The sequence below is a fragment of the Macrosteles quadrilineatus genome, unplaced genomic scaffold (assembly GCF_028750875.1).
Source record: "Macrosteles quadrilineatus isolate MER2022 unplaced genomic scaffold, UCM_ALF_1.0 Scaffold_2__2_contigs__length_208266976, whole genome shotgun sequence".
NCBI classification, from domain to species: domain Eukaryota; kingdom Metazoa; phylum Arthropoda; class Insecta; order Hemiptera; family Cicadellidae; genus Macrosteles; species Macrosteles quadrilineatus.
The window spans coordinates 37,272,319-37,530,290 of record NW_026542595.1 but is presented as its reverse complement, the minus strand read 5'-3'; the positions used below and the strand labels follow the sequence as shown (position 1 = coordinate 37,530,290).

General features: G+C 35.2%; 3 protein-coding genes and 1 pseudogene across 3 annotated transcripts; 2 read left to right on the top strand and 2 right to left on the bottom strand.

The window, feature by feature from the left end:
• The first annotated feature begins 42,159 nt into the window (after positions 1–42,159).
• LOC128987096 (ras-related and estrogen-regulated growth inhibitor-like) lies at positions 42,160–197,611 on the top strand. The gene is made up of 6 exons (XM_054407794.1): positions 42,160–42,342; positions 53,321–53,401; positions 78,524–78,580; positions 144,185–144,261; positions 185,288–185,469; positions 197,278–197,611. The coding sequence occupies exons 2-6, from the start codon at positions 53,341–53,343 to the stop codon at positions 197,537–197,539; spliced, it is 639 nt and encodes a 212-aa protein (XP_054263769.1). The 5' UTR covers positions 42,160–42,342; positions 53,321–53,340; the 3' UTR covers positions 197,540–197,611.
• LOC128987095 (nuclear transcription factor Y subunit beta-like) lies at positions 67,937–69,909 on the bottom strand. Its single transcript, XM_054407793.1, has 3 exons — positions 69,809–69,909; positions 68,829–68,997; positions 67,937–68,589 (listed from the first exon to the last, which is right to left on the bottom strand). Exons 1-3 carry the CDS (start codon positions 69,824–69,826, stop codon positions 68,012–68,014), a joined length of 765 nt encoding a protein of 254 aa, XP_054263768.1. The 5' UTR covers positions 69,827–69,909; the 3' UTR covers positions 67,937–68,011.
• A 19,889-nt stretch (positions 197,612–217,500) lies between the features above and the next one.
• LOC128986697 (parkin coregulated gene protein-like) lies at positions 217,501–222,838 on the top strand. The gene is made up of 5 exons (XM_054407187.1): positions 217,501–217,689; positions 219,613–219,826; positions 220,383–220,554; positions 221,199–221,348; positions 222,380–222,838. The coding sequence occupies exons 1-5, from the start codon at positions 217,649–217,651 to the stop codon at positions 222,538–222,540; spliced, it is 738 nt and encodes a 245-aa protein (XP_054263162.1). The 5' UTR covers positions 217,501–217,648; the 3' UTR covers positions 222,541–222,838.
• A 9,640-nt stretch (positions 222,839–232,478) lies between these two features.
• LOC128984084 (phospholipase B1, membrane-associated-like) lies at positions 232,479–256,853 on the bottom strand (annotated as a pseudogene).
• Between the last annotated feature and the right edge of the window lie 1,119 nt (positions 256,854–257,972).

Genomic DNA, 257,972 nt, shown 5'->3' with positions numbered 1-257,972 from the left:
ATTTTTCATTGTTGAGTCTTGGGAATAATGAGTAAAGTTTAAAGCCAATTAAAGTTAAAGCTCAATTAAAGCTTAATTAAGTCAATATAAAGTTCTTTCGTCTCAGCAGTTTTCCTTGGATATAACCAATAAAGGTCGTCTCTTATAATTCAATAATACATCAGGTTTATGCTTATAATTGTAATTTGTTTAATATATATCTCAATATTGTAATATGCTTGATTAGGTTAAGAAGCATTACACTATTAGGTTGGATTAGATTATTTGAATGGCGACCTATACAAAATACTACCACTATTAATGCTATACTATTTTTGTTACGGTACTGTACGGTACTGCGTAAGAACTTTGGAAATAAATACACAATGATTTTTGTTTGTTATACCGTAAAAAAACCCCTTGATTATTTTATCGTGGGGTTGGCTTGAACAAAGGTTTGCACGTTTTTTTTTACACAGGTTCAACTTTCAAACATTCATCGTTGATATTATATTTGATTTTAGAATAAAATATTAAAAAATGCCACTTCCTTTAATAGTTACACGAAGAACTTATTGCAATTGCATCTGAATAATCAGGAATCAGAACTCTCAATATTTTTTGGGTCTTGTGGTTGACACAGAACATAAAAACCCTTGAAAGGATGGACTGTAAATTGGTTATGACTGATAATAGTCGTAATAGTCTATTGTTTTTTTCTTAATAAATAGTTTTTGAGATACTTTTTGGGTCTTGCTATTTTGGTTTGGTTCAAATGGAACGTAAATTAATATTACAATATCATATTATTGAGGAACAATCCATTTATGATGTAGTATTTGTATTTCAGCATTCTTCTGATAAACAATCAACTATATTGACTTAATGTCAAAATTCGTATAGTTTCTCTATGACGTGTTACAACATGATGAGTCGATATAATGATCATTGTATAATATTGGAACTAAACCTGTCATCAAAGGATAAGATTGCTCAAAGCTTGGATTAGTACTTTTTGACGAATTAGCTCGACAATGGTACAGATTCTAATTACAAATCAGCGTGCTCATGTTTCAATAACGACCAAGGGACTCTTAGTCGTATCTTCGAGACTCTCTCTTCAACTGAAATTTGTAGCTTACTTTATTATTTTTGTTTGTTTTGATGTATTGTTTTCTTTAGGGTGCTAACACAATTTACTAGGGTAATTAAGTAAATCATTGGTAGTAATTATACATTTTATTTTGTCGAGTCACTTTTAGGTATAATCAAAACTACAAAATGCTTAGGTAACCGCAGTTAATTTTTGCATTATCGCAAGCAAGATATTTTACTTATTACATAAATCCATAATTAGAAATTTGTTGTAAATATATATATTTATAGTATGTTTAGGGATATTACAGTTTTCAAGAATTATCATAAACAGATTTAAATTTTACAGTTATGAATACAAACTGTACTGTTATTATTTGACTTAATACAACAACAACAAAAATTATTTGATAAAATTAATCTCTGATAGTTATGAAATTAGAGCAATAGACTGATATATTTCTTGTACTTTATAGACCTATATCGGTTAGGTCACAATGTATGAGAGTGAAAATCAAATCAAATCAAATCGATTTTATTTCCACAATATATAAAAATTTACAATTTTTCAAAAAAATAAAATACAAATATATATAGTCTTGAAGCATTATAGAGTAAATTGATTACGTAAATTAATTCTAGTAAAATTAAATTTATAAAGTTATAATAGTAAAAACTTAAATACTAGTTGAATGTTTGCTCCGGCTTGAATAATAACTAATGTAATAGATAAGGAAATGAGTCTACATGGACCTCAGTGGTCTGTGCGTAGACTCGAGTTGTTAAAAATTATATATATTTTTGAGCTAATTTGAAATAGAAGAAAAAGTTTAAGATTAAATAAAAATTTACTATGTGCTATGGGAACGTGTAAAGATAAAGATAAGTTTAAAGATTATATAAAAAATTGGAGTAAATATTAGTTTAAATTTTTATGAACAGAATTGTTTAAGGAGAAGCCAATAAATAAAAATGGAAAAGAATTTTGTTGGTTGCAAGAGTTTGCAGAGGCTGCCATAAAGTGTTATGGTAAAGTTTACCATAAAGTGAGATATCAAGTTGTCACCAAAGAGATAATGAAGTGCCTCAAAAGGGAGCCAACTTGGTCTTGTAGTTTTTAATCATAAGTGTGTATGAATCTTATCTTGTTATGATATGTACGTACGAAACTATACCTTACACCTACATATGGATGATAGCTAATAATTACACTTGCAGTATGACCATACTTATGCATAGGTATCGTAATAATCTCATTTGATGGCCAATGCTTATTGGAGTATGAAAATATTAAAATTCTAGTCGTCTTCTTGGATAGTAAGCCATAAATTTTATACCAAATATATAACAATATTCACTGGTTGAGGGGTCTATGCCAAATTATTTTGCAGATTATTTGCACCGGGGAATTTAAACTTCACTTTAACAGCCTTTGGTCTCAACGGTGAAGTCATTCTGATGAAAAGTAGTTCAACAACTGCGAAACAAACGCGTTTTGGTATAAATGTCATATTTCCGGTCATGGCGACATTGTTGGTATGGGATCTTTGCTAACCTTGATGTACAAGGTCCTCACTCTCAGGTAGCGAGAGGTACATGAGCGAGAGGTTGAGGTTTTGTGATGAGATCTCTCTTAGATCTAATTGTGAGCCAAAGCTTCACTGCGAGGTTAAATCTTGGTAAAAAATGAAAAGACTTAAACCCCCCCCCCATACACGGTCCGACATGTCAGCAGACATGTACGGCCTGCGGTCCGTCTGCCAACTCTGTAAAGTCTGGATGTTACCATACACGATCCGACAAGTCAGTAGACATGTACGGACTGCGGTCCGTCTGCCAACTCTGTAAAGTCTGGATGTTACCATACACGGTCCGACATGTCAGTAGACATGTACGGACTGCGGTCCGTCTGCCAACTCTGTAAAGTCTGGATGTTACCATACACGATCCGACAAGTCAGTAGACATGTACGGACTGCGGTCCGTCTGCCAACTCTGTAAAGTCTGGATGTTACCATACACGGTCCGACAAGTCAGTAGACATGTACGGACTGCGGTCCGTCTGCCAACTCTGTAAAGTCTGGATGTTACCATACACGATCCGACAAGTCAGTAGACATGTACGGACTGCGGTCCGTCTGCCAACTCTGTAAAGTCTGGATGTTACCATACACGGTCCGACATGTCAGTAGACATGTACGGACTGCGGTCCGTCTGCCAACTCTGTAAAGTCTGGATGTTACCATACACGATCCGACAAGTCAGTAGACATGTACGGACTGCGGTCCGTCTGCCAACTCTGTAAAGTCTGGATGTTACCATACACGATCCGACAAGTCAGTAGACATGTACGGACTGCGGTCCGTCTGCCAACTCTGTAAAGTCTGGATGTTACCATACACGATCCGACAAGTCAGTAGACATGTACGGACTGCGGTCCGTCTGCCAACTCTGTAAAGTCTGGATGTTACCATACACGGTCCGACATGTCAGTAGACATGTACGGACTGCGGTCCGTCTGCCAACTCTGTAAAGTCTGGATGTTACCATACACGATCCGACAAGTCAGTAGACATGTACGGACTGCGGTCCGTCTGCCAACTCTGTAAAGTCTGGATGTTACCATACACGGTCCGACATGTCAGTAGACATGTACGGACTGCGGTCCGTCTGCCAACTCTGTAAAGTCTGGATGTTACCATACACGATCCGACAAGTCAGTAGACATGTACGGACTGCGGTCCGTCTGCCAACTCTGTAAAGTCTGGATGTTACCATACACGATCCGACAAGTCAGTAGACATGTACGGACTGCGGTCCGTCTGCCAACTCTGTAAAGTCTGGATGTTACCATACACGATCCGACAAGTCAGTAGACATGTACGGACTGCGGTCCGTCTGCCAACTCTGTAAAGTCTGGATGTTACCATACACGATCCGACAAGTCAGTAGACATGTACGGACTGCGGTCCGTCTGCCAACTCTGTAAAGTCTGGATGTTACCATACACGGTCCGACATGTCAGCAGACATGTACGGCCTGCGGTCCGTCTGCCAACTCTGTAAAGTCTGGATGTTACCATACACGATCCGACAAGTCAGTAGACATGTACGGACTGCGGTCCGTCTGCCAACTCTGTAAAGTCTGGATGTTACCATACACGATCCGACAAGTCAGTAGACATGTACGGCCTGCGGTCCGTCTGCCAACTCTGTCAAGTCTGGATGTTACCATACACGATCCGACATCTCAGCAGACATGTCCGGTCTGCGGTCCGTCTGCCAACTCTGTCAAGTCTGGATGTTACCATACACGATCCGACATCTCAGCAGACATGTCCGGTCTGCGGTCCGTCTGCCAACTCTGTAAAGTCTGGATGTTACCATACACGATCCGACATGTCAGCAGACATGTACGGACTGCGGTCCGTCTGCCAACTCTGTCAAGTCTGGATGTTACCATACACGATCCGACATGTCAGCAGACATGTACGGACTGCGGTCCGTCTGCCAACTCTGTCAAGTCTGGATGTTACCATACACGATCCGACATGTCAGCAGACATGTACGGACTGCGGTCCGTCTGCCAACTCTGTCAAGTCTGGATGTTACCATACACGATCCGACATCTCAGCAGACATGTCCGGTCTGCGGTCCGTCTGCCAACTCTGTCAAGTCTGGATGTTACCATACACGATCCGACATGTCAGCAGACATGTACGGACTGCGGTCCGTCTGCCAACTCTGTAAAGTCTGGATGTTACCATACACGATCCGACATCTCAGCAGACATGTACGGACTGCGGTCCGTCTGCCAACTCTGTAAAGTCTGGATGTTACCATACACGGTCCGACAAGTCAGTAGACATGTACGGACTGCGGTCCGTCTGCCAACTCTGTAAAGTCTGGATGTTACCATACACGATCCGACATCTCAGCAGACATGTCCGGTCTGCGGTCCGTCTGCCAACTCTGTAAAGTCTGGATGTTACCATACACGATCCGACAAGTCAGTAGACATGTACGGCCTGCGGTCCGTCTGCCAACTCTGTCAAGTCTGGATGTTACCATACACGATCCGACATCTCAGCAGACATGTCCGGTCTGCGGTCCGTCTGCCAACTCTGTCAAGTCTGGATGTTACCATACACGATCCGACATCTCAGCAGACATGTCCGGTCTGCGGTCCGTCTGCCAACTCTGTCAAGTCTGGATGTTACCATACACGATCCGACAAGTCAGTAGACATGTACGGACTGCGGTCCGTCTGCCAACTCTGTAAAGTCTGGATGTTACCATACACGATCCGACATCTCAGCAGACATGTCCGGTCTGCGGTCCGTCTGCCAACTCTGTAAAGTCTGGATGTTACCATACACGATCCGACATCTCAGCAGACATGTACGGACTGCGGTCCGTCTGCCAACTCTGTAAAGTCTGGATGTTACCATACACGATCCGACATCTCAGCAGACATGTCCGGTCTGCGGTCCGTCTGCCAACTCTGTCAAGTCTGGATGTTACCATACACGATCCGACATCTCAGCAGACATGTACGGACTGCGGTCCGTCTGCCAACTCTGTCAAGTCTGGATGTTACCATACACGATCCGACAAGTCAGTAGACATGTACGGACTGCGGTCCGTCTGCCAACTCTGTAAAGTCTGGATGTTACCATACACGATCCGACATCTCAGCAGACATGTCCGGTCTGCGGTCCGTCTGCCAACTCTGTCAAGTCTGGATGTTACCATACACGGTCCGACATCTCAGCAGACATGTCCGGTCTGCGGTCCGTCTGCCAACTCTGTCAAGTCTGGATGTTACCATACACGGTCCGACATCTCAGCAGACATGTCCGGTCTGCGGTCCGTCTGCCAACTCTGTCAAGTCTGGATGTTACCATACACTATCCGACCAGTGTTCCGACCGAGGCTTTAACGGTCCGACGCGGTCGGAGTCGGATGAGTCAGCAGACATGTCTTCCAACATGTCGAGCCGTGTATGGAGGGTTGAAGTCTTTCCTGCCTCGGATCAGAGTTGTATGGTAACATTCTTTTCTTTTACGTTTGGTAACATTACCCTAAACACTTGCAACCAATACTTTCAACGAAGCTCTTGTAAAGTTATTTCAAACATCCAAGTTGGTTATAGGTTTTGATTTGTTATTATCTCTCAACATAAAAAATGTATTTAAACAGTAGAACGCGTTTTTAAATTTTGTTTCACTTTCAAACCATTTATTGGTTTTTTGGTGTAGGCCTGAGTTTTTTTCAAACACAGGTTTGAAACTGGTTTACAGTTTAAATAAAATACGGGTTTGTTTATTCATATAATATTACTGTTATGAAAACACTGAGGATTTTTGTAAATATTGTCTAATGACAATGGAGTGGTTGTGATTTATTGCATCCATACTACTGCCAAACGAAAAAGTATGATTCAAATTGTTTATCTATGTAAAAATATATAGACTATAGATAACTTGTATAGAGTATAAATAAGCTGTTCAATAGGAACTTCCGGAAAGTGTAACAGAACATTTAATCTGACGGTCCATTAACTGTCCCTAAACTGCTGCGATAAAGGACACCGTAATAAGGCCTTGTAACATTAAGCTATCAAGTGAAGATGCCCTTATTACTGAGCTTTCTTTTTTGTGTGACTTTTAACCTTACAGTTTGCTATGTTTTACTATAGTTTAAATTCAAAATATTTTTGCGTAGAGTTCGCTTGAGTAGAATAATATAATAGTTTTAAGTAAGTATGAACACTTAAAAGATATTCACTTAAAGAATGTAAAGGTTATGACCTTTTACAGTTTTAACTCCCCTGTAATCAGCAGCTCTACATTTTAAATGAGTGTATTTAATATTTTTAATTTAACTGTAAATCCTTTCACTAAAATATAATTAGATACAAGCAATCGAAGTTTGAGATAAGGAAAACTAGGAATATACCAATTGGTACGTAGACTAATACTATTGCATTACAGCAAAACTTTTTAAATACTTTTAACATTTATATTTTATTCATTGTTTAAGAAATTTCGGAACAGTTAACCTATACTTAATTAGAATACAAAGTTATTAATAAAAATAAATTAAAAAACTTAGAAAAAGTGAATTTTATTTTATATGTCTCTGTTGGTTTTACTGTTGTTTTTTTTTTGGATTTTCAACATTCGTACTACCTGCATATTACTTGATTTTATCTGGTTAAAATCACACTCGAACAGTCATTTCAAGAATCAGAAAGTCAATAATTCTTTTCTACCTAATGTCAATAAAGTTTATTATTAGATTATTTCATGGTAAAAATAAATTGGCAATTCAATAGCTAAATGAAAGTCGTTACATTTATTCATCAGTTTACATTATTGCTGTAACTGTGTCTGTTGTTACTCACAATATTAATATAATTCTATTCAAAGTCAATAAAAGCGTACGACGAATATTTTAGTAAAAAAGCTAGTGAAAATACTAATTCCAGTAAATAGCATAACTTGTCATTCAGAACATTTAAACTATATGAAAATAAATGTTATAAGTAGAATATCTTAGTTTGCAAGGTCACGTAATCCTGGATAAACACTCAGCTGAGACTTGACTAACAGTGTTGGTTCACTACATTGTACCTCATCACTCTCTCTTATCTATTGTCCCAGCGCCACTCGCAGACGTGTAGTTATTCATTTAAAAAGTAGAATGGCTAAATCCGAGGTCACGTTAGGCTATTTAAACACTCCGCTGAAACTTGACTAAGAATCTTGGGTCACTACATTGTACCTCATCACTCTCTTATCTATTGTCCCAGCGCCACTCGCAGACGTGTAGTTGTCCCAGCACCACTCGCAGACGTGTAGTTATTCAGTCAACCAGTAGTATGATTAGCTTACGAGGTCACGTAATGCTGGATAAACACTCCGCTGAAACTTGACTAAGAATCTTGGTTTGCTACATTGTACCTCATCACTCTCTCTTATCTATTGTCCCAGTTCCACTCGCAGACGTGTAGTTGTCCCAGCACCACTCGCAGACGTGTAGTTATTCAGTCAACCAGTAGTATGATTAGCTTACGAGGTCACGTAATGCTGGATAAACACTCCGCTGAGGCTTGACTAATAGTCTCGGCTCGCTACATTGTACCTCATCACTCTCTCTTATCTATTGTCCCAGTGCCACTCGCAGACGTGTAGTTGTCCCAGCACCACTCGCAGACGTGTAGTTATTCAGTCAACCAGTAGTATGATTAGCTTACGAGGTCACGTAATGCTGGATAAACACTCCGCTGAAACTTGACTAAGAATCTTGGTTTGCTACATTGTACCTCATCACTCTCTCTTATCTATTGTCCCAGTGCCACTCGCAGACGTGTAGTTGTCCCAGCACCACTCGCAGACGTGTAGTTATTCAGTCAACCAGTAGTATGATTAGCTTACGAGGTCACGTAATGCTGGATAAACACTCCGCTGAGGCTTGACTAAGAGTCTCGGCTCGCTACATTGTACCTCATCACTCTCTCTTATCTATTGTCCCAGCGCCACTCGCAGACGTGTAGTTGTCCCAGCACCACTCGCAGACGTGTAGTTATTCATTTAAAAAGTAGAATGACTAAATACAAGATCACGTAATGCTGGATAAACACTGTCTCGCTAAACTGCAGCTCATTACTCTCTCTATTTTACCAGCCTTACTCACATAATCAATTTAAGTTTTATAAACTATAATTATGTGTTGGCATAGTTCTGGATGATTACCAGAATATAAACTTTGGTGATTTCCCATCATCGTTTCATTATCTTACTATTAGGTTCGTAATTATTATTAATAGTATCAAATTCCCTTAGCCAATTCGATATCACCAACTTGCTCTTGGACTTCCAAGACACTGTCAATGCATTTTAGTAAAGCCATTTAAAACTCGAACGAATAACTTAGTTTTCCCAATCCAAACCAATTTTCCTTACCAAACTTAAACGTTGCAATAATGTTCGAAACTGTAGGATTTATTGTTCTTTGCCAAATAAAACACCTGTCAGAAGTCGACATTTCTCCAAACTTGTTTCCGCGACTTGTATTGTTGCGTCCAACCTCTTACTTGTATTTTCGTCTGATAAAATACACCATGTGATAATCAAGCAAACGTGAAATAAAATGTAAGTGAATAGCAAGCTTATTCTTTATTAATGTTAAAAGGTTTTATTTTATTGAGAAATGCATAATGTTATCCTGATAATAATATCATCCTAGTGTAACTACTATAAAACTACAGAAATGGAGTAGTATTTTTCGTCATGCAATTCGTTACCATATTATCCGTTTGTAGAATAATCCATTTATATTTACATGCTATTGATAAAGAATCTACAATAAATATGCCGGTCATAATGTAAACATATAACAAAGACAATCGTACCTTTGATAAAATTACTTCTCCCTTTGAAGTTCAACCCTCTGCCGTTTTGTTGAATGTCTTTCCTTAAAGGTTTACTTCAATCCAAGTAATTACATTCAGATGTTGTATTCAAAAATGTTATGATAAATTATTCAATTTATGGCGTATTACTAACAAAACAAAATATATATTGCATCTTGAGTGTTGACGACATCCAAGAAACTTAAACTCAACGAATGTTTTTTATGATAAGGTGATGATACATAGTGACACTGAGCCTAGAGTAGAGAACTGCAGTTTATCATCACAGTGACTTACTTCTGTGCGTTCCCAGGACAACGTGAGGTAAATATTAGACTTCAAACTAGTCCAGCTAACAGAGTATTATAGTTTTTTAAGTTCTTAAATGATTAATGATTAAATAATTTTTACTCTTTTAGTGTTTTAGTTGTTCATGTAATTTACTAGGATAGCATACTCTTCATCGTAGGGGGGAATAATAATTCAACACCCTTTACGTTTAGAATTACCATCAGAACTTTCAAATCATACTGACCTTTCTGTCTGTTTTGTCAGTAGAGTATGTCTAAAAATTTAATCAATCCATTTAATATTGAAGGAATTGGCTTCTTCTAAACACTTCTTCCCTTATGTCCTCCCTCACTGACTCATTTATCACAGAGTTTTAGCTTCCCGATTAGCTAGAAGGTGAATTTTGATATACTTATTATTTGGGTAAAAAAGAGAAAGTTAAATAGTTATTACAATTATTTTAACACAGAGTTTCACCCCGAATTCCCTTCATTCCTCAATGCTATTTTTAAGGACATTCAATTTAAGGTTTTAGTTGATCATTTACGATCTATTTAAAATGGACTTGTGTAGTATCATAGTCTCCCTATGATACCGTATGTTTGAAAATGTTAGTTTTTGTTTATTTGTTACTAAAATGTAAGTATTCTAGGCTTACTTGGCATATAAAACAACTAACTTCTAAAGTGTTTTTTTTGTTGTTGTATACTATTCTATTTATCACTTACATTTTACCCTACAACTTATTTTTGTTGGTTTATACAGTATATTTTTCATTACTGTTCCTTGTTTGTAGGTATTTTTTAAGTTTTAAATTGGTTCTGCTCTTCATGTTAGCCTTTTTTATTTTGCTTTGTACACTATGTACCTCCACTACTCACGTGGTGCCAATGTCTTATACAGAGGTTGCCAAACATTGGTTTTTAGGTTCAAGCACTTCAGACATAGGCCTAGAGTGGTTTGTCATGTTTTGAACAACTTTGAGAGAGAGAGAGACAACGGACGCAGTGACGCAGTTGGCAGTCCTGGAGTTTAGTCTGTGAATTGATTATTATGTTTGAATCGATTATTTGTTTGTTTTAAATGCTTTGAGAAAACAAATAATTACATTTATTTGCAGGTAGAAAACTATAGTATTTGATATACTGTCTAAAAATAAAGTGGTTGTAATTTCAGCAGCTGCCTCTTTGGTGTATATCAGAGTCACACAATCTTAGGCCCGTTAGATTCGTTTTTTTATTTCGAATTTGCTAGTATGCTGTAGATGGTTTGTTATATCCGTTTATTATATTTTTGTTTACATTTTACATTTTAATCCATAAAAACGTCATAGCTACTTGGCAACGCATACGCACAGACAACATTTTAACTATAAGGTACCACATAAGATAGATAATATAAGATTAAAAGAACGGAATGACAATTAGTAAGATTAACATCTTACTGTAGTGTATGTCCCTAAGGGCAAGAATGTTAAGAATGTTGAAATTGCAATTAAAGTTTTGACGAAAAATAAGTTTTATCCGAACAGAGCCTATCATAGATATTGTGTTTAATCCAAAACTAAGATATTTCTAACAATTAAGAGGAAATCATTATAGCCGTTTTTATATTATTATTATTGTGCACGCAAACGTTTATTGTATAAGTTAGGATTTAAGGCTGATTAGCGGGGATTTTTTTCAGACGGTCCATCAAACATTAAATTTAACAGAGCTTTCAACAAATTACATTGTTTGGGGCGAATAAAATTGTTAAAATTGACTTCACACCTACACTATAAACGCAAGGACATTATTTTGGACAAGAATGTATGACTGAACTTGATTTTTTTAACTTGAAAAAGAACATTTACCAGTGTTTAGAACCGATTTTAGGATAAACCAGATCTTGTAGACACTCATAATGTATTAGTTATGTACCGCTTGTTTCTACTTGCAGTACAACTTAAATTTACATTGATAAAATAAAATAAAATACTCTTCTTCAGGATTCATCAAATAAAAACTTCTTCATTCAAATAGAATAATACTTCGGTTTATTAAATCCTCATTTTTCAAATACATAGATTGGTATCAAAATAGTAGTATAATAATAAAACCCTGAAAACAAACAATTGATTTAATATTCTCTAGATATTTAGTTTAATAGTTCCTTTTTAAAAATTCTTTTAAAGACAAATTTATTTACTATACATGATTAATCAGAATTAAACTTTTATAGTTTGAGCAAGTTATTTAACGTTTTACAAATTTTTAACAAAAGGTTTTAATTTCTTTAAATGATTGTTTTGGTTGGCAAGGCAAGATTAATTTAGTCCTACTTAATAAAATTAAATTTACTCACCCAAATTGGGGTTTAACCAAACACACTACATAAAAAGGCACAACTGAGAGATTTTACTTAATTGCAGATGAAACAAGAACGAACTAAGACCGAGACACGTGGTCACCGGGCTTATATACGAGGAAGACCAGCTTCCAGAACATTCTACCAAAGATGAAATCTGATTGGCTGAAACCATTCTTGCCTTGCCATTACATGTTTTGCTACTCTCGACTTGAAATTTATTGAAATATTGTACAATATGGTACAATTCTCCCCCCCCTAAAACTGTTAGTTAACTAATAAAAAAATTTAATACAATTTGTTAGAACAATTTCAAAGGTAAAAATATAACAATCTTCATTCTTCATAATACAACGACGATAAAAATAAAATAAAATCATATAAAATTTTGGAGCTTAAGTGTTCATGAGATTTTAACTCACTACGTTCGATTTGGCAATACCGCAATAAAGCTGGCAACGTTGGGATTCCTCTGCTTATCAGTGTCGGCCGAGGACGTTTCTTGACCAGGAGTGTAGATAACAACTTCAAGTTGGGGATTGTTTGGTGCCTCAGCTACGACAGGACAAATCTGTATACAGCTCCAACGCACAGCTCTACACGGCATCAGATAAGTATAGCTTCTAAAACATTTTACAATGTACATTAATAATTTTTCCCAAACATTTACTAAACATCAATCATTTTGCCATAGATTTCAATTGATTTTGATTTACTATTCAAATTAAAAAGGATATTATCTTTCAATTTATTGTTTGCTTTCCTGTATTTTTTTTTTTACATCCAAAACTAAAACTTAATATTCTTGCAATAATTAAAACAAACGAACAATTTATTGGCATTTGGAATTGTTTATTCTCCATATAAAATAACTCAAATCATACTATTTATTACTCAACTGAACTTGTTTCAATAAAAGAAATTGATCCTTTGTTACTCATTTGTTTCAGATCTCAAGAATTAACACAACTTTTACTTCAATGTCAACATACCGTTTGGAGCTTGAAAAAAAACGTTTATAAATCTACAAAAATACTACGAAAATTTACGAGCTTGTAAACATTCTGCAAAACAAGAAAATACCTTGCATTTCCACGGGTAAATCAAGTAATGTGCGCACAAAAGAAGTGTGAAGTGAAATTAGTGTATTGTATAGTGAAGTGGAAGTTTGTCTCAATCAGTAAGTGTCAAATGTGTGCGAAGTACAAGTGTGTTTGTTTTTTAAGTGAAAAGTTTCCCCCCAGAGTCAAGGTCAATTTAAGTGCAAGTGTAAGTGCAAAGTGTAGTTAAGTGTGAGGTAAGTGTCTTGTGTTTACGTTGTGATAATGCAAGATTTTATTTATTTACATTATTCCAATCGGTATGTTATAAATTAATTATAAATACATATTGTTATGATACCATTTTACCAGAATACCAAAACTTTACCATCCTTATCCAAAATTTTATCTTGCTTTTGTTTACTCAATACATATTTTGTGTTCATCCATACTTCAATTACAAATATCTTCTTTAATGCATGCAAATAATTTAACTTCATTCAGTTACATCTTATGGAAATACTTCTATTAACCCAGTAGATAAACTTCCTCTTGCGTTTCTTGCTAATAAAACAACTTAATACATCTTGAGGTTAAATCTTCAGGAAATGCCTTAAATAGGCCCGTAGACAAACCTTGATTATTAACATAATCTGTTATATAAATCTTGAAGCATTAATTGTTTAGATCTTCATGACCTTTAATGTTTAATATTTATTTTACTTCTTGATAAAATTAATTTTTAAACATACTTCTTGCTGTTAAGTAGTTAAAACAAAAGACTTCTTCTGGTATATTATGTAAACTGACAAATTGATCAATAGATTTATTTTACATCCTCTTGCTTTTAATTTGCAATAAATAACATTTTAACCAAAATTAAATAAAAGACTTGTAAATAAATAATTTCTTCTGTTTATGCAAATTAAATAAAAACCACTTTACTGTTTACATTTTTAGCTGTGAAATATGCACCCTTTTTACAATGTCCGGATCATTGACCTTTTGCACAACACAGCTGACATCAGAAATGAATAATAATATTTTATAGGGTCCATCATAACGCAATGCATGTTTACTTTGAAATTTCTTTTCTTTACTGCTCATAGGATAAGTTTTTAGATAAACAATTGACCCTTTTCTAAAAGGATGTTTACTGACTTCTTCCGAGTATAAAGTTCTTCTTCTATTCTGATCGATTGCTTTCCTTGCATTGTTGAGGGCTCTTGACAACTTAATAGCTAATTTATCTTTATTTACATCACTATCCATTAGTTCATTTAATCCCCATGCATTAGTTAACGGATTATTAGGCTTAAAATTAAAAATAAGCTCAAAAGGTGTTGCATTTACAGTTTCGTTTACAGCACTGTTCATTGCTAGCTGCAACTCATCCAAATTTGCGTCCCACTGGTTCTGATTTTTGTGGTAAAAGATTTGGAACATTGCTTTCAAATTCCTGAGATACCGTTCGCTTTTGTTTTGCCTAGGAACCATCGGGATTGTTAGCCGGTGAACTATTCCTTTGTTGAACAAAAAGCGTTTAATCTCGCTGCTTACGAAATATTTAGCGTTATCGCTTACTATTTCTTTGCAAACTGAAAAGTGTTTAAAAACGTTATTTTCCAACGCTTTAATGATACATTTACTAGTACATTCTCTCAGGGGACAGAGCCAAGTAAACTTGCTATAGTCATCCACAACAATCAACAAATATTTACTTAAATTTTTAGTTCTTATCAATGGACCATAGGTGTCAATATAAAGTTTATCCATAGCATTGTTAGACACTGAAGTAATGAGAGGTCCGTTATATACTCGCCTAGGGGGTTTTCCTTGTGCACACAGCTTACAACTTTTTACTCTTTTTGTCACTTCCGGTATTAATCCAGGCCTATAAAAATACTGATTTATTTTCCTCACAGTTTTGAAAATACCTAGGTGTCCACCGATGTAAGAATCGTGAAAGTATTTAAAAACCATGTCAAGTAGCATTTCCGGTAAATAAATTTTCTCTGCACTCTTATTAGAACTCTTATACATTAGAACTCCTTGCTTCATTGAAAAATTGTCTTTAGCTTCACCGTTCTTCAAACACGATACAATGTTTCTTACTTCCTGATCCTGTTGCTGATAATCTTTTAGTTCTTTAAAACTTAGAGGGAAATCCTTGATATTGTTACACAAACTTACTACTTTGTTTATGTCACAATCTTTCTGTACACTTGGCATTTTTGACTCATTTAGTTTGATTTTACTTAGATCTATATTTACAATATTATTTACATTATTTACATTTACTTCTGGTTCCATGTCATGCTTATCAAATATTCTCGATAAAAAATCAGCGATTACATTGTCTTGGCTCTTTACTAGTACAATCTTAAATGGCAAAGACAAAATCGTACCGACCCAACGCCCTAGCTTACCTAACTTCTTAAAGTGACAGAGTACAAAAGCTAGTGCGCTGTTATCAGTGATAAGAGTGAATTCTCTGATTTCTAACAGCTTCCTGAACTTGTTGATTGCGCAAACCATTGAGAGCGCTTCCTTTTCATATATCGATAAACATTGTTCGCTGTCTGAGAATTTTTTAGAATAGAATGCTATTGGGTGGTTTATGCCGTCCTGATTTTGTAAAAGGCATGCTCCGCAGGCTCTGTCACTGGCGTCGCAATGTAAAATAAATGGTAGGTTGTAATTTGGGATAGACAATACTGGAGGCTCGATTATACTTTGTTTAAGCTTCTCAAAACTGATTTGACATTTTTCGTTCCAAGTAAACGTTTTGTCTTTCCTCCGTAGATCATTTAATGGCGCAGCAATGTCCGCGTACTTTGGAATAAACATTGACCAATAATTTGTCATGCCTAAAAATCGACTGAGGGCTTTGGCATCTGTAGGTGGCCTAAAATCCCTTATTGCTGTGACTCTATCAGGATCGATTTTGATTTGGTCTTTCGATACTAAGTACCCCAAAAACTTAATTTCTTTAAATACAAAATTAGCTTTTTCCGGGTTAACAGTCAAGTTGTGGGCATTTAATCTGGTTATCACTTCTCTTAAATGAATCATGTGCTCTTCATAAGTTTTCGAGTATATAATCAAGTCATCTACAAAGTTAATAACAAACTTAAATTTAATGCCTTCTAATACTTCATTCATGTAACTACTTAGCAACGAGGAACCTAAATGTAGACCGTAGGGTATCCTACAAAATCTTAGCTGTGAAAAAGGGGTTACAAAGGCTGTGTAGTCCCTACAATCTTCGCTTAGTTTAATTTGATGGAAACTGTTGCATAAGTCGATTACGCTGAAGTATTCACTCCCTTGTAAGTAGTGGTAAATATCATGCATGTCGCCTATAGGATAATTGACTCTTTCTATCTTCTTATTTAGCTCGGAATAGTTAACAACAAGCCTGTATTTGTCACTGTTTGGTTTTTTTACTAAAAACGTTGGACTTGCGTAACTGGACAGAGAAGGTTCAACTACTCCTTGCTTAAGCAGGTCGTCTATTAAGTCCTTCATTATCTGCATTTTATGTGGGTTAAGCTGGTAAGGTCTTAGATTAACTGGGTCCTTATCTTTGAGCTTAATTGTGTACTCAAAATTTAAGGCTTCACCAATTTTATCAGTAAACACATTAGGGAATTCTGTTATCAATTTAGTGACATCCGATAACGCTTTGTTACATCCAACTTTTATTTTACTGTCTGAAGTCTTATGAACAATCACAGACGCATTACTTGCAAACTCTAGCTTACAATCCGGCTCAAACCCAAAACTATATCGGTCTCCACTTAAATTTAGCAACATTTGGCTTTTTCTAATAAAGTCTGCACCGAGTATTACATTCCAGGCTAAGCTCTTAGCTATTACAAAGTCCATATACCAAGAAAATTTATTTATCTTAATCTTCGTCCTACACCTGCCTATTATTTCAATAGCTGTATTTACTGCTGTTTTACAATCAATGTCCGCATGGGTTATTTCAGTTACAATATTCCTTGATGTTAATCTTCTCAGCATAAACTCATTAATTAAATTTATTGAACTTCCAGTATCAATTAACGCTTTTTCCAACACTTTCTTACCAAAACTTACTTTTAATGTAGGCAAAGTACTATAACATTGTTCCTGTTTATCTACTATAGAAATTAACTCATTTTTCACCTTTTGTTTAAATTTCTTCTTTTCTACATTATTAAGAAAACGTTTCCTTCTTTTTTGGTTGTAAAACACTAGTGATGGAAAGTGGGAGAGGTCCCGATTTAATTTTGTTCTGTCGAAACCCTCCCCTGAGTCCCGTTTTTTGGATCAAACCTAGTGTTAGAGCTTTGAGAATGATTTTTGTTAGCGTTGTTGTTACTACTACGCTGAGCATAACAATATTTTGCAATGTGTCCTAGCTTTCCACACGAGTAACACTTCCTAGGAGTTGAGGAAAAATTCACGTTTGCACTCCTATTTTGATAAGGCGGCAACTTAACATTCTTACATCGTCTAAAATCCTCAAAACGTACATTTTGGTCGTGAATGCACAACTGACTGAGCTCTTCAAATGTTGTAGGATTACTTGCAAAGACTAGACGACTTCTAGTTTCTGGATTCAGTCCTATTTTAATCAAATCAACCAAGTCCTTTTCAGAAAAACATGTTTTTAACAGCTCTGAATTTTGTTTCACTTCCAAAATGTACATATTTAAGGGTTCCCCCATCCTTTGCGGGCGAGTAACAAGTTCCCTTTTTAGGCTCTCCCTTAGTCCCGAGGGTACAAAATAATCTAGTAGCAAAATATGCACACTTTCAAGAGATTTACCCATTTGTTTACATTCTACTAGCCTATCATACAGGGGACCAGTTGTATACCCTAAGACAGTGTCAAGGATTTGGCGATAAGAAAGGTTTGATTCCTTATCTAACTTTAGCATTGTCCTGATAAAATCCAGAAGTTCTTTTACATTTAATCCATTAGTTGGCTTTAAATATTTTAACAGTTTTTCAATAGGGTTTGACAACTTAGCAAACATGTGTGATTCAATACTACTTGATTCTTCTTTGGACCCTACTGAGCTATTTAATTTTGACCTTAGATTGAAATCTAATTCCTCTTCTTCCTCTACCGATTCACTTAATTTACGTTCGATTCCTGATTCAAGCTCCTTATCTACATCTACTTTCTTTAGGCTATTGTCACATTCTACCAGGGACTGTTTAGCTTGTTCAATTTGCTTTTTAACTTCTTCACTTACTTTAAAATTGCTCAACATATTGACTCTCAATTTGTAATGATTTAGTTTAACTTTACATTTTAAAAAGTCAACTACTCTTTTACTCTTGATACAATCTTCGATTTTAACTGACAAATCCGCTGTAGCTACTTCAATGGTATTTATTTCCTCGGCAACTACAATCAGTTTATTTAAGTTTATAGGGTTAGGATCTATATTTAATTTTAGAACTGATCTCAATTGTTTTCTCAATGTGTCTACATTTGTTGAATTATCTACCTTAACACTCCTAACAGTCAATTCATAAGTTAGTTCAGTTTTTAATAATAAATCCACATGAGACCCCATTGTTCTTCTTAATTAAAATAATCTTGCTACTGTAAATAATTATCCTTCTTTACATATAAAAACAAATTTATCTTCTACATTTCTTCTCAAAATAATTTGTATTTATTAAGCAGAGTTGCGCATTTATTGTACCGCTTGTTTCTACTTGCAGTACAACTTAAATTTACATTGATAAAATAAAATAAAATACTCTTCTTCAGGATTCATCAAATAAAAACTTCTTCATTCAAATAGAATAATACTTCGGTTTATTAAATCCTCATTTTTCAAATACATAGATTGGTATCAAAATAGTAGTATAATAATAAAACCCTGAAAACAAACAATTGATTTAATATTCTCTAGATATTTAGTTTAATAGTTCCTTTTTAAAAATTCTTTTAAAGACAAATTTATTTACTATACATGATTAATCAGAATTAAACTTTTATAGTTTGAGCAAGTTATTTAACGTTTTACAAATTTTTAACAAAAGGTTTTAATTTCTTTAAATGATTGTTTTGGTTGGCAAGGCAAGATTAATTTAGTCCTACTTAATAAAATTAAATTTACTCACCCAAATTGGGGTTTAACCAAACACACTACATAAAAAGGCACAACTGAGAGATTTTACTTAATTGCAGATGAAACAAGAACGAACTAAGACCGAGACACGTGGTCACCGGGCTTATATACGAGGAAGACCAGCTTCCAGAACATTCTACCAAAGATGAAATCTGATTGGCTGAAACCATTCTTGCCTTGCCATTACATGTTTTGCTACTCTCCACTTGAAATTTATTGAAATATTGTACAATATGGTACAGTTATAATATGCAATTAATTTGTAACATGGTTGTAAAAATCGCAAACTACATGCATACAACTTAATTATTAACAAAGCAGAAGTTTAGCGTTAGAGAAGGAATTATTAAACACTTTTTACAAATGTAACATTTAAACCTCGTGCACTTTACAGTTTTCATTAAAGGGCCAGGATGAGAGGGCAGATATTAAAACTGAGGGACATTTAACCGTCAAGAGCTTAAAGTGCCTTTTTTCGTTTGATGAAACGGTGAAATTTTCAACAATAACAATTTATTACAATAGTTTGACATGTTTATTCATTTTTCATACCTTTAAAGGATTCTAATGACACTTATATTTGATTTTGACTACAATTACTCAACATTGGATACAAACAAATTATTAATTACTTTGAGATGTTTACAGATTGTCCACATTAAAAATACAATTCAGTTCTTTTTAAAATGCGGTTTATAAACAAACAAAATTTATAATATTTTTTTTAAGATTTTGGTTGAAGTTTATTTCTATAAATAATAAAATATAGTGTTTTCATACTAACATTTTATTAATTTTTAATAAACTATTTAATTGAGCGGAGCGAGCGAAGCGAGCGAAGCTCTTTGAGATCGGAACTGATGTAAACTATGTAATCAATTAACTCAATAACGGCTGAACATATTGAATCCAAACTTACCAGGGATATTTCGACAAATATTGTTGATGTTTCGAAACAAACAAATTTCTATTTGATGATACCTGTACAATTTAAGACTGACATAAAATTTGCAATGTTTAACATGAGTCTTATGAGTTGCCATGATGGTTACGAGATAACAACGTAGATGTAAACAAAGAATCGAAGCGTATACGACTCGACATTCTGTACCCACGGGCACCTCAGCTTGCACATGCACATTACATCACATGGCCTATTAACAAAAGACAGTACAAAAGAAAAGGAGTCCGATTAATACCATTAAGCGTTGATTAACAATACACCGATTCGCATAATTTCTGGCGGCCTTACTGAATTATTCCAAGCAGATTATTTCTTTTAATTGTTGTTTTTAGTTTTGTGGTGAATATTAGTCCGGAGTGTGGTAACTGTTTATGACGATTTGATTAAGGTATCTGTTATCCTAAAATGCTATGGGAAGGGAGGGAAACAGGTCCGTGACGTAGGAAGTCGTGATGGAAGCAGTAAAGGTGAGCGGTCCGGAGTGTGGGAACTGTTTATGACGATTAGATTAAGGTATCCACATATCTTAAAATGCTATGGGAAGGGAGGGAAATAGGTCTGTGGCGTAGGAAGTGGCGAAGGAAGTAGTAAAGGCGAGTAGTTCGGAGTGTAGGAACTGTGAACGACGATTAGATTAAGGTATCTACAATCTTAAAATGCTATGGGAAGGGAGGAAAACGGGTCCGAAACGTAGGAAGTGGTAAAGGAAGTAGTCAAGGTGAGCAGTCCGGAGTGTGGGAACTGTTTATAAGGATAAGTTTAAGGTATCTGCAATCTTAAAATGCAATGGGAAGGGAGGGAAACAGGTCCGCGACGTAGGAAGAGGTGAAGGAAGTAGTAAAGGCGAGCACTGTGGAGTCTGGGAACTGGAAACCAATTGTAACAGTTCGATTTCTGTATCTGACATTGAAATACTGAAATGCTATGAGATGGGATGGAAAGATGTCCAAGACATAGGAAATGGTTAAAGAATTAGTAAATGCTAGCAGTGCGGAGTGTGGGAAATGTTGTTGGCAATTTGATTAATGTATTTAAAATACTAAAATGCAATGGAAAGAGATGACAACATGTCCACGACGTAGGAAGTAGTAAAGTTTAGCATCGCAGAGTGTGGGAACCGTTTGTGGCAGTTAGATTAATGTATCTGTAATACTTAAATGCTATGAGAAGGGAAGGAAACAATGACGTAGGAAATGGTGAAGGAAGTAGTAAAGGCTGGCATCGCAGAGCGGGGGAATGATTTCCACAGAGCAAAGCTCGGTCTCCAGGTACTTAGTTTATAAACAGTAAAAGAGAGTATTCAAATTGAAAACTATAGAAACTGTATTTCCGAAGCAGGAATTCAGTATTTTCAAATATTATTAACGGTAGCCTATCCTAAATAAATACAGCGATATGCTGGGCTTGCACACTAAAGTCCAGTTGCGACTACAATAAATAAATAATTAATTATTTTAATAATTTATTATTATTATTTTATAGAAGTCCACTTTTACTAAGGCGTGTAAATAATTTGTTAGGCTTGTACAGTTACGATTACGATGCGTAGGCCTAATGCCTAGACTGCTAGGCCTATACAGAAGTTCAGTTATAGCTATTTATTATAATTAAATATTTAACTAAACTTGTTAACTTGTGTTGTCCAATTTATAACTTATAAGTGTGGAAATAATTTTCTCTGTGCAGATATACAGACGAAGTTACAATTACACATGCTAATGTTGTAAATATATGTTCAGTAATTTATGTCTGTTTGTTTAAATGTATATATTTTTTATTTGAAAGTCTGACACCATCAATCCCTTTTGGGTAAAAGATGAAGATAATAAGGTAATAATTACAAAAAGTAGAGCCTAGACTGCTTGGCCTGTACGGGAGTCCAGTTATAAACTAAGCGTGATATAATATTCCTATTTTTTCTGTAATACTATAAGATGAATTATTACAGCTAACAGAACAGCATGTTGGCATTTTTATGTCAGGTTGAAAATTTAGTACAACCCAATAAATAGGCTTTACATCAACATAGTGCAGGTTCTTAAATTAAATTGCCATAGCCTAATATAAAAACGTCTTTTATATTTGATTTTAATAATTTTGTTGTACAGTAGTTTTATTATGCATATACAGTATTTTACTTAATCATGCTGTAATTTAGCATGAGGAATAAATATATTCTTGTTTAATTCATCAATTCTCTATCCAGAGTGCCGTCTTTAAAATCTAATCTATTTATTGAGTACAGTAGGCCTATTTTGGCAACGGGGCGGAGCTAGCGCAAACGTCACCAATTCAATGCCACTAGCTTCGCGGCAACCACCATCTTTTTTAGGGTATCATCAGCTCGTGAAATTAGCCACGCCTTATTTCCTGTGGTGACCATTGACTATGGTATTGCTATATATAGTCACCTTCTTCTGTCATTCTGTTCGCTGAGCAAAGTTTACTAATTGGCTAAATGTTTTAGTTGGAGAAAATGAGAAGGAAGCCTATAGGCCTATTACATAAATGGGAGCTAAACAAACATTAGGATATTGACAAAATAATACTTATCTTTATGCTATTACAAAAACACAGTTTTAATATTAGGCTACTCATATATACAAGTAAAAATCAATGACCTAATAGAAACAGCTGACTGGATTCATATTTCCTTCAACTCTTCCAACCAACCACGAGAATTCAATTGGATTGTTGCTATGGTGACGTCATCATGTATTCAATTTGAATCATGAAAACAAATTAAAGTTATTTGTTTATATCAAAGCTTGCTTACTCCGCTCAATTGGCGGACCTGAGGCCGCATGCCTAGTATTAATCTAAATTACCAACTGAAACGAAATCATCAATTACCTCTTCGTATTCTGTATTGAGTTAGCTATACAGGGTGAATAAAAAGTCAAGACCCCCCCCTCTAATATTTTTCCAAGTAAATATACAGATTTATCCTTTAGATGGCCGAGCAATCTTAGCAGGAAGTTTAATTTTATCATTTTGACATTTTTGAGTGTCCCCCCAAAAGGGGGGTTTTGGGGGGCAACTCAAATATTTTAAATGTAAACCCCCTTCAAGTGACACCTCATTTTGAAGAGTTTACAAAAACTTAAAGGATGGTGAAAACTAGAGGTTTCTATCTCTTCTCTATCCAAAATGGTAGCCCGTCAAATGTTGTGGAAAATCAACGGTAAAATTGTTAATATTGGCTGCCATTTTGGATAGAGAAGAGATAGCGAGCTCTGGTTTTCACCATTTTTTAAGTTTTTGTAAACACTTCAAAATGAGGTGTCACTTGAAGGGGGTTTACATTTAAAATTTTTGAGTGTCCCCCAAAAGGGGGGATTCGGGGGACAACTAAAAATGTTTCAATAGAAACCCCCTTCAAGGGACACCTCATTTTGAAGTGTTTATAAAAACTTAAAGAATGGTGAAAACCAGAGCTCGCTATCTCTTCTCTATCCAAAATGGCAGCCAATATTAACAATTTTACCGTTGATTTTCCACAACATTTGACGGGCTACCATTTTGGATAGAGAAGAGATAGCGACCTCTAGTTTTCACCATCCTTTAAGTTTTTGTAAACACTTCAAAATGAGGTGTCACTTGAAGGGGGTTTACGTTTAAAATATTTGAGTTGCCCCCCAAATCCCCCCTTTTGGGGGGGCACTCAAAAATTTCATAATGATAAAATGAAACTTCCTGCTAAGGTTGCTTGACCGCCAAAAGGATATCTCTGTATATTTACTTGGAAAAATATTAGAGGGGGGGGTCTTGACTTTTTATTCACCCTGTAGGTTGAAAAGACATTCCGTTTTTAATCGTGACATATGCTTTTGCAAGTTGAAAGGTCAATTCCTGTCTTTTTGCAGTAGACTATTTTGTAAATCAAATCTAACACTGATACACATTTCCAAAAAGATGTAAAGTCTTTTAAAACATGAACTGTATGTTTTATTCATGAAACAAGCAAATTTGTAAATAATGATTGTTATTCAAAACACCTTGAACCATGTTACAATAAGAATAATGAAGTTTGTTTGTTTTTAACTTGTTAATTGATACGTTCTTTTTATGGTATCTAAAACCCCAGAATCGGGCTTGCAGGATTGAATAATCTATTTGACGGCCCAAACATATTAACTTAATTGAAAACTAAATATGAAACTTAATATACATAGTTTTAAGGTTCGGCATTATATTCTACGAAATTCCTTAACACAGTTAGGCCACCTTATGTGATTATCAAAGCTGTTTGCATTTATATTGGGTTTTAGGTCATGATACATTCTAGTGCAAATTTACATGTTTAATTTATATATTTAAATAAAATATTCACGAATGATGCGATTTAATCAATGTAATATCATGATGACAGAAGCATCATACACAATACAACTAACACAAGAAAAGTATTGATGCACAAAGTTAAAAAGAAATTTTGTGTACACGAAAAAAAACTGTTTGTGTAGACAAACTGTTTTTATGGTAAGACATTTTATTATTTTTTTTACCAACTAAATTAATATACATTTATTTAACTAATAAACGAGGTTTCCAGTTAACAATTGATGTGATAATTAATTGATTAAAAAACTCTATTTCTGGGGACGTGATGTGGGGGTTTGAAAAGAAAAAGTAGAAAACAATCAAGAGGGATTAATTATACTAGTCACTCCCGCTAGAATTGCGCGCATGGAACAATTTTCAAGATATGCCTACGTGGTTTTGTTCTAAGTTCAAAGAAACTTCATTTGTTTTTCATTCGATGCGCAGTAAAAACAATTTTCCTTAGCATTATGTTTATCTTTCTTTGCAGTTATTTTTCCTTCTTTTTTCATGTATCATAAAAAACCTGATTACTTCAAACTTAGTAATGAATGGCAATTGCTTATGTATAACTCACACAAGAAACCTAATTATCATATTGCACGTTATTCTAAGGATTGTAAAGTCACCATAGTTACTAAAATACAAATGTTATGTGACAGAAAATCATTAACAACATATATAAATGTAATCTACATTGTGGTCATAAATTAATATTTTTGGACACATTTTAAGATTAAATAAATAAATAACCAAATGGTTTAGAAACATGAGAATGATTTCAATAAATAGTAAGTTTAAAGTGATTTTATACAGTTACTGAAAAAAATATTTTAAAAGTTGCAAAAATTATTAAAAAAACGAAAAAAAAGAAACGAAATTATCAATGTTTTGTTCTAAGTTCTAAGAAACTTAATTTGTTTGTCATTTGACGAGCAGTAAAAACAATTAACCTTAGCTTTATAATTACTGTTTTTTGCAGTTATTTTTTCTTCTTTTTGAATGGATCATAGAAAACCTGTTTACTTCAAACTTTGTAATAGATGGAATTGCTTATAAGTATAACTCAAACAAGAAACGTTATTATATGGCACGTTATACTAAAGATTGTAAAATCACCATAATTACTAAAATACAAACATTACTAAAACGTTTTGTGACAGAACTAGTTTGATTATTGAAATTCTAACTCAAAAATTACGAAAGTATGAAGCTTACTTTCGTCATAAAATGGATAAAAATAAAAGTGATTTATTAACACACTGGATATTAATAAACAACATAGCCTTATGTACAGTGACACAAGAGCTAACACGTCATCAGAAACCAACGCTGTGGCTAGTTGGTAGGGTATAGACTAATCCATACATATCCCACACATTATCTTAGGACTGGAGAATATGACCTGCAAATCATTCTGAAATTGTTAATAATAACAACAAAATAATTAACAAACTAATTACATACTTCATAAACAGTTGTTATAAGTTTTAAGTAAAAACAATATTGAAACTTTAAGTGGAACGTCACACAGTACTCTTTTTTAACAATTTTTCCAAGTAGCCTATGAATTGTATAATCACTGGTAGGCCTTTAACACTAATAATAAAATAATTAAAACTGCTCACACATTTGATTATTACCTTTAATCAAAAAGACAATTATATAATATAACAAGGATAATATGTCAAAAATATAAAACGAAATAGAATGGAATGAGTGGATGGATGGAGTGATCAAATGGTACATTAAGTATATTTAGTGAAGAGAATTGTGTAAAGTGCGTCTAATTTTTCCTCTAAACCACAGCGCGTGATTTCCAAATTTTTTAGTTATTTATTCCTCCCTCTTCTTTTAAGCATGAACAGATTTATATACATCACAATCATTAAGAGATATGTTTCTGTATTTTTTTTACTAGGGTATAACCCCCTGTATTCATAGGCCTAATTACCCTTGGATAAAAGATGGTCTGTACTGTATTGTGTTTATAAAAATGCAAAATAACACGTTAGTTTATTTTAAACTAAAAGTTAAAGATAATCGTGATCCATCACACCTATTATTTACTACTTTTTCTAAATTTCTTTCAATATTTACTTTTTAGTGAGTATACCCGTTCATTACTATTTTATCAACACAATATCGACGTGATGTTCTCCTTCCAACAAAAGACTGCCAAATACTAAGTAATATCATTAATTTACCCAAATACGAATACCTCTAGTTCCAAATACAAATGTGCATGGGGTTTGTTATCACTCGTATCACTTATCCACGCTTTAAGTATGAAACTAAATATTTCATTGAAGCGAGATGTCTAAATATGAGCACAATTTGCCAAAAAGCCTAAAACATAAATCCCACTGATAACTAAGAACGTAAAAAATTTAACTATAAACGTTTTTCCTATGAGCCACGTGTACAATAACATAAATTCGTTGCCCCACTTGTGAGTTCTTCTTTCTGAATACAAGCGTTCAGATTGTGAATGGTCCACTTATCTCCGCAGAACTCGTTCCTTAAGAGGCCGCCATTATAAATGTACAAATCTTGCTTACTCCACTTTTATAAGGCGTACGCATTTGACATTGTGCCTGAAACAGATCTTTACGTTGAAAAGGGATTTTACAAAGGAAACAAGTTCTTTGTCAATAAATGTCTTGGTTGCTACTGATAATCTGTAAGAAAATACTCTTTAAACAGCCAAAAAAAGGTTGATCTACTTTAAGAGGTTATTAAGATGCACGATTGTTAATTGAATACAAAAAAGGTAAAAACATTATTGATTTAAAAAATCTTCTTTGTACATTTAATCTACGTATCACATTCTCAAAACCCATCCTCAAGTTTAGTGTTGACACATTTTATTGTTTTAGTTTTATCAACTTGTATTAACAATATAGTTTTTTTCTGTAATTAATATAATGAATTTATATCAGCAAATGGCTTGTTGTGAAGAGTTTTGAGATGGATGATAAGTTTGACTCAGAACGACCGGGCTTCGGTATTATCTCATGGTCATTTGTGATAGGCGGGATTTGAACTAGGGCTTCCATGGAAGAGGTTTTGGGCTCTTGAAAATAAACCAGCTGTTCATTCTAGAACTTCGTTGTATTTATATTTGGTACCTACCTATTTTGATGAATCTATAAAGCAGTTAGACTAGACTTCTCGATCGTTTGGCCAAATGTATTACTAACAATAAGAGATATAAAATTAAATATAATTTTTCTCCAAGTTAATGTAGAAAAATTACTAATACTATTTTGTCTTACAATTTATGGATTTCTATATTTGTTTCCCTACTTTGCTTAGCTTGGTTCCCAAAAGAATAAAAAAATGAAAAGTAATAATTCAAATGTAGGGTTAACACAATTATAGTTTACCTTAGCTCTACCAATTGTAAACTATTATAATTAAATCACAAAAATAATCACTTGTTCAGCAATGCATTACAATATCGTGTTGGCAGCAATCTAGAGTGGGTTTGCAACTTTGCTCATTTTATCACAAACTTGTTAACAAGACCAATTATTTATCACAAGTGCACAATATCTGCGGTTTGTTTCAGACTTATTGTCTGGCTTTCAGCATAGAGTTAGAAATCTCATTAATTTATGTTCGTATCCTACAGTTAAGCTTTTAAATGTGTTAAATTTTTAAACGTAAGCATTTAATATTTTTTGTTCTTCAAACTTATGTTTCAAATATATTTTTACTGGTGACGTACATTTAATAATCATCAACTAATCCAAAACAATGTATATTTATATTTTAAAATACTTTTCATTGGGACAGTCTTATTTACCACCTATGACATTTCCACATTAAATGAATATGAAATTTCCACATTAGTCCTTTTAGTCACAGTATTATTTTACACGAAGCTAACATTTGTATTTAAATTTATTACGATTAGCTTAATTAAGTGATCATCCATCTATAATAATATGTTCAATACTAAAAAAAAACAAATATTTTCATATAATGATAAAATTATTTTAAAAAGTCATGAAACATATACTGAACATACATACATATATTACATACATTATTATTACATACATATATTGAAATATTCAATTGTGTGTGTTGCTGTAAATGCTTAAATTATTCTCACTGTACATTTACTGTTCTATATTGAAAGTGAGTCCAATTCCAACGGACAAAGCAGATAAGCACCGATTGTACTCGAATTATTATTAACGTTACATTTCGTCCGCAGTTGAATTTCCTTATCTTTAACAAATTAAATAGTGATCGGTTTAGTTGATGTAATTTGTGTTTTTTTTTTCATTATTGTAATCAAGAAGGTAATTTGAGTGCTATTGCAGTGACTGAACAACTATAGATATAAAAAAATTACATGTGTAGAAAGGTTAATTCCTTTATCATGGAAAATATTATGGTAATTTTCCTTTAGAAAACTTACAAGATTTGTTATTTCATTTGGAATTATTCTTTTTGGTTTCGTAAAATATTAAAGAACCAACTCAAACTATGCGTAAAAAAAATTAAAATGGTTTTCAGTAGTCTGTGAGGGTGAAGAGTTAGTTTGGGTAACAGTAGTAAATGATAGAAAACTGGCTTTGTATGTTTGAAGGATAACAGAATGTTCGGTAAAGAACCTAGGTCCTACTGGGTTAAGAAGGAATCAACACCACTATTTTCCTTACAAAGGTCATACAACTAAACCGAACATTCATATCCATCAAATAATAACAATGTCAGTTTATTTGCCATTTACTACTACTTTAATCTATGCTGTTACCCAAACCCAAACTAACTCCTTCCTATTACAAAGACTACTGAAAAAGCAACTACGACACCAGCTGGAATATTCCAAGAAGGGTTTTAGGCACTGGTCTTTTATATTTTTGAAGGAGATGCTGGTCGGCCTCTAGGCAACTTCAAATGAAATTATGAATTATTTATTGCAAAATCGCATAAGACATTACAATAACAAAAAAGGCAATTCTCCTGCAAGGTTTAGTTTTTATTTCTATGTCAAATGAGTCTGAGATAAAGTTTTCCCTCCTTGGTCATGATATTTGGTTGCACCTTGTACTGTGTGTCGGTATTGCAGTATGTGACCAGTGCTGCTGTCTGGACCGTAGTGGCGGATTATGAGAACTGGTGATGGCTCAACTATACAGAGAACAGTTTAGCCAACACAAATTGTTGCGTCAATAATTAAAATCTTCTGAACAAATTTGAGTTAACCGTGTTAACTTTGCTTCGAGGGTGATATGAAGACATGTTATATTAGAACAAACTACAGTAACATAACTGATTATAGACAAAAAATATATCCACACAAGTATACAAGCAAAATGTTTGTTTCAATCAGCTGCAGAACATAACAAAATATAATAATAAATCTTAGTAAAACAAAGATTTTAACATTACGTTATTTTTTCTGTGTTTACTCCCGAAAGCCGTATCTTTAAAAGTTATGTTTAAATGTTTCGTGGTTGATATCGAAACAGTAATAAGCCTATAGTCATCATGTATAAAAATATTATATTTTCACTAAAATTAAGCAAAGTTCAAGTAGTTCAAGGTCGATATATGTTCAATGGTAGCCGAATGATGGGCAATTAAGTTTCTTACTTGCCCATACATAGTAAGTACGAATGAATATGGTTCATTAAAGCCACTAAAAAGTGACTCCTTAATATAGTTACTCGAATACATAATTCTATTATTAGGTTTATAAATATTAAATCAATATGGTCGTGGTCGAATTAAAATAGAAACAGCTTGAGGTTTTATACGTGTTTTAAAACTGAATTCGTTATATCTATGTGTGTTCTTAAAAATATTTATTTTTTGTATAAAACTCAATTAATACAACTACTCTAGCGTAATGGTGGTTTTAAGGTTCGAAGTGTTAAGGAAATAAGTATAAATTAATTGCAATTCTTCTATACGTTGGAGAAAAAATGAATCTGTAGAATAAAGAGAAACAAAATGTATTACGACTGTAAGAAGACACTGCGCTAAAGACTCCTTATTATGCTACAAATCTGTTAAGTTAGCTGAAGGTGTTCAGCGGAAACTGTGAATGACAACGACAGTCCGGTGACCTTGGTACGTGTTGTTTCCTCTGCACTGCGGACATCAGCACTTGTGGACCTACATCTGCTGTGCTGAGCTGAGGTTGACAGTGGGATCATCTTACAGACGACACATCCGTCGTCACATCCATTGGTGCGGAGTTGAAAAATATAAATGTTTACGGAGAGGGGTTTCGCTTCAAAATGCTGTCCATCTAGGTTGACGAATAAAACAAGGAAAGCTGATTCCCTTTAACATTTCCAACGACATGATTGATTTGTATTTGCATTTGATAGGTTTTACGAATAACTTTTGCTCATGTCACGAACAAGAGCTTTTCAAGGTTCAAACCACAAGGTTCAAGGCAGCAAGGTACAAGGTTAAAAGCTATAATACTGAATAGCTTAAATTATATTTAGACTTAAATGGGATTAGATCAGATTCTTATGACGAATGGAGGTTTAGTGGATGACATTAGAGAGTTTTAACTGACGAAGATCACCTGGTTCTTCTGTCAAGGCCCTTAATAAATGCCCATTGATAAACTAATGAAACATCTAGTTTAGTTTTTGCCTTTAAGGAGATAACATTGTTCATGGTCAAGCCGGCAGTTTCTTGAAAAGTGTTGTCACTACATATATTCAGCTACCAAACTATTAAAAAGACTTGCATAAAATTTCAATGAGATGTGCTCAACTTTAGTAGTTAATAGCAAAATCCTAAACAAATAATTTCAAAAACTCACCTAACATGGGATAATCTAAGATTTGCGGTTGGGTTAAATTTTTTACCACCCATGAATTGTCATGAATTGACTATCAGTGCAACTAACTCAAAAGAAAACAGTTTGCACTCCACAACTAAAATTTATAAAATACCGTATGTAAAACAACGTGGGCAGCCTCAAACATAGTGTTTGGTAAAAACTTGATGTGGGGTATGTTTGTTAATAACCATTTGAATCGTTTAAAATAAGGTTAAGGTCACAGCTGTTGTAGTGAGGGGGGGGGGCTGATAGAGTTTTTATGTTATAGTACAGGTAAAATAATACAAAAACACTCTATATAAACAACAAAATTTGTACATTCATGAAATTTCACCTGTGAGTTAATAATAATATGAGAAATGAAGATCCGATGAGTCCCCAAAATCTTGGGCGTCCTAAGGCCCTTTTTGGGGCCCTTTTTGTTCCGAAGGGCCCTTGTTCCTGAATAATTTTGTTTTTACGTATAATGTCGAGTGAGGTGTGGTTTTCGATGGTTTTAGTTATTTTAAATTGATTGGGACTAGTTTTAAGTGTATTAAACCACTCCATACATGGTGTTTCGAAATATTATTACTTTTTTACGATATTTAAACATTTATTCATAAAGTGAAAAAATTAGTTACCTCCATGCTCTATATAAAAGGGGATTATTGAAAATAACTGTAATTCTTTACTATATAAGAGGGAAGGATCACAAGGAGTAAGAGAAAATATTAAATACCCCCGTCACAGCAAACCTTAGACTAAGCGAATTTTCATTTTGCCCGATTTTCAATTAAATCAAAAATTGTATCGAGAATGAATACTTAGGTTTGCTTCTACAAGGAGGCTAATAAAGTGTGTTAATAGTAAAATATTAATAGCCTAGTATAAAACAAATAAATTTGACATTTTTATTAAGACATATCTATAAACAAACAAACAAAATCATTTTACACTATTCTCCTTAAGAATAAGATGGAATTTTAAATTTACAATTTTTGAGCTTTATTCGTAACTAATACACTTACAAAACACTTTGATACACTAAACTATTTGTTTTCTTTAAGCTCTTTAAATGCTCTAGAGAAAAATTGGGAAACTTTGTATTTTGAGGGTCAAAGACTACAAATTTATACCACATAAAACCCTGTTCCAAGGACCGATTATGCCGGTTTCGTTAAAATTGAACCAAAATTACTCGAGTTGTCATGTTTACGGACACGTATATAACATGGATATATTATATTATATATATGTATATAAACACATATATAATATTTTGAGTGGATGGTGCTTTTAGATTTCTGGGGGCATCGAAATAAAAACGTAAATCGGTTTCGGGTCTATGTTTTACCATAAGAACTTCGGTACAGTAAGAGCTTATATGGCATGTTCGCTAAAAGGGGATGGATTAAGTTTTACACTATAACATAATAACATAGGTTACTAAGCAAACATTTCAACTTTTAAGGTGGTGTGAATAATCTTTCAACGTGTTTTTTATGCAAATCTATTAAGACCAATTTCAAATTGATATAAACCTTTCTTAGGTAGCTATTTAAGTTATTTTTTTTACATTTATTAAAAATTAAAACAATTGTATTTGTATAAAACCTTACATTACATGTTAAAATGAAGTACTTAAACTAAAGCTATTTTTCTACAATTTCCGTAGTAGCCTATCTCTCTTTACAATTCCATCATCACAATAATTATTCTCAGACGACTCATTAACAATTTTATTATTCTTAGCAACTTGTCCATATTTACTGATTTAGTCCGAGTTGGTTGACACGTACGATGCTAATCAAGAAGTTATTCCGAGTTGGTGTTCAAGCAGGATTCCCCTTTACAAACCTGAAACCTTGCATATTGCAGAACAGGCAACACCAATCTTAAAGCACGAACAATGTGGTCATACATACTGACGTTTGCAACTTGTATCTTAAGTTCCTCAAACTTATTTTCAATCAATACAAGTACGGTTATCTTTCGTGGTTATGACGACCAGGACAGCACTTAGACATCAGAGCAGCATTGCCGGTACAAGCATTTTTGTCCTGAACAATGGGAACGAGGTTTATGGGGTAAAAATTGGGTTTTCTTATTTACTTTATCCTCAAAACACAAAGTTTCCCAATTTTTCTCTAGAACATTTTAAATAGCTTAAAAACAAGTAATTTAGTATATTAACGTGTTTTTGTATGGTTATTAGTTACGGATAAAAATACTAAAATTGTAAATTTAAAATTCCCATGTTATTCTTATGTAGAATAGTGTAAAATGATTTTGTTTGTTTGTAATAGATATATTTTGATCAAACTTGTCAAATTTATTTGTTTTATACAAGGCTATTAATATTTTACTATAAACACACTTTATTAGCCTCCTTGTAACAGCAAACCAAGGTAATCGTTAAACGCAATGCTACTTTAGATTTAATTGAAAAGCAATTAAGTAAAACGTAAATTCGCTAGGTCTGCAGGTTTGCTGTGACGGGGGTATTTAATATTTTCTCTTACTCCTTGTGATCCTTTCTTTACGTAGTAAAGAATTACAATTATTTTCAATAATCCCCTTTTAGAGCATGGAGGTAACTAATTTTATTACTTTATGAATAAATGTTTAAATATCGTAAAACGTAATAATCTTTCGAAACACCCTGTATGGAGTGGTTTAATACACTAGTGCCAATCGATTTAAAATATCTAAAACCATCGAAAACCACACCTCACTCGTCCTTAAACGTAAAAAGATAATTATTCAGGAACAAGGGCCCTTCGGAACAAAAAGGGCCCCAAAAAGGGCCTTAGGACGCCCAAAATTTTGGGGACTCATCGGATCTTCATTTCTCATATTATTAGTAACTCACAGGTGAAATTTCATGAATGTACAAATTTTGTTGTTTATAAAACCCTGTTTTACCTGTACTAGTTAGAGCAATAGACTTTTACAATGAAGTCCTAAGTTAAAATCCCGCGATTCATTTATGCCTCAGAGCTCTATAATAAAGCTTTGGCAGGTGGTTTAGCGACTAACCAAAACGGTAAGTCCGCCTGCTTGAAAAAACGACGGGTCTCTCGGATGAAGAGAATTTTCTTGAGTAACTAAGTCCCCTAAAAAGAATAGACGATTTATAATAAGACTTTTGTCTCAATTTACAAGTTGACGTCATACTGGGTGGGACTCCGGCAGCCCTGGTACTGATAGACTACACAATATCTCGTGTCACAAGACACTGTGTGTCTCTAGTTCAGGAGAACAATGCCTTGATATCCGCCTGGTGAAAACACGTGTTGTGCTGATAACAAGACACAACAATGCTACCGGGGGCGTGACTCACATAGTGTTATATACATGTTGAATATGGGAGACTAATTGCTTTAATTGCTCGTAAATTTATTAAAGAAATGAAATTTGGATTCTTGTTAAGTTATTTAATTTTTAACAATTAGCAAAATACAGGTCAAATTAGGAACCAAATATTCTCCATATTACATTACACAAATAAACCAGCTCAATTAAGATACAGAGGAAGTTTAAGATTTTGACTAAAAATAATCATATAAAACAGTGGCATTTTTACTATGATAGTTCAACAAATGTATTCATAATGGTTTAAATACCTGCATTCAATAATCCAAAATGCTGCTTGTGGCAACTAAAGTTTCAATTCACAGAGAATCATCTTCAGGCCGTACAAGGCGTCGTTATTCACCACGTTTTTACACAGTGTTTAGGGTGGAAGTTATTGCTCCAAGTTAGAGTTCGAGCTACAATTTCCACCCAGTCGCGTCACCTGTCTCGTGTCTCCGAATACTCGGTCTTTTTAATGATTGTTCGTTATTAATGTGTGTTCGTGTTCTATGTACTTATTTATTAAATGACGACCTTCATATACGGAGGTGAATAACGACGCCTTGTACGGCCTGACGATGATTCTCTGTGAATTGAAGCCATAGTTGCCACAAGCAACATTTTGGATTACTGAATGCAGGTATTTAAACCATTATAAAAATTCAAACGTAATCTGAATGCTAAAAACTCTTGAAAATGTATAGAATTTTATTGCTTCTTTTGTATTATAATGGACTTTGGAGATCAACAACTATTTCACTTAATTCTGAAACACATACATTTTTATTTTCATAGCAATGGATGTAATTTTTCATGGAGATTGCAATAACATGTTATTGGACTTTCTAAGGTTACAATGTATCTTTGTTTCTGTTATCATAACTGTAAACATGTTATTTATCAACATTGCGGGACAAATTTGTGTTAATTTTAAAAATTGTTTCAATAAAAATGTATGCATTGAAAAAAATAACCATATAACCTGCAGAAATACTTGGATTATATCGCATGTAGTCATAATCATAATAATCATATCATGTAAAGGATTAGTAATGCAAGAATTGTTGATAACCCTTAAATGTAGTTTATAGTTCATGTTGTATATTACGAATACATTTGAAAATTACCTTCATGATCCCAAGTAAATGATTTGTTCACTAATAACTAAAAACTATTTCATATTAACACAATTACGAAATTATTATCTACTAATGTAGTATGACTTGGTTCTGATATTAAATGACCGGAACAAACTTTATTGTGGTTTTTGTCTTTAGTTCTTTGATCTTGACAAACAATAAAGGATAATTCTTCTGTCCTTTCTTCGCATATATATATATATTTTTTTTTTGTCTCCTGAAACAAATTATAAAAGTGAACCACCTAAATTGGTGGGTTCTAAACTACATTCAGATGAAGAAACTACATTCATATTATATAATATATATTTCGTAATATCAGTAACTCTTATTTCGATCATGTTTGACCCTCTAAAAATTTTAACTAAAAATGTATCGATGAAAATAAGGGTTTGGTTTACAATCATAATTTATTTAAACTTTTTCTATGAAAGTAAAGGTTTTGCTTACGGTTATAATCTAGTAAAACTTGTTTATACAATATAAGAGTTCAGTGGATCTTCTGAAGCCTTTTCATAAATCGACTTAGTTTGATGATGAAAAATGTCCATAATATTATTTATAAAACCAATATACCTTAACAAATTTAACCTCAAATTATTACTCGTGTCACAATACAAGCCCCTCCCCTTGCCACTACTTCTTACAGGTGTGTCAGGGGGACGTACTATACAGTTTGTCCTACTACAATAAAACTGGAAATGTTGAGACATTGCCTTAAGGCCGACTTAAATCTGTGTGGAACGTTCGGTCACATGACCGGTGACCATTGTCCGGAAAAGGGCGTTTTGGTGGGATCTCTGTAGTTTAGAATTGACACAATCTTTATAAACAGGCTTCGATTTTTTTTACATTATAAAGGAAACAATTTCTTGTAAAATTAAATGTCTCTAGGTAGAAGTAGGCGATTTCTCGTTTATTAAGGGAACTGATTTTATTAGTTAGTTGTTGGTGAATATTCTTTCGTACCCTACTTGAGGAAAAAACTCCTTGAGGGTTCATTTAGAGGAGTAGGGCCATAAAAAGCAGGTATAGATATGTTTGTTTAATTATTAATAAATTACGACAAAATATCAATTTAACATTCAACATTTTTAATAGTAGGCTTATGGCATGAAATTAAATCTACAGTACCAAAGTATAGCAATTTAGATTTCGGTTATCGACCTACAATCTTACATTTTAAGTCTCTCTTCGTCAATATTTTAGGAGGTTGGGAGTCATTGTTGTGTTTAGTGTCGCTAACCGCTTGCATGGCCTCACGTGAATGCCAATACAACATGAACAAAGCTTTAATTTACAGGCTAGATTCTACTGCGAGCTCATAAAATTCATACCTAATATCTTTCAATTTCGTCCTGGAGAAATATTTTTTTTCTTTTTTTCATCCATTTACAGGACTGAATTAATTTAATGAATTAAATTTGGAAGATAAAATAAAGTCTTGTTTGGAAACAAGTTTATGATAAAATGAAGTTAAATAATTATGTTAGTGGTTGAAATTCTTATGTTTCAGTGCTATAATAGTACTTTATGTGGTGGGTTTGTATGAACTATATTTCATGCTCTTAAATTGAAACTGTAAAATTTAACACCAACTCTAGCAATTCAAAGCTGGTTCTATTTATTTGTAATAAGCAAATGATAAGCCTCTTCAAAGTTCAAATTTGACGTAGAAAACACGTCTGCGTGCAATGAGGATTTGAGATAAGAGTGAGGATTTAAAATAGGCCTGAAACTAGTACAACAAATTTGTAAACAATTCCCGAAGATGGTGAATGAAAGTACCCAAAAATCTGTATGGTTAAAAATAAACATTTAAACACCCCATAAATGCATGCGGGATTTATTACACACTAAAAATATTTAAAATACAGTTCATATTATGAAAACGACCCTCTAACTTTCTAGTTTTATATCTGTGGATAAATCTAAGCAGCGTACTTATTCGGTTGCTGCATTTCGCAACCAGAGTAGCTATTGTTATTACGCCATGTAAACAATCGCTACTATCATTGGATCAGAAACAACAATGTGTAACGCTGGTCTGAACTATCGATTATTTCCTGCACGCTTCCTAATTCTAACTTACAAAAAGTAGTTAAACAAGTTCCTTGCTGGTTAATGAGGCGATTGTTGAGGTAGCAGAGGCTACGGTCGGGCTAGACTCAGGCATGCGAGTACAACAACCAACACATGGGTCTTCGTTAGCTGCAGCAGCTTGCATAACCTGGCCAGATAAGCAGACCACTGGACGGTAACGCACTGACACTGGCCACAGACAATACCATATGACACGGCTTAGATACCACACAGGCATGCGAGTACAACAACCAACACATGGGTCTTCGCTCGCTGCAGCAGCTTGCATAACCTGGCCAGATAAGCAGACCACTGGACGGTAACGCACTGACACTGGCCACAGACAATACCATATGACACGGCTTGGATACCACACAGGCATGCGAGTACAACAACCAACACATGGGTCTTCGTTAGCTGCAGCAGCTTGCATAACCTGGCCAGATAAACAGACCACTGGACGGTAACGCACTGACACTGGCCACAGACAATACCATATGACACGGCTTAGATACCACACAGGCATGCGAGTACAACAACCAACACATGGGTCTTCGTTAGCTGCAGCAGCTTGCATAACCTGGCCAGATAAACAGACCACTGGACGGTAACGCACTGACACTGGCTACAGACAATACCATATGACACGGCTTAGATACCACACAGGCATGCGAGTACAACAACCAACACATGGGTCTTCGTTAGCTGCAGCAGCTTGCATAACCTGGCCAGATAAGCAGACCACTGGACGGTAACGCACTGACACTGGCCACAGACAATACCATATGACACGGCTTAGATACCACACAGGCATGCTACTACAACAACCAACACACGGGTCTTCGTTAGCTGCAGCAGCTTGCATAACCTGGCCAGATAAGCAGACCACTGGACGGTAACGCACTGACACTGGCCACAGACAATACCATATGACACGGCTTAGATATTACTCAGGCATGTTAGTCCAACTAACACGTGGGTCTTCGTTAGCTGCAGCAGCTTGCATAACCTGGCCAGATAAGCAGACCACTGGACGGTAACGCACTGACACTGGCCACAGACAATACCATATGACACGGCTTAGATATTACTTTGGCATGTTAGTCCAACTAACACGTGGGTCTTCGTTAGCTGCAGCAGCTTGCATAACCTGGCCAGATAAGCAGACCACTGGACGGTAACGCACTGACACTGGCCACATACAATACCATATGACACGGCTTAGATACCACAAAGGCATGCGAGTACAACAACCAACACATGGGTCTTCGCTAGCTGCAGCAGCTTGCATAACCTGGCCAGATAAACAGACCACTGGACGGTAACGCACTGACACTGGCCACAGACAATACCATATGACACGGCTTAGATACCACACAGGCATGCGAGTACAACAACCAACACATGGGTCTTCGTTAGCTGCAGCAGCTTGCATAACCTGGCCAGATAAGCAGACCACTGGACGGTAACGCACTGACACTGGCCACAGACAATACCATATGACACGGCTTAGATACCACACAGGCATGCGAGTACAACAACCAACACATGGGTCTTCGTTAGCTGCAGCAGCTTGCATAACCTGGCCAGATAAGCAGACCACTGGACGGTAACGCACTGACACTGGCCACAGACAATACCATATGACACGGCTTAGATACTACTCAGGCATGCGAGTACAACAACTAACACATGGGTCTTCGTTAGCTGCAGGCTGCTGCAGCTAACCCCTATTTGGGGTTGGTATTTATTTTTAAAATACCAACTCCTATTTGGGGGTGGGTGATGAGATTCAAAATCATGTTAAAAAGTGCATGGTCACGTAATGAAGGTTATTTGAAAATTTACAGCCATGAAAGAATTGAAAGTGGTGGAATGTAAAGTTCCAGTTAAATTCATGTCTAACATTTCTTGCCATTCGTCGTATCGAAGTCGGAAATTCGCTAAAACTGAGCCGAAAACTATATAGAAATACCGTACATAACAATATACACGTACTAGTGATTACCAGAGCACGATTTAGATTTATGTATCATCACTTTTTCATACATGCAGAGGAAATCATGAATCCAACTACAGCGTTATATACGCGGCTTTGACGATTTTCTGTGGAATTATCCATCAGTTCTAGCCTCGACACTCCTGCGACGCTGACGCCACCCACAACAGACCTTGCCGGGAAACTCGATTAGCAAATCAAATCTGCTATAAATCTCTTGATGTTTCTAGCACGATTGAATTCAAGGTCATAAAAACGTGTTACTGAATAACGGTAAAAATTTATTCATATTCATACGCTGTGTCAGTTGTTATTAGGGGTAGAGAAATTGATTGATATATTTCGACATGCAATTTTTTAAATTGATACATAGTTTGCCTCTAGGATTGATTTATTGACATAAAATGAGGTTACTAACCCGTCGTCAATCAGTCCTTTATTGTCGTAGATGACTATAGTTTCGGGGTTAAAACCCCATTTTCAAATCTTCTCTTCAGTCGTCATATGTCAAACAACATATTCTCTTGCACAAGCCGTAGTCAAAATTACTTCAAACATACTAAACACATACGAAAACATTTATGATTACAAATCATGTTATGTTATGTTGGCGCGTGAGGCTGGCCAAGGACAACACCAGATTCATGTACACGATTAGTAATTATAAATGTTTTCGTATGTGTTTAGTATGTGTAAAGTAATTTTGACGACGGCTTGTGCAAGAGAATATGTTGTTTGACATATGAGGACTGAAGAGAAGATTTGAAAATGGGGTTTTAACCCCGAAACTATAGTCATCTACGACAATATAAGACTGATTGGCGACAGGTTAGTAACCTAATTTTATGTAATTTTTCAAAAGTATAAAAACTTCATACACATGAAAAACACAAGTCGATCTCGTGGATTGATTATATGTCCATTCCATAAAAAAAAATAGTAATTCAAACTTGATTCCCAATGTTTTACCAGTACTAAAGGAAAATTCAGTGTATTAAAATACTAGATTAGGCAAGTTACAATTCTGTAACGTAATACAAAGCATTAAAGCCGCTTGTATGTTTAGTTATTACCACTATGGTTAATTATTCTTACAGGTACAAAGAAAAGGTTATTTATCGAAAGAAAGAGTGGGTTAAAAAATAACAAAGTTTTAAATAATACATTCATTTAAGAAAATCAATCATCAGAATCAATAAATCGAACTATTTCAAATTGTCTCCTCAGCTAAAACGTATTTGCTTCAGTGCCATGATATTTTTTAGATAATAAACTAATGTTGTCCCTCCAGAGGAGATTTGTATTCATAATTTTTGGGCCAGTCAGAAAATTCAGTAGGCTACTCCTATTTAGGCCCTAAAACATCTATGGCAGTAAAGTGTTCTTGGTTCTTACATATATTGGCGCAACAAGTTAATTTGTATATATAGAAATACCACCAAATTGAGATACTTTTAAAGTTATCTAAACTAAACCTATATGGCTTATGTTTAAAATCAACTTAAGTGATTATGGTACTAATTGCATAATAACAATTTCACTTGACTACAATTTCGCAATTGTTAGAAAAGATTTATCTGGAACACGTTAAAATGTACATGTTTGCAATGGATTTTTCAGATTTGGTTACTTGTATGGTGTTCATTACAACTGGCATTTGGTAGTTTTTTAATTTTTTTTATCAGGATTTTTGTAGCTCGGCAAGCTAGGAAAGCCTCACTTTAAAAAATCTATTAAAAGCTTGGGGAGATGGGGACTTTTTTACCCTTCCGCAGGATCAATAAATCGTTTATACTGCAATTCAAAATGATCACACGCCAACCCCTGTGTTATTGCTCTCTGGTAATGATCTGTCGACAGCCGTTACCGGGTCAAATCCCATTTCATGACCTCATGAAGCAATCCCGCCTGTGACGGAGGCCTACACTACAGTCACGCTCTCAGCGGGACACGAGGCATGACAAACGGATGATTAACTTCAGCAAAAATAACACGAGAGATGAACGGTTCGCAAAAAGCGCAACTGGAGGTTGTACGAAAAGTCGTAACTGAGGTGCAACCGGTTAACTGGTATCATGTAGTTGCTGGTACTGCCGCTTGGAGCGCTGAGCGGCGGGAGGTAGAGTCATAGTCGTCTGCTAGCTCGCGTCAGTCGGCGTATGTACGCATGCGTGGTGGTCGTAGTGCAGCGCACGCGTCACAAGTGTACCACGAGCACGTGCTCAGTCGCGTCGTCTGCTACGGAGACTTTGACGCGCGGTTTGTCAGTTGTGGAGCGATCTGTGCTATGTGAGTGACTTGTGAACGATACGCCGGTGACTTGGATAGTTTATTAAGCTTAAAAATAAAGGTAAGTGGTGAAATAACACAAATCTGGTTTTACGACAGTGTGATTATTTAAACCAAATAGATATTTGCTTGTTTTGAATTCATCAATGCAGCTTGAAAATAATTCACTTTTTTATTCTTATATATATATTAATGTTAAATCTATTTGTAATAACATTATTCCAGTTAATTGCATGTTTATTTGTTGTAAATTTTTACCAACCATATCTATCAAGTGCTATTAATACAAACAGCTAAGGCTCATTCTTTTTCTCGACCAATTTTTATCAGATTACAAAATTGTTTCATTGGATAGTTTGTATATTCACCACCTTTTATAGAAAACTTTACATTTTAAAGTTTAGAAAAACTATATAGCTTAATTGGTACGAATAACTTACGTATGTTTGTAAATGACATTAAGGAGTAAACAAATTATATGGGAAACATTCACATTATTAATAAGAAAGAGTTTAATTGTGTTTATGTATATTAATCGTTTATCTTACTTTTAGATCAGAATAGTATATTGGCTGTAAAAAAACTTCCATAAATTTAATAACTTTAACTAGCTTAACGTGCCCTCTCATTGGACATGTATGTTTTCAGACTAGGACTTTATACACTGACTTAACACTGACAGTCTGAACACATGATCTCGTCAGATAATGGATTCACGACTCTCACATCTCAACTATATCAAAAGTTTGAATGGTATTATTAGCAGATTTTACAATCGTGTATAGACTGATATCATCATATAATACAGATAATTTACGTCTTTACACCAATTTTCGAAAGTTTCAAATCGTTATTTTCTCGTAGAGGTATCTTGTGTACTTTTATTGGAGATTGCCTGAAACTCTTCGTCTCATTTGTATCTTTGATTGTATTCTCAGTACTTTTTGGGTAATCTCAATGTTTATCACACAATTAACTAGGATTAAATTGTTGAATTTTTAAAGTTAGTAAATCTGTCCACGTATATTTGATCTTTTTGTACACGATTCAAATAAGGTTTTTCAAACACCTTTGTAAAGTAGATTGCTATTCATTGTTTTGCGCATATTCAGTCCTATTATGCCATAAAACATTATCATAGCATGTTTATGACAAAACCACTACAGTATAAGAGTAGCTAGCTATAACTGATTTGTTGAAGTATTAGATGTGATATTATATGTTAAATTCAACAGTCGTTAGATTCTATGGCCAAACACATCGATTGATAAATAAATGTATTTTAGACCAATGATAAAAAATACGATATACCTTTCAATTTTACGACCAGAATAGGTTTTATAAACACGGTTTATATGAGCTATACCCGATAACATGTTAACATGCAAGATAATCAATGTAGGCTAATAAAACTAAAATATAAGAAAGTAGCTATTACTGTAGTCTCTTTGGTAACACTTAAGTCCAGGACTACTGCTAGCTCTTTTTATTATCAGATCCCTGGCAGCTAACAACATGTTAAGAAATTTCCGGATTTTTCTAAATGATAATAAATCCGGTTGAAGATGTTTATTCAAGTTTTATCATAATAACGTTGGGCTATTTAAGGGGGTTTGTACTTTTTTTCTGAGTTGTAGTTGTTGCTGTATTCGTTTAAGAATATAGATAATTTGACATCTAACTATTTTGTTTTATTATATGTTGGAAAATATTTGTGGAAAAAATTACCGGATTTTGATAAATTATAATAAATCCGGTTGGAAATGTTTATTCAGGTTTTATAATATTGACGTTGGGTTATTTAAGGGGTTTTTACTTTTTTATAAATTTTAGTTGTTGTTGTGTTCGCTTAATAGAGAATTTGACATCTAACTATTTTGTTTATGCTGGAAAATATTTTACTTACCGTAGGATTCTTGGATTTTAGTATACAATAACAAAGTAGCTGACCAAACAACTAAACTAAAAAGTTCATTGTTAACTCACGTTGTGTCGAATAACAATAAATACTCATGTTCCTCTCCGTCATGAAACCCCTTTTATATGCAGATAAGTTTGGTAACAGTTAATGTGTTAACTTTATCTTAGACACTTAAAAAGTATTATTATATTATCATATTTTTCCAATCCAAAAAGTGTTTTTTATTGTTAAATATGGCTTTAATAACTTAGATTTAGTGTTGAGTTATATGCTGTTATTCAAACCAAGTCTTTAAAATATGGTTAACACCATGTTCTAATGGTTCAGAGATTGGAATTTCTATTTATATTTTTTTTTATTATTAGCTTGAAACATTTTTTGTATATATATATGATATTTAATAGAATTTTTTTAGTATAAGCTTAGTGTATGAGTATTTATAAAGAAACGCCATATTTATAAAATCCTCTCAGTTTATAGATAAGAAATCTTTTTCTCCAGGTCTGCCTCAGGATGCCTTCATTAAACTTGTTATTGAGAGTAAGTAGATTGAACGTTCTACAAAATACTTGGTTTGATAACTTTCACAATCACGTGGGTTAATATGACTATTGGATGTTTAAATTTTGAATTACAGTCGAGTAATAATTTGGTCTTGGTACGGATATCAGATATTCAATGGCAAATGTTCAATGCTTGACTCAAGGTGATCTTTCTGGTCCGTGCACAGTCTTCAGTGTATTAGCTTCGTTAAAACTTATCTTATTTGTATAATAGTATTAATATTTTATAGACAAGCTAAAGGAATTTTTAATTATTTTAATTGTTTATTGGCAACAATGGAAATTTGTATGGCATAAATTATAGCATAGTACACAGCTTATTAAAAATAAATGTAGTAAGTACCTAATCAAGAAAATAATGTTACAAGTCAGGAGCCCCGCGCAACAATAGCCAGGCGCCGTCTCAAAAGGGTTGTTTGTTTACACGGGTTTTTCCTAGCGCACCACTGATAGACAATAGGCCCATGTCAACGGACTACCTCAATGGGGCCCTAGAACCTTCTACACTTCTACGGCGTAAACACCTTTGTCTAGGCTACCAGGGGTCTCCAGAATGTTCCACGTCAAACTTATATAAGGGACCGTCTTCCGGCACACGGCAGTTGAGTTGTGTTGAGCCTTCCGAGAATCGTCGCAGCAAGCGCGTGTCGGTGTGACCAGTGCTAGTGCTAGTGGCAGTGACAGTGTAGTGACGGTGTAGAGACAGTGTAGTGACACTAGTGACAGTGTAGTGACAGTGCTGTAACAGAAGTGGTGATAAATCCTGTAAAGGTTAGCTGTAAGTAGAATCATTGTAAATTAGAGTAGGCTTTAGCTAGGTTTAGATAGGATTAGTTAGGTGTTAGGAAATTGTAATATCTGTAAATATAGAATAATTAGTGTAAATAAATAGTTATTATAAAATCGCCAAGTTTTATTTTTAAAGAACCTGCTAAGCCCGTAACAATTGGTGTCAGAAAGCGGCATTATTTTGGCGATTTTATTTGAAAAAAAGAATTAAGGATTTTGTTAGATATTAGTAAGATTCAAGGTCTTTGTTACATATTAGTAATTTGTGTCGTAAATTTGTTTACAAAGGAAAAAATCATTTATTGTAAAATTGTTGTAATTGTTTTGCATAAAAAATGGCTTTCAAAGGTGTAAAACTTGATGAATTAAAAGTAGCTGATCTTAGGAGAGAATTAGAAGAACGAGATCTAGATACTAGTGGAACTAAATCAGCCCTTCAGGCACGCCTTAAACAAGCTTTAATTGATGCAGGTGAAGACCTAGATAACATTTTATTTGAAACATCTGATTTCAATAAAATGCTTAAAAACTTAGAGTCAAAAATGTCTGAAAATACTAAAACACTAGAATCAAAAATGTCAGAAAATAGCAAAACATTAGAATCAAAAATGTCAGAAAATAACAAAAACTTAGAAGCTAGCATTGAGTCAAAGATGTCAGAAAATAACAAAAACTTAGAAACTAGCATTGAGACAAAAATGTCAAATGTAGAATCAAAAATGCTGAACAAATTAGGTGAATATTCTAGCAAAGTTGATAGTTTAGAAAGTAGGATAAATGAAATCGATGAGAAAGTTAACTGTATAGAAAAGAGTCTAGAAGATAGGTTAGTTGATAAGCTTAGGCAGGAGATGGCTGCATCGGGGAGCTTCACACCTTCGTCATTGGCTAGCACTGACGAACTTCGGCAGGATAACGCCCCAGATACGATCTCCAAGCCAGCGTCCACCATTGCTGCCGTTGCCCCTCAGAACATCGTTCCTCACTTCGACGGCAAAACTCCCTGGGAGGACTACATGCTTCTCTTCGATACACCGGCTATGGTCCATGGGTGGACCGAGGAAACAAAGGCTTCGACGCTGTGTCTTGCACTACGGGGCGATGCGTTAGCTGTTCTGCATGCTATGCCAATGGCGGAGCGGAAGAATTTCGCTGAACTAGTAAGAAGATTGGACATGCGCTTCGGGCATCGACACATGGACCAGCTTTACCGATCTCAATTGCGGAACCGGATCCAGAAACCCAGCGAGTCACTTCAGGAGTTTGAAACCGACATTGCTCGCCTGGTGAGAAACGCCTATCCATCGGTCACGGATGATGTCTACGAGAGTTTGGCGGTGGATAAATTCCTAGACGGTCTACGTGAACCTGAGACTCAACAGGCAGTGAAGCTCGCCAGACCAAAGACCCTGAGTGACGCACTGACACAGGCACTGGAGTTCGAGGCTGTACGGCAGTCGGTGAGAGGTCAGGCCCGAGTCCGTGTGGCAGACGCAGAACCTACATCTCCACTCGACATCGAGGAGCTGGTGAAACGAGTTCTGGAGGCGCTAAAAACACGTCGCCGGCAGATACGCTGTTGGAGCTGTGGACAGATGGGACATCCCCGGAGTAAATGTCCTTCGACTACATCAGAACCGAAGCAGGAAAACTAAGGAGGGTTGATGGAAAGGGGCAACCGTCAGCCCGCAATTTGACAGCCCCGAGGAATAGTGTAAAAGTTGCTTCACTGGGAAGTCAGTCAAGCAGTTTCTACATCGACGGAAAGGTGAACGGTCGTCTCCAAAGCTGTCTTCTGGATACCGGGGCGACTATGACAATTCTGAATCCGAACACTGTGTCAACAGAAGATATTTCACCAACATCATGGTCTTTGCGTACAGCTACAGGTCAGCTGGCTCAGGTCTACGGGCAAACGGTTGCTACCTTCCACATCGGCGGCTGCGTATTTAAACATTGCGCACTAGTTGCCGACATAGACGAGGACGTGATTTTGGGAACTGATATAATGGTGAAGTACGGATTGAAATTAGACATGTCAAGAGGATTAGTGACTCTCGGAGACGAAGATGTCATACTTCGGCGTGGAAAAGATATCTCTGCACGCGTACTTCTACTAGAGGACACAACGCTACCAGCGCGCAGCCAGGTCATCGTTCAAGCTATTGTCGAGGGAGATTGGACTAGTGGGCAAAGTGTTCTGCTGGAGCCAGCAAGTGACAGTGAATTCCAGCTTGGTCGTGGTGTCTTTGTCGCCAGATCCTTATTTAATTTAGGACACGTAAATCCGGTGCGACTGATGAACTTGAATGGTTTTCCTGTGACGATAAAAAGAGGAGTGGTGATCGGAACGTGTGCGGCTGTTAACTCAGTGGTACGACAACTAAAATCATGTCCGCCATCCCCAAATGGATTACCGAAGGAGCTAGAAGATTTCGTGGAGAGCACCTGTCAGGAGCTGACGCATCAACAAAGTGCAAAAATAAAGGACTGTATTACTGTATGGTATTAGATGGCAAGATGTATTTGAGTACGGAAGTGGCCCTAGAGGAAGGACGAATATAGTACAACACAAGATAGACACCGGAGATGCAAAACCCATACGTCAGGCCCCTAGACGACTCCCACTGGCAAAACGTGACGAAGCCGAGAGAATCATAAAGGAGATGGAAGCGGATGGTGTCATCGAGCCTTCTAGCAGCCCTTGGGTGTCACCTGTGGTACTAGTGAAAAAGAAAGACGGCTCAACAAGATTTTGCGTAGACTACCGTCTTCTCAACAATGTCACCAAGAAAGACAGCTACCCTCTACCCAGGATTGATGACACACTCGACACTCTGGGAGGATGTCAGATATTCTCAACCTTAGACCTCAGAAGTGGCTACTGGCAGGTCGGGCTCGCTCCTGAGGACAAGGAGAAGACAGCGTTCTCTATTGGGACAGGACTTTGGCAATTCACTGTGCTTCCTTTTGGACTTTGCAATGCCCCTGCTACTTTTGAAAGGCTCATGGAGAACGTCCTCAGGGGATTGTCATGGGAAACATGCCTGGTATACTTGGATGACATTATCGTCCTAGGCAAATCCTTCGAAGACCACCTGAAGAACCTGGAGAATGTCTTTATGCGACTGCGGATGGCTAATCTCAAGTTAAACCCCAAGAAGTGCAACTTGTTCCGCAAACAGGTTAATTACCTCGGCCATGTTGTATCAGACAAAGGAGTATCTGTGGATCCGGAGAAGATCAGAGCTATCACTGATTGGCCAATACCTCAGGATAAACACCAAGTTAGGAGCTTCCTTGGGCTGTGCGCTTACTACAGAAGATTTGTAAAAGGATTCGCTAATATTGCCAAACCGCTAACCAAGTTGACCGAAGACAAGAGGACCTTTGTTTGGGATAACGACTGCGAGAAAGCTTTCGAAGAGCTGAAGACTAAATTATGCAGCGCACCCATATTGAGCTACCCACAATCAGACGGAAAGTTCATACTAGACACGGACGCCAGCAATACAGCCATTGGAGGAGTCCTTTCCCAGCTTCAAGATGGAGAAGAACATGTGATCGGATACTTCAGTAAGGTCCTGTCAGCGCCTGAGCGTAATTACTGTGTCACCAGGAGGGAGCTTCTCGCAGTGGTTAAGTCTATAGAACACTTTCATAAGTACCTGTATGGAAGGAGGTTTCTCTTGAGAACGGACCATGCCGCACTCATGTGGTTGCTAAGATTTAAGTCTCCAGAAGGACAGGTTGCAAGATGGTTAGAAAGGTTACAAGAATATGACTTCGAATCAATCCATCGTGCGGGACCGAGCCACAGGAATGCAGATGCACTATCTAGAAGACCGTGCGGGGACAACTGCGTGCACTGCACACGCAAGGAAGACAAAAGTGCATCAGTTCATCGCGTGACCGCCGTTGACGACGAATGGGACAGTAAGAAACTGTCTGAGGACCAGAAGGAAGACCCAGACCTAAGACACGTCATGCAGTGGAAGATGGACAACAAAGGAAGACCGTCGTGGCAGGATATTGCTCCATTGTCTAAGAACGTCAAGACCTACTGGGCACAGTGGGACTCGATTTTAATGGAAGAAGGAGTTTTGAAGCGAGTCGTCGAATCGGAGGAAGGGGAGCACCGAAAACTCCAACTAATAATTCCAAGGAAGAGGGTTCCTGAAGTGCTAAGGGAAGTGCACGATGGAATTTCTGGAGGCCATCTAGGGGTACATCGTACACTGGTGAAAGTAAGGGAGCGCTTCTACTGGGCTAATCAGAAAGACGACGTCATAGACTGGTGCAGAAGGTGTGCGACCTGCGCAGCATCAAATGGCCCTGTCAACAAACGAAAAGCCCCAATGAGGAAATACAACGTAGGTGCCCCGTTTGAGCGCATCGCCATTGACGTAGCAGGACCGTTCCCCATGTCTGATTCTGGAAATAGATTTATTTTGGTTGCAATGGATTACTTCAGCAAATGGGTAGAGGCCTATGCATTGCCTAACCAGGAAGCGGTAACAGTTGCAGATATATTAATCAAGGAAATGGTGAGCAGATTTGGCGTCCCGCTCGAACTTCATTCTGACCAAGGAAGAAATTTTGAGTCAGCGGTATTCTCTAGAATGTGTGAAGTTCTTGGTATCCGGAAAACTCGAACAACACCTCTTCATCCACAGTCAGATGGCATGGTAGAACGCATGAACAGGACGATGGGAAGATACCTGTCAAAAGTTGTCTCCGATCATCAGCGGGACTGGGACCAATACCTGCACTTGTTCCTACTTGCGTATAGGAGTTCGGTCAACGAAACCACCGGCCAGACTCCAGCCAACGTAGTTTTCGGCCGAGAGCTCCGTCTTCCATGCGACCTGCAGTATGGTTTGAAGCCAGATGAATGTGTGGTTGGCGAGGACTACGTATCCAATCTGCGGAAGAGGATGGACGAGATACACGAGAAAGTCCGTCGCAACATATCTGGAGCAAGCGACAGGATGAAGGAGAGGTACGACGTGAAGGCCGAGAAAGGAGGGTTCACACCTGGAGACCTCGTGTGGCTACACAATCCCCAAAGGCGTCGTGGATATTCGCCAAAACTCCAGAACTCGTGGGAAGGACCTTATGAAGTTATTGCCCGTTTAAATGACGTCATCTACCGGATTAAGAGGCAACCAAACGGCAAACCAAAGATAGTCCATTTCAACAGGCTTGCACGCTACAAAGGAGATCATGGCCAAAGAGAGGAACAACAAGTTCGTAACCTGTCGACCGAGCCAAAAGACGCCGTGCCTGAGAAACGTGGAAATGAAGAACCGAGGTCGTTATACAAGGACCTCTTCACCTTGCCAGTGGAATATGCCTTGGCACACTGCGTAGCAGAAGACCTGAGAGCGTCGCGAGGTATAGCCACAGTCTTCAGGAAAAAGTTTGGAGGGACCGAAGATCTTGAGCGGCAGAGCCCCACCATTGGCACGACTCTTCACCTGAAGCGCAACGGCCAGCATTTGTTCTACCTCGTTACGAAGGAAACGTCAAGTAAGAAGCCCTCCTACGAATCGTTGAAGAAAAGCCTACAAGACCTGCGAGACAAGCTTCTTCGGATTGGAATCAAAAAGCTTGCTATTCCCAGGCTGGGATGTGGTTATGACGGACTGGAATGGAGGATTGTGAGAAATATGGTGCAGGAACTTTTTAAGGACACTGGCATCGAAATTGTGGTCTGCGTATACAACCCATGGGGAACCTCCGGTGGACCAGAAGATCGCAAGCTTCAGGGGAAATCTGTTCTGGGACAGAACAGTCTTAAGGAGGGGGTAGTGTTACAAGTCAGGAGCCCCGCGCAACAATAGCCAGGCGCCGTCTCAAAAGGGTTGTTTGTTTACACGGGTTTTTCCTAGCGCACCACTGATAGACAATAGGCCCATGTCAACGGACTACCTCAATGGGGCCCTAGAACCTTCTACACTTCTACGGCGTAAACACCTTTGTCTAGGCTACCAGGGGTCTCCAGAATGTTCCACGTCAAACTTATATAAGGGACCGTCTTCCGGCACACGGCAGTTGAGTTGTGTTGAGCCTTCCGAGAATCGTCGCAGCAAGCGCGTGTCGGTGTGACCAGTGCTAGTGCTAGTGGCAGTGACAGTGTAGTGACGGTGTAGAGACAGTGTAGTGACACTAGTGACAGTGTAGTGACAGTGCTGTAACAGAAGTGGTGATAAATCCTGTAAAGGTTAGCTGTAAGTAGAATCATTGTAAATTAGAGTAGGCTTTAGCTAGGTTTAGATAGGATTAGTTAGGTGTTAGGAAATTGTAATATCTGTAAATATAGAATAATTAGTGTAAATAAATAGTTATTATAAAATCGCCAAGTTTTATTTTTAAAGAACCTGCTAAGCCCGCAACAATAATTTATTACTTTGATGTGTCGGATGGATATAAGGTATTCTTTAAATTATCCTCCAAAGCGAAAAAAATTAAATTAAACCTTAAACTGTATTGCTTGTGATTTATACAGGGAGTCCCGTAAGTAAACAGCCAAACTCCGGGAAAGGGTGATATGGGTGAAAATAAAGAGAAAATCAAGAATATTATTTTTTCCAAAATCGCTTCGTTGACTAGATATCCGCCATTTTGTATTTTTACATAAAAATTTTGATTTTTCGATTTTTTCAAGCGATTTTTATAAAACTTGATGTAGGATAAGGTAGAAGAGCCCCATTTTAGGAAAAAAACATCTTGATTCAACTTAAAATTTCAAAATGGCAGTCATTTTAATTTTTTAAACTTAAATTACTTAAAAACGGCTAATTTTATGAAGACATTACAAGTACACTTTTATTGAGCATTTTTTATTCCCTATCAAACGGTACCAAGTTCAAAAAGATCGAATAAGAAATGGCTTAAATATTACGGTTTTAATTGTAAAATGGGCTAGAATAAGGCAGAAACTAGTCAGGTTTGCCCCATTTTACATCTAAAAATAGTAATATTTCAGCCGCTTCTTATTCGATCTTTTTGAACTTGGGATCGTTTCATAGAGAATAAAAAATGCTCAATAAAAGTATAAGTTACTATAAATAACAACTTAAGTAGGGTGAAAACCCTACAAAGATTTAACTGGTGAGTCGGTGGCTTCGTTGGTATCGTCGCGGACTTCGGGCCCAAGGCAGTAGTGTCGTCATGGGTTCGGATCCTGGAATTGCCACAAACTTTTGTCAGTACAGTTGACCTTTGTACTGTACCGGCTCACCCCTTGTTTTGCTGGATACGTTCCACGCACAGATCTGTAGTCTATGTGGACGGGCAAATGCAAGGTTAAAGAGGCCGCCAACCTCTTAAAAAAAAAAAAAACGTCTCGATGCTGAAATGAGGAATACTGTAATGTATTATATTTTATTTTTGTAGCAAGAAAATGAGTTTGTTTTTCTTTTTATTTATATAAACATACTTTGAAAATCGATTGGTTTATTGCGAGCAAGCTTTCAAACCCATTGTTATCTTTTAGAGATAAAACTAAAAAAAAATAAAGGAATGCGGCGCGGTCCAAACTTTACAGTAATCAGAAGCAAGGCGTCAAGTCCGTCCCTTTCTCACTGAAGTATGATACATTGACCACTGAATTAGAAGCACTGTTTAGTTATAACTTTCAATGCCATCATCGCTTTTGCCCAATTTTTCTAGACATCGTGAACTGTTTTATTTCCAGAGTTTTTTTTGTGCACATAGTATATTCATTATAACTACTAGCACTTTGTTTTCCCATGTTGCAGGTGTCACCATTGGTGCCGCCATGACGAACCTCAACAGAATCCGGGTGGTCGTCCTGGGTAGCTCCAAAGTCGGCAAATCAGGTAAGAACCACCCACGAGGGAAAATTGGAGTTATATTTTGTAATGAATAAAAAAAAAAATACTGTAAAAGATTTAGTTATTGTGCCTTGATAAGCTATGACCACCATCTAGACCCGTGTCCAAAACAATATTTTTTCTAAGTGTCATAACTAAATAAATGAGTATTGTAGTGCTCAAATGTTTTATATTGTCACTCTTCTTACATTATGGTACTAGTCGATTGTGATACATTATTCCACTTGGGCATTATGATCGCTTTCGTTTAGCTTTGGACTTTATGAATCGTTTCTGTGATTAATTTTTGAACATTATTGCATTAGTTCGCTATGAAACACACCCTGAAATAAGCTTAGATTTATTTCATTATTATATTCATTAATGTGTTTAGGTCATACGGCAGCGTCTACAGTTGTTTTCAATCTATGGAGGGAAAATAACGAGATAAAACCAACTAAATCAGTTTTAAAACATTTCTGGCTTAGGAATTTCGTCTCATGATTTCGCTGAATAAAATCATTCACATTATATTAACGTGTAACAACAATAAATGCGTCAACGGATTGAACTAATTGTTTTACACAAAGACAAAGAAAATATTTAATACTGAAATAAATCGTCTCTACAGTCGAAACTAATCAATTAAAATAAATATATGATCACAGTAACTTAAGTCAATAGCTTTTAAACGTAATAATTACTTTAATTGTTTATCTTCCTGTTTACAATTAAGACTTGCACATGATAATTACTTCCATACTCTTAGAGAGTGGTTAGTTTGCACTACACAATATTTGTAGCCCTAGTTTTATTGGTGAGAGCTAATCTTGTTAGTGGCTTCAGCAATGGCCAATGATTGCACTTTATAACCAGCTCTTCTACTCTCCAGCTGTTATACTATGATCTGAGTGAATACTGATGCTGCTGCTAGGTCAGCAGCGATACTGTGTCAAGACTAGTTGCGTTTAGAATCATTTTAGTTTTGCATATTTATTTTTTTGATTGTTTTACCCCCAATGCCTTGCTAGATACCATTTCGTTTGTATTCGTTGTGAGTTGTATAAGTCACGTCGCAGTTGAAGTACCCCATCACAATGGAAGAGTCATTTCGTTACACTCCACGATGCTGTACATGAAATATCATTTGCAATTATACAGCTTTAGGTTGACAATGTTACAATTCATTATTCATAAAACTATCAACTAGGTTCATCATGGTATTTTGGCTAGTTTGCTAATACACTTTGTACCGACGCACATTAACGGTAGATGTTCCGGTAACTCTTGCAGAGAGTTAAGATCAGTTTTTAATACCGGTCATTGAGTTCTCGTCGTGTGCTGACGGTTTCACGTGGTTATGTTTGACCATGGTACTGTATCTATTGGAGAGCGTTTAGTTTACTCCACTCATATCAGGTACACCAATCCCATGCAGCGTCGGCGTCGCGTGGTTACGCCCGTCATCGACCATTTCATTATAACGACTTGTAATTGCACACGTGTTGGGTTGGACGGATTGTCTCCGGTATAAAGTCATTACCCGTGTCCCGTGCGATCGCCGATCGCGCTTAATGACAATAATCTGACGACCGTTACGTTGACTGAGGCTGGTACGGCGTCGATGGATCGCTCGAGCGTGCCCGGGACCTCTCACATCACTAAGACGAGTTGGGCAGATCAACTTGTGATAAACGGTCCTTGCAGCAATGGGGTTTTTAGCTTACTCGGGCTTCATAATTTGGGATATATGTGGTATGGCTACTGAATAGATGTTCTTTACAGGAAGCTACCTCAAAAAAGATTTCATCGCCAATAAATGCAGAACTTAACTTTTTTTATAATTACCAGTGCATAAGTACTTATTTCTAAATGTTTTGCGGTTTTTTTTTCAATTATCTATATATTAATAGGCAAGCATGTTTCTTTCAAAGCTTCTTTTCTCAGCTCGTGTGCATCGCAGGGAAAATCTACGCATACTGTTAGAAAGATATTTGTCTCTAGATGTGCAAAATCCCTTTATGAATTGAAACAGGCTAAACAATAAACACAAAAAAATTATTTTAAAATAAAACAAGAAAAAAGCATGGGCCTTATAGGTCGCTATGCTAGTGACGAAATAACCACGAAATATTCACAGAAAATCAAAACAATTTAAATAAATTCCAATGAAATGTTTTATTTACATTTTGGGGTGAAAAAATATAAGTTTGCACTATACATATTTTAGGTCGAGTTTTCAGCCACGAGGCGACCACTACTCCGTTCAAACAGCCGTGGCACCTGACGGATTAGGAGACCCCATGGAAACCCTTGGGGTCTCCTAATCCCTCAAGTGCCACGGCTGTTTGAACGGAGTTTAGTTTTAAATACAAATCAGACGTAAAATATGAGTATCTGTAAATAGTACAAGTTTTTATTTACTAGAAAACAGTGTAGTTGTTTTACTGTTTCCATAAAAGCCAACCGATTAAACGAATTTTTAGTAATTTTAATAGTGTTATTCCAAAGACCCGGGGACAGAGTCCCTGGTGGATATTTAGTAACAAAATTATTGAGACAGAAACCTATAGGGCAACGAAGCAAAATAGTTAGTTCTTAGGCATATATTATTGCCTGGATTCTTCTTCAATCAGATGAACAGTTTGATACTGCATGAACAGCAAATGTACAGTCAGACATAATTTGCATGTATAAATTATTAACATATCAGTCAGACAACTTTTATGAAAGATTTTTCACAAGATATTCCTAAAAAAAAAAGCTTTAAGACGTTTAAATATTATTTACACGTATTGAAGGATGAAAATTTGACTATTTCAAAATACTTTGACAATTCAAAAATGTAAATTAATGCCACCGAAGATAATTTAATGCTTTTTGACTCGTTAAACTCTACAATTACTATTCAGGTAAAATAAAACTTGATTACTAAGCAAACTGTTAATATAAATTTAAATTCTAAAACCATAAAAGTTAGATTTTTCGTAAACAGTTTAGTCTTAGTAAATTTATTTGTGAACTGTTTGGACATCTGGATTTATGGATACTTGTCATGTTTTTTTTCTACAGTAGGCTACTAGCCTTTGCAGCTAAACTATGAACTTTGCCATTAACTATTATTTTACTTTTTAGTACTATTAATGCTAGGAATATGGTTGATTTTACAGTCGATACAACAGGACATGACAATATATACAAATGATTTAATATTACTTAGTTTAATTGAATCCCCTCCTTCTAAGCCTAAAAAATCCATTACTAAATATTCATAAGATTATACTAATTTTTATGATGGAGTTGGCATTAAATGTTAAACAACCCACGTTCTTCCTTATGTCACAATGCCAAATAAACTTTGTATAATACTTAGTCACGCATTCCAAAAAAGAAGGATAGAAAGTAAAAGCCAACAACAGCTATATTTTGTCGGATTACTTTCAAGCGTTCTCTTAAATCCGGACAGTAAAGAGACAATAAAAAGGTCAAGTAACGTGAGAAACCAAGTTGGGTCGAAGTGTGCCGATCAGTTCCGGAAGTACACGAAGTCGACCAGCGACGGCGCCAAGCCGCTTGTTTCATTTACATAGGCGCAGTTTACCCGTTCATTATAGCTCGAGAATGGCCAATAGAATCATGTCAAGACCGACGCCTTGTGCTCATTTTAATTATATGTAATAACCATTTGAGTTATTGGTCCATGGAAGTAGCGGAATAATTGCGACGATTACATCTCCGGACTCCAAATCAATTGGTTTCCTAATCGGACAGTTGCTAATGTGAGGGCACTCGCCTGGCTGAGGTGCCTGACCTTACCTCTACTGGTGCATGCAGGGAGGTGCATAAGGTGGAGGTATACGATATCGATGTCAGTTTTAATCATGCACCATTATTTATTATTATACTTGACACAAGTCGGATTTAATCGATTATTTAGCAGTAAGTTACAGTATATTATTTTTATTATAACTTTTACACGCTTATACATGAAATTCTCTCAAACTGATGATATTTTAAATTTTTTGCATCAATTAAACTTACATCAGTGCAATTCACAATGCGCTAAATTACAAAAATGATTTATAATTTTAAGCTCAATTTTAAAACAAAAATGTACTTAAACTAATCAAACACTCAGAAGGTATACTAAGAATGAACATGATTGTAAAGTGGCAACTGTTTTTGTAAATGAGGTGGAAGATATGATAAGATTATAAGTATTACTATAAAAAGGAATCTATATTGTTCTTTAAAAAAACTTAAATTTAATTCTAGGGAATTTAAAAAAAAAATTAAAAAGGTTTAAAGGATTTCAAAAGATTTCGATGAGTTTTCCGTGAAAAATGCTTTCTTTCTTGGTTATTGTACGGAGTAGCCTAACCTTCTATTTTGGTGTTTGAAAATGCCAATTAACTCTCAACAGTAATAATTCCATTTGTACTGGCTCTGCATATATAATAGATCCACGATTTCGTTTGTAATTTTATTAGCTAAAATTTTCGCTCTCAGCATGTTTTTCAATAAAAAAGCGTAGTATAATTCGCTAAATTTCGTCTGAAAACGAGGTTTTTGCCTGAAAACCTACAATTTCACTAGTGAAAAGTCGAAAGGTATCGATTGTCTTTAAAAAAAATATATACAACAAAAATTCCTTCTAGAATTAGTTGGTCGAATGATTTTACTTATTTTTAATGAACAGATTTTCTCCCTTTAGAAGGGATGCCATCCACCGCTAGGGAAAAAGCAAACCCGCAACAGGGTAGACTTTTTAATGGAAGATATTTTGAAACGAAATCCAAATTTTTATGAAAATCTGTGCTTTTTGGTGCATAGTTTATACTTGTTTACCTTCATTGACTAGACTATACAGTATAAAGGGTGTATAAAATCAAACTTGCCAGTAATTCCAGAATGAAATTTCCGATAACTTATAATGCCATTTACTAACCGCTGTGTTAACTAAGTTTATTGGGTCCTTCTGAAGGTATAAATTCAGATCCTGTTGTACTAGATATTTGATCCAGTTGATCAGGCTGGTGTTTGAGAGATTGGGATTGTTGGCATTTCAATATTTGAACCTCGCGATAACATCTATTGCCACACGCTCACGCCTTATTGCAGTATCACTTGCAAACAGCTGATTACATTACAGTACGTCAGACTAGGTTAATTGAAAACAAGATTGGATAGAATCTGCTACTGTAAGTCAACAGTTTAATTGGGCTTACTGTCTAGACCGGTATTGGATGTTGTGATCTTTCTACATTTAACCTATAAAATCAATGGTCAACACTAATACAACGAGTTTTTAGCCAATTAAATTTTTTTGAATGTAGTTTCTGCCACAGTTTACTTTTTGTAAGTGCATGTGTAATACTTAATAATTGTATTTTTGCAATAAATTGATTTGATCTACATACATAATATTTCTTTATATCTGATATTACAACCTATTTATTTATTGATTTCTGCTACTTTAGAGTAGTATTTTCTTTTTTACTATTTGTGTCTGCTATACCGTACATATTTGTTTATTTTTAACCATTTAGTATTCTTAATTGCTAATTAATTCACTATTCTCTATTGTGTTATTTCTATTGTCTTCATAATTCGCTAATATTTATTATTATTCCACCAAAAATTTTTAATTTATGTGTACAATGTCTATGTACAAATTGTGTCATTTTGCCATTTTCTTTCTTAATAGAATCCGACCAGAAATTATATCAAAAGAAACGCAGTCCAAGATTAAGCGACAACATTTAAAAACACCAGGTTGCTTTTATATAAGTCGAGACTAAAAAATAATCATATTTATTTGCAAAACAAACTTAGTGTGTAATCAAACATTAACAACCTGGTCCTAAAGGGCAGAACAGTTAGTTGTATATTTAAATTATAAACAATACGACCGTACAATGTTTGATGTTTGTTCATATAAATACTTACCTCTTGTGTGATTTAAATAACAGAAAATCATTCAACACAAATGAATGAGAGTCAAATGACCTCGCAAGCCACCGGTTTTGGCGGTTTTATACCACAACGCGATGCGAAATTTCTCTTTCAGCGGACTGGAATTTCACCAAGGCTTGATTACGAAATATTTTAATTAGTTAATTTACGAGCTAAAGTATGCTAATGACAGTGGCACGTCCGCTCGCGATGTAAGTGGCTAACTGACGTGTGTAATAGCCTCTCTCAGACTGATATCTTGTGTGTTTTATTAACTCATGAATGTAAATATGACTAATTAAAGTAAAACCAATCAAATGAAGTATTTACAACTAAATCTAGAATCTTGAGTTGTTTACAGAGTATAATTAATTTAACTGTAAGTAATAAAAAATAATTTAATTTAACTGTTAGTATTACAAATTAATTTATTTCTATGGTACATAACAAAATGTCGTGTAGAGGTTGGTTATATACGAACTATATTGTCTTTCAATTCAATAAATTTTGGGTGAGAATTTCAAGGATATAAAAACGTCTTGGCATAGAATGTAATTGAAGAAAATTTCTTGGGGTTGGCTTTGAGTAAAAGAGTAAATGAGTTGTAGCTATCAATGTTCAGCTAACTCACCTTTTTTGGAAAAATCTCTTGTACCTATTAAAGAGAAAAGAAAATATCAAACAAAATAAAATAACATATGGAAATTCATACTTCGTTTTCTTATTAAGTTTAGTTTAAAGTATTTTAAAATCGTACAAAGTAAAGGGGACAAGGCAAAAGACGTGTGGAGTATTAGTTTACAGTACCAAATTTATGATGATGCATACATTTTTAGCCATACAATTCGTTAACACAGATATACAAATTTATTAGAAAATTTAAGGATTAAAATTAACGAACTCAGCAAAGGAACTTCTTCGTTATGTTATAGCCAAATAAATAGTAAATCTATACTTATTTAATACGCAAGCAGGTTTTTTGTGACAATTACTCCTCCGAAACTACTGAACCAATTGGCATGTTTTTGGTGTCATTGGAACGAGCGTAACGTGAAGTTGTGCAGGAAACTTTCTTTTTAGGGAAATAATTAGAGAGTGAGGCCCTGGGACCCTTTAAAGTTTCGTATCTCTCCATAAGATTAACATGGGAAACAAAAATTGTTATGAAAATCCAGCTGTTGTTAGAAATTAAAAGTGTGAAGAAGAACATAGGTTAATTGTAAACAGTAAATAAGTTTGCTAATTTAACAGTTTGCTACAAACATTTACTGACTTGGTTGAAATGAAATATTTACTATTTGAATTTGGGTTGGCGTAAATATTAAAATGGAAAAAGCGAGAGGGCCTGGATAGATTTATATACTAAAAAGAAAACTGAATTAACACTGTGCTGCATTTCTTAGTAATCATTTAAAGAGCCGATTTGCAAACTATGGAGACATAGGAAAGTCATAAAACACCACCAAGGAGAAGAAATAGAAATAATGTTTTTTTTTTTAAATTTATAATCGGACATGGACAATCTAATGTGGCTATGAGTAAGGCTATTATTTGTAAAAAACACTAAAAAACAAGATCAGCTTTTGAAAAATGATAAGATATTTACAAGAAATGTTGATTATATTTATCTGTTATGTACATCTTGAGTATTTTCATACTCTTTGAGTCGAATCTTTTAAAGTAATCAGAAATTATGAATGTTTTTCGTTTTAAAATAACGCCTGTAATACTTAGCAATTGCTCGAATTAGAGCAACAGGGACACTAGTTAATATAAATCCAGTATAGGTACAAAAATTAACGATAGTTTTATTACACATGTTATTAACGACTCGTAGCCATTATTTTTTATTATTAAAGATTATCGTTTACTGAACTATAAATAATAAATTGTACTTATGAGACAAATTATCGTAAATTTTATTTAGAAACTGGAAAATAAAATGTATCAACCAATCAACGAATTATTGGAAAAAAAATCCAATTTAACGTTGTAATAATGCAAATTTAAACAATATTTGTTGCAATTTTTAAGTTCGTCAATTGTTGAGAAATTTAGGATGGCTGGTAACTATTGAATTTAATTTATTTTAATTCCGTCATTGTAGGTTTGTGCAAGTTTATGTCTGATTCAAGCTAACCGTTCCAGTAATGTGCATTTAGTACAATAGCAAAGCATTCCTAGTCCAAGTCAGGTGCAGTAACGTCATTGAATGACGTGACTACTACTGCATCGATAGCAAGGAAGATACAAAATAGTTTTAATCGTAATTGTAACAGTAAAAGCAGTGTTACTGAAGATAGAGATGACTTGCTTGAGGAAGATGAATGTATCGCTATCCTGTCAATTACATAGCTCACTTATAATAAGTATAATTTACAGGGATGCTCGTAGACAGCGGTCTTCTCTACTCAGTTGTGATCAGTTCAGTTGTTTGACCGGCCTTCTCTCACTGATTGTTATACAACGCGTCAGTTCCATTCTTCCATAGCTACCTTTTATATTAATTGACCATGACTGATAAACTTTCACTGACCTACAACGGTATTAATTTCTCTTAGAGAGAGACTCATCTCTAGTTCCATTATTTGGTCCTTGTGTGGTGAATAATCAAAATTAACAATTACTTTTCAATTTATGATGGTCCGCTATGAGATGGTATAGATTTCAGACATAACTTAGATGTATTATTTGAAAAGTACTCTCAAAATATTTGTTGTGTTTTTTAATCTTGAAACTGGTTCTAAACGTATAAAAATTGGACGGTTATAAAATCATTTTAGGTCTAATCAAAATATGAATATTTTATCAGAACATTAGTTAAGATTGTTAATTTTACAACAAATGGTGAGTTATTTATCAAACGGTCCCTAGGACTATTTGACATTACGTATACTTAGGAATTTAATGTAAATGGTTCAGTAATGACTGGTAGGGCCGATGAATAAGCTTTTTAATATACATTGGAATAACGAAAAATGCTAGTTTAACTACTTATGTATGATATTCTAAAATTTATTATAATTTATTTACTAATACATTAGTGTTTAATGAATTAGAGTGAAGTATGCCAGTACCAAAATTCTTGATCGGTGTCCTATAACACAACTGGGTAATACTTACTCCATTACAATACTATTCTTTGTTAAACAACTCATTATATTTTCTATAATGTAAACATAAACGTGTAATATTGTACAGTTTATTTCAGAAATCACCAACATATTCCAACACCTAACAACCACAAGCTGTTACACACGGTAGACTGATGATTGTTTGTCCAAGGGCAGGTTGTTGTGTGGTTGTGTGGTTGTGCGGTGAGACAGCTGTGGTTGTCTGGAGATGTAGCGAGATAGGACCGCAGTTGGACAGGTCAGTTATCTTCCGTCAACATGATCGGGCGATCTATCACAATATATCAGGTTACTTCGTATCACAGACAACTCGGGGCAAACAGTTCTAGTCTTTGTTATAAGCCAAGAGATGAGTTTTGAAAATATAATCTATAACTTGATACTTGGGTTATTAATTAACTAAACAATTTTGTGACTCATTTACTTAAGTTTTTATTGCACATGTTTTATAAAGCATTTTTAGCTATAATACTTTTATTTAGCTCTTTTATGCCTGGTGGCCGTGAAACGTATCAATCAAAGCAAGCAGTTAGCCAGTAGGCTACCAACACGTGTAAGGTGTATGATAATAATGTTAAATGGCACATTTGAGACGCAAACCCACGACATCACTAAATTGGTTTTACAGTTTTCCCAATACTAAATAAGCCACTAACTTACCAAGAACCCAAAATTCAAATTTCTTTATTACTCAAAGCTGTAAGTTTGTTTAAGAGGGTTAAACCAAAAACAAAGCTTTCTTTTAAAACTGTTTAAGAAACCCTGTAGCGACGAGGTGAAGGCATAACGGATATTTTCATCTAGAAGGTACTTCCATTGCTGCGGTGTTTTTACAAACTGAAAACAATAAATTAGAGTTGTAAGGAAACAAATGTAAACATCTAATACTAGAAATCCTCGATATAAATTTATGTGAAAGTGAAAATAATACTCAGCACTTACCGTGATGATTTTATCGGTAAAAGTTGATCCATAAATGCAGTGGTGCATTCATTCGTTGTCGGATGCGTGTGAAACACTAATTGAAAGTTGAGCGGTTCGTTTCTCTCACTTTTACTGCTGCAGACGTGAGAACCGGAGTATTACTCTGTTTAGGGTAATTTGTTGAATGATTGGTCGGCTTTATTGAAGACTCGTGTTAACCCCAACTAACTATGTTTAGCGCCAAATTATGTCCCGACCCTCCACTTAACACTTTCCCATAACTAATGTACAGTTTAAGATCAATCGTTCGGAACCAATCGTGCTCAGTTGGGATTATTGATTGTGTTTATAGTAATTGGATAAATTTATAGTTTTTGTGTCGAATCAGTATTCGTAATGGATCCATTAAAATTGTATGTACGTGTAAGTAAACAAGAAATATCCTAGATAAAGATCTTATAAGTATGAAAAGTACATATTTCAATGTTTTATTCTAAATGAATATTGCACGTATTTAATGTTACTAGTGTCCCTGTTGCTCTAATTCGAGCAATTGCTAAGTATTACAGGCGTTATTTTAAAACGAAAAACAGTCATAATTTCTGATTACTTTAAAAGATTCGACTCAAAGAGTATGAAAATACGCCTCAAACATGGTGAAAAGAGCTTCTCTGTCATAGAAGAAAACGATTTTACTTTAAACACAGTCATATTGATAGTACGTATTGCATATAAGTTTAGAAACTACTAGCTGAACCCGGCAGACGTTGTCTTGCCTTTGACTATTTATAATTTAAGTACCGTAATGTTTAATTGTCTTATTGTATATGAAGTGCTTATAACTAAATTAAAATACGTACGACAACTAATGAAACACATATAGTACAAAGGATAACCGATTCTTTATTATTGCTCTTATATTAACGCTAGGTTATGCTAGCTTATTATTAATGGTTATTTTTATTCATGGTTATTAATGACAGTATTTTCAAGATGATCTCATTCGTATGGCTCAATCACGTCCTGGTTGAAGTTCGTTCGGTACGCTCACTCACCTTTAGGTTGGAGCTCGTTCGCTACGCTCACTCACCTTTGGGTTGGAGCTCGTTCGCTGCGCTCACTTGCCTTCAGGTTAGCTCATTGGCTACGCTCACTTGCCTTCAGGTTAACTCGTTCACTACGCTAACTCGCCTCCAGGTTGAAGTTCGTTCGCTATGCTCACTCACCTTTTGGTTACAAATTAGCTGTTGTCATAAATGTAAAAGAAATAATAGTGCTGCACCCTGTTGGTAATCCTTGTAACTTTAATGCTATTGAACATCATAGAACAGAAGCAACTTGTTTAATTGAAACAGCTGTTAAGATTCATTAATTCCATTTCTCATAAGGTTAACATGGGAAACTCCAGAGCCACTGGGGCGGAGCCGATTGGACGGATCACGAAATTGATGGTGTATAAACCTATTCCATGACATTCTACACGTATGTACCAAGTTTCGTGGCAATCGGTTCAGCGGTGTCTGAGTTTATCACTGCCAAATATACAAACATCCTCTTTTATACTTATAGATTAATCTCATTAAACATTATAGCCTGAAAAAGTTAGCAGAGGTATTACAAAATTGTAAATTTTTTTTTCTCTGCCTTGCATAGCTTGCAGCATGTAGTTTTTATTTTTTTTTTCATTTTTAGTATGCATGCATTGCTTTGCATGTTTTGTATTGAGTGAGATCCTGCATGTGTTCATTTCAGCTTTTAATCTTGTTTGTCAAGAGTGCAAGAAGAAGTTTGGCATGTTTATTTATTTATTTTTTATTGATATTGTTTGACGTAGCCTATTGTTTGTATGTAACTGAATGGCCAATAAAATCATTTGAAAAGTGGATATTTGGAAGCTGGGAAATAACTTAAGAATTATTAGACCGAGCCTACTAACAAATGCTAGTAACATCTTAATTATTGGAGTTAGTATTTATTGAACTCAATTATTGATGTTGATCAGTATTATCTAGGAGTTTTTTTGTAATTTACCAATTAAATTAATAATTTCATGTAAATAATATAATTGTTAAATTAATTGTTTATTAATTTGTTGTTGTTGTTTTATTGTTTAATTTAATTAAACATTAAAAAAATCTTTATACTCAAAATTATTGTAAAAACTACGCATACCATTCAAAGTTTTACATAATCTGTTATACAATGTTTTGCTAAAGACAATCTGAATTGTACCTTTGGAAACGATATATTAACCTAAATGCCACTAATAAACGTTAACTATGAAATAAACAAGGGGTTCATATGGGTTTTAATCTGTTTTAATATCGATATTGCCCTTAAGCAACAAACAATAGTGTTTTATACATTTCATTTTGTTTACAATCGTGTCAAATAACTTCTTCATCAGCATTGTACGTGTTATTAAATTTACGAAATGTAAATAAAAGAAACGTCAAATAACACTTAAAACATATATTCACGCTTATACTGCTACTCACAAGACGGTAAATATACACAAAAAATGGTAAGTGGAGATCGATTTCGATTGGACACTCCAATCATCATTAGACCCAATAGGCGATAGTCAATCGAAATCGATCACCACTTACCATTTTTTGTGTATACTTACCGTCTTGTGAGTAACAGTATACGCGTAAATATATGTCTTAAGTGTTATTAGACGTTTCTTTTATTTACTTTCCGTAATCGTGTCAAAATAATTATTTGGTGAGTTTTACGGTATTTTAATTCAATTACAATTTTTAAGTATCACACCAGTGATGGGCATTGAATCGGTTTTAAGCATCGGGTTGGTGATATTTTTAGTGGTTAGCGACTCAGACTTGGGTGCGGGAAGGACAGTTTAGGTCTCCAGAAATTCCCGAGCGTTTTAGAAGGTTGGATCCACGGCAAATCATAATTTTAATTTCTCTAACAAAGACGCTTAACGTAAATAATCTAATAGAATTAAAAAGTGTAGGTCCTGTAGTGAGATTAATTATTTCTTACCATCATGAAACAAGCGTTCAACACTTTTTTTCGCTTTATAGCTGAAGTGCTCGTATAAACGAATTTTTAATGAAGGCAAGTGGACAATTGATGAACTGGATGATCATTGTTGTGGAGGTCCCATGACAATGCTGAGTCAACGACACAGCTTGCCCGCGACCTTGTCCTACTTCACCTCACTATACAACACAGTACACTCGTCTACTACCACTACACGGTCTTGACATTTCCTATCAATCATCAGGCCCGCCTCTACCACGTTCAACACTTCTAATCAATCGCCGATCGCGGTAATTATTATTATTAGGGAAATATTAATATTGATTATTCCATCATTGAAAACCGGATAAATCAAGGACGTCACGGATCATTTGGCGTAAATGTAAAGACCTGCCTCTGGTTGCTGCAGTGCTTATGAAGGTTCGTGTATATGAATTTCTATTAAAATTTAACTGGCTAAGTGGCATTTCAGTACTGTTAATCAGCTATTTTTAGATTCACACGCAACTAACTGACTATTGCCTCATTCCTGACTTTTTACCTAGATACTAAATTAAAACCAACCTGGGCTTTATATTTCATAATTAGGTAAAAACCTAAATATTTTACGAAAATGGTAATGCAACTACGTAAGTAGTATATTCTAATAAAAAAAAATTATTCTAAATTGCACATCAAATCCAGCCTATTTCAACAATACATACCAAATTTTTTAAATTTAATTAAAAAACTGGGAAATGATCCACCTCCAGAAGTGTTGTGTAGTTTTTAACACGATTAACGTTAGAAAAGTAAAAATAACATTATATCATAAAAATTACATATTACAGACTGCATTTTCAGCAAAATATATTTTAATTACTTTAACCATGCAATAGTACGTTTCTTCTTGTTTGCATTAGTGGTGAAAGGTACCAGTTTTAAGTATTGTTGGAGTTTGACAATGTTATTGACGCACGGTCAGTATAGCATATAAACAAACACAACAGCTGTGCAACTGTTCTAAACATTTTTAGTACCCAAGTAACATTGACAGAGCTTTAGTAATAAACTAGTCGGACATCTCAAAACAATTTAACAGGCGTGCCCGAGGTCCAGGCGGATGTTTCAAAGGGCTCGATAAGCTTTTACGTTGATATGAGGAGAGCAATGACAAGAGCCGTAAAGCTGTTGGTCGTCGGATTGCTCGGGCAGGGGTTCTCGCGGGCCACGGGCCACAAAGGGCGAAAGTCGGTCACACTTCGCTTTACTGCCAAAGTTGTAAAAATTATGGCTTCCGGGTCTTCACACGACGTGTGGTTGGTGTTGAAGTGCCCGGGTGTGTCGGAAGTAACCCCCTCCCCCCTCTGTGGGTAATCAATTTACGCCAACCCAATTTTCGTTTTCAAATGGTTTGGCCCACTTAACGTAATTGGTGGAGTCAACTGGTTTTGCTGTACTCTTCAAGAATAATTTTTTTTTATTCCGACGTATTTCACACTCTATAAAACTGTATTATATGAGAAAATCAAGTTACACATTAAAATGTTTAGTAAAATGTTTAATATCTTATCATATTTGTAAACTACTGTTGAGCGTAGAACTCTCTATAATTTTAAATAGGGACAGCTTCTTGGGCTTGGCTTGGCTTGGGCTTCTTTCCTTTTCGTTGAGGTTTCGGGGCTGAAAACTTCACCTGACCTTCAACTTGTCCTTGGGGCTGTCCTGTGAGGTAGCCCTGAGCTCCTTGTTGGAAGGAAGGTTGGTTGGACATCTGAGGCACTCCGTAACCTCCGACAGACATTGGAAAACCTTGGAAACTGGGGAAGGAGGGTGTGAAGTCATGAGGGGAGATCATCATGGGCATTGGGTTGTACATGCTGGGCAAGTATCCCATACTAGTCTGAGGCATGTAGCCGTAGCTTGGCTGCTGTAGTTGGTAAGGCTTGGCACTCTGCTGTTGTTGCTGGAAGTACGCTTGCTGCTGGGGGTTGAACTGCTGCTGTTGTTGCTGAGGCTTGAACTGCTGCTGAGGCTTGAACTGCTGCTGTAGAAGGAATTGGTTCTGTTGAGAGTCCGGTGATTGGTAGCCTACAGACACCTGGCTGTCGAAGCCTTCTTGAGGATTGAAAGATCCTTGATAAGAGCCTTGCGCCGGATAGTTTTGTGGGTTTTGGAATCCTTGAGTTTGACCTGTAAACATTTCATTATGTCAATCCCCATATGTAAGTGCCATTCTTATTTTCAGACATGTTGGATTCGTTCTTTTAGGAAAACAGAAATAATACGGATTGATTTAGTCATATCTATTACTTTATGGTCGGCATTTGTTGAAGAGATATTACAATTCAATATCCATAATATTTGACTAAAACATAGGAGCACAAAACATTTACATTCCTTACACGAACAATCTAGCATGCATGGTTTACCTTCAGGAAAGTATTCTGAGGCGTATTGTTCTTGGTCCTGCTCCTGGCTTGGTTCAGCATCCTCATCGTAGGGTCCTTTAGAGCTTTGTGAGTGGGCGGGTCCAGGAGGTTTGCCCTTTGGTCCAGGGGGAGGGGCCACAACCAACCCAACCAAGAGCAGAGTGAAGGCCTGGATGGACAATGAAATAAACATTTTCTCATAGAATTGCTTAGTTAACCCACAGAGAAGTAACATATGTAAGATGTATATTTTACTATACCGTTGTTAACTATAAAATGTTGTGGTTATGTTATGTTATTATGTTCATACTTCATAAGGAAATATGAACAAGCAACGCCTTTATAGATGTTTATAGTGACAACGTATAGGTTACCTAGTTATAGGTTATCTATCCAAGTTTTTCTGGAAAGAAACATCACTGTAAGAAGTATTTTCTATCGGACTGAAGTCAAAATGCGATCGCATTCATTTCATTCTTTTGACCGGCTTTAAACACAGCATTAAAATTTAAATTATTTATTGAGTAATTTAATTAGTATGAAAATTCTTTCAAGCTTGAGAAATTTAGTAAAACACATTGTATTCAATATAACCAAATATTACTTTCATTTTTGATTTAGGATCGTGAGCAACTGTTTGACTCCTGATAATCCTAAATTATCCAAATTGTGTAAATACAGATAACTCATCTCGTTCACTACATTTTCTCATAAACTGAATAACTACCATATACCCGATATCTTATTGTATAGCTTAGGTTTATCACATAATATTTTATGTGTAGTTAGGTTTTAATTTAACAACGAATTCCAAATTTAATTTAAGACTTTTAATTAAGGGTAATTGGTTATATCAGCAATTTTTTTGTCTAATAAGCTGATAACTGGGTGAATCAACAATGACGGTTAACCCTTTCTTTCGAGGGGTTCTGATATCTGATCTGTAACGTATTACGTAGTATTACGAGCAGTAAACTTACCAAAGTACGGGAATCCATGACTGACTGTCCCCCAGTTGCCACATGTTGCCTCTTATACCTACAATCTTTGACAGCTAATGATCTCAGAAGTGACAACCACGTCACTTGTATGTCACTTTGTTGGTCTTCCACAGCTGTTAACACATCTAGTTACCCGACCTTGCGAATTAAGTGTATGTATGACCTATCCATTATTTAATGAACAAACGTACCTTTAATCTTAACATAAGCCTAATGTAAACTTAGTTAGTATTATTTTGAAGCAACACTTTAAAAGGTGAGATATTTTTGTTATTGTCAAACACACTCATTTGATATAAATAATAAAATGATCAAGAGGATTAGGTACCAGTAAATAGCAATAAGTAGATTTTATATATAATTCCAGAAAGATAAAGCAATAATTATTAATAAATTGACAATTTCTTACTTTTTAAACTAAATCTTAGCTTTTACGTTTTAACCCCATTTATTTTGCAGAGAGATTTTTTTACTTATGCCAATATATGTAAGCATTATATACACTAATTGTTAATTTACTTGACTGGTTCACATTTTTACTGAGGGTGAGGTTTCTGAAGGTGTAGATGTAGATGTCTCGTTGCCAGTTCCTTCCCATCTATCTGGCCTACACTCTCCTCTTTCCCTGGATCTCCTGCTGTAGCCTCTGTGTGATGACACCCCTAACTCTTGGTCAGTCACTAGTCCCTTTACCGCTAGATCCTCTATGTCCCTGCCCCGGTTGACGTCCGTGTTTCCTGGAGGTCTCATAGGGCCTTTACCTCTACCCGGGCCACACCCGTGGTGTCCGCGATGTCTACGAGGACCACCACCCCTCCTACGCCCAGGTCTGTCCGGTCTGATTGTACTGCTGCCCTCGACGTCGGTCGGGGTACCATTTCCGACGTCATTTGTAGGTCCAAAATCTTCCGCTTGTCTTTTGTAGAGTTTTCTTATAGACTCGGATAGGGTTCCACCAGAGTTTGTAAGATAATGTTCTTGGATTGATGTTGTAACAAGCGCAAGTAAAGTTTCAGGTAGAAAAACAGCTACAAAAAATATAATCTGGAACAGACATAATTACATGGACGTCTACGAGTATATATCAAACGAGATATGTAACTTTTAACTTCTAAGGAATATTAACCTAATTTTTATGTTATTTCATCTTACCCCAAAAGTCAATGTTACAGACCACCACTCCCCCCCCCCAATTTGTGGTTTAACATATACCTATCCTTCCGTTAGAATGGATATCGTTGAATTTTCTTGTAACAGTACTCTGCGAAAGCGTGGGTTTCGCCCTTTTGAATCAAACTTTTCAGCTAAGTTAGATTTCAAATGTTTCTGTAAAAGTGCTAATTCTAAAACAAGAACTTAAGTTAAGTTTTACACAATTAATTAAGTTTTAATAACTAACTGTAAAATACGCCATTGCTTTTTTACACTTATTGACCCAGTCATGAAGAAAACTTTTAACGAAATTCACGGGTATGTTTGTATTTATGTCAAACATCCTACAGTAGGCTGTAATAAAAAAGGGTTGGACGAGTAGTGAATTATCCAGTAAACTTGAAATTATTTAAAAACGACTATTTTATGGAGTCTAGTGCCGAACTGGCCGAACTTGAAACTATACAGTAGTTTAGAAGATGTTTTATAATTTTTTTTCTTTTTTTAAGTCAAATTCTCATGTAATGTTTTTACGATTTGCTTTCGACGGGTCACAGCTTCTAGGCGTTTCTAAAAAAAGTTCTGAATAAAATTAATAAGGAAGATGAAATAGGTAGTAAAATGCAAGCATCGACTTAACTATTGAATTTACAGGAAAGGGCCAATTATTGCTTCCGAATTTGATAAAAACATAAATTATTTTACTTAATATTAGATATACAATATCTCGTCAGGCAGCAATGACGATGTATGTGATTCACAAATACTTTCCATAATATTGGGATTAATAATGAAAAAAGTGTAGGCTAAGTTTTAGACCAAATTCTCATATTCTAAATGGCGTAAATAAAAATATTTTTATTAATCGAAAAACATTGAAACGCCGTTATGAGTGTTTACAGTACTGTTCACGTTTAATCGTTAATTACCAGGTTATATAATCATCAATTTCCTTTAAACCTTTTCATCTGATTCGTCTGTTTGTTTTTTAATACCATGATTATAGGAGCGGAGAGTAATGAATAGTACAAAAAATTTCGTAACGAGAATCTCCGAGGATCATTTTGTCACCAGGACATGTGCTAATTCTTAAATCACAATGGGCAAAAGATAATCTTCATTTCACTATTACGTTGATAAGTTTCATAGGGACCTATATGTCCGCAACATAAGTAACAGCATATGTACCAAAGGATTCGTCCATAGCATTTGTGTGCTATGGACGAAGTTTACATATATATTGATATCAATCTTGAATAAACTTGTCGTTTTCTCATCCACAGTCGGGACTATTTACGTTGAGCCACAAAGCTATAGATATCAAATTAGTTTATGCACTGTGAGTAACGGCGTAGTATTGTATCACAAACAAGTAGTCCTTATGAGATGACTACTGGTTTCTCTGTAGCAGTACTTTTTAGCGACAAAACCACTATAACCAACAATGTATTATTTAGTCCTATATCTCACACACTTATACCCTGAACTACTGAAGGTACTATTGAGTAAATTATATCCTAAGTATAAGATCTATATCAAACTCTAATAGAATAAAATTGTTTACTAGTCAACAAGAAATTAAGTCCTTTGTCAAGACGCATATTTTTATTGCTATCTAAAAAAATCTTTATTTGTAAAGTTGTTATTTAATTAGTAGTATTTTACCTAACATAAACAATATTAAGTCTTGCACGAGACGAGAGTCGGTACACTTAGTGGACTTAAACCTCAGAGAAGGAATATTTATATTACTCCTCTGTGCTAACACTCACCGGTATGTGGTCCATCTGTGCTGTGTCAGTGTGTGAGTGCGTGAGTGTGTGTGTGTGTGAGTGAGTGGGCCACGTCCGGTGTCTGCGTCTGTATCCCACCTCACTTCCGTCACAAGTAACTGCGATATCACATTTCCGGTCACCTCATCTGTGTCATCATGACCTTTCCTGTACCATTGTTGCTGGATATGATATCAGAATCACACTTTTCCTGCATTAATAACATTAAACAAATCATAACTTGCTAAATATGATTCGGTGGTTTTTTATCCACCATCGTCAGACTTACAAAAGGATCAACTTTCTTCAGGTGCCGTCAAAATAAATTAGGCATATTTTACACAAAACACAAAAATGATTAATTATAGGCCTATCATAACTTTTGTATATTTCGAATTCTTCCAAAGTATTTAATAAATTTCCTTTCCCATAGTAATGTAGAATATCAAGACCATCACTTATATCTATTATATCATTTTTATTGTCGATGATGTGTTGAGCGAATTAAGATTTCTGTTTTAGCGAATTTCCCTATAGGGAAGTAGCTATTACCGTAGGTCTCATGGTAAGACTTAGGCCCGGGACCGATTTACTTTTTCATTTCGATGTCCCCAGAGGCCAAAAACACCATTCGTTCAAATTTTTATATATGTATATATATATATATATATATATACATATATAGATTTATATATATATGTGTCCGTGAACGCGATAACTTGAGTAATTTTTATCTGATTTTGATGAAATTTGGTTTGAAGGTGTAAGGCGGGATAAACTTGAATGAGTTCGCGATCCAGCATGATCGGACCATGGGAACAGGGTTTTATGGGGTAAAAGTTGGTTTTTCTCACTTTTGACCCTCAAAACACAAAATTTCCCAATTTTTCTCTAAACCTCCTTAAAGAGCTTAAAAAAACAAACAATTCAGTATATCAAAGTGTTTTTTTACGGTTATTGGTTACGGAGAAAACTAAAAAAATTGTAAATTTGAAATCCCCATGTTATTCTTATAGAGAATATTGTAAAATGTTGTAGTTTGCTTGTTTTTGGATATCTTTTGATCAAACTTGGCAAATATATTCATTTTATACTAAGCAATAATTATTTTACTTAAAACACACACTTTATTAGTTTCCTTGTAGCAGCAAACCTAGGTACTCGTTAAACCTAATTTTATTTAAATAGATCAATTGAAATTTAATTCAGAAAAATGGAAATTCGCTTAGACAGCAGGTTAGCTGCGGCGGGGGTATTTTTAGTTCGATCGGTGCTTTTTTACCTGATTTGTAAAAGTTTACTTTGGCCTGCATTGATTCTTGGGCAGTCGGAACATTTTATTTATGTGGTATACACCTGGGGCTATAGATATTTGTCAACTTGTGGATGTCTACCTTAAGATATGTTTCGTAGCCGATTAGAAGTCTTAAAAGTCAGTTTAACACCATGTTTACTCAGATCTTTCTTCAAGTAGTTGTTTATTTGGTGGTTATACTCAACCCAGCAATACATTACTTAATTATTATCAATATTTGTTGACTTGTGACTTGTATTGTTATTTTAATTTATAAAAATATCAGATCTGTTTCCATTGGCCACGACAATGTGCTTGATTATATTATGTCCCTTTGTGTAATTTTTCGGACTTAGTGGGACATTTAGAAGTTTGTAGACCATTGAGTTGTAGGTGGCCAGTTTTCAGATTATCGTTGACAAGTTGTGCTATAAATTGTTTTCTTCGACAATATTGGTCTGATGTTGTGGGTTTACGGTAAATGCTGTATTCAAATTTATTATTGCGTTTCTTCTATTGTTCTATAAAAATCCAAAGCTCTAAATTGTTGTCTATTGCGCGTGCTGCATGAACATCTGCCTCATAAATCTAGAAGAATGGTTAGTTCTGGTTTTAGAGGCATACAAGATAAAGTGTCTTATTGGTATTATAAATAGAGCTGCCAAGGATTCAATGTCGCAGCAATTTAGTTACACGTGACTTCAGGTGTGTTGTGGAAGGTATTCGTGTCTAGTGCGAGATCGCGCCTCTGTTCTTGTAGAGCTATCTCGTGTGAGCAGTTTCCTTCATCCTGTTTTTAGGGTAAATGTTCCTGCAACCATAGATAAAACATACTCCGTTTAAGTTGGTAAGAACATGGTTGTTATAAGGGTGTGGTTGAGCTCAGAGTATAACAGCATTAGTTGAGTTCATGCTTTCAAGTTAGGTATATGAGTGCAAATTTAGGACTTGCGTGTATTTTGTAAGACGTGTATAATGTAGAACTACAAGAGTAATTTTGGTGTATTAGCAAGATAGAACACAATTGTCCCTGTACACTGAATGTTAAATAGTCAATGTGCTGTGTTTGTCATCCCTAATTTCTCGTCTTAATAGTTCAAGCGTGTTTAGATATAAAAATACGGTTTATTTGTTTATTTATCTTCGCCAATGTATGCATTATGCCAATATGTATCATATCATCAAGTGGTAACCATCAACGAGTTATAAGACTTAGCACACAGGTCAATAACATAGACATTTAACAACTCTCACGTATCTTACCTGCTTCAATACCCTCTAGCTTTGTGGACCTCTTTCATTGTACTATGCAAAAGTCTTTAATAACTTAGTTTTTTCGTGTGAACAGATAATATTTCCCGCGTCTGCGAAGCTACCTGTTGTAGTTGCGACACTGTTTGAGACAGTAATCATTTATCAAATGGCAGGCCCATTACAGTCAGAGCCATCAATCATTTCATCGCCTCACTCTAATGTGTGAGTGTCGAGTGACGAGTGACGAGTGGCGTTGATTGCTACAAGTGTGATAATGTCCGGTATCTGCCAGGACCAGCTGTTGCGGCCTTCATGTGTCACTTTGGTATTGCTCAATGTCGCTTACAGGATAAGTGTCACCGCGTCACGTCGTCTTGGATTAGGCACAGCTAAATTACTTGAAGGGCTTATTAAAGTCAATCTGAATACAATTTTGCCGTTTTTAATCAAATACAAGTATGTCAAATTGCGTATCAGGATAACTGAATGGCCTTATGGCATATTCTGCGACATAAATCTGTAAAATATTTCTGAAAGTTTTTTTCTTTGGTTTTTTATTTTCAAAATTCTAACCAAATTAGTTCTCAAGAAGGAAAACGTATATGTGTTTATAGGCCTGTGACTTAATTGGTAGTCACCAGACTCCCTATTTGTAACCTGATAAATCACTTAATGAACATCTATTTGGTTGATATTTAAATTTTCATAAATCATCCATGTAAATATTTACATATTAATTACTTTCAAAACCCGGGCTGCTTAAAATTAAGTTAAGTCCAACTGTACATATGTCTGCCTGTAATATAATTTAATGATTCCATCTGTTCTTGATGACTATTAATGGTGATGACCAATTAACATACTTAGATTCAATTGTGAAAAATGTTTTGTTATGTTTTTAACATTTTAATATTAACGTTTCATTTGTATTTAAAGCGGTTTTTTTTTTTATTAAAATCATACCAAACCATGTTAGAAAATTACTCTTAAAATAACAAAGAAGAACATAAATTTATCTTTAAAAAGAGTCGTTAGTTTTAGTTAGTTTTGATTGTAATTCCAATAAATCTATTGATATTTCATGGTAGTTTCGTTGAAACCCTAACCTTTTTCGAACATGATGAAACTCATTTGTGGCATCCTGCACTTTTAATGGCTATTTTACGTCTCCGGTAGATGCTTAATCAATCACTTTCTAACCTCGTAAAAAACAGAAATCGTCAATCTTATCCTTTTGAGACACATTAACCTAGTTCCAAACTGATGTAGTTTTTTTTCTGTGAAAGGTAATTAAATAGGTTACTTAAAGTTCCATAGAAGTTACATTGAACACGTATTTATACTCACGAAAATTATAATGGCTGCAGTATTAAATTGACCATTGTTATTACACAAAATAATTAGTAGTTTAAATTAAAAGTAAATGTTTTAGACATTTTGGATCACAGATTAGTTGTTTGTTTCCTGTAGTAGTATTCAATTTTGATTGTATATAATATCTGAATATAATCAAAAGTTTTTAGTCTATTTTATTAATTTGATTTTGTTGATATTATTATGCTAGTTTATTTCTGGTATAGAGGAAGAGAAGTATTTTTCTTTAAGCCGTAGAAACATTCAAATGTCTAAACACTAAGTAACAACTATTTTAAAAATACTGGAAAAGACAAAGGAAAAGTCTTTATCCGGAAGAATACAATGTAATTGCATTTACAAAACACACGTAAGGAACATCCATGTTTGAGGTTGATTTATGAAGATTATCGAAAATTAATTGTCATGTTTCTTCATTGTTTGTTTTATCAAATTCATTTAATATAATACAAACATTTTAATTTGCATTATACGGCGGTGCCAATGAGTTAGTGACAATAAAATACTGATTAACCTAAATATCAACCCAATGTGCACGATATTAATAAGGTAATGTATTTATATATTTTGTAAAGTGTATCTTATAAATATATAAATTCTTCGTGATATAATTTTAGAAACACCACGAACCAGTAAGGCGCATTAAACTACTGTGTATAAAATTAACGACAAAATTATTGTCTTATGTCAACATTAGTTACAGCCGCACTGGACCCGTGTTTTTCTCAGCCGGCGACTGACTCAGCAAGAAACCTATTAACATTGGACTTGTCCAATAAATACAGTTTTTTGACCGCGACTCCGTTGACCGGTTGCCGAGGAAGTTGAAGATCACTTTCACTGTCTGTAAACGCTGCATCTCGCACCTGCTGCTTGGTGCTGAGCCGACAACACTGTGATCAGTAGTGTAACATACGCTCTCATATCACTCCCACTACGAGATGTTGCTGGCCTTTATTTACACATTTAGGTTTTGATTCGTTTTCAAGACATCTTATAGGTGTATCGTAAAGCTCATAATATAAGCAAAATTTACCCTTTTTTGTATTTTATACATTTGATTAAACAGCATAGTTTTCTTCATATCATGTGTTTTTCCATTAACTGGCTTTCCTATAAACTCAACACGTATTTTAAAATATTTGCAGTATTTTCTTAAAAATAAATTACAAATGCCTAATAATCCTGTAGACAGTGGCCAAAGTAAAAAACTTAACAAAAATAATTATTTTCTTGAACCATATTTGTATCCAAACGGTATCCATTTATATAAAGTAGGTTTTAAATATGTTATCCTCATTGCAACCCGTACAGATAGGCATACTGAAAACAAAATGACAGAAAATTTTGGTTCTCATTCTCGACCAAGCTAAAGACACGAGTCTGAATGTGTAGGGTAGTTAAAATTGATTATTAACCAATAATCAAACTACATGGTTTCGTGAATAATTACAAATTATTAATTTATGACAAAGTTGAGATTTGACTAGTCCCTGAATGATGATAATTTTTCAGTAACAGCCATTTCAATCGTGTGGGTGTTTTACAATCTTTTAGTTTAATGGATACATGAACCACATGCCACTAACATCCCTTGAAAGATGATTGAAATGACTAATAATGTGTCTTCATTACGATATAACAATCTTATATAATCGGCTAAGAATAAATATGTTGTAATACCTCCTAATCCACTTTTTTATTGCAATCATCAACCATACACTTCAAATTAAAATTATTTTATGTTTTGCTTATAATATACAAAATGTTTAGTTCCACTTAAACCAATCATTCTCTGAAAAAGGTTGTTATTACAATTATATTACTAACTCTTACTTTGTGTTTCAGCTGTGACTGTCCGTTACCTGACGAAGAGATACATCGGCGAGTACAGCTCCACCACAGGTATGTAGCGATATTTGTTTATGGTGACGCTATAACAATTTATTATACCCTGTATGTGAACCATAATACAGTAGCAATGCTGGCTGCACAGTCACAATTTATTTGCTGGCAGGAAGATTGTTACGGACAATAAGGCATGGAATTATTTTAATTATTTCCGAAACAAAAAAAGACATTAGAAAAACCAATTGTATTAATTTTATTTATGCTAAATCACTGGTTTTCTATTTAGTGTAAAACATAAACAATCACAACGTACAAAATACTTTCAACAGTCCCAAGCAATAGCCTAATAAAGGCAATGTATGCGTCGAGTCAGTCATACTCATCGAAATATGCATAAGACTATTTATTTAAATTGTAATATAGTATAAAGTACCCACATAAAAGTTGTGAATCTTCCAAGAATTTTAAAAAGAGGCCATCTCAAGTGGACGAATTTGCCTATGATTGTAATCAAGTGATGGCTGCGTACAATATCTTACATTGTACATATTGTAATATGTACAATGTACATACTTAGCCATAAAACATCTTGGCTAAGCGTCTTACCAAACATCGACAGTTTGTAATTATACTACTGGTGTATCGTATGATATGTTGCAGTTAAAGTACGCGGAATTCCTTTGCATCGTGTGTATGTATTTTGACAATTGTATAAAGTAGCATTCTCCTGACATGCACACCTGCTCTTTAATAAACCGATTAGTAAAATAGCTGTTTAAACAACAATTTTAAAAATCTTTGTCATTGATATTTATGTTCAACCACATTGCAAATGCAAGAGGTTGAACAATATCGTTTATTAAAGATCGTGGGGATAATATTTGCATATCCTTGAATGAGCCGTTATATTAATGTTGGTATAAGAATAGACCCCAGAACAGAGCCTTGTGGTACACCATACTTAACCTTTGCTCCACATTGATGAGGCTCCTCCGTCTGACCCTGGTCACATCGAACCAATCCTAATATAATAACAATGCATTTCGTTCAACCGCGAGCACAATGTATATGATTGTCTAATCGAACAGCAATGATAACCTTAACCTAAGTGATGCTTATAGATGAATTCGAGCTGTCTTTAGTTTAGCCGTATATTCTCTCTATGCATATTCTAGTGAACATTAAAAGTTTTAATTGTGCAATATAAGATTACACATGTGTAGTCTTATATTGCAGACTACATTTTATACGGAAGAACGGAGAATTTTATATGGATACGTATTTTTTAACTTTTAATAGATTGACCTCAAGATTACAAGAAATAACAAAACAAACTTATGTCTCTAGTATCAATGCTAAGATCATCTTCAGTAGTGAAAATTACAGATGTTTCGTAGTGTGACATTGGATCACATCTCTAGGTCAGAATTTTTAGCTATATAAAATCCATCTCAACTTATCTACCTTCGGCGTATCTCGGGTACAGTTAGAGTATGGTTGGTTACTGTTGAATGTTGTATTTCGTTTGCAATCGTTATTTTCCGTGTTATTTGTTTGAAACGTTCTACACACTCAACCATGATGGATCTTTAAAAAATAAATATTCTAATCTAGAGAACATTCATCTCCATTATCAACTCCACGGAATAACTATGGTTGATCTATACTGCAACGGATCGTTCCAACAGTAATACAAGTAACACATAGGTTTGACTGTTTTTTTAATAAAGTATTTTCATCTAGGACCAATGACAACCCTTTGCTTCAAGCAAGCGTGTCTACCACACACATACAGCTTAGTATATTTTCATCGAATAAATCATCATTCATTTATGATACACCTTATTTCGTATTTTGCATAATATTTTTTAAAAAACTTCTTTATCAGCATCGTACGTGTTATTAAATTACCCGAAAGCACAAAAATACGACAAATAACACTTATAATAATATATTTACACCTATACTGTTTACTCACAAGGCGGTAAATACATGTATTTGCCTATTGGGTCTGATGATGTCTTGATTGTCCAATCGAAATTGACCACTAACAACCATCTTTTATATGTATTTACCGTCTTGTGAGTAAACAGTATAAGTGTAAATATATTATTATATAAGTGTTTTTTCACGTATTTTTTTGCTTTCAGGTAATATTTTTCCTAACGCGTCGTTCTTCCTGATGCAAACCAGGCGCATCAGCGTCTCGCTTGCTGTAGACTGTAGACTGTAGACTGTACAGTGTACACCTGTAGGTAGGTCGGGGTTGTAAAGTATTGGTGATTAGTCCGACAGCTTCCGAGTGGAAAATGACCGGTCTTCACTTGGAAATACACGAGTAGATGATGAATTGACGCCCGGTCCGCCACACCACGCTATTACAGCTGTTACGGTCAAATTATCGTTGTGATATTTATACAGGAGATTGCGATTTAGTCCGGAATACAATACTTTCAAGTGGACGATGACTCCTCGAATTTTTTCAGTAGCATTGAAAGATTCAAAATGCATTTTTCCTCCAGGGGCTAGCAAATATCCAGTTGTATGTTGAGGCGTATTTTAAAGACCAAGATCAATCATTGGGTTCCATTTGTCAAACAAGAAAGTGCCTTAATTAGTATTTGTGCTTACTCTGTCGATTACCATTCTTGGTTTTTAATGGATTCCTCAATACTTGCTACTTCACACCATCCATTATGAAACTGATGAGTTTTAGGTGTCTTTTGCCCGCGGCTCGACAGTGATGAAGGTACAAATCACTGATGGAATACTTCAGCTTTCTTTATTACATTACCAAATACATGTTTTAAGTATAGTGGGTCTTAAAAGATAGAGCCTCCTATGTACAGAACCAAACTTATAGTTTTTAGTCTTTTGTGCATTATTAAGAAGCAATGACAAAATAATATAAACTAATTAATCTATCGGGATGGGTTTTATTATGTTACTATGTCCGTAATGGTTACAAGCAATATAGTGCTCAACTTGTCTATGACAGACATTCAGTATTGAGTCTGGATCTCTGAAAGACGCATGAAAATCATGTTATGATTGGGCTATAGTACATCTTCAGTGAAAACAACCAACGCGTTTCTGTTGAGGTAGAGGCATACGCATATTATACTCGTTAATTTCCTATTCTCATGAATGATAAAAAAAAACTACTTTTATGAATTAGGCTTGCTACAGGTCAACATTAACTAAGTAATAAATGTTTGAATGTGATTGGATTTCCTTAGGACTCTTAGGAGAGAAAACATTTAAGATCACAAGGTGTATTTTACACCAGATGCACTGTGTCGTTGTTTTCCGAAAATAATACTTTTACGTTTGAGAAGTAATGTAATTGTCCTGAGTATTTTTAAAAAGCTAATTAAATTATTAAGAAATCTTTGCTTGTATTTAAATTCCACATGTTCATAGATAATTATTTTCTGCTGTACATATTTATGATTATTTTCAAAACTGATTATTGATTATTGAGTATCAGTGCTTCTAAGAGTGGAAAATGTTGCGCCAAACAAATATCATGAATAATATGAATTCTTGTTCTTAGAGTATTTCTACAATCCTGTGATTACATCAATCATTTATCATTGGCGCAGTGAAGCATTCTCTTATACAACACTACGACGACGCACTAATCCACCGCGCATGTCTGTTACAAATCACCCACGCAATCACCGCGCAGAAATTGGCGTTGTTTTACTGTAACAAGGTGTTCTATGGCAACTATTAATAGAGCCATAACTGTCTGACCGAACCACATTTTCTCTTCTGTTCTCTCGTTAAAAAGTTGCTCTTTTGAACTATTTCATGCGCAGTGAGTAGTTTAGTAGTGGTTAGAAACTAACCTCAGTAGGGAATTAACTTTCTCGAGCATTCTTTACCATTGAGAAGTGCCGTTTAGTTGTCGGTTTCTAATTCGATTGTCGCTTGAAAGACGTTGGAAATTGGAAAATATTATTTGTTATTTGATTTGGTATTCACACAATGCCTGACTATGTTTTAGATTGTCAGATTATGTGGTGAATGTGGTGAACCATAAAGTTATGGTATATAGTCAATGATATAGTTCATCGTTTTACTAGTCTCTTTCATAAATTAAAACTAAAACTACTTAAATACTTAACACGTTTAACGTTTAACTATACTTAATATTAAATAAACATTTAAAAACCTCAAAACACTTGTAGAGATCCAGCTTAAAATGCTCAAAATGTTTATTATCATGTCAACATTGATAAAATATGATGACTATCTGCTATGACCGTGCATTGCACCAGGAAGAGTATAGTAGCGCAATGGGGTTCTTTATACCTTGTTGCATGAAATTATTAACCGTTTGAAATTACAATTTAAATGTGTAAATTATAAATAACATAGCAGTTTTGGAAGTTAGTAGTGCGTAAGAGAGTTTCAAAATAAAATGGTGGTATATTTTTTAGGGGTAGTAATATTGGTCATATTTCTGTAAAGTTTCACTTGATATGGTCCAGTATTTTTTATGCGAGTCTCTGAGTAATGTGAGATACTCACCAAATTCAAAACATTTAAAATTAGTTAGTTAAGATGAGATTACAAAATTTCAATATCATAATTTATTTTTTATCAACAGGTTATCACGACTTTTTTACTACCTCTGCATCGATTGTTATTAAACTCGATTTTTGTAATCGATGCTGTTCATTTTGAATTTCTTACCCTGTGCCACAGTCAAAGCCACGTACGATGACACTTCAGATAAAGCGGCTTAGTGTTGCACGGTCGCCCTTATGCGTATACACCTAGTTGCATTGTATTCAGTATGATATACGTGGATACAGGGAGGCGAAAGCTGCGTGTACTGTGACTGTATAGCGAGGTGGCAATGTCCATATCAGCGGCTATCGCAGATCTGACGGTCGGCGACCTCTACCACTGCAGATAGTGCACTACGCATGGTTTCACTTTCCAGCAGTATTTCAATGCGAGCGAGCACTCTTTAAGGTTTGTAAGTTGTACCCTGAATTTTAACAACGGTCTATCTAAAATTACTTGTTAACGTAACTCGTGGCTTTAAAAAAAATTGTTTTACTTTTAAGAGAATATACAGGGTGTCACAAAAAAGTGTGATGGGCTATACAGGACCTAATTCTACATGCAAAATAAGTCAAAAATGAAGAATAAATTCTTTTGGATTTCGGCTTAGTTTAGCCGTAATACGCCATTTTGTTTTTTGGGAAAAATATTTATTATTTCAAAATTCCTTTGAGATATTTTTACGAAACTTGGCAAAATTGTTTACACTATAGTAAGTAACATTTATAAAAAAAAATATTATTTTAACTTTCCAAATTTCAAAATGGCGGCCGTTTGAATTTTTTAATGCCGAATTTCATGAAAACCGGCACCTAAATCAAAATTTTGTAAGACACAAAAGTTTTAGTATTTATTATGACAAATCCAACAAAACAAAAATGAATAAAATCGGTTCATAAATAAAGAAGCTGTATTTATTTTAGTCATTTAGACTGAAATTACTTAATACGTTACATAAACTATTACATTAGATTTAATACATTTTAATATTAATAATTTCAGTCTAAATTACTAAAATAAACACAGCTTCTTTATTTATGAACCGATTTTATTCATTTTTATTTTGTTGGATTTGTCATAATAAATACTAAAACTTTTGTGTCTTACAAAATTTTGATTTAGGTACCGGTTTTTATGAAATTTGTCATTGAAAAATTCAAACGGCCGCCATTTTGAAATTTGGAAAGTTAAAATAATATATTTTTTTATAAATGTTACTTACTATAGTGTAAACAATTTTGCCAAGTTTCGTAAAAATATCTCAAAGGAATTTTGAAATAATAAATATTTTCCCCAAAAAACAAAATGGCGTATTACGGCTAAACTAAGCCGAAATCCAAAAAAAATTATTCTTCATTTTTGACTTATTTTGCATGTAGAATTAGGTCCTGTATAGCCCATCACACTTTTTTGTGACACCCTGTATAGTATTACAAATATTCAGCAAGTTCCACTGTAAAAACTGTAACAGTAATCATATTTCACAATACACTTAGTACGCCAAACGAAAATAAATACAAAACAGAATACGATTAATTTAGTTAACACAACATCAAAATGTTCGTTAGCCCCAAGAATTAATTGTGGGAGCGAGCTGGTGTAGTGGTTAGAGCACGTGACTTCGGTCCCGGGTTCAAATCCCACCAAACCACCAATGTATTTTTTCTAAGTGATAATGCCACAACCCCTAGGTCTAGCCTGAAGTAATGTGAAAAACAATCAAGGGCTCGTGTCTAGCGTCTTAAGGACAAACAAAAGAGTAAATAGACATTTTTTGGATGTACTAAAGATTACAAGTAGAAAGAAATATTAAAATTATTAGCAATTGCATTACACTAATTAGCACAAATATTTCACCAACTTTAGTCAAATTTGAAGTCTTAGATAAAACCAAAAATAAGGGTTACATGGGCGAGCCTATATTGAATGCACCCCATCAAAATAATTGGACGAAACGAAGTGAAGTCCTCACTGTCAGCCTATAAAAATTCCATGCTAAAAATATGTTAATAAAAGGCTCTTTTATTACAGCATTAAAAAATCTGATTCTTGTACCACGGATTTATTTTTTTGTGTAGTTCTTAATAAACTATATTCCAATAAATTTCGTGAATGCTTTCGATTTAACTTAACTCAATAAAGTTAGTTATTTGATACACGTTTTTTTACTCGGTTAGTTGTTCATTTGACTAGCGAAATCAGCCGTCCGTCCGGTCCGTCGTCAGCAGTGAAAAACTTCAAAATTGTTTGTTGTGTTCTTTTAGTAAATTTATTTATTTATTTGCCTTGATTTAAGCTTTTATTTTATTAAAAACTTTTTTTATCATGCGTTACATTAAGTTTACCTCTCTAAATTCTTCAACTTACTCTATGATTGAAACCGTAATTAAGTTGGCTTTTGGCTACTACTAGGGTTTAGGGTTAAGTTCATTCATTGCATTAAAAATAGGTAATGTAAAAACTAATGTTGTAAACATCTATTCTCAGATATCACTCTTTAGATTTTATTAGCTTTGACGCTTTGACTAATCCTAATAAGAAACCCAGTTGTCAGTGTCAGTTGTACTGGACCATCATTTTTTCAGATCAAGGTAACTTACTACTACTGTACCAATAAAGGCCTAGGTTAGGTACCTATCCACTCTCAAACATAGATTCAGTACAAAATAAGACATTTTATTGACCGTTAAGTAACTACAAAATACAATAGGTCTTGTCAATTTTAAAATACATAAGTTAGCTACATAAAATCTAATGTAGAAGGTACGTTAAGCTAGGCCTCTAACTTAGAGGCCTAGACTGGGCTATGCTCTAGCATAGGGGCATAGTTAAATTAGGCAACAAATTAATTTTTATATAAGTTAGGCCATAGCATTATGTTTTTAAATTGAGGGGCATACTTTTAACCTATTTTAACTTAAGTCCCTAAGAAATATTAAGTTAAGTTAGGGCTAAACCCCCAACATTTTTACGGCCCACTTCTGTTCAAATGAGGGAGTTGTAACTTAGGTTGGTCGAACAGATTAAACTTAATTTGGAGACAGAGCGCATTTTAAATGGGATTAAGTTAAGTTAGCATATACCGGTATACGACTGTAGACACCAGTCGGTAGGCCTTATCAATTAGAACTGTCAAATAACTTAATAGAGTCTGTGCCCTTTTTTCAATTTCGACACTGGTGGCATTTTTAGACAAGGAACAATTAAGTAACTTAAGTATCCTAAAAGGCCATAAATAGTGAATGAGTGGGTTATTCTGTTAATAAACATAATTGATATCCATAATGACCCCAAAACATCACTCTCAAGTTGACAAATGAGTTAACCGTAGCTTAAGTTAAGTTAAATTGATTTAATGTTTTTGTCGAACGCTTGACTACTAACTTAAGCTAGGCCTACTTCAGTTGCTCTGTAAAAGTTGTGTTAGTTACTTTATTTAAATATATTTGTAGCCTAGCCTCTTTGAAATTAAGAATTTAACTTACTTCAGTCAGGTTTTAGTCGAACGCTTGAAAACTAGCCTAACTTAGGTAACTAAGCCACTAAAACATTTAAGGCTATGTTCAATAAACTTACATTAAGCTTGAACTTTTTGTAGCAGGACTTACAGTAGCCTAGAAACTTGTTTAACTTAGGTAAGTTTGGCGTTTCTTATATAAAAAACCCTATTATTAACCTTATCTCGCACCTGGCAGGAGATGCAATGGTTTAAACAATTATTTTAACACAGCGAAGCATACATGGTAGCTACAGAGCTATAAATTGTGTCAATCTGTTTACAAATGATGCCAGTTAGCGGTGAGGTAGAAGTGAAGTATGGATCCATACATAAAAACTGCCTTTCTTAAAGAAATGGTCCTCGAAGATTGCCAACTTTGTTTCAACGAGGTTTTGGTTGCAGAGTAGGCTAAAGAAAATGTCAAGTAACCTAACATAAAAGTACGGTAGCTTAGCTTGTGAATTCTATATTTTAATTTTAGGGTCCCCGATGCCCAAAACTTTAGCCATTGCAATAACATGAGCATAATAACGCTCTGATTGTGATGAAATTTGTCAAAGTTTATGCACGTAGTCGCACATTCGTGGGAATGAATTTATGGTTTGGGGGTTAAATGACGGTGAAATAAAGTTGTTTGTTAATATGACACTGAAAATCTTAAACTTAATTTTTATTGAATTTATTGAGAGAATTTACAATAACTAACAAATTAGTAAACCACCCTTTTAAGGATTTAATAAAGGGTTACCTAGATAATCGCCAATGCAGGTTCGCATGTATTTCTAATGTGACTGAGGTTGACACTTACTACTTTTTTATACAAATATATCAATTCCTCGCCAGGTTGAGTCTTACAGTCTTTATCAGACCATATGCATTAATTGGGATTGTTAAATTGCATCAAAAATCAAACCAATTTTATTGTATGATGAAAGATTAGAGATAACATGACCAATTTAGGCCTATATTCCCAGCTCTAATGTGTTTTTAATGTAAACCTCCACTATTAATGAAATTTGGTCTAATACAGTAGATAGCCTCCCCGGAGGTTATGTTTAAATGTTGAGAATAGACCGAGCGGACATGTATTGCAAAAGAGTTTGCGAGTTTTTTTTTTTTTCATTTGAGTCCAGCCGCTGACATTAGGTTTCCTGTAGTTATGCCTGGAATGCAGTATGTCAATTCCATTAGTCCGCGTTGAGACACGACTTTTGATGCAACATTTCTTATGACCACAGTGGCTTTGCAAAAATTTAGGAACAGTTTGCACACCTACACGACATACTCTTTCCAAAAATACGTGAACCAATGGTCAAAATTGTATATGAAATGGCAGTAGAGTTCTGTGGACAAATTTTGTGTAGGCGTATTATAGGCTATATAGATGTACATTTGCCTTTGCAAGTATCCAGTAGGCTATAAACAATAGCCTAACCTTTTATCATAGAAACAAATTGTTAGGGCCTACTTGAATTATTAAAATTATTAGAAAAACCACTAACAAAACTCTAATTTATGTTTAATGTTATCAAAGATGGTCAAAAGTTTAAACTTAAAGCAAGAACCATGCATGTGGTCATTAGGCAAGAACCATAAATTTTGAAGTTACCGGTACCTAAAGGGTTTTTTTAGTAATGCCTCTTTATGCGTTTAAATCAAACTAAAATTCATTGTTCCTTCGTACGCCACACAAGTCTCCTGACCATATATTAACCTTCTTTGTAAACAAAATGAAATACAACTTCTGAACTTCCAGCTCTGTAACTGACATGTAGGCGTACGCTTCGCTTTGTGTTTTTAAGAATTGGAATCCATTAAATCTCCCGTTGCGAGTTTTTATCTCCCAGCACGGGATCAGGTGCTGGGATTTATTATATTTTTTTTAATCTCCCAGCTACTAGGAGGTCACGAATTGTGGATATTTACAGGCATGCACTGTGGATGCGATACCATAGATAAAACATACCCCCTTGTGTTGCTTAGTCTATGGCGATACTCTCTGGTGTGGAGTAACGTCCGCACGAGTGAGTACTACGACTATCCGCAGTACTATCCTGATAGTTAGACCAATATGTATATACCAAGGCGAAAATGTGGTTCGGATTCCACTATAAACTGTAGGTCTCTTAGTTGCCATTAGCTGTATGGGCTATTAATTAACAGCTGTGTCTAAGGAATATGTCGGCCTTAGTCACTAACAAGACTACAAGATCGCGCCACTCATCCTACACTCATCTCCATTCATACTTGGCTTAAAATACCTACTTTGTATGGTCGCCATTTCATCAAAAAGTATTAAAGTATAGAAAGCTGATATTCATTGCTAAATGACTGAGGTTTATTTGGTTTTTTTGTTGGGTACTCAAACTTCTCACCAAAGACCACTAAAGAAAAAGGGGGCTTTTCCAACTCCGCGCGGTGGTCAGAAATATGTCAAAACTGACTGTCCAACTCCGCACGGTGGTCAATTTTGGCTCTCACAGCCGTCAGGCTTGTATTTGAAGTTCGAAATTGTTACAAATGTACACTTTAAAATGTACGAAACCACAGTAACTAATAGAATAAAGTTAATTAATACAAAATAGAATACTTATGTTTCATTTGAATTTACCTATAATGAACCTAACCAAACCTAACTTGTCACATGAGTACAGTCGCTAAGAACAAATAAAAGTGTAACATTGGGGACACGCGGTATGTATATGGAATACCTTATACAGGGTGACACAAAGGAACCGGACGTTTTTTAAATAAGCAGTACACAGTAGTTAAAAGGAATAAACTGGTTTTAATACTGTACATAGTGAGGTTAACATTTGCCATTTGTTACAATACAGTCATTTTTTGAAAATGACGTCATGCATATGGCGGCCATGTACTTATCTACAAATGTTCATTCTGGCCTGAAAATCATCTGAAACTCGGGTCAGGAGGTCTTGTTCAATGCCATTGATATCTTCTATGATTACAAACTTCATATCCTCTAGAGTGTGTGGTTTGTGAGCATGAACACGCTCCTTAAGAAACCCCCAAAGGATATAATCACTATTGGACAAGCCAGGTGATCTTGGTGGCCACGGTATGTCACCAAAGCGAGAAATCACCTTGTTAGGAAACATTCATTCATTACTGCTCTCACTCAGGCGATATTTTCGGGTGTTCTCGAAGTTCTAACAAGGCCTGGTGGTTTATTTCTTGTTGTATTCCCAGTTCTTCGGAACCCTGAAACCCATCTTAATAGCGTATTTCGGCTTGGAACCGGTCAATGGCGTTCAATATTTAAATTTCGACTAAATTCCCGCTGGATTTGACGACGGATTCACCATTTCGGACCAAACTATCGTATGCGAAAACGTAATGGTCTAGGTTCCACTGAGCTATTTCAACAAAAATGGCAAGCCTCACTGAAGGCAATGACATAACTTCAATCTTCCTACCACGTTCGACAACAATGGAACAGCTGTTTAAAAAACGTCCGGTTCCTTTGTGTCACCCTGTATTAAACACGTAATATCTCATCAGAAATCACAAGGTAGCATAGAGATTAGATGTGGCCACCGAGCGGAGTTATACTATACACTAAAAGAGACCACCGTGCGGAGTTGGACTGGACCCTTCGGGACCATGAAACTTTTTCTGGCATAAATTTGACCACCGCGCAGAGTTGGGCTATCCCCATAAAAGGATTTCACGGTCATGTTCACTCCATTACCCATGCGCGCAATTTTATCTCACTGATTGTGTTAGGGCCATAGCCTTAAGTCATCTGGTGATGGATGTCGGCATCATGTAATTCGTAATCATGAACCTTCTGACATTATCCCGCACGTGGCAGGAGATGCGATGGTTTAAACATTTTTTTAAACACAACTAAGCATATATGGTAGCTCCTAAACCAGTACACGACAATAGAGCGGTTATGATAAGACACTATGTAGAGCGGACATGTAATGCTTTGTAGGAGAGTTTTCATCTCAAGTCCAGACTTAGACATCAGGTTTCCTGTAGACGTGCCCAAAATGCAGTAGGGACTACGTCAATTCCATTAGTCTACACTGAGACACACCTGAATCCATAAAAATACAATGGATTAAAATACATTAAATACACCTTCAGCTTTAGTACTGTAAAATGTGGGAATCCTATATAGGAATTATGTTAATAAGTGGCAGTTGTAATACCGTCACATAGTTAGGGCCACTCGAGTAGGCAGCGTTAGTGCTGTAGCTAACATGTCCGCTATATAACGTGTATTCTCCGGCTTTTTCCGGTCGTACCTGTTCAAGATGGGCAAAGCCGTGTCACCCAATTGCATATACTGCTCAGGCATTCCCGATGACGTGGAACATACCTTTTTCCAATGCCAGCGTTGGGAAAGGCCCCGCCTAGAGGCTCAACAAGTAGTAGGACTGCTGTCAGTGGACACGGTCATACCGATGATCACGGAGGGTGAGGACAATTGGACCTGTGTGTCACATTACATCTAGGGTATTCTCCGGTCAAGAAGCTCGACCTTGACCGGGATGCGGTGTAGGTCATGAAGTATCTAAATGCCAAAAACGGTGAGAGCCCTGAGGGCCCTGAGGGCCTGTGAGGGCTTAGGTCACATGTTGGCCTGACTTGAAGTAATGTGACAAACAATTCCAGGTCTGTGTCCAACAGAGTAGAGGGGGTTTTTTAGTGAGTAGTCTGTGATAGATTCAGGAGTCTCACACTACAGGCTGGCTACCTGTGTGCGTAAGAGCATTTTCCCTCCTCTCCCAAAAAAATGTGACGCAAAATTCTAGGGGGGGAATAAACTAGTATTCACCAAGTCAGGCTAGGCCTACCCCTAGAACCGGCCACACTCAAATTTCTTCCCCGGAGTGCTCAGAAGGAGCCGAGAAAAATCCAGGGGTCGATACGAAGGTGTCACGGCTTTGACTGATCAATTTATTTAAAATTTAATCGAAGGCTCAGAGCTCTAGAAGCGCTCAGGAAATCCTGCAGACGCTCAGTAGGAGCTATTTCATCCTCACCTTCGCTAACGTGTTTTGGAGAATTTTGCCTAACTTTTAGAATGACTCTGTAGGGCCGACGAGTATTCAATCTTAAGCCAATGTGATATAAATACTCGTATTAAACTGTAAATTATCTGGCTAAAGACGGTGGTGGATAATAAAATCGAATCTAATGTAAAAAGCAATTCCTACAGAGTCGTCGGGGCCTAATTAATATATTTGGACGGATAATTTAACGTGAGTGGTTTAAAATAAATTTAATACTGATTTTCGTAGCTGATTATTCAACTCAGCCTGCTCCCAAGACTCGATTCTTTCACCCGCCAAAGACGGGGTTTAGAACTCAGATGACGAGTCTCGGGGTATTAAAACGTCGAATTAACAGGAATAACTTAAGTAATAATTTAATCGTGAAACGAACTGAATTAACGTAATTTAATCGCCAATTGGTTTAAAAGAGCCGAAAAATGTCCACCGCTAGTCACTGGCAGGCAGGAACTGGTGGGTTTTGCACGAGTCGGCAAGAACTAAGTTAATAAAATTTAGAAAATTACAATCGAACGTAAACGGATAAAATAAATGGCAGACGAGTATGCGTATGTTAGAAAAAGAATATTTAAAAGAAAGTAGGAAAGTCTGAAAACGTAGCTAACCTGAATCGATATCGTATGGCGAAGTTAGTTTCGTTGTGCGAAGAGGCTTCTCGTTAACGAGTCGACGGTCGAACAGCGAATAATTCTTGTCCGGCTCAAATCCCGATTTCCTCGGCCGCGGCTCAAGCGCTGCGGTGGCGATTTCGGAAACTAGCCAACAGCTGATCGGGGATTCGCCTGTTGAGCCGGTCTAGTTGTCGTCTGTCGTTGGTCAACAAACACCATTTTGAGGTTAAGTGATGTTGTAATCGGCGTTAAATATTCGTAAAATCGGTCGTTTTAACTTTATTATGTGAAACGAAGTGCTATTATGAATAAATATATCGTTGTGGGTGTGTTTGTGTACTTCACTGTTATTAAAAGTAGGCCTACGTTCTTTGGCCCATAGCCCAAGCTATGGCCAACACATAGGCCTAGGAGTAGGATGTTGTGGATAAAAATCGGGTAAGTTCTGATGTTCATTTATTCGTAGTACGTTTTTACCCCCCTTAAAATTTGGTACCTTACACCCCTTACCAACTTCAGTAAAAAAGAAAAAAAAAATCTTAAACGTAGGGGTTCGGACGGGGTCGGAATGGTCTCGAAGAAGGGGTGCCTGTAGAAGTCGTCGTATTCGTTCGTATCGTATCGTATCAACCAACGGGAGGGATATCACCAGCTCCGTCGGGGCGTGCGTCGGAGTTCGTTGCGTTGTTCGATACTCTTCGGTTTCGAAGAATCTACGTCGTGTCGGGCGTCGTCCACGAGGCACGTCGGCCACCTCCGATGTGAGGTGACTCACCACGACAAGGCCCGATTGGCCGTCGTTCGTCGCGGTAGCCTCGATGCGCCATCTTTCCGGTCTCGGCGAATTCGTTCGTTGGGACGTTCACGAGGCACGTCGGCCACCTCCGATGTGAGGTGACTCACCGTGGCCAGGCCCGTTTGGCCCTCGTTGGCCACGGGTTGCCTCGGGAAAGCGTCCTTTACGATAAATTGCGTTACAGGATTTCTGGAATACCTCTGTTTGACAGGGGTTGCAATTGCCCTGAGCCACTGCGTCTGCTCAGTCAACGCCGACTACCCCTAATCGTTGTCAAACAGCGGTATTTCGCGTTCCAGAAATTCTGCAAATTTCGTGTTTGTTTTTCGTGTAATTTTGAAAATTTTGATTTCGTGGTTGATGTTTTTGACCGGAAAGGGCGGGGAGACATCGTCGTTGTGGAGGTTTCGTACTACGGTGTGTACTCTGACTAGAGCGAGGTCAGCAGTACACCGAATGCCGAATACCACCTCCACACTTAGGCCCGGGACGTGGATATCCCGCGAATAAGGTTGGCCAGCAATCGTCGTCTACTCAGTATCGATCCGAAACACACGCTGCGTTGTCCATTCGTTGATTGACGTCAGTCTGGTCGGGTACGACGCCGCACGTCCGAAGGTGACGTACGATCTCCAATCAGACTGACTGACGAGCCGGTATCGACTAGGGCGTTGACGTTTCACCTGAGATGACCACGTCGACGAAGGGTCGGCCATCTCTGGGGCACGTTCACGGCTGACGGTCTCCGAGAATTGCGTTAAAAAGCTTAGCGAAGGTGGTACGGCGTTGGGTAAATCGTTGCGTCTATCGAACGTTACGTAGTGATCGTGTTCCGTCGTTGGACCTAAGATCGTGATGCGCGACGGAATATCTTGCCAGGGCGACGGGATGTTGGCTAGCAGCTTTACCAACACTTCGAGGGTTCGTCGAACGGGTGAAGAATGTTCGGTGGGAGTCCCGAGTATATCTCGCATGCTGGCCGTCTCCTGGTGCGTTGGAGGTTTCAGCAACTGCGGTCTAATTCGGATATCATGGGCCGCAGAGGCGGTGGTCCACGATATCGAAGTCACCGTCGGGTTCATCGGCTGACCGATGCTTCCCAACGGGTTTCTCCAAGACTCGTAAAAGCGTTTGCGAAGCTCGGCGACGCTACTCCCAGTTCCCAGCAGATACTTTGTCATTTCAGCTATTACACCGTCTGCTCAAAGTGTGGATCCAACCGACGCGCGGGTCGTATATCGGCGATCTCGGCAAGCTCTCCATCGTCGAAGGTATTTGGGAGATCGTCGTCGTGGTCGTGGTCGTCGTTGACGTTTGAATTCCCACCGTGGATATCGTCACGTGGCCGATCGGTAGCGTATCGGGTCGGGCGATGGTCGTCGGGGTACTCGAAGTCGTTGATTTTGTTTCTCCAGTCATTTCGTCTAAATTTCGAAGTCAAAACCGTGTTTTCGAGTCCCTGTTCGGGCGCCAGAGATGTGACGCAAAATTCTAGGGGGGGAATAAACTAGTATTCACCAAGTCAGGCTAGGCCTACCCCTAAAACCGGCCACACTCAAATTTCTTCCCCGGAGTGCTCAGAAGGAGCCGAGAAAAATCCAGGGGTCGATACGAAGGTGTCACGGCTTTGACTGATCAATTTATTTAAAATTTAATCGAAGGCTCAGAGCTCTAGAAGCGCTCAGGAAATCCTGCAGACGCTCAGTAGGAGCTATTTCATCCTCACCTTCGCTAACGTGTTTTGGAGAATTTTGCCTAACTTTTAGAATGACTCTGTAGGGCCGACGAGTATTCAATCTTAAGCCAATGTGATATAAATACTCGTATTAAACTGTAAATTATCTGGCTAAAGACGGTGGTGGATAATAAAATCGAATCTAATGTAAAAAGCAATTCCTACAGAGTCGTCGGGGCCTAATTAATATATTTGGACGGATAATTTAACGTGAGTGGTTTAAAATAAATTTAATACTGATTTTCGTAGCTGATTATTCAACTCAGCCTGCTCCCAAGACTCGATTCTTTCACCCGCCAAAGACGGGGTTTAGAACTCAGATGACGAGTCTCGGGGTATTAAAACGTCGAATTAACAGGAATAACTTAAGTAATAATTTAATCGTGAAACGAACTGAATTAACGTAATTTAATCGCCAATTGGTTTAAAAGAGCCGAAAAATGTCCACCGCTAGTCACTGGCAGGCAGGAACTGGTGGGTTTTGCACGAGTCGGCAAGAACTAAGTTAATAAAATTTAGAAAATTACAATCGAACGTAAACGGATAAAATAAATGGCAGACGAGTATGCGTATGTTAGAAAAAGAATATTTAAAAGAAAGTAGGAAAGTCTGAAAACGTAGCTAACCTGAATCGATATCGTATGGCGAAGTTAGTTTCGTTGTGCGAAGAGGCTTCTCGTTAACGAGTCGACGGTCGAACAGCGAATAATTCTTGTCCGGCTCAAATCCCGATTTCCTCGGCCGCGGCTCAAGCGCTGCGGTGGCGATTTCGGAAACTAGCCAACAGCTGATCGGGGATTCGCCTGTTGAGCCGGTCTAGTTGTCGTCTGTCGTTGGTCAACAAACACCATTTTGAGGTTAAGTGATGTTGTAATCGGCGTTAAATATTCGTAAAATCGGTCGTTTTAACTTTATTATGTGAAACGAAGTGCTATTATGAATAAATATATCGTTGTGGGTGTGTTTGTGTACTTCACTGTTATTAAAAGTAGGCCTACGTTCTTTGGCCCATAGCCCAAGCTATGGCCAACACATAGGCCTAGGAGTAGGATGTTGTGGATAAAAATCGGGTAAGTTCTGATGTTCATTTATTCGTAGTACGTTTTTACCCCCCTTAAAATTTGGTACCTTACAAAAAAAAATATTTATATATAACGTGTATTCTAAATAGTTTTACAGTCTTCATGTTAACCTGCCACCATGTTCACATGACCTTGTAATGTGTGTTTCTGGTCATGTTTCAAAGAGGTATGGGGTGAATATGGGATTTTTCACTTGACTGTAAAATCATCAAAATTTCATGGGGTTTTATGGATGATATTCAAACAAATTAGTATTTCATGTCTATTGTCTAATGAATGGTTGTAGAAAAAATGGTAAAATACCCTCGCCACAGCAAACCTGCATACTGTAGGTACTAAGCGAATTTCCATTTGCCTGAATTTATTTTAAATGAATCTATTTAAATAACACTAGCTGTAACCCGCGGGCTTTCCCCCGTTTAACTTCTTAATTTTCAAGATGATCTCGTTCGCATGGCTCAATCACGTCCTGGTTGAAGTTCGTTCGCTACGCTCACTCACCTTTTGGTTGGAGCTCGTTCGCTATGCTCACTCACCTTTAGGTTGGAGCTCGTTCGCTGCGCTCACTTGCCTTCAGGTTAGCTCGTTTGCTACGCTCACTTGCCTTCAGGTTAGCTCGTTCACTACGCTAACTCGCCTCTAGGTTGAAGTTCGTTCGCTATGCTCACTCACCTTTTGGTTGCAAATTAGCTGTTGTCATAAATGTAAAAGAAATAATAGTGCTGCACTCTGTTGGTAATACTTGTAACTTTAATGCTATTGAACATCATAGAACAGAACCATCTTGTTTAATTGAAACAGCTGTTAAGATTCATTAATTCCATTTCTCATAAGGTTAACATGGGAAACTCCAGAGCCACTGGGGCGGAGCCGATTGGACGGATCACGAAATTGATGGTGTATAAACCTATTCCATGAAATTCTACACGTATGTACCAAGTTTCGTGGCAATCGGTTCAGCGGTGTCTGAGTTTATCACTGCCAAATATACAAACATCCTCTTTTATACTTATAGATTAGGTTTAACGAGTACCTAGGTTTGCTGCTACAGTGAGGCTAATCAAGTGTGTTTTTACTGTGTTTAGTAACAGTTTAGTAGCTACGTGTAAAATTAATAAATTTTCCAAGATTGACCGAATGATTTTCATAAACAAGCAAAACTTTTTACAATATTCTCTATAAGAATACTATAGAAATTTTAAACTTGCAATTTTGGGAATTTTCTCCATAACCAATAACCGTAAGCTACAAAAACACTTTGGTATACTAAATTATTTGTTTTTTAATCTCTTTAAAATGGTCTAGAGAGAAATTAGGAAAATTTGTGTTTTGAGAGTCAAAAATTATAAAAACCTATTTTTACCCCATAAAACCGTCACGGTTGTAAAACCCTGTTCCGATAGTCCGATTATGCTGGTTCGCAAAATCATTGAAGTTTATTTCGCCTTACACCTTCAAATCAAATTTAATCCAAGTCGGACAAAAATTACTTAATTGATTTATATATATATTTGAACTAATAATGTTTTTGGCCCCCGGAGGACAACAAAATGGAAAAGTATATCGGTCCCAGCTCCAGGTCTTACCGTGCCACCTACATTAATAGTTACACTTTCCTATAGGGAAATTTGCTAAAAGGGGTTCACATGTTATTTTAATGCAACAACACCACAATATTGCTCTACAGTATACTCCCTCTTATCCGGACACCTTTTAACCGGACATCGGTTTAACTGGACTACACTTGGTAGAAGTGACATCTCTTAATCTGGATAATTTTTATCAGCACATCGGTTTAACCGGACTAGATCGGTAGGAAGTGGGCGGTACAGAAACGATTGTTCTTATGGGAATGATTTGAGACCAATGATTATGTGTCTAATTACAATGCTCTCCTAATTTTAAGTCAAATACTGTTTAGAGTATGCATTTAAACAGTCCGTTTTAACGAGATTTTGGGGACATCGGTTTAACCGGAAAAACCATTATCCGGACTGGTCTCGGTCCCGAGGGTCCAAATAAGAGGGAGTCTACTGTACTTAGGATGAAACTGGGTATACAAAAGTAAATACATATCCAATATAATGAGTTTCGAAAAGCATCATTGACAAAGCATCATCCTATGGGGTAAATATGAATTTTTGTAACTATACACTCAGAAAACCTTAAGATTCCTTGCTTGGGTTTAGTGGATGTGTTTAAAAGAGTTTTAAAAACAAAGTAGTATATTGTGACTTCCCCCGATGAAGGGTTACGGTGGTAGTATATAGGAAAAAATAGTATCCCATGAAATTTATAATGACTATGGTTGATAAACCCCCACTTTTGATATGATTGTATATAAGAGAGTGAACACATATATAATATAATTGATTTACACAAAGCATCCTAGCTGGACCATGAGAGTATGCTTTCACGGGAGTTGTATGGGATTTAACTTGAAAATCCAATGGGTTTAGTGGATGTGTTAAAAAGAGCTTTAAAACAAACAAAGAAATATATGTGTCTTTAATTCCTCGATGCTATGGGTAAAATTATCATCCTGGGATTAAATCAAAAGTGGCTGAACTGTTGATGACACTCTGGATGTAACTCTGATGATATGACTGGATGTAAGAGAGTGAAGACTTATCTAGCATGAAAGTGAAAGCTTCCTATCCAGATGATGAGAACAGGCTTTCTTAGAGGGTTATGGGGCAAATATATTTTATTGTTGTATTTTTTACTTTGAAAACTTCAAAATTCCACATTCTAGCTGAAGATTTTTTAAAGCTAAAAAAACAATTACTATTGTCAGATCTATTGTTGTTGTTTTTTTCGATTTATCATAGTCACTCTATCATAATATTATTGTTTGATAAAGGGTTACTATACAGAGAAAATTTCCTATACAGAGATTCCGATGTAGTTCTAATGCGACTAAGGTAAAGCTCCGCTATTAATGTAATTTGGTTGAATACAATAAACACTCATCAGGTTGAGTTTTACTAACTGTCTTGATTAGATCATGTGAACTGGCTTTTATGGGGTGAATATAGATTTCTTTCTAAATTAACTTGAAAACATCCACAAAAATGTAGATATTTTCTGATCTCTATATTAATTAATGACATAAAGACAGTTTTCAAAATCCCTTTTCTTTAGTTTGCTGATAATGATGTTCTCAGCTAAGTTTTGTCCCAAGTCCAAAGATAATATGATGTCAATTCCACCAAGAATAAGTTGTTAAATTTTAGCATAAAACCAAATTCTCTGGATACTGAATATTTCCTATATGGCAGCCTGTTCTGAACATATAACCAACAGAGGCCATGGTGTTTTGTTGACTTTTCATTTAAGTTACGACCATAAGCATTCACCACATCTGCATCAAGGCCTCAGGCATGCTCGAAATGATCTCCTGCTCTGCAAGAGTGCAAGACACTGTTTGAGCATCGAGCATGCATGCCTGCTCGATCCAGTTTAGTCCTTTGTGCGCCAACCTAGAGTACTACGGTGGAGTCTGGTCGCCTTAACTAACCTTATTAAGCTCAGCCTTATTAACTTATTAAGTTATTATTAGCCTTATTAACTACCTTCGTTTCGTCCACACACAGGAAGAATGAGCGTGCACCTAGTAAATAAAATCTCTTATTCATAGTTGCAGGATTATACTGTACATGGTGCCACGGCTGTTTGAACGCACTGTAATTAATTTATGAAAATAAAACTTGTTTACGTATTTTATGTACTTCTTGAAAGCCAGCCATCGAACTGAATGACCATATTTGCACTTGCCTTGTAGCTGCAAACCTACGTACTCACTGCACCTTAGGTTATTTAAATTAAATGTAAATCAAAGTCTTAACTATCAATAATTACAAACACGTTTGAATTATATCTCAAACAAGCAACTAGAAATTAGTTTAGCTAGTTTGTTGACACTTAACCGTAGATAGCGTAATGAATGAGGATCTTTAAGATTTTACTGTTTAACATTCACTTCTATATTGATCAACTAAATTATTGTAATAAGATTTGGCACCTCAGAGGGGTTTCCGATTTCTTACATTTACTTTCAGTTATAAACTTAATACCACATAAAATATTTAAACGTATAATTTTCTTTACGTTTTACACGTAATCATCCTTTCTCTTCTCCCCCCTGTATGTTTCCTCTAACAATAGCCACAGGTGGCAATGTCGATGTACCGTGACATTGACTGAACTCTGGCTTCTAATAGAATATTATGGTCTTTTTTGTATTGAAATACCATAAATTATGATCATAAACCATTCACATCACTATAACCTGTGTTTTACAACTACTCGTAAAGCTTTATTCCCCCAATTACATCCATGGAATTTATGAACGCTTACATGATAGCAGTGAAAAAATGGCGAATCCAACAAGTCTCCTGAAAAAAGTATACGGACAATGGAACTAATTATCAGTCATGTTGCTATTTGGGACTATATAAATTCATACAAACAATGAGCGGAAACATTTTAAACGCCATCTTAAGCATTCCATAATTTTATTTAAAGTTGTTTTAACTTTTTTAGCGAATTTACCATACAGGGAATAAACTATTACTCATGGTAAGACACTGACCTGGGGCAGATTTACTTTTTCGTTTCGAGGTCCCTAGAGCCCAAAATAACCAACCTTTCAAATTTATATATAAAATTGGTTTTCTTATTTTTGACCCTAAAAACATAAAATTTAGCAATCTCTTTCCAAACCATTTTGTAGAGCTTAAATAAAATTAGTATATTGAAGCGTTATTATGCGCCTAATGGTTACGGAGTAAATAAAAAAAAAAAAAATTTAAAATTCCCATGTTATTCTTATGTTCATATAGTAAACTGTTGTTGTTTGCTTGCTTATGAGCATATTTTGATCACATTTGAAAAATGAATCAATTTCATACTAAACTTTGAACATTTTACAAAAAAAAACTGTTTTGCCCTCCCTGTTGCAGCAAACCTAGAGTACTCGTTAAACTAATGCTATTTAAATAGGGAATAAATGTGATATTTTTAAGGAGACATTTTAGTGTAAATCCAATTAGGTTAATGGAAATTCGCTTAGTCTGCAGGTATGCTGCGGTGGGAGTATTTATATTTTAAGTGGCAACAACGTAACAAAATTAAGCAATTAAAATTCATATCATTGTTAAGTTAAGTTTTTAAATTTCTTGCATAATCTTTAAATGTAAACTGGTATCTTATATAGATCCATTGTCGTCTGGAAATTATTTCATATCGATGGACCAGTCATTGTTGTTTGGAATCCAAGTACGGCGACCGCAGATGGGGTCAGGGCACCGTAGGACCCCTTGCTAGGACCTTGGCCCACAGTATGTCTGGGTCTGTTGCTATATGTTGCAGCTACCGTCTGTTGCATCTCCAAGTGATGCTAATGTCCATTGTCTTCTCTCACCTCTGATCTAGACATTAATATTAATACCCTTGCATCGCTCTGAATTTGTTTGTACCCTGAATTACGCTTTGTTCGAGTGTTTATCTCATTGCCCATATTTGCAACATTTTTGACAAATATACCGACAAGAACAAAGAACTGCCTTATTTAAATTTGACCTAATTTTTTGTTTCGTTTGATGTCATACGCTCGATAGTATTTCTTTCTAAGCACATCGTTTAAGATTAATCCCTTTATGTTACAGCCCAGCAAATAGTGTTTTCCTCTTAGCAGGGAAAACCACTAATATAAGTAGTGCTAACACAAACGGACGGAGTGAAATGTATGTTACATTTAGCGTATAACTTGTTCATTGACATGGCTTATCCATCAACTATCTTGATGTTGTCTAAAGCTATGGCACAATTATGCCAACATTATACCTACCCTAAAGTAAAGAACCTTACTTAGTTGGGTAATTGTGTGTAGTAGAGTTTAACTGATTTTCTCACTTCTTAATCATTGTCCCTAACTGTATTCTAACCAAAGCTTAAAAGTCGTTTCACAAGTTAGGATTTTATGTAATGCCAATCAGAATAAAATGTATAAATATTTAAGTAAAAAAAAATCACAACAAAATTTTTGAACCACTGTTAATAATATTAGGCCGTGCCAAAACTCCCATGTTGTGTACGGAAATACTCATGTTTGGTGTATTTCTGTAGATTCCCGGTGTTTTTATCTACCGTGCCGTGACAGTTTGTTATATAAGTGTATTCCCTGATAAATCAATCTCAACACAAGTATAACGGCAGTCAGCGCTGTTTCTCAACTACAATATACTATCCACGAAGTAACGTTTCGGCAAAGTCGTGGCACGTTTCTCAGGTCACAGGTAACCACTCTTGAACCAGCATCACTGTGACTGACTGACAGTTCAAGACAAGTTCCACTAGCATACTCTCTAAATCGTGTACACCTATGTTTTCTGTTATCTGGATAGTCCTCGGAGATCTTGAATTTGAACTTTTAATTGAATCAGACGTTTTGATTGCATTTTAGGTTTATTTTCCAACCTTTTTACTGTAATTATTCATAATGTTATACGGTAAATTAAACTAAACACTTACTACTAAACAACCATATTTAACCCTCTGGACATCGTCCCGTAGGGTTTCAAACTATATTTAAAACCTATAAATGACCACAACTCTATTTTTTCAATTACGCTTCTACAACTTATTGAAACCTTTTATAGGTAAAAACTTAAAAAATAGGTTTAAAATTTGTTAAAATGAACATTAATGTACAAAACATAGTTTTTCAATGATAAAATACTATCTTTTATAAGTAAAAAATAATGAAGAATACAATATTTAGAAAAGGTTTTTAATCACATTCCATATAAATTTGGAGAAAACAGGCAAAACAGTAGAATAAATACTGCAAATTTTAAGCCGTTCGAGAAATTTGGTTGCTGAGGTTAGGTTAGATGACACTGTTCTTATCTTACCTAACCCAACCAAACTTCTGGAATAGCTTAAAATGGTTACTTTTCCAATTTGACAAGCTGATTGATATTACAAACTTTCCTGTTTATCTTTGTTGTGTTATTCTTGTTAGTTTTTAGAAGATAACTGTAACAAAAGGCCCATAAGATCATAAGTTCGCCTCAATAAAAAAATTTTGGATTTCGTTTGAAATGTGTCCTTGAACTAGACAAATAAGACTTAATAAGTTTTCTGTTTACATTGCTGCGTGTGCAATGGTGAATTTCATATATTTAAATATATATATATATATATATATATATATTTAAGAGGTTGGCGGCCTCTTTTAACCTTGCACTTGCCCGTCCACATAGACTACAGATCTGTGCGTGGAACGTATCCAGCAAAGCAAGGGGTGAGCCGGTACAGTACAAAGGTGAACTGTACTGATAAAAGTTAGTGGCAGTGACCAGGATCCGATCCCACGACACTACTGCCTTGGGCCCGAAGTCCGCGACGATACCGACTTAGCCACCGACTCAACAATTGGTCCATAACCAATGATAATTTTACATAACAAAGATTATTTGAAATAAAAATAGGCAGTTAAAATGCTAAACATTCTCAAAAGATGTTGTACGTATTGACCTGTTGAATAACGATGTTATAAAACCACATTTAAATCGTTGTGTTGGTTTTTATTGTACAATTCGAAGGCAGTAAAACGTACACTAAAAGGAACATCAGTAGAGCCCTACAAATCATAAACCTTGGCGGCTCCCTGATTGGAGCGTCTCTCTAGCAATAGCTTTTGTACAAGCCTAGCACTTGGATCGCTGTTGCTATGCTCCATATTTCAAACATAATATTCAAACAACTCCCGAGTTAATTTAATGATCAGTAGTTTCTAAGTAAGATTTATCTCCAATTTCTAGTGTCACTATATTTCACCGCTGCTACATGACGCGTATGCAAATAGAGCGATCTGTCTCTGGTCTATATCTGGGTCGTCCACAGTCTGTGCAATGCCAATGCCAAGGTACAAGTATCAAGTTCCTTACGTTCACTTTCACACAAGCTCGTGCAGATAACAGTCGTGATCGACTGGGAGTCCCCGATGTTTAATACTCATTCACTTTCGTTGTGGACCAGAAAGAAAGTGAATTTTAAAAAGGAATTGCACTTGTCGTGTGTTGTCTGCGATGAAGAGCATGCATGTAGTCAATAGCCTGACTGCAAGTTATTCCAAACATAGTTCTAACTTATATTGTAACGTAGTTGGTAGTTATAATCTTTTGGTGACCTAATTCGTTTAGAGATGGAGGGAAAACATTTCAAAACAAAAAAAGGAAACTCACAATTCCATGTGAGTGTAATTCAAACAAATTTGTATGCTGAATAAATCAAGGTTATAATTTTTTTTTATATTCTATATCTAGAAAAAATTTTCCTAACTAAGAAAGCTAAACTACTAGGCCTAACTGGAATTAATTCCGAACAAGGAAATCTTACTCACAAGAGGACCCCAGTCGGCATGGTGATTGGCCGCCGTAACGTCTGATAGTGTGGTCTTCAAACCATGAACAAGTCATTTTACCAAGCAACAGCATAAACATCACGCACAGCAGCAGGAGTCAGATTTTTACCCGGAGTAGTAGTTTGAGCAAGTTTTTGCTCTAACCGTTCGTAATTGAGTTCATATATTGGCGAGTTTTTGATAAATTCATTTAATTATTAGGGTCATGGAATTCAAATTATTTTTGCAATATACGCTTTCCTTGTGAAATTGTCTGAGGAGTCAAATGGTTATATTGCTCGCCTCAAATCTGAAGGTCCGCTTGTTCGATTCCAAGCAATATTGTAACTAGACCTAAATGCAATTCCGTTCTCCTACAAAAAAAACAATAAGGATATACAGACGTTGAAATACAGAAAAGAAATAAAAATGTATACTAGTTTTAAGTATCTAAAAAAATATCTACGAAATCAAATTTAGGTCTTGCAAAAATAGCTACAAACCCCCAATGTATATATAACCGACGAGGCCCTATTTGTCGCTCAAGTTAGAGAAAGAGATATGGAAATAATTTACTACTCTATCTGATATTGAGATCTTTGATGCTAGATTGTAAAACAATATAGATTCAGTTTTCTTTGAATCAACTCTAATCACTTAATAGATAAGAGGGTAGTGTTGTAGATCTGTGTCAGTATTAACATTCGATAACAATCGATCAGCACACGCTGTTAAAATTGTTCAAACGATAAAACATGAAGCAATAAGTTCACACGTTGTAGCCTAGCGGCAGAGTTGCTACATGTTGAGCAATTGTGGAACCAATTGAGAACTGTTAGCCAATGGTAACCTAGCAGATAATAAATAAACACATTACCACCAATGCCATGTGGTAGCTGTAGGGTGCATGAATCATACTATGTGTTATAGTGATTGAAACAGATAGTTATTGCGTCATGTCGCATAGTTACTGCCTACTGAAGCTGTATTAACATTACCGACATGAGGAATGATATAATTAAGTTTACAGAATTAATTTAATTTCGTTTCTTTGCTCACGTCAATGAATGTACAACACTCACCATTTGAAATTGTGCTTTGTAAATCTATTGAGCAAAAACCCAAACTCTGACGCCATAATAATTTTGTTGTTGTATAGCTTTACTTGTTGTCTTAGTAAATTTAAGACAGGAAATAGCAAAATTAAATCAAACATAATATAACAATATATTTAAATAAACAACAATTCGACTGTAACTTTTCAAATGAACTGCCACGTACTATTAGAAGAAATCGAAAAAACCAATCTCCAGACAAATAAGTTATAAGTAATCCGGTGAAACAATTTGTTTCGTGAATTTCGTTTTATTTTTAAATGCTGTAAATATTTCCAAGCCATTGAAAACAGTGTAACAGTTAGTGACTCTTTGCCTGGGTAACTGAGTGGCAACAGTGACTTGGCCTCGACCACAAGTGATGTTGATTTTGAGCCCAGATGCCATGGTTCTATAAATTGGCAAGTCCAAATAAACCTAAGTTAGATTGTAACAAAATCAGAGTTTGTACTATTCTCTTTCAAAGATCACACAGAACACTACTGGCGTAAAAGATCGTGTAAAATAAGTGTAAAATACGTTACCTTACAACATTTGCCGATGTATGATGACCACTAGGACGCACTAGCATGAGATGAACTATGTCATAAACCAACGGCCAATGGAATCGAGGACAAGCCAATGGCTCATAACCGCCAGATATGTCTGGTGTTGTTTTATCACACGAGGAAGAGCTAATGACACATCTCAGCTGGATGACAGCTGCTGCACTACTTTTTACCGGTGTCAGGTGTTCTAGTTGTTATCAACTCTGCAATCCATCTAGATGAGAGCAGAGGTGCTTATTTTGTGTTGTTTTGGGATTATAAGTTTATATGTATTGAATGGAATATAAACTGAGTATCTCATTTATAATGACACATAGTTATAATTAACACATCCATTTATGAATGGTGTTAGGTTACGCTTTACGTTTATAAGGTTCACTTTACTCCAACACATGGTAAATCTGTTTAGAAATATTTCTTCTCTGTTCATAAAGTCTCTTATCCGAAGAATAAGCCAAAAGCTACTTCAATGCTAAGAATTTGCGTTCCGATTGTGTAGAGATAATTCATTTTATCTCGTGAAAGCAAAAGTGAAACCGCTTCTTAAATTTCGTGACTTATGTATTAGGACCGAGGAAAGGCAGGGAGGTGGTCATTCGTTCGGTCATGCTCGGACAACTTCGGCTTTCCACACGCGAGCTGCATTGCATTGTTTCGACGCCTTACCTTTTCTAACCTTTTTATGACTTCATACTGGCTTGATTTCAATTTCCTACATTCGTGATTGCCTGGGGCGTTCTATTGTCTCCTCGCGGAAATCCCCCAGGTCGACCTTCAAATTGAATATATTGAGTTTTTGCTTTGTCATTCGCGTTGGAGAAAGCACCGATTATTAATATTCGCGACTTTCGTTAACCTTTCTAGTTAAGGACAAGCTGTCACTGAATTTTCGACGGGTGTTTTTAATATAATTGCACACTTGTAACTAACTACTAAATCATTATTTGAAGAATTAATGCATCCTAATCAACCAACGAGTCCAAACTACTTCACCCACTATCATATCCACATTTAATAGAGTATTACAGTATCATATAGAACTGTTCAGGATGGGCAAAGCCGTGTCACCCGATTGCATATACTGCCCAGGCATTCCCGATGACGTGGAACATACCTTTTTCCACTGCCAGCGTTGGGAAAGGCCCCGCCTGGAAGCTCAACAGTTTGTAGGACTGCTCTCAGTGGACACGGTCATACAGATGCTGACGGAGGACGGTGAGGACAATTTGGACCTGTGTGTCAAATTACATCCAGGGTATTCTCCGCGCCAAGAAGCTCGACCTTGACCGGGATGCGGTGTAGGTCATGAAGTATCTAAATGCCAAAAACGGGTGAGAGCCCTGAGGGCTTAGGCCACATGTTGGCCTGACTTGAACTGTATGAACCGGATATTAGGATAGTTTAGATTTAGTGACTTGAGTTAGTTTGTAAACCATGTATTATGAAACTCGCTCGTAAATAAAGGCATCTTTATTTATTTATTTATTTAATGTGACAAAAAAATGCCAGGTCTGTGTCCAACAGAGAAGAGGGGGTTTTTTAGTGAGTAGTCTGTGATAGATTCAGTAGTCTCACACTACAGGCTGGTTACCTGTGTGCGTAAAAGCATTTTCCCACCTCTCCCTAAAAAAAAAAAAACAATTAAAAAGTTGCCCTTATATATGAATCATGTGTTTCACTCTCTCACTTAGTTTGAAGAATGATTTTTGTAGATTTTTTAGAGACTGAACCCTGCTGATTTTTTTTCTAGGATTATCAATAATAAGCCTATTGATCAGTGACAGCAAAGTAAATTTTCAAACCATACACCACAACTAAATTTCATAAACATCAAACCATTTGCCTTATGCTATGTACTATGCTATATCTATTAAAATGTAATCAAAATATAAGCATTTTGATCGAAATTGATCAATCGGCGAATCCAAACAGCTTTAACTGAAACTTCTGAATTCCTAAAAAAAATCAAATCTTTGTAGTTAACCAAGCATTCGTCTATAACCACATGTAATATTGTAGTATTGACTTCTACTGTTAGTTATCAGTTTTACACACTCTCAACAAGTTTGGGAGATGAGTTGTTTACCTTTGATATCGATTAGGTCCTGGACTAGAATCATTTACAAATATTTTATTGATCAATGGCAGCTAAGTCATTGATACCATACTACATACTACATTGGTACCATACTAGACATATAATTACTTCAATATCAAAGGGTTAACCTTAGGCCGTCTAGGTGACCCCTATTACCACTTGGACACCTTTCCTTGGAATGTATGAACCGCGGGGCCACCAGCATTATTGGTAGATCCCATTACCAATATGTAGCTCATAATACATAAGTGTCTGTCAAATCACAATTCAATAACATATAGAGAATTCCCACCTTCGTAAAGCGCCTTTCCCCCATCTCACAGTGACTAGCGACCCATAAGCCCAATAACCATATCACACGCTACGTTGCAAAACTGCAGACCATTAAGCGAAATGCAACTATGATGGAAATCGCATCGAACCAATAAGCAATTGGCGAACAACGAACAATCGGCGCAGGAAAGCGGGATAGGTCCCGATCTGATGTTATGTAAGTGCTCTTTCACAAGCAGGTTATGTTGTTTAAACTAATACTTCAACTGGTAAAACTATTGCGGTTTGGCCTATTTCAGTTCGTTATTGTATATATTATTGAAAACACAAATCTTACAACAGGATTGTTCGGAAAAGATGTGGGAGATTCTATACAGAAGTCTGGAATACCAAATAATATTATCTAGTTAGTTAAATTATCACAAAACATACACTTTATGTAAAGATCCGATTATGAAAGTAGTATATGTTTAGCATGGGTTGTTCAAAGTTTAAATGGCCAATGGTTATAATCTAGGATGTAAATGGAAAAACTCCACAAAATATACCATAAGGCCTTGGGTTGAAAGAAACAAAGTGAGAAAGAAACTAAGTATATCAGTAGATTTAAAACAACCAAAGGAGTAAGGGAAGGGGATGGGCTATCATCAATTTTATGGTCATAGAAGAAGACCTCTAAGAAACGAGAAAGTTAGGAAAAGGCATAGTTATAGGCGCCAAAATTAATATAGGCCTACTGTATTAGCATTTCCCGATTAATGTAGCTTGATAACGATCCGAAAAAAAATAGCTGAATATATTACTCATTAAACTAAAGGAAGAAGCTGAAAAAGTTAGACATAAAATCATCTAAGAAGAAACTAATCAAAACAGAACTAATTACAAATATGTCTCTGTAATTATTTTGCTTAATATTTGTTTTATATTCAATAAATAGAACAGACCTGATCAGAACTGAACCAATCTAATGTGAATTGAAGTAATAACTAAAGTCATATTTCGTTATATTTTTACAAAATAAAAAGTATATCCCTCCAATCTGTTTTCTTACATATTAATTTTACATAATAGGCCTACAGTGAAAATAGATAGCTATAAAACTACAATTATCTCAGTAATGAGAAATCATGATTACGAATTATTGCAAAAAATTTGCTGGGCATAGTCCATTATTTGAGTATTTCTCAACTGGGTGTCTGTAAAAAATAAAGAATACAGAGTTGGACATACAAATATAACAAACATAAAAAGTAATCGTATTGAAGTGAAACCGTATTGGAGTTGTGTAACCAAATGCAAGTATGTCGATAATTTAAGTTGGCTTGAACTGTTACGTAACGTTTATTTGACACACTAAAAGCATGCCTAAGGAGTAGTGGCGAACTACCGGTTTAAAGGCACTTGGGGCACGTTTTCCCATAAGAAATAACATGGGATCATTTTTTGGCCACCAAATCCAAAAATCCTGATCTTTGCCTAAATATCCCTATATAATTGTTAAACCTTATTTCTTACTTATTCCCCATAAATATATTCGATATTAAGCTAAAAAAGCTATTTCTTATATTTATTGACCCTTACAAGTGTAAATGTAGAGTAGTGGCGAACCCAGAAAGAGCCATCACTTTAGGCACGTTTTCCCCATAAGAATAACATGGTGAGCTTTTTTTGACCACTTTTTTAAAAATCCAGCTCTCGACCAATACAAGCCTATATAAATGATCAATACCATTGTATAACTTCATTACTATTTCAAATCCACATGCATTCACATGTATATTCTCAAAATCATCAACTTGACAGTGCGAGGTTTGTACGCGAACTCGGCTCATGGCGTGTGCGTGCTCCCGACCCATGGTCCTGCTCCTGACCCATGGTCGGTCTTCTTGTCTCTAGTGGTCTAGTCCTAGTTGGGAGACCTCCTGTTGAAGTAATTTTTAGTTAAATTGTTTGAATTTTTTTAATTTCTAGTAAAAAATTTAGAAAATTTCACAATTTCTGGTAAAAAATTTTGCAAATTTCAAAAAGTCTATAAATAGAGGTGGCATCGGCCCAAGACCTCATTCTCGTGCATGGTGCCGACCTGTCAACACTGCTCCGTGTCGCTCTCCACCAAAAGTAACCTGATTCGCCACTACAAGGTAATTCATAAAATGAAGGTGAAACTGTGCAAAGTTTGCAATTTAATCTGTGATAATAATGTGGCTCTAAAATCACATATATTACAAAGTCACAAGACTTGTAATTTATGTAAAATGAATGTTGTTGGACATTTTAGAAGACATGTCAATTCCTGTAACAAATGTCCATACACAATGATTAAATTTGTTGGTGAATCGATTAGAGCTGAACTTGAAAATACTCTTAAGTCTTGTCCTATGCCAATAAAATGGACTTTAGTTAGGAGAATTAAATTTATAAAATATTCAATGGATAAAAATGGAAAATTAGTTAATGAAAAAGAATGTATAGCGGATTTTAGAAGTCTTACTACCTTAACTATTGAGAAGCAGGATTTAAAGCCTCAAATTAAAAATGCACTTTTAAAGATTGATGCATCCATTCACAAATATCAAGCCCAAGGCAGTGGTTGGATATATGACCATACTAAGTATTGGCAGCTGTATGTTTACAAGTATAAGCCCCTAACTCCAAAGTCATATATACCCACACCAAAAAGTATTCAATCAAAACATGCAGTTTTAAATATAAAAAATTCAGATAATAAATGCTTCCTTTGGTCAATTTTAGCAGCTTTATATCCAAGGAATTGTATCAATGAAAGTGCTAATAGAGTCTCTAATTATGTACCCTATGAAAGTCAGTTGAATATGACAAACATAAAATATCCTGTGAAAATATCTGATATAGATAAATTTGAAATACAAAATAACATAAGTGTTAATGTATTTGGGGTTGAATATGATAAATGTATATATCCATTAAGAACAACCAAACTAAATAGTAGTACTCATATAGATCTATTGTTATTACAACAAGGTCGTAAATCACATTACTGTTTAATTCGTGATTTTGATAAGTTAATGTTCCACTCTACAAAAGATGACCATAAGAAGCATTTTTGCAAGTTGTGTTTGCAACATTTTTATACTAATGATATATTAGAACGTCACACAACATATTGTAAAAACTTTGACGCCCAACGAGTGGAAATGTCTAAACAAGATACATTACAATTTAAAAATTATAAATATAAACTTAAAGCTCCATATGTGATTTATGCAGATTTTGAATGCTTTATAAACTCTAATATACATACTCCATCGGGATTTGCATTTGTCGTAGTAAAAGATTCAAAAATTATTTCTGAAGAGTTGTACAGTGGTACAAATGTTATGGATGTGTTTTTTGAAAAATTATTTCAGACTTATGATTATATTAAAAATCAAATGGCAATATATATTCCCCTAGTAATGACTCCAGAGCAAGAGGTATCTTTCCAAAACTCAACACACTGTTATATTTGTGAAAAGCCCTTATATTTTGATAGGGTGAGAGATCATTGTCATTCAAATGGCCAATACCGTGGAGCTGCCCACAATGATTGTAATTTAAACTATAAAGCAACAAAGAAAATCCCAGTATTCTTCCATAACTTGAAAAATTACGATGGACATTTAATAATGCAACATTTGGGAAAGTTTAATAAATGTAAATTAAATTGTATAGCTAAAGATATGGAAAAATATATATCATTCTCTGTAGATGATTTAGTATTTTTAGATTCATACAACTTTCTGTCCCTTCCATTGTATAAATTGGCTTCCAATTTAAACACATTTAGATTCATACAAAATCCACTACTACAACGTAAAGGTGTATTTCCCTATGAATATATGACGGGACCAGATAAGTTTGCAGAGTCTCTACCCCCAATTGAGGCATTTTATAGTACTCTAACTAAAGAACATATCTCTCCCAATGAATATGAACATGCTAAAAATGTATGGTCCCATTTTAATATAAATAATTTACAAGAATATCATGATTTATATCTTAAAACAGATGTATTGCTACTGGCTGATGTCTTTGAGACTTTTAGAGACCTGTGTTTAAAGGATTATAAACTTGACCCCGTACATATGTATTCACTTCCAGGACTTACATGGGAGGCCTGTCTTAGAATGACTGGTATAAAATTACAATTATTTCAAGATATTGACATGCATTTGTTCATAGAAAGTGCGATTAGAGGAGGAGTCAGTATGATTTCTACACGTTACGCTAAAGCAAATAATAGATATATGGGTGAACACTATGATCCCAATCAAGAGAGTGTCTATTTAATATATTTAGACTGTAACTCACTATACTCTACAGCAATGTGCGAGCCACTGCCTGTGGATGGATTCCGTTGGACTAATGAGATAGACTACAAATACAATCAAAATGATGAGTTTGGATACATTTTAGAAGTTGATTTAAAATATGATAAAAGCTTACATGATTTACATAATGACTATCCATTAGCACCTGAGAAAATGAATGGCAAATTAATACCAAATTTAAATGACAAAACTAAATATATTTTACATTATAAAGCATTACAAAAATATGAGGAATTGGGTTTGATTGTTACAAAATACCATAGAATTTTAAAATTTAGACAGTCTAAATGGCTTGCGCCCTATATTAATTTTAATATTGAAAAACGCAAATGTGCTAAAACTGATTTCGAAAAAGACTTTTACAAATTGTTAAATAATATTCTCTTTGGTCGAACAATTATGAATCAACGAAAGTTTCGTGATATATATCTCAAGGATGAGTCACTATTAACAAAATATGTCACTAATCCAAGGTTTGACTGTAGCAAAAAGTTTGATAACAATTTACATGCTATACATTTAAATAAATTAGTTGTAAAGTTTAATAAACCAATATATTTGGGAATGACCATTTTGGATATTAGTAAAGTAATAATGTATGATTTCCATTATAATTATATGTCAAAATTTAAGAACAAAAGATTTCTTATGACAGATACAGATTCTTTAATGTATTCTATAGTTACAGAGGACTTTTATAAGGAAATAGAATGTGACTTGCACTATTTTGATACCTCTGGATATAGTAAAGACCATTTATTATACTCTGATAAAAATAAAAAAGTCACAGGCAAGTTTAAAGACGAATTAGATGGTCATATTATGTATGAATATTGTGGTTTAAGACCAAAGTTATATTCTTATATTCCTCTAAAATGGTTATATGAAGAAGACAAGCAAGTTTTAGAGGTGAAGAAAGCTAAAGGAGCTGATGGTGCTACAGTTAAACATCTCCTCAGACATCAACATTATTTGAACTGTCTTGCAACTGGGCAAGATTACTATGAGAATGTGACAAGAATTAAATCTACAAATCATCATCTTCAAACTTTGACCATGAATAAGAAAGTACTATCCTTTGACGATGACAAGAGGTTCATTCTGGAAGATGGCATCAATACCCTTGCGCTTGGTCATTATAAAATTGATCAAACATAAATTGTATGTGTAGATATATAATAAATACAAATGTTAAAAAAAACTCCAGTCTTTCATTTATTTACCCTTACCATCCTCTTGATAGAATTGGTCAAACATAAATCTATATTTGCCATTATTCTTTGACCTTTCCTTGTCTATCACGAAAAAGCCATATTTAGTTTTATCCCAACATTGATGACAGAGATTTTTAAATTGGTCAAATGAAAAGTCATTACCAACATGATTGTGATATACATGTTTTAAATTTAAATCATCTTGTTTGAATAATATTAGAAAATTTACATTATCACGTAAATGTTTGTGTACTTTGCTGTAAGATTGACACAAGTAAAAACAGTTAATATTTTTATGTCGACCCATTGAGAAAAATTGTGTAATATTTGGACTATTTATGTCATCAAATACAACAACTGACTGTGATTTTACATCATTTGGTGTGATTTCACAGTCAGTTGTTGTATTTGATGACATAAATAGTCCAAATATTACACAATTTTTCTCAATGGGTCGACATAAAAATATTAACTGTTTTTACTTGTGTCAATCTTACAGCAAAGTACACAAACATTTACGTGATAATCTAAATTTTCTAATATTATTCAAACAAGATGATTTAAATTTAAAACATGTATATCACAATCATGTTGGTAATGACTTTTCATTTGACCAATTTAAAAATCTCTGTCATCAATGTTGGGATAAAACTAAATATGGCTTTTTCGTGATAGACAAGGAAAGGTCAAAGAATAATGGCAAATATAGATTTATGTTTGACCAATTCTATCAAGAGGATGGTAAGGGTAAATAAATGAAAGACTGGAGTTTTTTTTAACATTTGTATTTATTATATATCTACACATACAATTTATGTTTGATCAATTTTATAATGACCAAGCGCAAGGGTATTGATGCCATCTTCCAGAATGAACCTCTTGTCATCGTCAAAGGATAGTACTTTCTTATTCATGGTCAAAGTTTGAAGATGATGATTTGTAGATTTAATTCTTGTCACATTCTCATAGTAATCTTGCCCAGTTGCAAGACAGTTCAAATAATGTTGATGTCTGAGGAGATGTTTAACTGTAGCACCATCAGCTCCTTTAGCTTTCTTCACCTCTAAAACTTGCTTGTCTTCTTCATATAACCATTTTAGAGGAATATAAGAATATAACTTTGGTCTTAAACCACAATATTCATACATAATATGACCATCTAATTCGTCTTTAAACTTGCCTGTGACTTTTTTATTTTTATCAGAGTATAATAAATGGTCTTTACTATATCCAGAGGTATCAAAATAGTGCAAGTCACATTCTATTTCCTTATAAAAGTCCTCTGTAACTATAGAATACATTAAAGAATCTGTATCTGTCATAAGAAATCTTTTGTTCTTAAATTTTGACATATAATTATAATGGAAATCATACATTATTACTTTACTAATATCCAAAATGGTCATTCCCAAATATATTGGTTTATTAAACTTTACAACTAATTTATTTAAATGTATAGCATGTAAATTGTTATCAAACTTTTTGCTACAGTCAAACCTTGGATTAGTGACATATTTTGTTAATAGTGACTCATCCTTGAGATATATATCACGAAACTTTCGTTGATTCATAATTGTTCGACCAAAGAGACTATTATTTAACAATTTGTAAAAGTCTTTTTCGAAATCAGTTTTAGCACATTTGCGTTTTTCAATATTAAAATTAATATAGGGCGCAAGCCATTTAGACTGTCTAAATTTTAAAATTCTATGGTATTTTGTAACAATCAAACCCAATTCCTCATATTTTTGTAATGCTTTATAATGTAAAATATATTTAGTTTTGTCATTTAAATTTGGTATTAATTTGCCATTCATTTTCTCAGGTGCTAATGGATAGTCATTATGTAAATCATGTAAGCTTTTATCATATTTTAAATCAACTTCTAAAATGTATCCAAACTCATCATTTTGATTGTATTTGTAGTCTATCTCATTAGTCCAACGGAATCCATCCACAGGCAGTGGCTCGCACATTGCTGTAGAGTATAGTGAGTTACAGTCTAAATATATTAAATAGACACTCTCTTGATTGGGATCATAGTGTTCACCCATATATCTATTATTTGCTTTAGCGTAACGTGTAGAAATCATACTGACTCCTCCTCTAATCGCACTTTCTATGAACAAATGCATGTCAATATCTTGAAATAATTGTAATTTTATACCAGTCATTCTAAGACAGGCCTCCCATGTAAGTCCTGGAAGTGAATACATATGTACGGGGTCAAGTTTATAATCCTTTAAACACAGGTCTCTAAAAGTCTCAAAGACATCAGCCAGTAGCAATACATCTGTTTTAAGATATAAATCATGATATTCTTGTAAATTATTTATATTAAAATGGGACCATACATTTTTAGCATGTTCATATTCATTGGGAGAGATATGTTCTTTAGTTAGAGTACTATAAAATGCCTCAATTGGGGGTAGAGACTCTGCAAACTTATCTGGTCCCGTCATATATTCATAGGGAAATACACCTTTACGTTGTAGTAGTGGATTTTGTATGAATCTAAATGTGTTTAAATTGGAAGCCAATTTATACAATGGAAGGGACAGAAAGTTGTATGAATCTAAAAATACTAAATCATCTACAGAGAATGATATATATTTTTCCATATCTTTAGCTATACAATTTAATTTACATTTATTAAACTTTCCCAAATGTTGCATTATTAAATGTCCATCGTAATTTTTCAAGTTATGGAAGAATACTGGGATTTTCTTTGTTGCTTTATAGTTTAAATTACAATCATTGTGGGCAGCTCCACGGTATTGGCCATTTGAATGACAATGATCTCTCACCCTATCAAAATATAAGGGCTTTTCACAAATATAACAGTGTGTTGAGTTTTGGAAAGATACCTCTTGCTCTGGAGTCATTACTAGGGGAATATATATTGCCATTTGATTTTTAATATAATCATAAGTCTGAAATAATTTTTCAAAAAACACATCCATAACATTTGTACCACTGTACAACTCTTCAGAAATAATTTTTGAATCTTTTACTACGACAAATGCAAATCCCGATGGAGTATGTATATTAGAGTTTATAAAGCATTCAAAATCTGCATAAATCACATATGGAGCTTTAAGTTTATATTTATAATTTTTAAATTGTAATGTATCTTGTTTAGACATTTCCACTCGTTGGGCGTCAAAGTTTTTACAATATGTTGTGTGACGTTCTAATATATCATTAGTATAAAAATGTTGCAAACACAACTTGCAAAAATGCTTCTTATGGTCATCTTTTGTAGAGTGGAACATTAACTTATCAAAATCACGAATTAAACAGTAATGTGATTTACGACCTTGTTGTAATAACAATAGATCTATATGAGTACTACTATTTAGTTTGGTTGTTCTTAATGGATATATACATTTATCATATTCAACCCCAAATACATTAACACTTATGTTATTTTGTATTTCAAATTTATCTATATCAGATATTTTCACAGGATATTTTATGTTTGTCATATTCAACTGACTTTCATAGGGTACATAATTAGAGACTCTATTAGCACTTTCATTGATACAATTCCTTGGATATAAAGCTGCTAAAATTGACCAAAGGAAGCATTTATTATCTGAATTTTTTATATTTAAAACTGCATGTTTTGATTGAATACTTTTTGGTGTGGGTATATATGACTTTGGAGTTAGGGGCTTATACTTGTAAACATACAGCTGCCAATACTTAGTATGGTCATATATCCAACCACTGCCTTGGGCTTGATATTTGTGAATGGATGCATCAATCTTTAAAAGTGCATTTTTAATTTGAGGCTTTAAATCCTGCTTCTCAATAGTTAAGGTAGTAAGACTTCTAAAATCCGCTATACATTCTTTTTCATTAACTAATTTTCCATTTTTATCCATTGAATATTTTATAAATTTAATTCTCCTAACTAAAGTCCATTTTATTGGCATAGGACAAGACTTAAGAGTATTTTCAAGTTCAGCTCTAATCGATTCACCAACAAATTTAATCATTGTGTATGGACATTTGTTACAGGAATTGACATGTCTTCTAAAATGTCCAACAACATTCATTTTACATAAATTACAAGTCTTGTGACTTTGTAATATATGTGATTTTAGAGCCACATTATTATCACAGATTAAATTGCAAACTTTGCACAGTTTCACCTTCATTTTATGAATTACCTTGTAGTGGCGAATCAGGTTACTTTTGGTGGAGAGCGACACGGAGCAGTGTTGACAGGTCGGCACCATGCACGAGAATGAGGTCTTGGGCCGATGCCACCTCTATTTATAGACTTTTTGAAATTTGCAAAATTTTTTACCAGAAATTGTGAAATTTTCTAAATTTTTTACTAGAAATTAAAAAAATTCAAACAATTTAACTAAAAATTACTTCAACAGGAGGTCTCCCAACTAGGACTAGACCACTAGAGACAAGAAGACCGACCATGGGTCAGGAGCAGGACCATGGGTCGGGAGCACGCACACGCCATGAGCCGAGTTCGCGTACAAACCTCGCACTGTCAAGTTGATGATTTTGAGAATATACATGTGAATGCATGTGGATTTGAAATAGTAATGAAGTTATACAATGGTATTGATCATTTATATAGGCTTGTATTGGTCGAGAGCTGGATTTTTAAAAAAGTGGTCAAAAAAAGCTCACCATGTTATTCTTATGGGGAAAACGTGCCTAAAGTGATGGCTCTTTCTGGGTTCGCCACTACTCTACATTTACACTTGTAAGGGTCAATAAATATAAGAAATAGCTTTTTTAGCTTAATATCGAATATATTTATGGGGAATAAGTAAGAAATAAGGTTTAACAATTATATAGGGATATTTAGGCAAAGATCAGGATTTTTGGATTTGGTGGCCAAAAAATGATCCCATGTTATTTCTTATGGGAAAACGTGCCCCAAGTGCCTTTAAACCGGTAGTTCGCCACTACTCTAAGGGACAATAACAATAAAATATGTTAAGAGTCCAGCTTGAGTAGATGGGTAACGGAGTCCACTAACACTAACGCAGCTGTTATCATCGTACGGCAGTGGACAGCTCCCGCTATTTAGACGTGGCCTCTCTCTAGTTAGGGACTAAATGGAATCTTAGGAAAGCCACGTTAATGTTCAGTATTAAACAGGTAATGTTATGGTAAGTATCTGTTCTATATAGGTGAGTATTGAGCTTAATGCTGGAAAGTTAATGCGTCTAATGTATTTTAAACTCGATAAATAAGTAAGAAATATTGTGTCTTAATGTATTAGAAATATTTAATAGCTTATAAATAGAAAGCATATGAATCGTCGGATGTTACCGACGATTTAATGTTAAACATAATAATGCCCAAAGAGGCATGTTTTTTTCTCTTATACTTACGTTTATGGTAAGGATTTTAGTTGTTTATCTCAGCTAACAAAGACCAAACGAAATTTACTTACGGTAAACTTATCTTTATTGTAGTCATATAATTTTAAATCCTACTATTATTTGCATGGCCATTAATACCCTATAGACTAAATATTCGAATAATTTTTCTGCATACTTTTCTTTCGGTCATGAGCGTATTCTTGATGGGTGTTCAACAATCTCGAGTATTTACTAGTTCATCTTTGCACTTTGCGCCTTTTCTTTTGGCTACCAAAGGATTATCTTATTTCGGGGCTACCTTCTTCAGAGTTTTAAACTAAACATTAAACAACAATTATTTAATTTGTTTTATAATTCAAGATAAATGTTGTTCAACAGAGATAGGAAACTGTTAAGAAACCCTATAAAGCATAATCTCAAAGCTCTTTATACGGATATAACCCACGGCCACCATGCATATAAGCTTGCAAATGAATCAGAATGAACTCAAACTTGTTTGATTGCTGGCATTAAGAGAAGATGAAAGTCAAAGGGGTGTCGGAGGAGGAGTGAACCAGCAAATCAAACACGCTCTAGTTGCGAACCACAACAATGGACAAAGGTGCTGTGCTGGTCGCCGTGGGGCGAGCATCAGTAGTTCCTGACCACAACTTACCACTGGCAACTTCCAAAGCCACAACAATGGACAAAGGTGCTGTGCTGGTCGCCGTGGGGCGAGCATCAGTAGTTCCTGACCACAACCTACCACTGGGAACTTCCACAGCCACAACAATAGATAAAGGTGCTGTGCTGGTCACCGTGGGGCGAGCATCAGTAGTTCCTGACCACAACCTACCACTGGGAACTTCCACAGCCACAACAATAGATAAAGGTGCTGTGCTGGTCACCGTGGGGCGAGCATCAGTAGTTCCTGACCACAACCTACCACTGGGAACTTCCACAGCCACAACAATAGATAAAGGTGCTGTGCTGGTCACCGTGGGGCGAGCATCAGTAGTTCCTGACCACAACCTACCACTGGGAACTTCCACAGCCACAACAATGGATAAAGGTGCTGTGATGGTCGCCATGGGGCGAGCATCAGTAGTTCCTGACCACAACTTACCACTGGCACCTTCCATAGCCACAACAATGGATAAAGGTGCTGTGCTGGTCGCCGTGGGGCGAGCATCAGTAGTTCCTGACCACAACTTACCACTGGCAACTTCCATAGCCACATCATTGGATAAAGGTGCTGTACTGGTCGCCATGGGGCGAGCATCAGTAGTTCCTGACCACAACTTACCACTGGCAACTTCCATAGCCACATCATTGGATAAAGGTGCTGTACTGGTTGCCGTGGGGCGGGCATCAGTAGTTCCTGACCACAACTTACCACTGGCACCTTCCACAGCCACAACAATGGATAAAGGTGCTGTGCTGGTCGCCGTGGGGCGAGCATCAGTAGTTCCTGACCACAACTTACCACTGGCAACTTCCACAGCCACATCATTGGATAAAGGTGCTGTACTGGTTGCCGTGGGGCGGGCATCAGTAGTTCCTGACCACAACTTACCACTGGCACCTTCCACAGCCACAACAATGGATAAAGGTGCTGTGCTGGTCGCCGTGGGGCGAGCATCAGTAGTTCCTGACCACAACTTACCACTGGCACCTTCCACAGCCACAACAATGGATAAAGGTGCTGTGATGGTTGCCATGGGGCGAGCATCAGTAGTTCCTGACCACAACTTACCACTGGCACCTTCCACAGCCACAACAATGGATAAAGGTGCTGTGCTGGTCGCCGTGGGGCGAGCATCAGTAGTTCCTGACCACAACTTACCACTGGCAACTTCCATAGCCACATCATTGGATAAAGGTGCTGTACTGGTTGCCGTGGGGCGGGCATCAGTAGTTCCTGACCACAACTTACCACTGGCAACTTCCACAGCCACAACAATGGACAAAGGTGCTGTGCTGGTTGCCATGGGGCGAGCATCAGTAGTTCCTGACCACAACCTACCACTGGCACCTTCCACAGCCACAACCGACCCGTGTAGCTACTCGCTTGTAACAAATATACAAGACGAAACAATAAAATGTACGAGCATTCTGCCATAATCTCCTGCCTTGAAGTTATTAAAAAATAGTTTAAAATATTATTGGCTACAAATCAGCAAACACATAGATTTAATGAATAACTAATAATCATAAGATTGCCATCGTAAGATTTTAAATAGGATGGTTCAACTTTATCCTGTCAACCATTTCCAAAAATGTTTAAATTAAAATATATGTAAGTCCATTTTTAAAATATTAGTTTTTGATTTTTATTGCAATTTGAATAAAAAATAATTTTGCTCATTATTAGAAGATAGATTATTTTTTTTAGCTTTTAACGTCTGAGTCCAGTTACATTGTATCATAGTAAATAAATATTATAGTAAACGGCTAAAAGTCCAATACGTAAATGGTGTGGGCTGAAGTGTTAATTTATGGACCAATTCGGAATGGACAAGTGGGGAGGTATCGACAGATAGTACCTTGCGCTTACATGGAGTAAGTTATTATTTGAACAAATATGCTTCGTATGGTTGCCATTTCAAAGTAAAGTATTGAAGCATTCAACGGAAATAAAATCTCTCAAAGATAAGGTACCCAATGCAGTAACCTAAACTATAACTTGTTTAACGGTAGCAGGAAGGTGAGGTATAGGTAAAGATGAGCATGTCCCGCGGCGTCATTCTACGTTAGCTAGAAGCGCGTAAAGATGAAGTACTGATACAAATAGCTCGTGTCTTCCAGGAGTCCTTGGCTGTTTGTTCGCCTTATCACAGATTCCGATCACAGATCAAGCTCAACATCTTTATGACTCAGTTAGCAGATGTTATCGCACCCAGCACTCCCACTCTGTTAATTATGGACTAATTAGCGGCGATCGGCGTTCGTGTCTGTTCGTGATGAAGGTGGTTGCAACACCTCCAACCTTTACCTGCCATCTCCCCTCTGTACTTTTACTGTTGCTGATTTATCTGGTCTATACTGCCAAAAGCTATGACCATAGTTATAAAATAAATAGGTTATGTTACCTTTTACCTTAGCCAACCTATGTAGTTTTCTGATACAGTGACAAGGGTTTTAATGCTTATGTCACATTTTTAATCCTCTTACTTCACTGTTGAATGTTATTTGTTATCTTCATTACAAATAGTAATCACAAACACTTAGAGTATAAATAAACACATGACTTTAAGCACACAAAACTGTTGAAAGACGTTTGGCGGGCCAGAGAGAAGAAATCAACTGTTGCCTGATGCATATGCCACTTGAAAACTGACTGTACGACTGACTGAATGAATAAATAAATAAACACTGTGGTTAACTCGGTGCTATATTTTAATACACTGTTTTGAAAATGAAAGCTTCTTCTTGGTTTTAGAAAGTATTTAGCTGAATGTATGGGCACGATTTGTTTAAGAAAAGACCAAACCCACTTGCTGGGATAACATCTTTAGAATGGACCACTAAGCAGTTAAATAACAACCATCAACTACTAAACCTAGACACGGGATCTTTATCGCGTTGTAAGAATCAAACGTAACAATGTAGACTAATAGTTTTGACTACGGTTACTGTCTTTCTCTTGTCTAGATAGCACTATCCTAGGTAGAACATTATTTATGGCAATTACAGTTAGTTATATAAGCTAGGGATACACATCTTTTCCAACATTTTATTTCATTAGGTTACAGATATTTATCAAGGGGACACAAGAGGGGTTTCTTGTGAATGCGGAAACGTTATGGCAAATAATTGAAAAAGATAGGAGATCTTTTAAGTAGTATATTTTAACTTTCATGTCTTCAAAAAGTGTTGATTAGGCCTGATGATTACCTTTTTGACTGGTCCAATTCAATCGAAATCGTAACAAATGTTACGTGTATTTTATCATAGTTAAAATGTTTACAGTATAATTTTAGATATTTAGAAAAGTTTTAGAAAAAGTAATTTATTGCGTTCTACTTCAAAAAATTAAAATAATCCTATTCAAGCACAAAACTACACACTTTGCACATTTTTTTTTAACAGTTGTATACATCAAAATATTAAAACTCTGACTTACAAAAGAATTGATATTTGCAAAAGCAATTCAACAAGTTTCAAAAGGCATAACCTGGTTATAAATCGTAGCCATCGATGTACATCTAGGATCGTAGCTAGTGGATCATTGCAATCTCTAATTTTGTATAAATGTCTACTTTAAAACAAATAAGATTCAAATTTAAAAATGGGCTGTTTATCATCCTACCTCATGCTTAAATGAATGCTATAAATTATGTATTGTTAGTCAAATTAATTTTTAATTGGCTATAGCTTACACGACCATGGATTGCAGTGGCATATATGTGAAAAGGTTAAGGTTTTGCCATACAAATATATCCAAAGTTTTAGTATTTCCTATTCGTTAACATATTTAAATACTAGCATTACTCCGAAAAAAACCTAACCGTTAAGGTATGACGCATATTATGCACAAATAAAGTAAACTAATTTAAATTTGTTGTACATTCATCTACTTTGCGTATCTTGGTTGGTAAAATAATCAACTTAACATTACATTTTCCTTAAATTTCTTGGTACGCATATATTTTTTTTGCTGAGATCACATTTTAATTTTAATAAAACCTGTAGTTCCTGAAAAATCTAGTTTAAAATTAACCCAGTATTGTTTAAAGACAAATTAATTTACTATATTACAATACTTACAACGTGTAATCCACACCTAAACGTTTCCTTCTACTACATCCCCGTTACTTTGCATTGATGAAAAATAATTTTTCTCCAATTATTGCTTTATCTTTTCAGCTTTCTTAAAATTTTAAATTTGGCAACTAATTATAAATAATTTCTTAATCAGCATTGTGCAAAAATACGTCAAATAACACTTGTATTAAATATATTCGCAGTTATACTGTTACTCACAAGCCGATAAAACTGGTGATCGATTTCAATTGGGCGCTCCAATCATCATCAGATCCAACGGTCGTCTTTCGCTCAAGTACTACGAAATATGTCTATACCGAAATATATATTAACAGATATAGAAGTAAGTTTAGTCACAGAATGGAAGCAGCCTGTCTCAAGACAGCCGGCAGCTGTGAGCCACTACAACAGCCTTATAGGAAAACGTCGATATTATCCATGCAGATACATCAAGTTTAGAGCAGTATTTCATCGTTTTTATTGGCACTAGATTTTTATATAAAATATATGTATTTGTACATACTTAAACCACAGACCATGGAATAAACCTTAAACTTACATTTTCTACCTATCAAAATGACCTCAATAGATTTTCCCTGATACTAAGTTTCTCTTCTTTGGTTTATGTACGACTAAACATTGTTTAATGTTTTAACGCGGAAAGCTTTGAGTAGATAAAAAAATAAATAAATTTACAATAAATATTTATAAATTTAAAATAAATAAAATAAATACAATACAAATCTTTGAAATGTTCTCTGTTGACCAAAAGTTAAACCATGCTTGTTTGTTTTTCACTAAGTACTAAATTATTACTACAGAAACCCATGCAAGCATATTAATACCACAGTCATAAGTAGGGATTACAATGACTGGTATGAAATTATTTTTTCCTACAGTCACCCGACAAAGTTGGCTTCCTTGTACTGTTTAAAATACAGACAGCCGCTAATTGCTGCGTATTTATACTTTGTCGTACGGTTTATACTTTGGCGCACATCAGGATTCCTACGAAACAACACAAAACAGCGTGGTTCTATTATGCACGTAACCGTGTACGCTTGGAAAAATGTTGGCAACACTTAAAGATAATAATACTATGAGCAGCTGATTTACTGTTATAACTACAATTTAACCTGTCATTTCGGGTTTATAGTTTCGGTATTTCTGAACTTACTGGACTTGTCTTTAAAACGTTTTTAAAACATTCCTACGATCTTAGTAAACAAGAAAATACCTTTAAAGCATTTTTTTAGGCGCTGAAACCACTTCAAATTAAAAAAAAAACGTACGGAACTATATTCTCAAGTCGCGGAGCACATTTCTTGCCGAGGAAAAATAGCGGAGTGATACGGACCGGGTACCACTTTCTCTAGGGCACCTATTTGTGTTGCCAGCTGAACCTAAAAACGTGTTGTATAGTGTCTGAAAGACTAATTATTTAAATGCTTTATAGTCACAGTAGGAAATAGTTATTTGTGCAACTAGTGAGAAAAGTGAGCAATTGACTCACTCGAGAGAAATCCTTACTCACGAGCCGTAGGCGAGTGAGGAATGGTTTCTCGAGTGAGGCAATTGTACTTTGCACTCGAGTTGCTCATTATATTTTTCCTACAGTTACCATAAAACAAATAAATTGGTGAAGAAACGTAACATATTTTTACACAGAAGTGACTTTTAATATAACATTTAATGTGAAGTGACAAATACAACACTATAACAACTGACCAGCTGATTTACAGCCAGTGCTGCCAACGTATTTCGCGCGCATACAACCTTGTCTGCATGTTACGCGCTTACTATTTCGTGCGTTCACGTTGCAAACTGGAGTGAGACAAAGTAATTAGAGTGAGACAATGTTAACATTGTCTCACTGATGAGCGAATTGGCCACTTTGCTTTCTCAAATCAGTGAGAGAACATGTACATTGTTAGGTAGCTGTAGGAAAAATATAATGTGTAACACGAGTGCAAAAGTTCCTTGCTGCACTAAGACATTCCGTGCGTAAACATTGCTCTCGTGTGCAGCAAAGTGCCACTTTGCCCACTTGTTACACAAATAACTATTTCAGTATTGGGTTTTGAAGTAAACTGGAATAATGTCAATATAAAACCACGACACACAAAAACTTATTGTTAAAATTTGTAATGACGAACAATAAATTATAATAATGAGTAATAATAAATGTTTAAAGTGTTAAATTTGCTGGTCTACTATTAACACTTAACAGATCAACAAGATACCAGGATCAACAAACATACACAAACATGTTGAAACCCGATACAAGTGTTAGAACGCCAATGCCCAGCACATCTGAAGAATGTTAAACCGTTTTAATGGGTATCGTTTCATCAAGCACGAATCGCTCGATTGTATCTGGGAAATAATTGGCTGCGCGAGCCGTGGACGCAGACGGGACGAGATTCCAGCAGCTGGTGACGTCACAGACAAACAGTGGTCCAACAAAGAGTCGAATTACATTAGGTCGTGACCCCACAGATGGTCCTAATCAAATATTCTCCTCGTCATACTGCAGCAAATACTTCTGTTTCAATACAAGTTTCTCAGTTGGAGTTCAGGTCACCACTTAAACATGTTTACTGTACGAATTATAACAATACGTCTATTTACAATGAGTTACCTATGCCTACCTAGGTATGTCGACAGCTTTACAACTGTTTAAAGCAGTGTCTCCTTTTATACGATATATCTATTTAAGTGTCGGATATGTCAGCAGTTTTATTTTTAACTTGTTATTAAGTTTGTGGAATAATATCTTATGCATTTAACTTTCTTTAAACAACCAAATTAGAACCAACAGAACAAACAGGGAAATCAATTGGTGAAACGCTTTGTACTTCAAAGCAAAATGTGCCAACTCCGGAAGTAAATTAGTATAGGTAAACGATACAAACTGTTTTTGTGAAGTGAATTAGTTGGCTTAAAGAGTAATGGAGCATGAGGATACTTTTACTCCATCACACGAGTTAAAAGTTACTTTTGGTTTTGACACTGCCCACTCCTTAGATCTCGCCTTGTTGTTGACTAAGCTCGGGAAGAAATAGTCACTTAGTCACTTTTGGCTCTAGTCATGGTGTGTAATATGTGTTCGTCACGCCAGAGGATTTTTGTTAAGTAATTTAAAGCGCTATCAAAAGAAAAGAGTCCGAAACATCAAATATGTAAATTACAATAACATATTCACTGAGCACTTAATCATATACGAGATTGTTGGCACAAGTCACGAACTGAGATTTATATCAATTGTTTAACACGAAAATTTACTATGTAATGCATATTTTGCAACAAATTAAATAGTTATTAAAAATATAACTCCACATTAAAATCAAACCACCCATTTAGTGTTAAATATTTAGTCAATACAAATCTAAAAACTCTCACTCTTGTTCAATCTCGGTTTATGAGTAATGTCCAGTACAAAACCAACAGTAGATTTATATCGCTTATCTAAGATGAAACCTTGAGCTTTGCAGATATCAATCTGTTGCCCAGTAAAGATCGGCTAGAGGGCTAGAGAGCTAATGTCTTGCACTAGCCTCACGGGCATTGGGCATTGCTCGAGTGACTGTGATCCAATAAATCAAACAATGCTCCAATTGTAGTTAACAATGAACAAAGAGTTCGCAGCGCCCACGGCGGCCAAATAACGCACAAATGGTCGTACAACTCCGGTGTGACTAACTGCACCGAATGTTTGCGATTTGATAGATTAAACACGACCAGATTGGCAAATACTAGCTTCTAGCCACGAGTTGTTTACGTTGTTTTAAGATCGCAATGATAATAAAATGATACGTTAATGCAATACGTTAATAATATCCTGTCTTTAGAGGACATCCTCCGAGTTTATTTAGATAAACTTAAGTCTAGTGTTATTGTCATAAAAAAAGTCTTGGATTTTAAAAGCTCATTAAAATATGCTCCCCTGGTATTTAATATGCAGTTAGTAACAGCAATATTAATAAATAAGCAGATAAAAATAATAAAATATAATATATATATAGTAAGAGGTAGTTCAAAAAGCTATCGTGATACTAAAATACGAGCCTCAAAATTACTTATATGATAAAGGAAAGTCCAAGATCTATTCCAGCCACCCTCCAACACATAAGAAGGCAGTATTATAAAAAGAGCTGCCTTTCGTTTGGCACTAAACTATGGAAACTCTATGCACGTTCGACTAAATGATGTATTGCAAAACATTTGTTAAATGTTCTAGCTACAAATTCATTTTTGATTTTCTCACATTCTACGATTGTCATGTTTCTATGATAACAAACTATTATTTTAAACCTGCTTTTTTGCATAAGTAGCCGCTCGATTAGAGATAGCGCTGATGGTCTTAATGTGGTGATTACATTTTTCAATATTAGCATCACTTAAACCCACTTAAATCAAAACTTGTGAACGTGTAATTAATTGGCTATGTTCTTTAGTTACCACAACAGTCCTATACGTAGGTGCAAGATGTAGAAACACAATTCATACTAGGCTAAAAGTGGCTCAGTTTTTGGTAGAGGTAATTTTATAATCCTAAGAGTAAGAATGAGAACGTAAATAGACACAGATAGCTATTGCTATGTTTTTTTTTTTTTATAAATTTTAGGTGTCAGAAATACCATTATTGAAAATTACCTAGTTGTAAGAAGTGTTATATGTCTACTATCTACCGCCTGCCATCTGAAGATAACATAATATGTTTTATTAATTGTTTTATCTTTTTGTATTACTTGTTTACAATTGTCAGTTCTTTCCAAACCCTGTTCGTAAAAAAAGATCTATTGAATTTTATCTGATCAATAGAACTAACTATTGCTAAACACTAGGGTATAGTAGCAATAATCACGAATATGTTTATAAAAGTATGTATATTATTACAAATAAAATTATATTTTCCTAATGATAAGCGATTATTAAGCTAATTTCAATTCTTAGCCTTCTTATGCATTTAAAATAATAATTAACCATGCTACATTAGTTAGTAACTTAACTAACATAAATGCCACCTCATGTCAAAGTTGCACAATAAGTCGCACAGCAGGCTAATGAGGAGTTCTATGAGCTCATGGATTGCACAGAGTAGGTATTATTATTTTCGTCACGATTGCCGCTATCGTTCATCAAGTGACAGGTCAGGCTCCACACGCGATCACTAGCTGCATCTCTCGGCACTTGCGACATCACTACCAAATCTGTTACTCTTACAATACTGTGCAAACAATCATTACTCAATACGTTTACGTAATAGTTACTGTCAAGTAGGCTAAACCATTAGTACTTAAATTTGACATCATATTACCTGTATCTTCAACACATTGACTCTAATGAGACAGAGAATTAAACTAGAAAATATGTGGAATTACTGGTCAATATATATAGGGTTCGTTTCACGATTACAGTCACAAGGATTTACCTTCATTTAGAAGTTTTTAGTTACTATATTCAATCACTCTGGTGGCTAACCATCATTCACACGGAACTGTGAAAGAATTTTAAAAGTTTAGGGGCGATTGATATGCTAATTGAATCTTTGGACATAAGACTTGCACAGTCAATTTGCGTTGTAGCTGAGTGGTTTAATGCCTAACAATCATATGGTTGCTAGTTGGATCCTGAATAAGAAGCCTTTTCATAGTTCGAAACTGGACGCGGCTGTAGTTAATCATAGCACTTGTATTTGAAAGGTCTTGACTTAAAAACCAATAAAATCATACAAGGCCTTTCACTCGATCATTTTTCACCTGTATTTGGTTTTAAGAATTGATAATGTAATGCAATGTCATATAGTAAAATGTAATCGGTTGTAATCAATGTAATTGATTAAAAAAAAAAAAAACTATCTCCCTTCTGTTTTGAATCAACATACAAATCAGAGTCCAAAGGTTGGTATAAGAAGCAGAAGCTCAGTGGGAGATACGATACACCACCGAGGCTCAACACACGTTCATCGTTTAACGACGTCTGACGAGCAAAGAAACTATATACCTTCTGTTTTGAATCAACATACAAAACAGAGTCCAAAGGTTGGTATAAGAAGCAGAAGCTCAGTTAGATACGATACACCACCGAGGCTCAACACGCGTTTATCGTTTAACGACGTCTGACGAGCAAAGAAACTATCTACCTTCTGTTTTGAATCAACATACAAAACAGAGTCCAAAGGTTGGTATAAGAAGCAGAAGCTCAGTGGGAGATACGATACACCACCGAGGCTCAACACGCGTTTATCGTTTAACGACGTCTGACGAGCAAAGAAACTATATACCTTCTGTTTTGAATCAACATACAAAACAGAGTCCAAAGGTTGGTATAAGAAGCAGAAGCTCAGTAGGAGATACGATACACCACCGAGGCTCAACACACGTTCATCGTTTAACGACGTCTGACGAGCAAAGAAACTATATACCTTCTGTTTTGAATCAACATACAAATCAGAGTCCAAAGGTTGGTATAAGAAGCAGAAGCTCAGTGGGAGATACGATACACCACCGAGGCTCAACACACGTTCATCGTTTAACGACGTCTGACGAGCAAAGAAACTATATACCTTCTGTTTTGAATCAACATACAAATCAGAGTCCAAAGGTTGGTATAAGAAGCAGAAGCTCAGTGGGAGATACGATACACCACCGAGGCTCAACACACGTTCATCGTTTAACGACGTCTGACGAGCAAAGAAACTATATACCTTCTGTTTTGAATCAACATACAAAACAGAGTCCAAAGGTTGGTATAAGAAGCAGAAGCTCAGTAGGAGATACGATACACCACCGAGGCTCAACACGCGTTTATCGTTTAACGACGTCTGACGAGCAACGAAACTATATACCTTCTGTTTTGAATCAACATACAAAACAGAGTCCAAAGGTTGGTATAAGAAGCAGAAGCTCAGTGGGAGATACGATACACCACCGAGGCTCAACACACGTTCATCGTTTAACGACGTCTGACGAGCAAAGAAACTATATACCTTCTGTTTTGAATCAACATACAAAACAGAGTCCAAAGGTTGGTATAAGAAGCAGAAGCTCAGTAGGAAATACGATACACCACCGAGGCTCAACACACGTTCATCGTTTAACGACGTCTGACGAGCAACGAAACTATATACCTTCTGTTTTGAATCAACATACAAAACAGAGTCCAAAGGTTAGTCTAAGAAGCAGAAGCTCAGTGGGAGATACGATACACCACCGAGGCTCAACACGCGTTTATCGTTTAACGACGTCTGACGAGCAAAGAAACTATATACCTTCTGTTTTGAATCAACATACAAAACAGAGTCCAAAGGTTGGTATAAGAAGCAGAAGCTCAGTAGGAAATACGATACACCACCGAGGCTCAACACACGTTCATCGTTTAACGACGTCTGACGAGCAAAGAAACTATCTACCTTCTGTTTTGAATCAACATACAAAACAGAGTCCAAAGGTTGGTATAAGAAGCAGAAGCTCAGTAGGAGATACGATACACCACCGAGGCTCAAAACGCGTTTATCGTTTAACGACGTCTGACGAGCAAAGAAACTATATACCTTCTGTTTTGAATCAACATACAAAACAGAGTCCAAAGGTTGGTATAAGAAGCAGAAGCTCAGTAGGAGATACGATACACCACCGAGGCTCAACACACGTTCATCGTTTAACGACGTCTGACGAGCAAAGAAACTATCTACCTTCTGTTTTGAATCAACATACAAAACAGAGTCCAAAGGTTAGTCTAAGAAGCAGAAGCTCAGTGGGAGATACGATACACCACCGAGGCTCAACACGGGTTTATCGTTTAACGACGTCTGACGAGCAAAGAAACTATATACCTTCTGTTTTGAATCAACATACAAAACAGAGTCCAAAGGTTAGTCTAAGAAGCAGAAGCTCAGTGGGAGATACGATACACCACCGAGGCTCAACACGGGTTTATCGTTTAACGACGTCTGACGAGCAAAGAAACTATATACCTTCTGTTTTGAATCAACATACAAAACAGAGTCCAAAGGTTGGTATAAGAAGCAGAAGCTCAGTGGGAGATACGATACACCACCGAGGCTCAACACGCGTTTATCGTTTAACGACGTCTGACGAGCAACGAAACTATATACCTTCTTTTTTGAATCAACATACAAAACAGAGTCCAAAGGTTAGTCTAAGAAGCAGAAGCTCAGTGGGAGATACGATACACCACCGAGGCTCAACACACGTTCATCGTTTAACGACGTCTGACGAGCAAAGAAACTATATACCTTCTGTTTTGAATCAACATACAAAACAGAGTCCAAAGGTTGGTATAAGAAGCAGAAGCTCAGTGGGAGATACGATACACCACCGAGGCTCAACACGCGTTTATCGTTTAACGACGTCTGACGAGCAAAGAAACTATATACCTTCTGTTTTGAATCAACATACAAAACAGAGTCCAAAGGTTGGTATAAGAAGCAGAAGCTCAGTGGGAGATACGATACACCACCGAGGCTCAACACGCGTTTATCGTTTAACGACGTCTGACGAGCAAAGAAACTATATACCTTCTGTTTTGAATCAACATACAAAACAGAGTCCAAAGGTTGGTATAAGAAGCAGAAGCTCAGTAGGAGATACGATACACCACCGAGGCTCAACACGCGTTTATCGTTTAACGACGTCTGACGAGCAAAGAAACTATATACCTTCTGTTTTGAATCAACATACAAAACAGAGTCCAAAGGTTGGTATAAGAAGCAGAAGCTCAGTAGGAGATACGATACACCACCGAGGCTCAACACACGTTCATCGTTTAACGACGTCTGACGAGCAAAGAAACTATCTACCTTCTGTTTTGAATCAACATACAAAACAGAGTCCAAAGGTTAGTCTAAGAAGCAGAAGCTCAGTGGGAGATACGATACACCACCGAGGCTCAACACGCGTTTATCGTTTAACGACGTCTGACGAGCAAAGAAACTATATACCTTCTGTTTTGAATCAACATACAAAACAGAGTCCAATGGTTGGTATAAGAAGCAGAAGCTCAGTAGGAAATACGATACACCACCGAGGCTCAACACACGTTCATCGTTTAACGACGTCTGACGAGCAAAGAAACTATCTACCTTCTGTTTTGAATCAACATACAAAACAGAGTCCAAAGGTTGGTATAAGAAGCAGAAGCTCAGTAGGAGATACGATACACCACCGAGGCTCAACACGCGTTTATCGTTTAACGACGTCTGACGAGCAAAGAAACTATATACCTTCTGTTTTGAATCAACATACAAAACAGAGTCCAAAGGTTGGTATAAGAAGCAGAAGCTCAGTGGGAGATACGATACACCACCGAGGCTCAACACGCGTTTATCGTTTAACGACGTCTGACGAGCAAAGAAACTATCTACCTTCTGTTTTGAATCAACATACAAAACAGAGTCCAAAGGTTGGTATAAGAAGCAGAAGCTCAGTAGGAGATACGATACACCACCGAGGCTCAACACACGTTCATCGTTTAACGACGTCTGACGAGCAAAGAAACAAATTTACAGCCGGACCATCGCCCACGGCGCTTCTGGGAAGAGTAGTTACACACCTAATAAGCAAAAACAGCGAAACTCCTGTTAAATGCCTTACTTTCGCCTTATGCATTAGTGAACACATTCGGAGCCAACCTATTAATTAAATTAATCTTTCGTTAAAACTAATTAGCTGCGACTAATTATTCCTTAGTGTCGTGTTGGTCAAAAAGATACTTGCGTGGAAAGGAACAAGTGCTACTACCTGACGTTGAGTAAGTAGCAAAAAGGAAAAGGGAAATGGACACTGGACAGTGGTACTTGAACTCTCTCCCTGATAAACTACAATCAATTACACTATTAGCAATTTTAAGCTGCTCCGATGTAAAAGAGCGCGGAAGATTTCTCTTCCTGAAAATGATTCACGCTGGCATTGGTTGATAATTATAACGGCAAGGCAGGGGAAAGGGCGGATCTGGAGCAGGTCACTCGGTCTACACCCTCCATGGTAAATCTCATCTTATCACTCCTCTTATCTCTGCGGATCGCAATAAATTTGAATGGAAGCGTCCTGCTATCCAGTTGGAATATAAACAACAGGTTTGCATTTACTTAGCCTTGTCTCGTGACTTTAGTTCTCTTTCGTTGGTAAGATGTAAATGTCCAAAAGTAGCACTTTTAAAACAAACCATTTTTCTATCATCGTCTTAAACTGTCTGTAGTTAAAAGGATATGTATTTTGTAAGAAAATACGACAATCAACACGATAATAAACACAAACAAATCTTACGCTTGTAATTTTTTAGGACGAATTTTGACACCAAAATTTTTAATTTGATTGTTTACAGACTATCAGCTCAACTCCAGCTTTTTTGGGAGAAAATGACTTTGAGTTTATAGATACCTAAACATTAATTAAAGATAGGGAAGCGCGTTCATTGCGAATCTGTGTTATAATAGAATGACTAAAGATGGAATTATGAGTTAACAGATTGATATTAAGGGGTATTATTTTAATTTGTAAAGTAGTAACATTTGTATGAAATGTTCTATTTCACGTTCCTTGAATAATCTATACATTTTCTTGTCATTAACAATTTCATAAACACCATACGGTTGTATTGTTAAGTTCAATACATTCAGAAATTTAGCAAAGTTAATTGTTTTCAAACAGTTCATTGAGGATGAATGTAGGCCACTAGTAGATTATGAAGGACGCGTAAGTTCTACCCACCCGTTAACGTCTCCAAGACGTGCGTGCTGCCACTTCCTCTACCCGACCCGAATATAAAATCAGCTACAGTGATAACCGATAATGAAAATAGAAAGTTGTCTAGTATGTAAATACAGTGTTGCGTCAGTCAATTTGTACTACGTACCCGAACCATCCCACTAGAATTTCCTTTATTGAACAGAACAGACACCTAATGGTGCTGATTGTAACGGTAAGCATTTTATTGAACTCTAAATAAATATAGGATTAATACGTAAAGTATCATTGGATTTTAGGATAAGATTAGTTCAGAACATTTTTGATATTATCAAAAAGATTTTGTTGTATGCAGTGCCTTATGTCACTGAAATTAATGGTGTTTTATATAGATGGTATTTTCTTTCGTTTTATGGGTTGAATAAGCAGAGAGTGTAATACCTTAGTAGATAATTTGTATTTCTCCATTTGTATTAATTTATTACATGTTTTCTTTACTTAATTATAAAGGACAACTCTGTCGGTTCATTGTGAATTAGCCATATTTCGTTGCAGTCTCTGGATTTATTAACATCGTCATAAGGCCCAAACAAAATTTCCTTCGTTATTGTTTTTCCGTCCTGGGCCTCATATTGCACGGAACATCTGTGATTGTCGTTTTTAGTGAGGTCATTTTCATATTTGAATCTCCGGATCATTTTGGTGTTGTGTCCTTCGGTGGATACAAACTTGGCATCAGGTAGAGGTGTGTTATGAACTAGCGATATTTCACAAGCAGATTTTTCTTTTAAAGGCGGCATACAAAAATGGAGAAATGGAGTTATGGGCCAACTGCAATACTTAATGAAATTTATCATTGCCGAATGTAACTGTATACTTAAATCTAATATATGTGCTGTACAAAAACCTCCAGCGTAGTAACTATGGATATTTAATGTGTTTCCAATTTAAACAAGTATTATAGCTATCTTGTGCATAAAATACACTCATCCATGAAATTTTCACCAAAAAATAATGTTATCGGAAGTCTTATAGATTTTATACATCACAATAATGTGTGTCTTTACCACGCAGAAAACTAATTGGATACTCTCAGGTTTAGGCGTTATGATGAACAGATGTCAGGACTTGCATTTCACCAAGTTAGCGCCGTCCGTTAACTAATCAGTTACCTTAAATATGTCTTTTTACTCTTAAAGTAAATGTTGTATGTTTTACATTTGACGATCTCAATGTAAATATTCCCAGTTCAATTTAGGAGCCGAAACTGGTTGCTTCTGTAATTTAACGGATTACGTATACTGAGATGTTCATCCATAAATAACGTGTAAATCAAGGATGCAAGAAGACACCTGGCGAAAAAAATATTATTTTACAAGTTATACAAAAAAACATACTGGTTCCATTGGAGATGTTACTAGCTAGGACAAGGGTTCCGTTTTTAGACTAATGGTTTCTGTGTGGTTAAAAAATATAAAAATGAAAAAAGGGTATTCAAAACACAAATATAGTTTTAATTTACTCGTAGCTAATTTATTTAACTAATATAAAAGCCTGAAAGTGCATTTCGTTTTTATAAAAGCAAACCTTTCGGCTAAACGATTTTTTTAGTAATAATATCATTAAATAGTTGAACAGTTAAATAGTGCAAAGAAATGGTACTGTTGTGAGAACAGTTTATTTCATAACACCTGTTAATTTCTATTAATTATTATCATATGTTTATTTGTTATTCTATGTTTGTAAAAAGGTAAATAAAGTTAGTTGAGTTTGAGTTATGACATAAAACAGTGCATTCACTTAATTCTTAGTAAAATAGTACATGGTGGCAGCGGTTTAGAGCTATGCCTCAGAAGAGAAATCCAAGAAGGAAACAATCTGACTATGAAGATAATGAAAATGGAAGAAGCAGAGAAAATGAATACAACAATTCAACTAAGAAGTCAATCATTGTATCAAACACTCATTCAGTTATTCAACCTCCAGCTAGTTTCTCCTTTGTACCAGCAGATTGGCCAAGATGGAAAACACGATTTCAAAGATATCGGTCAGCATCTGGGCTATCTGAAGAGTCTGAGAACAAACAAATCAACACTCTTATATACACATTAGGTGAGAAAGCTGATGAGATTTTTGCATCTTTTAATTTAGCAACGGAATCAACGCTAACATTTGAAGAAGTCTTAGATTTATTTGACAAACATTTTATTCCACGGAGGAACTTAATTTTTGAAAGAGCAAAGTTTTTGAAGAGACAACAAAAAATTAATGAAACAGTTGAAGAGTTTATAGTTAGTCTCCATTCCTTGGCTAGAACCTGTGACTGGGGTTCACTTAATGATGAAATGGTGTTGATGGTGCTAATACTGGGTTTAAATGATGAGAAACTTAGTGATCGCTTGTTGCTAGATCCCGAGATGAATTTAGACAAGGCCATTACAGTAATAAGACATGCAGATAACGTAAAGAAAGAGAAGGCAGATTTATGTGATGAGAAAAGAGTTCAAATTGAAGCAACTACGTCATCGAGTTCAAACCAAAATCAAGGATATAGGTTTCGTCAAAAGAAACAAGAATACCCAGCGCAATGTATCTGGTGTGGTTATAAACCGTCCCATCCAAGAAGCACGTGTCCAGCAAAAAGCGCAACATGTAACTTATGCAAAAAGATTGATCACTTTTCGAAGGTCTGCAGATCTAAAGCACAGGAAGTAACTGACGAAAATGAAGTAAGTGAACTTGGACCTTCAAATAATAAAGTATTCATAGGTACACTTGGGGATGGGTCAAAATGTAAGCCCTGGAAACTAGAATTAGTATTTGAGGGTAAACCACAAACATTTAAAATTGATTCAGGGGCAGATGTAACAGTAATTCCCCCTGGCATAGTTGATCCAAGTAGGATCCAGCCGACTCAAGTTGAGTTGTTTGGGGCTGGTAGAACAAAATTAGAAACTGTAGGTTGTGTTAAAGCTAATATCCAATACAGAGATGTTAAAATAAATCACATGGTATACGTAGTGAAGGGACTCATAACACCCTTGCTTGGTCGTCCAGCAATACAGGACTTGGAAATTTTAACTTTTGTTAATTCAGTTGCAGAGGTAGACAGTGACTTTTTTACCGAATACCATGAAATGTTTAGTGGTCTAGGCGTCATTCCTGATCCCTACACAATAGCACTTAAGGATGGCGCAAAGCCATACGCAATAACCACTCCTAGGACAGTACCTTTACCCCTAATGTGTCAAGTGAAAAAAGAACTAGAAAGTATGGTACAAAATAATGTAATCACACCAGTTGAGCATGCTACTGAATGGTGCTCAGCAATGGTAGTAGTGCCTAAATCTAATGGAGATGTCCGCATATGTGTTGACTTAACAAAGTTGAATGAATCCATCCAGCGGTCTTATCATCCGATTCCCAAAATTGAAACGTCTCTCAGCTCAATCTCAGGAGCAAAATGGTTTTCAAAACTTGATGCAAACAGTGGTTTTTGGCAAGTCCCCTTAAATGAAAATTCCCAGGATCTAACTACTTTCCTTACCCCTTTTGGACGTTTTAAATTTCTCAAACTTCCATTTGGAATCACATCAGCACCTGAACATTTTCAGAAATGCATGAACAAAATCTTAGACAAACAGTCAAATGTCGCAGTCCATATGGACGATATTCTGATTTGGGGCAAAACGAAAGAAGAACATGATACAGTTGTTCGGCAAGTACTTGAAAAGCTTAAAAATGTAGGAATGACACTTAACAAAGACAAAACTGAGTTTGGGAAGTCAAGTATTAAATTCTGCCCTGCTAAGCACAGTTGTGGTAACTGACATCTTGGTAAAATTGAGAAAATAAGGGTAGTATATTTAAAACTATGCCCTACAGTCAAAAATTGACTTTAAACAATTTTTTTGGTCACATCTTATGTATTTTTTAACGCTAAATCTTTTTCCAAAATTATTTTTTAACATGAAAACATTTTAAATACTTAAGAAATTAGATAATGCTTTAGTTCTTATCAATTACAATCAAATATACTTGGCCATATAGTGGCAACTTAATTTTCCTAAGCCAATATGTTGTATCTTTGCAGATGCCACAAACTGGTCCAGCAAAATCATGGTTATTGTTTCAATTGCAACAAAATATAAGGTTCCCAAAATAAACAAAATTTCTGGATTGAAATATTTTTGATACTATGATTCTGTTTTGGCTGTTCAATTCAACAACTGGAAGTTGTTGAATTGTTTTTTTTTTTTTTTTTTTTTTTTTGGGGGGGGTTGGAGAAGATACTGATATTTAAATATATATGAATTATACCATTAGTGATGTTATTATAATTGTTATGATTGATTAATCTTCCCCCTTAAATTGTTCAACTACCTACTGAAACTTTTCTTAAATAAGTTAGAAAATTTAAATATAAAAAATATTTTTATTTATTATTAATTATTATATGTTTAGCAGGTGTTCCACCATTGTATCTAGTATCGCAACTATCACAACGTTATCGGTAACTTATCACAAAAGTCGATAACTTATACATTATGAATTTACCTATTTAAATAATTATTTATAATATAGAAGCACACGACACTACATATATGTATGTTAATTCATGTAGGTTCGTACATAACTGGTATAAAATTGTAAACAATTGTATTATATTTTCCAAAAAAATTCTTTATAAGAAGAATTAATTAATTACCATGCTTTAACTGTACAATAATGATGAACATATTTTATTTTATTTTATTTTAATACTTTTCCGATTACTTCATTACAATTTAAAACAAAAAATTGTAAGCATTATAAGCTGTTAATAAACATGAATGATAAAACATATATAATCCAAATTAAATGCATGCTACTTAAAAAATTGCCAAAACAGGGATAAAACCTATTATTTAAGATTAAAACATCTCATATTTAATCAAACATCAATAATCAAACAAATAAAACGTTTATTTCAACATTGTTGAAACGTTGAAACTTGTTTTTTAAGAACTACACAAACTATTGTCCTATAGTTTTGTAAACAATTTAAATATTGTGAAAAAATTGATTTTAAAATTGTTGAAATTTGTTTTTTAGAACTAGACCTACACAAACAATTATTAAATACTTTTGTAAACAATTTAAATATTGTTTGGAAAATTGTTTTGAAATTCTTTATAACAAAACAAAGAATAAAACAATTTTAAAACTTGTATTAAAATTTATTTTGTATACTGCATAAAACTGATTGTTAAACAATTTAAAGATAATTTCAATCATATTAAAATTGTTGTAATGTGAAGTTTAAATCAAAATGGTTTTTAATGGTTGTAAAACAATTATTGTAATACAACTTTTGAAAATTTTTTAACAATTTGTATGGTTATTGGGGATCAGCAATCGATGATCTGTCAATCTTGTTATGGGGCATCCTTTCCTCCCATCAGGTTTTGGCGAGACACCATTTTCCTTAGACATATCTTGAATAATCCTATCATTGGTTTTGTTATAGCACAAGGTTGTAAAAAAATGTTACCAACTTTTTGAGACGTTTTTGTTATGAGTAATTTTCATAAGTAGGTACATCTTCATTAAGATCATCAGATTGACCTGTTAAAATCTCAATTTCATTTATCAAGCCTACATTATCTGAACCAGAAACCCCTTAACTCAAGTCATAATTTATTTCATCAGATTGGCCTGTAAAAACGTAACTTACAGTTTAATTTTTTATGCTTACATTATTGGCAGAATAAATGACCTCTTCTAAAGAAAGGCCCATCATTTAATAGGCCTACAAGATACTCTGTTAAAATTTTGCCGTAAAAATGATACTATTAAGTGGAATGTCAATATAAAGGAAATTAAATTCATTATATGATAATAATAGGTCGCCTCAATTCAAAGAGACAAAAGCTTTGATTCCAACAACACGGCACTTATATAGGAATACTCGGCCAATAATGGGGATTATGCTAAACTAAATTGCCGTAACTGATGGATTGCTAAAGCGTTTTGTGGTAACATATCATTCCTAAGGGAAATCGTTGTATCTGTTGTTGGATACAACTTAAATACCCTAGTAAATGTAAGTTACAACAACTGCGCTTAGTAAAACACTCCTAAACTGCAGATACGGCAAAGAAAATAAGCTTTTTATAAATAAATACAACAACATATACGGCATTTAAGGCTATTTATATGATCCTAAGTATGTGTAGAATCACATGGAAACCATATCTCATTTTCCCTAAAAATGTCAGTTACCACAACTGTGCTTAGCAGGGCAGAGTTTGGGCTTTTCCTCTCATCCGATGGAATTTCTGTTGATAAGGAAAATGTTTCCGCCATTCTCAAAATGGACTGTCCAAAAAAACGTAAAAGAACTTCAAAGGTTCAATGGGATGGTAAACTTTCTTGGTAAGTTTATTCCTGACAAAGCTAAGATTTTGGCCCCAATGAATTCAATACTTCAAGCTAACGTTCCATGGATATGGGCTCCAGAGCAGGCGAAGGCATTTGATGAAATAAAACTCATTTTGACTAACTCTCCTTGCCTAGCCATTTACGATGTAAATCGGGAAACAATTATCTCCTGTGATGCATCGCTTCAAGGACTAGGATCAACTCTTTCTCAAGTTCAAGATGATGGTTCTATACGACCAGTATCATTTGCATCCCGAAGCCTTCTTCCTTCTGAAAAAAAAACTATGCAAACATCGAGAGGGAGGCTACAGCTGTTGCCTGGGCATGTGAAAAGTTTCAAGAATTTATTATTGGCAAGAGAATAACAATACAAACAGATCACAAACCACTACTTCAAATTTTGAAATCCAAACATCTTGATGAATTGTCTCCAAGAATTCAAAGAATTCGATTGCGTCTCATGAGATATGATTTTTCAATTACTTATATTCCTGGAAAGCAGCTTCTAGTTCCTGATGCTCTTTCAAGAGCACCTCTCCCATTTTCAGGTACTGATGACCGTGAGTTAGAAGAAGAAACTCAAGCGTTTGTTCAAATGGTTTTGTCGTCCATTGATATAAACGACTGCATAGTTGCTAAAGTATTGGAGGAACAAAATAAAGATCCGACTTTACGTGAACTGAAAAAAATAATCATCCAAGGTTGGCCTTCTAAGACATCATTACGAGATGACCTAAAACCGTATAATTCAGTTAAGGATGAGCTAAGTGTTGATAATGAGATGATACTACGAGGTTCAAGACTTGTAATTCCGCCAGCTCTGCAGTCTTGGGCACTTCAAAGAGTACATGAAGGTCATTTTGGAATCACTAAGTGTCGTTTACGTGCAAAAGAGTCAGTCTGGTGGCCAGGAATTTCTTCAGCCATTGAAAGTATGGTGAAATCATGCCCTACTTGTATTAAACATTCAAGGAACAGTCATGAACCATTGCTTCCCAAACAGTTCCCTGATAGGCCATGGAAAACACTTGCGATGGATTTGTTCAAACTTGAAGGCGTTTGGTTTTTGACTGTGACAGATTATTACTCCAGATATTTTGAGATAGCTGAATTAGAGTCATTAACATCACGAGAAGTAAATAATGAGATGCAAAGCCTTTTTCTGTCGACCCGGCATTCCAGAAGAAATTAGGTCGGACTGTGGGTCTCAATTTCAAGTCCTTGAACATTCAGATTTCAAGACATTTTCCAAAGTTTATGGCTTCAAGCATGTAACAAGTAGCCCAAAATTTTCCCAAAGCAATGGAGAGGCTGAAGCGGCAGTGAAAATCGCCAAAATGATTCTAAAGAAAAATGTGGAAGACCCTTATTTAGTGCTTCTAGCCTATCGAACGACACCCCTCTGGAATGGGTTCAGTCCCTCTCAGCTTCTTATGAACAGGCGATTACGGAGCACATTGCCTCAGACAGGACATTTTCTTAGTGGAAAACCAGATCTAAAGGATCTAAAAGGGAGAGAAGAAACATATCGTGAGAAGTACAAACACAACTATGATAGAAGGCACAAAGTGCAAACTCTCAATCCTCTTCATATAGGAGACCCAGTTTGGATTGTGGACCTTAGAAGACATGGCAAAATTGTGAAAATCCTGGACAGCCCTCGTTCATATATTGTTGAAACTGATAAGAGGAATGTGAGAAGAAATCGATTCCACCTCAAACTTGCCCCTTATTTAAGAGAGGAAAACAGTGAACAAAATTTGTCAACAAATACACATCAAACAGAACCATACAACCGTCCAAAGAGAAATATACACAAACCAAGCTGGTTGAAGAACTTTCAAACTTAAAAGGGAGGATGTTGTGAGAACAGTTTATTTCATAACACCTGTTAATTTCTATTAATTATTATCATATGTTTATTTGTTATTCTATGTTTGTAAAAAGGTAAATACAGTTAGTTGAGTTTGAGTTATGACATTTAGTAAAATAGTACAGGTACATCATATAGCTTATTGAAATGTAAAATTCTTGATTTATATCCGTCCAAGTACACAAATAAACTAAGAAAACAGACACTGCAACTGATTTTTGACTTGGACTAACATTTACATTGTTCTTAGATTGACATAAGTTGGGAATCAACCACACCTCAAATAAGCTACCTTGTCATCAGTTTACGTTTAATGCCAGATTCTAAAAATATATTGAGGCTCCCTCAAATTATGCTCTGCATATATCATACATAGCTGATATATGCCTTTAAGAGTAAAGGTAAAGTTTTTGTATACCGTCACTGATTCATATCTCTGTTTGGTCTTGGTTTTCCTTGGTCTACTCAATACGCTATATCTACCCCTCTCTTATATCTATGAGTGAAGTAGCATTGGTCACATAACTGTACGCATTGAAACACTTAAACCAAGGTTTCAGATGACACTGAAGTAGACTGCAGAGCCAAAACTCGTTTAGAAAGGTTTTAGAACCACATTTTCGCACGCTTCTTTAATTGAGTCATTAAAATAATAAAATTCTATACGATTCCTTTGACTTATAAAACTGGGAAGAGTGCCAACAAAGTGACATTGCATTTAAGAATAATGAAGCTGTTAATTTATTTAGCAATAGAAAATCAGAAGTTATCAATGTTTATCTTAGTTAAGATTAAATTAGCCAGTAAACGAGCATTAATAGTTGATATAAACACTTTCAATATTATTGTGGCTTGATTCCAATCAGCAGACTGAATTGGTTTACAGAGGTAAACTAGGACAATTATAAACGTTTTCCGCCATGGAGAAAAACAAATACATGCGTTGTTATATTGATGAAGCCATGAAGTGAGTTTTAAAGACAATATTGATGCGGCTATGGGATAAGCACTAATAAAAGTTCAACAAAATATGAAACGTGTTTTACCCTCTAACTGTTTATAATTTGGTCTAATATGTTTTAGACATGAATGTACAACATCAACCTGACACTATACTGTATAACCCTTTGCTCGCTCGGCTGGAGGACACCTCAGACAATGACCCTGAATGTTGTGTTTCAGATTTCATGTACAGACACAACGTCACGTTTGACAGCGTCACCACGGAGGTTGAGATTCTAGACACGTGTAAATGTGCCGTAAGTATCAACTATCACCACCATTCATTCAATAACAATATGCCTCTATGTGTAAGGTAATTCTACGTTTGTCAAATATTTCTCTTCATACCATCAGCTAGGTTTTCCACCAGATTGTATTATCTACGAACAATATTTGTCCACCGAAACTATCAATCAAATTGCTCATTCAAAATTCCAAAAGTGTTAAGGAAAACATATGTAATAAAATGTTATCTTTGACTGGAGGTCAATGATTTTACTTTGCTGATCAGTATGAATAGATTGTTTATCTAAAGATTAATACAGTTATTAATAAGTGTTCATACAATTATGAATGCTCAAGTCAAAAAGTTAAACCAAAATGTATTGGTGTCTGAGCATGCAAAGACTTTATTTTTTTATGCCCTTCCCTTACATATTTGAACCCTAGGTTCTAGCCCGGAACCACATTACTTTGTATATTACATCAGGCTAAGCCTAGAGGGTTGTGGGGTTAGGCCTATTAGCACAACTGAAAGCTATTGGTCCTAAGGCAACTATATTGTAATGACGTTAATCCGATGCATGTATTGTACATACCACCGATAGCACCTATGATGGCTAAAGATTTCACGACTCTTGAAATTGGAGATTGATATGACGTGAACTCGGAAACCAAAGCCCGCGCTCTATTACTATATTACCTTTTCCTAAGCGTTTTTTAGTCGTTAATCTGAAAACTTAAAAAAATATTGTATTTGTATCATATTAGATAGCCTGTAGTTATCTAATTAGCTTATACAACTTGCACACATTCCAAAAAACGTACCAATAACGAAAGTGTTTACTGTATGAACAAGCTAATATTAGATTTCATATTTATTAAATTACTGTAAAAATACATGAAAATGCCGCGTGTGTATACTTTTTTTGCAATTAGCTATTGTTTAAAAATCACATATTAAAGTTCGTAAGGTTTGTGTTAGTGTTGCAATTGCCTTGTGGATCAAGCAGAATGTACGCCCTACGTTTGCCATATCAAATACAAGTTGTCGGTGTGTTTGTGTGTATGTCAGCAGTCTAAACAATCATGAGTCTTGCGTCATCAAAGTCGTTACGTTACTCACAACTCGACACACGTTTGATGTGAGTTACATTCATGAACTTGCCGAGTGAACATTGTTTATACAACTATTTCTAGAAACGGGGCTAGTTAGTGCAAAACACTGCTGACTGACCTCACTACACTACCACCACGCTACTAGGCTACTACGGGACTGTGCTGCAAAACATTAGCAGGATTGTGTTATTTGAATTTGCATGGATAAGTAAATATCTTATTGAAACAATAGTATTATGTGAATATGAATTTTATATTTTAAATGTTTGAGAAATATTTTGGCAATATGGGCACCTTGATTCGTTGGTGAGGACGCAAAGCAATGTTATTGTAATATGACACTAGGCACGAGCCAGGCAATATTTGTCACATTACTTCAGGCTAGGCCTAGGGTAGTGAGCTGGTATAGTGGTTAGAGCACGGGACTTTGGTTAAAGAGTTTCCGGGTCTAAATCCCTCCAAATCGCCAATGGATTTGATCTAAGTTATAAGTCCCCCGAGCGCCGAGGGCAAATGCAGGGCTACAGAAGGGCAAATGGGTATTCTTAGCGCCGAGGCCACAATTAACCAAAGGGTCTGCTCAAAAATGAAGAAGTAACGACAGTTATTACCTTCTCTTTTAAAATAGTATCAATAGGTTTAATCCGTGAAGCAATCAAGGTTAGGTTAAGTTAAGTTGGGTAAAGTTAGGTTAGGTTAATATTTCAAGATTAAGTGTGAGCATATCAAAAGTACTAGTGTCGGTAAGCTCAATTACAAAATATCCATTAAATGTTAATTTAGAATTCAAGACGTATCATGTCTGCAATGAAATGTATGTAAAATTAACGTCATTCCAATTTTGATTGTCTACAATGCTCAGTTGGGCTTCCGCCTATACCGCAGTTCGTTGCTTTTGTGAATTCCAATTCGGCTGTGAATACTGTCAGATTATTCCAGATAGCCTGCTCGGCGCTGGGGAGCCGCGGCACTCGGGAGACTCGGCGCTCTGGAGACGAAATCCGAACCTAGCGTCCTAGGATAAAAAAAGACCCAGGGGTCGCGGCATTATCACTAAGATAAAATCCATTGGTGATATAGCGGGATTTGAACCCAATACCTCAGAGACCGCTCTTACCATTAGACCAGCTCACTCATAAAGTTTATGTTTACGTTATGGTGTAATGCATAGCCAGTTTATGATTATATGTCTTTTAGGCCTGCACCTTACCGAACTATCGAATGTTTAAAAATCATAAAGCAATTGGAGCAATCTCTTGATAACATGGCTCAGCTTTTGGGGAACTAATTCTCTTCCATGTCAACATCATCCAAGTACAGAGGTTATATGACCTAAAATTTCATTCATCGTGTTATAGCAAGTGTGTAATCCTTGTGCTGGCTAGAGAGAGGGAGATTGTAACTTGGCCAGATTGTACTCCAGTTGAGTTACTCACCACCTCCATATGCTAAAGAAAATTCTTGAGCAAGAAAATTGATGTTCCTTTAACTTTGTTTTACAACCCTTCAGGTGATTTGTTACTTCTTAAAATCATACAACTGATAAAAACATTCTGCGTAGGGATAAACAATACGACAGAGGTCAGTCGGATTATTTAGCACGTATCTAATCTTGTATATTGAGTGGGACTTGATCAATGCGGTTTAGCGGACGTAGCTAACCTTACCACCTCTGGGCTTATTCGGCCTGGGACCGTCATGGCTCTACTGCGATTATCTCTAACTTTGCTGACGTCATCCCTGCTACTGACGTGTCTACTACGCATTTCACCTGCACTTATCTCGAAAAAGATTGACTTGTTACTTGTAAATTGTAAGATTGATCAAATTGATCCCCATTTAAAAATGCATTGATAAATTATACTCAATATTATGATGAATTTACTATCAAATAAAAATTAACATTCCTAAGCTAGACGTGCGTTCAAGTTCAAGCGTGGTGAGTTCATGGTCAATTATACTTTTGACGTGAATATATTACGTCACTTTCAAGTAAATTGTTTAAAGCATTGGTGTGAAATCGTATTTGAACTTACTATTGGATTGACGTGTGACTAAATAACCGTTTAGACAAGCTAGTGGTTAAAAGTTACGTAATGCTTTTTCACGTAATGCATGAAAGAAGGTGAATGGATTTATATGTTTCTGTATTTTACACAAGTGCGATAAAAACATGTTTTCAAATGCTAAAATTATAATATTGATATTTAGTTTTAACAGGATCAAAGCCTTAACATTTTTTTATAATTCTGAAACACTATTGTTCATAACAGAAAAATCTAACTAAAATATGAATTTTATCCGTATGAAAGTTTGTAGGAATGCAAATAAATATTTTATAAATATTATGTCAAAGCATAGAAACTATTGTAGCCTATGACAAATGTATCACAATGTCGAAAGAAGAAGGTAAAGTGGTTCTTTCTGTAGTCTAACCCTTTGTCAATTAAGGGTTCAACCCGGGTTTCAGTTTTGTCATAAATAATGTCTGATGGTTTTAAATAACCAAACCAGGAGGTTCACTGACAAGGATACTGATAAGAACCTCATCGTGAGAAGGGACAGACACAAAGAATGTTGTTAGTTGTTAGAGGCTTGGCCTGACTCAATACCTAATAGAGTTATGATAAGATTGCGTGAAACGAAATGCTTTCCCTTTCTAGATGCTCCCTTGCCCTCGGTGTTAAGTAACAACTTTATCTTGGTAAATAATGACTCTGGTCTACGGCTTAGTGAACCTACAAATAAACCAGCAAATGAGTTCTTACAATTCATTCTATCGATTCCCGTTTTCTGAACATTTGGATTGAAAATACTACTTTCCGAACATCTTCTAATGTCATCTGTCTTTGACATTGTGTTACTTTTACGATTATGTATTATGCATTTTACCGAAGAATGACATTTATTTAATGAAACATTTGACCTTTAACGAATCTAATTTCAAACTAATTTAGTAAATGCTTTTGTTGGATAACAAAACACTAATTTCAATTTTACACTATAATGATCATAGAGCTAAAATTTTCTTTCACTGAATACTAGCATAGTTTATGCTGACTACAACACTTTTCTTGCATTTACAACGTGATTAGTTAATCATAATGAAATCATTTTTATCTCACTTGGCCATAACTTTCTTTACTCTACCATAATTTGTCTATCGGTCGTATTTCCTACTACATGCATAACTAATCCCCACATTCAACAGTCCTTCTTGGCTGAAAACCGTAATTAAATAATTACTGGCCGTTTCACGCCCTACTTTTGCAAATGTATTCAACAGTAAACAACGTCCATTAGATCGTTCTTCACACGATATGACGGTAATACCAGTGAAACAAGTTGTCAAGGTCGTTACGATACAAAACACCGTTGAGCGACGCTAAACACAGACTTGTCATCACGTCCACTACAAGTGTAGCGTACAAGTTACAAGCTACAAGTTACAAGTTACAAGCCTTGCACAACCAGTGGCGCCTCTACCCTTCCACAAGCAGGCTCGCCTAATTCTCGGTTGCGGTCGCGGACTACCTGCTCGGTTATCTCCTTGATTAAATATCGGTTACTGGTTATGGACCGGCCCAACAGCCTTATTAACAACCGCTGGAGCTGTAGGGTCAACATATGTGGGTTAGGGTCGCCTCTATTGAGCCTCTGGTTAATTATTAATTTACTAAATTCGCTTTAACCTGAAGACAAGTAATTAAGATTACCGCATGTTTTATGTACTCCACGTTTAGGTTTAATGTTCATACAAACGTAGTAAGTATAGTGATTATGGAGTCGTATGTTCCTTTTGTAGGTGAAGGTCGCCAAGAGAGATTAACTAACTATGTTTGTTCTGAGCCCAAACTCAAATTATGTCTGCAGTATTTCATGAACAACTACTGTTCGAGTTTTGCGTAGTAAATTTCCTCATTATGGTCGTCAAACACTTTGACCTGAAGCGAGAGACTTGACGAATGTACACGGTATCAGAATGTTTCTTCTCTGGTATAAGGTAGAGCAATGGCATAAATACACTTGACCTAATATTTATTTTACAAATGTAATTCAAAAACATTAATTTAATAAAAATATATTTAATTAGTACAAGACAGCCTACATGAAAATTGTTTGACTGGTTCAAAGATTATAACTTAATGTGGTCCGAAAAATTCACAGTTTGAAAAATGTATGACAGTACTCAAGTCAATTTATTTATACTTACGCAGCTATTGAAAACATTTCAAAACTTCCCGCGAATTAAGATTTAATTTCGTAATGATATGATTTTTTGTACGAAGTATATTTAACTATTTCTCAGGTTTTACAATTGATTCTTAAATAGCACCACTAGTATAGCAGACTAGTCTTTATTTATTTTGAATGCTGCCGTACTTCAGAACGCACTATGGAGGTTGTTATGTCTATTAAGGTTTGTCAGGTAAAAATCCAGTTGAAAACGTTTCATTTTTGTTGATAATGTAGTATTTATAAAAATGATGCTTTAAAACATCGTACCATAAGCTATCTGTGTAGCTCTGTCTATATATATTTTTGTTTTGACAAATCTTTCTTAAATTGTTAACTCTATCTTCTCTTATGTAAACCATTCGCCACATGCTCAAAGAGTTCACCCTTCATATAACGCAATTCAGAGGTGGTGAGAAGGAATTAAATTAATTATTAATAATGATGAAATACTTAAAAATAGAGCGAAGTATAAGGCGTTTAAATTAGTATAATATAAAACTGTTTCGTCCATAAAGCAAAGACATGGAATTCCTGTATAATGTTTAAGGTCAAGTTTAGGGATGTAGCTAAAATTATTTGAAACCCATAGATTTTCCAACATAAATTACTCAATGCCAAATGTGGTTATTACCGGGTATAAATAAATGTGATTGACGTTTGACGACAGCGACAAGGTCTCCATGATTGAAACCGCTTATTGTCTGTAAGTGTCGTTTAGCAAAGCGATTGAATTACTGAGCTGTCGCCCTACCCTACATAGCTGAGAACATGAACAATCATCAGCATCTTGTAACAGTTGCGGGTGTAAAAATAAGCCTGGATAAGGTAGAGTGGGATATTTCAGGAATTCTTTACACACTGTAAGGACGTCCGTGAGAAACTATTAATCTTGTCCATCTGGCTCCCCTAACCCCTTCTTTTAATAACGTAAACTAGATTAGATTATCAAATTTAAAAAAAGGAAATCCCTGGTTCTTTCACTAAATCGTATTTACTACATAAGTATTTCTCTAACTAAATCGTAAACAACCTTAGGGCTACTGTATAACAATCCTAGTTACCTTTGTCAGGCTTTGTCTAGTCATGACCTCAGAGCTACTGTATAACTATCCTAGTCACCGAATAACTTTGCTGGGTTAGAACACCTCAGGGGTCAGTGTCGTACTGTGGTCAGTACCGTAGCTCTGCCTAGGCATGACCTCAGGGTTACTGTATAACTATCCTAGTTACCTTTGTCAGGCTTTGTCTAGTCATGACCTCAGAGCTACTGTATAACTATCCTAGTCACCGAATACCTTTGCTGGGCAACCTTTGCTTTTGGGGACACCTTAGTGGTCAGTGTCGTACTGTGGTCATTACCGTAGCTCTGCCTAGGCATGACCTCAGGGTTACTGTATAACTATCCTAGTTACCGAATAACTTTGCTGGGTTAGAACACCTCAGTGGTCAGTGTCGTACTGTGGTCATTACCGCAGCTCTGTCTAGTCGTGCGGTTCATGACCACTGTATAACTATTCTAGTTACCGAATACCTTTGCCGGGCTAGAACACCTCAGTGGCCAGTGTCGTACTGTGGTCATTACCGTAGCTCTGCCTAGGCATGACCTCAGGTTGACTGTATAGCTATCCTAGTTACCGAATACCTTTGCTGGGCTAGAACACCTCAGTGGTCAGTGTCGTACTGTGGTCATTACCGCAGCTCTGCCTAGGCATGACCTCAGGGTTACTGTATAACTATTCTAGTTACCGAATACCTCTGCTGGGCTAGAACACCTCAGTGGCTAGTGTCGTACTGTGGTCATTACCGCAGCTCTGTCTAGTCGTGCGGTTCATGACCACTGTATAACTATTCTAGTTACCAAATACCTTTGCCAGGCTGGAACACCTCAGTGGCCAGTGTCGTACTGTGGTCATTACCGCAGCTCTGTCTAGTCATGACCTCAGGTTGACTGTATAGCTATCCTAGTTACCGAATACCTTTGCTGGGCTAGAACACCTCAGTGGTCAGTGTCGTACTGTGGTCATTACCGCAGCTCTGTCTAGTCGTGCGGTTCATGACCACTGTATAACTATTCTAGTTACCGAATACCTTTGCCAGGCTGGAACACCTCAGTGGCCAGTGTCGTACTGTGGTCATTACCGCAGCTCTGTCTAGTCATGACCTCAGGTTGACTGTATAGCTATCCTAGTTACCGAATACCTTTGCTGGGCTAGAACACCTCAGTGGTCAGTGTTGTACTGTGGTCATTACCGCAGCTCTGTCTAGTCGTGCGGTTCATGACCACGAAGCTCGATGTTGCAGCAGCTGCATAGCCACGTTTCTCATTTCACACCTCTCCTCACGCTTATCTCAACTGATTGAATTGCATTGTTTATTTTAAGTTTGTTTATTTTCCCAGTCGTGGTGTCAGGAATGTGCCCATGCAATAGTTATGCCAATATAACTTACCTTTTAGGTTTTAATAGTTAGTTATTCGATTTAGATCTCATTTGATGTCGTCTTTCCTTTTCTATACCCAATCAATCGCCTAAGAAGTCCTATTACATGGTTATTACAGTCACTTAAACATGATCTTGTCGGATTTCAAGTTTCATTGAATATTGATGTGGCGAAAGTGATAGCGATACGTCGATTAGCGCTGATAGTAGTGATTATACACGTTTATATTTATTTATGAAAAATCTTCGGTGTAATTAGTCCTAAGCGAGAGATATTTGCTCTGATAGCTCTACCCAATACCCATGTCACCTACCATGTAATAGCCTAGCTCCTAGTCTTATGCTGAAGTGGCTTTTATATGGGAAAAGTCATGTATGGAGTTTTATAGCTAAAATAACCAGGTAAAAAAGTTTGCGAATACATTATAAATATGCATATTTCATTGGTTTTCCACTTTCTCTTTCAAGCCACAAAATAACGTAATCTATAAACTAGCCACAAAGCTTTCAGGTGTTTTGTAAACAAACCCAAAACCCTAACTAATCAAGTGAAATTACAGTTTACCTTATTTGCAATATTTATTATGTGACTTCTGGGAAGATATTTTTGTTTTAAAATATAAATTACTAGTAGGTATCAATGTAATAAAACCCTTATCCAAGAGAAAAAAATTAAATACCTACCTAACTCAACAGATTTTTAACTTCCTGAGAAGATTTTGATATATAAAATATACCGGTTTAAACGAGTTTTTTACTACTCAGTAACCTTTAAATGCGATGACTGCTTGACTAAAGATTTGACTAAATATTGGAAGAAGTCGTCTGTATTTAAAACACAAATACACCACCGCAGCAAACCTGCAGACTACGCGATTTCCATTTGCCTTGTTTGATTATAAATATTTCCTTAATATTTTCTGATATGATCCTCCTGGTTTTCTGCTACAGGAAAGGTGATAAAGAGTGTTTTATCAAAATATTAATAGCTTTGTATGAAACAAAGAAATTTGATCAAAATATATACATAAACAAGCAAACTACAACATTTTACTTATTCTCTACATAAATCTGTATTTTTTAATTTCTCCGTAACCATCAACACTACAAAACAACTTCAAAATAGTGAATTATTTTTGGTTTTCTTTAGCTATACAAAATGGTTTTGAATGAAATTGGGAATTTCTATGTTTTGAGGACCAAAAATGAGAAAACCCAATTTTTACTTCATAAAGACCAACGGCAGTAGCTTAATTCCTATAAGGAAAATTCGCTAAAAACTAAAACATTTGTGCAGTTGGATAAAAAAAATGTATTTCAAATGACCAATAAAACTACTTTCGTTTTACTTGCAGGAATTAGGCTGGTAATCAACTTTATTTTGTGTCATGTTTTTTAGCGTATCTGAATCATTTACTCCTGAATATTCACTCCTGATTTGAACCGTAACTGTTCTGATATTCACTGTGTACTTTAAAGGACTAAATTCAACCAAGACTTAATAATGAAAAAGTACAGCTTTCCTTTCACAAGCACACAATTCACCCATCACATAAATACGTGGTTTATGACCTGCCCAAATAATTTACAACTTCAATTCAGATGTGATCTTTATTTAATAACATTTATAACGCTACACCTTAACTTGGTAGTAATTTAAGACGGACAGGCAACTATTGTTGTCCAGGATGAAGCCGTTATAGGAAGTTGGCGGCTCGCGGTTATGGCTAGATACGCTCCTCCCACACCATAACTCACGGGGAGGTTCATACCCCATATTTTTGCACTACACCATTATAAATCTCCTGAAATAATTGCAAAGTAAGTAACATAACTCATGCAGTACCCTTATAAAGCACACAAGAGTATTGCGATAACTAAGCCTAGTTAATAGACATATAAAAAGTGTATATTTTGTTACGCAATCACATATCACAATTAAACACTAACGTCAATGGATAATTACCACTAGTAGATAGTTAATTCACATGGTGAATGTAAACCGCAAATTAAGAGTGTTTAGTGGCGCCTCTAGTGGCCAGAGTTAGTACTACACAATACACATGTCTAGACATGACTTGCTCAACACACGAACGCTGACAGAATGACTGGCAATTAGTAGTGTTGATTGGATTCAATTATTGGTTATGACTGACCGATTTGTCTAGTAAAAAGTGAAACTCAATGAGTTTTTCTGTTTATTGGTTATTGGTTGTTGCTACCTATTTAGTGCTGCTGGCCATATAAAGTTGCTCAAAATTTTTAATCAGAATTGGTTTTAAACACAATTAATTTCAAATTATGTTTTAAAATAAAAATCAAATACATCTTGCATATAGTATTATTTAATACGAGAATACAAAATTAATATATTTTATTTTAGGTTATAGCATTGACTGTATGGTTATAGCCTTTTGGATACGAAGGATGCTCCTAAGTTGAGGTATCCAATGAACTCTAGTAACTACCAACAAGCTAGATTAAATCTACATCATCGTCGTCTTAATCTATATACTCTATCCTCCACAACTATTTAAGATGATCCCTACCCCTAGTCGTAAGGACATAGAACGTGGTTTTATAATTTAAAACTATTACCTACCCTAGAATAATACATTTTCGTTTCTTTACAAACTTCAAGGTCATGAAAAAACATACAGTAGGGCTACTACCGACACACAACAATTATTTTTATTAATTCCATCCCATTGTTATACCACTCGATATGTCTTTAACTCTCGATAAAATCAAGATGATTTATTCTCCAATGTCGTGCAGCCTGTGTCTTGAAGCAGTCAGGATATAAATGGTACATCCTGAAAGTCATTCTTCTTCTCATCAGTAAGCGGTTTTGACAAACTGGCAGTTTTGTCTCTAACCCGTCCCGTTAGGCACATTAGCGTCGTCACTGGAAGTCTATCAATAAAACATATGACTGATTGTTAGAAAGTTTCGGTTATGTTGTTGCTAAAAGATGCGTTGTGAAATGATGATATACTGACGTCCAAGGATTTCTCGTCTCTCCATGTATTTGAGAAAGGGACGTGAAACGATCTAATGTGTTGATAGCAATGTTATATTGTCTAGGGTTCGAAGCTGTTCTGTTTACAATAATTGGTGAAAAATGTATGTTATGTAAGTGTATGTAATAATTTTGATAATTAAAAGTAACTGAACGAAAAAATAATGTTTTTTATGTGTACCTTATGGGATGTGCGTTTATTGAAGCTTTAGGCCTATGTATTTGTAAACACTTATGTGGAACCAAAAATATGTATCAATAGCTTTATTTTCGTTTCAATTTTTAATAGCATAGCTTTCTTAATCAGCAGCATTGGTTATTTTAAAATGAAATACAAACGGCAGATTATATGAGGGCCTCTTTTAACATAGAAAGATCCAAGGAAACAAGGCAATCACTACACACTACATTTTAACCAAGCTTACTAGCCTATTTTCAAAAGAACACAACACAGCAATAATCGACTATGTGCTCCATCGTATGAGACTGCTCCACCTCCCATGAAAATTAAAAAGATCATCTATCTGTCCTCATTTGAACTTCAATAACTCCACCAACCTGTGCTTGTCAAATTATTGCATAGTGTCCATACCTTTTGATAGAGGATTGGTCTATATGATTTTCCAGTTGCGAAGGGTATCACTAATTATTCCGATCTCGGATGGAATCCAATGATGAAATCCAACCATTTCCAAAGCCTTATTGAACTGCTTAAGTAGAATTTCTAATAGTCTGCAGGGAATGTGATACTACAAATAACATGAGTCAAGTAAGAAATATTTCCACTATGAGTAAATTTAGAACTAACCAATCTGGAATGGTATGATACTATTTTAAAAATAAAACCAAACACTAGGAAGATTTTCACTTGCGACCCCTGTACAGTGAATATGTCTAAATTGTCTAGGTAGGGTATTTTGAATAGCCATTATGATTAAGCTGGACACCATTGAATACGATTTAGAGTTTGATGGCGAGAAAATTGTTACTAAAATCAAACAAGATTCTTCTGTACATTGTTGAGAATATAATTAGCTCTTAAATTAGCTGTCCAATCCCATGTTATATTTACAGCAATAGAAAAGTATACATTACATGTTTTTGGTCGAGTTTTTGGACCACTGGATGACCCCTAGTATTTATAGAATGCTTCCTTATTATTCATGCTTCACAAAATATGTTCAACCATCTCACTTCAAATACACAGGCGTTAACCATTTGCATACCTTAAGTGAGTTAAAGAAATACATCCTCATTCTTCTTTATATGCTTTTTGTTGATAAAATATTTATATCGATTGCATTGAACCAGGTTTATTTTCTTGAATGGATAAGCCGAGCAATAAAATAGAGTGGAGGGTCTGGTAGCAACGTAAAGGAAATGGTGATAGATAGAGCCACCGGCGAAGCCACGACCACGACCACGGGAGACGAGATGTGTTACGTGCACGACTTTAGCATCACTGCATCACTGCATACTAGCTCACAGACATCATAGTATTACTGGTAGCTGGGTGATATTGATTGACGGATCTACCAGAGTAGACACCCATCATGTACAAGACATGGTGAGTGCACGACCTTTATGCTAGGGCATACGCTATGATGGATCTATAATTCAGTGGATGTGGGCACCAAGACATGTTGACAGCAAGATTATGTTGATGGAGGGATCTAAAAACTTTGGCACGACCATAAATTACAAGATTTGGTGCGTGCAAGACGTATGCTTAAATGTATGTGGGCATCAAAACATTATGATGTTGTCACCAAGATGATGTTGATGGAGTTCACTACATGCTGCGTGCACCTATGTCAAGTTAGACCTATGCTTCAGTGCATACGGACATCGAAACATAATGTTATACCAGCGTGGACATGACCATGAAGTACAATACATGATGCTTGCACGACCACTTATGGACCTATGCTAAGATAGACCTATGCTTCAGTACATACGGGCACCACGATAATATGATGTTGGTATCAGAATGATGTTGATGGACGGATCCACCAGCGTGGACACGACAACGGCCTCGAAGTACAAGACATGGTGCGTGCACGACCATTCCTCCAGTACATGCAGTACATGCGGGTACCAAGATATAGCATTTGTCAGCTGAATGGGATATGTCTTCATTGCAACTCACGATAAATACATAAAGTGTACGATATTGCTGACTGCTCAGAGTTTAAATAACATCAACAATATCTATGTCTGCTATATTGCAGGTAAGATTGATAACGATTGTGCACCAAATATGTTCTCTTTAGTAGGTATAGTTATATCTTCCAGCCTACTCATTGTTTTATTACTGACATTATTAGACAAAATATATTGCAGAAAAGTTAAACTCGTCTTGACTGAGCATTGAAGTATTTTACAGTTCTCTGACATACTTAATAGATAACTAGTTTTGTATAATCAAAGCAGATGTGTATTTGTTTTATTTCAAACATTTCTGGCATCAATGGGCCACAGTAATATTTAAAGCTCAATGAATTTTAAACCGTTGCCTTTGGAAAAGAATAAAACAAAATATCTACTTTGTATGGTCGCCATTTCATTGAAAAGTATTAAAGTATTAATATTTCTTAAATTTAAAAGGACGAGTAGGCCGCGTGGTGGGAAACAGTTAGTATACAAGATGAACAAGAGAATATGTTGATGCACACCATAAGAGGTGTAATAATATTATAGAGATGAATTAGAAAAATTGTCTCCCTTGGAAATTTTTAAACGATGCGAAGAATCTCCTTTTTAAGTTTACAATAAGTGTTTTCTTGGAGGTATGGTTCCTCTAAGAAAGCAAATATTAAAACCTCATAAGGCATACTAACTAGCCTAAGTTTCATACTTATTAAGCTGTTACAAAAAAGGCAGGCTTGTTGCTTAGCATGTTTCATTGTGGACATAGTTTCGATTCGTTTTGGGCCATAAAATAAATATAGTACGTAAACTTTTATATATTTGTAGCTTTATAGTTTAGTTAGAAAATCCATTACTGTTGAAAAATTAAAAGGTCACACTCTAATTAGGATCAACTCCATGAAGCAAACCATCTCTCCCCCTTTGCAATTTTGTTTTTGTCCTAGGGCGATAGGCACGAGCCTGGGATTGTTTTCACATTACTTCAGGCTAGACCTAGGAGTTGCGGCATTATCACTTAGATAAAATCCATTGTTGACTTGGCGGGGATAGAACCCGGGACCTCAGGGACTGAAGTCCCGCGCTCTAACCACGACGCCAGCTCGCTCCCCCTTTGCCATGAACCTAATTGGATTTTTAAATTGTTTTTTTTTCTGTTTTCTTTATGCTAATATGGTTCTAATGTTTATATACAATACATTTACCAAATCGATTTTTTTCATCCACCTGTACAATTTGTAGCTCATATTATAATATTTTTAATATATAAAAAAAGCTATTTTCACAGGAGCCCATAATTTACATCTAATCAATGTTTTTCTTTTTAACTTCCACAAATCTATGTAATCCTGTGAGATTTATCCTTCCTAAATTCCTGCCTAACCAAAAGTTTAGTAGTTAATTTTAAGTCTTGCTGCAATTCTGAATATGTTTCAGGATTAAAGTCCCCTGTCGGAATTTGGATATCAAAACATTTAGTAATATCCCATAGTAAAAGTAATTCCATAAGAAAGAGACAAATCCACGTTGGCCCTATAATCCTGTCTTATTGTGGCTTTGGATTTCACACTCGTCTAGATAACGAAGTGGCTTTCTCTAGCGAATCTCGCCGTTTGTCATCGGCTGCTTAAAATCCACTTCCTCGTTAGTCTCGTCGCCCGAAGCCTATGATTGGGAGGCGGAGGAGGAGAATGTCGCAACATTAGTGTTAGGACCCTGCGACTCGCCGGGAACATCATTCTTCTACTCAGCAACGCTTCTCAGACCCAATACTTTCTCGTTGAAATTCGGCGAGAGGTGAAAGCTGAACATAGCTTATGCGAAAATTCTCTGGCCAAGATCCGTAGAATTAACCTTCCCATAAACATTGTTCCTCGTTAATTTCTTTCACAGCCAGCAAACCACTTCAGCTGGTGCCAATGGAGGATTAGTTAAGAGCTCTGTAAATTGTGTGTTAGTAAAATATTAGAAAGGAAAAATAATCATGCTTGTAACTTTGTAGTATTTAATTTGCAATTTATTCAACTTTGTTAGATGGAAATGCAATCCTAGTAATCAAACAGTCGCCAGTTAAAAATCAGTTGCTTTTCAGTGGTATGAAACTGGGCCTAGCTGCCCTTGATTATTGTTTTTGATAAACTATTTTTAGTTGAATAAACATTTAATTTAGGCCCTCACCCAAAATATGATTTCGGTCGTCCGACACGGTGTCGTCAGATATTGATATCGTTGGTGCGGTGCGGTCCTCGCCCACACTACGCCACTTGGGTATTGAGTAAGCGAGCAGTTGCTCGTAGCCGTGGACGAGTGAGTGTTTGCGTTGCGCATCTCAACAGAAAATAGTAAAACAATTAAACCCAAACGTATTGTTGCAATGTGACTCCCGTGGTACCGATTTAAGTGGTGTAGGATTATAGTGCTGGATTTACCCAATTAATCAAAGATTCATGGCATTCCTTTCCTTATAATCGTCTAAATTTTTTTCCAACAGAACTGGACTATTTATTACTATCCCAAATAGTTCATACAGATTTCTTAGAGTCTGGTTTTAATTTCAAATCCTTTATAATTTAGATACAGTTCGCAATACATTATAGCATATTTATTTGAAAAATCCTCATATCTAAGAAATTATTTATACAATTTCGAATCAGTTTTACTTCTGAATGTGAACGTTTGTTATTTTCTACCTGTATTTATTACTGTACCCACATTAATTGGTCATCAAAGGCAATGTTTACAGTATTTTTATTCACAAATCAATTAACTCCCCTTTTTAAGAGTAATTTGCCAAATCATGATTAGAAAATTGATATTGTGCTGAAAAACCTCCATCAATGATTAAGTGATTATATCGTAAGATACACGAGGAAATATTTCGCAACGGCGAGGAGTCGGGCGGAGCTGGTGGCGTAACGTTCAATAGAGACATTTAAACTCAACTTTCATCGATCATTTCACCGCGATTGAATCGATCCGATTAATGAGGGGTTTGGTTCAATACCGGGACGAGCCTGCGGCGACGTGTGGCTCAGCAAACATATCAGCGTCAGCATGAGCTCAGCTCAGCAGGTGAACCAGTGAGAGTACAAGGAGAGATGAGGTAAGGGGTCAGCGGCCTGCGATGTTACAATGTCTGATACGGTTACAGCCCCGGGGTGTCAACGGTGGGTGACTGGCGACTATCGTCAAAGACTTCCGTTAGCGAAAACAAACCCGGTAGGTGGTCCATAGTCTTCGAGGTGTTACGAGGTGTTGTAACAGCTGAGAGGTGCGGGTCGCTTGTGAACCAGCATCTCAACCTGCGGCAACTCTGACAACACGAGGGCTATACGACTTAAACAATCATGATTTACAAGAATAAGCTTGTAAAAATAATCTTAGATTGCTACATTGCATAACTAAGCTTATAATGAAACGCAATACTACCACTAAATCCGCACGGCTGACATAAGGTTTAAGTTTAAAGTATAAGTACACAATAACAATAAGCTAACTGAAATGATAAAGTCGTCAAATCCTCGCCTCAATGATCATTACGACAACCGTAAACTATCTGTATTTTTGTCTCTTCAATTTTGGCGTTTCACTTTTTGGGCAAGGGAACGGTCAAATCCCAGGGCTGGATAACGTTTTTTAATTTATAGCTCGATGACAACTAACATCAGGACCCAGAATTGGGCATTACTGCATTGTGCATTACTTTTTAATATTTATTAATATTTATGGTATATCTTGTTGTTACCTTTATTGTTAAGGTTTTTTTATTTTCTTCAGAGTTTACCGTACCTTTTGTACATTGTTCGCTTCTGTAAATTTGCTGTTTTTGCCGCCATACTATGTATTCATTTTGTAGTGTTTCATAATTTTGGGTTTGCTTATATTTAGTCTCTACTTCGGTAATATTTATAGTATTATTGTTCCTGCATGTTAACTAGTTTTTATTGCCACTTGCTGTGATATTTATCATATATTTTTTTCTCAACTTTGTTTTGTTAATTGAGTGTAGGTATAGCAGATAGTTGTAATGGTCGCATGTATTATTATGTCATCTTTTTTTGGCCATCTGTAGTATATAATTGCAATGTGAAATGTAAAATGGTGTTTGCCGTATACAAAATAAAATAAAATAATAAAATAAAATAAAATTGACGCCACTCATATCAAGCCAGCAAACTTCAGAATCAAAAGTTATAATCCCGGACTATTTACCGAGCTTACTAAGAAAACCTGGTTAATGTTGTTTAAAAAAATTAGTTACGACAATTTCTTAAACTAGCCGTTTAATTTCAGTTCTTAGAAGATTCACTTAACAGCATTGTTTTTTTTTTGTTTTTTTTACTTAACAACATGGGTAACGGACCAATGAGGTTCAAGGATTGAGAAAGAAGAAGTAAAATTGTAATGCTTTAAACTTCAACTAATCAGCTGTTCTGGCAAATTTAATTGTTGAGTTGTGCAATTAAGTGTTTGGTACAATGTTTCGTTGCATCACTATCAGTGGCAATGAGAGGTTATAAACGAAAACTCCATCGATCATTTCACCGCGATTGAATCGACCCGATAAATGAGGGATTTGGCTCAATACCGGGACGAACCTCTCTTAGAAGTTATGAGTAGTGGTTGTTAGTACATAATTTAAAAATTATAAACAACTCGCGTAAATAGTCTTTACTCTATCGTTGCGTAAGCTACTATGTCCAACTTTAAATAGTGATGTAAATTAAATTAATTGCAGACAGGTTTATTATAATAACACCCCATTAAATACTAAACGGTCGGAGGAAAAATTGCACTGTGAGGCCATAAATGTCATAACATCAGCAAATGAGAAACGGTCCTAATGGCTCTCACCCTCCTCATTTATATCCAGAAGATTAACATATTTCATTATTTAAAGTATACAGTTTGTAGATAGACTTGTATTGAGTAATGCTAAAAGCAGAGAAAGGAAATCACCGAAGCAATGATTATAAAATAGTTGTTCACTCTTTACTATTTATTTATATAATCGTTGCTTATTCTTAAGAGCTTATTTTGTAGTTACGTAATTTAAAGTAATTAAAATATAAAACGGAAGTTTTACCATTAGTATCATTTATGTATTTTCAACTTGGTTGTAGACCAAGTGATAAAATGTAATCTTCTCTATTGAGGAGTTGTTTCTGTTGTGACCACACGATAAATATGAGTATTATGACGGCATCAGTTAACAATCAATACAATAATCGATGATTCCAGTGACCTTGGGCAAGGTCAGAGGCGCGGTTAAGGTCGGTGAGCGACCTGTGGCACGACACGTAAAGCTATCAAGTTAAACGCTACCTGAACTGCGCTGTTTACATTTCTATATCAGCAAATATCCTTCAGTGGAACTGTTATGATGCACCTATCAACACTTCATGATGATTGCTACTGCTCAGCCTCGTGCAATCGTGATAATGACAATCAATTAGTGTGTCAGAAACTATTTAGCTGAGGCTATAGCTTTGAAAACGTTTGAAAACTTTCAAATTGGAGTTTCTTTAAGGACTTACTCTTAGAGTTAGGTAAAAGTCATACCAAACGCTTAGAGAAACTTAAGAGTTATTTGTTTACGCATAACTACAAATTAAAATCGACAATAAATATAAATCTGTGTAATATGTGATAGGTACTCTTGAATTTTCGAATACCAGTGCAATAAATTTCTTATAAATGTGACACCTATTATTATGTTTTTACGCCCAAGTGCGTTGACGTCAACTAAATTTTCTTTTGACCACAAGGGTAGATTTTACAGTTTGTGTTTTATTTTGTGGGTATAAGAGCGGAGGACAAGCAAGGAGTTTTAAATAGATTGTTAGGTTTAATTGAAATAACATTTGGTTCAATAGCTATAAGTGATTAGTACGGAAAAACGCGTTGTACACAAAACCCGTACAATCCACAATAAATTTTCAGCTGACCCTCAAGGATAATTAATCCATAGAGATTTTTTATCTATGGTTGTACTTTATGTATGATGATAACCTTGGGAAATTAACGTTTTGTTCGTGCAAAGTATAAGCTTTAAAATTACAATCGATTGGAAACAACTATTTATGCATAAATATATATTTGGTTTTGAAATATTGCTTCACCCACATTGACTTTCACTGAATACGTAATGCTGCCACTCATTTTCATAAATTTAGCCCGATCTGTATATAATACCGCTATAAATATTAAGTAGTTGGTTTTCGTTTGGCCTTGTAATATGCAAATGTTCGTCACCGGAGAACTGAGATATTTGATCAGCACAACAGGTGGACTACGCGGTGTGGGTGACATCACAAATAAATCAGCTGGTTCGAGCTCAATTTGTTGTCAGCTTTGGTGCGATGGGTCTATTAGCGACCGGCCGCCAGTTGCGGAGATTTACCTCCGTCTACAGTCATAAGTCAACTGAGGAATTCCCGTATCTACCACGTATCATATAAATATTTACATTAATCATCCGTAGTGACTTTCTCTGGTGGTAATTGATTTGTTCCTCGCTATTATTCATCTCGTAAGTTTACATTTCCAACGCTTGTTTATGGAAATTAAAACGTTAAGGAAGAAAGTAGCACCACTTGCGGGTTCTTTTCTACAAGCCGTCACTTTTACTATGTTTTATACTACTTGTACTTGGGTAAGTATTTGACCGTGAAATGCTTTAAGATTTGGTGTTTTAATAATTTGGTGTTTTATATAAGGTATTATTGTAAAAGGTAAAACTTGGCGTAATAGTTTGAGTAAAATTGAAAAATTAGTATAGTTGGGCGTAGATGTAACCTACGATAGCCATATAACTAGGAAAGATTATAAGAATCTAATCTGACCTTATGAAGATGTTATTCATTTAGGAAATGAGTTTTTAAGGGGTATAATAGCTAAGAAACTCTCTTTCATAATATGGTAGAGTACACATAAGAATTTTGCTTCTCGAGTAAAGGAGTATTAATTAATTATAGACCTATTTGAAACACAACTTTCTTAGTTATTTATGCATCAATATAGTTTAATGTGGTACACATTTTGCAATTTTCAATTGAAATGTATTTACATCTCTTTTTATTTCTCTACTAACGACGAGTTACTAATCATTTGAACTAGGAATAATGAAACTCTTAGAATTGTCTGATAAAATAAAATGAATAAATATTTCACTCCATTCTTTCCATTTCACGTTGGTTTTATTCTTTTTATCATAATTTTCTTAAATATGAATGTTGCAATTAATTGTTTCCTTAATAATTTGAGAAGTTTCATAAATTATATACGTACGGGGTACATTTTATAAAAACAGATAAATATCGTATCTCAATAGTAAATAACTTTGTTTCGTCCAATACATTTATGTTTATGTTTACGTCCGCCGATATTTCGTACATCACGTGGTGAGGCGACTGGGTTTCACCTGTTCCTTGTTCCTAAGATGGACGACACACGACCGTGGTAAAGGTTAGAAGAAAGCAGCAACTCCCATGTAGGCCATCCTCCCAATTTGAGGGGACGTCCCACACGCCCCTATATATCCTGTCGGGACAAACTAACCGACGTGTCGGCGGGAGTCTGTCCATCGCTACTGGCCAGTGCCACCCAACAAACTATAAATCTTAACCATGGATTCAGCTCATGGGCTTTTAAAACTATTGAGCTACTATCAAAACCATGTCATGTAGCATACTTATTTATGTATTCGTCGTCCTACATACGTTTAAAGGACTGTTTTGTTCTGTGTACGTTGACGTTAACTATTTAAATCTTGTTATTTTATCATTCACCTGTCTTTATGACCTATTGAAAGTCCTTATAGTTTACTAAAGATCGACGCACAGCTGTAAGATATTCCATAAAAAAGTAAAAATATATATTTGTAGGTGCACTCAAACTTAATTGGGGTTAAAATGCTCATTAAATTATTCTTCAAATGTTAAACATAAAGTATAATACAATACATTCGAAGTCCACTTTCATGAACCAGTCAATCCTAAAGCTGTCTACCATTTTTATCATTAAATGAAAAATAAAATGTATGCGCAGTCTGTATGTGTATATATTATGTGTATATATTATACATACATCAAATACATTATCACACTTGCCAGTCTTGCCACTGTTCATCGTATAGCTTTTGTTGTGCTATAAATCTATATTATGGATTGTGTTTCTTTCCCGATTTTATAACTCTTCGGTGTTCTTTACATGAGAAATATTTTGTTTGATTTTTTACTGGAATGTTAAAATGCAATGTCAAAATATTTCTGAATCGAATCTGTTCTCTTATACATTGATCATTGTAAAAAATAATAGTTTGGTATTTTTTTAATGGAAAAACAAACATTCGTGTTTTTATTCCATGCTGATGTCATTGATTGAAACTTTAAGTCAATTTGCCCTTTACATTTTTTCAGTTGCTTTGAAGGATTTATTTACTTCAGGGTTCACATCCTGACGCAGATTATGGATAAAACAAATAAAATATGCAAGTGGTAATAAATGCAATCAGAATTATAACATCTTTAGTCTAGTCTAAATATCTCATCACCAGTGTCTTTGTAGTACAGTAGAGCCCAACAGTTCAGGAGGGCACACGAAATACTTAACGTTAACGGAGTTACATTATCTCTGACATTTTTAATATATTTATTTAAACATTCCCTCGCCACAGATCAGTAGCAATTAAGTCAAATCAGGCTGTCGTAAAAGTCAAATGTTGGCAGCCGAAAAGGAACTAACAAATTTTCTAACTGGCTCCACTTTGCCAAATAAAAGTCAAGATAACCGAGAGAAGTAGGCAGTGAAAGAAGGAAGAGACAGGACGTTAAGCCGAGGTGGCAAACGATTTGTAGCGGACTATCGTGTGAGCTCTGCTTACATAAATATAAATGAGACCGACTGGCTTATCAGCTCGGGCGCGAACCAGTTGGTGGAACCGGCCTCCGACACGATCCGAATCTGTCTTCTTCGGAGGCGTTACTAGATTTGCCAGTTTGGCCCGGGGTAGGACCACCCGACTTGGTTCTCCATCAGGCTATGATTGGGGATATTGGTTTTGACTATCTACTACCATCGATAGTTTCATAACTGGCACAGCCTTACTGACCTAGTGAGGAGCGGTGCAGTTGGCTAAGTAAAACATATTGTTTGCCATGACTAGGCTAGTAGGTATTCAACCTGAGTTAATTAGGTACCTTATATGTATTTGTTAAAGGAAAGAGTTCACCCAGTATTTCCAAAGCAACCATGTAAAGCTAAGAAAAAAATTGATAAATAGCGGTTGAACTGTTAATGATCCGTTTTTAGTTTACCACGCCACCGATAATTGGTGTATTACAATTGTATTACATTTTGACCAAGTTTTTTATGTTTTTGTGTTTGTTCAGGTTTTAAGTGTATTTTACGAATCTTCTCAACCCCTGATACGAATCCTTGCTGTTTTCTACAGTAGCATTAAATGACTAGTTTAATGAAACTATGCATAATAGTTCAACACATACGTTGTGTTTTAGAGTAATCTTCGGTGTAATCAATAATTATTCACCTGGAGTAAAATAGTCAGAAAATTATGACCTTAACAGATTTGTAAGAAAAGGTTTTATGGTTTTATTTTGTAGTGTTGGGTGTGTAGAGTGACTCACTAAAAGTTGGCCAAAATCGATCCATGGATAACCCCCTAAAATTAAGATTTAAAATTATACGCTTTTCCCAGTATTGTCAAGTTTAAGGACAAAATTTACACATGCATTTTTATGAAAATGTTTCGAGTAATTGACTTGGGAACACCACCGATATTTATTGTATGGTTAGTATTTCGTTTCGATTTGGAACGCATTTCGGACGCCATCTTGGATCAGCCATATTGGATATAAATACATTTGTTTTAAATTGTAATGATAATGTTGTGACACATCGTTAAAAACTATATCTAAACGCTTATTTCAATACCGAGATTTGTTTAAAAATATCGTTTTTCGCTTTAAAGATGTATTCAAACAAAAAACTCTCCCCCATACATTTCTTATGGACGTTTGTCCTTATGTCCTTTATTGTCCTTATGTTGAGCCTTATGTCCAGTTATTATTAACGCAGTGAAATCATCGTGAAAATCTTGTTTATAATGATTTGTCACAACATATCACTACACAAATTATAATTGTATTATATACAATATGGCGGATCCAAGATTGCGGCCAAAAATGCGTTCCCTATCGAAATGAGGTGCTAACCATCCGTAAAACTTTTACAAAATTTGTCTAATGTTAAGAAAAGTCGCCATCTTAAATCGTGATTTTATGGGTGTTCCCAATGACCGATTTTTGCCAACTTTTAGTACACTCTGCAAATCCAACACTACAAAATAAAACCATAAAACGTTTCCTTGCAACTTTTTAAGGGTACCTGGGTCTGCTTTTTTAGTTTGCTTGGACTACAAATTAAGAACCGATAACTCTATTCGTTCCCTCATCTGATTACAACCCTAAAATGTATATAACGTTAACGCCCTACGTACTCTTAGTGTACTAAGTAAATCTTCTAAACCTTCAATAACCATTAAATTGAATAGACCGCCTCCTCTGTGAACTGTAACCCCCAAGCACCAAGGATCACATCAAACTGTCATAACTGTCAGAGGTTGTGGGGTTGTGGGCCGCTGGGCGACCGTCACGTGTGGCCTACCTCACTCACATTACTGAATGTAGGTTACAACACTTACACACGTACATGCCAAACTGTCAAGGTTTTAGAGCTCATAAACATATTTTTTTGAGTAGTTAAACTTTTGAACAACTGGCTGTTCCTGTTCATATGGTACCATAGCTCCGGGCCTTGAAATAATCAAACAAAATCCTGAAAAACTTACTTAGATTTCTTTCAAGCTAATTTATTTAAAAGTAATCTAACAAAATATATACCGACTAGTAAACACGTTGCTCAAAATCGAGCAATTGCAAAGAAGTAAAGTAAGTTAGTTATTTAAAAACAAATAAAAGTCATCATAATTTCCTGAGTTTAAAAGACTTTAAATTGAAAAATAAATAACAGCAAATAAATTATACAGCTGATCAAAATGTAAGCAACTAAGTTCTCCATAAGGATAACATGGTAACTTTCAAAGCCACTGGGGCAGAGCCCAAAGGACTTTTTCAAAAATGTAAGGCCAGTTTGCAAATCTACGCGACACGCTCTTTCCAATGAGACGTCAATGGATAAAATCGGTTAAGAAATGGCGGAGGAGTTCAACCGACAAAGTTTCATGTAGCGTATTAATTATATAGATTGAAAAGAATCGTGTACTTAAATTAAAATTAAAAGGCGTCATAATATGATTTTTATGAGCAATTGAGACTCGCATTGTTATGTACATTAATAACAGTTTTCATAAATACCGAAATAACATGTTTTCAAACGTAACAATCATTAGGTATCTGTATAGATAGGCAGAAAATTAGTTTGGTGATAAAGGGAAATCCAATCAGCTCTAATCATTAAACAATCTAATTTGAAAATAATCTTTCTACCAAAATACTTTATTTAGGTTGATAAACTCTCGAAGAGCATGCATGCGTTAAAGACTATTACATACGTAATTCCAAAGTAACTCTCCTTGTAGTAGGTTAAGTTATAGTGAAATACAGAGGAAGGAAGTGAACTTTGTCCAATATTTACTGGAGCACGCAAGGAAGGTTTCATCTTACACGATTGTGTTCTGAGTCTGACTGACATTAGTGGCGTGATCAGATAGCCTGGCAGAGTCGACCTCCGTATCTTTGTCCTCGTGAGTCTCAGTAAGTAGAAAGTGTGTTGACCAGATCGAATGAACTAGGGTAAATCTTGTTCGCACTGCAGATAAAAGTATCCATTAACATCCATCTATCAACATGTAGGAAGTTGATAGGCTTGTTTCTCTTTATGTAGAAACCTCACAGTCACGATCACAGTAACTCTCAGACATGAAACCTAAGCACTGCAGTAAAATGTCTCTCGGATGCTGTACAAAAAAATGTTGAAGCTGGAAAAAGTTTTATCAATATGGATAAAAATTTTCACCGTGTGACTTAAATATGTTTTTAACATTGACCATAATCATCTCTTATTTATCAGAGAATTACAAATTTAAATTAACATTTATTCAATGTAAAGGATAATTTATTGGAAGTGTCTCTACCCTCTCTGGGAGTGTCTTAGCTTCTAACTAACGAGAGAGACAGGTTGAATTCCTAGTACTGTATATCCTAAAATGTTTTGAGGGATTCCTTTGTGTTTGACAGTACCTGGTTTGAAAATATCTTGGTGAATTTGGAGTGCTTTCTAAAACATTGAATCGAGTTTCATTGATATACTACAAAATATTTGTCTTAAAATTTGTCTATAATTGAGATAATACAATTTTGATATGATAGGCCTATCTCCCTAAAAATAACATAAAATAAATTTAACTCAATTTTAGGCAAAAAAATCGAAAACATATTGTATTTGCAGTGCACAATTTTGTCACGTTACAATAAACAATAGGGGCCGATCCAAATTTGAAGAATATGTAAATTAAAGAGAGCATTATAATATAATGAGAGCTAAGATAATTTAATGTAAGAAACCACAGTTTAGAACCCGATAGTTTCAGTGTTGTAACACTCACACGTTTATTAGTTTCGAAACTGGAACGTATCTGGATGTAAACGATCACTCAGAACCACGGTTCCGCTGGATTGACCACCGCTAAACAAACCCAATTAATGTTGCAAATCTCTAATTAAAATCGGGAACGAGGAAACGGTTTACCGCAATATCGAGTGATCTGCTTCACCTTGTGAAGAAATCGGTCATCTGAAACACGGTCTCGGCTGTCTGCCTCTCTTCTGGGCTTCTCGCTACGGTGAGTTGTGTAAGTTGTGTACTTGGCAATGTAAGTCTAACTTTACTTACATTAACGCATGGTATCATTGTACAGTTAACAAGGTAGTTGAACCAAGGTAGTTGGTACTCTACATGCTGGACAGAATTGTAGTTTAAAATATGTCTTAGCCTCATTATAACGGTTAACAAAACGACGAGAGATTTCTTAAATCCACGTTTCTGTCTAACTGCTTAAAATGGTATATTTGACTCATATACTCGTATCATTAGGTAGGACCTTTGACTATTGATACAACTAGACATTCCATCCCCATGTTAAAGTATCACCAAATTTTAAATCAAAATCGTCGTAGTTAAGTTGAGCCACTGACAGATTGTGCTGATCTAAGTTACTTATTTATGTTGGATACACGAACTATTTAACCAAGTCAAACTAATGGAATGACTTATTATAAGCTATAACAACTATTATGACCCTTAAACCTATGTCAACAATCAATGATAAGGTAGAATATATATATATATATATATATATATATATATATATATATATATATATATATATATATATATATATATATATATATATAGGTAGAATATATATATGTGGAGACTAGCGTATTCTGTGCCTGGCTCGCATAACTACGTATTTTTTTTATATAGATTGGTCCAACTGGTCCATATAGATAGGATGTCCACTTCAGTATACAATAGTCAATGGTAGGACACTGGGGTAGTTTCCTCAATATTTGTCGCTAATTTTAATTTTATTCTTTGATATAAAAAAGCTATTCGAGCCAGAACATCCATCTGTAGGTTAAGCATCTAGTTTTACACTCTAACAGGTGACTCGCAAGTAGTGTAGTGAAGGCCAGAGTTGTTTACAATGGTGCGAGTAAATCACTAACTGGTCCGAGGCCGATCACCGCAGTTATTTATTGAACATTTCATTAAAGTATCTAATTCGGTTGTGCAATCTTCTACGACAAGCCCGGGGACTAGAAACTAGGAAATCTTTGCTCTAGAATGGGTCGACAGTTCATGACCTCAATTCCTCGACTTTTCATCCATTAGTTTGTATTAATTAAAAAAATATATATTTTGTTTGGTCATTCATATTTCATTTTTTATTCGAGTATATTTGTTTGGACGATATATCAGAGAATTACAAATTTAAATTAACATTTATTCAATGTAAAGGATAATTTATTGGAAGTGTCTCTACCCTCTCTGGGAGTGTCTTAGCTTCTAACTAACGAGAGAGACAGGTTGAATTCCTAGTACTGTATATCCTAAAATATTTTGAGGGATTCCTTTGTGTTTACACCAATAACTATAGCATTGATAAAATAAAAAGACAATTGTGAAAACGTAATCAATTTATATAATCTAATGTGTAGAAAATGTACACATTTTAATGTAGAACCTATGGTATAATAAGTTTTATTGTATTGTTTTAACGCTATTTTCTAATGTATATTTTTTCCTGTGTACAGGAGCTAAGCTATATAGCGAAATCAGGACACGTATAGGGAATTTTGTGAGAGGGAAGGGCTAATTAGGTAGACATTTATACAAGTTTAGGATTATAAAAGCCATGTTTTACCTGTTGGAAACCACTACAACTATATGTTTTAACAGTTACATAACAAGAAACACCTCCCGCTTCGCCAGGAGTAGCTTGGTAGTAGTTTGTTGGTCGTGTGTGAGAGAGGTGGCGATATCCGATAGCTCGCTGCTGGGTATCGTTGATCGCGTGCACAACCGATCTATGCATAATAATGCAACATTTCGAAATATGCAGGGATCTATGCATGCGATCCTCCAAATTGGAAACGAGAGATGAGAGGTCATTCAATTAAAGTATCGTGTTTCGAATATTCGGTGATTTATTGTGTGAATGCATTATGTGGGTGTGTTTGTGTTAATGCAACGATTGGGAAATAATGACCGCTCAGTTTCTTCTCTGTGGGTTGGCAAAGATATAATATAATACAGCTTCTTGGTACTGTATTAGTAGTCTAGTAAACCTTTAGGATATAACTTGAAAATGTATTAATGTAATGATTATAGCCTTTTTTAGATTATCTTTGGATGTTGTTTGATACAAAATGATAATTATTATCTTCGATCATTCAGAATCATTTTGTTATTTTGAACAGTGTGGATATACTGTTTACACTGTATTCTGTTGTAAGTTAGTATAAAAAAAACTTAAATTGATGTAAATATTTCACTAGAATGCAGTAAATATCTTCAATGAAAAAGCCTTTCCGGTTGCTAATTTCCAAAATTTAATTTTTACCAATTGTAAATTTTTATTAACTTATGCTTGTTGAACATGTGTATCCTACGTTTATTTAGGCTATATATTAAAACTAGAGGTCGTCCAGTGAACGAAAACTTCACCAAAATGTGTAATGTATAGACTTATCTATTTTCACTTCACGCTGTAAATAAAACATGTTTTTGGAATGTATTCCATTTGTATTGATTTTCTGTTTATATTTCTTTGTGAAATATCTCCAGCTTGGCGACCCATAAGGCCCATGTTATATTTTTTTTAAATTTAGATTAAATTATTTTTTATTTTTAGCCTATTTAATTTATAGAAGGATTTTGTTCATCTACAGGAAAATAAATTTCTAGCAGTATGCGTAGATATTCTCTGCGATGCACACGACCTGAGGAAAAAGGGTTTCAAGAAACATGCTTGCCTATTAATATATAGGATACATTTAAATCTTAAACTTTAACCCACCATAGCACCACCTCGCATGGTGGCAAAACATTATGGTATAGAATTTTAATGATGGCAAAGTAACTTTCTGATCCCCTTTGGCAAAGTTATGTCACAAATGAATGAGCCAGAAGCCTCTGCGTTGACAGTAAAGGTCCAGGAAGCCTGGAGGCAGGACCCCCGCGTGTGGTTGCATCATAGTGATGAATATTAGCTATCCTGCCCCCCGTGGCAGCGCTATGAACAATCTGTACTTACATGCCACAACCCCCACTTGGACTAGTTGAACAAAGATTGGTAAAGTTTTAAGCATGTTAAACTGTTAAATACAAGAAAGTTCACGTTACTATTTGCTACTCATTTTAGGTGGTTCTAAAACAAATATTTATGCACCTAGCATTTGGAAACATACATGTTATATGTCTTGTAATAAATCATATTTCCTGATCATATCGTGGTATCACTATGCCAGTGATGTGAACATGGCCACCTACATAGTCTACATGTTTCCGCACCTACCGCTGTGATTCTGGCCCCGTCACTGAACTTCTCGCCTTCTCCAAGAAAGTAGAAAATTAACCGTAGAAAATTACTGACTGGTTTGTCTAATTTGACATTATTAATATAAGGACGTTAGCAGGAGCAAGTGGGTCGTTGAAGCAGGATGCGAACGTGCAGTCAAGTTGGTGGCCTGGACGATCCTCCAATTTTCCCACTTGGCCGAAACCTCTTTAAAGGAATATATTTAGAGATGTGTTTGTTTAAAATTATTTTATACGCGTTTCAAGTGGGATACTAAGCACTCCAGTTTGTATAAGTGCGTTCCCCTCTATTTGATTTTACCCTTAACTTTTATTTTAAAATGGTTTTCATATGAGTCTTTTCTTTTTTATGAACTATGTAGATGCTAAAATCAATTTAAAATAGTTTATGGCACAAAATCTATCAATTCTTTTTAATAGACAAACAGGACGGAAAATATATAGTTTGACCAGTACTTTATCTACCAGATGTAAAATCACAACTGTTGATTTTATATAAATTAAATCTTAATTATGTATTAAACAACCTTATCTAAATATTAATAGACAGGAATGTTTTTTAAAAACATTTTTCTCAGCTTGAGTGCATCTAAATAATCTACGTATGCTGTTGTAAAGATATTTTCCTGTTGATGTGCAGAATTCCTTTATAAATTGAAATAGACAACAAAATAAGCACAAAAAATGAGTTAAAAATCAAAATCACTGGATGAACCAATCCGAACCAAAGAATTTTTTATTGTTAATAAATAAAACAGTGACACTAAAATAGTTTAAAACACTACTATAGCTATTAAACTTTTTTTAATGTCATGCAACAAAAAAAGTATTCTATAGATTTACCGAAAGTGGGACGTTGTAATTTTGATATCCGATTAGTGAAAGTGTTAAACTGTGAACATTTATAACACAAATCTGCTGAATCCCCGTTCACTTTTGCTTAAGCTCATTATGTGTAATATTTCGATGGATTAGGGTCAATGACCGTTTTCTATCATGTTGTCGACACTATCCGAAAAAATGGAAAGTGAAAACCTGTGTAATTAGGAGTTGGGCGCCTTTGTTTAATAGTTTTCACCTTTGACCGCTTGTGACGCTGTAGCGCCGTTGCGTTGCGACCCTTGACAAATCATTATGTAGAAGTACAAGGTCAAGGCTACGTCATCGGAAGTGTTGTTGCTGCAATAATAGTAGTAAGGTGGAAATCACGAAAACTTAACATCCGTGACTGTTTTGTCCATCCATTACAGAATTTCTAACGCTCTCTATCGAATATATTTTAATTCTTGCCTACTTCAAACTTTCCATGTACTTCGGACAATATTTTAAAAGAATGATTAGATATCTCATTATTTTACAGTATGTTATTAAATAATTTGACGAGAAAGCACATAAACTTAAACTTGTATTGAGCCGAACTCTAAACTTGTCAATTCATCGTATGTAGTAGGTTTTGTTGGTTACTGAAAACTTGATCGAAAAATCCTGACTCATTGTGCAATAAAATAACGGGTTGCTTAGTTAATAATACTTTCTATTTTTTAGCACATAAAAGGGTGTGCCTTTTGCATTATAGAATCTTAGTCCATGTATTAATCCACTATCTGTATTTTTTTCCAGGAGGTTTGCAGTTATTCGGCGTGTTATTAAAATAGGCTTTTTTCAAGTCATCACTTAAAGGGTAGCTGAAGGATATTGGTATCACAACAATTCCACTCTTTATACAGAAACATAAAAACTGTTCCAAAATAGCTGCTACATAAAAAGAAATTAAAAACAAAAGCACTCTTTTTTGTTTCCTGCGAATTATGTGCAGTGTTGTATGTTCCATTGTTAATAAAATATCATCAGATGAGTTCTAGATTATTGCAACTATAAACTGAGTAAAAATAATAACTAACAACATAAAAAAGATGATTATTATTCTGTACATAAAAAAAAAAAACAATAGCACAAAATTATTGTATCACTATAATTATGACTTTAAAAGTTGTAACAATAATTTTATTTAAATATTTCATATTAAAAATTTGTGTCTTGTAAATATATTCCATTGAATACATGCCATAAAGAGAAAGCTTATTTATAAAAGTTTTCCTAAACACGTATTGAAATTACCCGGCCGGTGTAAGAGCCCCGTTTATCTATTGACCCGCGCAATGTCACGCCGATTTCGCCCTATTACCCGCCATTTTGCTGGTAATCGCCGACATTAGCGGCGATCGATTGATTCCCACAAGTGTTGCGAAAGACGGCGCTTCCGTTTACAGAAACTGGAATCATTACTTAATGGCCTTTCACAAATTACTGATTTACTTGATTATTGGTGGCTCCGACCGTTAGGGTGATATTTAGGCCTTTTTATAGAGTAAGTAAGCTGGAACAAATAAACTTAAAGGGGTTCCTTATGTTTCACTTGGATAAATGTTAAATAGACTTTAACATTTTATTTTATATGAATTTCAGCTGAATCACTTATACAATAAATATTTTGCGTTTTTTGAAATTCTATAACTAACTTCAATATAGTCCAATAATTAAATAAAATAGGCTGTTTGTCGTCAGACAAGTTTTAGGTTGTAATGTTGACGGTTCTTTTTTCGCCTTTGCAAGGTGTGTCTTTTAACCAACGCTTTCTGTTTTGTGATCGCATGGATTCTCAAACGATAACTTAAACCTCTCCGTTAGAAGTATCATTATGAATGTATTTGAGCAAGAGGTAAACGAGATACAACTATATTTATGCTCAAGTGTACACTGCTCTTTGCATAAATACACATGAGATGCGTTGGCAAATTAATGATCAAGTGTTGACTGGAATGTGACGTGATGCATTGTAGTCGAACATTGGCCCAGCCTTGAACCTCACCAACTCTTTATTGGTTGAGCACTTGGCAATTGTTTACTGAACATTGTGTAGCAACTGTCAATAAGGCATTATTTAATTAGCGAGCTATGTTAATTATTTGCGTGCAAATCGCTAGTACAATGTTGCGGTTAAATTAGCCGCTTTAAGTTTAAGATTTACAATTTTTACAATCCGTTTTATTTTATAAGAAACTTTGGATTTAAAAAGGTAATAAGGTAAAAAGGGTAAAAAGGTATTTGAAATTCTTAATGTAATTAACTCTACATGTTTATTAAAATAAAGGCATTCTTAATATAAAAACTTAAATTAGCAAACCAATTTAAAAAAATCACATATGGATAAAGATAATTAGATTAATAGATAAATAAATTAAATGCAAGCGGCCCAGATTCTAACTTAAGCGGTTAATTCTAAAATGAATTTATGTATTTCTGTAATTTATACATTTGCTATATTTACATCTACCATCATTTTCGATTGGACGACATTTAATTTACTATTGTGAGTCATAATTTTATAACAATCACTGTTCCTCAATTTACAAGTTTATCGAGTGGTATTAACTAAAGCTTGCCAACATATATAATTTCCATTAATTTATACACTTACTGCGTTTTTTAGCTGTGCGTTTATTACTTTGCCAACGGTTGTGTAACGTTTATCTTACATCTATACTTAGATAATTAAGCAATTAAATAAAATCAGTAGTGAATCGGTGACGAAATAGAGGGGAAAGTATGATCAAACATTCATCACTTATTGGACCAATTTTCGCTAAAAAGTGAAAGGTTTGTGTGAGATCGATTGTAAGATGGGTTTGCGCCAGTCGCCACTTTCCCTGGACACGGACCAGCCCGGGCTCGGTGTATTGTTTATTGTTATTGTTGCACTAATAGTTGCAACAATGGGCGGCGACGAGCAGCTTTGATAATGCACCTAATGAGAGCGGAGCTGCAGTCTGCAGTCTGCTGGCCGCTGCAGTAACGGGTCTGCAGTGTGCGGCGCTGCAGTAGTTGCCTACTCTGTGTCGAAGGCACCGCTGCCACGAACCCACCATAGACTTTCCGTGTACTGTAATTTGTTTTTTATTAGCAAAACTTGTTAATAAACCAAATGTAATCTTTATGCCTTCTATATAAATATTTAAATAACTTCTTGAAGAGAGAGTCGAAATTGAAATGTATTTATTAGGTTTAAGATTAAATATGTATTTGTCACTGAGAGAGTAAAACGACTGTTATCACTATACAATGCTGGGATGAAGTATTTTTCCTCTAATGACATTGTAAAAAGAGAATCTGCTGGACTAATAGTAATTGCCACTTTATAAGTATTTGCAATTAGAACCACGGGTCGTGTTCTATGAATTGTTATCTTGGTAACATCAGTTTGTTTATATGGCTATATTTAAGACTGAAGCAACTTTCTAAGTCTATGTATATAAAGCTAAACAGTATACAACATTTTCGGTTCGTGAATTAGTTACCTGAACGAATGGCAAAGTATGACGGAAAATAGAGTTTATCACACGGATCTAAAGTATTGTTCTACTTTAGTAGATTTTCCAACCTCGGCTGAAACTCTCTCGTTTATCAGACGGACTTAGTGTCGAAAATGTTACTTTAGGCCCCATAATTTAGTAAATTTATTATTTGGTTCATAGCTTAAGACTTAACCTAAGACATAGTAGAAAGTATTAAACCTATAACCACAAAAACGATTGATCACAATGTTTATTTTGTTCAGTACGCATTCACAATGTATGTCCTCAATCCCACAAGAAATTACTGTTGTTAATGGGTAAGAACGGTGATTTTGTTCCCCGCTTTTATTTTAACAACCTAATTACGCTGGTGCTTTGGACGTGACAAAACGCAAACGATGGGATAAAACGTCTAGGCTAGAGATGATTGGGCGTAGCCTCGCTCCGCAGTCACACTCACACCTGTATTCTGGGACACGAGGCTAATCATCCACTATGTTTGCTCTATTATATTATCGTTGTGTAATAACACGTTGTTAGCGGCCGTCGCACGAGGTGCTCGGTTTGGCGGGAACTAACGGCAGGATTGGAGGGAGTGCGGGAAGCTACCACCGCTACAAATCATCTTCAGTGATTGGCCTCAGTGCAACGTTCATTGCTCCTTCCCCAGACACATCAGATACGTTCCATAAGCTTTCTCCCCACGCTCCACACGGTGTTATTTACCTTCCTGGTGCCCTGAGTGAGATATGGGTTAACGGAATCAACCTCATTCTACTGCAATTAAAAGCATACGCTGTGAATGTGTGTTAGGCGTTAGATGTGAAGCAAATTTACTGGTTAAATAGGGTTAGTTACTGTACGTAATACTTACTTCAAAACTTTTCAATGAAATGGCGACCATACAAAGTATGTATTTTAAGCCAAGTATGAATGGAGATGAGTGTAGGATGAGTGGCGCGATCTTGTAGTTTTGTTATGCACTAGTTAGTAACGAATAATAGAAAACAGTTACTCTTGGCACAGTATTAATTAAATCATTAATGTATTAATTACATTTTTAGCTATCAAGGTTTTATACTCGTCAATCTAGCTAATAGACAAAAGCAGTCCAATCTGGGCAGTAGACCAGTAAACAAGTATTTTCTAGATCTTTTTATAAGTCTTTTAAATTTTTATCTTCCTAAGATTATCTATAGTTTTGGCTGCCACTGTTAACCATATAAAAACATACAGAATAAATAGTTCATGCGATTTGATTCTTTTCTCTATCGGTCAGACCACTTTGACTATTTGAACTAAAAGTACTTTCAAGGCGTTTATCAAAACGTATTTAGTTTTTAAAAAATATAATGGTTTAATTACCTTCAGTCTCCAGTTCAAAGTAAGTCGATTAATGCGACCTAGGTTTCAGCGGGGATTGCCCAACTCCGCGCAGTGGTCAAATTTAATCCGAGGAAAAGTTTTATGGCCCCCGAAGGGTTCAGCCCAACTCCGCGCGGTGGTCACTTTTAGGGCCGATTCCAACTCCGCGCGGTGGCCACTTGTAATATTAAGGTTAGGTACCCGTCAATTACGGACCCATCAAAAAGTGTTTGAGACAGGGTAAAAAGTGTGAAATGTTAATAGTTAAGTGTAAAATAAATGCATTTGACAATTTAATCAAAATATGTTCCTTTTACAGGAATTTACAACAGTTTACTTATTCGCCATAAGAATAACATGAGAATTTAAAAATAAGAATTCTTTGGCATTTTTTCTGTAACTATTATGGCGTTTTTACGCTTCGATATACTGAATTATTTGTTTTTAAGCTTTACAAAGTGGTTTTAAAAGAAATTTCAAACCGTTATACTTTCATAATATATACATAAGCCCCCGTTCACATGGTTCAATCGTGCTGGTTTGTGAACTCGTTCGAATAAACGGTTTACACGTTCACACCAAATTTAATCAAAATCAGATCATTTTGCTCGAGTTATCGTGCTAACAGACTTACATATATCCACATAAAATATATATACCGGTATATATATATATATATATATGAATTTGAACGGATGGTGTTTTCGGCCTTTGGGAAATAAAAACGAAAAATTTAATCAGTGAGTCCAGGTCTTACCATGAGACCTACGGTAATAGCCTATTCCCTATACAGGGTGATTGATATAAGTGTGCCAGCCGTTTTATTCGAAAACCATAAGAGATATCAAAAAAAGTTAAAAGGTAAGTGCCTTGGATTTTTTATTTAAAAAATTATAGTCAAGCCAAAAAAAATATTTTAGCCACCATTTTTCCAATATGGCCGCCAACTTTGATTTTTCTTATAGAATACCCTGTATTTCATGATGTATTCTGGTAGAAAATGTAATTTTAAGACGATTTTATTCTTGTAATTATTTTCATAAACCTAACCGTTTCAAAGATAATAATGGTTTAAGTTGTGAAATTTTGAATGGTTTTAGAATAAAACAGCTGGCATGCTTGCTTAGGCCTTTATCGAAACTCTCTCTCATGCAGAAATTTCAAAACTTAACCATTATTATCTTTGAAACGGTTAGGTTTATGAAAACAATTACAAGAATAAAATCGTCTTAAAATTACATTTTCTACCAGAATACATAATAAAATACAGGGTGTTCCATAAGAAAAATCAAAGTTGGCGGCCATATTGAAAAAATTGTGGCTAAAATAATTTTTTGACTTGACTACCATTTTTTTAATAAAAAATCCAAGGCACTTACCATTTAACTTTTTTTGATATCTCTTATAGTTTTCGAATAAAACGGCTGGCACACTTATATCAATCACCCTTTATATGGGAAATTCGCTAAAACGTTGGCCTGGGTCTGGATTCAATGAAAACCCTCTTCATAGACGTAAAATTTGCCAATTTTAATAAGATGTAAAAGAAATATGCTCGTAAACCAATTTCAGCCAATTTTTTCCCCAATTTGAGGTGTATAGCTAACTGTTTTATGAAACAGAGATTACAGCCAATTTGTTGAAGCAATCTGTGGTTGTTTACAAGACTAACATTTTTGAATTTGGTACTCAAGTTTATCAGTAAGCTCATAAACCCAGTGCTAATGTGAATGATTGAGTATTGTAGACTTTGGAACATATAAATTTACAGTCACTCTTTCTCACGGGCTTTTTAAAACTTCTTATATTAGTGGTTTTTAAGCTTCGTCTCCTGTTTTGGGTAGGCATATACCTTTTTACTTTCCCTTTCTTATAAATGATTAAAATATATCATAATTTCAAAATTAGAGCACAAACTCTCATCCGTCAGGGCTGTGAGAGCCAAAATTGACCACTGCGCGGAGTTGGGCATGTGCCGCGAGGGACCCGAAGTGACCACTGCGCGGAGTTGGGCAGTCGGTTTTGACAGATTTCTGACCACCGCGCGGAGTTGGGGTAAGCCCGTTTCAGCACGACGTTGTGCTATCATCAGGCTTCCAGTCGAAAATGTTCAGTCCATTGGACGCCATTTAGTAAAAACTATATACAGTTCACAAGATACAAACACATACACATTTACCGATCGGTATTTACAAGGGGAGAACGAGTACATTTTGTCAAATCACGGGCCGCGACGAGTGACATCCAAGCCACAACTAGCTAGATAATTCTTGTAGTCTACCTGACCAACATATTTATTTAAAAAATCTTTTATTAAGGAGAATATGAAATCTTATCAGAACTATACCTGTATTAACTGCTAGTGAAATATTGCCAACTGTGGTCGTAGGAACTTCACGATGTTAAAATGTGTAAACTGTATTCTATAGAGTTCCTTTAGCTCAGTTGTAATTTATCTCTGAAACGACTTGAATTATGTTTAAACAATATCTTAATGACCTGGGTATAACAACCCCTAAAGACAAATGTCCATTGATAATTAAACTAGATATACCTATCGAATAACGGACAGTTTTTTTTTACCCTCGTTAAAGTGGAAAAACATTTGGGTAACATAACAATAATCTATTTTCACTAATAATTGCAGTAACTACAACTATATTTTTTATAAAACCGTTTAGGCACTATTATGCAACATAGTAACCAGCGTGATATTTTCTCAAGCAATGCAGCAATGCAGCTCACAATATCGTTGTTTGATACTGATAGAAACTGAAGTGAGCTCTGAGATTAGATCTGACGGTAGGCGGCCTCCGATAACTCCTGATATGTTACACGTATTGTGTCTATAACGATGACTACAACAGGAGAAAGAGAGCCTCGCTGACCCTCCTAGCCTACTTTTACTTTCCTATAACCACTTTTCATGCCCATTGTTTTGCCTAAATATAAGCAGCTATAAATTCTAACTTTCAAATATGAACCATTATTAGAGGATAACCCCTGCACGGTGCGTGTGCGTCAAATGGTTGGGCCTATGGTTTACGATCACACGACTTCGTAGTTTAAATTGAAAATCTTTTACAATTTATATTTCATTTTAGGTTTCAGAGGGTTGTTTTTGTGGTGAGGTGCAAAAGTGTGTTTATTAACAAATATATTGAGGTTACAAATAGTACGTTCTTAGGATCTTTTAATATTTTGTCGACAAAATAACAACAGTTGTTTTGCATGAAATTACTTTTATTAGAATTATAACAATTCAATAGAGGTACAATAATTCAACAAAGGGGTTCCGAATGTATTTAAATACACTTATCAATATTCAATTGTGACATTAAGACAATAGAGTATTAGTAGAGTATAGAACATTGCCTTGGGTTTTGAAATAGACACACATCTCTGGGGAATGAGCTTGCCATGAGTTTAGGGGTACCGGCCACTGGTCGTAAATTCAGGGGCCATATTTATATATTCCAACCTAACCTAACCTAACCAAACTTCTGTATGCGGACTAGGGCCAGAGGTGTCCGGTTCTCCGTTACCCGCTGGAATCTAGTAGTTCAAATCCTGTCAATGACTAGCGGGTGTTATAGCTATGTAATAATATAGCAACCATATGCCTATCCAGCCTGTGTAAAACATTTCCAGCCTAGTGAAAAAAGGTCAGCAGTAAAAAATTTACGTAAATAGAATGAGTCTCTCATGAAGTAACCCACTACTGCAGTTCTGATTTGGTACTCTGATGGTCATTGGAGATTTATAAATTACGATAAGAGGCTGTTCAGTCTTGCTTAGTTGTAAGTTGTGTATACAAAAAAAAATATATTTTATAATTCAAGTGTGATGGATAAGTATTTGTGTAGTTGTAAAAATATAAAACTGATTAAAGCTTTAACATGGAAATGGAATGTATAACTATCAGTAGTGTATCTAAAGTAAAATGTAAATGTTTTGATGAAAGCAAGGTAGACACTATGGATTAGTATGATATTGACCATTACGCCGGTCACTGACTACAGTCTACAGTAGAGTTGACTCGTGTTATGTGCAGTAGTTGTGGGTGACCCGAGCAGGGGTCAGCAGTGACATCCACAGTTGTGGACAATTAGCATTGGTTAGCCACAGAGAAAGCATGAGGCAGGTCAGAGATCGTGGAAAGTGCAAAACAGCATAACACCCACGCGAACTACATAAACAGGACACTCACTAAATACGGCATAACACATAGGCACACTACTGTACATAAACAGGACACCTAGTAAATGCGGCATAACACCCACGCGAACTACCTAAACAGGACACTCACTAAATACGGTATAACACATACGTAAACTACTGTACATAAACAGGACCCCAACTAAATACGGCATAGGCATAACACATACGCAAACTACTGTACATAAGCAGGACCTCAACTAAATACGGCATAACACAAACACAAACTACATAAAAAGGTCACTCACTAAAACGGCTTAACACATACGCAAACTACATAAACAAAATACTAACCCACGCGAACTTAATTTAAACAGGACACCCGCTAAATACGGCTTACGCAAACTTCATAAAACAGACAACTTCAAATACTGCATAAAAACATTAGATAACCAAACACAAGAATACTTCACACCCCATTGTAAAATTTTGAAGTTTGTTTTTCTAAAATAGTAAATTTTGGTGATACTGGGAACTAGTGTCACAAAACTTTGTTTCCATTTAGAGGTTAATTTAATGATTTGTGGTGCTTTAGAGTTGAGTAACATAACTAGGGGACAAATTATTGTCTACGTTTAGACATGTTTCATTTGTCTAAACGAGGTTGTAAATAACTACAATAACAAGAAATTTTAAACAAAAACATTATCCTAGTGGCACCTGACGGAACTACCAATAAAATTGTCTTCAGGTGATCTATGAGAATGACAAATCTAATGAGGGGGTATGTTTTATCTTTGATCAAACATAAGGGAACTACATGAATAAGACACCTTAAAGCACCGCATAATACATACGGCAACTATATAGCCTAAACGGGACACAAACTAAATACGGTATAACACATACGCAAAATGCATAAGCTATACACCTTAAAATACTGCATAAAACCTAAGCAAACTGCATTAGAGAAACACCGACTATGCAGTGTAAATACATATAAATGCATATAAAAACAGTATAAATACAGCACAACTCCCTACGCGAACTTCACTAACAGAACATCAACTTGAGCAGTATTGTTCATCTCAATATACTATATTAAAGCATTCCGTCCTGAGTTGGGTTTGGATACTATTATACAATGGCTGATGGATTGTATCTGTCACAACCTCTAAATGGAAATATTTTATCTGGTAACAATCCTTTCACAATTATTTTCTAGTTCTTTTACAAAAGTTATACTGAAAATATACTATCAAACACAGCACCGAATATCATCTTTCTAGACATGGGAACGCACAAAGAGCAAACCTTACCCAGCAAAACAATAATGAGGCAATCGTCATATATAATTCATAAAGTTTGACTCGATGACCCTTGGTGGGAATATTGACAGTCCTGCAGGTGCTCGTACATCATATGTGATGTAAGTGTTGTTTACTTTCCCCGGGTGTCCTACCCTGGAGTGCGTGACGTGGAGAGTTCCGGAGATATAGCGGGGGCGAAGGCGGCCACCGTGTTACATCAGACAGCGGATAGTAGCGATCATCTGTAAATTGTGTAGTACAACAAAACCAAGTATTGTTGACCATTTTAGCTAACTGAGTTTTAAAGAAACTTCAGTATCTTTTGATAGTTTTCATCTGGGTCCAGTTGATCTTGATCGTGATTTAGATAAATAGTACGGGCTTAAGAGACAATTGATCGAGTGCATCTCATCTCATCGCATTCTACTCTCTTCTTACATTATCATTGAACTTAAATACAGATGTAGGTGGCTTTGCTGTCTCAAAACTAATGATTTGTTTCTAAATTCTTCTATTGTAATATATGTTAGGACAAAATAAGATTTTTTATTTCTTGTCTTCAGGTTGGTGACCACTTTTTATTTGGAATTTGTGTATCTACATAAGCGTACCGCAGCAAGTGCAAGATGTGAGCTGGTACATTGCAAGAGTGTACTGGTGCATTGAGGTACAACTGTACAGCAAAAATCTACAGCATGTCATACTTGAATCAAAATAAAAAAATATTAGTTTAATGGAAAAATAACCAAATATTTATTTGATTTCAGGCAACAGGGTGTCTGTACGATCACATACGCTGGGGAGAAGCCTTTGTCGTAGTGTACAGCATCTGCGACATGAACAGCTTCAACGACGCTCACACGTTGCTGGACAAACTCAGCAAACTCAAGCTTCCTTCCTACTACACCACACTGTTGCTGGGCAACAAGCGGGACCTAGACCACTCCAGGTACAGTAGTCATGATAGGTTTACAAGCTAAATATAAAGCTACCATATCATTGTATTTGTTAGATGTTTGATTACATGCTAGAAACCAACACTAATTTTATTTAAACTTATTACTAGATTAAACCCACTACCTTTAAAAATCTTAAAACCTTAAAAAAGATCTTAGTAAGATCAGGCTTCTTTCCTACTACATTAAATTGTTGTAGACAACATGCGGGAGATGAAGCAAGCTAGTTTTCCACCTCTAAATGTTATGTATAAGCGGTGGCAGTTCAAGCTATCACCAAACGATATTGTACGATGGCGTCTCCATCTCGAATAATTGATTGGTATTTGATAAAATTGAAATGCTGGAGTTATTTATGCAAATGTTTTGTCACAAATTTACTAACTTAAAATAGCCTTGGATCAGCCAAGATTACTACAGAAATGTACAAGTTAGGCACATCGCAGTATTAAACCTAAATCTCCCTTACATTGTCCCCTTACATTACATTGTTTTATACACTCTTGGTTAATTTTTTTTCAAATTCACGTTTACACAATATGTTCTTGTTTTATATTCCAAGTAAACTCAACACCAATCGTGGGACAGTAATAGTAATGTATACAGGGTGAATAAAAAGTCAAGACCCCCCCCCATGTAATATTTTTCCAAGAAAATATACAGAGGTATCCTTTTGATGGTCGTGCTATCTTAGCAGGAAGTTTCATTTTATGATTTTAAAATTTATGAGTGTCCCCCCAAAAGGGGTATTTGGGGGGTAACTCAAATATTTTAAATGTAAACCCCCTTCAAGTGACACCTCATTTTGAAGTGTTTACAAAAACTTAAGGAATTGTGAAAACTAGAGGTTGTGAAAATGATCTCTTCTCTATCAAAAATGGTAGCCCGTCAAATGTCGTGGAAAATCAATGGTTAATATTGGTTCGTAATTGTAATATTGGCTACCATTTTAGATAGAGATGAGATAGGGAACTCTGGTTTTCACCATTCTTTAAGTTTTTGTAAACACTTTAAAATGAGGTGTCACTTGATGGGGATTTACATTGAAAACAATTTAGTTGCCCCCCAATCCCCCCTTATGGGGGTACACTCAAAAATTTTAAATATAAACCCCCACTTAGTGACACTTTGTTTTTAAGTGTTTACAAAAACTTAAAGAATGGTGAAAACCAGAGTTTGCTATCTCTTCTCTATCCAAAATGGTAGCCAATATTACCATTACGAACCAATTTTACCATTGATTTTCCACAACATTTGACGGGCTACCATTTTTGATAGAGAAGAGATAGCGACCTCTAGTTTTCACCATTCTTTAAGTTTGTGTAAACACTTCAAAATGAGGTGTCACTTGAAGGGGGTTTACATTTGAAATATTTAAGTTGCCCCCCCAAATCCCCCTTTTGGGGGGACACTCAAAATTTTCAAAATCATAAAATGAAACTTCCTGCTAAGATAGCACGACCACCAAAAGGATACCTCTGTATATTTACTTGGAAAAATATTACATGGGGGGGGTCTTGACTTTTTATTCACCCTGTATAGTAAATAGTATAAACACTCGCTAAGCTCACAGAGATGCTGGCTCAAGTCTGGGACGGTCCCAGTGCGGCATCAACACTGTTACATTACATAATCCCCCTGCGGCGAGATGGTATCAAAATTGCGGAAGGATCCCTTCATGAAATATTGTGGGAACCTCGTCTTAATATCTTTATTTCCAGCCTTTCATAGTCTCAATTTACCGTCGTGCTAATCATCCATGAAGATCTTAGCTTGTATTCCCTACCGCGCTACTCACCAGAATCACAATACTTCAAACAATTTGAATGCTTATTTGCTATGTCCTCGATGACCAAAAATTTATATATTACACTTTCTGTCTGTGGCTGATTGCATTTTAATAAAATAACTTATATTTTACTTAAAAGGACTCAAGCATACCGTTGTCACAAACAGGCAATAATAATATTTTTCTATAAGTTAACGTTATTTAAAAGACGATTTATAAGAGAATGTAACGGGTTTTAGTGTAAAAAATGCTTCAATTTATTTATTTTTTTTACATATACCAACCCTGGGTTGAGTAAGCGTTGGCTTCCATTTAGAGGATTTATTTACTTTGAACTCCACAAACACTATAGCTTACCATAAATATTCCACCTTTAATGTGAAATACTGAATTAAAATTATCTTAAACCATTCTATTCACCTCACCCAATTCTAACCGTAATATTTCAACGTTAAATGCCCCCACTCACCTGAAGATACTGTCAGAAGTCTTGTTTATAGAGACACGAATCTCATTATCTCTATTGACAACTTATTCCACTTGATCCCGACAAGTTGGGATTGCTCACGACTGTCGTGGGGTTGTATATCAGGTCGACAATCAGTGATCGCTCAGGCCTCAGACCCATATCTGTTACAAGGCCAAGTAGTCACTGCGCGGGCCGCAATATCAATCATTAATATTTTATGAACTAATCTACAGGACAACGTAGGTAGGGAAGGTAATCATTGGCATTTGAATGAAAGTGATCGCTCAATCGTGAGTTATTTTAAATTTACAATACCATAGTTGTTTCTATAGCCTAAGGTCAGAAGAAACGTAGTGACTCTTTTACAACACATTCGCTTAGAAAAGAGTTTTTATGTTATACTATAGAAATTGTTTTCGGCAATGTGAATCGGTGACATTTTGGTTAAACGGGATTATTCTTTTTGCAACTTACATTTGCATTTTATTCCTTTATTCCTTAGTACATTTATGTTGTCAATTTTTTGTTGAGCGGAAGATTTAATCCATCTCTTTTTTGTATCCATATTTTTATTTGTTTCGTATTTCCGTTTTACTGGAATAACGATTTGTCTTTAGTTTTAGCTATTGTGTTTCCTCGCTTTTGTAGGTTTTTTTGTAATCTTTTAGTGTTCCAGGTTCTATCCCATCTAAAGAGGAAACAAGATTCCGGATCACGAAACGTTATTTTACGTAGCTTGGGGAATTAAAGGCATCTTCCATTGTTAAGATGAGACAGCTTTCTAAAAATGCTTGCATCAGCCAACTCAAAATAAGCTTATTGCATTTAATCATACTTACTTTGATTACTAATATTTAAATTAATTGACTTAGTTTCATCCCTCTAACAAACCTTTCGCTGGAAAGAGTAATTTAAGAGGTATGTTAACAAAAACTTTACTCTTTATTGTAATAGGCCAGGCAAAATGATTTTTCACACACAAAACAATTGATCAAAGATAAATAAATATGATGGATATTACAAGTAGTAAAAGTAAGTAATCAACTATATGGCTATGCTGTTCTAGGTGCTATGCAATACAATAAGCAATTAGAAATGTTAATAGTACTTTGCAGAAATAGGGTTTTGTACCAAAGTTTATTGCACCGTTCCACAAGATAACTACTGTGTTAAATTTTATTTTTTGGCCAAGACATTTTATAAAAGAAAATGTATAACCCTCTTAATGTTCAAAATTAAACTTAAATAAGGTCGTCCCATTAAGGCTATGTCAACGATTGATTGATTTTATTTAATAATAAATGTTTGACAGTTTTCGTCAAAACATGATGTTCAAAAGTGGCATAAATAGGTGGTTAAAAATATACCGCATGAGACTGAATATTCCCCTTTAATTTTATGTGGACTTCATTTATATGTACCCTAAAAAATTAAATTAATGTTCCTCTATACAATTAAATTAATTAAGGGCTGTCTTTCCCATAAGTAAAGCTAATGTGATGTTTTCACCAATATATTTACCTCAATTTATTGAATTTATATTTTGAACTTTTAGGATCGATAGTCGGAATGTTTGCATCGTTATACTTAAAGAGTTGGCCAGCATCCAACCATCCAACACGCAACGTGGCGCGGCGCCTCTGGCTACGGCTGTATCTGACAGTTTACAATCATGCCAGCTAGCTCGACCTATCATTTAACATACTACATCCATTAAACAGAGTGTCGAAAAACTTTACAACATAAAAAAAATATGTTTCCTAAAAGTTTTAATGTATGACAAAATAGAGCATGTATGGAAAATGAAGAAGACAGTAACACAGCCGGTAAGGTTATTAATAGTGGCATGGAAAAAAGATCATTTAAAAAGATATTGAGTTATTTCACCAAAGGTAAAAATCCTCAGCAACAAAATATTCCAGACATACGTATTGTAACAGTTCATTTTAATTTATTTATAATAATAACACTTATAGAGAAAGTATCTATTAATTATCAGTATAGCACTATTGTAACGATGATTTATAAATCTTCTGAAACAATCTTCACCCTAAATTAGTGAAAATCATTTTCGGAGATATATATGTAACATAAATAATGCACTTTCGCAGTTTATGTATTCTTTCCAGACATTCCGTCCCAAGTTAAATTTGCAGTCAGTTTTTTTACAAAATTGTCGTGGTTGATGTAGCCACCGACAGATTGTGCTGATCAAAATTACAGATTTTTGTTCAATACATAATCTTTTTTACCAATTCAGACTAATGAAATTACTTATTGTGAGCTATAGCAACTGTTATAACCCATCAACTTGGCCAGCAACAAAAGATAAGGGAGAAAATAGAGTTTTAGTCACTAGCGCATTCTGTGGCATGCTCACACAATGTTTCTTTTAACAAAAAAATGGCTACAGCTGGTCCATATAGATGGGACGTCTACTTCAGTATCCAATAGTCAATAGTCAATGGTAACACACTTCGGAATATAAACCTAAAAATATAACCTAAAACTAATTTAAATTAAGGGTATTTTGGCTTATGGAAGAATTCAAAAATAAATAAAACAGTCACTTCATATGGAGACATGTTTTTGTACTTTTGTACTTAACTTCCTTTAAGGTACATAGGAATGGGCAAAGGCTTACCTTAAAGACTACTGTATTATCCACTCGCAACAGGCAAATACGATATAATAATCCTTTGAAACCTTTCTTTAAATCTGCTTTGAAATAAAAATACTTTTACACGATAAGAACGTCAAAAAGTAAACAAATATGAGATCGTAGGGGCTGCAGTTGGGGACACCGTCTAAGATCCAACCTTATAAGAAACCTGAATCAGTAAAGAATCATGCAGGTCACGGTTTATTTGATACTCGTCACGGTGTATTTGTATAACGGTATAGAAGACGGTGTTCATTGATTAGAGGTTGGGAAATTTGGTAGCTGGATCTCAGTGGGACAGTCACGAAGTAATTAAATCCATACCTAATCACCCGGACCACTCGGCGACATGCCCGTAGTCACGCCACTGGCGTAGTTGCATCATGACATTGCCAGATAAGCATCTCAGGTAACCGAGAGTTCATTCATCTACCAATGTAATACCTTTATGTAATGGATATTACTGTGAAACGAAGTGGGGCGTTGGTAAAGGGTTCACCTGATTTTGACTAGACACAATTGTGGTTAAAGTGAAACAGCCATTACATATGAATGAATAGTTTGTTTACTTATCAGTAGTGCGTGAACAAAATTTAATTTAGAGAATTTAATTTGCTTTAGCCGTGCTAATGGAGAGTGAAATAAGGATAATTGGTAAAAGTGTCCTAAAAATTAGTTAAAAAACAATTTTACCACAAACTTTTGTAGAATTTTACTTATTTTCCACATTCAATGCTCCATCATAGGATGTGTTCACGTAACACCCAGCCTAACCGATTATCCTTTTTATCGGCAGTTATTTTTCGTTTAATTTAAAAGCCTATGAGAGACGTTAAGAAATCAAATTTAAAGTGGTAGTTTTATTCCTGTTGTCTTGGAAACTAAGTAATAACATAATTCTAACATAAACGTGGTATAATAACTACAAATCAAGGAGGACGGGTCGAGCCCGGTAAGGTTTTGGGGGTTTTAAGGTCGGGATTAAGACAACGGACTTTCCAGTCATATACAAAACAAGATCCCAATGTTTCATGGTGATTGAAAGGGGGGTTGGCTAATGCATAAAAGAGCCAATAGTTTTTAACTGACTAATATTACAAAAGAGATACAGAATACGTATTATTGTTTTCTTTAAATTCCAGTGGTAGTAGCCATGCTTTGCAGCGCGAAAAAGAGAACGCTTCTAAAAGTCCTTTTACCACAGTATCGATTAATTATAAATCAAAACATGTTGTTGGTCGTGTTTTTAGAGTCCTTGGAGCCTAGATGTTTTAACTCGTAAAACAATCAAAAAACTAAATGTTTTATCTCAAAGTATAGGTATTTAAATTACAATCACTTTGGAATTTGAAAACAATATTTTAAAGTGGTAAATAACTCTTCAGCGGCTGTTTGAAAATAACAAAACTAACATTGCTCTTTTGGCGGGCAAATCCAAGATGGCCGTTGGCTTTCATCGACTCCCTTGGAAATACATTCAGAACAAAAAATAAAACATTTCTAAACTCACATTATACTAGAAATTTACATTATAATCTTGATGTTTGAACAATTATATTTAATTAACCCTTTAGCAACTGTTTGAAATTATCCAAGGTGGCTGCTAGCTTCCAACGACTTTTAATGACACAACTATTGCCGAGTTTTCTATATCATTATTTTATAACAATTCCTATGTGACAGTGAACAAAATTTAAATTGAGATAGATATTTTTATTGATCTCAACTAATTACACCATTGGCAATATGGCACTCCTAAATAAGCTTATGCAAAAAACATAATGCGACGTTTCTTAATGTAACCTACTGAGAAAGAACAAATTGAAGACTAGACTTAAAAAGAATTTAGAGAAACATTGTAAGTTTTATTTTTGTTTAAGTTGGCATGGAAACTGTTTCATTATAAAATAATATGTAAACTATTGAGCTGTAATGATGTAAAGTACTTGATAGTTGTAAAAATAGAATGTTGCTTGATGTTTTTTTGGAAACTAATCAATTAATAGCTAATTACATTACAAGTGTAGTAAGAGCGTTTTTACATCACGCAGGTGAATGTTGTGCAACGAGCGGAAGCGAGTTGCATAATTCACCTAAGTGATGTAAACACGCTTTTGCGTAACGCGTAACGTACAAGATTTTACCTGACCCGACAATATATATGGGTTTACGTACAATATTTTTCATTATCCATTTCACTCATCTTCTAACAGAAACGTTTTTTACAAACAAAAGCTAGGTTAGGAAAATACTTCAAAGCATAACAATAACATTCAAGCGCACAGCTGATTTCTAGCGTTGAACGTCGTTGGCTCCATAGAGGTATATTTTTTTAAGTTAAGCACTCAATGTTATTTAAATGGGTTTCTTTACATCACCGAGTGAGTTTTTGATACTTTACATCACTCGAGAAGTAAGGAAGTTGTATACATCACGCGTGGGATAGGGAAGATTAACATGGCGGGTTAGGTAAAATAATTAATTCTCAAAAAGTGCAAATACTCAATAAAATGTAGTTAATGGTGGCATTTAAAGCTCTTCCTTGCTTGCTTTTTCCTTTTCTTTGTCAGGTATAGGTTTATTTTTTGCGAATATTTCCTATGTAAGGAAATTAAGTAATTTTATGTTTATTGTTTAACCAATTTAACTCTGAATAACTACACCATTTTTCTTTTGCGCTCTGTATACATATAATTACTATATTTCTACTCTTGCTTTGATATCAGCATAGGCTTCTGCACCCCAAATTCTTACAATTGATTACCAGTTTAATATAATAAACTAAAAATATGTGCAAACAAAAACAATGTAAAAATATAATTTCGTAAAAATATGTATTGGATGGTTTCCATAGAAACAGTAAAGTCAATTAAAAAGTTAAATATTAAATTTATGAATACTTTTCACAGCTAATTTTTGTTTACTAATTTTGTTGTCATGGTAAAGTACTGTATTGTTATGGACCAAAAACTGAAGAAACCGATTGCAACACCACAATCGATGTATCTTCAACTGCGGCAGTAAAGCATGATCCAGAATGGTCACTGTGCATCTACAATCTCGTTGTTTCGAAAGGTAACAAAGCAGTCCCATATAGGAGCCTTGTAGTACTCTATATCGCCTTGTAGTGGAGCCGACGCGCCGGACGACCTCTCGCGATCATATCACACCCGACACACATAAACTGCTCAAGGTCACTCGAGTTATGGTTCCATTCCCGGAACACTACATGAGCAAGACTGTCGCCTGGTTATCATTGTACATGTAGTGTGAAATTGTTGGACATCGGTTCAATTTTTAACTGACTGTTATTGTTAGAGTGTTGGAAGACTGCAGTAGAACGTGAATACAGTAGGAGGCTTGAGATGATAGCTGGAAGTAAGATAACTATTAAAGCTAAAAAATACATATATGATCTTATACATGATCTCAAAAGAGCATCTAGGCTAGAGAGCAAGGATCTTAGTGTTCATTAAACAAAGTTATTAAAGGCAATTCTCAGGCTAACAACTAGCGTACAATAGAAAAAGAGGATTTGTTAAGGATGGGATCGGGGTTTTTGTAGGCTGTAATGCAGGTGCGATGCTAAATAGCTTTACCACTATATGTGAGAATATCTGTTTAATTTGCGATCACTGACTAAAGAAAAACTCGAGAGAGTATCACAATGTAAGGTAGGATTCACACAAGGTTAGAAAGTTAAGTATTGAAGTTCAATTTTTCCTGATAATAATTTAAAATTTAATACTTTGTTTTTATCTTTGCTTCTAATATTGCTATTTATACACTTCCGTGCTTTGACTAAATGTCAACCATTGTAAACAGATCCTTGAAAAGTCCAATATGCAATCATGGTTTATGGTCACAACTTGATTAGCAGTTTATTGTAGAATAAATTTATTTTATTGCTGTTTTCTGAAATCTAATAAGTCGATTAACAGTGAAGCCTAGTGAGAAAGTGGGCACTAGGTGTTATACAATGCAGTTGTAAAACACCGCCGTTGTCTGTGACGTTTACCGACTATAAACACGCCGGGGTGTATCCTAGGCATTTACACAATCGTTCTTATACAGGGGGAGTACAAATGTTCTGTAAGTAAACATACTAACTCCCGGAAATGGTCCAATGGGTCAAGTTGAAATATCACTAGTTGTAAAATAAGGCAAAAATTAGGTACAGTGTGACTAGCTTCACCAATTCCACCTTATTTTACGACAAGAAGTCGTGATATTTCAGCCATTTTAATTCCATATTTTAGAATTTTATACTTATCAATCCGAGGAATCAAATAGTAGAATTAAACTCGTGTCAGTACTACGAGGTTAGTGCAGCCGAGAGTTTGTCAGAGTACAAATGTTTCTCTATTATTTCATCAACCCGTAGTGTTTCAGAGCCGTGTGTGTAGACGCAGGCCAGGAGTTGTCTCTGCGACACTTGTGTCAGTACTACGAGTTTTGTACAGCGGAGAGTTCGTCAGAGTACAAATGTTTCTCTATTATTTCATCAACCCGTAGTGTTTCAGAGCCGTGTGTGTAGACGCAGGCCAGGAGTTGTCTCTGCGATACTCGTGTCAGTACTACGAGTTTTGTACAGCGGAGAGTTCGTCAGAGTACAAATGTTTCTCTATTATTTCATCAACCCGTTGTGTTTCAGAGCCGTGTGTGTAGACGCAGGCCAGGAGTTGTCTCTGCGACACTTGTGTCAGCACTACGAGTTTTGTACAGCGGAGAGTTCGTCAGAGTACAAATGTTTCTCTATTATTTCATCAACCCGTAGTGTTTCAGAGCCGTGTGTGTAGACGCAGGCCGAGAGTTGTCTCTGCGATACTCGTGTCAGCACTACGAGTTTTGTACAGCGGAGAGTTCGTCAGAGTACAAATGTTTCTCTATTATTTCATCAACCCGTAGTGTTTCAGAGCCGTGTGTGTAGACGCAGGCCAGGAGTTGTCTCTGCGACACTTGTGTCAGTACTACGAGTTTTGTACAGCGGAGAGTTCGTCAGAGTACAAATGTTTCTCTATTATTTCATCAACCCGTAGTGTTTCAGAGCCGTGTGTGTAGACGCAGGCCAGGAGTTGTCTCTGCGATACTCGTGTCAGTACTACGAGTTTTGTACAGCGGAGAGTTCGTCAGAGTACAAATGTTTCTCTATTATTTCATCAACCCGTAGTGTTTCAGAGCCGTGTGTGTAGACGCAGGCCAGGAGTTGTCTCTGCGATACTCGTGTCAGTACTACGAGTTTTGTACAGCGGAGAGTTCGTCAGAGTACAAATGTTTCTCTATTATTTCATCAACCCGTAGTGTTTCAGAGCCGTGTGTGTAGACGCAGGCCAGGAGTTGTCTCTGCGATACTCGTGTCAGTACTACGAGTTTTGTACAGCGGAGAGTTCGTCAGAGTACAAATGTTTCTCTATTATTTCATCAACCCGTTGTGTTTCAGAGCCGTGTGTGTAGACGCAGGCCAGGAGTTGTCTCTGCGATACTCGTGTCAGTACTACGATGTTAATGCAGCTAAGAGTTCGTCAGAGTACAAATGTTTCTCTATTATTTCATCAACCCGTTATGTTTCAGAGCCGTGTGTGTCGACGCAGGCCAGGAGTTGTCTCTGCGATACTCGTGTCAGCACTACGAGGTTAGTGCAGCCGAGAGTTTGTCAGAGTACAAATGTTTCTCTATTATTTCATCAATTCGTTGTGTTTCAGAGCCGTGTGTGTCGACGCAGGCCAGGAGCTGTCTCTGCGATACTCGTGTCAGCACTACGAGGTTAGTGCAGCTAAGAGTTTGTCAGAGTACAAATGTTTCTCTATTATCTCATCAATCCGTTGTGTTTCAGAGCCGTGTGTGTAGACGCAGGCCAGGAGTTGTCTCTGCGATACTCCTGTCAGTACTACGAGGTTAGTGCAGCCGAGAGTTTGTCAGAGTACAAATGTTTCTCTATTATGTCATCAATCCGTTGTGTTTCAGAGCCGTGTGTGTAGACGCAGGCCAGGAGTTGTCTCTGCGATACTCGTGTCAGTACTACGAGGTTAGTGCAGCCGAGAGTTTGTCAGAGTACAAATGTTTCTCTATTATCTGATTAATCCGTTGTGTTCCAGAGCCGTGTGTGTAGACGCAGGCCAGGAGTTGTCTCTGCGATACTAGTGTCAGTACTACGAGGTTAGTGCAGCCGAGAGTTTGTCAGAGTACAAATGTTTCTCTATTATTTCATCAACCCGTTGTGTTTCAGAGCCGTGTGTGTAGACGCAGGCCAGGAGTTGTCTCTGCGATACTTGTGTCAGTACTACGAGGTTAGTTCTGCCGATAGTTTGACAGAGTACAAATGTTTCTCTATTATCTCATCAATCCGTTGTGTTTCAGAGCCGTGTGTGTAGACGCAGGCCAGGAGTTGTCTCTGCGATACTTGTGTCAGTACTACGAGGTTAGTGCTGCCGATAGTTTGACAGAGTACAAATGTTTCTCTATTATTTCATCAACCCGTTGTGTTTCAGAGCCGTGTGTGTAGACGCAGGCCAGGAGTTGTCTCTGCGATACTTGTGTCAGTACTACGAGGTTAGTGCTGCCGATAGTTTGACAGAGTACAAATGTTTCTCTATTATTTCATCAACCCGTTGTGTTTCAGAGCCGTGTGTGTAGACGCAGGCCAGGAGTTGTCTCTGCGATACTTGTGTCAGTACTACGAGGTTAGTTCTGCCGATAGTTTGACAGAGTACAAATGTTTCTCTATTATCTCATCAATCCGTTGTGTTTCAGAGCCGTGTGTGTAGACGCAGGCCAGGAGTTGTCTCTGCGATACTAGTGTCAGTACTACGAGGTTAGTGCTGCCGATAGTTTGACAGAGTACAAATGTTTCTCTATTATTTCATCAACCCGTTGTGTTTCAGAGCCGTGTGTGTAGACGCAGGCCAGGAGTTGTCTCTGCGATACTCGTGTCAGTACTACGAGGTTAGTGCTGCCGAGAGTTTCGCAGGAGTGTCCCTGGCCTTCCAGAGTCTTCTGCGAGAGGCCAGATCAGTTCAGTTACTGAGGGCGATGCCCATCCGCCGCAAGCTTGGAGTCAACTCTGTCTCTAAAGTCCTCGGCACCATCTTCGGCAAGAACAGTAACAAGCGAGATCGTAAGAAGAGGCCGTCTCTTAGTATATGAGAGACTTCTTCTCTGTTCCTACGCTCCTTTTACGTGTCCGAGTCCCCAGGTTCACCATTAACGCTAGGTCATCCCAAGTGATTATCATACTATTTATTATAAAACAAATGGTTGATTTAAAAGAGTGATTTTAAAATTATTAACTATTTAGAAGAGTGTAAAAACTGACATTCTGGTGGTGTTCTGTAAAAACTACATAATACCTATTATGTGAAATTGTAAATAGTAAAAATTAGGTTTTTAATGTTGAAAGTTGTTGTTATTCCGACTGTAAGAATATAAATTAATGTTGATTTGTTATTTGTTATTGTATACGTTGTGGTTGGATTCCAGTTTCCCACCTAGTAGCCTACTGTTTAAATGTTCTGTGTTTGCCAAATAGCAGGTCATCTTTAGCATTCACTCACAAAAATCAAAAATGTTGCCATATATTTTCAGATACGCCAATAATGATTTTGTATTATAGTATGTGTATTGTTGATGCTACTTGTTAGTAACCAATCGCAGAAAAAGAGTTGTTCTAATTAAATTATAATGGAGCGTGTTAGCCCTCCTCAGAATACAATTTTTTACGTTTTCTTGAGAGGTTTTTTCTAATAAATTAATAGCCTAATAACTTAAAACATTAAAATCAAAATTTCAAAAGAATTTGTATTAAAATAGTACTCGAGCGAAAAAAATAGCATCATAGTAATTTTTTATGCTAGGCTAAATTCACCTTACATAGTGTACTCTACAGTATAAATGTTCAAACATTTTTTTATTCGAATTTGTTGTTGAATAATGTTGAGTTAAGCGGTTTTGATTATGGGTTTGCAGTTTTGTGTAGCAGCATAGGTTGAATGTTGATGGAAAATAAAATATGATGTTCCTATTTTGTAAATAGTGTAAATAGTAAGCAGCGTGAATAAAAGCTTGATGCCTTATTGGAGCATTTTTAATGTTTATCCCACGTTTACTTCTCATATCTTTAGATTTGTAAACGTATGCAAAGATAGGTGTTCAAGGTAATGTTTGTGATTTATGAGTTTTTGACGAGGAGTAGCCAGCCTATCTAGATAGTCGTCGATCGAGATCAGATAAATCTGATAGGTGGCAATGTTGAGAAGGAACAATGGGCAAACAATAAGAAAAGTGGTCAGCACGAGGCTTATGAGAAAGTAAAAGTAGGCTAGATGAGGTCGCCGGTCCTTTCTCCGCTGGAGTCATCATTATGGAAACAATGCAGAGGAACTTATCAGGAGTTATTGGCATGATACGCCTACTGCGAGATACAGTGCTCGTGTGGTATAGCACTAAGCCGCTGAAGCGTACAGGCTTTGCGAGCAACTCAAACAACCTAGGTGATACTAAAGTAGACTTCTCATATAATATATGTATCTATTGTGAATAATTTGGTGTCCAAATAGAAAATATGTTTCTCTCACATCGTTTGCTAGAGTCAAAACTAAGTTTTCCCCACAACGTTTTCTACCATGGTAGTTGATGGAAACAAAAGATACCATACTGTGCAGTATATCATCCTAACAGTTTAATACATGCTAAAAACATTGGCGTATTCTGCAATGCAATTAACAACGGCACACTTTTGCTGTCACTCAGTTCACTCGTGATCAATAAATTATTTAAACTGCATAACGCTACAGCAGTACAAAGATATGTCTACTTCTATTAAAATTCAAAGATAAAACTCCACTATAGCATGTAGAAACTCATAATAATTAAGGATTCATTACGCAGTGAGAGGGCAAGAACTATAATAACTCAATGAGTCTTGCTTGTAAATCACATTCTTACAAGTGCACTTCACATCATTCATACTTCCACAAACCTCACTAATATAATTTTTATAGTCTTGGCTGTTTCAATTTAAACTGGCACACAGTACATTGTAAATCCCAAATACTTGTAAATCCACTGTTACACCGTATACTAAGGTAAATAGGACTAGTAACACTGACGGAAACACTTTGGACCGACCTAATTATAATTGGCGTTAATCGCTAATTACTTATATGGACTCTTACTTATAAGGTGATGAAAGTGCAGAGAGGGCTAGGCCAGCCGAGGTCTACAGGATGGGCCAGAGAAACCAACATCGCAGTATTCAGGCCGCTGGGGCAGTCACGAGCGAATTAAAACCTATGCCTAATGACACCAAGTAGTTACCTACCTGTAGTATACCGGACTACAACCTGCAGCCGGCAAGAATCTTAATTGCATTAGGCCTAGCAAAATCCCGTTAAAAGTTGTTCAGATTTAAGTTATTTTATAACTTATTGCAACTTTATGAAATACTAGCTGCTGTACCCGTGCTTCGCAACGGGAAGATGTACTATACCGCCTAATCCAAACACTAAATAAGTTAACAATCTTTACTCGTATATACGTCCCTGCCTCAGCTGCAAATGAAATGAACCACTAAATAAGTGGTTTAAATAAAAAAATTAAAATAAATAAAAAACAGCAAATTTATTCAAAAAGTTTTAACCTACACGTAATTGTCCTGCTGTTTACATAAAAATACAGGTTGTCCATAAAAGAAATGAAACATTTTAAAGGTCAATATGGATACCAAATAAAAGAGTATGTTTAATGTTTCATAAATGCTTGGACGATATTGTATTCCAAATTAATTTAACTGTAGGCACCACTCGTCAATGTTGTCACAGACTTCATTGCTGTTCAGTGTGTTTTAAACAACTAGACATGTTTATGTAGTGCAATGGCAACTCCACAGCAAAAGGCCCAGTGCGTTATATGGTTTGTGGAATCCTCGAACCTCGTTTCGACGATCCGTAGATTAGCAGGGAGGGGCCTATCCAATGGCCTCCTAGGAGTCCAGATATCACAACTCTGGACTTTTTCCTTTGGGGTGCAGTAAAAAATGACGTCTACTAGGTGCATATTCGGGATCTTAATCACCTCCGACAGAGAATAGTCGCCTGATACTAACCAAAACCTGGGAAGAGGTCAAATTTCGCTTTGATTTATGCCGGACCACTAATGGTGCTCATATCTAGTTGCGCTAAAAAACTTGAGAATTTTAGCTTTAAAATACATACAGGGTGTTTCAAAATTGTCTTGACATTTTTGTGGACTTTTTCCCTGGGCTAAGACAAATATAAAACACCATACAAGTATGGGTCTAAAGTGCCTAGATTTCTGTCTGTCGGTGTGTTTGGGATTTTTATAAATTATTTTATATCTTGAGCGTTTTTCAAGATATAGATTTAAAATTTGGTATGAATGTGTAGTTTTGAAAGTAAAAAGGGCTGTGAAAATTCCGTTCCAATATCTCAAGCCGTTTCAATATGGCGGCCATTTAAAATCTTTAATGACAAATTTCATGAAAACCGTAAATATTAAGAACATTTTGTACCAGACCAAAAGGATAGAGGAGTTTAATAAAAATCAAATGAGACCTTGTTTGTTAAAATCGGAAAAGAAATAACTGAGTTATCAGTTTTTTCGACATTCGGATACTATTAAATTATAGGACTACCATGTACCCAAGTATGGTAGTCCTATTAAATTGCGTATCCGAATGACCTTAATGCTATAATAGTCAGAAGACAATGTCACGACTGTTGCTATCGTTACCATCCACAGAGTACTGATCGAAGATGTACACAATTTAACCAATTCTTTTAAAGCCATTTATCAATTTAGAGATTGAAAATGATACGACTAGCACGAAAACGTTTGTTACGGTATCAAGGTAAGGCCTTTGTTAATATTATGACTTTATACAATATCATAGTATTACAACGACTTGTTCATGCGCATATCACATAAACAAACAATGTAAAAATGTTCATGTGGTGAGTGTTTAATAAGGTAACCGAACTTTTATCTTCTATCTCGACAAAATTACAAAAGCTCCTGTTCCCAAAATTATTAAATGTGCACAGTAAATTGTTTCTTCCCAACCTAATGGTAAATTGCAACTTTCAAACTAACTTAAAAGATTTCTTACTGCTTTTGTTTTGTAGATTATTTTAAAAGCTTATTCAATAAAACTGGGTTTTCAGTGATATAGAATTTTTTTTAATTAAAATAAAGATCATATAACTGTTGGTAGATAGTTATAAAAAATTAAATTCAATTCAAAACATATTTCTTACAATGAAAAAGAGATTTTTTGAAAAAACTAATTAGTTCCAATATAGTAACACCTCAAAGTAAAATAACACTTAAGTATATCATGTCATTTCTCTCCAAAAATTGAGAAACAAATATGACATGACTAGTATTACGGTTGTAGATATACCATTCTGGCAATCTTTACCAAACCACGAGAAGACTAAGATTAATATTAGGGAGAGAAGGATGCTACATAATTTACAACCTCTAAAATTTAAACTCACACGTTTTCAATTTAATGTCAGTTAAGAGGTTAGCTTTCATATTTATGTAACGTAGTGTAGTATTTATGAAATATGGACAAGAAAGTTTACCTCCCTTGGCGAGGGTTAGAGTTTTTGGATGATTTATACATTTTAATACCTCCCGCTTGTGTAATGCGCTTAAGAGAATCTTTAGGAACTAAAACATCAAACTATGTATTATACTTCACATAGATTTGAGTTATGTAGCTATTATGGAGTTTGTCAACATCTAAAATTAACTCTTTAGTTAAACTATAAAAATAGAACTAAACATAGAAACTAAAATAAGGCCAAAATAAGTTCCAAATACAACAGATTATTTACATATTTTTTACCTTGTCTTAGCTTACTTTGAAGCTTGTTTTTAAATTGTTCATAATGATAAGTAATGGTGCAGTTTTTTAGCGTATGCTTATTTTTAACCCGATTTGTTTGCAAAAAGGTCACTGCAAAGTCTAAGCCAAATGGTTTACCAGCATTCATCTAAACTATAACTAGCTATGACCATAATGGTCTGCTGTAAACTATATCAGTATAAAAAAACAATCTGGCTTAATATAATAATATAATATAATAATAATAATTAATATAATAATAAAAAAACAAAATATAAATAATCATGTCGGGATTATATGAAAGACTTAAATATTGTAGGAGTAATTGTTTTAAACTCATTTATAAATTGTATAACGTTTTTAAAACTCTGGACTATACTTTACCGCAAGATTCCTTATGAATTGAAAGTGCTTAATCCATAACTCGTTTAAATGTTGGCTTGCATATTTTAAAACTATTCCCATGCTTCGAGACGGGAAGAATGTATTGTAATGGTTCTTTAGATATTTTGTATAAGGTTGTTATCATCCATAATTAATTTTAAAAGTGAAACTTAATTTTACCGCTTTGTTTGATACTTCTCACTACTGTAATAAATATTACAATGAAAACCTAACTGTGTGGCAGAATCAAAACTAATACATTTATCGTAATGTGAACATCTATAATGCGAATCAAAAGGTTTACTTGGGAAAAAAGTTAATAAAAAGAATAAATAAAAAGAATTAATAAAAAGAAATCTAACTGATTATGCATCTCCAATATTTTAAATGTGATTAAATACCACCCTTTAAATGAGTTTGTACCCTTAGCTTAGCTGTACCTTAGGGTTAATCTAAAAGCTGATATTTTCGAGGAAGTTTCTCATCAACATCACCTTTCAATAAAGTATGCGGTTGATAAGTGAGCAGCATACGGTTTTCTCAGAAGTTCGTAATACTTATTAGCTTTACTGATTTAAATCGTGAAAAGTTTATTTCATCACTAGGTCCTAAGGTGAATCTCATTGAAGTGAGCTCAAGTTTAACAAACGAAATGGTGAAATAGCAAGTGGTCTATGGCCCATCTAGTGAACATTATTTTTCGCCTAGAGTATTGCCAACAAGCCCACAGAACGATGCTTATTTGTAAATTGCTTACCATATTTACTCGATTAAAGATTATTTTTGTCTTGATGTGTCATTGTATACGAACATCAGCAACAGTTGTTTAAAAAGAACACGTACGACTTTGAGTAACGACAAGGTACCGCCAATGCAATGACAAATTCAAATTTGTTAAAAAATCTAAAGAAAATTGATGTTATTGTAGTTAAACATAGACTTTGACACAGCAACAAACATAAAAACATTTTGATGACGATGTAGTAATCAATTTTGGACTGTTGTCTTCGGCAACCACCAGCAGCAGACGAATGTTAAAGACTAACAAATTGCACGGCAGATTTTGTCAACTCCAAGATATTCTTTTTTGCGCTAGAACTTCATCAGGCCCACATAAAATGCGTTGAGAACAGCAGTTTTCGTTGTGGTTTAGTAGAAAAGTTGTTAACTACATTAGTGGTAGTTTGACGCCAGGATCGCCATCGCCATCTCGTGGTATCTGACCTCTGACCTCTCGACACAAGGTTCCCATCATCAATGTCGCCTTCACACAGCATTGTCTACAACCGCCTCGTACTATCTTTATTTATCTATTTATGTTGTGTTTGTTTTTACACCACTATCTTCGAATCTCTACAACGATTTGCCAACGACCAACTCTCTATGAGAAAAGTTTCAAGTGAATATTGATGTTTTATTTACTGCTGAGGCCGTCGTGTGGATGGACGGCATATGCATACGAGATATTCAGTTGTATGTGATGTAAACTGTCTTGTATTTTGCATTCAATTTGTTATGTATTTTAAAATGTCTATATTTTGATACGCCAGGATAGCAGTTGTAACAGGTTTAACCAATCCAAAGATTCGAGTAGTATAATTTTCACTGAAGTGTTTTTTCATTGTTATTAGTATGTATGGCTCGTATCTAACTAAATTATTGAATATTATCACTTTCATGTTGTATTATTAACTAAAACTGAATAGCCTATAGAATTTGACATCACCACATTATTTTGGTGGGGCTAATCAACGTCATTAACTGTGAATGCTGTCTCACATAATGACATGGTTGCCACTGGTAACGATTCAATTAGTACAGAATTGAACTACTGTTGATGATAAATCACATTTGTCATTAACTTAGGTACTGAAATTATTAAAGCTAAAATGTTTGACATTATGGATGGATCACTTAAGAAACCCTAGTGCTACAAGTATATTCTTAGGCCTTGCATTTAAAACTGCCATTCAAAATATACAAACCATCCTATTCATAGATCCTCATGAGTCAGGTTGCTGCCGAAATGATATACAGTAATCGTAGTGTTCTCTTTAAATAGAGCCACTTCATACCTTACTTTATGTTGAACCTGATTAAGAAGAACCGTGAGTGTCTAAGTAAAGGGGTTGCAACTAAATTGCTAATAACGACTCACACTACTCTAATTATTAGTTAATACCAATCTGACCAACATGAAAATTTCTTATTTTTGATTAAGCACAGAGAATAGACCATATAAGCAAGCACAGTTTACATAGAAAGAGCGATTCCAAGGTACTGTTTTTACTGTCGTGTTTTTGTTCCAGGGAAGGGTTTAAGGGAAAAAAGTACACGAATGAAAACTGGTATCACAGGAAAGCATTTTTAGGAAGACTCTCACTATACTGTAATTCACACTCAATATGACTCAAATAATTCCTATTGCCTAACTCTTAAATTTTCTAAATCCAAAAACGGTATATGATTTAATTATATACGAAAACTAGAGTATGTAACTCCATTATTTATAAATTTAAGCCAGAGCTATATCAATGTTACATAGAGCAACATGTTGTGTGTGAATCATGATACTGTTAACAATATGGGAGTGCCCTTTTTTACTTCGTGTTCTGGGGTACTCCCATATTGCTAAGAGTATAGTCTCTGACCGATTTCTACTTTAACGTAGTCAAGATGATCAAAAATTTGTGGTAAATTATGAACGCATGAATAAACAATCACTACGCAGAAAGAAATTCTTTCAAATGAGAGACTATAAAACATCCTTCATACAACTCAAATCGTCGTTGCCTTACTTTAGATAACACCAAACGAAGATGGATTGACTCTGATATTGTTTCAATCAGTCACAAAGGTTGATATAGCAAGGAGTTGTGTTGTGATGGTCGTGTGTCAGACCAGAGGCCAGGGTGGCAGGACAGGTGACGGTCAAGGACGAAGTGAAAGTGGCCTTCACAGACAGATCCAATTCTTATGCTAATATCTGTCACTTGCGGCCACTCTCTTCATTACACATTATGTAACTGATTGTATTGTAAGGCGGAAACGCTTTGTAAACGGTCGTGTAATAGACTCGAGCAGCTTGGGGAGTGACGACTTGTTCATAGCTTTGGGAAATAGATATTGAATTATGGTCCCATCATAACCTATCATTGAATTTGGAATCTAATTATCAGTTATATGAAACATTTGTTTTTCTACAGAAGTCACCATTGGTCCTATTTGAATGGTGAATTCACAAACGGTTATTTGAATATCGATTTAGTAGTTTATAGATTATGGAAACTTAGTTTGCTTGTTTACGCGGATATATTTTTTTTTATATGATAAGTTATTACCTATCTAAAGTTTAAGTTCCATTTAGTTGAGAGGAAAAGTGGTGTGAGTCAGTTATAATTTGTGTTGAGATATATAAAGTTTAATGAGGACTTTAACTGTAAATTATAGGAGGCAATATAATTATATGCCTATATTATAGTAGTTAAATGTTCAATTTAACAATCCACTTATTCATTTAATTATTTTGTTAAGTACTAGACACCGTGTTTTAGGTTATGTCTACTGTTACCTGATTCATTGTTGGTACATATTCTGATCTAAAATTCTGAAGAATAGTAGACATAGAATAGTCACTCATATCTTAGGTACCTAATGGAAACGTGTGGCTAAAATGATCATTGAATAACTTAAACATACTCTATAATACACTACGTTTATTCTAAAACATAGCCAGCTCTTTAAAATCAGCAGTTTCCAAAAGTCAGACTTACCCCACTTTAGTTTGAAATGAAATTACCATGCACTTATTTGCAAACCTGTTCACTGCCTCCTGAATAAATGTTACCCTCTGGTTTTGACTTGAACCACTTTTCCCAATCTAAATCGATAAAAGAGGAAGTATGTGTGTATGTACCCTATGGACTCCGAACCCGCTAGACAGATGGTAATGAAACTTTCAGACATCAATAAGGATTATTCAAGGATGGTTTGTGTGAAGTTTGTTGCAGATCCGCCGAATAGGCTCCGCCCCAGTGGCTCTGGAGTTTCCCATGTGGACTTTATGAGTACTCATATTTCAATTGATTAAAAGAATCTTAACAGCTGTTTCAACTAAACAATTTGATCAATAGCATTAAAAAATTACAAGTTTTACCAACAGGAAGCAGCACAATTAAATGTAAAATGTATGACAACAGCTGATTTGAACCAAGCAGCGACAACAATAGAGAACTGTCAAAGTAGGATTGTTAACAGTTAAGATTATGTTTTCAATTTAATAAACAACTGTTGAAACTGTACGAATAAGGCGTTTAATTTTTTAAGTGCATAGATCATTAACTTACTGACTTTTTCCTAAAATGTTTATAAAACTCTATTGTGTTTGTATGACTTATTTCCCCAAAAATAATGTATGGGAAATTGGGAGGCCAGTTAATACTTTTAGTGGATTAATAAAAGATTATCTATATAAGTTACAACAGATCTATGGATCATATTATTCTCTTTGGCGTTCTCTTCCCGTTGCGAAGCACAGGTTATGGCGGTGTACAATATGTACGAGCATGAAATAAGGTTTCAGGATCGCATTGAACTAGGTAAAAAAATACTTAACACCACTTTTCCTCTCAACGGCTCATATTTCCAAAAATTTTTAAAGTTGTTTTGCGTCATTAAACAAAGATGTCAACAAACAAGAGTAACAAACTATCAATTATTACTTTGAGAATTGAGTATTAATTAATAATGTCATGAAACATGTTTTAAATGCGTAATTTATTTTCAGTCTAGGCATACGACACAAACTACGTACTTTGTATACATATTTAACAAAATATTTGTTTTACATTTACACAGTACATATACTTATTTTCATTCGAACAGAGTTATATTTAGACCTATTTAGATTTCCAAATAGATCTGCAGATTCCTCGAAGTAGTATGTAATTGTGAACTATTTAAATAACTAGTGAGAGTAATAAATTATAATATAAGGTAATATCTAAGTTAAATGAAAAATGATTACTTCATCGAAAACCCAATTGAAATTCTGTAGACATTTCGTTTTAGTCAACATTGAGAAAATATGTAATCATATATAATTAATCTATTGATCGGTTGGATGAATACGTTTCATGGCTGTCAAACTGATTCAAACGTCAAGTTGTCATTTAACTTGAAAATCCAGTTTATTTGGACAGCTAACCATCCGGTTTTACTAGTATAGAACGTCAGACATGAGAAGTGCCTCAATTTTGCAATTATTTTGCCAATAAATAACTTAAAATTTGACAAAATATAGGCAACGCACCAAGAATAAGTCCCTGGGCATAAATTTGTAAGTTTATAGGATTTCCACGAACTTGAGATGTAGTTAAGGTGTCGCGGTGACAAGACCAGGGACATCTCAACATAGAAAGAAAGAACTCTAACTCGTATGTTTGTACGTAAATAACCTTCTCAGGCTCGTTAATAGTCTGGCCCATATATTTTCTTTGTATTAAAACACATTTCTCAAGTATTGATATATTGCAGTAGGCCTATGCAGTAGTGCATTAAAAAAAATGTTTCAATGCTGTGGATTGTACTAAACCCAAAATAGGTAAAATCAGTTTTTATAATAACTGTCTACAATAATTATCTTATGTTAGGTGAATGACATTAAGTTCATGGTAAGTGTCATAAAAAAGTAGCCTACTTTGTTCCAATATCTTCCTCAAGTAATCAAGTAATCAAGTAATTTATTGGTCATTAAATAATCATTGATTACAATAGACCTCGTCAGAGACACATATATAAAACAATAGCGATACATTATCACAGTCACATTTTAGCATACAAAATAGAAAGGCTATCATATCACAGAGACGCTACAATAAATAAATAGCTGTACAGTTAAATAGATAGAAAAAAACATGCATAGAGTTTTCGTTCAGAAATGCATAACATGAGCTCAAGGAAGGGCAAGGATAGTAATTAGTATTAAGTAACATGGAAATTACTACTAAGTAAATTGTATTTGCTCGTAATTGTACGTTATATATAGTTGACATTTATGAGGATTAACGCCCCACGTTGCCGCTTATACCGGTTATCATGCTACTATCATGGCAATCTGGCAGATCTCTGATTGAAACTTTCTTTATCTAAGATATTACACTGGTCAAGCATCCTATTACATGCAGTGTGTAGTATTACCTCACTTGGCTAATATTTGCATGTTTATAGCAGACATAAGGCGTTCATTACCATCCCTATGGGAATGTCCACTTTCCATGCTCGCGATAATGTTAAGGAAGTCAGCTTCAGGAAGCAGGTTTAAAGATACTAAAAGTGCTTCCTTAAAATGGTTCCTAGAAAATGAATCATTCGATTATGTTTTTAAGATAATTAATATTCCATAGTACTGAATTAGTGTTATCCGAGATTTTAGGTTTAGGATTTTAGGTTAAAATATGAGTATAATTAATTAATTTAATCAATATAATTAATTCATCCGTTGAACAAGGATTACAAAAAAATCAGCTCAGACAACAAACTTTCCAATTGTATATTAATACGTACTAAATACGTAAATAGCTAATAATGCTAAATAAAATGCTAAATAGCTACAAGAAAAAGTAGCGTTGAAGAAATCAAATGATAGATGTAATTAATTAAAAATCTACAGCCTAAACCAATAAATACTAAGGGCTCAATGGCATTATTTGCTGCTCCAATAAACACAAACTTTGTGATATTAATTTATAAAGACTACATTGATAGGACTATTTTTTCACTGAAGAAATTTCCTATTAAAAAAAATATTTATAAATGATATTTTTGTCATATTTATTCTCCACAAAGATATCATTGGTGACAGCTTACTGCTTTTAGCAGTTTTAACATTTTTGTATAATACAGTACATACTAATAACGAAGGTGCAATATAAGAATATTAAATTTTCACTTTGAGAGAACATGAATAATGCATTATATTTTTTTAAAAATATGTTGTACGCCGAAACCAACCGTCAATGCCACAGGGTCGGTATGCAAAGACAGATATTGTCAGTGTGATGTATGTTAATATACATCAAAATACGTGTCATTTCCTTTGACTGTTTCTGTAGAGATTTGTAACCATAAAGTGGTTTACATTCCCAACCAAATATTTAATCAACCAAAGCAATTAGCGTGACCGTCGATACGCTGGACCACAGCGGCTCAGCGTGAGATCGTTTGTGATATTTGTCAATGTTTGGATAAACGAGCTAGTGCTTGTTAAATGTGATTGTTCATGTACTACTTTATAAATTATCTTTTATATTACGTATCTAAATTATTACCTTACTTTTACCTATTAATCAATTTTGTTGTATTAAGAAATGCTTGAAGAACGCAAATGACCAAATTCACTTTCACAAATATGCATTAAAGCCGGGTTTTCCTAGGCGCGTAGTCGGCCAGCGGAGAGAGGAACGCGGAGAGCGGACTCAGCTTGTCTTAGGTAATTTAATGTTACTGTTTTCCTAGAAGCGGAGCGGAATGCCATGTTAATTTCAATTCCGCTCTCCGTTGTCCGCTCTCCGCTGGCCGACTCCGCGTCTAGGAAAACCCAGCTTTAAAAACTACTTTTTTCGTTGCCAGGACTTAAATGTTTCTAATTTAAGATAAACGATTGTAAAGCTGGGTTTTCCTAGACGCGGAGTCGGCCAGCGGAGAGCGGACAACGGAGAGCGGACTCAGCTTGTCTTAGGTAATTTAATGTTACTGTTTTCCTAGCAGCGGAGCGGAATGCCATGTTAATTTCAATTCCGCTCTCCGTTGTCCGCTCTCCGCTGGCCGACTCCGCGTCTAGGAAAACCCAGCTTAAGGTTTAGTCAGCTATGAAAATCAACTATTTATTTGGAATTGACAAAACTCCCGAATCAGAATTGAACAAGTAAATTTACAAATACTTGAATAAAGTCTTTTCAATAACTTATAACTTGTATATAGTCTAATATAGTCAATATAGTTAAGTTATATACATCGATGGGTGCCACTCCGTTCCTGATTCATGCAAAACTCTGATTGTTGCAAATGCTTTTTCGCTACTCTACTGTGAAATGACCTATTTTTTTACATGTTTATCACCTGCGAAATGGCAAAAGAATGTTTACTATGCGAAAGTAATGATTCCTATCTTTTTGTATTTTGCCGACGTAAACAAACAAATATTTGTTATTGTTTTATCAACTGATTTAATTCTTAAAAGTAAAGATTAAAATTAAATTGAAGGCAAAACCTAAAAATTCTATGAATTTTGTAATGAAGAAAACAATTATTCTTTGTAGTATAGCGAAAAGTAACGTTAAAACACGAGTGAAAGTGGGTGTAAACATATTCTTAACCATTTAAAGCCATGGACTCAAATATGTAATGACTCACTTTCTACTCTTGTTATGAAATATACTATTTTGCACGTGACTTAATATTCAGATTTAAAAAATATATATGTTTTTAGATTTATTTATTGATGTTTAAAATTACTCAAAATAAATTCCAATTGGTTTTACGATCCAACCACCTGTTTTATTTCTAATTTTGTTCACATTATGTCTTTGTTAACTGTAGAGGTTAACTGTAAGAAAGGACCATGAGGTCCTAAGTTCGCCTCAATAAAGAAGGATTTTCATTTGTTTATAGCTTTTGTCAAACATCAAAATTCGCTTGCTTTTGCTAGTTTTATTTTTTCATTTGTGTAGCTGGAAATGAATGATAAAAACTACTGCCCATTTGTATCTTCAATCAACAACATGTGGCACCATATACTTTTATATAATTGGCAATAGGCTCCGAGCTAAAAACCCCCGACATCAAAGTGGCTAGTTAACAATTTTAGGTATGATGAGGGACAAGTAACTAGGTGTACAATGCAGTTGTCTGCTATTGTGGAGCTAGTATATTAATCCAATACTTTTCTAAAGTCAATGCTACATCTGTTTCTCGTATATGAGATATATACTTGCAGTATCCAATGTCAATGGTATATTTGGTTCACATAAATGGAATGTTTATTTGTAGTATCAAAAGTCAATTATAAGTCTGGTTCACGTAAATTAATTGTCTACTTGCAGGAACCAAAGTCTATATTTTTTTTTATTTGGTTCTCATAAATTAAATGTCTACTTGGAGTATCCAATGTCAATGATATATTTGGTTCGCATAAATGGAATGCCTATTTGAAGTATCCAAAGACAATGGAACGCCTGGTTCACTTAAATGGAATATCTATTTACAGGTTCTAAAGTCAATGGTACGTCTGTTTTACGTAAATGAACTGTTTACTTGCAGTGTCCAAAGTCGCATTTGTTTCACATAAATAAGAAGCCTATTTGCAGTATTTAAAGTCAATGATAGTTGACTTGCAGTATCCAGACTCAATGGCACATTTGGGTAACGTAAATGAATTGTTATAATTTCAGTTCATTTATTTATTTACGGACATTTTACAGAGAAATATACAAAGCCACTGTTGTACACGATTTACATAATACACAAATAAGGAGCATGCTTGTTAACTTGCATTATCCAAACTCAATGTTAGATATGGTTCACGAAAATGAATTGTCTATTTGCAGTATCCAAAGTCAATGGTCCATCTTGTTCATGTCCGTAAATAAATATATTAAATTAAATATTAAATTAAATTATTACAATTTATTTTGCTAAATTTCGTGCAGATTGCTTCAGCCGTTCAGGAGGAGTATTTGTAAAACAGAAGCAGAACGCTCAATAACTGTTTCGAGATAAAAATCTACGTAGTATTTAGTTTTAAGCTCTGTAACAGGGGATGTATACGAAGCTGAATATGAAAAATCGAAACTAGTGTTGGAATTTTAGCCTAGCCTCGTTGGTGTAAAAGAGCCCGAAGATCAAAACATGAGTAACCACAAAACCAAGGAAGAGAAATCTCTGAAAGTATTATGTAAGATTTTAAAATTTGATATTCGATACTAAGAAATGTTAACACTCTCTGAAATGAAGTCAAAGCCAAAATCCACAGGTTTTGACAAATTTAATGTGAGTTTATAAGTTATAATAAACGCTCTGTATCCAAAAAGGTGGTTTTCGAAGTGTGTGGATGTATACAGAGCTACAAACCACACCCGTGGCCGGGTTCGATAAAGTTCGGCACGAGGGTATTAACCCATGGTATCTTCATGAAAACCCGTAAAATAATGGAAACATTTTTATTTTTAAGCGGCCCGGTCCTTCTAATTTTTAACACCTCCGTACAGTGCACAACCAAGGCCACACTATACTACAGTACTAGTACTATTAGTATAGTGTGGCCTTGCCACGACCCACATCTCTGTAACAATTATTGCCAAAATGTCATTGTAATTAAGTGATTTTCACATAAAAACTCCATAAAATAAGCAATACCCCCACCGCAGCAAACCTGCCGACTAAGCGAATTTCCATTCGTCTTAATTGATATTCAATTAAATATATTTTAATAACATTAGGTTTAACGAGTACCTAGGTTTGCTGCTACAAGGAAACTAATAAAGTGTGTTTTTTGTAAAATATTGATAGCTTAGTACAAAATAAATAAATTTGATCAAAATATAAAATATATCCATAAACAAGCAAACTACAACATTTGACAATATTCTCCATAAGAATAACATGGGAATTTGAAATTTACAATTTTTTTAATTTTCTCCGTTACTATTAACCGAACAAAAATACTTTTATATACTAAATTAATTGTTTTTTAAGCTCTTTAAAAAGGTCTAAAGAGAAATTGGGAAATTTTGTGTTTTGAGGGTCAAAACTGAGAAAAACCAATTTTTACCCCATAAAACCCCCCGTAAAGCCCCGTTCCCAGGGTCCGATCATGCTGGTTCGCGAACTCATTCAAGTTTATCCCGCCCGCTTTACACCTTTAAACCAAATTTCATCAAAATCGGACAAAAAGTACTCAAGTTATCGCGTTCACGGACGTGTATATATATATATATTTCTATATATATATATATATATACATATATAAAAATTTGAACGAATGGTGTTTTTGGCCTCTGGGGACATCAAAATGAAAAAGTAAATCGATCTCGGGTCTAGGTCTTACCGTGCCACCTACGGTAATAGCTACTTCCCTATAGGGAAATTCGCTAAAAATGTATTTAACGGATTTTAATTCAAATTTAGTACCGGTATGCAATGGTACTTTAAATACTAAAAATATAGTAAACCCATTATTGATAAAAAATTACGGCCTTAAAGCTATAGCAACGTTTGTGCTTTTCTAAATAAAATATCATACTGTAGGTACTCCCACCGTTTATTCATAAAAAGGTTTTTACGTATAGTACGTAGAGTATGTTGTATCAGATTTCTGACACCACTTTTTTGATTAGCCATAGATTTTTTTTATGGAAATGCAACTTGTTTAAGATAGAAGATCTTTTATTGTCTCTATTTTAAATCAATGATCAACATGCAGATAGACATAAAACACCGTAATTTTGGACACTTCCTTATAAACAGAAAGACATGCTACAATATTTTGAGCCTTCAGAATCTGATTCAACATAACACAAACTCGTACATCTATGTGTTAGAATCCTCGATGCTGTATTGAAGGCTTATTCTGTAAAGTAGACTATTTGATAATTGAAAATTAAATATAGTTTACTTTGGAAACCTACACAGTTAACTCCTAATGTTTATACATTTTATCATGTACATTTTTTATAATTGTGCATCCAAACGATGTAAAAGCGACTGTAGGGTCAATCCGTAACGTCCGTACTGCCTTCAAACTTTGGCAATCACATGCAATACAGGCAAGTGTTCAGAAAAGGTTTGAAAACTGAAGGCGTTGTATAAACCACTACTGACACAAATCTGTGCAAGTTGGAAAATACAATACAGTATAACATTTCAAAAATATTTTTCTCTTTGCATTTATACAGGATCTTCAAAAAAGGTGGGGACATATTTTACCAGTGATTCCTTGGGTCAAAAAAATCAAGAGAGAATCTAGTATAAAAATTTTTCTAAAATCGCTTATTTTTTACATAAACATTTTTATCTTCGGACTTTTTCAACTGATCTTTATAAGACTCGGTATGTATGTTAAGATAAAAAAGAACCATTTTAGAAAAAAAATATCTTGATTCAACAAAAAAATTTTTTTAAAGTGGCTTTTAATTTTTTAAACTTAAATGACTTAAAAACGGCTGATTTTATGAACCAACATCTGCTACACTTTCATTTAGAATGTTTTATTCTAAATCAAACGATACCAATTTAAAAAGATCAAATAAGAAATAGCTGAAATATTACGATTTTAGTTACGGTTTTTAGATTTTTAGCCTTATTCTACTCCATTTTTACAACTAAAAATGGCCGCAATTTTGAAATTTTAAGTTGAATCAAGATGATTTTTTTTCTAACATGGGTCTCTTCTACCATACATACCAAGTTGTTTAAAGATCGGTTAAAAAAATATCAAGGATAAAAATGTTTATGTAAAAAATACAAAACGGTGGATATCTGGTTAACGAAGCGATTTTGGGAAAAATGTTATACGTGATTTTCTCTTTAAAGTCCAATTATCAAAGACAGCTTGGTCTAGTTTCGAACCACCAAAAAGCATTGATGACAGCTGTCAGAAAATTGTTGTTTACCAAGCCCTAATTTAGAAAAACAGAAAAATTATAATATAAGCTAAGTTTAATCATTTGTTGTTGCTCCTATTTTTTTCTTTTTTTAGATTTTATATTTTAATCATGATTAATGGTACACTCCTAATCATGTAGCATAAGTATAAGGCATAAAAGTATAAGTATAAGTATAAGAGCATGTAGAGGCATAAGTCTCTAAAAAGTTCTAAATGTAAAACAAATTATTTAAAAATGTTAACAAACTAAGAATCAAATTATTTATTTGTCAAGATGGATATGCCTGTACACCATTATATTTGTCTAAAAAAAGGCTCTCTGTTTGCTTTGGTTGTTGTTATCTATATATTAAATACAATTAAACTTTAGAGAAATAAATAAGTACTGTGCAAAATGAACAGTTGTATTAGCCACATTGAATAATATTTTAAGGTTTTAGGTTTTTACATCAAATAACGTGTAATGTGATGTGATTCTAAACTATAATTTTCTTTGTTTTCTTGTTGGATATTTTTAAATATTTTAGCATTGAATTTTTATCAAATGAACTGATTTGGAGTACAAATATAACTCAATTATAATATTTTGGAAACTTTGAAACGTAGGGTAGTATAACAAGTGGGTATAAATTATGTGGTCTCACAAATGGAACGTCTAGAATAGAAGAATAGTTTTCATTGATTTTGCAGTGGAACAAAAATAATATAAAGTTTATAGGTTATTTAGGTTCGTGCAATGTCTACTCTAAATGCGGCATGTAAGTTGTACTAGTGCATTTTGGGTTGCATGTGGGCACGAGACATGCAACAGTCCCTCTCTGGTACCTCAAGGATCATCGGACAAATGTGGTTCATGTTTACTGTATAGGATAATACTTTACTTTACTTTGTACTTTTCAATGAAATGGCGACCATACAAAGTAGGTATTTTAAGCCAAGTATGAAAGGAGATGAGTGGCGCGATCTTGTGGTCTTGTTAATTAATAAGGCCGACATATTCCTTTGACACAGCTGTTAATTAATAGCCCACACAGCTAATGGCAACTAAGGGACCTACATTTTTAGTGGAATCCGATCCACATTTATGCCTTAGTATTAACTAATTGGTCTAATTATCAGATAGTCGTAGTATTCACTAGTGCGGACGATTAAGCTGTCCACATACGTAGTCCATAAAGCAGTGAAATAAAAAGGAATAAAAAAGTGGATAACAACACATTATACACATAACTCCAGACTAATATGTAATGCGATTTCTCTCATGAGGCTAACAGATCTAGAAGGCAAGGGATTGACCAGGCCAAGCTAAACCATAGATTTAACATACTTCCTTAATGCAGGAAATATGTCAAATCTATGGTTTAGCTTGGTCATTATAGTGAAGTGTTTTACTGGTAATATGTATTAAGCAGCCCCAAATATTGAAGACCACATGAAAGGATCCGTAAGGAATTGTTGTAACTATTGATTTGTTCTAATTCTTGCAACATACCTTTAACTACCGGGGACCGATGGACCAGTCTATGAGTTTTTTTTTCATTCAACGTGCAGTATTATATACAGATTTTAATTGATCTATCTTTTACAGATTAACTTACCGAGATTTATCATTTGTATATTGCAACAAAAAGTTTTGGGTGAAGTTATATGTCACGTAAAATAGGTCTTAGGCAGGATGTAACCTCTTCCCTTTTATAATAAGGTTCAGCGTTCTAGAACATTCATTGTAAATCAACGTAACCACTGCAATTCAGAATCATAACCTCGCTTTTATCCAACCATTTTAATGAAGTTTAAATCATCGTTACCGTACCGTACTGCACTAATTGTAACACGGATATTTCCACAATCACCCTCAGGTGCCATCGTTTACAAACTAATCAATTGTTCAAACCTATTGTGATGAAATGCAAACAAAATATACAAATATTTAGTTAACGCCAAATTTCGTCAATAATAATTATATATTGTTTATTTGTAAACAGAATAATCCCATGAATCGAGAAAATGAATTTGGTTTAGAGCAGTTGACGTCATCACTTTGAAACTGTGACCTATCTGTGTTCTATTTTGATTTTGTGTTGACACAAATCGCCACTGTCTCGCCGTAGTAAGTGAACATTCCTATGCCACATGTAAACCTCAAGTCAGCTGTGCAGTTTGCATCGATTCAACTCTGTTTACTTGTTGCCTAGAGACTCCAGATAGTTTCATGACATCCCAGTGTTCAGTCACGAACCGCGAGACATTCAAGCCACGCTCTCAGGAATCCACAAACTTTCAATGACTTTATTTTAAGTAATATTCCGCTATTTGTGTCGCGTTTGTCTCATAAATTATGGGTGTTGAAGGAGAGTACGTTTCAGGAAGAGCTTTCAGGTACGGTAAGCTAATATTGTTGACGTCTTGTCTTCTGTTTACATTCTTCTTCGTTAAGTAGGTTAAAGTGTTTAGGTTTACATTTTCAATGTATGATGTCAATGCCAATATATTACCTACACTGTTTGAATTAAGAAAAGTGGACTATTAAAACTACGCAACGTTAGGCTATAATACTGTAAATATATACTATAAGAACAATGCTTGTATATAGTTTATCTCCAATAAGTGTTTGTCCAATAGCTGCACGTAGCGTTGAGCTGGCTCAGCTAAAGCTAAACCGAGTTATGCGTACCATAAACGCATGGATGGCAGACCACGGTCTCTCACTTGCTCTGAGCAAAACCGAGATCGTGATTTTGACAAAAAAACGGATTGACACCATCGTGCCGTTGAGGGTGGGAGCCGTCGAGGTTCAAACGGTTCGTTCTGCCAAGTATCTTGGGGTCATGGTAGACAGCAAGCTTAGCTGGCGGGATCAGATCTTCCGAACAGCGGACAAGGCCGCTAGGGTGATTTCTTCTCTTAGCCGGTTGATGGCCAATGTCGGAGGGCCTCGGTCCAGTCGTAGAAGGCTGTTAATGTCTTCGGTCCAGTCCGTACTCTTGTACGGTGCGGAGGTGTGGGCAGACGCACTAAATAAGGAGGCATACAGGATGCGGCTCGCCCGAGTGCAGCGTCAGGCAGCACTGAGGGTAGCATCTGCCTACCGAACAGTGTCCGAGCCCGCCGTCCTGGTGATTGCTGGAGTCATCCCCGTCAAACTTTTGGCGGCGGAGAGAAAGGCAATTTACCGACGCCGTGGGGAGGACGAGGCACGAACAGAGGAACGCACCCGCACCTACCAGCTGTGGCAGGAGGGCTGGGAACAGGAGACACGGGGACTCTGGACCAGGCGACTGATACAGCAAGTCCAACCTTGGGTTGATCGGCGGTACGGAGAGGTGGACTTTTACCTCACCCAATTTCTGACGGGACACGGCTTTTTCCGGTCGTACCTGTTCAGGATGGGCAAAGCCGTGTCTCCCGACTGCATATACTGCCCAGGCATTCTCGATGACGTGGAACATACATTTTTCCACTGCCAGCGCTGGGAAAGGCCCCGCCTGGAGGCTCAACAGTTAATAGGGCTGCTGTCGGTGGACACGGTCATACCGATTATGACGGAGGGTGAGGACAATTGGACCTGTGTGTCACATTATATCCAGGGTATCCTCCGCGCCAAGAAGATCGACCTTGACCGGGATGCGGTGTAGGTTATAAAGAATCAAAATGCCAGAAACGGTGCGAGCCCTGAGGGCTTAGGTCACATGTTGGCCTGACTTGAAGTAATGTGACAAACAATTCCAGGTCTGTGTCCAACAGAGTAGAGGGGGTTTTTTAGTGAGTAGTCTGATAATTTCAGGAGTCTCACACTACAGGCTGGCTACCTGTGTGCGTAAAAGCATTTTCCCTCCTCTCCCTAAAAAAAAAAAAAAAAAAAAAAAAAAAAAATAAGTGTTTGTCAATTAATTAACATTACAGTATTTATGAATTCAACTAAAAAAGATGACATAATGAGGCTTAAGTTTACAACCTAAAGTGTAGGATAACCATTTGTATAATGTATTTATTATGGTCAGAATCGTAGAGTATTAACTCAAAATAGATGATGTCATACAAACTGATAACTGTATACTTTAGAATTATTTTAATTAGTTGTTAATATAACTGTTACTATGAATTACAGTATACGAAATCGGATGGCATAATTTACACTAAAAAATTTGCACGACTGCATGAAATGGATTCGTAAAAAATCTACTGACCAATTTAATTGTAAATAGGCCTACTTCAAACGCAGCATGTCCAATCATGGTATTTAGAACTAATTTAATTGTCATAATGTCAAATGTTAGTCAATTTCTCTTTACTTATTGAAAGGGAGAGCCTAAGGAAGCCAGCTCCGAAGCCGAGGGTTGTTCCCGCCTTTTCTATACAGTCGTACCAGAGGGGCGTGGTGGTGGAGAAGCCTCCCAAGCCAGAAGACAGGGTGAGGCACACAGCTGGCAACACTGCCTTCAAGAGGTTCTACATCCGAGGGGACTTCCCCATCTCCATGGAGTCCTCCAGCTCCGGACACAAGATCGCTTGGAGGGTAAGCAACAGTTACCTTGCTCGAAAATACGATTATCTGCTCATATTGTAATGTGTACCGGACATTTCAAAACGAAGGTGGATTAGAACAATAGTCTAGATAATAATTCATCGTTTGAAGTAACAAATTAGGCCTAATATTCTGACATTATATATGATTAACACATTTGATACCAAATAAAACATGGAGCAAGTTCCCTTGGGCTACAAAAATAAAGAACCGAATCCCTAAAACCGTTGGATACCGTACATTTACAGTTAACGTGCCACATGTCTGCTCGTGATTCAGATTTCAATATAGTTTGATTCTTCAATATCTATAGATGATTTATAAATTTTGGTTTACTAACTTTGATTATAATTTCCATTGTCTAGCTTCTCCTTTGATACAATCTTCCTCATGTTGGCATTCCGTTGTGAAATGTGTTGCTGTATTGGCTTTGTTTGTCGTGGGGCTGGTTCAGTAAACCCAGGTGTTTTAAAATGGTTGAAGAAATGTAATGAGAACTGCACAAATGCTATCACTATTTTTTTAAACTATTCCTTTTTAATGGTAGCAACCCATAGAGAGCCTCAACTTCCACCATTACCTGCCCGTGTTCTTCGATGGTCTGTGTGAGACAGAACATCCCTACAAGTTCTTCGCCAGACAAGGTATCCACGACATGCTGGTCCATGGACGCAACAAGATCCTACCCGTCATACCGCAGCTCATCATACCCATCAAAAGTGAGTTTGCAATCATTTTACACATAATGTTAAGTGGTTATTTGTAACAAAAATATTTATTTCTTGGGCTAATTACTAAGTGTTATAATATATACTATAAATATATTTGTTTGGTTATCATTTTTTGGTGTGTTGGATACTTTCGAACAGCTACAAATTATCACACGTGACTCTCATCTGCCGCCCTGATCGTGGCAGTTGTAGCTGTAAGCCATTGCACTATACATTGTGTTCTTAGTCTTTTGTGTATTATTAATGTGTTTTCTTATAATATCTGTTTTGAAAAAAATCACTTCTATAACTTTACAACCTAAACTACATCAGTCCATGGTTTATTGGATGTTGGTTTAGTAGGACGTTGGTTGAATTAATTATAACGATACAAACTTGTTCATAAAAGAAATTACGAAAATGTATAATACTAATCTGAGTTTGCGTCCATCTTAACTGTGTTGACAACATATTCGTAACAGTTACACAATTTATTGTGTGATGATAAATGTGTTCTTAGATATTAGATTTTGTGAAAAGTTTGACAAGTGCTGGTCCAAATGAATTTCATTTACTCAGATAAATGTAGTTTTTTAGCATACACATCAATAGAAATTTTAGACAGGTTCTTGTATGTAATTCGTTCGCTCCAGACGCGCTAAACACCAAGAACTCCGAGGTGATCTGCACTACGCTGAAGGTGCTGCAGCATCTAGTAATGTCTGCAGACATGGTGGGCGAGGCGCTGGTGCCGTACTACAGGCAGATACTACCTGCGCTCAACGTATACAAGGATATGAACGGTGAGTACATTTTACAAATAGTCTTGAATTCTTTTATGTACAATCATACTGTTTCCTATCTTGTAAACCAAATGTTTTAACTAAACGAAAGAAGATTTCAAACGATAGTCTCTCAAATTTTACATAAACTATCGAGATATCTAACTTTCAGTTAAAAATTTTTATTTCAAGATCAGCCCAGGATATCTGTAGTGGTAAAATTTAATTACGTTGTTTTTTTAATTAAAAAATACCTGCAGCTTAGTGACACTGTCATCAAATGGCATATTTGTTGGTGGGGTAAAGTTGATGGTGAACAGTTACTACCCCCCCCCCCCCCCTTGGACTATTTTAATGAAAAATAGGCTATCTTTCCTCTGTCTGTAGTCCAAATTTTCCATCAAGAGAATGCTGACTAGTTTCGTTGCAAGCACAACATAGTTAAATCTTTACTTGCAACAAGTCAACGTATCGAAATAAATAAACATATACACAAAACACGGACGTAAAAAATAAATGGACAACGATAACACTATCTTAACCCTAGCGTAGGCAGTAGACTCAAACTGCTGACGGGTCTACTGACGTCGTGGAGATTGTTAGATAAGATCGAGATAAGATAGCGTTATCGTTGTTTATTAATTTTTACGTCCGTGTTATATGTTATTTATTTCAATGAGTTGACGTTTTTCAAGATTTGATAATGTTGCGCTTGCAACGAAACTCGTCCGAAACTAGTCAGCGTTTTCTTGATGGGAAATTTGGACTAAGGCAGGGAAAGGCGGATACAATATTTTGCCGACTGATAAATTTATTTGGCTAATCTTTTTTTAACATTTTATCCTGGACTTGGTAGGTCCTCATAATTTGTGTATACGTGATGTAACGTGTGTTATCATATTTGATTAATCCTTAATACGAGTACATAGAACACAAAGTTAAGTAAAGCCCACAAAGTTCATTCATCGTACGTGGCAGAAGTGCCAATAACTTTACCCTCCATTCTTACATCACCATTGACCGTTGTAACTCCTGTATTGTTGGCGTGACAGTTAACTGTGGGGATGGCATCGACTACAGCCAGCAGAAGAGAGAGAACATCGGAGACATGGTGCAGGAGACTCTGGAGGTCCTGGAGAGGTACGGAGGTGAAGATGCCTTCATCAACATCAAGTACATGATCCCCACCTACGAGTCCTGCATGCTCAACTGAGCTTTGAGCATCTCTAACAACCGAGCAGGTCAATTTGTTATCGTCCACGTGATACGTCTATTTATACATTCGTTAAATTGTCACCGTGTACTGTTAATATTCACAATTGGAGATAGGTCTTTCTAAAACCTGGTTTGTATAGAGATTACTCGTTATGTTTGGTGCTGTGGTTTAAATTATAAGTGTTATTTACAAGTGTTAGTTTTTAAATTTTAAGTAAGACTCGAAGCTTTGTGGATTATTGGAATTTATAAATTTTACATTCAGTGTTATAATGATTTTTAAATATACGATTGCTATTTAACCGTCTATTCCTCTTTGTACTTTCCTTGTGCACTCAGAGAGTGAATTTGTACTGGCACACTGTAAAATCACCGGCGTTAATAACTTTTCAAAATTTACCGAATCATCTATGTGGGAATGTCACACATTTGGTTGTAAAAGTACACGTTTTTCGGAAAAACAAGGTACCACGTAATCGACTTTACAGTGGAAAGTTTTAATCATGGATGAACAATCCTCTTAGTAAGTACTAACTCCCTTTAGTTTACCCTAAATAAAATAGCTCAAAAGTAAATTGAATTTCCCATCAATTGAATGTTTTTAGCGAATTTTCCCTATAGGGAAGTAGCTATTACCGTAGGTCTCATGGTAAGACCTAAGCCCGAGACCGATTTACTTTTTCATTTTGATGTCCCCAAAGGCCAAAAACACCATTCCTTCAAATTTTTATATATATATATATATGTGTGTGTGTCCATCCGCACGATAACTTGAGTAATTTTTGTCCGATTTTGATAAAATTTGGTTTGAAGGTGTAAGGCAGGATAAACTTGAATGAGTTCGCGAACCAGCATGATCGGACTATGGGAACGGGGGTTTATGGGGGGTTTTATGGGGTAAAAATAGGTTTTACCCATTTTTGACCCTAAAAACACAAAATTTCACAATTTCTTTTTAAACCATTTTGTAGAGCTTAAAAAAACAAATAATTTAGTATATTGAAGCGTTATTATGCGCCTAATTGTTACGGAGAAAATTCAAAAAAATTGTAATTTTAAAATTCCCATGTTATTCTTATGGAGAATAAGTCAACTGTTGTAGTTTGCTTGTTTATGAACATATTTTGATCAAATTTGGAAAATACATTAATTTCTTACTAAACCATAGTACCTTTTAATATTTTACATTTAAAAAAACTTGTTTACCCTCCCTGTTGCAGCAAACCTAAGTACTCATTAAACTAATTCTGTTTAAATAGGGAATAAATGTGATATTTTTAAGGAGACAATTTAGTTTAAATCTAATCAGGCAGATGGAAATTCGCTAAGTCTGCAGGTTTGCTGCGGCGGGGGTATTATAACATACTTATGGCCAAAAATGATAAATTTAATCGGTTGTAATATATTTTTTAAGCTGCTTTGTGTTCCCTAGAATATAAAACTAATGTACAAGAACACACGATATTGATTGCGTGAATGCAATAACTTAGTTTATTGTTTTTAAAACGTTTTTATTAGCACGCTTTCTTGTCCGGTAAAAATTTTGCAATCAATTTTATACTAACTTCCCGATGAGCTAGAGCCTTGAAACTTGAAACATAGCTCACAAATGGATGACAATGCAATATTATATCATTTAATTTTCATATTCCCCTTGGGCTACACCCCATGGGCTTGTTTTTATTAGCTCGCTTTCCTACAAATTTTGTTATAAACTTTAAACGAAGCTCCCAATGAGCTAGAGACTTGAAATTTGAAACATAGCTCACAAATGGATGACAATGCAATATTATATCATTTAATTTTCATATTTCCCTTGACCTACGTCCCATGGGTTTCCAAATTTTTCTTGTTTACATTTTGAAAAAATGTAAATATATCAATTGATTTAAGTCAGCTAAATCTGTCCACATTACTTTTACTCTAAATCAAAATTCTTGTCCTCCTGTCACAATAAACAACACCCAACTTCCCGAAGTAACTGAGGTTAAATACTTAGGTATCCATTTAGATAGGAAGTTAACTTGGAAAACACACATTTGGAGAAAACGGCAACAACCAAATTTAAAATCTAATCAGTTAAATTGGCTCATCGGAAGAAAATCAAAACTTAGTCTAGAAAATAAATTATTGCTATATAAAACTATATTGAAACCAATCTGGACATATGGAGTGCAACTATGGGGCTCAGCGAGTACTTCTAATATAGAAATTCTCCAAAGATACCAATCGACAATGCTGAGGAAGATAACAAATGCACCATGGTATGTCAGCAATAGGACACTACATCAAGACCTTAAGATGCCTACAGTTAAGGACGAAATCATGACCATAAGTGAACGATATATTACGAAATTGGAATCTCATCAAAATCATTTAGCTCTTAACTTATTAAACAACATGGATACAATTTACAGACTTAAGAGGCCATCAATTCTCGACCTGCCCTACAGATTTTTGTAAAGTGTTTTTATTGAAAAATTTGTTGTTGAGAGTGCTTAACAGCTATTTTTAATGTTCCAAAGTCAATTTTTCGTATTACATAGTACTAGTGGCTTGTAGGGGCAATAGCCCCTATATACAGTATATGTAATATATTCTCATAATTATTTTGTACAAATTATTTGTCTCATGGGTTACCGTACCCTACCTTGAATTATCGTTTAAATTTTTTGTATATTATAATAATGTATAACAGTTATCACATACCTGCATAATTCATTTTTATGTCTGCTCTGTTTAGGATAAAAATTCAAAAGGACTCTTCATGTGGTGGGTTTGTAACATAAATTTTCTAATCATAATACAGCAAAAGAACATTTTCAATAATCTTCACTATTAATTAAATATATATACATTTTTTTTATATAGACAAATTCACTTAGAAAAACACAACACATAGAGATAATGTCATCTTCCAAATTGTAAAATACTAATTCTGTAACAAAATCTCTCTGAAAACAAAATTTGTTGTGTAGTATCCATTTTGGTCCATTCCTTGGTCTTTATTTGTTTCTATTTCTATTTTAACGTCATCTGGCCGCTTTACCCGGCTAAAAGCAACATAAAGTTGACCATGGGTAAACAGTGTTTTTTTTTTCAAATAAATTCCAACTTTTGGGAAGGTTTGGCCTTGCGCTTTATTTATAGTAATGGTGAAAGATAATCGCAATGGGAATTGAATCCTTTGTAAATTTAAAGGGCATATTAGGATCTGTAGATATTAGTTTTATTTTTGGCATGAAAAATATGTTCCCTTTCCCTACTCCAGTAATTACTACTAACTTTACACTTTTTTCAGACATACCCAACACAACCAATCGTACTCCATTAACTAATCCAGACCCTATTTCTTATGAGCATCACTATTGAACCAACTTTTAAAACTAATTTGTGTAGTGGCATTCCAGATGGTGTAATTGAATTTATAAACTCAATTGGTATGTTTAACCTCTCTGTAGGGTCTTCTGAAACTACTTCATAATTACTGTAGTAGATTTTTAATACTTCTTCATTTAAATTATCACAATGTTCATTTAAAGGACATACAATTATTTGATTGGAGTAGTTTTGAATATTTTCTGGATATATTGAGTTGCCATAAACAATTGCACAATCAGAGAGAACAAAGTTATTAGCCCAGTCACTTTAGGTAAGAACCTAGACATGAAAGATGTAAAGCTGATTTTTTGCATGGTGATGGTATATAATGGGAAGGGTGTTTTCTGAAAGTTCCCCGAATTTCCCCCCCCTTGCTTCCCCCTAATCCCCCCCAACCCCGAAACACCAGGTTAAATGTGTTGTGTTTTACTAAATTACCTATATCTTTTGATGTAAACGAGCCATAAGCATAATTGTTTTTTCTTTGAACTCCCCGTTAAATTTACTTTAATAAAATGACCTTACACGTAGCATTATCTCTATTGGGTGGGACTTTATATGTGATACAAGATAAATATTATTTTATTCAAAACGTGAAGTTGTAGATTAGGCCAAACGTCGGTTTTGCAGTAGGTAGTATGTCAATGTAACAACACTTTTTACCTATTTGATGAGCTTTCCAAAAATGTAAAAAAATATATATTTTAGTTTAAATTGTTACCGAATGAAGCCATTTAAATCCATGCTTCAAACCGCCACAAAGCGCACCATTCCAACTTGTCCATTAAATATCTATTCTATATACAGGGTTAGTAAAAAGTGTGGAGACCCCCTATTAATTTTTTTAACGGCCCATACTAAAAAAAAAAACTAAACTCGGCACACCTTTATGTCATGTTATGAAGTACTTTTTGGGAATAACCGCCACTTGGTGATCATCCCCAAAATGGGGGATTTTGGGGGAAACTCCAAAATTTCTAATTTTAAGCCCCATCGAGTGACCCTCATTTTGAAGGTCCTGGTAAAAGAAAGCCAACAACGCAAATTAGAGGTATCTACCTCAATCAGTAAAAAATGGCAGCCAATTGAAAATCTCAGAAGTTAAATTTAACTTACAGCTTTTCAAGTCTGGAGACCCCTGTAAATTTTGTAACGGCTCACACTAGGAAAACTAAACTCTACACACCTTTTTGGCATGTTATGAAGTACTTTTTAAGCCTAATAGCCACTTGGTTACCAATCCCAAAATGGGGGATTTTGGGTGAAACTCAAAAACTTTAAATGATAAGCCCCATCGAGTGACCCCTCATTTTGAAAATCATAATAAAAGAAAACTAACAACGCAAACTAGAGGTCTCTATCTTAACACAGTAAAATATGGCAGCCAATTAAATATTAAATTGCAAGTTATTTCAGATTTCAATCAGCTTCCATTTTTTACTGGATTGAGATAGAAACCTCTAGTTTGCGTTGTTAGTTTTCTTCGACCAGGACCTTCAAAATGAGGAGTTACTCAATGGGGCTTAACATTTAAAATGTTGTTTTTAAAGGGTTGTTTGAGTTTCCCCCAAAATCCCCCATTTTGGGGATGTACACCAAGTGGTGGTTATGTCCAAAAAGTACTTCATAACATGCCATAAAGGTGTGCCCAGTTTAGTTTTTCTAGTATGGGCCGTTAAAAAAATAACAGGGGGTCTCCACACTTTTTACTAACCCTGTATAATTCAGTTTTAAAAATATTTGTACAACTAAATCTAGAGTTCTACTAGACCGATTTTATTAATTACAGTATTGTGTCGTCGGAAAGCTCAAATGTGTGTCATTTAAGTTTGAAAATAATTATGAAAGTTTTTTTTGTTATGATTTATGGTGAAAAATATAAAAAAAATGTTTTCCATAAGAAATGCATTGAAAACTGTGTTTTTTACACGTTTTATTTGGGTGCGACTTTTGGCTACTTATTTTGAGTATTTCCAAAAATTATATGGTACCAATTTGTAGGAAATTTTATTATCTTTCAGAATATCACCTTCCACTCTGGTGGATTTCCTCACAATTTAAAAGTTATTTGCTAAAAGGCTAAGCAACCTCTGAATTTATAGTAATGATAAAATACTGAGTAAGGGATATTTTCGTTAAACTTTGTACAACTAAATCTAGACTTCTACTAGACCGATTTTGTTAATTATTGGGTCATTGGAAAGCCTAATTCATTTAGATTTGCAAATTATTATGAAAATGTGATTTTATCAAATATTTGTGGTGAAAGTTTCTTTTTTCAAGTTTCTGTTTTCAAGTTTCTATTTGTAGCCAGCTTTTGGCTGCCTTTATTAAGTATTTTCAAAAAATGCATAGTCTTGCATAGTAGTTTTTTTTAGTAATTTGTATTCTCTTTCAGAATATCACATCCACTTTGGTAGATTTTCCCTCCATTTAAAAGTTATTGGTAATAAGCTAAGTGATCTACAAATTTTAAGTGGTGAAAAAATACTAAATTGTTTTTTTTTTTACTTTGTACAACTAAATTGATTGTATAAATGATTGTATAAATTCACTCCCACCCTTCATTGACGAAGGAACTGACGATGATGAGGGAAAAGAAAGTTGATATGTACTGTATTGTTTATGTCTTACTTAAGTGTTTTTTTTAACTGTAGGCTAATTAAATAAACCTATTGAGCAAATATTTGCCTTTTCTTATAACTACCGATTACTTCATTTTTAATTCTTGTGAGTACTTATTTTCTTACTAATTTTGTAATTGAGTGTTCTTATTTTGCTTGTTAAACATTCACACAGGGTATGTAAACAATAAATAAATAAAAAGTAATCATTTAGTAATATTTACTGAACAATTTGGAATGATGCACTAAGTGCACTAAGTGAAGCATGGATTTAAATAGCTTCATTCGGTAACAACTTAAATTAAAATATATATTGTTATACATTTTTGGAAAGCTCATAAAATAGGTAAAAAGTTTTGTTTCAAACACATTGACGTACGACCTACTGCAAAAACCGGGGTTTGACCTAATCTACAATTTTATGTTAAAAAAAAAAATTTTTTTTGGTTATATCACAGATATAAACCCACCCAATAGAGATAATGCTACATGTAAGGTTATTTTATTAAAGTAAATTTAACGGGGAGTTCAAAGAAAAAACAAATATGCTGATAGCTTGTTTACATCAAAAGATATAGGTGATTTAGTAAAACACTACACTTTCAACCTGGTGTTTTGGGGGAGGGGGGGTTTAAGGGGAAGCAAGGGGGGGAAATCCGGGGAACTTTCAGAAAACACCCTTCCTATCATACACTATCACCATGCAAAAAATCAGCTTTACATCTTTCATGTCTTTGTTGGCCTTGATTTTTTACTTAAGTTACTGGGCTATATCTGGAATGTCAATTGCCGGTGTTGCCCTATTGCTCTCTAAGATTCCATTACCTAATATAAGCGTAGAAGCCAATCACAAAATGCTGTTTCATTTTCATTTGCACGCATGTTTACTTTCAAATGCACTATAGTTACATACAATACATATATTACATACTACCTTTAACACTATTAATACAACTTTTGTAGCCAATAGTCAATGATATTACCATATGCTTTAAATAAATCTAAACCACATGTTTTAAAGTAAACAAATCGGACATGACCTGGATTCCCATGCTATTTAAATGTGATTTATTTTATCCTGTAATAACCTTTTGGTGCATAAGTAAGAAAAATGAGTATTTTTCCCCAAAACTTCATGCCCAGACCTTTAAAATGAGACCCCTCCCAGCTTTCTACGGCCTCCAGTTCGCTCACAATTTCATTGTAAAATTTTGGGCTTACGGAATTAGATATATAGATTTACTTATTGTTCAATATATAATAGAACAGATTGTAAAGTAAATAAATAAATAAAAAAAAAAATCAGTCAGCTGTAAATATTTAAATTTGACAGTTCGAAAAGCAGAGGTTAAGAGGTACAGGTTATGCTCCCAAGAGGGGTCTGACTTAGGGGAGGTACAAATGAGGCATTTAGTTCAAAATTCCTCCGTGAACAGCGCTGTAGTAGCACTTTGGCAATGAAGGTTTACTAATCGCAAAAATAGTTCTGCTCATAAAATAAAATTATAAATGCCTCAAATTCAATTTTACTATTTTTTAATTATAAAATTAAACTATCATAACCTAACCGAACTAACCAAACTTGCTGATAAAGAAATAATATAACAAGAGTTTAGTAGTCGGAAAAATAATTCTGTTTATTAAATAAAACTAGAAATTGCTCAATTAAAATTTTTTAGTGACTTAATTATAAAATTAAACTGTAATAACCAAACCAAACCAACCAAACTTGCTGATAATAAAAAAAATCTTGGACAAAAAGTTAATGGTTCCAGCGGGATTCGAACCCGGGACCTACAGTATATCAGCCCGGCACGCTAACCATTAGACCACCGAGGCCCGATGGCAATCGAAAGTTTTGTTACGGTAATGGCGTTCCCTCAGCTAATAAGAAGCCCTCGCTGTCATCGTAGCCTCTTTTATACCTCCCCTGAGTAAATACCCTCCCAAGAGATTCTTTACACAAACAAACATTTCAAAATAAAGATAAACAATCTGATTACAGATATAAAGGTGTTTGTTAATAATCAATAGTTATTTATTTAGTATTCTATAAAGTTAACAATAAAAAAATGATGTATTTATAGTTAGTAGGTAGGCCATACATTCAATCTAATACATAATTATGAAAAGAAACTCAAATAAACCTTATATTTCCCACATGCCTATGTCTTAATCTGATATATATTCTTATAATAGATGTAACATCTACACACATAAAAATCTAAAAAGTAGAAAATAATTTATAAATATATGAAGAGTATAAATACTTGTAAGATTTATAACGAAAAACGTGGGGTGCATGCAATAGATAATTTACAATGACCTTCACCTATTGAACTAATGTATTATTATCAACTGCATGCACCCCACTTTTTTCTTTTTAAATCTTACAAGTATTTATACTCTTCACATATTTATAAATTATTTTCAACTTTTTAGTGCGTTTAAAAACGTTTTGTTTTAAAAAAGGTTTTTATTTATAAATTATTTTTAGCTTACCTTACCTGTGGAGGTAAGCTAAAAACCTAATAAAAAACCTAAAAACCCTAATACTATATCAGGTGATGTTTTTATTAGCGAACGTAGGTCTCATGGTAAGACCTAGACTCGGGACCGATTTACTTTTTCGTTTTGAGGTCCGCAGAGGTCAAAAACACACTCCGTTCAAATTCAGCATGATCGGACTATGGGAATGGGGGTTAATGGGGGTTTTGTGGGGGTAAAACTGGATTTTTACTATTTTTGACTCTATAAACATAAAATTTCACATTTTTTTTGCAGTTGTCTTTTGCTTGTTTATGGATATATTGTTTAATCAGATTTCAAAATTTTATTCATTTCATACTAAGCCATCAACATTTCAATAAAAAACATACCTCTATACCTTTCTTGTAGCAGCAAACATAAGTATTTATTAAAATGTATGTTATTTAAATAGGAAATACATCTGAAAACTTTTAAGGGAATATTTTAGTATAAATCCAGACAGGTAAATGGGAATTCGCTTACTCTGCAGGTTTGCTGCGGTGGGGGTATTACAAAATTTGCGATTATAGCCAACTATGTCTCATATTATCACGCCTTTTTGTTCCACCTGATGCTTGGAATACACTGGTGAAGTGAGTAGAAATCCTTACTTAAATAACATTAAGGTGAGGGTACACTTTATATTAGGTGTAAGGTGTTATAAAACAACTTTACTCACATTAGTCATATCATCAACATCAAGCACGAAGATATTAGCAGAAAATCTCCATTGTTCGTTAGGCTCTGTCAATTTATAATTAACTAGAGGTCGTCCAGTGGTCGAAACTCGACCAAAAATATGTAATGTAAACTTACTCACTTCTCTATTTTCACCCCACACTGCAAATAAAACATGTGATTGGAGTTTCTTCCATTTGTTTTGATTTTCTGTTTATATTTCGTTGTTATTTCGTCACCAGCATGGCAACGCATAAGATCCATGTTATTTTTTTCAAATTTTTAAACTCATTTTTTGTGCTTATCTTTGAGCCTATTTAAATTTATAAAGGGATTCTGCACACCTACAGGAAAATAGCTTTCTAACGGTATGCGTAGATTTACCCCACGATGCACACGAGCTGAGAAAAAAGGTTTTAAAGAAACATGCTTGCCTATTAATATATAGATAGATGTGATCTGGTTTTGTAGAGTGTGATTGATAAGTGTCCACATTTTATATCTGTATGAGTAATGTTATACCTAGCTGAGTAAAACTATGCGTAACCATTAAGGTAGCTTAACAGCCATTAAATAAGATAATATATAATAAATAGATGTATATTTGTACATTGTGTAACGAGTGTAAACAATTAATCACTTACAATACAATACTTAAATACATAGTAATACAGCACTAAAGCAATAAATAACTCTTAACAGCTAAATGACTTAGAATTCACACTGCACTAATCACTAAGTAGGCTAGGGTTTGGTCAAGAGTTGGCGAAGGTGGATATGTAAGGTCTGTCCTCTGTTGGACAAAGGAAGTGTTCCAACTCCATTCCCCAGTTGGTTCTCTTCTGGCCTATAGGCTCCAACATGTTGTTCCATAACGCCGTCACAGCTGTTCGAGAAAATAATCGTTTAAAAACAATGTCAACACCTTATACAAACATGTATTGCAAAATATAAAAAACTAGGTGAAACCCGTTGAAATCGACGGTTACTTTCAAGGCTTACGTTAATTCATCTAACTGCGATAAATTGAGTGAAATTATACATATTTTGAGCATTTAGCATTGATTAAAGTGTAAAAGCAAAAATAATGATATTAATTGCGTTAGTTTCCAAAATATGATTGATCATTCAATAAATAAAATATTTCCCATACCGTACGTCATTGGAGTAGTATTAGTATGTTATCTGGTATCTCTTCCTTTTGAAGAACCTTTAAATGGTATAAAATCGTATTGGTAATTCTTTTGTAGTTAAACACTTCCGTGATTTCATCAGTGTAATGCAGATTAATCTATGATTTTACTGTATTTGAACAAAAAAATCTGTTTGTTGGAATGACACGTTCTAACTTCAAAGGTAGGTTATATCTGTTACAGTGTAAGTTTGATTTTTCCTTCGTCACGTCACGTCAGTTCATATAGTACTTCTGTGCCAATGAATAACCCTCTAGCACAGTTTTGAGAAATTGGTTGTGGGGTTACTGTCAAAGCTAGAATACGCCAGTGGGCCACGTTCCGTAATATAGGCCACTGCAAATAATTTGTCAGGATTGATACCATTTTAGGCAAGGTTTCTGTATTTGGATGTTATCAGACACGGTAAGAGCACAATAAAATTCTTCGGCAGATGAATTATCTGTTGGAGAAATATAAGCTGAATTATGAATGTCACAATGCGAGTTTGAGCATTTTGTAACTATGAGGGTAAGTTACATAGATTTTTTTAGGCTGTTGATCAGTGCATTTTAAGAATATATATTTTTAGAGATAAATTAAATGGTTTTTGTTGCTGAGTAGCGCTAGTAAACATGCACAACCCTTTTCGTTAGTCTAATAACATTCAAAGGCTCTCTAAGAGTTCAAGTTATTTTTTGAATACATATCTAAATAATGTTTTCACTAAGCTGAATGAATACATCAAAGTAACATCTATGAAAAGTCTGCAGTATATTGCAGTTTTCCAGCTTAATGACTTTCTAAATCATGCACGTATTTCTACATAAATATTGAAAAATGTTTTATCCAGTTGCTATAAACTACTATTAAATCAACAAAATATGGACACGGCACAAATGGGCACCTTGCCCTTCTGCCCTTCTATTATTTTGTATTGTATTACACAATCGAAGATTTTTCCAATGATTGAAAACATGTATGACAATAATCTCATGAACCTATGATGATCTGTCTAGAACAATATGATAAAATATAGGCAAAAGTGGTGAAAAAGGCAGACACCAACCCGTAAAATAGATATAAGATAGTTCAATAAGAAATAATTGTAAGAGTTACTGTGATAAAATTATTTTCCACTGATTTCGTAATGGAACTTTATATTGCAACACATGACATTATAAAGAAGAAAATCAATTTTAAAATCATAAAATAACATTGCAAATACTTCTTTTGGACAATTCAGTAACTCCCAATAAATGTGTGTTGTTTAAAATACAATTTAAAAATTAACAGCTGTTTCATTGAAAAGTATTATCCACATGGCCAAAATGTAAACAAATCTGTGGAGGGATCTTTAAAGGCTTCTGGGGCAGAGCCCTAAGGGAATTTACTTAATTTTTCTTTTGATAACTCATCTACATACCAAGACCTTTCTTTGGACACCTCTACCAAGTTTCTACGCCCATCCGTTCTCTCAAATTAATGGAGACAAAGTTTCCAATTAAATATTTAGATTTCCCCATGTTAATCTTATGTGAGAAAACTCAACTTTGATGGAAGATCCTGCCTAAACTAATAAATAAAACAAACAAAAATTTGCAAAACTACAGATTAGGGCCATTTTTTGACACTGTAATAATTAAAATCGGTCCAAAAATGAGGGAGGAGTTCTGTTTACAAAAATCGGCTTAGCGTATTATATATATATCGGTTATTAAGATTTTAAAATGCTTCACAACTACAACCAGCAAATTCAAAATTCTATAAATTATATAAAATAGGTTTAATTTAGTCAGAAAAGTAGAGGCTTAGTCCTTATATAGGCCTACTCGTAAACCATAGTATTATTGCATTTATTGTCATGCAAAAAGCATCAAACTATCTTTAACTACTTAAAAGTGAAAATTCTTTGAGATATACTTTAACTTGAAAAAATTCAACTACACATTCATAAACTGTAATTTAAAGAAGTTAAAATCCACAAATTATATGTAAATGACAGCATGTTATCAGTTTTACGGTGACAGACAAAACCGGTTCCGGTAAAAGTATATTCCAATACATCCTATACAACAAACAACAACAACTTTTATGTTAAACTAAAATCTTGGTACCTATGTTTTATTGGTCGATTTTAGGCAGAGATATTTTCTGATGCAGAAGACAATCGGGGCTTATAACACGCAACGAGTTTCCGAATTCTCTCATGATAACGGCTTCATTAAAACTTTGTAAGCCCACAGGTTTACCTCGTGTGGTATGTCATTGTTTTTTGGAAGACCTTAGACTATCGATACAACTTCAGTGTCCAAAAGGCAATGCCTATGTATTCCTCAAACAGCTCTAAATGTATATTTTTATTATCACTGATAGATACTCTTATAGTTTGTAAATGGTAACCAATGAATTAAGATATTGTTGATTTTTCTAGGCAAGATTTTTCATTGAATTAAGGTATTTTTCGTAATTCTGAATTATAGTATAAATACTAAAGTTGAACAATGAATGATAAGTGAAAAATGAACAGGGTAATACAAGACTTACGTACCTCTTGAATATCCCTTCTGACTAAAGTGGAAACAATCTTCAGATAAGTAGGTGAAGTCCGTTAGTATGTTTCCTAACCGATCCCGTCTAATGGGGAATGAAATATTGAACGTGAACGGTTGTGCGACCACGGCGAAATCATCACTATTTTGATATCTTAGGTCCGAAGCCTGGAAATGTAAAAACAATTATTAGAAGTTACACACACAAATGACTCCTAACCCTAATACGAATCCATACGGCTAGTTAAAAACTTAGGATTACAACCTTTTCTCTTGTACAACCCTTTTTTGGTAAAAGAATACTTCACGACCAATTGACACTAAGATAAATCAGTAGAGAGATTAAATAATATAACCCAATCGCAAACAAGTAAACAAATGAGTAAATTTGGAAAAAGAGCAGCCCTACACATGAATTTTCTTATAGTACTAAGCCCCCTCTTGATGTAAAAATAAGTACCTAAAGATAATGAACCTATCTTCGTTAACATGGGTACATGTATGGATAATACATGATAAACACATTTTAGGACAACAATAAAAATGCATTTTTATATATCCAAATTATATTAAATAAACCTTAGCAGTTCTATGTGACTTATGCATTAATGAGGTTGTGTCATCTTACAATACTATGTAAAAGTGGAAAAACATTAAGCAATTGAATAAAAGATCAGCTATATTTTACAGCTACTGAAAGGATTCTCTACAAGAACTACCGTTCGAATGTAACGTACCAGCTTTAACATCAGGATTGAAACATAAATCGATCCTCGTGGCCTTATAGTACTTAAAATGGGGTGTCATAACTTAGACTTTGTATACAACTAACTTTATTCAAAATATACTTACAACTTTAAACTCAGCCAGTTGCCATAGATCCATGAGTTGAAGGAACTCTCGCTGACGATGCTGATAGGCGAGACCGAACAAACACGGACATTCAAAGTTGTGGGTCAGCTGACACAGAGGGCGGACTCCCTTGAACTTTGTGATGATCTTCCCTAGGTCTGTAACACAGTGACATTTAAATCTATTGGTTTTAATGTTAAATACATTATTAGTTTAATTGAATTTATAGTTGGTTTTTAAATTGGTAATTTTGTTTTTTTGTAGTTTAGATGAACAAAATTATATGAGTAATGAGGTCTAAATGACTCTAGACCAACTAAACAACAGTGACTTCAGCCGTTTGAAAGGCTAAGAACCCTATCCCCAAAATATGGTTAACATTTTGACCTGTTACAGTTATTAGATAACGTGACCTGACATTTCGACATAGTTGCTATATCCATCAACAGAGCAGTAACAGAGCACAATTTATTACGCAACGAGGCCGAACCTTCAGCACATGTAATGTGACTGGGGTTTACCCAAAATAACATGGCATTATTGTAAACTGTGACCACATTACTTCTACTAAACTGCAATTGAGTTTTTTATAAAGATACCACGGATTTAATCATAAAAAATAATTTAAGGAGCTAACTAATGTTAACGTATTAACAAAATTAACCTAGCATCTTAACATGTTTGTTATGATTAACACACTCGTTGGCGGGTTTGTTTTTAAGCCCAGGCCCTGCTTTTGTTCTTCATAGGTATGTATAAAAACTTCATGAACATTATTTAACTTTGCAATTATTCCTACAGTCAGAATACTACCAGTTAGTAGGTAATTAGACGGTTCTCGTATATTGCTTAGAGTTTTATTATAACTAATATGGAAGGCGGATGGGGTTTCAAGGTGTATGAACTAAGTTAATGGTTCATCACATAATTAACTGCTAAGGAAGTGCTGAGACCGTAGTATACCTTGAGGACCAGCTACAGTACCTTGAGATGTGATGCAATTTGTAGCACCTCTTTTAACAAACCGGTTTTATACACTGCTATAGTTGTTTAAAAATAGCCCTAGTCTACTATAATTGTATAAGAAGAAACGTTGCCTAAACTTCCTTATTAAATAGTTTAGGGATCGAATAGGCCTTGACATACAACCAGTTTTACAATACCTTGAAATTGAATCTAATTTCTATTTTTAGATTTTAAAAGCATTTGGCTGCTTCATGAAGTAAGTAATTTTGTATTCCTCTTCCTGCCAAAGAGCCAAGATTTAATCCTTATCTAAGACGTTTACTACCACTACACCATTATTTCTACCAAGATAAGTGTTTTTTGTCATACTGCGTCAAAAATAGCCGTTTGTTTAAATGAATGTTTTTTTTTTGTCTAAAGTAGCTCTTTTACTACCAGGGAGGAAAAAGCCTTTTAGTCCCTAAGGCGTAAAATTCAGCTGGTGTAAACCATAGAAACAACATAGTCCCTTAGTGGATTTCCCATCCTTATGAACAGCTGAAGCCAATTTTATTGTTAGTTCTGTCCGGTTTTCTGTAGATGTAGTGTTTTGTTTACAATTTGTTTCTTGTTATTTCAGTAATTTAAAAACTCGTTTAGCTAAATAAAACTATCTAATCATAAACAATAACTCGTCCACTAGCCTTATAACAGAGAGACACAAATAATGAGAAACTAACACTAAAATAATGGAAACATTGTATACAAAACATGAAATCTACAGAAAACCGGACAGAACTAACAGATCTTCTCTAGATTGATTGAATTAGTTGTACTTTTGACTCAATAGTCAATGGTTGTAGCTTATGGTTAAATCATTGACTATTGGGTACTAAATAGTCAAAGGTTGAATTCTATGATTCTATTCAATACTGAATTACCTGTCTGTGTAATTGTGTCTGTGTGTCTGTGTTTTTAATTACTTGTCTTATCCCCACAATAAACATTTGAACAACATCTAGTCAATAGTTTATCATATTGATATACACTAACATAATCGTAATAGACGAAATAATTGAATCGCTTTCCAAACAGCTGTCTAATTTCATTAGCAAAATTGAAAACTAATTTAAATTAGTTTTATGATAGTATATTTCATTACTAGGACCGAAAGTGGCATTTTCCGTCGCGCGCTCAAGTTTTTGTGTGAGGCGAAGCCGAACACAGGGAACCCGAATTTCACGTGCGAGGCGAAGCCGAGTATGTGAGAACTATTTTCACGTACGAGGCGAAGCCGAGGACGGGAATAATGGAGCAAGTGCCGGATAATAACTTTCGGTACGAGTTATGAACGATAATTTTCATCTCGACGCATAAATATACAAACACAGAATAGCAGACCTCAGTAATATTACAACTATTTTTTCCTACAGTTACCTAACAATGTACATGTTCTCTCACTGATTTGAGAAAGCAAAGTGGCCAATTCGCTCATCAGTGAGACAATGTTAACATTGTCTCACTCTAATTACTTTGTCTCACTCCAGATTTGCAGCGTGAAGGCACGAAATAGTGAGCGCGTAACATGCAGGCAACGTCGTATGCGCGCGAAATACGTTGGCAGCACTGGCTGTAAATCAGCTGGTCAGCTGTTGTACTGTTGTATTTGTCACTTCACATTAAATGATATATTAAAAGTTCACTTCTGTGTAAAAATAGGTTATGTTTCTTCACAAATTTATTTGTTCTATGGTAACTGTAGGAAAAGTATAATGTGCAACTCGAGTTCAAAGTACAATTGCCTCACTCGAGAAACCATTCCTCACTCGCCTACGGCTCGTGAGTAAGGATTTCTCTCGAGTGAGTCAATTGCTCACTTTTCTCACTAGTTGCACAAATAACTATATTTCTCAATTAATTTGATTGAACATCAAAATAAAATAAAATCTTCTAAAAGGAAATCTACGTATATTTCTCAATAAATTTTGTTTAAACATGAAAATAAATCAACTTTTAAAAATACATACAGCTGATTCAAATCATTAAATTAAACCGTAACAAAACACTAGCGAGCGTAGTGAATAAATGGAGAACTAATTGAGAGCGAGGGAAAGTAAATTTAGAGCGAGGGAAAATCAGCTGATCGATTTTCCCTCGCTCTAAATTAGAGCTTGGGAAATGACTACTTTCATTGATGTCAGCTGTTATCGAAAATAGTTACTTTCGTTACGGAGTGATGAAAAAGTATTTTCGTGTTCCTAACTTAGTTTGTTAAATAATAATGATGCAATTACGAAAAATATAGTTAATCGCATGGGCAAAGAGTATATTTTAGCCCTCACTTATTTACGATAAGCTTTGCCTCAGTTGTGAAACCGGAGCATGGGTCGAAAAAAGTCATGCATGGCCCTAGTGATGAAATCTACTACTTCCCAAATTTGAAAAGAAGCCTTATTATTTTCGTCGTAACGTCAGTATATTTTATCACTGTACTGTACTATACTTACTGGGTGAGATGACAATTTGTACCAGAGTCCTGGGCAGCGCCTCCTTGAGCAGATCCAATGTCTTGATGAGGTTCTTGCGATGACGCTCAGGAGCAATCTTGGTGTCTATGTAGCAAATGTCCAGACAGAAGTCATTGGAGCCCATCATCAACGTGATCAACTGTATAGTAGATCAAAAATAGTTTTTTTACTTTCATTAAGAAAATATGTTTACTATGCCCTTAGAATTATGGGAGTTCCCTCTGAACAGTAAACATATGTATTACGCCTGACATTCAGGGGACATATTGCTAAGGATATAATATGAAACAACATAAACTTTCTTCGTTGATCAACATTATCTGTGGTCGGATATGTTTAATGTTTAACAAGTGTTTTACAGTTAATATAAATATAAGTAATATCGTTGTCCCAGTCTACACAATACCAATTTACATTGTCTGTAACTTTCGTATTCAATGCACTCAATACTTAACTGTTACACGTTAAGGTTTATACTGTTAAAAATGTGTTTTTTTTTCTTCTTAAAAGTGAACATAAAAGCACACAAATATATCTATAATGAAGAAAGTTAAGCGACTGCAATCAAGATAGATACTACAACCGCTTTCTCAATCCATCCAATAAAAGTTAACATTGAATCTGCTGATGAGATTGTTTCCATGTGGGATGAGTTTGAGCTACCATTTTCATATTGTAGTTTAGAGAAGTGCATTAATATAGCTTACAAAAGCCTTATCAACTGTATGACATTTTCCTTTTTTATGTTCAAATGAGATTTTATATTTTGAAAAGAATTAATGTATTATTGTATCAAACATATTGTGCTCACAACATTGTGTTACACAAAAATGTGTAAGTGACCAACCTTCCAGTCCTTGTAGATATCCACTCTAGGGTCAGAGCGGATCCTCTTGATCAGCTGACCCGCCATGTACGGTAGGTCGTCACTCATAGCACCGGCCTCTCCTACGTTGAACTGTGACGCTCTGTGATGAGTCAAGGAGTCCTTCAGGGAGTAGCCGACTAGACGGGGGTTGAACTCCTTCAGAAGGTTAGGCAGCGTCAGGAACTCTCTCCATGTCCCCTGCCCTCCTGCGTAACGAGAGATGTAAAGAGTAATTTCAAACTACGACTTGTACTTAGTATTCAACCAACAGAAGAAGTATCCTATACATTGACTGCTGACATTGTGATGGCAATGTATGGTTTTTAAAACATATAATGCTACTTTTGTCATTTTAAAGTTATTTACGTTTACCATAAGGGAGTAGCCTGTATCCTGCAGGATGGCCTTAGAGCCAGCAACATATTATAGACGTGAAGGCGAGCACTGTAAGGTTCTTAGTGCTTATTCCTAAATATTTAATGGTAAATTAACATCTGTTTTGTGTTCTTGATATATAGTTCTTATAAACCAGGACTATCCTAAGCTTTAAGCCTTTGCAGTGTGGAAAAAACTCCGATTTCCCTGTCATATCTTGTGTTATAATGTTTACGGTTTCACTAGAAGATTACACCGGTGTTTTTGTATGTTTCATAGTACTATATTCTATACAACGATTCTTGCATACTGCTACTCTCACCGATAGACCATGAGATGCCTCTGTTCTCCGTGTAGACATGCAGCAGTGTGGAGGCCGCTGCTCCGTTGCCAGCAGTGAGGCTGTCTCCAAGGGCTCCCACCACGTCTATGTCTCCGGGCCGCAGTCTGTGAACACTGTCAGGTCTCTCCGGGGAACGGAACCCCTCGGTCTGGCAAGGAAATGGTCTCTCTTCACTTACTGCAGGCTGTAGTTTCTGTACATTGGCAATCACAAATAAAACTAATCTATCAGTATTTTTTTTTCTAGTGCCTTCTAATAAATAAGCAAATCTTGTTTAAACACTAGTATATTCATGATATGTAATTGAAACATTGATAATACATGCTAGTTAGGATTATCACAAGGATATTTACATTAAGCTTGCCAGCCCTCTTTAGCAACCCTGGGTTGTTGGAAGTTCTGCCGACAGCATTGAGCAAGACGTCACGAATCTGCTCGAACCTCTTGAGACTCAACTCGAACCTCCAATTATTGGCGTCACAGCAACAGAACGTCAGCAGGCTCAGCATGGCACACGGCCACAGGCGCATCTGCAAACACAATTCTACATCAGCAAATTGTACTTTTTACAGTTAAGTTCATCACTTGATTTGATAGGTTTTACCCAAGGCCACACTAAAAAAACTTTTTTTAGTGTGGCCTTGGTTTTACCTTATGGATGTTACACTACAGTTTTAGTGCTACAGAAATATATTTATAGAACCCAGACAGCTAAATAAAATCATGCAATTTGTTGGATTGGAACTACTTATTAAATCGTAGAAATGCATTTTTATATGTAGTTGATTATTATTGATTAAAAAACTACCATTATTGACTAAGTTTGCTATTAAGATAAGTAGAATTTAATATAGAAGAAAAAACAAGGAGGAATAGATAACTTCATACTATTATATAAGGAGATGAGGATTATATAAGGAGGATAGTATTAAAATGTCGCCTTGTAAAGCTATACTTATGCGGTTTTGCTGAGGCAGAACGGTTTGAAGAAGATCAAGTCGCGTATCGAGCTAACTTTATTTTAAAGCTACTTTTTCTTTATGGATGTCAGAAGTGAAGAGTCGAAAATAAAACAACTGACAAGCTCTATATCTTTATCAGCAATTTGTCGTCACAAGATTATGAAAATTGATGACCTGTAACTATTCATCATGTCAGTGTGTGAAAAAAAAAACAAATAAAGCTGCAAAATATAATTGTGGGTATTAGGCCACACATAAAAAACAACAATCAGAAAAATAAACTTGATTGTTTCTCACAAGTACGAGTCAATGAGGCGTAGTAGATATATGGTGGAGAACCGATAAAGAAAGACCTTCAGGTAGTAAAAAAGGTCCAAAGGCGATTGCTTACTGGATGCTCTAAGCTCCAATAAATAAGTAAAGTAATTCCAGTCATCAGTTTGTGAAATTCGGGTGCAAAATAACACAACCTCAAGTATCCAGGCATTTTCTTCAAGGTCAAAACAACGACCTTCTAACAAGTCAGACAGATGTAAAAAGTGTAATAACTGGTGCCTCTTGATATTCCCTAAAGTCTTTTATGAGACCACTGGTTCCAACATTTAAAACGTCATCTTCTGGTCAGTGTGCAGACCCCAAATGTTTTTGTGGCCATCCGAAGATGGCATTTTAAGTGTCGAAATAAGGACAGTAAATTACTTTACAAATTCGTGCTACTAGTTGCAGGTGCTTGGCCTCCCTACCTTGCATGTTTTTGTCTATGAAAGATCATCATTATGTTATTGTTGACTGTTTCGCATGGATAACATTTATTACAGACTACCTAGAAGGCTGGTACTATTGTATTGACTGCTTACCTCCGGAGGACCCTGGCTGCGTGTGGCATGTCCCCCACTGGACTGTCCTAGTACTCGGTTATACAACCTCAGTCACACTCACAGCAGGACTTGCCACGGGTCAACGAGGATGTTTGGAAACTGACTCGATCTGGTCCACAAACTCCCTCGCAACTTATCTAGGCCAAATTGTCCTGTTTCGTCTGTGAGGTCGTCATACCCCGTTTTTGTTCCAAAATATGGTAGTAAATATATCCTTTGCACTCTTTCTACAGGTGTAATAAATCTTAGTAGTATATTTAGGGTGAGTTAGGATGTTCAATGTTGTTAAAAATAAACGTTTTATGTCGATGAAATTATCTTTTACAATATTATAAAATAAACTTAGTTCTTTCTGTGTTTCGGGTCAACGGTCAACGAAAGAACTATTTAACCGAATAGGCAGTCGCATGTTTAAAGGTGGTACCTTTTTAAGTAAATAATAGTATTTTATTTAGCTTTAATGGCAAAAATCCTCTGTGTTTGCTATGATGTACACTATTAAAATTTATTTAATTTAAATTTGATAGTACGATTCATCTTAATACTTCACATATTTAGTTGCATTAGCCCAAGAGAATTTTATAAAATAAGTGGTTTTTATATTATTTCTATTGTAAAAGGTCAATTTTGTTCACAGAAGATTAAAAATTCCCGGATACTTCTGTACTAGGTTATCCTGTTGCCAAACACTGGTAGATCAGCTATTATTCAATGAGATTATTTCTAACGAATTCTTGGACAGTATAATACTGTACCCACTTCTACAAATTGAAATTGTTTAAAATGAACTAAACGTATATTTTATCTCACGCTTATTACAATTTTACAGATTGTACATTGCTGATGTAACAGACATCAGCTTTTAGTTAACTGTTAGAAAGAACCATGTCGTCCTAATGGTCGCCTCAATAAATAAGTATTTTATTCAAAGTAAACAAATACATTTGATCTTCCCTACGTCACTAGGATCGCGTAATCTCCTATACAAATTAAACATCCTCTGCAGTCACCTCGTAGGTAGGTTCGTTTATTGCGTTATCAACAAAGTCAAGGTCGGCGTTATCAGTGTTGGCCACGTAATGCCTAGCATTACCGGACCGTGACCTTGGGAGGGAATTCAAAGTCGGCCAAACCCTCAATCAAGCGATTTCCCTAACTGACTTAATGCCATTCAACTGAGGCCATCGAGCCGTGATAGCGCCTACAGTCGAACTGTGGAATCTGAAACGCAAATTAGGAGGACGGAATCAAATGAGATTTTGCAGTATTAGATTTTATTTGGAACTGGTTTTATTTAATAGATTTGTTATTTTTCAAATGCATTTCTAAATGTTCCTGCTCATCATGATGAGGTAACATGGTGTACAGCTCATGTTTGCTGAAATCAACCTGCTCATCGTATAAACATTTTAAATTACAAAACTCGTAAGGATTAAATTCTATATTTTTTATTCTTCGCATATAAAATAGATACCGTTTTTAGTGAAAAAGGCCGGATTTTGTAAATATTGTTTAAAAACCTCGATTTGATTCGGCATTTTTGTTTACTCCAATCAACCATTTAATAAATTATTGTGTATTTTTTTATACATAGAAAAATGTATTAATTACTATTCCTGGGTAACATTTCCAACATATAAGGATACAATTTGATTGTGGAAACACAAAACTTCGCTGTGGTTGGAGCCAGGGCCAGACAGAACAGGTAATATATTCTTCATAGTCCTCACTAGAGGTATTTTCAAGGTCGTTATGTAACTTATGAAACACATTATTAAATTAATGAACTGATGAAACCGTCCCTCTTGGTTGAACGTAGTAAATACTTTTCTGTACTACTATATTTTTTTTTATATTTATTATTAAAGATCAAAAAGTTATACGCAGACTTGTTTTGTTTTATTTCTCTATTGATATTTTTTAATTCATTACGAAAAAAACACAAAAAAAACATCATTAGGCATACTGTATATTAAAAACTAACTGACCCTAAAAAGTCGAATCCACAACACATCTTGGTAGTAAGAGTTTTATTTAACACTAATTACGTAAATGTATTTATTCGGAGTTCAAAGCTTCGAAATATTTTTAGAGGTTAATTACCTTTTATTTAAAAAAATGAGCAAAGCCTCGAAAACCTATATACAAAAACCGATAAATTTGTACTACATTGTATTATTTGGGTCATCCTACTATCTTATTTCTCTAAATTCGCATAATAATAACTTAGAAAACAACTACTATGGTCAATTTTATTTTTGAGCTGATGAAATCAACAATTTTACTTGATTTTTATTTGTGTTGGTTAACTTTAAAAAAAAAAATGTCTCTGAAGAAAGTAGTTATATCGTAAGTTCTAGATCATTTAAGGGTTCTCTGAAACGAAAAACGCCGTTTGTAAAAAATGTAATATATTATAAAGATAGACGAAGTTGAAATATTGTTGTTAATTGCGTAAATGAAATTAAATGAACTTATTCCATGATATAGAATTATGAAATATCTACATTTTTACTTTCTCCCCCTATACAAAGTTTGTAGAATGTATTGTTTTCGTCGACATTTTCGAGTTTCAGTTTAGAGTGGATGTATGCGTTTTGGGTTCCCCTGAACCCAAAAAAGTGGTTTTCGAAGTGATGTCTGCTGTGTGAGTGGATGTGTACAGAGCTACGGACCACACCTGTAGTCCAATTTTGATGAACCTTGTTATGCAGGTACTTATCCATAGCATCTCTAGGGGTTATTATTTTGTTTTTATTTAGATTTTTAAAGGTGATTTTCCATAAAACCCCATAAAATAATGGAAAATCGGATTTACTAACAGATTTCCGGGACGATTTTGATAAAGATTTAGTATGTTATAGTCCTTAAGGTTCTGAACAAAATTGTAAAAATTACATTTCCGTAAACATTACGGTTTACAAGTTTTGTAACTTATGTTATTTTCCCATAAAAACTCCATAAAATAACAAAAGTTTTAGAAAAAGCCGGTTTTGATTAAAATTAGTATGTTGTCCTTTAAATTTTGAACAAAAAGGTGCAAATCCCATTTCCGTAAAAAATACGGCTTAAAAGTTATGATAACTTATGTATTTTTGTTACTAAACAACCATATAAACCAATCGGGTTTTAGAAAAAAAACCGGTTTTGATTAAAATTGATGTGTTATATAGTTAAACAAAATAGTGCAACCCCCTATTCTTGAAACAATTACGGTTATTGCAGATTTTGTAATTTACCCTATACATTATCATAGTTACTCCCACCTCTTGCCCATGGTTGTTGACAAGGTAATGGGAGAAAAAAAGGTGTCAGATTGATGATACAGTTTATTCAACATATTTTCAACATGTAGGCCTAAGAAATTTTCAACATATTTCATTTTAAAATTCATTGTTGTAGCCCCGGAACTGTAATATATAAAATATCTGGTTTTACAATACCTTTATCAGTTCCAAAACTTTTGGAACTGATAAAGGTATTGTAAAACCAGATATTTTATATTTCATTTTATATATGAGTATTGAACAGCGTAAGCAAACAAAGTAACTCAAAATGTATCAACAACTAATTAATACTAGAAACATGTGATAATATAACACCAGGACGTATACTACAATAGGAATCTTCACAACGTATATAGGAGGTAATGTGCAGTAATGTTTGTGTCTACGATAGATAAGCGTGTCCGTATATACACATGGACCACTGTTCGATAAGTCTTATAATCCACCAATTTTTGTGAAAATTTAACAACATCGTAGCCTACACCAAACTCTGCGTATTTTATATTTTAGCTTTTTTATTTCACGAGCTAAGCCAATATAACCGTGGAAATAGTGTTTCAATACGTTATTTTGCCCGTTTTAATGAAATATTTTAAATAAAGATTATTGAAGTTAATTATTATTAATTTTTTACTTTCTCCCCCTATACCATAGTATATGGAGAAAGTATTGTTTTCGTCAAAATTTTCGAGTTTGAGTTTTGAGTGGATATATTCGTTTTGGGTCCCCCTGGACCCAAAAAAGTGGTTTTCGAAGTGATGTCTGTGTGTGTGTGTGTGTGTGTGTGTGTGTGTGTGTGTGTTTGTATTCACCGAATAGTGGCATCCTTCACAGGCACACGGCCGTACTGTGGCACCTTCAAAAATTGTGGCACCTTTTTTTCAGGGTGCCACAGCTAATTCGATCATTTTTGAGGTTTTCCAGCATTATTACGTCGTTTAAACATCACATGCCACAATTGAGTATTTTTGAACTCGTTGATGTGAGTTTAAGTAGCGCAGGTACACACCGAATTGTGGAACACGAAACCATACAGGTAGCTAGCGCGCCTCGCGCCGTCCGCCGGAACTATAACTTTCCAAATGCTACGTTGCCAATTCTCGCGCCAGCCTACACTCGAAATAGTGGCACCATGCCACAATTCAGTATATATCAACAGTGTGTGGACAGGATGCCACTTTATGAGTTGTAGAGCTTGAGCAGTGTGTAGAACAGTGCAACAAGCAACTAATAAACTAATAATACTATACTGCCACGTACTATAAAACAATTTAAGTACCATAAATAATATACTTTTGCTCCGAGTGCTGAACAATGTTTTACATTACAAATAATTTGTGTAGTAAATAATAATTTAAATTGATTTTACCTAACCCGCAATGTTAAACTTCCCTATCCCAAGCGTGATGTATACAACTTCCTTACTTCTCGAGTGATGTAAAGTATCAAAAACTCACTCGGTGATGTAAAGAAACCCATTTAAATAACATTGAGTGCTTAAAAAATATAACTCTATGGAGCCAACGATGTTCAACGCTAGAAATCAGCTGTGCGCTTGAGTGTTATTATCATGCTTTAAAGTATTTTCCTACCTAACCTAGCTTTTGTTAGTAAAAGAACGTTACTGATAGAAGATGAGTGAAATGGATAATGAAAAATATTGTACGTAAACCCATGTTTATTGTCGGGTCAGGTAAAATCTTGTACGTTACACGTTACGCAAGAGCGTGCTGTTTACATCACTTAGGTGAATTATGCAACTCGCTTCCGCTCGTTGCACAACATTCACCTGCGTGAAGTAAAAACGCTCTTACTACACTTGTAATGTAAATAGCTATTACGCAACCATTAAAAAAATTGATTTTTGTTTACAAACATAAATTGGTAACGTAGTTATTTTGTATCAATTGAATTTGTACACTGAAACAATAACAATGTTTGAGGTTAGAACGCTATATAAGTTGTCCTAGACTGTTTTTTTAATCTTACAAACTATTTCGTGCTGATACATCTATTTTTTTTTAACATTTTAGTCATGTTGACAAAATATTTTGCAATTACATTTCTGAATCAGTCAGTAAAGGTAGATTTCGATGCATCATTGCTGAAAGTTATGTTTTGCTTCTCACTCTCAGAGTATTCCAAAGACATCTAATGTTTCAATCAATGTTCAAATGTTATATGAGGTAAACATATAACCGAATCAATTAAAGTACTTAAATTAAAATACATATTATTATCAACACGCATAATATAGTTCAGATTATAATATCATCTCACAATCATATTTGTAAAACCTACTGTGGTGTTTTAACCAGTCCCCACTAACAAAAGCATAAAATGAAAGGTCCTAATGAATTAAGAGTCATAACAAAAGTAGTTTAAAAGTTGTAACCATGATACTGTAAATAATTTGATATCGTTAGATATTATACGATCGTTTTACAATTTTGTCAATCTATCTGTTACTTTCATACAAATGTATTTTTATTATTCAATGTTTTGTTTTGTAGAACCTTTAGCATTCTCAACTTTATTAATAACTAGTAGAATACCCGTCCTTCGTACGGGGTTGGCATAAAAGTAGAACATGATCATTGCAGTGATGGGAGAGGAAACGGTTTAAGAAAATATGGTCTTTTAATTTATACGGTATCCTATAGTGTAGCACACATATACCTATAATAAAAGAATGTGTTTAATGGTTTGCACTGTAAACAAAAACCTATCACAATAGTTCCAAACATGTTATTAGGGCAATTTTCTAACATATTTTAGTGAAATTATAATCAGGCAAACGGGAATTCGCTCAGTCTATAGGTTTGCTGGGGCAGGGGGATTATATTACTGTTTACAAACAAATAAATCAAAAGAATATACCTCATAACTCAGGATAAGGGCCTAGGTTGATAAGGCAATATAGAATGTTGATTATTTCCTATATCCATCGAATGATTTCTTTTACAATGAATTATTATAAAAATAAATAAATATTATTACAACATTTCACAAAATTAAGTATATTTAAGTATAATTAACAAACAGACTCAGTATAGTTAGATCATAAACAAATGAAGTACAGTTACCGAAACATTCCCATAATAATGAAATTACATTTACATATGGTTTGGCAGCTTCTTTAGGTAATGTTAAATAATGTTTACATTCAGGCTAGTGACATCATTATTTTAAATTTATAATCCTTACCCCCTCTGTTCTAATATTCGTGCAGTATTTAATAAGGTTTGAACCAGCTGTGTTGAATTGTGAAATCAAAATCAATTTGACAGTTAGTTAGTTCTGCTTGTTTACATTTTTAAACTTACTAGGTTTGTTCTTTGTTACCATGGATACCATCAATCAATATTTACTTTTAAATCTCTTATCTCAGATTTTTGAAAGCCCACGGGGCAAAGCCCTAGGTGAATATCGAAGCGGCAATAGTTCCATATGTATCCTCGGAGCTGTAGCTTCATTTGTGTGCAATTTGAGCATAGTCGGATCAGTATTTTTTGAGATTAGCTCATACAAACACACACACAGACACCCCCTCTTCTTTATAATAGTGTAGAATATAGAATAGAATAGATAGATAGATAAACCTATTTCAACGTACAATATCAGTTTTAGGAAATTCCTAGTAAGGTTGTTAGAAGTATATTGGCATCCGTGAAGTTTGTGTACAGTAATGTTTTTTAAAATCACTGTGGGATATATTTAACTTCACTTATTATTTATTTAATATGTTTTTACTTCTTGAAATTCTCAGTTAACTGGGAGGCGGAGCAAACAGTTTGTTCTAAAATGAACTTGAAAATTTTAAACAATCTTTTTCTGTTGGTTTACTTAAAGTATATAATGTTCTACTATGAATGCAAATCTTTAATATAGTCTAAATTTCCAGTCCCACCCTAAAAAAAACTATGATATTTAACAGTTGAATCTTTATAACGTATAAACACATTATTTTTAATCGGTCATCAAACTGATTCTTGAATTAGTAGTTGCAAGAGTACGCAAAACTGCAGAGAGTCCTTGAAAATGTTTGTGCAATGATATAGTTTTAAATTATAAAAGAAACCCTTCAAAAAATTGTATTAACAGGACCAGAGGACCAATATGCACATGGTATTTCATTTGTATAAGGCAAAAAGTTCAAATCATATTAACTTATGATTGCCAATAGATTTTGGGTTTCCTTAAAACAATTATATAAAACTGTCTGCAAACGTCAATAAAACTGATTTTATAAGAAATTGTAGATTCTTCTGTTGCTCTGTAGGCGACCATTTTGGTCACACAAGGAAGTCCAAACTTATATCTTAGTTTGAACAACGTCATCTTGATTTTACATTGCTCAAGATACATAATCGACACATAGGGTTTCAAAAAAAACAAGTAAAGAAAGTAAATAGTGATGGACCACGCAGACATAGGAACAGTCTAGACTTGCCTCTTACTGACGTTTTCCAAACGAATATAGAAGTTAGATCTACATTCTTCATTTTAGGCTTGAAATAAATTTGTTTGTGGGTAAGAGCGAATGAGTAAGCATGAACAATAATTTTACCCTTCTCCCCGACACGCTACCATACCACAGCATCTTACTAGCACAGCTCAAGGTCATTGACGTAATTGTAATGAACTAAATTTAGACTTCCACCCCCCAATGTCACCAATGGGCCCTAAAGGTTGGTATGTAACAATTCATGACGGTTGAAAAATGGCCTTTAAAATACGCTTTTAATTTGTTTCCTAGCGTTTACCGTATTTTAGAAAAAGTTAGTTTACAATAAATACAAAAACTTGTTGGGTGAAAGAAAAATTCTAAAAAGCTACAAATTAATTTATAATATATGTATCTATATCGTATTAAAGTGTGTTAAAGGTTTAGCGTTTGGTTTACAATGTAAACATTTTCAAAGTCACAAGATGGTTTCTGAAACTCTTTATACAACTCTCCTTTATAAAAATTAAAAAATAAAATATTATCCAAGAAATTGAGCTCTTTAGCCACAAAATCCACCGTTTTTTTACTTACCTGACGAAGAAATAAAAACAGTAGCAGCCGACGAACTTTGTTATGTCATATTTAAAAACTCATTTAAAAGTACCGACTTTATTTCAAGATTTAAAATAGAAAATATAAACTTTTGAGCTTTTAATTAGAACCAATAGTGTCCTAGACTAATTGACATCTTTCACACGAAGTGTCAACGATTTACCTTTAGTCTAAATGTCAAGTTATTTTGAAGCTGGACATTGAGTTTTGGTGCAGTTTTCATTGGCATCTACCACTTCTAACCTGCACTAAGATGGCGGACCTGGCTTCAACTGCTTGTATGTGAGTTATATAGATGTGCTCCATCTATTGGTCTTATGTGATCGTTGATTTAAACTATCGGAATTCTGATGAAAATTTGATCATGAATTATTAGCAGTTTTGCAGGGATGATTAACAATAGTTTTTTTTTTATTTGAATTGCATGTTAGTTGGCAACAAATCTTAGAGATGTGTATACATTTTTTAGGACAAAATTGAATTGGCAGATGCCATGGTAAAGAAGCGTACTAGAAAAAGTTACTGTCGCCTCATCCAATTTTTACAGCAGTCAGCTGTTGACATGCTAGGCGAGCAACCGCGACAGTGAGGACGGGGAACAGCTGATTTCAAGTTCCTAGTTGGCAAATTGTCTGCTAGCTACTAACGTACACATGCATAAGCCATCAGCGGTAGCACCAGTAGCCTCAATGAATATATAAACACTTGTGTTAAGGTTTAAATACAGTAGTCAATGTTATTACTGAATTCGATACTATACATATTGTTACTAATATATGAAATGGAGAAAAACGTTACCTTAAAAATACAAAATTTCCCAATTTATATCCAGACCTTTTTAAATAGCTTATAAAACAAATAATTTAGTATATCAAAGTGTTTTTGGACGGTTATTGGTAACAGGACAAATTCAAAAATTGTAAATTTAAAATTCCTTTGTTATTCATATAAAGAATATTGTAAAATGTTGTAGTTTGCTTGTTTATGGATATATTTTGATCAAACTTAGTAAATTTATTCAAACAATTACAAAACTATTTGGATCATGAACGGTACTCTAGTTTTCCCAAGGTAGGACACGTGAATTGGAATTTTTGCGTTACAGGCACAATGACAGTAAGAATCAAACAAACGTACAGATATATATACAAGACTCGTTTCGGCTATCTTATTATATACAACGTAGAAATAACCAAACACTTCATGAGTCTACGCAATGTTCAGACAAAACAGTAAAGACTTTATAATCTTATAACTAACTATCTGCCCATGCTTCGCAACGGGGTGAGAATCTTTGGGTCTCTAAATCCACCGTAAAAAAATTGTATATTTCGTACCTAGGGCCTACAGTGAGGTTTTGCCGACTCGATATCGGGTTTTAAGTTCGGGACGAAGTCGAGAACGTGAAACGATCGAGAGCTGCAAACCCATTTTGGCTCGTGGTACGAGCGCTATTTTTCACCCAAGTATGTTTTGCAATGTAACGTCCCTCTTATTTATGTGAAATATTTTGAGGAATCAGCAAAATCAAAAATAACAATAAATAGTTGTCTAGGCAGCTGTGACAAAAAACAAGTCTATTGCAATGCCATGGTTACAGCTTGTGCATTTAATATACATTAATGTTTTAAGTAAATAGGCGAACAAGTGATTTTGCGGCCCTAGGGATGTAAACCCCTGCTCGGTCCCCATATGACGATGACAGCTGGCATGGCCAGCAAAACGTAACTTTCAGCCACCAATATAAACCAACTAAATGTATGTAAAACAGCTAAAAACATCATAGTGAGGTGAAAAATTCGTTACGCATACTTTTACATTACCACGAATTAATTATACGCATACATAAAAAACGGAGTCATACTCTTTGCGTATTTTAACGTAAACTAGTGGCTTGTAGGGACATAGTCCCTAAAAAGCTACGGAAAAGGAATTATTGTTGGAATATTTAAACAAACTCAGAATCAAATTATCTATATGTCAGGATGGGCCTAGATATCCCACTACAACATACCTTTTGTGCAAAAAAAAACAAAACAGTTTGTTGTTTGTCTTTGTTTGCTTTTGTTGATAACGTTTGTTCAATAAAGAATTTGAATGATTCCAGAGGTTTAACTGCTAAAGGCAGCAAACATGTTTATGAATAAATATTGGTTTATTAAGGTAGCTTTGGTTTTTTGGTTAATGCTGATAACAAGGCTTCCCCGATTGAAATACAGTATTGGAAATTGTCTTCGTCAAATAAGAAAAGGCAAAAAATGGTGTGTTGAGATACCCTACCCAGTTATTATTTCTAAGTCTATGCTCATTTTGTAAAGGTTTAACAAAATTATTCTTAAGTAAAGGCATCCCATTGACAGAACTTGGACCTAAATTTGTTTGTGATCAACATTAAAAAACCACTATTAGCCTAGTGTAAGTATGTGGTGTTAATCCTCCTAAAGGTGCGATTGATTTACATATTCTACCAAAAAAGGGCCTAGTCAACGTCTAATTACTAACTATTTTGCGGCTAGTTAGGGTACCATTACCCAGTTATCGAAACTAATCACGACATAAATATTTTTGGTTCGTTTAAATACCTGTACGAACCTACTTCATCTCTATTCCCAAATTGTTTTCTAAGAGTAACCGTTGAGGTTATTCCACTTCATACAAAATATTGATTAAACACTACAATAAATCTCAAATATAAATGTTAGTAAATTAAAAAAAAAAATTGGAATAAATCTTTTACATATGTTTTGAAAAAAAAAACAAAGAAGATCTTCTTTTAATCTTGAATCGTTTCTTAAATCTTGAAAACAATTTATTTCAACTTTGACATAACTAAAAAGTCTTGATTATTAAAGGTAACGTTATCCCTTTATATAGTTGGTTTTATATAGTATACATTACATTGCAGAATTGACTGGCAAATGAGTAATCCAAATGTAAGCTTACTTGCTAATGATAAAATCACGATCAGCTGGATTGAAGTAAACAAAAATCAGCAGTAAATGCCTTCTAATGCTATTCTTATGGAGAACATTGTACGTTATATCTAATTTTGTGTTAAGATTTTGGGAATTTCACTATTTTTCCCGCCGTCACGGGATAAAGACCTTTAATTTGAGCCCTCTCACGTCGTTCTACGACTTCCCAGTCGCCCACAATTTTGACGCAAAGAATCGGCTTACGTAATTAATATATAGAAGAAGATAGAATAGATTTCTTGTATATTCCCATGAAACTGATAATTTACCCAGCACATTAAGGCCTTTATTCCAAGTATCTCAGTTCGTAAACCATACATACAATGTGACGATAAAATATCAACAAAATAGCATGTAGTTTTATGTAATCCTCACGACATTTCATTTGGTCCATTGACTTTAAATCCAATAATTGTAAAAATAATTATGGAGCTTTGAAAAAAACTTCATATAAAATCCTTACACTAATAAAAGACGACGTCATGATTGCGGGAAATGAGCTACAGCGGCTAGGGCATAGCCACATGAATACAGAACGGAATGAAGGAACTAGAACGGAGAACTGGCAACAGCGCACGCGAGAAGTAGGGGGGGGCGCACACACCGCTCAAGCACTACGACGCATTAGTGGCATCCTGTCCACACACTGTTGATATATACCGATTTGTGGCATGGTGCCACAATTTAAAAACTGGAATGTTAGATGTTAAAATGGAGTGTTCATTAAAAATATCGATGCAGACATGTTTCTACCACCTTCCTTCATCCACTGGTGGCCGCAGGTTGAAAGATGCCACAATTAGGTGTTTGCGAGTATTCGGTAAAACCCCGTATGTGTGTGTGTGTGTGTGTGTGTGTCTGTGTGTCTGGATGTGTACAGAGCTAGAGACTACACCTGTGGTCCGATTTCGATGAAATTTGGTATGTAGGTTCTAATCCATGGTATCTCCAGGCGTTTTTTTCATTTTTTTGAAATTTTGATTTTTAATGGGGATTTTCCCATAAAAACCCATAAAAAACCGGAAAATCGGATTTTCTCAAAAATGGCCCGAACGATTTTGATTAAAATTTAGTATGTTGTAGCCCTTAAAATTCTGAACAAAATGGTACAAATCCCATTTCTGTAAAAATTACGGTTCAAAAGTTATGGTAAATTATGTTTTTTTCCCATAAAAACCCCATAAAATAACGAAAAATAGGATTTTAGACAAAAATCCAGTTTTTATTTAACATAGTAGGTTATGGTCCTTACAATTTTGATAGTTTTTTCATTTTTTTAGAAATTTTGATTTTAGATGGGGATTTTCCCATAAAACCCCATAAAATAACGGAAAAATAGGATTTTCCCAAAAATGGCCCGAACGATTTTGATAAAAATTTAGTATGTTATAGTCCTTTATATTCTGAACAAAATGGTACAAATCCCTTTTCTGTAAAAATTACGGTTCAAAAGTTATTGTAAATTATGTTATTTCCCCATATAAACCCCATAAAATAACGGAAAAATCGGATTTCCCAAAATTGGCTCGAACAATTTTGATAAAAATTTAGTATGTTATAGTCCTTTAAATTCTGAACAAAATTGTACAAATCCCATTTCCGTATATTTACTCTCACCGCTTTTATACACGATAAAGGTTGTTTACAAACTTATGGGAGAAAGTATGTGTCAGATTGCTGATACCGTTTATTTTTATTTACATAAAAAAGACAAATTAATGACCTTTTTACTCTATTACTGTTATAAATAAATTATCAGAAGTATTAAACGTTATCCCATGTGCTATCGTTAGGCGATGATTAAATTAGCAATATAGTAATCACAAAGTATTTTAATGGTAATAAATTCTTAATATTTGCTAGATATGTCATCATTGACTATCATGAAGATTTATATTATCAAGCTATAATCAAAGGTAAATATTTTTTGTTATTACTCTAATAATTTTATTTCTAATATTGAGTTGTTTTTGTATGATTTCAAATAAAGCTGTTTGGTTGTCTATCTTAAACGGGTATTAAATAATGAGAAAATGTCATTATTATATAGTAGGCCTACAATGTTTTACGAAATAATATTAAAATTACATTTATTTTAATTTCGTAGATTTTTTATACACACACGATATATGTTTTATTAAGTGTATTTCACATAATACAGTACTCACAGTGGTGGTGTGGTGGTGTGGCGAGTGTGGTGGTGGCGGGTTTGGCGATGACTGTGAACTTGAACGGTGGGTCTGATGGTGATAACTGACCCCAAGGTCTACGTCTACACCGCACTCAACATTACATAGCATCCGTGACAAATGTCTAACAGAGCAAAAACCAGCACCGCTTCAATGCCGAGTCAGTTTTAAGACAATTGGGAGTTCGTCTAATAATTGAATAAAACATAAAACCCCATCTAGCTTTGTGTTTTTTTTAAGTAAGTAATTTTTCATCCAAAAATTTACAGTAGGCAAAAACGCTAAATTTTTCGTAATACCGCAGAGAAAAAATGTTTTAAACACACACTTTGCGTGGCTAAAAGTGTTTTTCCTTGAGCAAATATAAGCTACCCGGAATCCTTTGGAATCTAGTACTCCAACGATATACTCTAACGATATGTTCTTAGTATATCGTTTTGACTTTAAAATCCATCCACTGATTTTACAGAAGAAAGAAGCCCAAAATCGTTTTACATTTCATCTTCAAATACAATAGAAATTCCTGTTTTAAAATTTAGATAAATAAAGTTTATTAATTTAAGAAATTTGCATTATTTGTTATTGGCGGAGTAATATACAAAGCAACAAAACAACGTAACTGCTGTTACTATTTAAGATAAAAACTTCCTAGAAACTAATTAAGAAAGTTAAAAAGTGGGCTAAATTTTCATGTTGAATGTATTTACTTAAATAATGGTGCAGTATGACAAAAATATTTCAAAGGCCAATATGTATTTTCAACACGAGTTATATTTTAACGACAAATGCTAAGATAAGGCCACAAAATTAGTGATTTTATGTCCTAATTCTGAAATATACCGTTTAGCTTAGCATATTTGTCTAAAACTGATTTTGGTAGGGTCTATTTGACAACAAGTGATATATACATTTTTAACAATATAAAGTAGGTAACATGTCTTACTCTATAAAGTAAAATAAAGTGTTGCTTACTCTCTATCGTTGGCGTGGTTCCATCATCAGCGGAGTGTTCAAAGTATCAACTGAAGATGCAAGGACATATATACAGATAAGAGATATCACCACCTGGAGTCGTAACCGAGTTGAATATGTAATGTATCGTACAGACAAAGGAAATGTTTGTGCGGATTTGCGTCTACATTATATATCTTCAGAGCTTTTAAAGAAATATTCTAAATCTGAAGATGCAACGGGGTCAGCATGCAAAAGAGACAATGTTGGTTTTTTAAA

Bases quoted from the DNA above. Each gene is read 5' to 3' on its own strand.
- LOC128987095 (XM_054407793.1), bottom strand. The intron at 68,590-68,828 runs GTAAACCATGCA...AAATGTTTACAG, and splicing joins CTCAGAATACTTTCCTGAAG to GTCAAACTCAAGGATTCCAA.
- LOC128987096 (XM_054407794.1), top strand. From the start codon at position 53,341: ATGACGAACCTCAACAGAATCCGGGTGGTCGTCCTGGGTAGCTCCAAA. The intron at 53,402-78,523 runs GTAAGAACCACC...TTTGTGTTTCAG, and splicing joins CTCCAAAGTCGGCAAATCAG to CTGTGACTGTCCGTTACCTG. The intron at 185,470-197,277 runs GTACAGTAGTCA...GTTGTGTTTCAG, and splicing joins CGGGACCTAGACCACTCCAG to AGCCGTGTGTGTAGACGCAG.
- LOC128986697 (XM_054407187.1), top strand. From the start codon at position 217,649: ATGGGTGTTGAAGGAGAGTACGTTTCAGGAAGAGCTTTCAG. The intron at 220,555-221,198 runs GTGAGTTTGCAA...CGTTCGCTCCAG, and splicing joins GCTCATCATACCCATCAAAA to ACGCGCTAAACACCAAGAAC. The intron at 221,349-222,379 runs GTGAGTACATTT...TTGGCGTGACAG, and splicing joins CGTATACAAGGATATGAACG to TTAACTGTGGGGATGGCATC.